General features: G+C 39.4%; 8 protein-coding genes across 18 annotated transcripts; 3 read left to right on the top strand and 5 right to left on the bottom strand.

Annotated features, from left to right (window-relative positions):
• Positions 1-27043: 27043 nt before the first annotated feature.
• LOC146568639 (testican-2) lies at positions 27044-49975 on the top strand. The gene is made up of 9 exons (XM_085284812.1): positions 27044-27085; positions 37245-37359; positions 41064-41172; positions 41625-41739; positions 42463-42582; positions 42686-42904; positions 45095-45157; positions 46095-46232; positions 47912-49975. The coding sequence occupies exons 1-9, from the start codon at positions 27058-27060 to the stop codon at positions 48055-48057; spliced, it is 1053 nt and encodes a 350-aa protein (XP_085140938.1). The 5' UTR covers positions 27044-27057; the 3' UTR covers positions 48058-49975.
• A 3684-nt stretch (positions 49976-53659) lies between these two features.
• On the bottom strand, positions 53660-59421 carry sar1aa (secretion associated, Ras related GTPase 1Aa). Of its 2 annotated transcripts, XM_085284813.1 has the most exons (7): positions 59286-59421; positions 57830-57902; positions 56979-57098; positions 56309-56374; positions 55235-55338; positions 54998-55129; positions 53660-54904 (listed from the first exon to the last, which is right to left on the bottom strand). In XM_085284813.1, exons 2-7 carry the CDS (start codon positions 57885-57887, stop codon positions 54788-54790), a joined length of 597 nt encoding a protein of 198 aa, XP_085140939.1. In that variant the 5' UTR covers positions 57888-57902; positions 59286-59421; the 3' UTR covers positions 53660-54787. The 2 variants fall into 2 exon arrangements, with proteins under 2 accessions (XP_085140939.1, XP_085140940.1); XM_085284814.1 differs by lacking the exon at positions 59286-59421 and having other exon boundaries at positions 56309-56396.
• A 718-nt stretch (positions 59422-60139) lies between these two features.
• On the bottom strand, positions 60140-63918 carry ppa1a (inorganic pyrophosphatase 1a). The gene is made up of 11 exons (XM_085283402.1): positions 63436-63918; positions 63179-63243; positions 62786-62839; positions 62528-62647; positions 62356-62442; positions 62147-62273; positions 61910-62037; positions 61651-61736; positions 61097-61166; positions 60749-60788; positions 60140-60669 (listed from the first exon to the last, which is right to left on the bottom strand). Exons 1-11 carry the CDS (start codon positions 63494-63496, stop codon positions 60641-60643), a joined length of 867 nt encoding a protein of 288 aa, XP_085139528.1. The 5' UTR covers positions 63497-63918; the 3' UTR covers positions 60140-60640.
• A 1342-nt stretch (positions 63919-65260) lies between these two features.
• lrrc20 (leucine rich repeat containing 20) lies at positions 65261-69520 on the bottom strand. 3 transcript variants are annotated; one of them, XM_085284811.1, is made up of 5 exons: positions 69413-69520; positions 66901-66989; positions 66496-66645; positions 66152-66319; positions 65261-66061 (listed from the first exon to the last, which is right to left on the bottom strand). In XM_085284811.1, exons 2-5 carry the CDS (start codon positions 66968-66970, stop codon positions 65925-65927), a joined length of 525 nt encoding a protein of 174 aa, XP_085140937.1. In that variant the 5' UTR covers positions 66971-66989; positions 69413-69520; the 3' UTR covers positions 65261-65924. The 3 variants fall into 3 exon arrangements, with proteins under 3 accessions (XP_085140937.1, XP_085140936.1, XP_085140935.1); XM_085284810.1 differs by lacking the exon at positions 69413-69520 and adding an exon at positions 68995-69322; XM_085284809.1 differs by lacking the exon at positions 69413-69520 and adding an exon at positions 68861-69320 and having other exon boundaries at positions 65264-66061.
• A 396-nt stretch (positions 69521-69916) lies between these two features.
• On the bottom strand, positions 69917-74382 carry ndr2 (nodal-related 2). The gene is made up of 3 exons (XM_085283401.1): positions 74118-74382; positions 71881-72623; positions 69917-70471 (listed from the first exon to the last, which is right to left on the bottom strand). The coding sequence occupies exons 1-3, from the start codon at positions 74380-74382 to the stop codon at positions 70319-70321; spliced, it is 1161 nt and encodes a 386-aa protein (XP_085139527.1). The 3' UTR covers positions 69917-70318.
• Positions 74383-75388: 1006 nt separating this feature from the next.
• On the top strand, positions 75389-134602 carry pald1a (phosphatase domain containing paladin 1a). Of its 6 annotated transcripts, none has more exons than XM_085284806.1 (20): positions 75389-75552; positions 85538-85735; positions 85938-86040; positions 87001-87180; positions 87595-87759; positions 87846-88006; positions 88605-88680; positions 89472-89626; positions 89723-89819; positions 90006-90110; positions 90454-90549; positions 90634-90768; positions 91654-91770; positions 92110-92289; positions 92433-92630; positions 92942-93082; positions 93175-93246; positions 101257-101397; positions 118347-118502; positions 132813-134602. In XM_085284806.1, the coding sequence occupies exons 2-20, from the start codon at positions 85551-85553 to the stop codon at positions 132960-132962; spliced, it is 2613 nt and encodes an 870-aa protein (XP_085140932.1). In that variant the 5' UTR covers positions 75389-75552; positions 85538-85550; the 3' UTR covers positions 132963-134602. The 6 variants fall into 6 exon arrangements, with proteins under 6 accessions (XP_085140932.1, XP_085140929.1, XP_085140931.1 ...); XM_085284803.1 differs by lacking the exon at positions 75389-75552 and adding an exon at positions 76573-76589; XM_085284805.1 differs by lacking the exon at positions 75389-75552 and adding an exon at positions 79489-79720 and having other exon boundaries at positions 85541-85735.
• Positions 134603-142098: 7496 nt separating this feature from the next.
• Positions 142099-199628, top strand: adamts14 (ADAM metallopeptidase with thrombospondin type 1 motif, 14). 3 transcript variants are annotated; one of them, XM_085284799.1, is made up of 23 exons: positions 142099-142866; positions 142974-143133; positions 143545-143966; positions 157901-158057; positions 161944-162140; positions 171397-171480; positions 177369-177525; positions 179672-179777; positions 185090-185233; positions 185360-185492; positions 185729-185842; positions 186047-186195; positions 189083-189255; positions 189456-189589; positions 190395-190518; positions 190763-190843; positions 192994-193157; positions 193245-193410; positions 195107-195239; positions 195429-195636; positions 195749-195878; positions 196548-196655; positions 196763-199628. In XM_085284799.1, exons 2-23 carry the CDS (start codon positions 143055-143057, stop codon positions 197323-197325), a joined length of 3726 nt encoding a protein of 1241 aa, XP_085140925.1. In that variant the 5' UTR covers positions 142099-142866; positions 142974-143054; the 3' UTR covers positions 197326-199628. The 3 variants fall into 3 exon arrangements, with proteins under 3 accessions (XP_085140925.1, XP_085140926.1, XP_085140923.1); XM_085284800.1 differs by having other exon boundaries at positions 142099-143133; positions 177369-177516; XM_085284797.1 differs by having other exon boundaries at positions 142099-143133.
• A 140-nt stretch (positions 199629-199768) lies between these two features.
• star2 (steroidogenic acute regulatory protein 2) lies at positions 199769-203106 on the bottom strand. The gene is made up of 7 exons (XM_085284801.1): positions 202982-203106; positions 202762-202869; positions 202549-202682; positions 202261-202419; positions 201806-201990; positions 200727-200820; positions 199769-200172 (listed from the first exon to the last, which is right to left on the bottom strand). Exons 1-7 carry the CDS (start codon positions 203043-203045, stop codon positions 200080-200082), a joined length of 837 nt encoding a protein of 278 aa, XP_085140927.1. The 5' UTR covers positions 203046-203106; the 3' UTR covers positions 199769-200079.
• Positions 203107-203671: the final 565 nt, after the last annotated feature.

Below are 203671 nucleotides of genomic sequence, written 5' to 3'. Positions count from 1 at the left end.
AATGATTAGCGCAGGATCTAATCTCCCCTTTAACTCTCCTTCTCCCTCCCTCTCTCCCTCCCTCTCTCTCTCTTTCTCTCTCTCATTTCCATTCAGTCTGTTGAGGCAGCAGCAGCAGTCTCGTATGTGGCTCATTGGCTGGAGGACAGCGGCAGGAGCAGCAGCAGTAGCAAGAGGATACATCCCAGACCACACTGCCCGAGCACCATGGTGGCTGTGAGAATCATTGCTTGCCTGTGTCTGCTGGTGGGCGTCTCGCTCCAGGTGGACGTGAAAAGTGGGAAAGAGGCAGGAAAAGCCGGGAATTTCATGGAAGATGAGCAATGGCTGTCAACCATCTCCCAGTACAGCCGTAAGATCAAACACTGGAATCGCTTCAGAGACGTGAGTGTTGCATTTGGTGTAATTAACACAAGCATGCGTTGTCGTGTCTTTAGCTCTCCCTATACTGGGCTTTCAGAGGTGTTCCCTGTGGAGAAAGCGCAGGCTGGTTTCTCAGGTGATTTTTGCGCACAGTTAACTGTCAACCCGAAGTGCACGTATACCCAGTTTTATCAGTTTGTGCATGAGAAATACTTTGAAAAATGAAAGTATTTACACATGATGCTAGAATTTAAGCTTAGACTGAGGTCCGAATGAATGCGCGTGTGTCCGTGTGCGTGCATCGATCATGAAACCATTCAGATTCATTTCACCCTTCTTCTTTTTTTATTTTTTAAATCCTATTCGATGTTATACATTTATTGCTTTTTTAATAAAGGGGGAATGCCAACTATGTTATTGCGTATACCTGCAGTTAAAACTGACACTTTTCGTCTATGGACCGTCTTGCAAGTGAATGCAAGTGAATACGGTAAAACCCAAAGGAAATCTACGACATATGGTCTCAAAAGCTATTTCCAAGCTCCTTCTGGGTAACTGTGATACTCTGAACCGTATCTCTATTCATGAATTCCCATAGATCTGCCATATTGTAAATGTAGGGCTCACAGGTAGGAGTCTTCCTGGGCTTTCAGACTGAAAAGAAGCACAGCAAGCCATCTCCTGTGTTGTCAATAAATCATAAATAGAAAATATCAAATATTAAAAAAACAAGCATGGCCAATGCTCAAGAGTAATACTCCCTAAAGCTGGAAAATAAGTGATGAAATTTAAAATATCTAAATTTTGAAGGCCAAAATTTAGTCACATTGTTAATAAAGCTGGAACTCCATGATTGGTAAAAAAAAAACAAAAAAACCTTTTTAACGCAAAAACACCATTTGCAGATTGCAGCTAAACAAATATGCTTTATAAGGACCAAAATAAATACTATTTGAAGATAGTGCCTTAGATTTCCACAAATTTCAGAGAACTGTTTTGGAATTTTGTAGATTAAAATATTAATCACGAACATAGGCCTAAATGCAGGGTAACTGGGTAAGGTTACAGCAACCATATACATTTTGTGTATATGGTCCAAGCAACCACACCAGTAATGGTACATCTTGACACGTATATTTTTTGTGACGGGATAGGTCTACATTTTCACGAAATCCTGCTGTGAAACCTTTTAACATCAACAAATGATGCACCTGATAAATGCAGGCTCTTCATCACAGTAGTGCAGCTTCCTGTAAATCAGATTCGTGCTTATTTATTTCCACCACTGCCAACAATACACTGATACAAAGAGATATGATAAGAACAGCTATCTTGTTGTAAACCACAAAGGAGACAGGTGTGAACCAATCCAGATCCTTATAGTGGGCAAATTCTTCTGTCTTTTGTGCCATTAAATATTTGAAAGCTCAGGATGAGAAAGTCGTTTTAATGTTGGTGGGTAATGATGAAGGTCTCATTTTAACTGAGGAGGACTGGGTGGAATGATGACAGTGATGATGGTGCTTTCACAAATGTATATTTTTTATTTTTGTGTGTTGCTTTTTGAAGCTGAATATAAAGTTGGATTCTATCTAACTTTATCCCATCCCAGTATCCACAACTGGTACATACCAGCATTGATTACCCATTGACTGATTACCCATTTGACAATATTAGTTCTTTCTTTCATCACCAAATTACAAATCCCACCCACCGTGACTGGTGGTGATTAAGGACAAATGCTGACACTCAAGCCAATATTGATTCTGCTTATAGGTCAGATGCTTTATTGATTCTCCTATTGATTCCTGATCAGTTGTCTGTTGCCTGGGAAAAAAGCAGGCCATTACAGGCCTCTTTTAGGTTTATTAGCTGTGATGATAGGAAAAAAGGCACAAATGCATGCATAGGCTCAACTTCTTTGAGTTCAGTGCAATTGTTTTGCAATACGGTTGTGTTAGAAAAATATGGCAGCATTTCTATTGGAACTGATTGATCTTGGAGGCGTACAGTTCCAAAGGTTTGGACTATGTGGAACAATTTGGCAACTGGAACCTGGTTTCAATTTCAGTCCCTGGCAATAATAACTGGTCAGAGCATATATAATCAGGGCAGACATGTTGAACGAAGGGAGGATGTGCACAGCACTCAGATCACTAGCTAAAAATAAGTAAATCCTGTCTCTTTAAAGGTTAAGACAGTTTTACAGCTGTTGATTGATTGATTGATTCAGTGCTGTGGATGGTCTGAATCGCTGCACTTTGTGTTGTTGCTGTGAATTGTCTTGTGTTACACTCTGATGTGTTTCTAATATTAAATCCTCCCTCAGTGATATACAGTGGGGCAAAAAAGTATTTAGTCAGCCACCGATTGTGCAAGTTCCCCCACCTAAAATGATGACAGAGGTCAGTAATTTGCACCAGAGGTACACTTCAACTGTGAGAGACAGAATGTGAAAAAAAAATCCATGAATTCACATGGTAGGATTTGTAAAGAATTTATTCGTAAATCAGGGTGGAAAATAAGTATTTGGTCAATAACAAAAATACAACTCAATACTTTGTAACATAACCTTTGTTGGCAATAACAGAGGTCAAACGTTTACTATAGGTCTTTACCAGGTTTGCACACACAGTAGCTGGTATTTTGGCCCATTCCTCCATGCAGATCTTCTCGAGAGCAGTGATGTTTTGGGGCTGTCGCCGAGCAACACGGACTTTCAACTCCCGCCACAGATTTTCTATGGGGTTGAGGTCTGGAGACTGGCTAGGCCACTCCAGGACTTTCAAATGCTTCTTACGGAGCCACTCCTTTGTTGCCCGGGCGGTGTGTTTTGGATCATTGTCATGTTGGAAGACCCAGCCTCGTTTCATCTTCAAAGTTCTCACTGATGGAAGGAGGTTTTGGCTCAAAATCTCACGATACATGGCCCCATTCATTCTGTCCTTAACATGGATCAGTCGTCCTGTCCCCTTGGCAGAAAAACAGCCCCATAGCATGATGTTTCCACCCCCATGCTTCACAGTAGGTATGGTGTTCTTGGGATGCAACTCAGTATTCTTCTTCCTCCAAACACGACGAGTTGAGTCTATACCAAAAAGTTCTACTTTGGTTTCATCTGACCACATGACATTCTCCCAATCCTCTGCTGTATCATCCATGTGCTCTCTGGAAAACTTCAGACGGGCCTGGACATGCACTGGCTTCAGCAGCGGAACACGTCTGGCACTGCGGGATTTGATTCCCTGCCGTTGTAGTGTGTTACTGATGGTGACCTTTGTTACTTTGGTCCCAGCTCTCTGCAGGTCATTCACCAGGTCCCCCCGTGTGGTTCTGGGATCTTTGCTCACCGTTCTCATGATCATTTTTGACCCCACGGGATGAGATCTTGCGTGGAGCCCCAGATCGAGGGAGATTATCAGTGGTCTTGTATGTCTTCCATTTTCTGATGATTGCTCCCACACTTGATTTTTTCACACCAAGCTGCTTGCCTATTGTAGATTCACTCTTCCCAGTCTGGTGCAGGTCTACAATACTTTTCCTGGTGTCCTTCGAAAGCTCTTTGGTCTTGGCCATGGCGGAGTTTGAAGTCTGACTGTTTGAGGCTGTGGACAGGTGTCTTTTATACAGATGATGAGTTCAAACAGGTGCCATTCATACAGGTAACGAGTGGGGGACAGAAAAGCTTCTTACAGAAGACGTTATAGGTCTGTGAGAGCCAGAGATTTTCCTTGTTTGAGGTGACCAAATACTTATTTTCCACCCTGATTTACGAATAAATTCTTTACAAATCCTACCATGTGGATTCATGGATTTTTTTTTCACATTCTGTCTCTCACAGTTGAAGTGTACCTCTGGTGCAAATTACTGACCTCTGTCATCATTTTAAGTGGGGGAACTTGCACAATCGGTGGCTGAATAAATACTTTTTTGCCCCACTGTAAATAGGAAGGTTGATATTAAAACATCTGCAGCCAAGAGAGGGATACGTGGGCACTGGGGGAGACAGTTCGCTTATAAAGGGTCAGGAGCCTATGACGCTGGGTGTGCCACATGGTTGCAATAGTCACTGCCAAAAGACTGAACACATGGCATAAATCAGGATGCACGAGATCTCTGAGGATGAGTTGGTTAGCAACGCTTAGATCCAGGCCTCTACCTTGACAACCGGACAGCTGTTTGATCTCACTGCTGAGAAATATCACCTCAGACACATAGTCTTATCAGAGTCTGCCAGAAAGAGAAGCTTCAGCACCTCTGACCATGTCTGGTGACGTGCAGGAATGTGTCCGACTGGAGAGAATTTGTAATTGAATCGCAAATTTGTGCTTTCATGCAGATTTAAATATTATCTCCACGGGTGTTTGGAGGAGTTCGGCTCTCCTGTTAGATTGGATCAGCGTTTGAGTGACAGATAGGGTGAACAGAGCGATATGGGGCCTCTCTGTGGGCAGTTAGCAGCACGTCCAGCCATAGTGTGCAGAAAAGATTTGACATGAGAGTCTTCTTCAATCTATTTGAGTTTAGCTTGAGTTTAGTTCAGTAAAAGATTGTGTAGCAAAAGATTGGTGAATGCCTTACAGCTAAGGCTCACTCCAGTGGTTCTCAAACCGTAGAGCAGGCCCTACTAGCGGGGAATGGACCACGAGGAGAAAAATATCGATTGAAACTGGGTTGAATGGAGAGTATTTACAAAGGAAAAAAAAACCAGTTTGGAGTTTGCAGATGCTACTGTGCTGACCTTTATTTCACTGCAGTTTAACTTGGATCCTTTTTATGGTTAATGAGTCGTGCAAATTGTGGGATATGGGGCATGAACCTTTTTTGGCTGTGGATAGGGTATTCCAGAAACAGGTTTGAAAACCAGCAGTATAGAGTATACTCTACAAGGAGTATATAGTGTCTATTATTGTCTCTAGCATAAGCCCATTGGGAAAAAGGTTCATGACATTTAGGGAAGGACAATGATAAGATTTCATTGATATCAGTGTGATTGTTGATTCTGCTTAAAGGTCAGATTCTTTATGTATTCCTGATGAATTTTTCAGTGTAGAAACATTTTTTCAGCACAGCAGTGACAGCTGTTTTATTATTTCTCACTCTGAAGTGCAAGTCCACTGTAGAAAGAAAGTTTGCATTTACTTTTCACAAGCCCCTTTCCTTGAGTTCAAAATATAAGCATGCAGAACATTTAATTTAATCTCAAAAGTAAAAGATGTTAATGTTGCAGTGATGTGAGAAACTTTATTTTCATTTGAGAAGCTTTAATTTGACTATTTGGGTGTAATTAAATTAAAGACTCGATGATAAAAATTCTCAATCCTATTTTTGTTTTGTTTTTTTCTTTACTTCATTGTCATTATTATTTAAATATACAAACATCCCTTTTGCCAAATCCTCAGTGGAACAATCCAAGTAGAATGTTGAGCAAACTGAAAAATAGAAAACAGAATAAAATTAGTGGAATGCTTCCTTAATGATTCCTGAATAATTCAGTCATTTAGTTGTTTAAGCAGCTAGTCTTCATCAACATTCACTTACACATTCACCGGTCACTTTATTAGGTATATATGTTCAACTGCTCGTTAATAAAGTTATCTAGTAATCCAAACACATGGCAACAACTCAACAGTCAAATCATTTAGGAAAATAACCATGGCCAACATGTTCAAACAGGGTAAGAAAGGTGATTTAAGCAGCTTTAAATGTAGCATGGCTGTTGGTGGCTGACAGGCTGGTCTGAGTATTTCCACTCCTGGGATTTTCCCACACAACAATCTCTGGGGATTACAGAGAATGATCTGGGAAAAAAAAGATCCAATGAGCAGCAGTTTTCTTGTTGCGGTGACAGCTTAGAAGAAAATAGCCAGACTGCCTATAACTGAGAGGAAGGGTACAGTTCACATGGGCTCACCAGAATTGGTCAATAGGAGAAAATTGGAAAAAGGTTGCTTGGTCTGATGAGTTAATTTGGATGGCACAGTTCAGGTTGCTGGTGGTAGTGTAATGATGTGGGGATATTTTCTTGGTACACTTAGGGCCCTCCTATTGTTGCTGACCATGGCTATTTCTTAGCTAAGCTCTTAGCAGATGGGGGTGTGCATAATCGCATAGGGATGGCTTGAGCCCTTGCTCATTCAACCCTCTTCATACATTTGTATAGAGGCACCTCATCCAAAAAAAAAAAGAAAAAAGAAGGTAAATTCAACCACAGCACAGGAGGAGATACTGTAAGCAGCCAAGTTGGCTTGGTTCTACTCAGAGGAGACTATTCTCTGCTCTGTCGGGCACTAAGACGTACCATCTGAAATGCGAAGGGGCTGTATTTGTTTACTAGCTGTCTCGGCAAACAGGAGGTGTGAAAACAGCAAACAGGAATATTCATTCCTGCATCGAAATAAAATGAAACAGAGTGGGGAGGACGGGGGTCACCATGTGGGCTTTATAAACCAAGTGGTGGGTGGTGTTTCAATTGGACCAGCATGGGGATATAATGAGGAAACGTTGAAAGGAAGAACAATAAGAGCAGCAGATGTAGAAGGTATACACAGGATGTTATACAAGCTCCTTTATGACAGGCGTCAATGTCGAAGCTGTAATCATGACATCCTGCTGGTGTCAAGATATCAAATCTCCCCTGCCCTCAGATTCGCACAAATTCAGCCACACAAAGCAGGAGAACAGGTTGCAAATGACGGCGCACAGCTTAATTAGCCCACAGCTTCGATTAAAAAAAAAAGAAGTCTTTGAGCACTTGTCGTATTTCTTCATCGCAACACAAGTTTCACTTTGCATTCTGGTGCATTCGGATGAATCTGCTCAGTGGGAGCTCAGGCCATCACTCGCGTGAACAATACTGCGCTGTTCATTCCCAGCCAGATTCCTTACATCTCTCTGAGCAGTGCAGAGAGGGACCTCATTAAGTAGCCATGCCTTTCAGCCAACCACAGAGGGCTGTTTAAAGTTTGCACCTGCTCTACTGCCAGCTTTGTTTTTAATGAGGCTAAATTGCCACATATTTTTTTAGGTAAACGGCTCTTCGGTTCTTTTGGTTATTGAGGTGGTCACAGTGAAGAAAAATATGAGGGATCATTAGCCTTATTGTTGGCTAGGAATTCATTTGATTTACTACAGTGATAAGAGCAATAATTAGATAACTGCAAGTGCTACTCCAATTTTACCCAAGCCTCTCAGCGTGCTTAAATCTACATTTTCAATATTCATTAAGGAATGCCTGTAGAAAGGGAGAACAACAGTGTTTTATAAACCGAACCAGCTTGAGCTTCAGGGCAGCAAAAATAATTTCTTTTATTATTAAAAATCTGTTTATTATTTATAAATGCAGTGTGTTTAGATGTAGACATGCAATGAGCTCAAGTGATGGTTCGTCTGACATACCTGGCAGTGTGTTTGTTAGTTACAAGTTTCAAGCTCAAGTTTTAATCCACACAATTAGTTTGATTCAAGCTGTTCATTTGACATTTGATTAGACTTCAAAAGTGCCTTTATGAGACTTAATAAACCAAACAATTAATCAATCAACTAATCAAACTGAAAAAAATAATCAGCACATTATACATGCCGTCTTCCCTTTTGGAGCAATGGTGGCAAATGTTTTGCAGTCGGAGGGTTGCAAAGCGGTTTGCAGGTGGGCAGCAAATGTAGACCAGGCAAAGCAACTTGAATAGCTTGCCACATATGAGATTTACAAACAGGATGCCTAAAAGGGTATGATATGAGCCATCAGCTGGTTAGCAATAAGATCAGTAAATCTCCTGGGGTTGTGGCTGAGCGTTACTTTTTGCACTGCATAAACTAATACTTGTTTTATTCCATATTCAGGCAGTCTCCTGCAATAAATTAAATAGCTGTTGCATAGCTTCTTGGGTTAACTACTTTACTCCATGTGATTAAGATTCAAAGGGCTGATCAGGAACAATTAGCTTATGACCCACTCTTATGGTGTTTCCCCCCCAACTTTGTTTAATCTAGTCGGAATCAGTTGATGATTTTGTACATTTGTAGCCTTTTAAAATAAGATAACTTTATTGTCGTCCAAAGGTGTCGTCCATCATTCTGTATCAGGCAGCTGCTGTCATACTCTGAGAGCAGGCAGGACTCAATCAAAGACCCAGAATGCAGATTGGTCAATTTATTGACAGTGATGTGAAAAAAAACTATTTACATTGTATTTTAAAAAAGGGAAAACATCCAGGGTCTCTATGTACAGTATCCTAGCCGACTGTCCGATAGATTCCACTTCATCTTTAGACTCGATAGCAAAATAGACTTCTCTCTTTCCAACTCAAATGCACAAATCCTCCTCAAGGAAAACAGTGCAGGCTCCTGGACAGAAGAGAGAATGGTGAGAGGTGCGTACACACGGACTGTGATTCGTTTAATGCTCAAGCACCGACTGATGGGATGTCCTCAGTATTTGAAGGGAGCCGACTGATCACCAGATAAGGAGCAGGTGAGTTGATGTCATGTTGCCATGTCGGAGAGTGGGGACCAAGAGGATCCTGCTTCTAAAAGGTAATGTGTTACAACACACACCGTTCCTTCCTGTTTTCTCTACCCTTTATAGAAAAGGGCTGAAATCATCACTAATCAACTAACTCCAAATAGCTGGCAGCTGGACTAGAATGAAATCTCCACTCCCACATAGGTGTGGCCTCTATCTCACACAAAAACACAAAAGCATCCAATAATTGAAATAGAAAATATGCCAACCTGATGTTTAGTGGGAGATTCTCTCAATTATCCTACCATACCATTCACAACACATACACACACACAAGCAGAGAGAGAGAGGTGGAGAGTGAGAAAAATTGGCAGGAGTACCAGGAGGACTGAAGGACTACGACATCTGCAGCATCTAGAAACTCAAACATCGACACAAATGAAGACAAAAACCCTAAATGGACACACAGACCTTGGAATAAGTAACAATTAATGAATAATTTAAAAAACAATTAACCTCAAACACCTCTCCCCTTCTCTGTCATTCAGTCACAAGCTGATCATTTATCAGTTTAACTGACAGAGAAGCAAAACAATATTTATGGCGGTTATACATAAATAAGGGCACCCTGTACCTCCTCCCAGAGTTTATCAATGCAAACTCAGAGTATAACACATGTGAGGGGTCAGAATAAATCTCGACAGCCAGCCAAACTGTAGTTTGTTCACGTTCGAAGTGCGATTACACGTCCACAGAGTTTGATTTAAACCGACTAAACAGCACAGGTGCGAAAACGCTCATAATGTTCTGCGACACAATGCTTGCTTCTCGTCAACGCTCACACATTACTGTCCACTGAGCCAGATTTGCCCATTTAGCAGCTGGATCTGGCCATGGGCCAAGTCTTCATATTTATCTTTATCTATTTTGTGACAGGCCGCAACAAAGCTAAGGTGGTGCTGCCTAGCATAATCCCTCTGGAGTCACTAATGGCTTGTGAAAACCAGTGTTTGACTACTAATTGTGCTGCAGCAAACAAACTAATGCTTCATTCACAGATTAAAGTCATTCTGCGAAGCCGATGAGCCGGCCGCTGATCCTACATCAGCACAGCTCCAAAGTGAGGGTTCTGATAAATGCAAGTCCAGGGCTCACCCTGTTTTTTCTGCGTATGAACGGCAAACATGATGCTGTTTCATCATGACACTGAGCTCCTTTACTTAGCTCAAAGACACACTGCCAGCTGTGGGTTTTTTCTGCTCCTGTCATCAACCTCAGCCATTTATTAGCCTCCCACAGGATTTATGCTCCTGCGCTAACAGCCAATGTAATTACGGATATGAAAAATTAGAGGAAGAAAACAGTATGCAATTGCTGGAAATATGATAATGAGGCCTATTTCCAGTTAAAAGTGAACGACAGAGCGAGGGTTGAAAATTAAGATGAGACAAACCATAAACGTTAAACGAGCTAATAGTTATCCGTATTTCCTCTGCTGTGAATCTGATCAGCCTATCACATCAGCTATCTGTGTTTTTTTTCTCGTTGCACACTAATGAGATCAAAATGGCAGAAGTGGTGGAATGAGATGCCTTTTTGTCCTCTTGTGATTACCATGCATGTCTTTTACCGGTGCCGAGGTTTGCTGCGAGTGTTTGGGGCTACTCAGATTCGACTCATAGTAGGAGGAGCACCACCGTTGGTGATTCTTAATTGAGTGGAAAGAGTGCTTTTTTTGTAGTTGCTCTTATGGAGGAGCACTTATCACTGGGTAGCAAGAGAAAGACATTTGCTTTTTCATAAAGATCTTCTGAACAGTTCAAACATGCATTTTAGTTTTGTTTTAGTATGAGCAAGAGAAAGCAACTTGTTGTGTTAGGTGTAGATTAATGCGTCTCATAATGGAGCTTGGCTGTTCCTACAACGTCAGTGTTAACTCACATCAGCAGCGATCATGGCCTGAATTCCATCTTTTTTAGCTATTAACTTCGCTGTGAGTTGCTGAAATGTCGGGCTGAATAATTAGTTGTTCCAAGGTTCTTCTGCTGGCTCTATTGTTCATGCATTATTTATAGTGGCATCTGCCTGAGAGTTGTCTCTGTACTGGTGAAGCTCCTCTATGCCTGCTGCTCGCAGAGCGACGAATGCTGCCACTCTGCTTGTGTGTCTGTCTTCTCTCATGGCAGGCAGGGCGGCACACCCAAAATTCAACCAATGATCAATTTTTAGCCAAAAGAAGAGGAAGAAGAAAAAGTCTGATACCACTGCTTTTCTCGAGTCTATAGCAAAATGTGAAAGTCTGGGAAAAATCATAGAGTTAATAATAATAATAATAATAATAATAATAATATTAATAATAATAATGATTATGAAAAGTCACTATTGCTTTTCACAAGGGGAGAATGAAATTTTTCCTAAATTTGATGGCAATCTATCCAATAATTATTACTCCAAACTGTTTAATCTGTTTAATAATCATCAGGAATCTGTAATTGCTCACAAAAATTGACTCCATATATCTGAGCTGTGGACCAACTATGAGTCCTTGAGCATAACATTGCCATCCCTGCAGCTATGCTGGTAGCCAGGATCACAAGCAAAAAGGAAAACTTAAAATTAAGCAACAAAGGGAAACAAATTTAAAAAGAAAAGAAAATCAAAACTAGACCCTGCATGATTTTAACAGGTAATTTGTTTCTGATGGAAATGGCTGTGTTTTTGTTCAATGTGTATCTAATGTGAGATCCTCCCCAGAGATCATTTTTATTCAGTTATATCTTTAGTTTGGAAAAAGATAATTGACACTTCAGTGCTTTTTGCAAGATCTCAATTCACTAAAACCCATTGACTCATGTTTTCAGGGACATGAGTATTATTAATTTTACACTTTCAACAAACAGGAGTCTCAGTAACTGAAAAAATACAGCCAGAGTTCAAGTAGAAAAAATGCAGTTCCTCACATATTCACTGGAAACTAGCTTCCGAATCACACGTTAAAATTCACAGCTTGAAGCAGAAATTAAAAAGGTTTACAGCTTAGCAACACATTTGTTTTCTCTTTTGCTGACTATTTTGTTTTGTATGAATCTCATTTAAATTGTATTAAGGCTGGATTAATGGTGTTGATGCTTTAAATGACAGACGAATACTGATACAGGCGGCTATAGTATCTAGCTGTCTGCCAAATGGCACTTCAGGTAGTTTGAGTCACACTTCTTGAATGCATTTGGGTTGTTTACGCCTTTTTGGAGTGTTTTTGTCTGAATTATCTGGCAAGTAATTTGTTTTTGTTACAGTTAGTTGTACTAACAGGTGGTTGTCATGTCTTTGTTTTCAGTAAGTACAATCTCTAGTGGTGTTACTTAATATTTCATTTTATAGCTGTTCCCCTATAGCCAGAGAATGGAAGTAATATACTTTTGCATGCTTTTCTATATTTCTCACTTCCACCTATCTTGACAACCACAACTAGAGTCAAGTGTCAGATGGGAAAATGTAAAACTACAATAATTATAGCCGGGCTACTAGTTATTACTAGTTAATAATACATACAAGGATTAAAATACCACAGATCCAATATCCCAAAGACTGTCTGTACTTTAGATCACATGATAACCAGTTTACTGTCTATTTAAAAACACACTCACTGTGGCCGCTCACTTTGAATTGTATAATAGCTTTAAACACTAGCCGTATAAAAGCTGGACAAATAAAATATAATGCATGTCCTCGCAGACAAAATAAATGATGAGGTTGGCATTTGTCTCCGGGAAGTTCATCCGCCAGTAAACTACAATAAGATCCCTCTCTGTTTATCTGAACAAATCTTATTGTACACAATGTAAACACTTTGGATCGCTTCACCTGCTGAAAACACTCTCCAGTAAGAATGCAGTAGTGGGACCTGTTATTTCTGTGTATTGTACTAAACCTGGGGGAAAAAAAGCCTACACAAATAACAGTGCATACATTAGATAGGAAAAAATACATTAGGGCTACTGAAAAGTGTTGTCCTGAATATATTTAGGTCTGCCTACGGTGTTTTTTTTTGTTAATATATTTTTATAGATGTGTGTTTGGGGCCACCCCATTATTGTTATGAATTGCCTAGGTCCATGCTGCACTAAACACATGCTCCAAGCAAACACAGCTGTATTGCTTATGTTCAGTAACAATGGGTGTAATAATGCAAGGTTCTCAGGTTCAACCTGGCATTGATAGATTCTTTGCTTTAGGCCACAAATCATTCACTGTTGAAACAGCAGGGCAAGTATTTTACAATTAGGCCAGGCAGCTACAAAAACGTAGAGGACATGCTCTTGCCTGGAGAGAATCTGCTTCTTTTGCTGTCTTGAGTATGTTTTATTTTCATGTTGGACGAGATGGGGTTGACTGCCCCGGAGCCATACTGGGGAGCAAAGAGAGCCGAGCCACAGAGAGGTGTCAAGGACATGCTTGCAAGGCCTACGATCCCTTCTATATTCAAGCTGTATTTAGTATGTGTGGCTTTTGGAAGATGTATTTGTTGGTGTGTGTGAGAAAGACAGAGACTGTTAATTCATTGAGTTGGCGGGGTAATAGATATACACTACAAAGTCATAATGAAATGACCTTAATCAAGCAAATCATATAGCAGGGATAGAGAAATGAGCTAAAGCACTAATAGCTTTTTTCTCAGTTGAAAGAACCCAGCAGAATCTCATTTATAGCGTGATGTAGTCCTTCCTACAGCCATAACGCGACATCTCAATGTGCCTTCCTGTTTTACTGTAATATCCCATTGCCATTGCAGAGATTAGTACTATCAGCAGCCCCAACAACCCAATTTGTTCTCATTGCCATGGTAGACGGGGGGAATTAAATGTAATCAGCCAGCTAGCATATTTAACTTAGCTACCCCTGCAGATCCCCGTGGCATTTCAACAGGAATGCTTATCATAATTATCTTCTCTTAACCATGCTGCTGATTTGTAAACTTAGAGTTATAAAAGAGTTCTGCAGCTTCAGCATACTTGTCAGCGGACCCAAATTATTTCAAACGGAAGGCACAGTTGTTAAAAATTCGGAGACGGCAAATAAAGTAATAATCACAGGCAAAGATAGATGGTAATAAAAAGTATATTGTAATCACAGTTTTCTTAGAGGTTTGCAGAACACACATGCTGACAGTGCATTACAGTCCACTCAAATGATTGCACAGCTGCTCAGTACAGCATAAAAAAAAAGCTTTACACAGATTTTTGGCTACTGCATATCCGTCCAAGTAAAAGAAAATTATGTCGGTATTTTTTTTTCTGTGTGCAAAAATGTTTGTTTGCCTCTTCTTACATTCTGACTTTCCTAGTCAGTCTGTTTCACTCAGCTCCAATCCCACTGGTTTGTTTTAAAGACATAAATCTTCTAAAACAAGATAGCATTCCATCATTTCACTCCTAAAACACCTGAGCGCTGTAGCTTGTAACAGCTGTTTATTGAAGTCTATTTTCATCTGCACGTCAATACACTTTTGGCATGCTCGTGAGCGTGTTAACCTGGCTCAAAACCTCTGAGTCAGCACTAATGTTACCAGCTTAAATTCAGATTTTTCTGCTTTGTGGTCACTGATGGTTGTTCAGGTCCTGCAGGTTGGATTAAGGTAGTCAGCAAGCCAACAAACCACAGCCAGTACTAATAGTGATGAAAAATGATCACATGCATGCACAGAATAGACACAGCTGTGGAGATTGTTGTAGATGGGCTACTTTTCCTATGGAATTTTCATTTTTTCACATATTTTTTAAAGGCTAAACAGCATTGCTCACTTACCTCCCTGGATTGTACTTTAACCTAACCTCTAAAGCAAGAGTGAATATGTTTAGACAGCCAGGAAAAAGCAGTTTGATATATTAACTTAAGACTAAAAAAGTATTTCAAGTAAACTACTGTAAAAACACTGTAAATGATAGAGAAAGTCATGGAGTCTTTGGAATAGTAATTCTTCTACTGATAATACACTTTAAAAAAAATCTTCGGGGACATAAAGAGAGATACTGTATCTGGAAATGCATATCATACAATTTCCGAGGATTAAACTAAAAGACGCAGTGTTGAATTTCCTCCTCAAAACTGTTGCTTAATCCTTGAAAATGTCCAAATCAATGAAAAGCTTGTATTTTAAGTAGTGAAAGCTGCAAGGCATGTTTTATTCCTCCAGACAAAAAAGTCGGGTTTTCAGAGTTTATTGGCATGGAATTTATTTTCTTAGCCTCCCCCACATCCAATATTGATTTAAGCTCCCGTGGTAAAGTTAGGGTGCCAGGACCAAACAAGATTTAAGCTCATTCATCTGTTTATGTATGCTGATAACTTTTTGTGTTTGCCAATCAATACCGATGAGTCTACCTACTACAAAGTGAAAATAGCTCACTGGCTTTAGATATTTTGGTCTCTGTGGAGCCGCATGCTTCAGCTCGTCTTATTATGGGTTTTTTCTGCTAATATTGTATGCAGAAGCAGCATAGCTCAGCACAGGAAAGACGGCCCTGCATAAGCTGCAAGCTCCCTGGGGCATATGTGTGTGGAGCTCAACCTGAATCAAATCAAATCAAATCAAAATTTATTTATATAGCACATATTAAAAACAACAGTGTTGACCATAGTGCTTCACAGTCAATAAAAACATGAGACAGTTAAAACAAACAATAGAAGAGGACAACAAACAATAGGTAACAACGCAACAAGCTAAAACAGCCAACTAGACAGAATCAAAAGCCAAAGTAAAAAAATAAGTTTTAAGACGTAATTTAAAAGACTGGATAGACTCGGCAGTGCGAATATGAACGGGGAGGTTATTCCAGAGTCTGGGTGCCACGGATGCAAAGGCCCGGTCGCCTCTCGACTTCATTCGAGTCCTAGGTTGTGCTAGGAGCCTATGGTTGGATGATCTAAGTGCCCTGTTGGGATTGTATGAATGGAGTAAATCAGAAAGATAACTGGGCGCTAAATTATTCAAAATATTAAAAGTGAACAAAAGAATTTTAAAATCTATACGATATTTAACAGGGAGCCAATGTAATTTGGCTAAAATTGGAGTTATGTGTTCATGAATTCTCGTACCTGTTAAAAGACGCGCAGCTGCATTTTGAATTAACTGGAGCCGGCAAAGAGAGGAGTGTTGGAGGCCCGAGTAGAGGGAGTTACAGTAGTCCAATCTGGATGTAATAAATGCGTGGATAAGCTTTTCAAGATCTTTTAAAGGAAGGAACGGCTTTGCTTTGGAAATCTGACGCAACTGGTAAAAGCTGTTTTTTACCACAGTGGACACCTGTTTCTCGAGTTTAAAAGAGCCATCCAGGAACACTCCGAGGTTTCTTACAGTGGACGAAAGATGGCTAGCGAGAGGGCCTAGGGCGTCAGCTAACTGATCTAGCGGAGTGTGACTACCAAAGACTATGATTTCGGTCTTATTCTCGTTCAATGTAAGAAAATTATGTGATAACCAAATTTTTACTTCATGCAAACAGTTGAACAGAGGTTGCAAAGAAGCAGTCACATCGGATTTCAAAGGTAAATAAATCTGGATATCATCGGCATAACAGTGAAAGGAGATGTTATGTTTTCTAAAAATTAATCCCAACGGCAACATGTACAAAGAGAAAAGAGCAGGACCGAGCACGGACCCTTGAGGCACACCACAATAAATAGGGGCAGAAGCCGAGGAGTGTTGCCCCATAGCAACAGAGAACGACCTCTCTGAGAGATAGGATTTAAACCAAGATAAAACCGTACCTTTGAGACCAACAACATGTTCCAATCTTGATAGAAGAATGCTGTGATTAACCGTGTCAAAAGCAGCAGACAAGTCAAGTAAAACTAAGACCACAGAATATCCAGAATCTACAGTTAAAAGAAGATCATTAAAAACTCTAAGTAAGGCTGTCTCTGTGCTGTGGCGAGGTTTAAAACCAGACTGAAACTTTTCATTAATACCATTTGCATCTAAAAAGGCCTGAAGTTGTTTTAGAACTACCTTTTCCAATATTTTGGAAATAAAAGGGAGTTTAGAGATCGGCCTGTAGTTAGTGAGAGCATTAGGGTCAAGATTTTTCTTTTTCATAATAGGTTGCACAACAGCATGCTTAAAGACAGAAGGTACACAACCTGATGACAATGATGCATTCAGCAGAGATAAGATACAAGGACCAATAACATGTAAAGCTTCCTTAAAGAAACGAGAAGGAAGAATATCATGCGGGGAACCAGAGATTTCTCTTCTCTTTCTGCTTCTTTGTTTTGCAAATGGGGTGGAAGGAGCGATAAGATGATGCAGAGACTGTTCTGGGGTTCTGCTTGGCTCAGCAGTGGGGCCCAACAGAATCCATTTTCCTGCATCTGTGCTCTCCTCCTCCTCTCCAATTACTGCATCTCTCAGAGCATGCAGTGCCTTGATTCAACCATGGAGCCTCTACTGCAGAAAACCGAGCCTGACCAGTGTTTGATGTGTCACTTCATCAGTGATTTGAGACCACAGCTAGAGGGCTCCTGAGAAGAAAAGGTTTATTTCTGTGATGCAACTTCCTGAAATTTTCATCTTATTAGCCGACGGGAGAAGCTCTTAATGTTTTTCAGACTTTTGTTTCAGGGTTGAAATAAGTCTCCTTTATTTTTGCTATAAATAAACTAGAAAATGTTTTTGCCGGTTGGTTAAATTATCTGCATTCATCTGCACGAGCTGATCTCCTCTCCTCACTCATCCTTATTACTTCTGCATTTCAGCAGCACCGTGCGAGCGTTTCAGATGGATGCACGCTTGGCACTTGCCTTTTTTTTTTTTGTGGCTCGGGAAAAGAGACGTGCCCTTCAGTGTGTAGAGATGGCTGCAGATTGTGCTCTGTACTGTACTGCATTGCAGGCAGGCGTCTTACCTTGTGAAACAATACGCGTCCTTCGCCTGCAGGCCCCCCGAGCACTCCGGCTCAGATGATCAATTTGATCCAGCTCTGTGTTGCTGGGCTGCGACTTAATCCCATAATGCCCTGGTATTTTGCCGCAATCAAGACACCCCCCCCCCCCCCCCCCCCCCATTTTTCTCTGTGGATTTCTTATTTTTGTCTTTGGAGTGTGATGAAAAATCTCATGCTTCTTTCATAGAGTAGACGGTATGTAATCACCCTAAACAAACTGTGATGCAACCAAAGATCATGTAAGGGTCTGCCAAAGTGAAAGTGATTTGAGGAGTTGTTGCATTTAAAACCACATAAGTTGCCATGTGGGATCAGAGGGGATGTGAAAATATGTACTTAGCTGTTGCCTTGTGATTTCTGCTGCATGTTTAAGTGAAAACGGAATGTTTTGCCACTCTAAAGTCGATGGGTTCGGGCCGTAAGGCTCACAGCGTCATTTTTGAACGCTCTAATGCATTTCTAAGTGTTTCAGTCTGTGGTGGGTCTTCACCATTAGTGTCTCGCTCATTTCTCTGTCATTCTAAAAGACGGCAGGGTACAAACAGAACGAGACATTACCTCCACCACTTAGGCCCCAGCGTGCTGATTCAAGGCGCCATAATGACATGGCAAAGGCAAGATACACTCCCGCTGCTCCCCGGTAACTACAGAGACACGGAGGGTGGAATGTAAAATTACGAAAGCCTCCGCCTGAGTGCCCTTTTGCTGCAATTTAAAGTAGGTAAGGAGACATAGCTAATTCGGCTACATTAATCAGGCAAAGCACATTACCGTGCAAAAGATAGCTGGAGGAATGACGAGCCGACAATGTCCTGCCAGTCAGCTAGGCGGCGAAGACTGAGTGATCTGATGGGATGACACAGCTCCAGCACAGTGTGGAGCAATCAGCTGAGGAGAGCCTCTTGTAGTTCTTCGTTCATTACAGACATGAGCCAGATCACTAGTCCATCCATCAGCCTGTGTTTATCCAGTCGGCGGCAGAGTAAATGACTTCATGAAGCTGGATAAATGACAAGTGGGGGAAATGCAAAATGTCCAAGTCATCATTTAACCTCTAACTCATATCCTGCTGCTTAAGTGATGTCTTCACTGCAAATATCATCTTCAGAATACCAATAAGGAATACTGTGGAGGATGTAGCATGCAGTTATTGCCCTGAGAGTGAGGGATTTCACCTGGAAAGCAGAACTTCCTAACTAAAAATTCCTGATCAGTGTGTCTGTTTCTGAATGAACGGCGGCAGACTTCGGCAGAAGGCGGCGCTGAGACTTGTTTACTGTTGATGTGTAAAGTGTTGCATCTGGATCTAAATAAATCAAAAGTAAATATAGTTAGCGATAAACATGCTGATTGATGGGATTTTTAGATTTTTGCAGGACCACTTGATTTCCAGTCTGGCCAGACTGTACCATCAATGTCAATTACATGCAGATGAGCTGCAGCGATGGAGCAAGCAATATGCATGCACCATGATGGATCTTTGCAGTGGTGTAGAATAGATGCTAAGATCTCTCACTTAGAGCCCACAAACCTGCCTTCCTTTTTAATAAATCTTCTATTTGAACATAAATACTCTCGTCATTTTTGGATTACTGCGCAGTATGTAGTCTGTGTTAAAAGTGTCAAGGCTGTAGGGTTTGCCACTGAATTGCACTTGACCGCAGACACTCGACTTGCGTGAACTTTACAGATGGCTCTAAATCTCTTTTTACGATATCAATTACACAACACTGAGTGTCTGATGGTAATCCAGTGGCCTTTTTTTCTTCCTCAGCTATGAGCCATGAAATCTACTTTGCCAAAGATACCCATCTTAAATCACGAAGTATACATTTTAAGACATGTTAATCCCATAAGCAAAGACTCAAAACGATTCACACCACTCAGAGCTTGCTAGCTGTGACTGCCTATTCCTGTAAGCCCAAAAAGCTGAGATATCACAGACATGTTTGAGTTTTAAAGGTCAGCAATAAAACTCTGGATCAATTCAGAGTAAAAGTGTTGGATTAGCAATGTGCAAGAGGTTATTTTTATGAAGGTGGAGTACAGTTAACCATTTATCTAAATAAATCCTATGACATTCGCAGTCTGTTAGCTTTGCTTTGTAGCTTTCTTGGGGAGAGATTCTCTTGTTTTCACACTCTCTGACAGTTCTGTTCTGGCAAGCTCTTTCTCCTCGAAATTTGGTGCCATTTTTATTTTAGGATTAATATGTTTGGTGAAGCAGCCCTGTGATGGACAGGCGACCTGTCTGGGGTGTACATCTGGGACTGGCTCCAGCCCTACTACAACCTATAACTGGTTAAAAAGCTGGATAGATGTTTGTTGAAGCTGTTTTTCTTCATTAGCTTAACGAACGCCGATGCAGCCATTGTCCTACAGCCTCCAGATGCCATTCTTGTGGCTGGTAATGTCATCACATGACCCGATGCCACTTTCTTGGTGCCGTATGACTATTTTAATCACATGAAATCACATATTTGTTTATCATTTCACATTTGTTGAAAGTAGGGTGACTACGGACACTCCTAACACTAGCCATTCTGCAAATGTTGCATGCACGTCACATTTTCAAACATCCAAACTTATGTTTTTTTTATGCTTTTTATATCCCAATATCCTGCCAAAGTAAGTTCAGCTTCCCTCTATGGTTTGGCATCACAGCTCAGGACAAGGATGTGCATGCATGCTACCCATTGCAGCAGCCACACTGATTTTGGTGTCATTCCTCAGGACATGAGTGTGCACTTGTCTTGCACTGGTGATGTTGGGGCTGGCTGGTTCAGGGTTAGCAGTGGTATTTATGTCCCCAGCAGACGGGCTCAGGCGACATGAGGTAGACGTTAATTCAGGAGAACGCAGTCAGGCTTGCGGCCAAATGCTGTCAGCCTAATACCGGCGAGCAGTCCAGGGGGAGCAGTCGCAGCATCTGGATAGTCAAGCTCCATTAGCCTCCTGGCTCTGTTTTACACCGGCTGCATTACAGCCTTGTTGACAAATGGCAGAAGAGGTGGTTTGTGTGATATGAATCACATAACTCAAGGGATCGCCACCATGAATATCACACCCTCTTGCTCCCTGATCTTTCCCCTCCTCCTTCCCTCTCGTCTGAGCTCGCTCTGAACTGCAGCAGCCTGGCTCGGATTCAGTGGGACAGCATTAGCTCTCAACCTTGGTGAAGGACTAAAGACAGCCTCAGCTTGGTGTCCTTGCTGTCACACTGCTGCTGAGAGACGATAAGCACTCCAGCCTTTAGGACATTATGTCGGGCTCCCGTTGGTCCTGGCAGCACTGTGAGCTGGGTAATTGCAGCAGACTTGAAAATAATTAATTAATTGTTACATGTGATGCTTTTACAGTCTTGGAATCTTAGTTCACTTGTTTTCAGATTTTTTTTTAAATCATATTCTACCCGGACACTTCCCACATGTTTGCAAAACCTGATTTCGTGCCTAATTTAAACACTTAGCAGTTATTTCTGCTCGGTTTATGTCGCAGTGTCAACTTGAAACTTAAACGATTCAGTTATAACCTTCGAAATGTCATGCGAAGATGCAGATCTGAAAAAGGAATAAAAAAGTCATTTGATACAGCAGCGGGGGTGTTTACGATTCACACGACACATTATAAGTTTCTTTTTCTTCTCCTCTTATGATTCCCTGCAGAAATTCAGCCCATTTGGAGGATAGCAAAGAGCGATATTGCTTCTCGTATATGTAGCACCAGGACATTTTCCTGCCACTGGGAAAGTATTTACTGTAAAGAAACTGTCTCCGAGGTGAAATCTAAAGTCCTGCTGTGGACCGGTGATGAATTCTTACCTCAGTCTTTTAAAGCCTTTTCGCTGGCTTTTTGGCTTGTCCTTGTGAGGCCTGTAAAATGTCCGTGGTGATATATTAAGATGCTGTCACAGCTCTGTTAAGTAGACAGGTATGGCTGTGGGTGTGTGAATTAGGTATATTTTACAGGGTTGAGCTGCTGAAATAAACCATGCAGTGCTATATTTCTTTCAAACGCAGCAGAGCGCTGAATGATGAAACACACGGGGAAAGGCTGTGGTGGGTATTGATGTGTAATGCCCTTGGACCGAAGCCAAGACGGTAAAATGGAATGAAAGGAAAGCAGTCACTCCCCTTTTAAGTCAAGGTTGTACTTTACAGAAGCTATATCTGTCTGTGTTGTCACTGCTACGCTTAGTAAATGTTCTGTGTGTGTGTGTTTGTGCGTGTGTGTGCTGCAACTATAAAAAAAAAACCTCCCATCTAAATCACATCCGTCTGTTGACTTTGAAGATTCCTCCACCAATTTGCCTGTATTTTTCCAAGGTTGACACTATATGTCATGGCTTATCCATAACTTCTGAGCTACAGGAAGCTGGCTTTTGGCACTTGCTTGTAAACATCCAGAGAATGGGCCCTTAGTGTTCAGGACGCCTGCCAGCTCATAGAAGTGGCAGCTGATCATCCTCAGTTAATAGGCGCTCATAATCCTTTGTGAATGTCTTATGTTGTCCCCGGAGAGGAGTGAGACTAAGGCATGTATTTGCAATCAGAATGCATTAAGGGCTGACAGTTTAACTGCTGCCATAACTGTTATAAACTCTTTCTATGTTAAATGGAAGCCTGTAATGAAAACTGAAAAGTGTCTTTTTTTTGTCTCTAACAATGTCTCTCTTTTGTCTCCCTCGCTGCTGCTTTTAATCGCCACAGGAAGTTGAGGTTAGTGTCTCTTTTGTACTTTTGTGCAACGCATTGTTTGTCTTTGCTCTGACACTTTTTACACCCTTGGTTTCACCTGCATGATAGCTTAGCACTTATACGACATCACTGTTAATAGTAGTGATTTTTTTCCCCCTTTCAATCCAGCTCCATTAGTGTGACACAAATACGATTAGAAAAAATGGCTAAAAAATATAAAATCCAATTCGAGTACAGACAAAGTCAAACACACTCTGAATAAATAATATTAAAATAATTTGAATTGTGGTTCATAAATAGAACATTTTACATCAAAGTTATGTCAAGTGGTTCTATACAACCATGTTAAATAAATCCTAAGAAACAGTTTACATTTATTTGATTTATTCATGTTATCACCAAAATGCTATGTTTTGGCAGGTTTACCTAATGGCTTTTTAAGTTTCTTAGCATGTTTTTATGTTCACCGCAAACCGCTGTGGTCTGGCGTTAGGCAATGAACAACTGGTCGTGCACCTCTTGATTTTCCTAACCTGGCAGGTTGTGCCGCGGCCGCTGCAGCTGCATTGAAGACACGAATCATCGTGTTGGTTTTTGCTGCTATTTTAATGATATTCTACTACAAAGCTCAGAGATATGCAGATATAAAGTGGGAAGTGTTGCAACAGTTTGAAAACTTTTTGGAAAAACTTTTGCAAGTCTGTGCTTCTGGTTTTGACTTCTTTTCTTCCTATATCAGTCTGAAGGCTGACACCTATAGTTCAGGAGAAAACTGCAGCGGCTTCCTGCACCTTAAGGGTGGGCATACTTAGAAGTGACTCTGTAGTGTGCAACCGCTTTTCATAACTCTGTTCAGTAAATCCAACTAAAGGGGCTTCTTTAAAACCAAGAGTTTTAATGAAATTTCATTTTCTTGAGTGAAATGCATTCTTTAAGAAAAACAGTAGAAAAACAGGTATAAACACTAACACTATCTCTTTACCTCCTCCCTCTGTACACTGTATTTAAGCCTTCAGCTATACTTGTTCAGCTTGACTTGAGAGCTCAGTCTTCGTGTCCCCTGAGCAGAGTAAGACTGAGCTAAACTGAACAGACCTGATCCTCGGGGTCCTCTCTGGGCCTTGTGCCGAGTTGTAACTGCTTAATAGTTGATCCTCTCTGTCCTGACACACAGAGAAATGGGTCAGCATGGATACAGCCTGGGGACGCAGAGTTTTTATTATCGTTCCAGCGCAGTGACGCCGGGGACACACTCTAAAAAAACAGAGTTGGTTTGCAAATATTCCCTTTGCACCAGTGCAGCAGCTAAGATAGTTCAAGTCCTTTTATGAGATACAGCTTGCTGAGGCTTATCTTGCACCGTTTACTTTATGTTAGAAGCTACTTCTGCAACAGTGAAGATGAGTTTGGCAGTTCTTCCCTGACCTTGCTTAAAGCTAAGGAAAAACAAATTTGGCTTGAGGTTCACATATTAACTTCTTATAGATATAATGTCACAAAGTTGACATTTTTCATGACAGTAATATGAAAGCTTTAGAAAAAGAAAAAGGACCTCCTTAATCCCACTGACACGTCTTCCGAGGAGGAAGCAGAGCCTGGGGATGAGGGGAATGACCCGCCAATTTCCGGGGGCGAGGTCACTGAGGCAGTTAAACAACTCCTTGGTGGCAGAGCCCCTGGTGTTGATGAGGTCCACCCCGAGTTCCTGAAGGCTCTGGACGTTGTAGGGCTGTCCTGGTTGACACGCCTCTGCAATGTTGCGTGGAGATCAGGGGCAGTACCTGTGGACTGGCAGACCGGGGTGGTGGTCCCCATCTTTAAGAAAGGGGACCGGAGGGTGTGTTCCAACTACAGGGGGATCACACTCCTCAGCCTCCCTGGGAAAGTCTATGCCAGGGTGCTGGAAAGGAGAGTTCGTCCGTTAGTCGAATCTCGGATACAGGAGGAACAATGCGGTTTTCGTCCTGGTCGCGGAACACTGGACCAGCTCTTTATCCTCTCCAGGATACTTGAGGGTGCATGGGAGTTTGCCCAACCAGTCTACATGTGTTTTGTGGACTTGGAGAAGGCATTCAACCGTGTCCCTCGGGGTGTCCTGTGGGAGGTGTTGCGGGAATATGGGGTGTCTGGCCCATTGCTACGGGCCATTCGATCCCTATATAACCGTTGTAAGAGCTTGGTTCGCATTGCCGGCAATAAGTCGGACTCGTTCCCGGTGGGTGATGGGCTCTGCCAGGGCTGCCCTTTGTCTCCGGTTCTGTTCATAATTTTTATGGACAGGATTTCTAGGCGCAGCCAAGTGGCGGAGGGCTTTCGCTTTGGTGGCCTCAGAATCTCATCTCTGATTTTTGCAGATGATGTGGTTCTGTTGGCTTCATCGGGTGAGGGCCTCCAGCTCGCACTGGAACGGTTCACAGCCGAGTGTGAAGCAGCGGGAATGAGGATCAGCACCTCCAAATCTGAGGCCACGGTTCTCAGCCGGAAAAGGGTGGAGTGCCCACTCCGGGTCGGGGATGAGTTCCTGCCCCAAGTGGAGGAGTTCAAGTATCTCGGGGTCTTGTTCGCGAGTGATGGGAGAAGGGAGCCGGAGATCGACAGACGGATTGGGGCTGCAGCTGCAGTAATGCGGACGCTGCACCAGTCCGTCGTGGTGAAGAGGGAGCTGAGTGTAAAAGCGAAGCTCTCAATTTACCGGTCGATCTACGTCCCTACCCTCACCTATGGCCACGAGCTGTGGGTAGTGACCGAAAGAACGAGATCGCGGATACAAGCGGCAGAAATGAGCTTCCTCCGAAGGGTGGCTGGCCTCTCCCTTAGAGATAGGGTGAGAAGTTCGGCCATCCGGGAGGGGCTCAGAGTAGAGCAGCTGCTGCTCCACATCGAAAGGAGCCAGCTGAGGTGGTTCGGGCATCTGACAAGGATGCCCCCTGGGCGCCTCCTGGGTGAGGTGTTCCAGGCATGTCCCACCGGGAGGAGGCCCCGGGGCAGACCCAGGACACGGTGGAGAGATTATATCTCTCGGCTGGCCTGGGAACGCCTTGGTATTCCCCCGGATAAGCTGGAGGAGGTGGCTGGGGAGAGGGAGGTCTGGGCCTCTTTGCTTAGGCTGCTGCCCCCGCGACCCGGCCCCGGATAAAGCGGATGAGGATGGATGGATGGATGGATAGAAAAAGAAACAGTTTTTTTTTTATCCTGTTAAAATCTTACGTGCGACTTGTGATGATACATATTTTGCTAATAATGGAGCGCGTTTTTAATACTTTGTAATTTCCTAGCTCACAGAGAGGACATTTAATGCTTTAGTTTTATAAGCTGTGTTGTAATGCTTTTCATCCTGTGGGTCCATGTTATGGCTTTAAGTTTTAGTTTTAGTTCAGCGTGACGGGCAGGTCTAAAGTCTAAGTTTTTATCAAAGAACCAGATATTTTCTGTCATAGTTGTGCTGTACTGATTATTCAGCAGAGAGAGCTGCATGCTAATCCAAGCCTTAGCAGCACTCCAACTATGAGTCACGCACAATCCTCTGTGAGAAAAATTAATCAAGTTTTATTTCCAAAACCACGGTATTGCTTCTCCAGTTGTGCATTTTCTTTATAAACACTGAAACATTTTGTGGTTTAAAAAGAAAATAAGAAGAAGGGAATACTTAAATTTCTGTACAAACCCACATTTTGGCTTTTTCAAAAGAATATATATTTTTTTAACGATTAGATCTGGAGATTTGTAAGGAGACAGTCAGCCTGATCTCTCCAGGGGAATTCACACTAAATCTGAGACCTTCAGAGCCAAAGTCACCTCCAGAACAAATCCCTGACAGGGAACAGCCTGGAAAGTCTGGCTTGATGATCTCAGGCTGGCTCATATAAGACTAAAATTTTATTTTATTATGAAATAAGAGAAGCGTAAACTCTCAAGAGAAATAAACAAATATATTATTATCTCAGAGTCTGAAAAAAGGCTGATTTAATTTTTTTAATTAAGAGCAAGCTTGTTACTGAATTTGTTAGGGTTTAGTTTTTTACCAAACCTGTACCTAGGGACAACAAAATGGATATAAAATAGACACCACAGCAGTGCAACATGTGGAGCCAGATAATAAAAATATGCAGAATTTGACTGGATGTTGTGCTTTTGACTTGCAATAATATATAGAGCATAAAAGAACGTCATCAGCTAAAAAGTACAATTTAAATAGCAGTGGTAATAAATAATAACCTCAAGGTGAAACCACTGTGTTTTTGGGCCTTAGGCAAACTCTTTCTAGTTATTATTATTTATATTACTTTTAAACCTAGGGCTAAAGAGCTCCCAAGGTTTTGTTGGCACCATTATTTACTTTTAGCATCTTTACTCTCTCTTTTCAATTACAATTAACATGAATGAGATGAATGTATTTGATTTAAAGTGCCGTTCGAGTTTCCATATAATTATGCATTTCTCTTATCTTCCCTGATTATTTCTATTATTCTGAATTTTAATTAAGCCTCTAAAAATCCAAGAGCAAATCTCCTTTATGATGTTGCCTGGAATAAATTATTAAAGCCATTAATGCAAATGTGTTTTTTCCTTGCAGGATGACTACATCAAAAACATGGAGGAGAATGTTGGTTCTGATGAAAGTAAGTCATAAAAACTGATTTTATCTGATTGGAAAGGATTGTCTTTGAAGAGCTGAGGATTGATGAGTGGTTTCATTTAAAGCCTATTGTCTATTTCAGCTTATGTGTATGGTAAAGTACAGCATTCAGAGACAATTTTCACAGCTCAATACTTCATATTGAAATAATGAAAAGCTAAGTGCTCTTTGCCTTTAGCCATCTCCTTTAGACAATGAAATGGTGCAGCACACGCTATCAAAGCACCAACTTCTTCTTTTAACTGCGACAGTTGTCTGAGGTCATCCAGCTCGTGGTGAGCGCTGGTGTGAGGTGTCAGAGATTGTGAAGGGTGAGAACACAGTTGCGATTCAGGAAAGGAGAGACCGAGCCTTCAGTCAGATCCATTAGTTTGAAAAGCCTGCTGTAATTGCTTTTGTTGCTGAGGGCTCAACTCAGTACTCCCACCAGGCTCCATTTTTCTCCGTGGGGTCTGTTCCTAGCTGAGAAAAGAACTTCAGCTGTGGAGGTGGAATAGACAATTTGAACATGAAGTTCAGTTGTGTAATGTTTCAGTTAAACGCTGTTTTGTTTTTTTTCTCATAAAAGACTCCTTTCCTCCGGAAAGATGTTATAATCTTTGATATTTCATAAGATCATTGGGGAATTGCACATTAGGGAAAACAGTGGTTGGAGACTACGGCACGTACAAAATTATTGCAACCGTGTGAAATGAACTTGTGATCTCACTGCCTTTTAAATAGTTCCTTTAAAGGGGACCAAGTCTAAAATCTCTTGCTTTTTTCAAATTGACTTTGGTATGTCAAAATAGCAATAAAAAAGCAATAAGATGGAGTCTGTCTGCTATTAGTTCATGATTGGATGGGATCAAGTTAATAATTAATTACAAGCTCTTTGTTATATACGGAGATTAACTATGTAAATCGGGGGGGGAAAAGCTGCACTGATTCAGCCGAGTGTTTTGAAACTTTACTTACATTAATCTGATTTCTCTAAAAAATTTCAGGCAGAGAGATTATTTTTAAGCAATAAACAACATAAATGTGTAATATAGGCCATATTTCTAAGTCATATTTTTGAAGAATATTAAAGTGTTGCTCAGTAAACAGGTCATTTCTTGAAATTAATATGTCAAGGTTTATGATTCATTGATGTTTTGTCCAAATGTTATTCATTGTCAACCATAAGTCAACCATTGCTATGTCAGGTTGTATCTGCCTGACCTTTAAGTTTAAATCACAGCAGATTAGGTTCCTGTGCTTGTTTTAACAAAGCAGTCACTCTCATCTTAGCATACAGGAATCCCTTTAAGAAGGTCAGGGGAATAAAGTGCGGTATGAATCATTTCACAGGTCAGGGTATATGTGCACTAATCATACACGCGCTTGCTAATTAGCAGCTCCTAACAATGTGTTCTAGCTGCAAGGTGAGAGTGGGAGGTCGGTTGTAATGCCACACCCACGCTTCCTCTAAGGAAGAAGATGTGAGAAGAAGCAGCTGGAGATGTTATCCCAGTCATCTGTTCTTAGCCTACAACAAGGGGAATAACTAATGTAATCTCAAGAAAACGCCTCGCTTGCTGTAGTGCGGGCGACTTCTATTTGAATACCATTGATTTCATCCGCATCACAACTCCCTTTGGGACTAATTCTGCAGACTTAATTGATCAGAGCTCTCTTCATTGCAAATTCAACAAGACAGCAAAGAACTCCAAGAAGGTGTACCTGCAAGCCCTGGGTAGAACAAAGGACCTAACCGGAGACTTTAGACACCTCTGGTGCCTTTTTAAGTGAGCCAATTGAGACATCAACTCAGCTCCACAGACTGCTCTTTATTCAAGGGCAGTTTTGAAACAATAAGCTGCCCACTCGCTGACTCTGATTTAACAGAGGAGCCTCATATTCAACCTTTATTTATGCTGAACAATTAGACTACTTTTGTCCCTTTACTGAAGCATTTTACTAATTAGATTAAGAAAAAAAAGAGAAAAAAAGGTGGCTGTGATTACACGTCAACGTGTACAACCTCAGGAAATTGTTCAAGCATAATGTGTTGTCAAAGAAAACTGAGGTGAACTTGTGGTTTGCATTCTGTGATAATCGTGAGAAAATAAACGTAGCTGCGAATTGCTCTAACTTGGCAATTAAAACTCAGAACATGAAAGAGTCTTCTAAAATGAACTTAAATGGAAATCCACCAAAACGGGACAGTCTCTCTTATGATTTACTGTTTCATGCTTTAAATGTCCGGCAGCCCAGTAACACACTCTCTGCAGATTTTATTTTTTCCCCAGAACCGCTAAGGTACTTTATTAAATGTAAAAGTAATGGATGATGACAGCTTTTGATTGATGAGCCTGTCCAACTGCAAGGCGCCATACTCGGTGAAGAATTCAGATGCGAGCGCAGACAACAGCGGCGACGCTAATCGTGGATAAGAAAGCAGCTGGAATGGTTTTGATTGCGGTGTAATAATAATAATAATAATCTCTGATAGATTGCACGGGGGCTCAGTGCAGTTGCGTCGCTTTTGTTGACATGATTATAGGAGGATTTAAAACCCATAATGGCTCTATCACATCCTGGCCCTGAACTGAATTCTCGATGCAGCATATTCTAAACAAAACGAGTAGAGCTGGAAAAGCTACTTGATCTTCACTGCAAATTAAATCTAGTGTTTAAATTTCATTTTTCACATGTGGGAGTTGTATATGAGCGCCGTATGACAGATGTGTGTGATTTTTTTTTTAGCTGCTGCTTCGAGGCAGTTACACAGCTAGATATATGCAAATTGTGCACAAGGGGAAATGCATTTTGCTCAGGTCAGTGCCATTTTTAAAGACATGACAATAAATAACAGGAGAACGACAAAAGGTTTTCATAAGGACTTGACATATGAGCGGGTTGCACATCATTATCTGAAACAATACCATTATCTTCCGGGCTGTGCTTCTGTAAGGAAATGCAGCGAAGTAGTGTGTGACACAGTTTTAGGTCATGGAAATCGTTCACCAAGTTCATTTGTTTCCTGGCAACCTTGTTTAAGATGAATCCACCAGCTACTTTAAAACTGCTAGAGTCAGCAGTTATATAGTAACAATGATTTTGTGAAATGTGACACTGTCATTGTAAATTTCCGCCTATTCCATCAGTATGTGGGGCATTTTAGCATCTATCAGATCTTTATGTTGTTTTGTAGCCTGCAACTCTGTTTTGCTTTGCTGTTACTGATGTTGTTTACCAGATGCCACAGCAGCCAGCTGTTCTCGGGAAAAAGGCTCTTTGTAAACCCTCGTTACATTATTTTTCATCAAATGGGAGGCGGACAAATTTGGCAATTAGCTGGTAAACATAGTGGAGCTCTAGGTGGCCAGACCTAAAAATTCAGCTGTTTCTCTCACAAATTGGTTGAGACCAAAAGGGACCTAAAAGACAAGTAAATATTGCACGACTCTGGGTGTGCTAATGTTGTGCTGTGTATGCTGGATGTGCAATTAACCTTCATCCTACCAACATATTTAACATACATGAGCTAACAACTGGGTGCCTGAGCACCCCAAGAATAATTTATTGCAAGAAGCAATATAATAGCAAAATTATAATAATAGCAAAACTTATTTTATGTTCAAATCCCTCATCTGTCTTTCTGTGTGAAGTTTGCATGTTCTCCCCTTCTATGCATGGATTCTCTCAGAATACTCTGGCTTTCTCTCACAGTCCAGAGGGGTTAGGTTAAGTAGTGATTCTAAATTGTCTGTTGGTATGAATGTGACCATGAATGGTTGTCTTGCTCTCTATGTTGGCCCTGTGATTTGTCCAGGGTGTACCTCACCTCTCGCCTTATGACACCTAGGTTAGGCTCCAGTGACCCCAATATAAAACAATTGAAATAAGAGATGCACTCTCCCCAGTGTGTCATGGATCTGCTTTGGTACCGCCATTACATGGCTGAACCCAAACTAATTCAAACTCTCCTTTTGATGTGTAGGAGTAGTCGGCTGTACTCTGAATCTCTTCCAAATGACCTCATCCTATCTTCTAAGGCTTAGCACAGACTCCCTACAGAGGAAACTTTCTTTCAGTCACTGCCCACAGCTCATGACCATATCTGAGGGTAGACACGTAGATTAGCCATTAAATAAACATATTTGCATTTATGCACAGCTCTCTTTTCACTGTAACAGGTTGGTACAGCATCTGAATCTCTCAGACAGCGGTTCTAGCCGGGGAGGTGATGCGATGCTTGAGCTGCGAAACATGGAAGACAGGGTGGACGACCTCTGTCTCTTGGTGGGGGGGATGAAAGCCATGACAAACTTAAAAGGGGGAGAGACTGGTAGAGGAAGAGGTAGCGTGAAGACATGGTGAGGATGGTGTTTAGACCGTTAACAGATGGAATACCAGTAACAAAATCAAGCTGGATGTGGGACCAGGGACGTCTCGGAATACGGAGGGGCTGAAGATGCCCTGCAGAAAGTTGGGTGGAGGCCTCGGTCCGGGCACAGACCTCACGAGCAGAAACAATCTCACGGACATCCGACCCACTGACTGCCACCAAAGGACACGTCGGAGGAGTTGGAGGGTCATATTTGGGTCAGGATGCCCCGAGAGCAGGGAGAAGCGTGCAAAGCCTCCTGATGACTTTGGGAGGGAACGACCAGCAGGAGTGGGAAAACTAACTGGAGAGCGCTTCCACCTTAGCGTTTTTGGAACCAGGACAATAGGCAAGATGAAAGTTGTAGGATTAAAAAAAAAGAGCCTAAAGAGCCTGTGTGGGATTGAGTTGCTTGGCTGTTTGAATGTGTATCAAATTCTGATGGTTGGTCCAAATTAGGAATGGTTCTTTTGCCCCAAGAAGCCAGTGCTGCCACTCCTCCAAGGCCCACTTGATGGCCAGCAGCTCCTGGTCCCTGACGCCATCTTGGTAGACCAGAGGAATCTTATAGAGAATGGACTCCGGAGCGGGCGTTCTGTGGGAAATTTTCTGCTCTTGGGAATGAGACAACAATACAGACAGCTGGGACTCCAGCCCAGGATTTGACAAGACAACAAGGAGATGTGGGGGCCATGTCGAAGAACTGCTGGAATTAACAACTGCTCCCCCAGAGAAGGGAGGAGACGGAGGAGCTGTAGATCTTTGGAGCTGGAAGGGTTTAAAATCTGAGTATATTGCACCCTTAACCCACAATCTATGGGGTATGCTTAGTAATTCTGTCCATAAATATTATGAACACAATCGAAAAAGAATCAAAACCCACCAAAACCCACTATGAACCAAACTTTTTACTGTTAATCTCAATCAAGCTCTTACTACGATTATACATGGATCAGAAATGACTAAAACCACATTACAGTCAGTTATATCACACAATTTGCAGGGCATGCTGCCATGTGACAGGAGGAGCAAACAGTTGCTATCCTCCTGTCTGTTTTTGGAGTAAAGGTAACACTTTTTAAAGAAGATTTTCCAGCTGAGCAGTGAACAATCACAACAGCAGGTGGAGTTTTCCTCACTCCAAGGAGGGTCATTGCTGCTTGGTTTGGGGCTTGCAGTGTAGCAGAAACAGCTCTCCTTCCCATGTGTGGCATGACCAGGGTATGTCCCAGCTGGGGACAATTTATAAAAAACAACACACATTTTGAGATATGACAAAAGATAAACCTCTGTGGTCTACATGGAACCCAGTCGGTTAAGAAATCACACTAAATGGTAACATATTTATTTTTTTATAAGCTTGCTTCTGTTACCCCAAAGATTCCAAAAATACATTATTATATCTTTCATAAGCTTTTTTATAATTTTACAACTATCTAACTTGAAAATTCCTTCCTCTCTTTGCTAACATAAATCCTGTCACTTTTTCACAAACATGAGACTCTTATTAAGTCTCCTTCTGTTATATGGTTTGCAGGTGTAGTTTAGTAAAAAGAAAGTAGATCCTACACAAAACTGGTCATAACATGGCTGGTGACTTTTTTATTGTTCTTTTTTCTGGTTGTTGATGTGTTTTAGTTTTTTTTTGTTTTTTTTTTTATTATCCTGATCATGATTTCTCAAAATAAAACAAAAAAAAAAAAAACAGGCATAGGTGCCAAATGTATGTGCCACTTATTTAGATTGTAAAAGAAAGGGAACATATCTCCAGAACTAAATAACTTAAAACAAAACAATCTAAATGACAAAAATTGCACTGCAGGTCAAATAAAAGATATTTAGATATTCTGTGTGCACCTGTTCAACTGCTGGTTAGCGTAAATATCGAATCATCCAGTAACATGGCAGCAAATCAATGCATTCAGAGGAGAACTGCAAGACTGCTTTGAGCTGACATGTTTGAGCAGACTCAAATAGCCAATTGTTACAACTGAGGGATGCTGAAGGGGCTACTATTTGCGCCACACAATTTGTGTGTGTTTTCTAGTGGTTTTTGTTGTTTTTTTGGTATCTCCTACCAAACATTTAGCTGGTGCAATGCATAGTTCACTGCAAAGCCCATAGCTGTGGTTTCAGGTGCTTTCAGGTCATAGTGAATACTCAGATGCTGAGTGGGAACAGTTTATGGTATATTACACCAGTAAAACAAACCAAATTCTGCTTCCTGCCTCCATGAAAGTTTCCTGATAGTAACCACTCAGCAAATACACAGTGACAGATGATGTAAGACAAACCAGACAAAGCCTGGGGAAAACTTGAATGATGACTTGTGCTAAGGAGAGCTGATGTGACACATTGAGTCATACTGAAGATATTAGATAGCTTCGCTTTTTTTTCTTTATTGTCAAGAAATAGTCAAAATGATATATGGGGTGACAGATTGGGGTGAATTTTGTTGAGCTTTTATGTCCTAAATCAAAAGAGAGGCTGGAGACAAATGTACTATCAGCAGTAGAGTCTGTCTATTATTCAGCTGCTGGGGTTAAATAAAATGACAGAGCAGACTACCTGTTGGACCAGATGAAGCGAATAAAAGTCAAGTGGTCACAAAAAGTGTTATATGGAATGACGGAAAGTTTATGAGCTTTCGCTGCTGACAGAGTCTTGCTATCTGTCTTCGGGCTTCTCTGCTGAATATAAATGCTATGTCATGAATTTCCACTCAGCAGAAGAACAGTTTGGACAAATTGGTTTGTAATTCAGTTAAGACAAACAGCAAAAATAATACCAGCCCTATCCCACTTGTATTCATTTTCTTTTCTTTTTGGCTATTTACAAGTTGTTGCCCTTTGAAATGATAATGCATCTGGAATCCTGCTCTACTTTGAGGTTAGTTTTTGTTTTATCGACTTCTGTTGCTCGAGGGAGTTTTACAGAACGGCAGAGTGTGTAATCTGGAGTCATGTGAAGATGAACCAGGGGGATTTTTCTCCTCGTGTTTTAGATGCTACTGCACCTGCAAGTAAATTTGTTTTTATGCAAAGTAATATATAACAAAACATTCATTCAGTTAGGAAAATCTCAAAATTAAACTTGTAAAAATATGCCCCAAACTCCTAAGCATATTAATGACTACAAATGTTTATTCTGCAAGTGTCTCCATATCATTTCAGTCGCACATGTATGTAACAGCCAGTGCTTTTTTTCTGTTGTTTTTTTTTTTCTAAACTGTGTGTGGTACAATATGACACCAACACAACATGATCATGCCCAGCTGGGATGGAGTGACTAATGCCTTTCAGCTCATTTGGGCCACTGAAAAAACATCTCAGAAAAAAACATCAAATTACTGTTTTAGAAATTCTTAGAGCCACACCAAAAAGTAATCAAATGTCTTCATCTAATTTGTTGTCAACTAGAATTAAACACAGAAAAAATATGTTTTTTATTTAAAAAGGGGGAGCATGACCCAGGTCTTTAATCTAGACATTGTGTTTTATATATATCTGGCTTATATCTTGCATTGTTTAAACAAATTCATCCCACCAAACACAAGCCAATATAAATGCCTCACATGTAGCAATACTGCAATCTTCCCAGGAGCAAGGAAAAAATCCCTCCCAGGGCTGGACTGTGCAGATTCCTCAGTCAGACCTAAGTTAGTCTGTTAAATATTAAAGTTCATGACTGTAGAGAAAGACAGTCATGAAAATGTATGGTTTGTTTCAAAGGTTGCCAGGAGAGCTTACGTGTGAAAAGTTGTATCTGAACAAATCATATGTCCATAAAACGTCTGGAACAATGTTCTTTGGACACATGAGACCAACATGTTTGGCCATAATGCACAGTTGTTACGCAAAAACAAGCAAATCAACACCTCATACCAAATATCAAGCATGGTGGTGGAGGCGTGATGATTTGGGCTTCTTTTGCAGCCACAGAACCTGGACACCTTGGACATTATGCTCTTTACATACTACTGAAATGGGTTATATCTTGCAGGTTTTACACATCCCATTCATCCCACTAAATATAAAAGCTTCAGATATAGCTTTTACTCTCACATCTTGTGACTGGATTGGCATTTTAATGGCGTTTGGAGTCACTGAGTTGATCATGAACTCCTCTGTGAGGCTGTCTGTCCAACAGCTAAAGTTCGGTGCAAATTAGGCAGCAGGAAACGATCCTACGCACAGCAGCAAATTTAACAGAATGACTCAAAAAGAAAACAGTAAAGGAGTTGCAATCCAGATCTCAACCTGATTGAAACACAGCGGCAGAACGTTAAGAGAGCTGAGCCTAAATGATCCCTGCAAACCTCATTGAATTGACACAATATAGTAAAGAAGAGTGGGCCTAAAACTCCCCAACAATGATATGAGAGACTGATAAATACAGAACATCACTACTTCAAATTATTGCTGCTAAAGGTGGTTGTACGTAGAATCATGAGATGTACCTGGTTTTCAAAGGACCCTATGCAGTGTGAAAAACTCTTTTATATGACTGTATCTCCTGAAAAATAACAACAACAAAATAATAATAATAATAATAAGCCAATAGGACCAAACACATTTTCTCTGTAACAGAGCGTACATTGTGGAACAAAGGCCTGTGGAGGACAAGCTAGCACAAAAGTGCTGCCAGACTCTATTTTTTATTAACTACTGTCAGCAGCTTGGTCTCCTGCATGGTCTTATAGTACAAAAACACCACAGGCAGACAGTATTTCTAGATTCTCTGTGAGTTGTCTTGTCATCCACTGATTCTATAAAAGTACAATGTTCCCTCATACTTCCCTAGCATCTAAGTATTACCTAGTTGTGGGATTTGCAGGAATCTGGCTGGCAGCCACCTTGTATGTTGACCGTGTTGACTACAAAGCAGCTGCTCGAAGCTGACTCAGGATTTCACAACTTAAATTTCTCCTAGCGACTGCCGACTGCCGCTTGCCACTCACTCTTAAATTTATCTGTGCCTTTGAGTTTTCCCAGCTCGCTCCGGCAAGGCGTTAAATGGACTGGGACGGTGTGACATCCACTTTCGGATGGCATTGACCATTGGCTGAGAAAGGTGGAGGACACAGTTCTATTTCCATCTCAGTCTATTAGAGGGAAGGAGACTGGCATCGAACAATTCAACTCCCTGAAGATAGAAGGAGACATTAAGGGAGACAGCGTGCGGAGGGGAAAGAGGATAGAAAGAATGGGAACGTGGAAGACAAAGATGGAGTGTGTATTTCTGTGTGAGAGAGAAAAGGCAAGCGGGGGAGAGACAGTGATAGGTTGACATGGGGGAAGTGAGATGTGACAAGCTGAGAGAAAGAGATGCTCAATCAGTGCTGTCAGGTTTTCTCGCAATCACAGACAGCCTGCAGTTGGAGACTGCAGGCTGTACTATTGATGATAGGCTGCCTAATGACAGCTAGGCGCCCAGTAGTGCTGACTAAATAATCAATGGACTCATTTGTTCACACTGGTGGAATATTTTTAAATACACATTTCATGATTTTTATTGTATACGCCTGTGTCAGAGAGAGGTTTGTGAGAATGGATCATTTGAAATGGCGCAAGAACACAGAACTTGATTAAAGCAGCTTTGTCTTTTTGTGGGGTTGCAGTGTTTGGTATAAATCTACTGAAGGCATGCTCCTTGTCAAAAGTAACAAAAACAGCCGGTAGCTCTCCATTTGTCTGCTGTAGGTGACCGAAATAGAGAATGAAACTGCAACACCTTAGGTGTGAACGACACCATTGGATTTTCACTCTTCATGTTTTTGTGTTTGCAGCCCTGGACACCACCAAGGATCCATGCCAGAATGTGAAGTGCAGTCGCCATAAGGTGTGCATTGCTCAGGGCTACCAGAGGGCCATGTGTGTCAATCGCAAAAAACTGGAGCACAGGTAGGAGGAGCTGCAGAGCTTCGATGCTTGTTTTTTTTTTTTCAAACGTGTCGTAGATTTCCAAGTGGACAGGATGATGTCAGCAGTTAAAAGCACTAGAATTATCAGGTGAAGAGTTAATGAACAAAAAGTAGCTTTTATATAATGTTTGAAAAATTCATGGTTAAATAGGCCATCTACCAATCTTTTACTGTCTTACTCTGCATTGTTGCTGCTGATTTTGGACTTTCTTCCAATGTTCTCAGATTAAATTCTGTAGGTTTCGGTGTACATAGGTCATTTGTAAATCACTATCACCTTAATTTTATTGTCTTGAAAAAGGGCTATGTAAATAAAGCTTTAATTATTGGCTAATTGATTGGCTAACAAATTTAAGAGGCTCTGTGAAGTGCCATGAGTGGAGCTTAAACTCTCCTGCTGAGCAAGCTCTAGTTAGAAATGGCTCAGGACTTCGGGAGGAAGATTCACACAAGAGAAAGTGACAGAATGTCCAGGAAGTGTATAAAGTTGAGTGAGAATATGTATTAATACTTGTAACGTCAACACTTTCTTGGTGGAAATGACTAAAACCTGGGCAGCTGGTGAGTGGGAGAAGAGATGAATAAGAGCAGGTTAAGAAAACAAGTTTTCAGCTGAGACTCACGTGTTGCTGGTATTTGAAAGAATTCTCAAGCCCACTGAAGGTACTTTTAAAAGTTGTTTTCATTGCCCACTGCAACACTGACATGTAGAAAACAATCTATGAGTTACAACTTTTAAATGGAAATAAACATCCTCTGTGTTGTTTAGCAAAAGTGTTTTTATTTTTATGTCTCAAACAGCTTTAATGACATTTATATTTTGCACTGCTTTAGAACAGGAAAGTCAAAACTGGCCTGGTAAGACTCCGGCCAATTGGATGACTTTGGAAAAGGAAGGCGGGCATACGTTTTGGAATTTTAACTGTGTTTTTATAGGTTTTTACAGCTTTTCTTACTGATAAAGACCTTCCCCGTGGCCAATTTCACTACAGTATAGAATGAATAGATAAACAAATGACGGAAAAGTTCGTTTTTCACTATCGATTATAGAAATTTATGGGATTGCTTTTTCTTGTACACTGCCTACAATGGAATATTTGGCTTATTTAGGCAATAAGCTATGAGAACTTTTAAAGTAATTTCACACATTTATTTCTTACAATTGAAGTTGTGCTGATAGATTATTTCAGCTACTACAGCAGCATTTCTTTATCATGAAGAAAAACTGAGACATTATGTTGAAATTGCATATTGAGATATCTCAAGGATTAAATGTGTAGTTTAAATATCTTTTACAAAAACAGAAAGGGGAGTTTCACTGGCCCAGATAAACGTGAGCACTATGTGGTCCTCAATGTGCTTTATGAAAGTCGCCATGGAGATAATACCAGAATATGAAGCAAAAGGAGAAAGATGGTTTGCGCTGAAGCTCTGAAATTAGAGATATTAGTAGATATGTTAAAGAAAAAATGGCAAGAGCTGATCTTTTAAATGGACCCGTGTTGTCCTTTTCTAAATCAGTACGAGATACTTTTGTCACATATTTCAGAGCACTATATGCTGCATATAATAATAGTCGTGACTTATCTTACATGCACATCTGACTGACAGAGCACGTAGCTGCAGTTGGTTAAACATTAGCCACTTGTATTTGTAATATTGCGTTATGGAGCTGAAAGACGAGATCTTTTAATCATTTTTTGTACCAGATACTTTGATCAAAAGCAGTCCTAGGGACAATTTTGTAATTTTGCCAATATAGTGATGTGTCAGTAGGGTTTATATTCTGATTTCAAATGTTGCCCTCTGCACAAAGACCCTTTAGTTGTCTGTGAGAAACAGCGAGAAGCATTTATCTGTTCTCTCACCCATTCATTCCACTTTCTCTGAAAAACAAATGAGCAGAGTTGGAGGCTGAAAAGAATTAATGGAGTGAATTATTACTACCTGCAAAGTCTATCTGCAGCGACAGGCATTTATCTTTTTCAATAAAGTGCTTCATTTACAGAGTCACTCCAGAGACGAGAGAGACTGTGTCGAATAATGGGTAATAAGCAGGAACGCAACCGCACTAAACCGTCCTAGCATCATTAAGTAGCAGCCGCAGAAGTCGTACAGCAGGCCCTGTGCTTGTGCCCGCCAAACATGAAGTCAATCAATGTGTGAGGGCAAAGCAACCGAGGGGGATTTCATGAACGGTGCATCCAAATATTAACAGGCACATTATGACTTTCTAGCAGTTATAATCAAAAGCGCCTTGTGGTGTTTTGTAGCTTGCAGGATGTATTAAATGAGACAGAGTTGTAATGAAAACAGCTTGTTACAGAAGATTTGTAGCTATGTGTTTGACCTGTACAAGCCGGCAAATATTATAGGGCCAATTCATCCAAATTAGAAAACATATTCACTCACTCTTTCAGATTTATAACATGTAGCTATACAGAAAATTTTCTGTTTCTTTTAACAAGGATCTCAGAAGTTTGCCCCTGAGCTTTCTGGAATGGAATTTGTTTTGTGTTGCTCACAACTTTGAGAAATTCCACCTAATGCATTCAGCAGCAGTTGCTGCTACATTACATTTCACACACTGTGAAGACTCTGTTGTCCAAGGAAGTTTAAATGCATTCAAACTTAATAGAAATAAGACCTGAGGAAGAGGAATCTGCGGTTGCTGGCAATCCTTTTCCAATTTTCATCAAGCACCTAAATCAGATAAAAATGTAGTTGCTTGAAATGTTTTGTTCAAAAAGTAAATACCTCCAGTGAAATACTATGAAGAAGCCATACTTTGAGTTTAAAGCTACTTAACTTTTAGTTTAGCTGTAATTATATGATAGATAAAGTATCATACAGTAGAGGCTGACTAACTTATTGGCCACTACTGCCTCTTTGCTGATCTTTTTTATATGCATTTGTAGCAGCCGATAAATCAGAAGAAGAAACACCCTTCAACCTTGTTATGAGTTTGCCCACCAGGGGGCACTCTTGTTATAAAGCCACAAATACAACAACCAGCTGGTCCCAGCAGTCCAGTAGAGGATAAATGAGTAAATAAATAACCAGACTTGAAACATTTAAAAAAAAAATCTGTTTATATTTTGTGTGTCTGAAAGAAAAGTATTGGCTACTATATAGAAATATTGGATTTTAAACAGACATCTGGAATTCACCTCAAAACTGCTAGTCTTCGGTGATAGTTTATGATTGACTAAAAAGTGAATAGCTGTGAAAGTAATGGCATCAGCTTCAGCTGTAAGATTTTCTAAGAGCAACATGGCAGTCAAACAATCCAGAATTGGAACCGAGAGAATTGCCCCAGATCACTACTTCCAGAGTGAGGGAAAAGACTTTTTAATGCCTTACTTTTGGACAAACATGAAGATGTTTCTTTTATCTGATGTGCTTGCTGATTCTGTGTATGTGCATTTTTATGTCCTGACCAATGAAATTAAAGTAGATTTAGATAATGCTTTATAATATCTGCCCCAAAAAGTGCTCAGATTTGTTTCAAGATGGTGAGATTTCTAGAAAGACTTTGATTTGATCCTCAGAATGTTAGCGTGCCATGCTAACATTTAGCTCCAACTACTCGGTTAGTGAGCTGTGGCTACTCCCAACTTGTGTTCTTAGAGTCAGAAATGGACGGATACCTCTGATATATTATTTTTTTGCGTTGGATTTCAGAGGCAAACAGTCAGGGCAGATGGAGGTGCACGAAGGCAGCTGCAAGCCTTGTCCTGTGGCAGCCTCCTCACCTGTGTGTGGCTCTGATGGACATAACTACGCTTCAGAGGTAAAAGCACCCACTCAACATAATTGCTTTATTTGTTTTTGCTTTATTACCAAAAACACGTGACATCATTTTAAATAATGAGATGAGGCCAGTCAAGCGCTGTTTCCTGCTACACTGACATATACGTGGGTGAAGCAGGGCAGCACAATTCATCACTGTTAGCAGGAGGATGAGTGCAAAGGCACAATGTGGCCAAGTGATTAATGACTGACGTCGCTTTGAGCGCATCACTGTATACTGGCCAGTGCCAGGAAACTTTATTGATTTATGTATAGTTTTTAATTTTGACCTTGCATGAGAAGACAGCAAAAAAATGACAACTCAATTTTGCTGTGTTTCTCTAAGTGCAGTGTCTCATCTGAATGACCAATCTCTTTTCCTGCGGTCACCCCCATAAATATTTTAACTGCATCCTCCTCTCTCGCTCTGTCTGTCTGTTTCTCTCCTTACAGTGCAAGCTGGAGCAGCAGGCTTGCCTCACAGGCAAAGACCTGAGCGTCATGTGCTCCGGATTTTGCCCTTGCTCCACAGCCTCCGTTTCCATAACGAATGCTGACACAAAGCACGGCAAGTGTCTTTTCTTCACCTCCTTCGTGTTTGTGCATTTCAATTTTGGGAGCCAGCATCATCGCTGTCAATCTTCGTGAGTCAATAATTCAAAAAAGGAAAGTTATGATGCACTGTTGGCCACACACGCATTCTTCTTTATGGATAGGCCTCGCAGAACAGCTCAGCCCGATGCTTGCTCAATATTTGGCATCAATACTCACCAATTTCAGAGATTACTGTTAGCTGAAATCCCCCCCCCCCCAACCCTGTGGTTAAACTGGTCTTTCAATCATGTACTAATTAATTATTTAGAGTGTACACTATCTATGATTGCAGCCAAACAGTATTGATTGTCTAGATTCTTGAGCATGTGAAAATGCCGATTGATCCAATGAATGAAATGTTACTCCTGCTTTTCGTCTGTAGTCTTGAGTGAGTGCTTAGCTACTGAGAGTGGATTTCTGTTGGATAGCAGCAATTTGCGGCCACAGAGTTAATTGCGAAATAATGTTTTCTTTGATTAGCACATCACGCACTTAAATAAATCACAGTGTGAAAACCCAGCTGTACAGCTCAACAACCACTCTACTGTGAGTAAAATCTGTCCCTTTAGTTCTGTTCACTGTAGGGGCATTATAAAGCAGTACTGAGTCTGTGCTTGCCTTTAGGGAAAGTGACTCAGGTTGCTGTTAAGTGTCTGCCAGGATTTTGAATGTAGGAATTTCCTTTTTCCTCCTTCAGAGAGCTGCACTGGGCAGGACCTGGCAGACCTGGGTGACCGTCTGAGAGACTGGTTCCAACTCCTTCATGGAAATGCGAAGCAGAACAACTCTGGCAAGCCTGGAGCTGGCACCGCTTCAGGTTAGAAACGCACGAAACAGCTTTATTCTCTGCATCCTCCAAACTTACGACTCAATTGTGCAGACAGAAAGAAATCAAAGTAAAATGCTTTAATAACCAACAGCACTGGACAAGAGCCTGGTGGCCAGCTGCAAGGACTCCATCGGCTGGATGTTCTCGAAGCTGGACACCAACAACGATCTGTATCTTGACCACGCTGAGCTGGCGGCTATTAACCTGGACAAGTATGAGGTCTGCATCCGACCCTTCTTCAACTCCTGTGACAGCTACAAGGATGGGAAGGTCTCTACAGCAGAGTGGTGCCTCTGCTTCTGGAGAGAAAGTGAGCGGATTGATTTTCTCTGAAGAAGCACAGAGAGCGAAGTCTATTTTGAGTCAAAGCTCTAAACGGGTGAAATAAAAGCTAGGTTAATCAAAGGAAACACTGGGTATGCACTGAAGTGATGAAACGGGCTGCTCATGAATGCTATGAAGTGTGATACACAAAATCTGTTAAAAAACAGCATGATATTCTAAGTCAAGGATTAAGGATTAACACATTGAAATGTGGCCACATATTGGAAGGTGGTAAAATAAATGTATCATCAATCTGTGACATTGGGCGAGAGGTGGCATACACCGTGAACAGGTTTCTAGTTCATCACTGTGCCAACAGAGGAAAAGAGTCATTCACACTCACATCCACACTCATGGCCAACATTATTCTGGGAAATACTCTACAGAGTGTTCTGCTAAAAACAGCCACACTTAGCATGTTGTAGTGGGGGAACGCAAAGAGCTTTTCTTAATCCAGAGTTTGAATATTTTTGCACTTAAAAAACAATAACATTTAACATGGTGTTCTTTAACTTCATCTACATACTTTAAAGCACAAGGTCCTCTTCACTTTAGACTTTGTCAGTTTATAAGATGTGTTTGAATCTGTTTATTCATCACTAAACTGTAGACGGATCTAAGAAAACAAAACTCCCCATCATGATTGGCATATCTCCTGCTGTCCAATTTGGGACTGTTTTTGTCATGTGGTGTTTCTGTCTTTGACCAATTGAAGGTAATTCTTCATGCCTCCCTAAAGCTTGCCCACAAATGAGTTTTGTCTCTCTACCTTGTTAAAGAAAATGTATTCCTCACTTGGTTTAACCTCAAAAGCCTTCTTTAGCTGTCAGTATCTCTCACTGCTGGTCACTACCATAAAATACAGACTGTATCTAAAAGATAGACATCTGTATTTTCTTTAATTGGCCAGCAGGGGGTGAGTCGTGTTGTTGTAAAAAGATCTGATTTTATTCTCTACAGGGTTCATGGGAATGAACCCTCAATTAATCATTTCAAGCCTTACTGAATACATCATTATGTTTATTTCCCATATGGAAAAGAAATAGTAAAAACTTATATGATTTACTCATGAAAGTGGCCACTTTCTCATTACTTTCATATATTGTTTTAGTAAGTATCCAAAACATACAAGTTTCATTTATGTAATTTTTCAAGGGATCTTATATCTGTTTTCACTCTTATATGCTTTTCATACAAGTTTCACACAAGACAGATACAAACTTTATAAGATTTATATATATCTTTTCCATATGGGTTTGTAAAGTACGATCTTCTTTATACTACAGTAGTAATTAATAACACATAGATATTATTTATAGAGCTGGACAAGGTTTTTTTTTAACTATTTCTGTTTAGTCACAAACAGTCTGTACTGGTTTTGAGCCATTGCGCTCTGATCAGTAAGGTTTAATGAACATGTAATCACAGTAGACTCAATTAACGTGGAAAAACGGAGACATTTTTGTTAAAATTCCACTTATTAATATAAGTAAATATGCATTAATTTTCTTGCCTGGCCAGCTTGAGGTCAAACTGGGTTAAAAGAGTTTGACATTAATGAGGTGGTGTGCTCAGAAAATTTTTCGGAGCTTGAGGATCTTCATAGATGCTATCTCACACATAACCTTACCTTCAGCTACCCACACGTGCCCCATCTGACCTTTACTAAGCAACAGGATTTTTCTGGGACTACACTCATTTGCAGGCTGATTGACCCATCGATCAAGTGTTTAACCTGCAATATATTACTCTTTAAGCTGTTTTTTAAAAGCACAGCACATTTATATATTTTCTCCTTGCGGTGTGACTTGATAATAGAGTAAAGAAGATCTAATAATGCACCTAGTTTTGTGCAAACACAAGAGCAACTCTGTGAAGAAGTACAGAGAAAGGTTTATCGGATTGGGGGTCAATACAAAGTGTCTTCTTCTTTGTTTCCATTTCTGTCTGTTCTTGAGGTTCAGCTTGCTTTCTTGTCACTCTTGGGCTACATCCATATGTTCTTTCAGGCAAGTTCTTGACAATCGATCATCCTCAAGGGAATGAAATATAAGACTTCTTACGCAAATCGATATGGACAAAAAGTGTAATTATGAAGAGCATTGATTCAGATAAAGTTTAGGCAGAATACTTTTAGGTATTGTCTGTCATCACTTTTCTCATTTGATTCTCACAGAGCCGCCATGCCTTGCTGAGCTGGAGCGGATCCAAGTGCAGGAGGCAGCCAAAAAGAAGCCGGGTAAATACATTTTTCATTACAATACTGTGCTGTTAAATATATATTTGAAGGTTTTTAACCACTACGCTTGCATAGGAACATATGTTGAGCAGGATCTTGTTGCTCTTTTAACTCAGATCCTTTCAAAGACATACAGCTCAGCCATCAAGCTGGTGTGTGCCCTCAGATTGGCTTTGAGTCTCTTGGTGAACTTATGTAACAAAGCACTGGAAGCAGCAGGCAAGAAGCTGTAGAAGGCTCATTAAAGAGATCACAAGCACACGGCTAGGATTAGGCCCTAATCAGGCTGGGGGGGGGGGGGGGGGGGGGATTAGGGGGCAGCACTTGGCTTTGGGAGAGAGCAAGGCTGACACAGAGCAAGGCCGTCTGGCCCAGCAAGAAACACCACGACACAGGCTCTACATACTGCGTGCTCAACATACTGTACAACACAGCGGCTTTTCTTTCTTCAGCTCCAGACCTAGAGATTGGTTCTCCAATCCCTGAAGCCCACTCGTCTTACTTATTGTGATTGGTTTTTTTTTTCACAGAATTGGGGTGGGGAGGGTTGGAGCTTGTTAGAGAGCTTTGCTTTGGGTTTGACAAGTATCCTGAGGGATGCTGAAACAGTGGAGCTCTGTCACAGAGGCTGTCACTATATTTTTATATGCCACTCTGGCAATAGAAGGAAACACACCACATCACCAAATCGTATCCACCAAACATATGTGTGTTTGTGTAAAACAAACAGGGAAAGTTTTCACTGTCTCCATGGCATTCTCTGCCAAAAAGCTGCCTCTCTATCCTAACTGATGGTCTTATCACAGGTTCACTAAAGCGTGCTGGCATTCTCGTTTGCTGCACTCATTTCCAGCATCAGTATCAGGCAGCTGTGTGTGTGCTCAGGGTATCAATATTCAAGAAATGGCTGCGTGTTTGTATGTGTGGGTCTTTGCAGGGATGTACATTCCCAGCTGCGATGAGGACGGCTACTACAGGAAAGTGCAGTGCGACCAGAGCCGAGGGGAGTGCTGGTGCGCGGACCAGCACGGTGGAGAGATGATGGGCACCAGAATCCATGGCAACCCCAACTGTGGTAAGAGGATGGCAAACAAATACTTTCAATCTCCATCTCTTGAAGTCGTGTTTTGTTTAAATCCTTAAAGTTAGGTACTTATCGCAAGTAAGATGATTTTAGGCAGTTTCTAATGAAAATCAGCTTTATTCAAATAGATTTCTCAAGCCATTTTTATTTTATCTCTTTTTATTATTGGTAAACTTGAAATTTCACTTTTCATATTTAAGATTAGACAGGTTGTAATTTTCTCCTTACATTTCTATAGTTTTCCATTTGTTTTTACACGCTCTGAGCTCTCACTTGCAAACTTGAGAAGTTTTTACCTTTTCTGCAGTGCAGGAATTAATTGCTTCGCTCATTCAATCCCTTTGTGGATTTTAGAGTCAGAAGAGCCGTACCAAATTATTAGTTTTGTGTCAGAGGAAGAAAAATAGTATCCAAGATACAGTCAGTACTGCTTGTTTTGTTTGATCAAAAGTCAAAATCCAAACAAAATCAGCTACCGACAAGAAAACAGGCAATTCAGCACTAATGGAAAACAGCTCTTCCTGCAGAAAAATACAGGTCAATTGGCTGGACCAGAACACTGTCCAGAGTATTAGAACAAATCTCTTGGATAGGTTTGATAAGAAAAATAAAGAAAATGCAGATTTATGTGTACTGAACCAAAGATACAACAGTTTCTGCTTGACGCATGAAAAAGTTTGGACAGGCGAATTGTTTATCACTACACTATCTTATAAGGGTCATGTATCACTGGTATTCAATCTATTAACAACAAATATGGTAGGAGCATATTTGAATCCTGGCAGGCGGGGGTGTTCATCAGTTCTTTTTATTGAGTGAAAATATGATATATATGCATTGTATGGAGAGTCTTATTTACCATCTTAATCATGCCGTAGTAAAAGAGTGGAGTGATTTCTGCTGCAACTGAGGACTAGAAGCAACATTTTCTCTCATTCTATTTGGCAGACCAAGCAGTGACTAAAATATGGCATTTGGGCCAGATCATCAGGACTGAGCTCTATGATGGTGATTCTGTGTAGCTCCAGTGTTGTACGCAGAAGCAAATGTGCTTTCAAACTTGTTTTGCATGTCTACAGATGATTTTTTTTTATCTTTCCCCTACTCCAGATTATACTGATTATTTGTTATGCTTTTAAAGTAAAACACAATAAGCCAATAAGATAGACAGGTGCACTCCAAACATTTATGACTGGTTATTTATGTGGCAATTAATAGATTCTAAAACTATAGCTAAAATGGTTTTAACTAAGCCTACAGTAAGGCCTTGAATATAATTTCCATATACATGAGTCCACTAGGTTCTGCTTTGGTCTGAGTGATGTTTCATCATCAGATGGAGAGCTTTAGTGTCCTTGATGTGTCTGCATGCTTGCCAATTTTCTGTGATCATGCAGACTTACCCAGAGAGACTTTACATTACAATGCACCAATTGTGAATATGCCCCAGGCGGCAGACTTCAGAGACATATAACAGGAATGACTACTCGGCCATCAAGTCTCCAGCTGTCTGTGTTCGTGTATGCAAGAGAGTAAAAATCAAAGCTTTAGTGACATAAAATATTGTTCTTATTTCAGGAAATAAGTCCTGTTTGTGTTGTCGTGTCTGTGTGGTTCTTGTTTTTTTAATTTCTTTCTGAAATTAAGTTGATCTGATCCACTTTTTACAGATGAAGTGATGGGATATTCTGGAGATTTTGGAAGTGGAGTGGGATGGGAAGATGAGGAGGAGAAGGAGGCGGAGGACAACGGGGAGGAGGCAGAAGAGGAGGAAGAGGAGGAAGGTGAGGCAGATGATGGAGGATACATCTGGTAGAACTGTGTGACCCCTATATGGAGAGCATGGCTGCTGGCCTGAAAATCTACAGAGACGGCTCTCTCCTAAAAGCTAAAATTTATGGGGTTCGTGCTCGGGAGGTACGGGATTGTCCTGGTGGGATGTGTAGTGCTTGGCAGGTCCAGTGATGAAACGATGACCAGTTTTTTTTTTTGTCTTAGATATGTGTAATTGCTTCATTCTATTCTCTGTTTTTTGAGCAACAGAGCTTTTTTGGTTTGTTTTGCTGTCCTGAAAACCAGGACCCACTGACTACTGCACCATTGGTAGCTGAAGTCCATCAGAATTCCTATCTTGTTCAAGCGCCATCTATGCATATAGAGATTACCAGTAATTTTGTATTGTGTAAACTGTTGCTTGAGTATTAGAGTTGTTGTCCCACTGGAATGACTAGAGATCATTAAACAAACAGTTTGACATTTTGGGAAATAAGCTTATTTATGGGTTTTTTTGCAGAGGTTAGATGAGAAGCTCATTATCACAGGAATAAAGACCAGGGGAAGACAGTTGCTTTGATCTTTCTGTATAGAAAAAGAAACAGCCAAACATTTAACATTCATCCTAATAGCCTAGCAGGGAGCTGGACTCAATCCCAGCCATCTAAAGGGGTCTCCAGTACATCACAAGACCAAAAAAGTTAACATTTATATCAAGTTTGTTTGAACCTTATTTTAAAAAGCGCTAGGGGAAGAAACAGTCTGACACATCATTTTCTTTTTCCCACTTTGTCTACAAATGAAAATGTGATAATTACTTACCTTAAAAAATGCTAATGCCTGGGTCAGGATACCTTTAAAAGTAGCTACACTAGCTGATCCTGTCTGACATGAAACAATCTGACAAATGGACCAGTAGTGATCACATTAAGAGAATTATAGATCTGCTTCTCCCAGTAGCTCTACATCTGTTTTGGTTCCTTCTCACCACTCTCATGACACTATTTCCTGTCTCCGAGACACCTGAAAAGCAGGCACTACCTCCTGATCAGCACCAAACAGCAGATATACACATTTACTGTAGCAGCTGGTGATAACAGTGGAGCATTTAGCAGCTAAAGGACCAGATATTTCCCTTAGGAGTTGGTAGATCAAAATCACACAGTTACTAAAGCAGAGTAAATACTGGATTTACATTTGCCAGAAGATAGTCATGAATGTGATAAACGCTAATATTCTATCATTGGTTATGTAAATAAGTTCACTATGTCAGCTGTGCCCACAGCTTGTTTCCTCTGCCTCGGATGGCTAAACAATTTCACAGTAATTCTGATCTCCAACTTGCCTATTTAATGCTTTTTAAGTTTGCTTTCCAAAATGTCAAACTTTTCCTTCGAAGCAGCTCAGCACAATGTAGTTATGTATTTCCAAACTGATTATGTATATAAATCAAGTGAATCAACTGTGACAGAAGCTTAGAGGATTTCAGGTCACTATGGTTTCAAACTATTTTTGTGAAGGTCAAAGCAGTTTTTAAATTGTACATGTTTTACTATTTAAGTGGATGCACAGAACTATATACAGTACCTTTATTCCCAGATGGATTATTGAAAACCTTAAGAATGTACTTTAATGACCCAAACGTCACCCACAGTAGAAACCACTAGTCGCTGTCCTCTGCTGACTCTGAAATCATGTCAAAGAATGTGACACAGATATTTGTTTTCTTTGCAACTTGAAATACTGTATTTTGTGTTTCTAAAAGGAAGTGTGCATTACTTGAAGTTCTGTGTGTATACTTGAATTTACACTGTATTTTTTTTTTCTATGAAAATATTGTTGCCATGTCTTCATTCTTGCTATCGATAGGCCACACATTTGTTTGTTTTTAGTATTGCATGTTAGTAAATAAGAATTTAATTCTTGGCTGAGCACTTTACTAATAAAGGCAATGGAGCCAAGTCGTATGTTGACTTTTATTCTTACACAGTATATCACAGATTAAAATGACCACTTAGAGACGGATGTGTTAGGAATCGTAGTGACGGTGGCACCGAGTCACACGCTGTCTTTCACTATATTTGATTGTGAGTATTTTTAGATGATCCTGCAAGACATGCAAAGAAAACTGTGCTCAGGTGCCTGTGGGGAAATTACTGTATAAGATAAAGCTAAATTAACTGTCCTCATTATACTGGGAGAAAATAACCTGAAACTTAGCCTGCCACACACAGCCATTTCTGCTTATACTAAATCATGAGCTGGTTGTGTAAACATGAATAGAACTATGTTCTTATCAACTTTCCCCAAAATAGTGCATGAAACACAGAAGGCTGTCACAGCTAAGGCATGCTAAAGCTGTCAGTACATTTAATCATGTTTAACAAGGCATTGACAAAAACCAATGTCATGCAGCCTGGGAATATTTACAGACATATTTGGGTCCCACCTCATGCTAGAAGAACAAATTACAGCAGCTGGCTGCTAAATGAATGATAAATGTTTAAGACGGCACTGTTTGAGGTCAAACGGATTACGCAATTGGGAATGAATGGATCTGAACTTCGTTACTTAGCAATCCTGCTCAGTTAAAATCCTTGGATCAAACCACTTTATTGTGAATAGGGTCTGACGAATCTAAATGCAAGCGTCAAACGTGCAGCGATTTCAAAGCCAGGACTAAAAAATTCAAAGTAATTTCTCAGAAAAGTGACAACCAGTGAATGGCCAAAAGAATTGAGTTAATGTGGTCACTTCTCTTGGAGAGTATTAGAAGTCTGGCAGCGCTCTGAAATAGCTGCAGTCTGCTGATATTACGGGGTGCATCACCATAATTAAGCCTGGAGATAAAAGCATTAAAGCCTTGCTACACGTCGATGAGTGAAAGGAAATTTTCCGTGATGTGAGGCTGAAAAAAAAAAACATGACTGCATCTGCTTGAGTTGCTTGGGGTATTTAATGACAGGTCTGAATCAAAAATTACTCCAAGATTACCAGCTTGGGGCTTCATTTTGGCTGATAACTTAGACACACACACAAAATGAATATTTAGGAACCATCTGTAGCAGCAGTCCCGAGTCTTGCGATTCTATCCCCATTCTTATTTTATTAGTGAAATAATGTTTTTTTTAATCATTACAGTTTGGAAAGGAGGTTTATTACTTCTTGTAATAACTATATTAATAATTCTGTTTTGTAATTGTATTCCATCTGGAAAGATCAGGTTTCCCAGTGGCATTAAATTAAAAGTTAAATCCTGGCTCCAAAAATCCATATTTATAGCAATTCCACCTGAAAAAGGAATACTAGCATGTGAAAACCAGTGGAAAAAGAATCAATCAAAGAGACAGGGCCAGTTTGGTCTATAAAAAGCAGGTTTTATTACATGTCAACTGCTTATTAAGTAGATCAAACTTTCACATCGTTCTGTGTGGGTGATGTTATTTAACATGAACCTATATTCACTGATAACTGCTGAAAATATCAAATCCAGTACTATACAGTTACAAATAAGTCCTTCATAGTGTTTTTTTCAAGGGCAGTAACTGTACAAGCATTTACATCAGTATTATACATAATTTACATGTGTTCGGTAAGTGGTACACAACGCTGTTGAAAGGAAAAGCAGTTTGTTAACACGCATGCTACATTTTAGTAAACAAATGAGACTCCCTGTATGAAGTCTGTTTTTATACACATCTTTTAATCTGGGTTGTAAATATTCCTTCACATATTAATAAACCACATATCTAAACTGTAAACAAGGGCTGCTGAAAATATGGTGCAAAGATCACATGCCTCTCTTCCTGTTTTTGTACTTCATGTTTCTCGTAATGAGGATATAAATGTATACAGTGCGTTGTAAAAAATTAATAAAAATCAATAAAATATTTTCATGCATCGACTAAGAAAAAAAAACAAAAAAATGAATCAAAAGCAAACTTAAATTTCAAGTATGCTGAATAAGATCAGATTAATTTGTGTAGTTAAGCATGTAAACATTTGCATGTGCACTCTTGTATCTTTTCAGACAGTCATAAAGTACCTGCAACACTTGAACCTGGGTAGTTATTGAATTTAATTTACAGTGGGGCAAAAAAGTATTTAGTCAGCCACCGATTGTGCAAGTTCCCCCACCTAAAATGATGACAGAGGTCAGTAATTTGCACCAGAGGTACACTTCAACTGTGAGAGACAGAATGTGAAAAAAAAATCCATGAATCCACATGGTAGGATTTGTAAAGAATTTATTCGTAAATTAGGGTGGAAAATAAGTATTTGGTCACCTCGAACAAGGAAAATCTCTGGCTCTCACAGACCTGTAACGTCTTCTGTAAGAAGCTTTTCTGTCCCCCACTCGTTACCTGTATGAATGGCACCTGTTTGAACTCATCATCTGTATAAAAGACACCTGTCCACAGCCTCAAACAGTCAGACTCCAAACTCCGCCATGGCCAAGACCAAACAGCTTTCGAAGGACACCAGGAAAAGTATTGTAGACCTGCATCAGACTGGGAAGAGTGAATCTACAATAGGCAAGCAGCTTGGTGTGAAAAAATCAAGTGTGGGAGCAATCATCAGAAAATGGAAGACATACAAGACCACTGATAATCTCCCTCGATCTGGGGCTCCACGCAAGATCTCATCCCGTGGGGTCAAAATGATCATGAGAACGGTGAGCAAAGATCCCAGAACCACACGGGGGGACCTGGTGAATGACCTGCAGAGAGCTGGGACCAAAGTAACAAAGGTCACCATCAGTAACACACTACAACGGCAGGGAATCAAATCCCACAGTGCCAGACGTGTTCCGCTGCTGAAGCCAGTGCATGTCCAGGCCCGTCTGAAGTTTGCCAGAGAGCACATGGATGATACAGCAGAGGATTGGGAGAATGTCATGTGGTCAGATGAAACCAAAGTAGAACTTTTTGGTATAAACTCAACTCGTCGTGTTTGGAGGAAGAAGAATACTGAGTTGCATCCCAAGAACACCATACCTACTGTGAAGCATGGGGGTGGAAACATCATGCTATGGGGCTGTTTTTCTGCCAAGGGGACAGGACGACTGATCCGTGTTAAGGACAGAATGAATGGGGCCATGTATCGTGAGATTTTGAGCCAAAACCTCCTTCCATCAGTGAGAACTTTGAAGATGAAACGAGGCTGGGTCTTCCAACATGACAATGATCCAAAACACACCGCCCGGGCAACAAAGGAGTGGCTCCGTAAGAAGCATTTGAAAGTCCTGGAGTGGCCTAGCCAGTCTCCAGACCTCAACCCCATAGAAAATCTGTGGCGGGAGTTGAAAGTCCGTGTTGCTCGGCGACAGCCCCAAAACATCACTGCTCTCGAGAAGATCTGCATGGAGGAATGGGCCAAAATACCAGCTACTGTGTGTGCAAACCTGGTAAAGACCTATAGTAAACGTTTGACCTCTGTTATTGCCAACAAAGGTTATGTTACAAAGTATTGAGTTGTATTTTTGTTATTGACCAAATACTTATTTTCCACCCTGATTTACGAATAAATTCTTTACAAATCCTACCATGTGGATTCATGGATTTTTTTTTCACATTCTGTCTCTCACAGTTGAAGTGTACCTCTGGTGCAAATTACTGACCTCTGTCATCATTTTAGGTGGGGGAACTTGCACAATCGGTGGCTGACTAAATACTTTTTTGCCCCACTGTATATCTCAGGCTCTAGATACAATGAATGAATAAATAAATAAATAAAACCCTTTTTTCAGTCTCTTATTCAAATATTGCTGCTTTAACTTGGACTTTTTTCTATGCTTGATTCAAGTAAGACCATGAGGAAATACTGAGCAGAGAGATGAGACACTCTTTTAGTGGGTGCTGGTTAAGACGAAGATGAAAAGACTCAAAAATACATATATTCTTTCCTAGTCTGACCTATATTCTATGAGGGATGGTTTTTTTCTTACAGTCTTTGTAATATAATAAAGCAAAGGACAGCTTTTTTATCTTTCAATTCTATACTGGACGGCCCATAAATAAGTCGGTCCTCCTGTCAAATTAGCTGCCTTCAACCCAGATCTCTACGCGTACAGGTTGATTTCACAAAAACCAACAAGCCAGCTTCATTAAGATGCCGAAAGCAAGCAGCACATTAATCACAGCACACTTATCAACATGATGTCTAATTTCACTCAGTGTACGCCATCATCTTTTCATTTAACAATTTTCACCTTTCTTGATGACCAAAAATGAGATTTTTATGTTATTTTGGCTCAGCACTCAGCATTGAAGATGTTTTTTTGTTGAAGTCCCAACATCTGGGCCTGTTAATCCCAAGTCATTAGCATACATCTTTGGCTTTATGTTTTAAATGCTAAGGCTGTGCACTAACAGACAAAACGAACTAAAAAATATCTTCTGTAGTTTCTTATTTATCTACAAGAATCTGAAAATCTAAACTAGACCGTCTTAACGCAATTAGCTAGCCCCTCACGATCCCCTTGAGCCCTTCTGTTTCATCACTCGCTCACTACTAAATTCCAAGATAAACACAGAAGTAATGCAACACTGAACCGTGCATTACTGCATAATGCATGGCTGTAATCTGGTATAACGCAACCTAATTTATATTTCATGCAACTCAATTGTCTCTCAAATTAATAACACATTTAGGACAGTTCATGTGGATTTAGGAATTAAAATATTCTTAGTAGTAAGACCTGAAATTTGGATGGGCTGACACTCACTAAGGATCAAACTTCTACATCCTTTTTGGTTAAGCTCATCTCTTTGTCAGTCGATATACTGTGATAACCATCTGAAACCTTCCCCATAGCCTTGTTTTTTCAACACGCTGCACATGAAAATCTCCAGGGGTCGAGCATTCAGCTCCTTCAGCAACACATTTCCCTGTCAGTTACAACAAGGATCAATTAGAATGACGATCATATGTGCTCCTGCATATTTCTGTGAATTAAGAAAGAATCCTCAAGACATGCCTACCTTCCCGGTAACTTGGCCATCAAGAGCAAAAGCTCCTCTAAGTCCTCCTTCGCTGATAGCTTCGGGGCGGTCAATTTTATTACCTAACACCAACACTGGTACATTGACTATGGTCTCATCTGCAAGGAGAGCCTAGAAAAAATAAAAGAGAGACAAACTAACCAGCAATCCATTGCTAACACACAAAAACAGTCCTGTGTGGTGGAAACCGTTTGTAACAGCAATGTTTAACCTTACATCAAGTTCAGTCTTGGATTCTGTGAGTCTGTCATGATCTGCACAGTCTACAAGAAAGACGACTCCATTCACAGCTGGCAGGTAGTTCTTCCAAACTCTTCGTGCTATAAAGAAGGGAAAACGGCTGTGAATTAGCTGCGATTGCAACAACTCAACATGAGTCTCTGAAATGCAGCAGTCTAACTATAAACCTTTGAAAATATAATTATGTCCTTTCTCCTGTAGAGAAGCGGTAGTTTACACATCCTCACATCTAAATACACACAAATACAGATTAACTATTTTCAGCTAATATGGCTAATTACGCCTCAAGTCAAGTTTAAGCTGCTTGCCACTAATAGCAATGATAAACAGTGTTACTTATCTAATTTTAAAGTCTAATTAGACAGCAATGGACAGATGTGGAAATAGCATTTTAATTTGACTGTACAAATCAAATATGGGTTTTTGTCTTACCAACGGATTTAGATCATTTGGATAATGATTTTCAAATGAAACTATAGAGGGTTAGTTTTCTCTATATTTATTTTTAATAGCACTGGTACAAATTCTAATTACAATACATCCTGCCTTTAAATTTTCTGTTGACATGCGTACAATGAATCAGATCACTCAGCATTCAAGCGTGAATGCATGCGCTAAAAATATCAAATTGAAGAAAAACAACAGATCAGTGTGACGGGGGTCTACAGAGACATCATGTGGCAGCCATGTGCACTGATTTGTCAACCTGTCAGTTTGGTTATACATGTTTCTGATGACAGGAGGTGCTACCGTTGAAGATAACATAGGCAGCAGTCACTAATCTTCAACTTACAATAGTACAAGTATATTTTGTGATCTAGTAAACCCGTTTCCTCTCATTTCTGTATTTAATAAACGTTAAAACCAAATGAATGGGGCGATGTGAACACATATGCTAAAGGTTTGAGAATCAATCAGATGCTCTAAGCCCACAGAAATGTAGTGTTGTTGCTATCCTGTGCTAAATAACTTAAATAAATAACACAAACAAAATAGATACAAAAAATTCAATAGCGTCTCACTGCCAGCAAAAATGGAAATAGATCTCACCTTGTACATGTCCTCCGAGATCAAACGTAGTAAATGTCATGCCACCGATTGTTAGCTCTTCAGAAGCTTTGTGTGAAAGAAAATACACCTGAGATGTTTTCGCACATGAGAAAATTTGAGATGCACAGACAGAGGAATGTCAATGACATGCAGAGACCTGCACTGCTAAAAGATGATGTTAGACTAATCGCAACTTTGAGGCCACAAATTAAAGGAGCCCCAATGATGGTGACATACAGCAGGGTGGGAAGACTGCCAGCTATAAAGTAATAGGCGGGGTCACTTTATGCAAAGATAAGGCTTAAAGGTGTCAATCGCTTAACTAATAAAGACAATTTTTTACTATTACACAACACATAAGACAGTCTATATGACAGGTGACACCTTTATAAGAGAATGTATAAAAGTAATAAAGTATATGTTGAGGAACACTACAGTACACTATCAACACTTTAATGAAATACTTGCATCTTAAAAATAAATCAGCCATTATCTATTTACCATATAATAACTGTATAAGCAGCACAATAACAAGGCCAATATCACATGGTTTTAGGAGCATGGTATTTTTAGAAGACAGCGCGATCACAACCTGTGGCCTAATATAAAGAAAAATCCAAAACCTGGAAAAACAGCACATGGGTAATATGCACTCTGAGTATCCCCTTACTTGGATGCAGTGTTGGAACGTGCTGCCCAAGCCTGTCATCTTTCAGCATGTGTAGGAGCGTTGTTTTACCGGCATTGTCCAGGCCCAGGAAAACTAGCTTCCCACTCTTTTTGTAAAGACCTGAAAGGATTCAGAAGAATTCTTATTTTATTCCACTTCACGCTGCGCTGCAGCTCTATCACCTCTGAGTTTGCTGGTCTGCTGACCTCAGAGAATGAGACGGGACATGTGGGTGAAACAGCTCAGACAAGAGCACGACCATTAAGGGACTTAAAAACAAATAAAAGGATCTTAAAAAAATCGAGCGGCTACATTTTGCACCAGCTGGAGGCGAACAATTGGAGGCCTGGCTAATTTAAATAAAAAGTATATTATAGTTATTAAAATGTGATGTTTAAAAAAGCATGTATTACTGTTTCAAGGTTGCACAAAGTTGACAGAAGAGGCTTGATTTTTGACAGCAGCCTCAAATGTAAAAAGCAGGATTTTACCACTGTGTTTACGTGAGAATGGAGCTGTACAGTAGGATCCATTTTCCGACCTGAATTTGTGATTATAGTGCTGTGGTGAGTTTTTAACCCAGACTGGAACACTTAAAGAATTGCATGCCCATGTTTGTAAAGATTTGATTTCCAAAGCTATCTATATGTTGGAAATCTTGCTACTATAGGCAGTTTATATAAGCTTCAACCAGATTGATTAACTGGTGTAGGAGAAGTTAGGGAACAGACATATATGCATATGCTGTGATCATTGTAGTAACATGTCAGTGCCTGAACAAAATGCACCAAGCTTAGGATGGGAGTACTTAGAATGGGGTACATCATTTCAGAGCAGCACACAGTACTCACCTAAGAACTGTAAAATACTACTAAACCCCCTGTAGATCCAGTCAAATAAAAATGACATCCTGACAGCGTGCACCTAAAACAAGAAACAAAGCAGTTTACTAGACAAATTAAAATATGAAAAGCATAGAGATGCCAGCATTATGATGCAATGTTTACATATTTTCTTAAGAGCATAGTGGGTTTGATTTGTTTATCTACAGTGGACTGGAGACTCCAAGCTTATCGATTTCTTTTAGCAACGTTTCCACATAGCAGAGAAATGATGTACAACTAATGCTAGTGGAGCGGTTATAAGGGAGTCTATAAGGATTCTGACCTACACAGAATCAATAATGGCATCAAATAAATTTTATAAACATACATCAACATTTATGTAAGTAACTCCCAATACAATGTTTAAGCAAAGTAGTATTTATTGCAGGATTTCTGATTTGCAAAGAAACATATCTTTCTAACAGATGCCATTTTGGCTGGTCAAACTGAGTCATCATACCTAAAATTGGGCAAGTAATAATGTCTGTAAGAGCCATGCCAAAAAGTGATTGTCTGCCAAGTCTAATATCTTTGCTTATATTGGTAGTGAACAGGATTTACAAAGGAAATATATATCAAATAAAGAAATTTTGCAAGTGTCTTTATGACTTTGAGTTATTATACCTATTCTGTGTTCTACACTGTGCTCAATCCAGACCTTTTTGGCCACTTAAAAGATCCGTATACAACTGTTTTTGTTAGCATTTTAGCAATTTATGCTGTCCTCTTGTTCAAATTGTCCTTGAAAAATACTTTTTTATGTCAATTAGAATTTTTACCTGGATAAATAAAAAAAAATCATATAAAGTGACTTTGCCAAAAGCTGATTGCAGCTTCTACCATGTGACAGGAATTTTTCTGGTTCAAAATTACTTGATATCATTCATTAGAGATATGTTTAACCATTATTATAGGTTAACAAGTCACTTACAACAGCTAATCCCTTTTCGGCACTGGTCGAAATGAGTCTACAGCTCATAACATGAGGCATCGATAGGGTTTTTTCATATCTGTGACATAACAAACTGTTATCTCCTTCACCCACAGGTGTAGCAAGGCAACTAGCAGCGATGCTACCCATCTGTACCTAATGAAATATTTACAAAGACTAATTGTTAGATCTGACTTAATGTTTCCCCATGAAACGAAAGCAGAAACAGTGGTGCAGTTTTAAAGGACACCGCAGTATTTAGCTTCCTGCTTCGGCAAGTCTTGTGAAAGATTACCCTGGTCAGCTAGTTAGCATTGACATTGTTAGCCCCGGCTCTTTCTAGAATCTGACCACAAGTGGGTCAAGACACTGTTTAAGAAACGAAAAACCGCGAGTGAAACCCAACATAAGAGACAGCAACACCAGAACAGGCTGTTTCCCATTGACTTGTTAAATAAAAACGACAGTACTCTCTGAGTTTAGCTCGCTTACCTGCAGCACTGACAAGCTGACAGTTCTCGGTAGTATCGCTGGTCTCCTTGGAAACAGTCAATCAGGGGCCTCCTCTTCTTCCTCGTGCTTTAGAGTTTATCGCATGACTTGCATTGGTGCCCCCTCCCGTCGACCAGACGCAACCGATGCTGCAAAATGTGCTATTAATGTGTCCTGCGCTGTGAAAAGGTTACTATTCTTAAAATTTCAGAAGTTTTTGTCAGTACTTTCACTTTGTTCTGTTCTATACTTATACTGAATTGAGAAGAAATTATTGTATTTATACTCTTATACCTTTATTTGGCAGCTGTTGCAGCTTGTTCCTTTACTCATAAAGTAAGACTTTACAAGTAAGACTCTACCCATAAATACTGTGCTTGTAAAGTCTGCTTTGCTCCAGTCTCAATGAATAATTTATAGCTCAATAAAACTCTAGCCTTTCGTCCTGGAGTATGTTCAAAGAACCCAAAGCAGGGCTTAAAAACGAAAAACGTTTTGCAGACTTTCACAATAAGGTGATATCTGTTGCATTGCTCATTTTTAAGGGGTATGCTTCTCGTTTGGGGTGCAAGAGCTCCCGGGTTTAGATATGCACTTGTTCTAGCAAAAGCAGGACACAGCTAGAGGTAGTCTTTGAATATCTTGACCATATTATAATATTATATAAACTATATTTAGTGTTTCACCATATCTGATTTAAGTTACACATACATTATGCGCTAGGGCCTCTATTACTTGACCGTTTAGAGCACCCTTTATTTGCAAGTATAGTTTCTAACCACACTGTAAATGCCTTCAGTTCTTATTGAAGTGACTGTTTAATTGCAGGCTGCAGAAAAAAACAGCATGAGACCTTTTCACTCACAGCTAAAGGCTTTAATAGGAAGTCATTTATAATCTTAAACAACTATTACATCTTAGGAACAGTACATACATCATGTAGTAGAATTGTCAATATTGTCATATAACCCAATGAATTATTGAATGTAAGACTGTAGAGAAATGGGTTTATATGCCTTTTATCAAATATGAAAGAAGTTTCTTTCTGTCTGTCTTAACAAATGCTGTTATCCACTTTAGAGTCACATTCTTTTGATAAACACAGGTACATGGTTTAATATAGTGTTTATTTTTCAAAGTAAAATCAAATTGCATTAAAGTTAAATGACAAAAAATAATGAGAGCTTTCATGTGATCTGGATTAAAAAATAACCACATCAGCCAATGAAGGTTGAACAACCAGGCAAGTAAATGTTATATGAAATAAGCAAGACACATCAAATCCACAGGAATCAAGGAAGGAGGGATGTGGGAAGGCTTCACATATTTCCTGTTTCCACCCAGGCTTTACCTTCTCACTTGTCATAGTAGAACCATTTGTCAACTGAAAAAAAGTAAAACATAAGATTTAAGTTCCATGAGGCAACAAAACAGAGTTGCTGCAAATATCTATAAACACCCACCTGAACTTGGAATAGGTTCTTCAGCTCCAAAAGCACATGCCTGTAAGCGTGATTAAATGGTGATATATTTATTTGCTTAACTAATCACCTTTAAAGTTCACGAGGAATACATGTGCATGTCATTAATAGACTAATTAAATGCTGCCAAGTTCTCAGGGCCTATTTTCTGTTTTACAGGAAGCCATTAGATGCTGGTTTCTTTTTGATCTCAAAAACATTACTCTTATAGAGAGCAGCTGGAGTGAAATGAAAGAAACTGCCTTTAGCATTTCTCTGTTTCTAGTTTCTTCACTAATCAAATAGGAAGGTATGAATGCTAACATGAATTTAAAAATAAAATGGACTTACAGATTTAACTACTGCCTCGGCATCCCCAGCAGAGCAGCAGAACGGACTATCTGAAACGCTGGTGTTCATGCTAATCAAAGAAAGGAAGACTTTTTTAAATAGAGCAATTTTCTGCCTATACGCATGTCTTTCTCACCCCCCAAAAAGTGCACATATTTACAGTGTTTACTTAGTGTTTTATTTGCTCCAAGAAACACATTACCAAAGCAGCTACAGTGCGGTGAAAAAGTATTTGCCCACTCCCTTGTTTCTTATATAGATTGGGTAGCATATTCCTGTTAATAAATGAAATTGTTTAATGCATTTTGCATTCCCTCGGTTTGACTCAAATTAAAGTTTGTTTGACGAACAAATCAGGAAGGGGGCCAAATGCTGTTTCACAACACTGTACATTATATTCTGTTGTCTTCCTGCTCTATCATCTATGCAATGCACAATCATTGGCTGGAGAAAATTAGGGCAGGAAGTGCCTCTAATAGTATCTGTCACATAATGTTGCTGAGCTTTATATTTGCACAAAGCATTTTTTTTTTCAAATTAATCAACTTGTTTACCAGTTTAACTCGCCGGCATTGGTCATCTTAGAAATCAGTGCCTTCCAAAACTCATGTGTGCTCTTCACTGTTTCAACGGCAAAGTCCTGGAGAATACAAAAGAACTACAAAATCAAAGCAACATCCCCAGCTATATGTCTCTAAACTGAAAATGTAATCATGTATGTATTGCGACAGATTCAGTATAGCTAAAAATATACTATCAGAAGTGTAGTCTGATGTCAAACCAAGACCTAGACTAAAATGCTGAACGCTGTACCCGGTCCTTGAACTCTCCGTTAAAAGCAAACTGATTTTCAGGTTTCCCATCTGGTACTTTGTATCTTTTAAACCAATCAACAGTTGCCTCCAGGTAGCCGGGCTTAAGTTGCCTCACATCATCAATATCTGCATGAAATGGAGAAAATGAAAAAAATAAATAAATTCCAAAAAGCTTGCACAGTCTTCGCGTATTTTCCAGCAACATAAACAACTTTAATTTTTAAGTTATCCCTACTGTTAAAACTGCCAGCTTCTGGGTCCTCAGTATTGATCACTATGACCTTCCAGTCTGTTTCACCCTCATCGATCAAAGCCAGAGTTCCCAAAACCTTCACTTTGATTACTTCTCCTCGAGAGCACACCTGAGGATTAAAGATACTGTTTTGAAAAAGCTGCAAAAAGCACCATTTCAGTAAGTCTCTTCAGCCAGACTTGTTCCAGTACCTTATTTCCTATGTCACATATATCGATGGGATCATTGTCTCCGCAGCATCCTGTGTCGCTGTCCTTGTGGTTGGGGTCTTCCCATGTCTGTTAAGGAGAAGTGTATGGGGTTAACTGAACAGAGACATGGCCTAGTTTCCTGCTGTACATATATCATCTGAGTGGGACTCGCCTGCGGTATAGCTCCATAATTCCAGATATAACCTTTATGGGGAAACACATTTGCTACATAACGAAGATTGCCCTTCTTCACGTCTTGCTTCAGTGGATTGAGAGGATCTTTAGTGGCAATCTGTGAAACAAAGACATTAAGTACAAAAATAAAAATAGAAAGAAGCAATGACTTAGATTGTAGTCACTACATTACCACAAATATGGGAGGGATCTTAGAAAGCAACAAATACATATTTTTGCAAGATATGTTATGTACCTCCATCTTTGCATTTGTCCACCTTGGAACTTCAACAATGGCATGAAAAATATTCTAAAAATGGTAAGAGACATAGCCTTGTTACTGTCGTACCTGATGATGAATTCTCCTAGTGGCTTATTGTGCTACTTATAGACTGGCATAATCGTTATCTAAGGTAGGATACAGATCATTGCACATATGCCTAAGGAGTTTCAAGAGAAACCCAGCAGCTACCACAGTTTTTGTTATCTATTCAGTGATTTGTCTAAATAGTCAAAATAAGGACATATGTATTTAAGAAATGTGAATAAATTAACCTACAAGGCAAAATACAGCACAATCAGCAGGTTTTCAATGATATAAGTTCTTCTCTAATATCCCAAAAGACTAACAGCCACACATGATGCTCACCTCTGCTTCATTTGCATAGATGGGTACATCGTGAAAGGGAGAGATGTATTTGCCCTCAGAGTTTTCTATGAAAAGAATTACACAGTTTCATCTCCCTATTCAAATAAATAATATGGGATCTTTACATCTACTTAACAGTAGTGCTCCTGTAATATACTGCTACATGTTATGCAAGCAGCTATTACACTATACAGAATCCATGAAGGAATTATTTCCCACAAACAGTCAAACTAGTTCATTCAAAGAGCTGTGCTTACTGAAATACACCCTGTACTCCTGGGTGTTCGGCCTGCCCTTCTCCTCGATGGTAAAGCTCATGTCTGCTGTTGGTTTAAACTCCTCCAAGTGTGGTCTGTTCACTAATTCAGCAGGACTAAGAAGCTCCCGGCAGACAGGCAGTCATGTAAGACAGGGGAGCAGACATGCGCACTTCTTAAGCCTATGGGGTTAGAACCCAGACAACTACCTGTATTTGACAATGGGGCTGCTGTGGGAAAGGCGTAAACACCTGGTGACAGATCCATGCTGGCTTCTGCCTGTTCCTGTATGGCTGCTGTGTTCAAATCACACCTAGCACTGGCATCTGTAGCTTACAAAAGTAACCCGTGTGAAGCAGAGTTGCTCAGAATAGTAATCAGCAACTAATCCTTTCTGTTGCCACTTCTCCGTGCCTGCCACATGCATTCTGCAGCACAGACGTGAAGTTTCTGCCTTGTCTGTGTGCGAAGTGATTTGTTTTCGAGTTCCCCGTTACAAGCTGTGGCTCCCGAGAGTTCTTTTCACAGAAAAACAGATGGAGCTGACAGGTGTTAGCTGTAAGCCAATTAACACAGCAGGATTAGGTGGTGTGCAGTGTTGTGACTTCTTACATCTCAAGTTTCACTTTAACTGTTCGATAACATACTTATGAGCTTGTTTTCGGAAACACTGAGAAAAAATATTTAAATTAGTTTTGATTTTTGCATGCTTATGTAATACATTTGAGCACCGAGTCCTATTCTACATGAATGCCTTTAAGTTTTTATATTAATCTTTTGTACCAAAGTTTAATTTTTTTTTTCATTTGCTTGTTTTGTTTTGGCTGAACTTTTTTATGTCACTTAAATCATGCATTTCATTTATATATTGTTATCCAAATAAAAAGTAGTGTCAGAGTAAAAGTGCATTAAAGCACCTTATGGGAAAAAAGGAAGAAAAACACAATATACATGTGTGGGAGTAGTCTTATATCTTTGTCGTGCAATTTCTATATTAAAATCATGTAACTGTACAGTTCTTTATTATATATAAAGTATTAACTTTCAGCTATTTAGATGAAAAATCCTGCTGTAAACCTAACTAAAATGTGCAGTGCCAAAAACTGCTTAATATAACCTGTCAAACTGCACAATAGCACTAAAGAAAGTATGCTCCTCTGCCTATAGGTAAGGTAATTAAAACACAGTGAATTAAAGAGGAGCGTGAAGCTGAGTGCGAGGTCACACTCTGGGAAGCAGACAAGTCACGTGGCACTGAAAGCTTGCCACCAGGCTAAATGTCCCAAGAACATTCTCCTTTGGCAGACTTGTAGATGCTGTATCTGATGACTTCTCCCAACAGAAATTATGTGTATTCAAACCAATTTTCACCCTAGAAAAGGTTTATTTGGATTATTCATTCACCAGATCTTCTTGGTTTTCTAATGATACACGCAGACTTGAAACTCTGCGCTCAAACATCAGGTGAAATAATCCAGACTCAGCAGGGATGCTATTTAAAGTGTTCTTGAGGAGTAAAATACTTTGAGTTGCTCTTCTGAGCACCTGTCTCCGTCTTCTGGAGCTTCTATTACAGTTACAGTGAACTGGAATTATCCAACTTTGAATGTGGCTACAATACCTTCAGGCATCTTGAAAGGATGTTATTCTGTGAGCTCCTCATACTGTATCTACCTGTGTGAGAAGTACCTGCACTCAGAGGGTGAACTACAGACGACATTCTGTGTGTACAGACTATTATCTTAGCAATTGCTTTTCTCTTGCTTGTTTAAATTATTGCTCCAGCTGTAATCTATGTTCTAGTCCAATTCTTTAGATTTTATGTATAATATTTAGCCAAATGTTTCTTCTTGCAAAACATTTTTCAGGTGCAATCTTAGCTTCCAGTCAGTTGTATTTGCATAGCCAAGTGCTTCACTAATACAATACAATCTGTACTTAGATCCTTGATTTGGATAAGAAAACACTCACCCAAAATGGTAAAAAAAAAAAAAAAAGAGAGAGAGAGAGAGACTTGTGAAACATTAAAACATTTAAAAACAATCCTGAACACTTTTGTACTTCTGTGTCATTTAATACAAACTCAGTATTGTATATAACATAACCATCTCAGCAAAGTCACCATGTAAAAAAAAGGACAAATACACAGAGACTGCTTAGTTTTCAATGTATATTTGTTTTTTCCCCTATCAAAAAGAATAAATAAGCCATAATAAATATATAATTTGAAACAATGTCAAATGGTGTATCAAGAATGAGTGATTTAATTTCCAGAAGTCTTAATACCAAACGCAGAGCCTACAGGGTTCCCAGCAGCATTGAAAAGTCAAAGAAAGAGGTCTCCGCACAACTCTGTTTTTGTTGCTTGTACAGTATAATGATATCCTGAAGTATTTTTGTCCTACCTGTAACACAAAACTAATTCAATTTAAGCAAGTAAAGGCACACAGCTCCATGCTACAGGAGGTGAAATACATTTATCGTGCATTTTAGGACTCTGCTGTTGACAAAATGTCAAATTTATGAGGAGACTGCAGAGCTGACTTTGTGTTTGAGTCCAGAGGGTTTGACTTCACATTCAGCCACTTCAGCGATGGCATGTCAGACAACTTCTCCAGTGGTACTTCTGTAGAGGAAAATTTAAAAGACAAAAAGACTGAGATGTGTAAATATGTACCTTTCTCACAAAGAGGATACATTAACAATTCTTTTTTACCAGTAAGGCTATTTCCCTGAAGATCAATACGCTCCAGTGTGGCTATTTCAGTAAGCTTATCAGGGAAGATGGAGAACTTGTTATTAGCCAGGTTGATGCTGGTCAGATGCTTCATTTCCGACACAGAATCGGGCAGTTTGGTGAGCACATTTCCTTGCAGGTCCAGTTCTGCAAGGTATTTCAAGACACGAGTAAATCGAAGGGTCACTTGGCTGTTTTTCCCATCAGAGCACGAAGACATTCTGTCAACGTTTGTGAGGTGAATAGCATGTGAGATTAACAGTATACTAAAGCACAAGCTTTTAAAAAATTAAATAATTAATTTAAAAAAATACATCATTTACCTCTGAGCTGAGTGAAAGTTGTAAAGAACTTGCTAGAAACGACCTTCATCTCATTGTCAGCCAATGTGATAACTCGGATGTTTTCTGTGACAGTCCTCAGGACTTTGAACACACCGTCTGGGAAAGAAGCTAGCATGCATTTTGACAGGTCTGCGGAGAAGAAGAAGAACATAGTTATAAAATAATCAAACATTAACACAGTGTAAATCTATAATTACTCTGATAATTACACATGATTACTTACTATTCTTATTATTACATTCTGGCATTTCAAGTTATGTAGCAGTCAACTTTAAGCCTATGTCGCCACCTGCTGGTACTATCTCTGACAACAAATTCATTTATATGCTCTGAACAAAGATTAAGTGAGAGACAAAGGAAAGAATATGTTAAAGTGTATCTTACCCACACTATCTTTTCCCTCCTCTACAGTAGCATTAATCCTCCGGGCCACTTTTGCAACAGCCTCAGCCATTTTTCTGCTTTAACTTTTCCTAAGAGACATAATACAACATTACACATACCTCCACATATAAATGATAAGATGATAAAATAGTAACTACACTATCAGTCAAAGCTGCTGCCCATGCTGACATCCCACTGAAGTCAGCACAACACAGTCGACGCCTGTTTTAAATTTAGCCACAGGCTAAAAATGAACCTTCTAAGGCTAAATCTCATTAAAGATTGCTAGCACTGATAAATGTCACACTTTAGTTGTTTAACGTGGACACACTCCAAATTTTTGTGCACTTTTGGTTTTAAGTACATTAAGGCAATTTCTAACAGAATTTAATGTAAAGACCTGACCTGCAAGTGTATTAACAGCACAAAGTCAGATGGATTCATATTCTTCTTCATATTCTTTTCTAGCTTAATAAACTTAGTACTGGCACAATATTAAGGTCTTAGTTCTTTGCTTATCTACATCTACATTCTGAACTGGTTGAGTTTTTATAACTAGTTATGTTTGTTTAGCACTAATTCCTACTCAAAAAAATGATCAGAAAATAACTAGCTCTTCTCATATATTGTACTTTCAAGTACTCCACTGATGAATATATTTGACATGTCAAGAGTTTTTTGTTTTGCTCCAGTATTCACAATTTTGAATAAACAGATTAGAAATTAATATAAACGAAAGACAGCTCAGGTTAAACAGTTGACTTGTCTTCTTCTTTTGACTGTTTTATGGGTTGACACAGTGGATCATCTGCCTCTATCTCACCCTACTTCTTGCATCCTTCTCTGTCACACAAACTCTCTGCATGCCATTTTTCCACTACATTCATAAATCTTCTCTGTGGTCTTTCTCTTTTACTCCTGCCTGGCAGCTCCACATTCAGGTATCCCTACCATCTTATAAACCTTTCCTTTCACTCTTGCGGCTATCCTTCTGTCACACATCCCCCCTAACACTGGTCTCCACCCACACCATCAAGCTGCCCTTGCTTTTCAGCTCTCTTGTCCACTGCCTGTTCTGTTGCTTTGTTTGGTTTACCACAGGTATTTAAAGTCATCTATGTTTACTACCTTTACAGGTTCGCTGTTACACCCGTCTCTCTCTCACATGTGAAATCTGTCTTTCTTCTATTGACTTTCATTTCTCTTCTCTCTAGTGCATATCTCCACCTCTAAATAATCCCTTCCAACTGCTCCCTGCTCTCACTACAGACCAAAATGTCATCTGCGAACATCAAAGTCCAAGGAGACTCCTGCCTGACATCACCTGTCAGCCTGTCCATTACCACTGTAAACAAGAATGAGGCTCAGAACCGATCCCTGATGAATCACACCTCTGCCTTTAACCCATCTCTCACTTCTGTCACACCTCACCACTGTCTTGTTGTCCTCATACATGTCCTACACCAACCTAACATACTTCTCCATCACTCCTGACTTCCTCTTAAGACTACCACAGTTCCTTTCTTGGCACTCTATCATATGCTTTCTCCAGATCTAGAAAAAGACACAGTGCCGTTCTTTAAATAAAAAATAATAATAATAATTTGAAACTATCTGGTAATTTGTGGTAAATTAAAGACAACTCATAAAACATTTGTTACATTGAATTACAGAGTGTTTGAGAGAAATTCAACTTTTGCCTTTGCCCATTATTAAAACCCATTAAGTCCTCAAAGTGGAAATAGTAACATAAAACCCCAGAAACGCTGCTTCGGTTGAGCCTTCACGAAGATCGCTTTTCACTTCTGGTTAACCATAAAGCTAGTAAATAAAGCATGTATGCTAACATAAAAATCTTTAGACTTACTTCAGACCTACACTACCAGACTAATATAAATTCACCGGTTGACAGACATATAGATATGCTCTGTGTCATTGAAGCTATACAAAAGTCACTTACCTCAACTAAAAGCCTGCTAGTGTTACCAAAACGTGCAGCTGCCGGTGTTAGCTAACTTAGCTTCAGCTTCTCAACCCACCAGGCAAGTTTAATGAGTGTGTATTTTTAACCAGAGGAGAGGCTGGCTGGCTCACCTCTTTGCTGCTGCGCTATTTTTTTCGGTCAGTACGATACGTTAGCATCACCTCATATAAGCAAAGAAGTTATCAAACAATGCAAAAGCAAGTTAATGCTTAGCTTCGGTTAGGAAAACATGAGCTTCGGTTAGCTTGCTAGCTAACATAAGTGATATTCACGAGCGTCAGTCCTGCGCTTTGAAATTGCAGAACACGAAAATTTAAAATATAAAACAAAAGAAATAGCGTCATACACGAATTCCATGAGTAATAAGGCGCAGATACCACAACTAAATAACTTAAACCATCTTTAAAATTTATTGAACACGTATAAAATATTTTTTTAAATAGTTGCTGGTTAATTCAACTATAATTAAATAGTTAACCACATCTGCCTGAGTGGAAACTGACATTACGAAGTTAAATGTTGTCTTACCTCTGAGTCCTGGTCAGCTATTGCCAGTCTGACCTCTGCCATAGTCATGAATCTGGCAAGTTCCTGGTTAGTCAGTATTTTTTCAAAGGATTTGAATACAATGAGCTCTATTGCTTTAGAAGAATAGAACCTAGTTTAGCATTGTTACAACAAACTGCAACTTTAGAGTGTTGGCTGGATATTCCTTTTACAATGCTATATTTTCAATGTAAGAGGAATTTGGCAGTCACTTACTGTAGATGACTGAAACAGCTAGAAAAGTCTACCTATTTTGAGTGTGAGTGCTTTTGTGAAACACAGTTCACACACAATCCTGTTGCTAAACATAAGCTTCACCATGCTATTTGTCATGAAACTGTAGCATCTTAAAAACCAAATACACCACATAATTTTAAACCAACATAGCAAAATACATATTAAGGGTGCAACATGTACATATATGTAATTTTATTTTAATATTTACAATAATATAACAATATAAATAGCCATTATAACAATATACACAAATGGTAGTCGACAATAAAACTGTGCTGAAATATTAATCAACATTACCATTAAATATTTACAATTATAACAATTGATAATTTAAAGTGAATGAACTTCCGTTTGTGACAATAGGTGAACCCAATTTTTGAGTTCACATTTTGGTACATCTCAAAATGCAACTATTCTTACAAACCAAAGCCTACATCACACATCAAAATGTTGTCTTCGTGCAACGCTCCGACACAGCCTTGCAGTGCTTTCTTCCTTCTGTATAAATGTTTTATTTTATTTTGTTTTGTTTTATTTTATTTTATTTTATTTTATTTTATTTTATTTTATTTTATTTTATTTTCAGAAATTACTTGGTTCTGTCAAAATTTCTGTACAGTGTTAAGCCTGCTCTGCAGCTGGTTTTAGCTTTCACTGGCACCCGCACTGATCCACAATCATATCCTCGTGGTGTCGAAGGAGCATCTCTCCATTTTCATAGTACAACATGCTCAGTGGGCTCATTTTGGTTGGTGCACAGCAGGGTGAGGCCACTCTGTCAGGGTGGAAATGCTTCAGGAGACTCTGGAAAAAGAAAGAGAGAGGCTTTAGGCCAATTGTAGATAACTGCAGTTCTATAAAGAAATATAGTAATAGCGTTATCCTATCTTAGCTTACTGACATACTGACCCACTTACTGTCATCTGATATTTGCTATTCTGCTTTTCACTTCATTTAGTAAGTTGAACATTTCTGTTCATTTAAGCTATTTGTTATATGTTTTGTTGTTTTTAACGTAACATTTTGAACCACTTTAAACCACAGACGTTCTGATAAAAAATGATATCTTGTTTTACCCTTTTTCATAGTGTGGAAAAGGAGTACTAACAGATTTGTTATGATGAAACGCTTCAAATCCTCACGTTTTACTAAATTAGCAAAACAAAAAATAATAAAACAATTATTATAGCCCTGCAACAGACTGGCAACCTGTCCAGGGTGTACCCTGCCTCTCGCCCTAAGACAGCTGGAATAAGCTCCAATGAATGAATGAACAAATGTAAAAAAACAAAACAAAAAAAAAACACACAAAAAAAAACCTAGTAACTACGATTCATATTTGCATAGTGTTTCAAGTATTTGAGATACTTGTTTTGTCATTTTGAAAGTAATTGACAACACTTTTGGGTAGAAAAACACAGGAATAATTTCCTTTTTTTAATATATAGTTTACCATTACTGTTCTCTACTGTTTGTGAAACCCCTTAGAGAGGCCCTCCACCCTTTTTCTTCAGTCCTAACTGGTGTCAAGTTAACATTGTTAAGACATCCATCAGACAGCCACCACCACACACTTGACCAGTATGTAGTGCATTTTCACAATGATATGTCTCTGATCTAACACATTACTGTAGCTAAATGTCTCAATTTTTTCTTTTTAGTGAACAAAAAACATTATTACATTATTACTTACATAATACATTACATTACATAATTAGATAAACATTATTTGACTCAAGAGCCACTGAGGACTTCCGGTAAATTGAGTTAAGTGGTATTTTTGCTTGCCTGCAGATTTTTCATAGTTGTTATCATTTTTGATCACGTAAAGTTTATTTTATTACATATTAGTCTGAAGTACTGTTTCCATAAGTTGTACTTTAGTGGTTTAGCTACAGTTCAGCCGCTTCCATTGTGAAGTAATTGGTATTTTTATTAGATAGATAGATAGATAGATAGATAGATAGATAGATAGATAGATAGATAGATAGATAGATAGATAGATAGATAGATAGATAGATAGATAGATAGATAGATAGATAGATAGATAGATAGATAGATAGATAGATAGATTGTCCCTATCCCAAATTGTCCCTGATGCATATATCTGCCAGTGATTGTGTGCATATGAATTTTTAAACGGTCTGCATACAATGTTCCTATGATGATAATATGAATATGTGTAAGAACAGAAACTCTAGATAGGCACTCACCTGCATGTAGGCATGATTGGTTGGGTTTAAGTCTTCTCTCAGAGGACTAGGGCAGGAGCCTTCACAGCGGTAGGCATTGTATTTTTTAGGAAAGACAATCCAGGACCCCCAGCCAATCTGATTAAAGTCGACATGCAGGTCCACTTTGCGACAGAGCGATTTTTCACTCACTCTTTTGGACAGCTGTGGGGTTCTTGCTGTTTGCTCTCTCTGGCCCCGTTTGCTCCTTCGCCTCTTTTTGATTTCAGCAGGGGAGAAGAACTTGGATTGTTCAGCTGTATGGAGTAAGCTCGCTTTAGCCTTTGAGTTTTCATCAGACCCTGTGTGTGAGAAGACAACCAGCAAGGCCCGGTCACTCACATCCTGGTCTTTTGTCAAACTTGTTTCATAAACAGGCTCATCGGGAAGAGGCAGGCCTCGCTTTTTCTTTATCACTTTCCTTCTTCTTGACACTCGCTTGTGTCGAATTCTTGTTGTTGATTTCTCTTTAAGCCAGCTCAAGAGGGGATTTGTCATGTTGAATACTTTCCAGCTCTGCGATGATGTGACTAGTGACGATTCTGTGAGCAGTGCCAGCAGATGCTGATCCTGGTCATGGTGGTGATACACCTCCACACTAATGTTGGAAACATTCATTGTCCAAGGTAGCTTGATTCTCAACTCTGCTGCCTGGATTTGTTTGTCAGCTCCCAGCGCATGGAGGTCAAATGTCGCCACCCAGGATCTATGTCTGTACTTCAAATCTGATATAGCAAAAATGGAAGAATTAGCATAATTGAAGAGCACTTTGTATGACACAGATTATAATGACTGATTGTGTGTTACTGATGCATGTAAACCAACAAACAACCACCTGTGCGGGAAATGAACCCCCCAAAACATCACCATTATTATATTACCAAACATTAGATTGCTTTCTTTCCCTCCTCACCACACAGGTGGTAGATAGCTGCAACTTTGTGAGCCTGGTTTTGCTGGAAATCTATTCCTCTAAGCGTTTCTCCTCCCTTAAAATCTCCAAGTTCTTTTGAAAGGTGATCACCGAATTGTTAAAGGTTACTTTTCTGATAATGTAGGGTCTCGCCAAATTAAATAAACTTATGGAAGGTATAAGTGCAACATATATCTTAACTATGACATGACATTTTCAGTGTGCAGCCTGTAACAGCTTTATTAAAGAAGATGCAAATCAATAAGAAGGCCTACAGCTTCAACCTTATATGTTTTGCTGGTTTAGTGGATTTAATCAGCCAACAGGAATTATTTTAACCTAAAATGTTTTTTTGAAAGTTTATTTACCTCATAACAGAAGTCAGATAAAATCAAAAAATGAAACCTTTAATGAACATGCAGGCTCATCTGGTGAGAAAATAATAATATATGTCATCTAGAACTTCGTGATTAGGGGATTTCAGTAATCAAAGCTGCTTATGCTTTTCCCCAACATAACCCATTCATTATGCTACCCATGGACACCCTGCTCTGCGCCCACATCTGTAAAGAGACCCATTGTGATTCTAAACAGGTGTGGTTCCGATTAATCTAAGGGATGAACGGCTTTAAAACATTTAACTTTTGCATTGTCCGCTGCCTATTGAGTTCGACTCTTGATCAAAAGTGCAAACCACCCGCGCTATTAATCCACTCAAACCAAACACGTAGCCGAAACCAATCACTTAACACATCCCTGCTTCTCACGGCTTCTGCATATCCTCTGTCAAACAAACAGGTAGTAACTCTAACACTTTACCGAGATGTGAAATTAGATTCTGCAGCAGGGATTGGGGGGTGTCCTGTGCTGGCTGCTTGTGCCACCGTTAAATCCAGCGCTCTAATTTAATCAAACCAAGTGCGAAAAAGAACTGAAGGAGGTTGTTGATTTGACTAAGCAAGAGATTTGTATAGGGGGATGTCTGGCGAGGTATCTAATCAACATCACCTATTTAGCGAAGAAGAGGTTTGCTTTGAGAATTAGAGAGAATACCGGCCTTTTCACACGCTGATCTCTGCATGGTTATTCACCCCCTAAGCGGAATGTGGATTGAAAACCTCTGAGGTCGTCTGGCACGCAGTGTTGACAGAAAAACTAAACTCCTTAACATCTGAGAGGATTTATTAATGGTAGAGAAGACATCTGACCCGAACCAAAGCTATAAAACACGAATGTCAAACGATTCCCTGCACGTTTCTGACAAACAAACCAAATATTTTTTATGAAGCAATGAGCCAGATCTTACTTTTAGCCATCATACTCTTCACGGTGTCCGCTTGTCTTGCGGCATCTTGCTCCATCGTATCCATAAGACCGGAAAAATTCGACTTGAAATTCCTGTAAAGTTGCATCATGTAGCTCGGCAGGTGATATCCAGTTCCTCGGTCCATCACGGCAAAACGGTGCGGCGGCCTCATAAACACCCCATCGCTGGATTTATGAATCCCTTGAGCCAGCAGCGCCAGCAAAGATGCATGGAGCGCAACACCCAAAGCTCCCCATGAGCGCATGTTTTAGGTCGGTTAATGACAAATTCCTCCTCTGGAAGAGCAGGGGAGCCTTATATACTCTCACCCACCCCCTTTCACGTTTAACAAGTAGCTGAGAACATTAAAGGAAATTGACATGAGTCCTCAAGACTTGCTACCTGACAGCTCATCATCTATTCAATTGGTAATGAGGCGCCTGGGTTGGTGTTTACAAGACGCACAGGTTTTGTTTGCACCATGTTCTTTGGGCTTCTGCAGCCTGACTCCCCATTCTCAGACTAATTGTTTCATCTGTTTGGTTTGCACTAATTGTTAGGCTTTCCCATAGTCTAATTTAGTCTACTACGGGCCCCTTGAAATGCACATCAGGGACAATGAATGGGCTCTATTACCCATCAGGCATGTCTTCGTACAACAACAACAATGGCAACAGAACTATTAATGTTAAAACATCACTGCAACCAGTAATATAGGGAACGCACATGACATTTATACTACATTTATTATGCATTTGTTAATAACTTGGCCTAATTTAACTTCTAATTATACCTCAAATGGCCTTTTGTGACAAGAATATTACGATAAAAGATGGAGACGGATAAAACAGGCCTACCACAAACTGAGATAAAGTCGCTGGAAACTTAATATAGACCTCTGGGACACTATCAAGCAGCACAGATAGAATGAAGCAGGAAACACGTCTTATCTCGCTCATATTTAACTTTAAGATGTTTACTTTTAAAGCTATACTATTATATAAAGCTCACTGGTGTTTTTCTGGTTAGAATTCCTTAAACAGCGTATTAATTTTATTTGTAATGTTTATATATAAGCTTTCATTTTATTAATAGTAGCTGTATACACCTATTATAAGAATGCTTAATTTCAAAGTGGCATAACAGCAATGAACCTTTTAAATCTTCGCAAAGTTTGCACGTCAAAAATCTTGGTTCCTGCATAGAGCATCTGTGGATGGTTGTCGCAAACTGCGCATGCGCTATGCGTCTCCATTCACATAATGAAATCCTTTTCCTCGAGAATCTCCCGAGAAAGGATAAAAATTAATGGATATTTTTTATCCACCTGTATAGTTAAAAAGCGGTGCACTTTGTCGACAACGTCTACACGTCTACACCGGAATTACCGGAACTAACTGGCCCGTCGCTTTTTCACCTACCGTGTGCTGAAATGGTGAGTAGCTTTAAAGTTTACGGGTCTTTTCTTGCACGAGTCATGGCAGCTAAAAAGAAAGTTGGCACTCGTGCCGTTTTTGGACCCCAGTGTCCCTCTAGATTACAATCTTCAACAAATATGGATTTTGGACTTTTGCTTGGACTAGACTTCCGCAGTGAAGGATATTTTCATGATGTGCTTGTGTGGCTGATGGGGCATACATGTGCTTGGCACCCCCACCCCCCCATCTCTCCATGCCTGCACTGCATTGTGCATTCAATCTGGTGTTTTGGGCGCTGACAGTGATAATTAATAATAATAATAATAAAAACAAGTTGTGCAAAGCACGATAGGCAGTTGGGGCTCATTACTATGGAAATGCATAAATGGATAACCGTTAACTTATGTTTTTATTTGCTTATAAAAAACAAACATTTTCTAGGATGTCCTGATGTGTTACAGTGCAACGATTACACGCGCATGAAAATTACATTACAGTACATGCATGCAAATGATAAAAGGTTTGAGAAAAACAATGTGTTATGCTCTGCGTAATGCGTTTGCATCACTTATGCAAAAACTGGATATGTACTAATAATAGGTGTGTTTTATATGTTAGCGCTCATAAGACAGGAAAATGAACCAAAACAAATACTTCTACATACAAATACCACTAACAGAAACCTAATCTAAAACCACGTCATGTATTTACATGTGCATTTATAGCATATACAGTATATAATAGGCAAATAGTGACGTCATGCTGCATCTGCGTAAGATTTTACTAGGCCTGACATAAAGCACATGATGTTCTTTGATTTATTTTGTTTTGTGTCAAGGTCTTTGTTTACTTTGGTCCTTCCAGCTGGTTATCCTTTCAGGCTCTTCTGTTTATATCGCTTTACCTGATGTCATGGGGGGTGGGGTTGGGCGGTGGGAGTGGCGATGGGGTGCACTGAAACTGCCTCTGATTGACTCGATCAAACCACGAGTATCAGTTAATCAAGAGTGATAGAACGAAACTCCTGGATGATTGAGCAGCCAAATACTAAATGGTGAGCCTTTTAATCTCAGTTTATCTTGATAAGAGGGCTGGATGAGAAACTTAACTCCTACGTGCAATTTTAAAAGTTGTTTGTTTGGACATGCCCCACGAAAAGCCCCCACTTTGTTTCCAAAATGATTTATAGTAGATCTGTTCATAGGGATTGAGAAATGTAAAACAGGTGTTCAGTTAGGTTCAAGTTTCCTTAAGTCCCAGCGCTGCTTGTTTTGAAATTGATTTGGATGCATATTTGCAATCATTTATAAGAGTATTGTGCCAAGGTCAACTGAGTCAATACTGAGAGGGGCCAAATTCGGGATGGGGTGTTGCGGGTCCCAACTCTCTTTTCTTATTTTCTGAAGTTGCACAATAAAATAGCTGTGACTGTTCACCTTCCCCATGTTCATAATGAAACTATAAATAACAGCTGACTACAATAAAACTGCTAGGACTTAATCAAATACTTATAATCTACCATATGCATGTTTAGTTATACAGCCCGTTACTATCTACATAAATTAAAAATGCAGTGCAGGTGAAATAGTCATAATATGCTTTTATGTGAAAAAGAAAGTACACTTTTTTCAGTTCTAAGGTCTTAGTGATCCCTAAGACCTTAGAACTGAAAAAAGTGTACTTTTCAGTGAGGACATAATTAAACATGATCTGGTCCTTTCTAAGTCTTCAAACGAGGTAAATACATGCTCATATGAACAATAAAAATTATGTATTACACTGTGTCAAACTAAGCCAAAATGCAGAAGCAGTGTGTGGAAAACTAGCAAACTAGCACACCCCATGATTCTGTAGCTCTTGGGTTATTTTGTGATTTCTCTGAGCATTCCAGGGTCTGACCTTGGGGTGAATTTGTTGCAATGACCACTCCTGGGATAATTGGCACACCAGCTTGTTTTCTACATTTTCATAATCTTTATAAATTACATAACCCTCCTTCCTCTTTTGCATTGTGTTAACAAACAGCTGAACACCAGCAGACTGCCAAAAGTGCTTTTAGAGAGAAGGTTGCTAATTATCACTTAATTTTTTATTACAAGCACCTAATCATCTTAATTCCATTGGAAGCAGTAAGGCTGTACTGCTTCCAATGTTTTGTTGTTCCTTTAATTGTATTTACATAATTTTAAGACCTGCTAAGAAACATTCAAAAATGTTTTTGATCTTCTTACATTCTAAGAAAAATTTGATGTAAAAAAAATTTGATAATATCAAAATATTTGAAGGCATGCCTTTCAGTAAATATAATTTTGGTCATATCCAAAGTTACCCAGAGGACATTTGATGTAAATTAATTAATTTCCCAGTGGGCACTGTTTTCTGATTGTGATTAAATAGTTGTCTGAATGAAAAGAAGTGTTTTGGAAATTAGATAATTATCTAAATGCAGTTGTTAATTCTTACCACAAGGTGTCATATTTGATCAATGGACTCAAGAGAATATTGCACTGGACGTCCACCCAGAACATGCCAAGGTGTATTTGTAATTAGTTATCATTTCATCTTCCCAAGAGCTTTGAGCTGCTGATTTATTTTTAACTTGACAGTGATTGATTAGGGAAACATTTTGATTTGGGAACAGTGTCCCTGTGCTGTGAGAAAGATGAAAAGACTATCTGAAAGCATTAATTTCATTTCTAATGTGTTTGGAAGCTTAGAACTTGTCTCAGGTGAAATACTTCTTCCTTCCTTACAATTGCTCTTACAAGTCTCTTAGCAAACTGTGTGAAAATGTGCCTAGGCTCATTAGCTTTATGACAGTTTATTACAAAATCTCCCCCCCCCCGAAAAACAAACGAATATTTGTTACTTCTCACTTCCTGGGTGGATTCATTCATGTTTTGAGGTTTGCGGGCCACGGGAGGGTTTGGTTTCACATTCACTGTGTTGCAAGAACGTCAGAATCTTTGGCCTGCGCGGCTGCAGGAAGGAAGGAACAGGTGTGGCAGCAGTAGATTTTACATCCATATCTCGAAAAAACCACTTACCACTTTTGCAAATCAGCTTGATGTGGACATTATCTTGTGACAGATTTGTGATCGCACATACTTTTGTAAGAAAACATTCTCATATGCAGTTCACTCAGACGATAAGCCCGATGTTGTTGGCCTTTTTGTTTAATAATTTGGAGTCCTAAGTGTAAATCTTACCCAAATGGGTAAGTTTGGCAGAATTTCGATACAGGTATTTTGCAAGCAGATGCTGTTGGCTGTGTTCGTGCCTTATTCAAATCTTAGGATGCTTGCTGTTTGAACTGACATACCCTCAGTGTTATGACTACAAAGGGTACAGCACGCAGGCATTTACAGCTAAAACTCAAGCTTAAATCTAAGTATTTGCCCACCTGTAAGCTTGTTTACTTTCGGCATGACATGTGTTAACTGCTAATGAATGGAGTAATTAGCGCATTGCAGTGAATTAGGCTTATGTTGTCGGTGTTGCAAGTGTACCTTACATTCTACAGTGAGGGTTTACTGCTGCATCTGCTCGTAATTTGTGTAAGAAGTGATGGTTTAGTTTGATACGGTTGCTGAAAGGTCTGTGTGTTCAGAAGGTATTGTGCTGGCAGGAGGCGCCGGTTTATGATTGGATGGCGAAATGGATGGTGAGTAAGCCTCTGGGTCCGCCTCCACATCCTCTTCACCCCCCCCCACCCAAACACACACACACACACACACGCACACACACACACATGCGCAATCAGTTTCATACACACACAAATCCCAGCAACCTTGCACCTCATGTGCAGGGGATGCATACAAAAAAGTAACAAACAAACCAACAGTGGAGCCCCCACCCCCCACCCCACCTCCCTGCACACTCCCGTCTTTTCCTACTCAGTGGCTGTCTGGGATCTGTCCTTACTGAAGGACATGTTCATTGACTTGCTTTATAAGGACATGTTAATGATGCAAGACTGCCGCCTGCTGTAGTTTGATCAGGAGGCAGAGACACATTGCCTCACAGAACAGACAGAGATGCCAGTGGGGATGTCTGAGTGAGACTGCTTGCCTGCCGGAGAGCTGTCATTTTGGTTCTTTTTAACCCATTATTTTCTGTTTTGTGATTGTGTTTCTCTGAGACTCGTGCACCTCTCGGACGGTGGAATGAGCAGCTGAATGTCAGGTACAGTTGTCATACTTTGCATTTTCTTTGTTGTGACACTTGACTCCTTTTGCTGGTTTGTGGTCGCAAAACGTGTCATCAGTATGTTTTCAAGAGGTACAAAAGAAATGGCATGCGCTGTTCTTTAGATGCACGCTGTGATTTTACATGAGACTTAAGAGATGTAAAATATCTTTTTAATCTGTTTACAACATTCTTTGATAATACCAGTCATGGCTGACATTCACATAGCTACATGGACTGCATTCTTAATGGCATGTGACGCCTAAGCTCTCCTCTTAAGTGTTTATCCACTCTCATTCTTCTGCCGGAGTGGCCAGCACCTGTTTGAAATGATTCAGACACCCTTGACCATCTTACAAAATGCTGCTCAGTCAAGATCTGTTTGCACTTACACAAGTTTAGCACTTCAGCTCGAGTTGCAAGCAAAATGTAACATGTTAACAACTCGGTGTAAAATCTATCTGCTGTCACTTGAACCGGCAGATCTGCCAGAATATTGTGGCCAGACACTGAGGTTTACAAAAAGTGAAAACCACACCACTGCAGGCTTGAAATAAGAAGATATTATTGGCACTTTGAGATGAAATAAATTACAGACAGGGTTTTTAAAAATAGATTTGGAAACCCTTTTTAGCTGGAGCTCACTGTCAAGCTGTGATGAAAGCAAGAATGCACAAGGCTAAAGGTTACTCGTGATTTATGTTGTCTCACTGCAGTAACAGAAGCAGAGTTTGTTTGTGTCTCAGTGGATTTTCAGCTCTTACTAGTGCTACATGCTATTTCCTTTAGATGTCGTCCAGTCAGTGTGTGCACCTCGGCTGTCACTCTGGATGCTAACTCTTGCAGTGGAAATGCTATTTCACACATTTGATCAGATTTGAAAATAGCATCCTCTCACCATGCATCAGCACGCAACTTCTTTTTACCACAGTGTGCTCTTTCTGAGCACATCGCCGGGCCATTTCTTTTGTACAATAATTAGCAAAAGTCACAAGTTGACACAAATTCACAATGAGGTTTTTGGAACAGTTGAAGGAAAACACAAAAAAGATTTTTTGCAGAGGAAGCACTGAGCTCATTTCCGTGCAGAACTGACATTTTAGGGCAGGAACTAGCAATGTCCTGTGGAATCACGTCTGCAACCCTTAACCTCGTTGGTGAAATATGCGTACAGCTGCAGGGAGGAAGTTTCAGAGAGTACATGTAAGCGTTTCCTGTCAAGGTGTGCTTATGCTTCCTTAGCTTGTGTGGGGGTGTGACTGAGTTTGGTCGAAGGGTTTTCTCGGTCTAGCCTGTGATGAGAGAGAGTGGGACAATGTGTCATTGTTATTATTAAATAAAATTAGCATTCAGATGTCATACTTTAAGTTAGTGCACAGAAGATCAGATGGTTGATGGGGATATTGTGTGGCTATTTCCAGACACGACATGACTGCATTGCACTAAATCAGCTTATTTTTGTGTACCCAGCATGCTTTTAGCCTAAACATTTTCAGACTGAACGAGTGGCCTCCATGGAGACCAGAAAATACACAGGATCCCTGATTATGAATTAGGTGATGCCAATTTGTATTGAATTTAGAATTTTAATGTGGCTTTTGTTGACACGCTGGCGGCTCTCCTCTCAACCTCAATGTGGGAAGTTGTGTTGAAAGATCTCCTGCGCACTACAAAGTGATACCCATCTCTCTTAAACCCCTGCATCTCGTATGAATAAAGGGTGCTCTGCATCCTTCCTCGGGGCCACCAACAGATGCATCCTGCAGCTGCAAGCTCCTTCCTGTCTGCGCTCAGACCCTTTTGTCTGAAGACGTAGCTACAGCAAAGTTGGGACACCGGCTGAATTTAAATGGGGCTGTCCTGAATGGAGCAGTACTGATAGGCTGGCAGTAGCTTCTGGTTTCCATGGTCGTAAGCCCACTATGCTGTCTTTGAATTTAAATATTAGTGCCGCTGGTTAACTTTCACCAGCTGATCACAGCTTTGTTGGCAGATTCCTACACAAACACAGAAAGCTGAATTCAAGATTATTGTTTTTGTTTGTGTGTGCATTTACTTATTTCATTGAATTCCACTTATCTTTCATCGGACCCGCACACAGTGCAGCATCAGTGCAGTGCTTCAGTGTGTGTGCAGTACTACTCTGGTTGATGTGTGGGATAAACAGCCTCTCTAATGAGTTGCCTTGATTGGCTTGCCAGTAGGATGTTTATGACTGAGGGCTATTTCTACACAGGCCTCCACCCCGGCGGAGACCAGGTCTGCCCATGCTGAAATTAGTGCAGTTGAAGAGCTGCCCTTGCGTCTAGCAAGAACGTCTGTATCAAAGTGTGTGCACCGTGGTCTTGCAGCAGTGGTGACAGGCTGCAAAGTAAGAGAGCAGAGCCTACAGTGTGACCATTAACTTGCTGAAAAGTCAAAGCAACGTATCACGTATCCTCAATTATCAGATGTTTCGCAAACAACCACATCACATATGCGATAAGATTTAGGAAGTTCTAGTGCGTGGCTGAATATAATGTGAGAATCAGTTTTCAGTGTTTTATGGCCTTCCACTAAACCACAGAGCCATGCATAACTGTGGTGGTGGGTAAAAGAAACCTACTGATTAAATGCCCTTAAAGGGACAGAGATTGAAATTAGTCTGTTTTTTACCCGTTACTTTAAGAGAAGAACAAAGCAAAACTCGTTAAGGTGAACGGTTTGCCTTAAAAGTGTTAAAAAGACCTCTCTTAATGACACCTTTGCTTGTTCACACTAATCTGCAGCAGGCCTGCAAAATGTGCTTCATTTTTCATCGTGTGTCGTTATTTTGGAATCAGATCCATGTGATGTCCAAACCATCAGCATTCGGAGTGCTGGCTATGTCTTTCTACTACTGTCAATTTGGCTCTTTTACTATCTCTCCCAAGGGCTTAAATGCGCAGCAACAAAGCCACCCCCCTTTCCGTCTTCGTAGCTTGTATACAGAATAGTGGGGTGGCATGATGCCACAGTATTCCTAGCTTGAATGCTCTGTAAAAAAATGGGCATATCTTACATGGATAATCCAAAACTGGCAACACTTTTACATCTGCTACATCTTGTGGTATACTTGGGCGTACAATGTTTACCACAGCTTGTTTCTGTATCATTTATGTAGCCTACACGTCGAATTTGCAAGTATAGATTGGTTCATGCCACCCTTATTCATTAAAAATAAAAGTTTCAAAGGAAAGAGAAGAAATATTGCAATTTCCTGCTAACATAAGCAAAAATTATGAGATAAAAGCAGAAGTTAAAAAGCTTTGAAAAAAAAATGAAAATATTTCTGTGGATCCGCTTCTGTCAAGTGAATAATAAAGTTATCATTTCATGTGTTGTCCGTTGGAAAGAGTCAGTTGTGTGTTATCTTTGTGCATAGCCTGCCCATGTGAAAGAAAGCTAAGCGTTAGCCATCTGGCTGCCAGATGTATTGCTACTTCCCCTGGTCTCCTCCGTTGAGACTCCAGTCTCCTGCATGAATCTATTCCCCAACATCAGTTAGGAGACGGAGCAAAGACGAGGAGTACGTTGTCTGAAAAGTATAACTTCTGAAGTTTTGCCTGAATGCCAAGCAGCCTGGCACTTTGAACTCCCACAAGGGGTGTTTCCCTCCGACTGGGGGTGGGTGAGTGGATTCAAAGAAGGAAGATTTCTTTTTTTGGATGTGATGCCAAGTTCTCACACTCCTTTGGACCATGGCAGAAAGAAAGCAGCAAAGAAAGGGCTCTGGAAGCACAGATTGCACTTCATCTCATGCGTAAGATATTATATTTTACTGAATTGTTACGCCAAGGAGTGTTTTTTGTTACGTTTCCTGCGGTGGCCACAAAATTATGCTAACAGAGAACCTTTTGGTATGTGACGGGGACTTAAATAGATTTGTGAAGCTGCTGGAGCACAGCATTGAAAACTTGGCTTCCTCCTATTGAACTCGGGCAGGGCTTCTGACTCTTTTGCCTTCAGTCTTTTCCCGCAGCTGTTATTTGATAGAAGCATAATTACTGAAATCCTATGATTATTTGAACTCTTTGAACTACAAACCATTTATACTGTACATTAAAAAAAATCCAAACCAGGAAACACGTTGTGCTTGTGAGAAGAATCTTTCTGCTGAATCAAAAAGTCTCCGAGTACAAGGCTTGACCTACCTTCTTACCTTCAGAAGCAACAAAGAAGACAGTAGCTGTGACTCATGCGGCACTTCTCTCACCCACAGCCTCTCTGCACCTTGAGAGCCCACTCTATTCAAAACTGATGATCACACAGAGGTGCTTTGAGCTCAGCTAGAAGGCTAAGCTTCCATACGGCTGAACTGTGTGACATTCGGTAGATTTTGTGTTTGTTGGATTCATTCTCTCTGATTGTGTTTGGGGACTCAATGTATTATTCTGTTCATTTAAGTTAGGGGTAATAGGTTCCCAGCCAGCTGTGTCTTACAAGCGATGTTAATGAGCACTGATGGTGTGGCCTGCTAGGCTGTCAGAAGTTTTGTTTGTTTATCTGTAGAGCTCCCTGGAAAGCTTGGTTTTTATTCAGAGGAGAAAAGGTTTTGTTGAAACCTGGCTGGCTCTCATTGGAGACTCTGAACCCCTACCACTATGACCACGATGAAACTGTAGAGAAATGAAATTAATGGTTAAGCCTAAAAAGGCGGATTTTATGAGTTATTGGCTGAGCCTTGCTCTATGCATCGGAAAACTACCACTGATAATATTTTTCATAATACATGATAGCTCAGCTTATTTGATCACATATCCTGAATACAATTATACTGCGGTTTTTATGTGATAAAACAATTTTTTGGCTAAAATAAAAGCAGATTTTTTCTATATCCAGCTTTGAATGCTTGCCATGTAAGAATTGCAAAACTGCAATGATAATCAGAAAAAATATAGTTCAACATGTAGATTCTTTCAATCTGATTATATGTTAAGAGCAGTGCCATCCAAACATACTGATTACCATGGCTCTGGTTAACCATGTTAAAAACCTTCCAAACAGACCCTTTGAGATCATAATAGCCTTTAACCGTGTTTCCACTTCTTCTATATTCTACAGATATGAGAATGGTACCGGTCTTCTTATTTAGCACTCACAAAGATAGCGAATCCTCTGGCGACCATGAATGTCAGTACCTAATTTCCTGAAACCCTAAATAACCTCATGGCAGCACTGTATCAAAACACAAGAGAGATACAGAGAAGGCCTTTGGGGGCCAATATAACAGACCACCGTCAGTTTTAAGAATTTTTAGCCTTGTTGTTTATTGTTTATTGTTTATTAATTCAGATACATTTGAAAAATCTAATAAAGTGCATGGTTTTGAGCAAATCCAGTCCTCTTTTGCCCTATACACATATGGCCTACCTGCAAGCAAGCAAGCAAAGCCTGCTCAAGTGTAACTCGTCACACCTTTTAAATGTATGTATTTCTTTATTATTACAGGAACTTCGCTGTCTGTCTGTGTGTCACATTTAATGAGCTCACTGGTGGGCAATCCTCAGCCGTGATGCTAGCGTAGAAAAAAATGTTTCATGATGTGAAAAATAAAAAACATCTGCATAGTAATTCAAAATTCTATTTATGTAGCATACGCTGGTGAGTAACACTTTTTTCTAACCCATTCCTAGTCTTAGTGTGAGACTAGTACTGAATAACTTTTCACACCTTAAGTATGTTTGTAAATGATGTCACTCTCCAAATACACACTATTGTATGTTCCGCCGCTGTGTGCGTGCGTTCGTGTGTGATTGCTTCCTGTTTCTAAGTCCACTGCGATGCCATTTACAGCAGCTTGTGGAGCATGGGTACAACTGCCAGTGCCGCACCACAGCCCGTTTCTGTTGCGTCGCCGCTTGAGAGTGTCCATGGCAACGCGATGGCTGACAGCAAGCAGTCTCTTTGCATGAGCCCCTTCCAGACAGTCAACATCCACAACAACAAGGCCAAGTCCATCATCACCAACAAAGTTGCACCTGTCGTCATCACGTAAGTCCCTCCCCGAATCTACGTCCTCACAGTCGGGTGTGAAACCTTTTTGATCGCTGAGGTGACACCGCCCTCACCCTCCAGCCACGGTGTTTGCCCCCGTTATCATCTCTTTTGTCAACCCAGGCCAAGCAAATAGCAGCTGATAATTAAATTGGCCTCTCTGCACCATCCACACCTTGTTTTGTGTTTTGCATTGCAGATATAATTGCAGACAGGAATTTCAGATTCACGACGACATCCTCAAGACCAACTACAAAGTCGGTCGGATATCAGACACTCTGCCCGAGCACTACCTCGTGCAGGTAAGGGTGCCGTGCTCTTCTTGTAGCTGCGACAAAGAACAACACTGTCACAGCAAGCTGTGGAGTCATCTCACCATTCTTTCTTTTTCACATTTACATGTCCAAATTGCAGAGTGGTGTAGGAACATTGTCATGCGCTTTTTTATGATCAGAGGCAGCCATTAAAACGGGAATGTTGTCACCCTCCTCTCAAGGCTTTGATCTGCTCTGTCAACTGTGCTGTGGTAGTTCAAGCATGCAGTGTTTTGTCAGTGTTAACTCACAGCTCCTTTTATATGTGTAGAGAGGTCAGGAGTTTAGTCTTGAGAACATCTCCTTAAAAAGTGACTTCCTTTCTTTCTACCAGTAATGTTTGTCTGAAATGTTATGAACGCCTAATACCTGATTAAAACTTGATTTCTGGGGCTGATGCTGACATTGAAAGTAGTAAAACTACTAATCAATCTTCTTTATATATTTATATACTTGTATATTGTGCACATAGGAAGTTAGAGCTCTTTTTAAAACAGTAGATTTGATATTATTCCTCTGTTAACTCATATTGATATAACAAATTGAAATACCAACTAGAAATGGGAAAGACACGTAAATATGTATATAATGTAAATATAAGAAGAATCTGGAAAGTCCAATGGTCATGAGGGTGTCTGTATTTGTTGTTTCAGTGCGTTAAGCTCTCTGGATCAGTGCAGGGAACAGGTCTACTAAAGATCTGGGCGGGAGGGCATAGATTGAACTTTCTGAGACGACACAGTAACCGCACGTTATCTTTTTGGTGTTGTTTGCAAACACAGAGGACAAAAATCTAGCTTAATCTTGCAGCGATGACACAAAGCACTTCCACATGTAAACACCGTGTCAACCACTGTAATGTTTACTTTGCTACTCTCCCAATGAAGGCTGTGCTGGAAGTTGGAACAGTTTGGCTCAGTTCAGATTTATATGTGCTCTCCTTTCCAGGGGGAGTACTTCATGGTCCAGGATGTCTACAGCAAGGCTGATGTCCTAAACACCACGGGCAGTTATGGGGCGCCCAACTTCCGCCAAGTGAAAGGATCCTACCCCCTGTATGGCATGGGTCAGCCCAGCTTGACTGGGTTCAAGCAGGTTCTCCAGAGACTCCAGGCGCAAGGACAAGAGGTCACTGCTATAACTTGTGCACAATTTCACTGTGCTCCTCTTAAGCCTTCGATAGGTTTCTCTGTAGATCCTATTTTCCTGTGCTGGTGCCAGTTTAGCTCTGCCTGGCCTCTTTCGCTCCGTGTTGTCAGTAAATATTTGAGGAGTCAAGTGCTCGGTGGAGGCTGTGGCTGGATTGCAGAACTGAGCAAACAGAAAGTTGTGGTCATGTGCGCCAGTGGAAAATGAATCTTTCTACTTAGAGCAGCTAGAAACCGGCCGCAATTAAAATGAAATTGACAAAATTATACATCGGGTTTTTAAAACTCTGTATTCATGTGCTCAGTGTCATATGACGAGAAATTGTTTCCAGCTATTTTTAAAAGTAGTGTAGTTTTAAGGAGGAGGCCTGTTTTCCCATATTTCTTCCTACAGGAGGTTATATTCGTCTGTGTAAGAGAGGAGCCCGTTGTTTTCCTGCACAAGGACAATGACTTTGTGCCATATACCCCGAGGAGGAAGGAAAATCTACATGAGAACCTTCATGACCTGGAAAAAGAGGAGAGGGTGGAAAGCCTGGAGCTCACCATCAGAAAGGAGGTGAGAGACAAACTCATGCGTAATCCCTGATTTTTTTGTGTCATTTGCAACAGTACTAAAACTCTCCTTTCATCCACGCTCCACAGCTCCATGACTTCGCCAAGCTCAACGAAAACGTCTTCTACGTCTACAATGACATCGAGTTCTTTAAAGACGAGCCGCAGAAGATATCTATCACGTGCGAGGAGGACATCCATGTGACCGAAGAGGTCTACAAGAGGCCGATGTTCACTATGCCGGCCTACAGGTTGTTTACATTGTTCCTTTATTATGCCTGAGCTCCTCAAGTCACACGCACAAGTTTACACGAAGCAGCGTGCGGCTGCCTGCTGCTGAACATGCAGGGAAGGTTATAAATAGTGGTGCTTGTTTGTGCAAAGACTGGTTGCCCTGCGTTTTTTTGGAAACGAGAAGAAACGGGGGCGTAAAAACTACAGATTGAAACATCCTGTTTGCAATCAGATCTGCGGTGTCAGCTTTGCTGAGATGTTGTGAACCGCTCGCTGCGTATCCAGGCCAAGAGAATGTATTACTTCCATAGGAGAGCCCTAAAGCATTTACTCTTAATCTTTATGTTTCGTAAACGATAGGATGTTTTATTATAAATAGATTCAAAGTGCAGGTGTTTGGGCTCATCCTGTGATTCAATCTCTCCCATCATCCTTTGCAGTTTGCCGGAAAAGGCATAGTTTCTATCTGATGAGATTAGGAAACACAACATTAGGGAGCTCGGCTGTAAAGTCTTAAGGTTATATGTTTATGTGCTCTGACCTACATAAGGGCAGTATTGACACAACATACACAGGGACGGGTTCAACTCTGGGTGACAGTGTGTTGTTTTGCAGGTACTACAGACTGCCGCTGCCCACAGAGGGAGCACCATTGGAAGAAGACTTTGACGCATTTGTTAACATACTCAGGGTAAGCAGATGTAAAAATGCCAATCACACTACAAACCCAGCTGTTACATAGTCCTTTTTTGGGCTTGTTTTTTATATTTGGATCTTGTTCTGATGCGCCATTAAAGTTATTCATGGCCAGAGCTTTGGAGAGCGCCTGGAGTTTTTCACTGAGGTAGTGAGAAAGTAACGCTAGCTTTTTTAATCCACATGTATGCCATTATCTGTCCTGTATGTGTAATCAATTATTGATAAGTCCCCCAAAAGAAGGCAGTAAGGACTCACTTCATGTCCATTCTTTGGTCATCCACTTTGTCTGGTTTCCGTCCTTCCCTTCACTCATACAGGATGTTCTTTTATTCTTGTTGTGACCTTTTTTGGAGTGGCTTGCAGCAGCCGTTCCCATTCCCTGTGGTTTGAAAGCGGATTCATTTTTTCTGTTTGGATCAGAGCTTTGTTTTAGTAAATCTTAGTCACTCACTGATATTTCCAAAGTGATCAATTCAATGCGGTGAGCCGGATATCATTGGTTTGATGGCCCCAGATGTAGAATTTTAATGGATAGCTTCTTGGAAACAAATTTGATTTCTCTGTAAACTGACATTTTCCAGTGCAAAGTATGTATTATCTATCACGTGACAAGTGGGCATCTCGTGTCCTACGTTAAAAAATGCACCCTATACAGGAAGTACCCTACTATTTTTGGTAGTAAGAGCAGATCTGTTGCACAACTTGGCATTTGGGACTTCTGACATTGTCTTCAATTCATGTGTGAAAATAGCTTAACTCTCATCTATGTGCATCGTTTTCCAGGAGAGCCCAAGCTTGTCTCTGGGCCCTGGTGCATCCCAGAAGCTGCCTGCTCTGCTGTTCAGTTGCCAGGTGGGCGTTGGACGCACCAACCTAGCCATGATCCTGGGCACGCTTGTCATGAATCGCCTCAGGGGTGATTCACAGCCTCCACCCCAGTAAGAAGTCTAGATCAAATAGAAAATCAATGACAAGTATTTATTAATTAATTATTTTTTTTTTATAAAGGCAAAATATTTGTTTTGTTTTGTCAGAGTTGAGGAGCCAGCTGCTTCAGAACCCAGACCACTGTTCCAGGTGATCCAGTCTCTGATCAACAAGCTCCCTAATGGACAGCAGGTCATGGAAGAGGTAAAGCTGATAATGTCTGTCTACATAACAATGATTTGAAAGAAAAAAAATTATAATAAATTACACGTAGGTCCCAAATAAAGATTTTATGCAAAAACGAGAGGTACAGAGTATTTTATTACCCAAACAGGTATTTAAAAACAAATTGTTCATATATGTGATTCATTGTCTTTTTCTTCTTCACAGGTTGACCAGGCGATTGCCCTGTGTTCAGAAATGCACAACATAAAAGAAGCAATGTATGAGAACAAGAGTAAGCTGGAGGGAATTGGTGAAGATTATCAAATTCAGGTTAGTAATGATATAGATTTTTGAAGTTTGTAACTTGGAACTTCTCTTTAAAAGCAGCAGCTTGTACTATAAATGGCTCATAAACTGCTCAGTTTATGTCCTGCTTAATAGAAGACATGTGAGAGCACAATCAGCCTTGATAAACGTCTTTTACCAGTGAGAGCTCTCGAGCTGATAGAGGACTTGAGAAGTTGATATCATTAATTGATCTCTTTCCTGTCTTTCAAGAAATAAGCTTAATTATTAAAGCAGGTTTGGTTAAAGTGTTTGACTAGAAAAATTATAAAAACCTTGCAGAAGCTGCTACTGTGACCAGATAATCAAGCTTTTATTCCTCTCTTAGGGAAGCAGTACCAAAGACTACTTTCTCAACAGAACAATGCAGAGCTTGGAGCGATACTTCTACTTGATTGCATTCAATGCATACCTTCATGAGCAGGTAAAAAGTTTTTTCAGCATACATGTCTTCTCTGGGACCATGAAAAAGTAATTGTAAGTCGTAACTATGTGTTGTTTTTTGCAGTATCCTCTTGCCTTTGTGTCGAACTTCAGCCAGTGGATGTGCTGCCATGCTTGGCTGTACAGGTTACTGGCCTGCATGGATCTATCAGAGCTGTCCGCTCCGGCAGAGCTGGTCACTAAAGGAGCCCGAGTGCTGGTGGGAAAATCAGATTATTATATTTAACAATATCATTGTTGTTAACATTGCTGATGATGGGGAAGGATGTGCTCTTTGCTCGCATTTCATTCAGAGCCTGACTTATAGGCTATTTTTCATTGCAGATCTTTTTGTTCGTGTTCTGTAAACTTTTAACTTGAAAATGTCAAGCTGTGTCCGTTCTTTCAGTTATTGTGATTTTATAACAATGCAAATAGGTAAATGGTCATTTGTAGCACATTGGTAAATGATTAAACCTCATAAAAACACCACTAGGTTTCACAGAACACATTTACAAGAATCAGTCACAATCCATACAACATTTAGCCACAGGCTAAAGACAGAAAAGTCACCAGTGCCACTAAGGCGACACACTAACTGACCAGGTCGCTAGGTTTGTGTGGCTGCGCTGAGCAGATGAGGATTTGGGGCAATAGTGCGTCATTTAATTCCTGTTTTTGCATCAGAAGCTGTTAAATAAAATGCATATTTCAGATATAGTTTTGAGACATGTTGGCAGACTGAGCTTAAAAGAAACTGATAAAATAAGAAATAATAGAAATATTGAAAAGTCTGCTTGTTTTGAGTTGCATCATTGCTTGGATATTTTTGTATGAAGCTGAAATTCTCAGTCTATGTCCTTGGCTAGCTTTTTCTTTGTAAACATATTCCTGAACAAGTTCCCTAAATCTGTTATGATCTAATCATCATCTCCCTACATTTACCCCTTTAAACTAAATACATTTCCACATAGAAGCCACCATGCTAGCTGCTGGTATGAAAACACATTTCATGCATTCATCCAAGATCCCTCATCTGTATTTGTGATTATCTGTCTTTAAAAGCACCGTATATTACATGCTGTGAATGACTGTGTGTGTGCAGGTTGCTGATGAGTACTTGGCTCCTGACGTGCTCAGCACAGTAAAAGAGATGAAGGCGGTTAACTTCAGACGAGTGCCCAAGATGCCTGTTTATGGAGTGGCTCAGCCAACATCTGAGGTGCAGCAGATTATGTCCTACTTTAATCAAAATAAATGCAAGAAAAATGGGAGATTTTTTAATTTGATCCAGAAAGAAAGAAATGTTTTTGTAATCTTTGCTATAATTACTAAAAGACACACTTTGATATTTTAGTTGTCTTAAAATAAAATCATTTAAACATTCAGCCGACAGTTTTGTAATAGTTATCATCAGTATGCATTTATGCAGTCGGATTTATTCATAAGTACAAACAGACTCAGCAGAATGAGTCATGATTACTTCCCACTCGCCCACCTCAAGACGCTCACACTGGACTTCCAGCTTCTTGCCCTAATCGTCTTAACTTGCTGCGTGCAGGCTACTGGAGCTGTTTTGGCCCATCTGACGGATGAAAAGAGGAAGCACACCCACGTGCTGTGGGTCAACCTACAGGAAGAGCTGGTGTTAGAAGGAAATGGCCAGATTTTTGCTGTGAGGGAGCCCACGTGTCTGGACCAACACATCTCCATCCCCTCATCTGACCCAGAGCTGCTAGAGGTACAGAGAAAATTATTATTTTTTCTGTCTTTTTAAATGTTTTTCATGGTTTTTATATTAGGTTGAATAAATAAAGAATGTCCCAAGGATTTTAGTCTGTTCTTCAAAACAAGTGAAAACATTTCTGTATCCTCCTCCTTTAGAAACTGGAAACATCCCTAAAGGAGGAGATTCTGCAAGCGCAGAAGTGGCTGGAGGTGATCCTTGAGCAGGAGAAACAGATGAAGATGTTTAAAACCTGCCTGACTGTTCAGGAGATCTTCAACCAGCACAAAAGCTCTCACCAGGGCCTTGTCTGCAAACGCATCCCTCTGCCAGACTGCAGCGCACCCAGAGAGGAGGTAATGATGTGTCAGCCTGTGCGTGTAAACACGTGTGTGTACAAACACACGCGTCCTTTCAAACATGCAGTCTCAAGAGGCAGAAACAGCTTCTGGTTCATTTGATAGGTGTTTGGATTAAAGACAGCTGAGAATGATTAAGACTTTTGCTCCCTCTAGTGGTTAATAATCGTAGAACCAGATTTCAATTTGTCAAAACTGTTTATGTGTTATATTTAATATTTTTTTTCATTTTTTTCATGTGATATCAATACAAATCTGCATAAATAAAGACATATTGTGGTAATATTTGTATGTTTAACCATCTGCAGGACTTTGATAAGCTACTGGAGGGCATGAAGAGCTCCTTGGCCGAGGATTCCCACTCAGCGTTTGTTTTTAACTGCTCCAATGGCAAAGGCAGGACCACAACCGCTATGGTCGTCGCCGTTCTGACTCTCTGGCACTTTAATGTGAGCTGAATATTTGAGTTGTCTGCATGTTTACTGAGAGCCACTCTGTATAAAACCACTTCAACTAATAAAAACTTGGCTTCCATTTGCAGGGTTTTCCTGAGTTTGCTGAAGATGAGATTGTGAGTGTTCCTGATGCTAAGTACACAAAAGGAGAATTTGAGGTATGTGCACTTTAAAAAACAGTATCTTCACCAGCTTGTAAGCGCATAAAAACATCTTGAAGTTTCAATTTCTTTGCATAATGAACACAAGTTTACATAAACTAAAACAGAGAATTTGAGATTAGTCAGCAGCCCTTTGAATTACCTGTATTACAACAATATATCTGTTTGGAAATTAACTAATTTATTCACTCAAAACTGAGTTGTGATGAGGTGTTTGAGCTGGTATGCTGAGGCCAGTTAAAAAATACTCTACGAGTCCTGTGGTTTATTTAAATGTGACTTTGCAAACTTCAGAAGAAGATATTTTCTCCTGGAAACTCTTCCAAACTAGTCATACTCATTTCGAGTCATTTTCCAATTGTGTTGTCATGAACTATTTTTTTTAACATTTAATATGTTAACTGTTATGAGCAGTCTCCGAGTGGTCTGACCTTGGGGTGAATTTGCTAAGATCTACTCTTACCTGATACGTGTTCTGCTGTTGTGCTGAATTTACAAGATAATCAAATCTTGACAGTCAAATGCAACACTTGAATACTTGTTTAAACACAGGTTAATGAAGCTAGAACACCTGTAGGTGAGATGTTTTTGGTTGTGCATGCTACTAATGGAATCAAAATACACTGGGAAATAACAGCTATCTATCCGGGTTTTAAGTGATGACGTATGAACCCTGCGTCCGGGTCCAAACTACTCTGTGTTTATTACAGCTCTGGTTTTTAACATGTTTTAATGCTTTGTATCTGGTTCTGTTCAATCTGAACAAGTCCCTAAAAAAAGTCATGACTGTCGGCCTCCCTCAGTTTTAAAACCCTACGATGTACCATAACTACAGCTCACCCATGCATTGGTATATTAATGACTAACCATGTATTGTGGATGGATTATCTCAGTTGTTCTCCTGACTGAAGTTTGGTCCGTTTACAGCATCCTGCCATGCGATTGCATTTGTCCTTAACCATCAGGAAGCTTTTATCTTCCAGCTTCACTGTGTTTATATATCACACTAACATAGCTGTGTTGCTAGCGATCATGTAGCACATCATTATATACCAGCTACCCCAACTTCAGTAACCCTACAAAAAAGGTCACTGCTGTTTAGTTTTCTGTCTCTTTCAGAAATCCCTCAGTTAGATCATGGTATATCATGTTTAGGTGGAAACTAGTGAGCTAACTTCCTGCTAACTTCTAACTCCATGAACTTTAACAGTGGATGCCTGGATGTTAAACTTAATTCTTACACCTGGTAGAGCAGCTACACTGATCCAGCTGAAAGACGAAAGAATGAAATCAGTTTGTAACTCTCAGTGATGCGGCAGTGTTCATTTGACTTTGGGACCTGTAGCGGAGTTTGGACTGGTGTTCTGACAAACCATCCTATTTGGCAAACCGTCCTACCCGTAGAATAATTTTACGACGACGTCTGAAAAATCATCCTACTTCGGCAAACCGTCCTACCGATAGAATAATCATCCTACACGTAAAATTACCCGCTCCGAAGCAAAAAACCTTTGCTTATTTTAAACACTATTTAACTACAATACAAACAGTTAATACATACTCATTTTTTAATTTCAACTGTCATACTAAACCAGTAAAATCTGGAACACACTGCATTTAGCGTTTCGTGTATGCCAGCGTGTCCTCCAATTGGACATGAATAAAACTCATGAAAGATCCTCGTGGCATCGTCCTTGGTTTTTACTAGAGATACCACTTTTTTATGTCCAATACCGATACCGATTTCGTAAGTTTGCCGATACCGATATGAATTCGATATAGTGTATTTTATAATCAATAAAACTGTTTTTTTAAAAAATATATCTTGCTGCATTTTGTATAAGTTCATACTCAAGTTTTAAAAAACCAAACACTAAAGCTATTCTGTTATACCTTCATGCAAAAAATACTCTGCACCCAAAATATTTCATAGTTCAGGAATGCTGACCAATCTAATAAACTTAATGCTCTGATGATTCAGATGATTCAGATGATCTTCATGTTTCACTCACACCACATATCCAAACCAATATCATGGCCCAGCAGCTTGTACGGCTGTGGCTCCAGCAAACATCAGCTGATACTAGAAAGTAATATTAAATAAATTCTAGCAACAGCTTATCAAGCTTAAACGTGCTGCTGTTGTTCATTCACTGTTTTCCTCTTTCTGGTGGAAAGTGGGCGATAAAGAAACAAGAGAGACGGGACTTGCGACAGAAAAGCCGATAAGCTGATCATTGAACAGTTTCATGATTGAAGTAGCAACAGGAGAGGGAGGGGGAGAGAAGAAGAGAAGAAGAGGCAGCTGTGCAGCATAAAGGCAGAATAACTTCATCTTTGTGTCTAAGGTCATGAGCTGGGTTACGCCATGTTGCAAGTTTTGTGAAAGTGCTTTTGATTGATTGATTGATTGATTGATCATACTTTATTCATCTCGAGGGAAATTGGGTTAAGGCTGCCAGCTGTGCAAGCGCCATCTTACCCTTCCGACCATACATACAGTGGGGCAAAAAAGTATTTAGTCAGCCACCGATTGTGCAAGTTCCCCCACCTAAAATGATGACAGAGGTCAGTAATTTGCACCAGAGGTACACTTCAACTGTGAGAGACAGAATGTGAAAAAAAAAATCCATGAATCCACATGGTAGGATTTGTAAAGAATTTATTCGTAAATCAGGGTGGAAAATAAGTATTTGGTCAATAACAAAAATACAACTCAATACTTTGTAACATAACCTTTGTTGGCAATAACAGAGGTCAAACGTTTACTATAGGTCTTTACCAGGTTTGCACACACAGTAGCTGGTATTTTGGCCCATTCCTCCATGCAGATCTTCTCGAGAGCAGTGATGTTTTGGGGCTGTCGCCGAGCAACACGGACTTTCAACTCCCGCCACAGATTTTCTATGGGGTTGAGGTCTGGAGACTGGCTAGGCCACTCCAGGACTTTCAAATGCTTCTTACGGAGCCACTCCTTTGTTGCCCGGGCGGTGTGTTTTGGATCATTGTCATGTTGGAAGACCCAGCCTCGTTTCATCTTCAAAGTTCTCACTGATGGAAGGAGGTTTTGGCTCAAAATCTCACGATACATGGCCCCATTCATTCTGTCCTTAACACGGATCAGTCGTCCTGTCCCCTTGGCAGAAAAACAGCCCCATAGCATGATGTTTCCACCCCCATGCTTCACAGTAGGTATGGTGTTCTTGGGATGCAACTCAGTATTCTTCTTCCTCCAAACACGACGAGTTGGGTTTATACCAAAAAGTTCTACTTTGGTTTCATCTGACCACATGACATTCTCCCAATCCTCTGCTGTATCATCCATGTGCTCTCTGGCAAACTTCAGACGGGCCTGGACATGCACTGGCTTCAGCAGCGGAACACGTCTGGCACTGCGGGATTTGATTCCCTGCCGTTGTAGTGTGTTACTGATGGTGACCTTTGTTACTTTGGTCCCAGCTCTCTGCAGGTCATTCACCAGGTCCCCCCGTGTGGTTCTGGGATCTTTGCTCACCGTTCTCATCATCATTTTGACCCCACGGGATGAGATCTTGCGTGGAGCCCCAGATCGAGGGAGATTATCAGTGGTCTTGTATGTCTTCCATTTTCTGATGATTGCTCCCACAGTTGATTTTTTCACACCAAGCTGCTTGCCTATTGTAGATTCACTCTTCCCAGTCTGGTGCAGGTCTACAATACTTTTCCTGGTGTCCTTCGAAAGCTCTTTGGTCTTGGCCATGGCGGAGTTTGGAGTCTGACTGTTTGAGGCTGTGGACAGGTGTCTTTTATACAGATGATGAGTTCAAACAGGTGCCATTCATACAGGTAACGAGTGGGGGACAGAAAAGCTTCTTACAGAAGACGTTATAGGTCTGTGAGAGCCAGAGATTTTCCATGTTTGAGGTGACCAAATACTTATTTTCCACCCTAATTTACGAATAAATTCTTTACAAATCCTACCATGTGGATTCATGGATTTTTTTTTCACATTCTGTCTCTCACAGTTGAAGTGTACCTCTGGTGCAAATTACTGACCTCTGTCATCATTTTAAGTGGGGGAACTTGCACAATCGGTGGCTGACTAAATACTTTTTTGCCCCACTGTACATTACACAAACATCACATGGGGAAGACAGGTCAGAGGGGTATAACATGGAAAATGCACAACATGAGGAAAGATAAGGAGAAAAAAATAACTCCCTCCAGACTGAGCTCCAACAGGGAGATCAGTTTGAGAACAGAAAAAAACACCTCTGCACATAGCACATGAAAAAACTCCTAATACACCAAAGAAACACATGACAAGCAACAGGGATGGGTAAAGGGTGAGAGACAGCCAGTGTAGACAGTGCATCCGGGCCTGCAGCATTTTGTCATAGTTACATCACATTTTTTTTATTTCTCCCCGATATCCGATCCAGTAATTTAGGTCAGGATCGGGCTGATACTGATACTGTATATTGGATCGGTCCATCCCTAGTTTTTACTAATCTTCTGGTTCCAGAAAAGAGTTGTCCATCTTCATCAAAAATATTTACAAATGAATTTAACCAAATATATGAGTTGTTAGTATTAACAATAAATTTCTGACCATTTAGTCTGAATTTTGAGACATATTGTCCGAGGTTTTGCCTCTGAGCCTTGTCATAGCCGGAAGGTTAGGAGTCAGCAGAAATGAACGAGTAAATCTCTTCCCATTTCTTCTCAATATGTAAATAGACATTTTCTTTTGAGCTTCAATATGTGCAGCAAACAATGCACATAACCTATTAAATAACCACATTACCTAAATAGACTTAACATACCATACAGATATTAATGAATTAGAATTTAATAGTCTTATCACTCAGCAAGAATGCACTGCAAACTTGCTAACTTTGTCGGTAACATCAAATTTGTCCAAAAACTTGACAGCAGACTTAACCAAAGCTGCAAATTCGACAGTTTTGTGCAAAAAGCAGATAAGGATTTCACTTTAAAATGAACAAACACTCAAAATGGCTTAGAAAATCAACTATCCACGTCAATAAAGTGCTAATACTTACCTATTTTCCAAATATGAAAACGGAGTAGCGTTAAATCACAGCTGGTGTTCTGACAAATCATCCTACTTTGGCAAACCGTCCTACCAGTAGGATAATTTTACGCTGGCTTTTGACAAACTGAAACAGTGACTCTTTGTTTATCTATCTGCAGGATTATGCAAAAACTACTAGGCCAGATTTCATGAAAATTAATGGAGAAGTGGAGAAAAAGAGGCAAAATAAGATCCTAAAATATTGCATTTAAAGTTGCAGAATAAGCTCTTTAAGTGTTCCTTCTGTTTATTTTTTTTGTATTGCTTTTTATCCCCACTTTTGTTGTTTGCCTTGTGTAAAGCATTTTGTAACAATGTCTTGAAAAACTGCTATACATAAGGTATTATTCATAGGTCTTTATAGCAAGTGTGTAGGGCAAATGTTCCAAAACTGAATCCTATAAATTCCATTCCATCATTCAATAAAAAAGCACTCTACACATTCAGTTCAGCACCAAAGGACATGAAGAAAAGGTTAGCATTGGGTAATTACTTATAAATAAAATCTGGAAGGAATTGCATTCAGAAGATGAACCTGGTATCAAAATGATGATACAGAGGAGACATTTCATATGCCCTAACTTGCTTGGGCACCTTACTGATAAAACCCCATGAAAGTTTATCTAAAAAACAGCGTAACTGGTTGAGCCACCACTGGCAACAAGAACTGCTACAAGGTGTTTTTGATAATTGTCAATGAGCCTTTCACATTGCTGTGGAGGAATTTTAGCCCTCACTTCTTTGTAGAATTAATTTAATTCCACTTTGAAGGGTTTGCAAGCTTAAAAAGCCTGTTTAAGGTCATCAAATCATGTTCGGCTACATAACCCAGGTGCGCTTGAGCTTTAGGCCACAAAGTGATAGCCAGACTTTGTCCTTCAGGATTTTCTGGTAGGGAGCACATTTAATGGTTCCATCAATTACAGCGAGTTGTCCAGGTCCTGAAGCAGCAATGGAGCACCAGATGATCACACCACCACCATGTTTGACTGTTGGTGTGATGTTCTTTTTTATGAAAAGCTGTGTTCGTTTTATTCCCGATGTAATGATGTGACTCAAACGTTCCAAAAAGTTGAACATTTGTTGCAGTGGTTTTCTCATTGGAACTCTCTCATGGATGCTGTTTTTGGCCATTGTTGTTGAGCAAGTCTTAAGATGTTATTCTGGGTTCTTTTATGACCTCCTTGATGAGTCGTTGATGCGCTCTTGGAGTAGCTTTGGTAGGGCAGCTGTTCGTGGGAAGGTTCGCCACAATTCCAAATGCTGTCCAAGTGTGGATAATGACCTATCGTGGCTTTGTAACAGTTTCCAGGCTGATGTCATTGACTTCTCAGCTGTTCCCGCATGTCTTTAGATTGTGGCATGATGTGTTGCTTTGTGGGTTCGTTTAACCTACTCCACTTTATCAGACATCATCTGTATAAGTGATTTTTGGTTTCAACAGTTCTAGCTATAATCAGTTTTCCAAAAAAATATGATTGATCACAATTAATTAATGATTTAACAAGAGATGCAGTTCGTGTTTCACACGTTGCCAGGCAGGTTTAGTTAGCTTTCATCTTTAAAAAACATGAAATCGTCATTTAAATATTTCCATTTTTTATTTGCTCAGGTTATCTTTGTCTTATATTAAAATAAGTTCCATGATGAAACACGAAACATGTAATTGTGACAAAAACTGAGAAATCAGGAAGGGGTACAGCTGTTTTTTGCAGGACCGTGTGTGATAAGCCATTGCATTTATGAAATATTAAGATAACTCAAAAGACTTTCTTAATAGGAAGGTAGAATTAATTAAATTTTTTAAACAAAAAAAAAAAATCAACTAATTTTGAGGGATTTGATTGGAGCCACTATGGAGGCAGCCTTTAGTGATCCATCTAGACGCTAAAAAGCTATAATATTTTGTATCTTCACTATTTGAAGAGCCATTAGTTGAACCCAAACATAACTCCAAATGAATGAAACCTCTAACTCGGCAGCATCATTTCATCAGGTAAAAAGTGAGACTGTGTCAGTATTAGCTAAAAGGCTCGTCTGAATCAACATGAGCTCAATAATCATTTTAAGGTTTTTCATCTTTGCATATTTTATGTAACAGGAATTAACTTAGCGTGTTGACCTAAAAGGACAGACAAGCCTACTTTGCGTTAAGCAAACAAACCATCGACCTGTAGTTAATTAAAAGGCATGTTAGTTAATATGGGACTGATAACAGGTCACCTCTTTTTGTGGTGTAAACTGGCATTCTTTGTGTATTTCGCCAATGACTCTGAATAGGACAAAAAGTTTTCTCCCTATTTTTAACTTTGTATTCATCTTGATGTCATTGTTAGTATAAAAGTCACAGAGGGGCTACAAACAAAGTTTAGTAAGATGGCTTTTAGCTGACCTGCTACACAGCGCTGTAGTTTTACATCATCCAAACATGGTGATGGAAGCATTCCATATTTCCACTAGGTCAACACACAAATCAGCATGCTGACATACATTCACAGCAACGTTTCATTTAGGTCAGGACTGACAGGCCGTGCTCTAAAAACTAAGCTGTGTGTTGCAAAAAGAGCTGTTAGTTTTCTTGCTGCTTAAAATAACAAGAAGACTAAAAGCTAGTCATAGTATTCGTTTTAATGCTTTTTCATTGCAGTGATGCAAAGTGTTGAATTTCAAACACAAATGCAGAGTAAAAATAACGTATTAAAGCACCAATCCCAGTTTTATTTGAATGAGTTAAACAGCTTTCTACAATGTTGTTTAAAAAGAATCTAGTTGCAGTATCATGCTGATTCAATAAAAAAATAATTCTTATCCGTCTTAGGCGGGTGTGGATTTAGCCAGTCTGGTTAAATATTTCAGTCTTATCATAACTTCAATATCTGTGTTGGAAACGTACTCTAAAACAAGGCTTTTTTATTTTTTCTTCTCTCCAGATTGTAATGCAGCTGGTGCGTCTGCTCCCTGATGGCCACAGGATGAAGCGGGAGGTGGACATGGCCCTGGACACTGTCAGCGAGACCATGACTCCCATGCACTACCATCTGAGAGAGATCATCATCTGCACTTACAGACAGGTACGCCACATTACTCTGTCCTAAAGACACGGGGCATCCATTTTTAGTGAAATAGATCTGAAACATTTTTCTTTCTCTTAGGAGACTGAAACAAATCGGCAAAAATGTCGATTTGTGTGCTGTATTGATTGTCGGTGTAGTTTTGCACGTGGTCCATAGATGGCAGCACAAACTAGTTTTTATAGCTTCACCTTAAACCCGCAGAGATGAATGAGAAGGATCCACTGTGCAACTCGGTGAACTTCCTTTCAGGTCTTAATGGAATAGAGTGGGACCAGAAAAGGCAGGAAATGACAATATTATGAGCTCTTTATCTCTTGATGAAGAGTAATGGTCCACTTGGTGTAAGGTTGCATATCCTGTGGCTCTAATCTGCTTTCATTGCTACTTGCATTGAATGCCTTTCAAGAAAAAAAGACCCTTTAAAAACAAGAAATAAGGAGAAAAAAAAAACAATATGAAAGGTGTTCCATGCAAAATATAAAGAAGACAGAAGCAGTTTGTAAAAGGGGTTTCAGGGTCTGTCCTCATGCTGTGCTTTAGCTATTTGTAATGCAGTCAAATCATGGTGCCTTTGTGCACTGTCAGCTGTTCCCTTCATGCTGGTTGCACTCAGTGCTGTCTCCACATTTTCAATGGGCCTCGTTGTCCGATTAAATCTGTCTTTCACGTGTATTCTCTGCCTGCTTGTCACTCTGTGGTGTCAGGCTCCACGGAAAAAAAAAAAAGATTCCCTTCAGCTCACTTTATAATCGTTTGGATCAATGTAACTGTATATTTGGATTGAACTTAGTAAAAGTGCTCAATGTAATTTAATTTGCAGTTTAAATTTGTGAGGTAATAAAACTTGAGAATAAAAAAAAAACAGGAATAAAAACAATGCGTTCGGCATGTTTGTTAGCTTTCACGTATAAACACAGTTGGTTTGAAAACTCTACATCATAACTGTAGCTGCTGATCATGTGGGCACACTGCTAAAAAGATCTCCCTCGGGGCAAGAAACTGCAGTCATATTTCAAACAAGGTCCTGTGTTAGCCAAACGTATTCAGAAGAAAAAACAACTGAACAAATGGCTGCAGGATTTATAGCCCTGCATTGAATACTAATACATCCTGCAGAGTAGTGGGCAACGGGGTTTTTTGGAGCAGGTAAGGGTTTATTGAAATGAACCAAAGAGAAAAGACTTCAAAACTAACTAAGTGATAGTCAGAGCTACATAAAAGAGTAAAGAGTAAATGGTATTTGCATTTCATGCACACCACATACAATAATAGCCTTTTATGTTTTGTTATGCTTTGATTAGTGTACTGGTTTTAACTTTTCTGCAGGTAGTATCATACGGTATCATTGTCACAGGAGTAAATGATGGCCAGTCTGAAAAAAGAACCAGAATGTTGTTAATCAGATTTATCCTGTAGAGCTGCCACAGTGGACCTCAGATTGGCACTGTGTTCCTGTTCCAGCGTTTTTCCTTCTGCCTGAACCAGCAGGCCAGGTGATAAACAGTGCCAGATGTGGCTAAAACTGGCAGGCAGCAGCAGACTAAAGAGGGGGGAGAGAAGGGGGGGAGCCCCCATTCCCAAAACACACGCACACATACACTCTCTCTATCCTCACCTCCCCCTCTCTTAAAGCACCCTCCTCTCCTTTTGACAGTGGTTGGAAAATATGTCTTTGATAGAGAAAAACTATATTTACACTGGGACACAAACCATTCACCAGCTCACAGAGGGGCCTGGGAAGAGGGGTAAGGAAGGTGGGTGGAGGCTTTGGGGGGAGCAAAGGCTAAGGGGATGTCTCTTCTCAAAGGGCCTGCAAAACTGCTTCTGCTGACCAGACTTGACCCCAGGTTGCAGATGGATTCTGCAACATCAGGGTCAGCGCACTCCAGAAGTTTCCCCCTCACTTCCTCTGTCTTCTTCTTCTCTTCTTACTTATCTCGTCTCGTCTCCTGCAGCCGCTGTGGCCTTGATTTTTGTTGTCCAGCTTAGTTTTTATTAGAAAATTACCTCTGGCAATTTGTGTACACTGGAGTACACTTCAGTCTTATTTGGATTTAGTGGGGCTTTTTTTTAACAATTTGTTTATCACTAAAGAATTATTAATTTATATAGTCAGGATATAATTTCTGTCCACCCTCTGGCTCTGTTTGTTTGTTTGCCTATTGTGGGCTGCATCGTGGTTATGCGCCTTATCTCCGAACCCCATTTCTGCCAACGGTTATATGTCTCAAGTTCATCAGTTAGCTCTTCAATTCCATGCTTTACCTTTCAGACCCAAGACTGCAGGTTGCATAACTTTGTCTGATTTATAGGTCCAAGCAGCTTAAAAGAGTGACTTCACAGAAAATGTTATCACCGAGGATCACTAAACTCCATCCACTCCATCGAGATGGTATTAAAGGGAAAGAGGAGTGAGTGGCAGAATTGGAGATTGTCCAAAAACCCAACCCCTAATCCATATTGATTTTTTTTTCCCACACAGGTGGTGAGAAAACAGAGATGCACAGAACTAGACTGAATGAGTGGCAAATCAGGCTCCTTTTGTGTGTTCAAAGAAAGGCCCTCACGGTTTGGACGGGGCAATGGAAAAATATTTCTAGGGAGAGGAGATTGCTGTGAGGATTTTTTTTTGAGGTAAGGTAGTGAATGTCTTTAGGAAAGAAGAAGGGGGAGTAACTGGCTAAATACTCCAAATTCACAGAGGTTGAAGGGACCACCGCAGGCACTGACAGGAGGATTAATTTTTACTAAGAGCACAGGATTAGTAAGAAAGAAAGTGAAATAACTAGTGAGCTGAGGAATCCTGCTGTAAGGTTAAAGCAAAGATTCTTTGCTTTGGAGTTAATATTGTGCAAGTTTGAACTTCAACGTCACCTATCTCTTATACTCTTTTGGCTCAAGGGTACCACTTGACAAAAGTGGGGAGCCCACCAGAGTGAGATGCTTAAAGAACTGAGAAGAAGCTTCTATTTAGATCCAGCGCGAGGTGGGAGGTCCGGAGGTTGTTTTTATTGATAACTTCCAGCCTGATTAATGACATATATTATTCAGCAGCGACTGTCCACAAAATTACAGATGTGGTGACCTTATTGTGCAGACACTTATTACACAGAGTTGAGATATAGCTGTGTAAATGTGTGGAGATACACACTGAGGGAAATAACGCATGTTTGGGGAGTTTCTGAAGTTGTTTGATGAGTTATGTGCGATTGCTGTCCTTCACTTGCTATTTAGAAGCTGATTTATTTTTAAAGGATTTCCCATGGTTGTAAATAACTGCGCATTACAATCCCTTATATGTTTAAAGTGTTTATTAAAGTCTAGCTAGCAGCTAGGCCTGCATTCATCACTGATTTTAATATAACCTCATATGTTACAGCCACTAGGGATTTATGATTGTCGTTTATAAACTGAAGAGAGTAGACTGATTTTCACGTATCCTTGCGAGTGGCAGCAAAGAGTTGGCTCAGTGATGACTTTAATGATCTTCTTGTACGTGTCTCACTCCCTTTCAGCAGACTACACTCCCTTTGAATGATGATTCTGAGGTATTTATAGCCATACATACTATGGTGGGTAGAGTATATGCAGGTTTTTGTTCGCACCATGTGCCGTGCCAGGTGACTTCACTGATTAGTATAGAGGAAAAAGTAATGAGTACAATCACCTGCTGCAGTGCGTCATCGAGGGGAAAAAAAGCAAACAGATAAGTATTTCCAGTGAAGGATTCAGCCACCTGAATTATATTCTCAGACTTTTTATAGCTCTTATATTATTCTTATATAACTTTTGCGGCTTACTTGGATTTGTTCAAAGTTTAATTACATCTTTACTTTGTACTATACTGCCCTGCTGTGTTTTGTAGACCTCTTATTTGAATCCAAAGCCAGCAGGTTTTCCGGCATACTTGATTGTAAATGTTATTTGCAACTGGATAAGACTCTGTAATCACAGTTTCTGAACTGTGCACTTTCAGTTTTTTGCCATTTTGATAAGTTAGTCATAAAGCCTTCATATTCTTTCAACTGCCAGCATCTGACTATAGAGTCTGTCTAATGTCCTTTTAAAGCCACGAGAGCACATGGGAGCTAATTATAAAGAGGATGTACAGTGAGTTAGGATTATTTGTTCTACCTCTACTCATGCACCACCTTTATCTGAACCAAAACTTGTGCTGCTGATAGTGACGGTGTTTCTGAGGCAGACTTACTCTTTCTTACTCATGAGAAGCATGAACTTGGAATAGTTTCCCAGATTCTCCCAACAGTGTCCAGAGTTCATGTGGGAAAACAGCTCATATGACCTCCCATTAGATCAGCCCACCTACCTGAAATGCAGTTCGCAAGGATTATTGAATTGCATTAGGCTGATATCAATTGTCTTGATAAATATCAAGTATTCAGCGCAATGAAAGCGCACTGTAATATGACCATAACGTTGAAACAAAGAGCTTCTTAAAAGAAAAACATTTGTGAAAGGGTTTGTTGCCAGTCTTTGCATACACTTAAAGACACACAACCATTTACACTCACACCTGTAGCCAATTCAGAGTTACCAATTAACCTAACCCCACTAACTGCATGTTTTTGGACTGTGGGAGGAAGCCAGAGTACCTAGAGTTTTCTGGCCTGATGGTGGAATTAAACTCAGGACCTTCTTGCTATGAGATAACATTGCTAACCGCCACACCACTGTGCTGCCTTATATTAGATAACATTCCCTAAATTAACTACCACATTGGATATTACATCTATTAGGAGTAAACTGGCAGTATGTAAGATGATGCACAACATTATAGTGACTTTTTTTGTTTTTCCCACCTGTTGTTTGCATTTTGAAATTCAATATTGTATCATTATTTTGTTCTCCGATCCCTGAGCAAAATATATATCTCTTTGTATCGCCAGATGTTTTATATTTTTTCTCGTCAGCCACCTGTTTGCTTCAACTGCCATTTCACGCTGGCCAGGTAGTGTTAAGCTGTGTCGTGGGAACTGTGTGAGATGTGAAAGCAGGCAGCTCACCGTGGTATTTACATGAACCAGCACAGCTTCTGTTTTTTTGCCGGCTAACAAAAACATACGGCCGAGGGAAAGCTGCAAACAGCTGCTGGGATCGCCATAAGGGAGTTATTTCATTTTGTTACTAACTTACTGTAGCATTAAAAACTGATAAGCTAATTAGTTTCGTTGGCATACCTTATAAACACATCTTGCTATCACAGCCCAGCTTTTAACATAGTCTTTCTCTTACAAATAAAAAACTGCTCAAGCAATAAATTGCCTTGTTGCTCAGTTAAATGCCTTCTACAGTTTTACTGCGACAGGTTTGTTTAATCGCATAAGATCAATATTCCATGGGGGCTAGCCTGTTGTTGTAAATGTAAGATAGATACGGCTCTGTACTCAACATTCATACTTTAGTTTGCTAACTTTACTGTATAATAAAGGTGGTGTTAGCGTTATTTATTTTTCCTTTCTTATCTTGCAACCTCGACCAAACACTGCATCTTATCTTGTGTCTGCTCATTTCACTTACTCTAATAGAGATTATGCTCTGCCTGAATTTACATGCTGATCAGTAACGATTATTACTGTTCAGCATGCTTTCACCCTGAATAACTGAACTACCCTCGTCTGCCCTTTGCCCCGACTGTCCCTCCAGTCTCCCTCTTAATCGGGGACAGTGCATCAGACCTGGGCACCGCACAGATGGGTTACATCCCCTCACACACTAAACCTGTCGATGCCTCAGGCCAAAAGACCAGGAATAACTGCCTCCGAAGCCATGCAAGCGTGCTTAAGCATGCTCCCAGTAGCTGTGGTCATGGTCTGTGTGAGTTCCAGCTCAGTCCCAAATCATTTCATCAGGAAAAAGTCCACCTTTCTGGCATTTGCGCCATCTAGCTACTGGCACTGAACAAACTGGGAACGCAATTTCACTGCTGAAGTGACTTAAATGCCAACCATGTGGATTATGCAAGAAGTCGTTACTGGGTCGAGTTGCTCCGGGAATCAAACTTTGAGAATGCCCCACTGGGGAAGCCATGTTTCATACGTGAAGACAGTTGTGCAGCAAATGAATGCAATGTCAACAATTGCATACCTTCTCCCACAGAGCCGTCACAATCTTCATAGTAAAAAGCATTTTATACATGCTGGCAATTGAACTCAGATGCATTTCCTAAGGTATGGACATAAAATACGTTTAAGGCATATAATTTAAAAAGGTTTGTTTAGTATGCTGGCCAGCTACACCCGGCTGCTCTGATCTCATAATGGCTCTTTGTTCCTGTAGCAGTCGTACATAAAAGTAAGTTTAAGTAGTGCTGCTGCAGACATCCTGTGGTTGCAGTGTAATAGTCAGATTTGCTTAAAAAGGTTCCAAAGTGAGTGAATTACCTGTGTGCCAGCCATAATAATAGCCAATAAAAGTTACTCCTGTGCTTCCTTTTTTGACTTCTTTACAATAGCATACAATGGTTCATAGTTAATTGTATTCTAGCATTGTAGTGTCCAATGAAAGTGAACAATCAGCATGAGTTGTAAACGATGCGTATCATTCAAATGTTAATTCCTGCTCCTGATTTTTTCAGCATTCAGCGATAGGATATTAACCCCACTGGTGAACTATAAACATTACACCGCAGTAGTAAAATTTGCTTCTAATAAGGTTGTAACCTTGCACGAAGAACAAAAAAAGAAGCCCGACAAATACAGATTATGAGTCTTTGCAACAGTTATGTACTCATATTGGGCTTTGCAGTATTGCCAGCTTTTAGGGTTGTCAGAGAAAGTCTTAATAAAAGCAGGAGTTATACTGGATCATCATTTCAAGAGGAAGAGAAAAATATAAATAGACAGAACAAGCAACTAATAGCTACGCGGCATACATTTCATTTCCTTTAAAAAAGGTTGTGATGGCAATATCATAATATTTACTTGGTTGTCCTATTAAGGAGCTTAGTGTAAGTGCAGTCCTCATGAATTCTTTTCCATCAACGTTGAGGAATAGTGAGAAGAAAAAGACATGGGAGGTCACTATTTGGACTGCAACCTGTCAGTCGCGTCTCTCAGACATGTTGAGGGGAAAATATGTGGTTGTTCCTTGTTTAACTGAAATAAATATGACCTTCCTGAAAAACAGGACACTGTCACAGATTATGGCTTCTGATCTGTGTCCTTCTGTGCATCTTAAGGGTGCTCAGGCCCAAAGAAAGTGGCTGTTTTCACATTTTAAATAGTAATATGAGGTTTTAATCCCTCTGCAGTGTGGTTAGCAAACAACGTGGTCTTTAAAGCAGCTTTGTGGCTCCCTAACAAGGAGAAAAAAAACCCCCCTCAAACATCAATTACATCAAAATGCTTTCTGTTGCTGACTAACATCAATGTAGAAGGTCATTAGTAACTACAAATTTGATTAAAAGAACTCCAATTAGTTTGAAAATATTGAATGTCTGTTTAGCTAGCTCAACAACATAGCATCTTAATGCCTCACTATTGGGTTTGCGTGCATAAGATATTGGGTAGCTCAGTAAATGATCAGTGTGGGAGTCACCACTTGTGTTGCCAGGCATGTGCACGTACAGAATGTACCATAATGGGTGTGGTTATTGTGGGCAGATATTCCAGTCTCTGAGTAGGCCCTGCTGATGAGCCCTGTCTCCTCCTGTGGCTTCTATAATCTCTGCTCCCCAGACGAATCATGTATTTCTGCTTGCTCTATTGTCAAAAAGATTGACCTTGCTTAATCAAAAGCCTGTTTATTTTGCATTCTTTTCTTTAGTTCTCCATCATATTAATTCTGTTTTAAGGTGTAATTTGGGGTTAAATTCCTTTTGATTGTTAACTATAACTGTTATAGGTTCAGTGTAAATGTCAAGTAAAATAAAATCTGTATTGTGATACAATTAAAAATCCTCATGGATTGTTAAAGGCTAAATGGAAAGACTGAATACCGATATATATGTACTGTACAATATGTGGCTTGAAACTGCTTTTAACTTCTGAGTGACTGGGAAAAAAGGAGGATTAGAATCTGTAGAAACCATTAACATAAAGGCACCTTCGTCTCCTCCTCTCTCTGGCTGCGGCATGGGTTCTTTTCTGTTTTAAAAAGGAGTTTTTCATATTATGTTGATCCAGTCCTGAGACTGGAGGCCGAATGATGTATAGCTTTGATTGTTTTGCCATGGCCAAACTGGCAGAGGCTTTCTGGATGGATGCTCAGGTGTTCATAAAAAAGTGCAAGTTAAAAAAAGGTTCTGAGGCTCAAGCAGCCTAAAGGAATATAAAAGAAATGCATTCATATACTTCTCTCATTTTTACATCTACTGGAGGATGAATAAGCGTGGTTTTGAAAAAAATATACCCACTGACCACTTTGTTAAGTACACCTTTTCAGCTGATTGCTAATGCTGAATTTTTAATCAGCCAATCACAAGGCAGTAAATCAAAGCATTTAGGTATGTACACATAGTTATGACAACCTTTTGAAGTTCAAATGCTACATTAGAATTAAGGTCATTTAGTTGATTTTGAACGTGAGATGTTTTTTTATGCTAGATAGACTTGCCTGATCTGCTGGGATTTTCCCTCAGAAACCATCTCTAAGGTTTACAGACAATAATCCGAAAATATGAGAAAACATCCAGTGACCAGCCAATAATGTCGTGCTGATACTTGAGGTCAGAGGAGAGTGGCCACACTGCTTTGAGTTAATAATAAGGTAACAATAGCTCAAATAAGCAATGTATAACAACCCAGGTCTGCAGAAAAGCATCCCTAAATGCACAAGGTTATATGAAAGATATCATAAAAACTAAACCAACCAATAGGCTTAGAGCAGATCAAAGAGTTAAGTAGTTACAATGTTACAACTCAGATATCTTATAGGACATATTAATTGTTATTCTAATTAGATCAAGGTCTAACATACCAACCTGCCTTACTCATTGTAGCCTTGTGAGCATTATAACTAACATATTAGATGTAAAAACATGCTTTGTGCTCATGTTTGACTATGAACCAACCTCTAGTGAATTCTAGATGGTGGCATCTGAGAAAAGGCAAGAGCAATAGATCTTACTGGGGATGACTTTCTAATGCAGTCTCTTTTGTGTGTATGTGTGCTTATCTACACAGACACACACGCCACATTTGTTTGTGTGTATAAACAAAGAGCCTAGTTTAGTGCAGCCCTGATTGTTAGAGGACATGGTTTGGATACCCACAACATTGTGTAAATCCTGGAAAGCTGGAGCTTTGTTGCGTGTCCTCATATTGTTTCCTATGTATTTCCTGGCTCTACTTCTACTATAAAAAAAGAACATAAGACTTCTTTGTCTTAATTTCTGTTAGCATACATTTTCAGTAAGCTGTGCCAACAACTTTCAAGTTATCTTTTAAAACATTCACCTGGATGGAAAGCAGTTTTGTTAAATTGCTGTCCACCTCTGGTTTAAAATCAGCATGTGCAGCCTGCTTGACTTTGAGATGTCTGTGCATTGAGTTGAGAAGCCGTGTGTAGGCTGCCTGTCCACTTGGACAAGTTGGAGTTTGGCTTAGGATTTGAGTGGGAGGTTTTTCTTGTAGAATCTGATGAATGGCTGTTTGTGCAAACTTGTGTGGTGAGGGCCAATATGGATTGGCCTTTTTACCCCTGCAACCCCATCAGCTGGTAATTGGCACCATATGTCAGACAGGCAGACCATAATATGCACTTCTCAGCTTGGTCCTTACCCATATGAGTCAAGAGACAGGTCAACCTTCAGCACTGGACTCCCAAACTAGATAAGTCATGCTTTATTAAAAGTTAAAAAATACCAGTGTACATATTTTGTTTTGCTTGTTTTCTGCTGAAAATGGTCAAAACCCACAAATTTAAATGTTTCACTCGTCACAAACCAGCCTTACCATCACGACTTGTAAGCAGCTGTAACCTAGAAACAAAACCCCTAAAATATATTAGGTGTTTTTATTACTGTTTGTATGATATTGAACAACTTCAATGTGTGAAGTCATTTGCCTTTAACATGCTCCGCTGGTAGAATGGCCGCTAGTAAGACTAGATTAGTTGGTCACGCTTCAAGAACTATGGATGATGAAGCATCCTAGCTACAGTCCCACAGAGGCCGATGGCTCAGTCGTCTTGGTGTGTTCAGGCCAGTAAATGGACGTTTGAAGACAACTATCAGGACGACATATCCAATAATTGCTTTTCTAATCCTCTAGTAAAAGGGAAAAATCATTTTCAAACTGCTTGATGTTTTTGTCAGGGTTAAGAGACTGTATGGCACGCTGGCCTGTGATGTGTCAGTACTGTCAGTGAGTTTTTGCCTGAGAGATTCATGGCAAGAGATGGACAGAAATTCTATCACCCTGAAAAACCCTGGCGGGCAAAATGTTAGTGGTTTGATAAATGAATAACACTAGCTACACAGTAATTGACTTGCCTGTCAGCCTGTGTTTGTGTGTAGGTGTGACTGGATGTGCACATTATCACTGTGATTTTAGTCTTTAAGCAAGCACAGATCCAATCATTGCTGCCTCGTGTTGTGTTTAGATTTTCAGATTGACAATTTGACCCTTCGTCGGGAACGTGGGATTGCTCAACATCTGGAACACTTTTATACCAAACCTTATGAGGCACAGTATTTCTATTTACACAACACATAGGCACAGGTCTGGCAGCATATTTCACATGTTGGTGGTGTAACTACAGCTGCAGGCTATGACGCTTATACAGGGATTATCGTGAACCTTTGTCTGAGCCTCGTCTGATGTGTTAGAATTGAAAACAGAGACAGAAAAAACGTGTCTGCTGTTGTATTAAATCACTCACAATCACATATCAGTGCACGTTTCACTTCAGACAATGCAAAAAGAAATTGCTGCATAGAGCTGAAGCTGCCTACAGCACGCACCATCTTTCTAAAGCATAAAGCTAATAAGAGAGACAAAGAATAAAACGCTGAAATCACAAATGCTGTAAAACACAGGGATTCCTTTTATGAACTGCTTAATGCTCCTTTAAAATTCAACACATTGTTAAATTGATTGATGTGCCACTTAAAGAAGAAATGTAAGACATCTGACTCAAAAATGTTAAGCAGGTGTGGTTACAGTGCATTTGCATCCACTTCAAATGTTTAATTAAGAAGCAGAGTGTGCGTCAGATTACCTGAGAAGTTTGGAGTTGTTTTGCTGAGACTTTGTGCGTGCACAGTGGTGGAGTGGCCTCATAGTGAGAAGGTTCTTTTATGGCGTATGCTCGCTTCTTGAGCCCAGGTTTCTTCCCACAGTTCAAAGACACACTGGTTAGGTAAATTGGTGATTCTGAATTGCTTGTAGGAGTGGATGTGAGAGTGTGAGGTTGTCTGTCTCGCTGTAGTAGCCCTTGTTAACCCTGTGATAGACTGCTGACCCATCCAGGGTGAATGACTTACTGAATAGTGGTTTGCAGTAGATGTTTTGATAAATATTGTGGCTATGTTTGAGTCATTTTTTTAATATACTGTGCCCACATCTTGCCACGTACAGCATCTCCATCCTGAATAGTGTATTCCCATCTGCTTCTCTTTTGGATTTTAATTACAGGTCTTATTATTTTTTCTTGTGGTGTTGGTAATTATTATTTGACATTTTTTGTCCTCTGGTATAGATTTTAAGTTTTGGGTGCTATTACAATTATTAAAAGTGTTGAGGAAATTTCCTATTATATTACACTTTTCTTTGATATACTTAAACTTTCTGCAGAGTAACACAAAACTGCAGCCCTCATTTCTTTATATTTTGCTAGAGTAATAGGAGCCGGGTGCAGTGATTTACTGAAATATGTGCAAACACACATGGAAATAAAGCATATAAGACAAAAACAGAATTTGTATAATTTGAATAACCTTGAAAGTCAAAATTACAACTAAAGAAATGGAAAGAAAAGTGTTTTTCTGACAGGCTCTACTAACAGCCTGACGATAACATTTAAAATTGGTTGTTTGGCGTGTTGTCTGTTATCACAACACTGGTTCATCCGTTGAGTTCGGTGCCCTTTTTATGCTTGAATGACTCATAGATCAGTGTTATGTGGTTCATAGTGTTATGCGTTTTTTGTTGTTGTTTTTTTTCAGGTATGTTTTGGTGACAGTGGATTTGGGTATGCATATAGTGTGTTTCACATGCTGTACATGCATCTAACATGACATAACCCAATAAATTCTTATTATCTGGGATACTAGTGCTGAGAAGACCTAGATAAGGCACTTCCAGTCAGGCAGTTAACTGTGTGTCTCCCTTGTGAGTGTTTGTGCAGTAATAACATTTTTTAAACGCTTTCCCACTTTCACATTGTCCTCGCTCAGAAGTCAGCCAACCAGCATTCCTGGACTCTCTCAACAATGGTATGTGTTTGGCCAGTCTCCCTTCTCATTCAGGGCTGAGGATCACTCAGGACATTCATTATTGCACCTCAGCAGCTGGTTGAATTATAGCTTTAACCTCTGATAGTCCAAATGGGCTGACCAGTCACCCCCTTTGTTCTTAAAAACCAGAGATTTTGATGCAATTCTCAGTTACACCCCTTTTTTCTAATGCCATCAACTCAGGAGAAATCTTTCTACTTAACGTGCAATAGCTGGAGAATTTTAAGAAACCTGACTACCTTCTTCTCAACAAAGCGAGCAAGAAGTAGTTCTTAGATTAAAAAAAGAAAAATGCTGAGCAAAGAGTAAAGAATTGTCCCAGTAGCTAAAAATGTTATATACGCAAATCTAAAACCTTCAAGACTGACTTGTTTCCACAAAAAAGCTCTCTTTCTTTACCACAACCTTTCCAACATTGTCTTCTGATGGAATTTCTGATTGTGCTCAAGAGGCCGTTGAACCGCACACATGGCACTGCTGATGCAGACAGACAGATGGCAGCCAGCAAATTAGAGCTCAGGAGATTGTTGAGGTGTGAATTATGTAATCCTTGCAAACTGAGCTTGTGTGTGTAAGTGTGTGTGTTTGCATGTGTGAGTGAGGGAGAGAGACACAGAGAGAGAGAGTCAGTTGCAGTGGTAGGTGCCAGGCTTTGGCATTGTAGTTTTTCAGGCTAAGAAAGGAAATGCTGAAAGCCCCATGGGGGTGCAGGGTGCACAGGGTAATCAGGTTCACATGCGTTCACCTGCCCTCTGGCTGTAGTCAGTGTTAACTTAGGAATATTGAAAAAAACTAGGTGTGCATATTCTTCGTCTTTCTTCCCCTTCCTTTGGGGGAATTGATAAACAGACAGCACATCCATTGTTTGCCTAGGTCTGGTTTCTCCACCACTCTGCTGCAGATGCTTGGAAAACCGGGATCCAACCACAGCTGTTTGGGAATGGACAGGAAACCCCTTTCACCCCCCTTTCTGTCTGCGGCGTCATTTAGCTCTGGAATGATTGCATTATGGTGTGCACATTTCAAATTACCCAAAGTTTTAGCCCACCTACTCATATTCTCTGTACAGCTCCCTAAATGCCTTTGTTGCACACCAGGAACAGATAACCTTTTAATTCAGCTTCATTCATCAAAAACAAAGACCACTGCGAAAAAGCATCATTAAACCATACTGCACTTCTCCAAGCACTTACTTTCTCTTAACCCCCACTGACATGGTATTCAATCCAGTATGTGCCTGGATGGCAGACCTTGTCACTTTGTTTTCTGGCAGTGCTAAAGGCTTCTAAGTAATCAGAAGGAAGAAGCCAAAAAGGGAAAGCACCTTAACACTGTCTCGGCACTCTGATGAAAGCCTTTCAGCATTCACCCAGCCTATAATTGAAAAAACAACTCAAATAATAAACTTTGAAAGAGATTGCATGTAATAGCTCAAAATCTGCTACAGAGGTCTGCCTTTGTTTGGTGTCTTTGTTTTATGTCTATCTTTAACTCCAATATTTTGTATTTTAATTTGTTCAATAATTACTGCAGGGTTTTTAGAGGATTAGTCAGAAACATAATAAACCAATTTTTTTTTTTCAAAAGAAGAATTTAATTAATACATTCATTTTTATACATTTTATGTCCAACGTTTGCCTGGCTTTCCCTCCTCGAGACAGTGAATTGGATTTGTGAAAATACTGTTTTCTTGTCTCTTGAATAACAACAGGGGAGCATCATATACTTTAGATGATTGCTAAGTACTCTAGTGTACTCTATGAAAGTAATTATCACAAGAATAGCCATGTAACTATTGTAGTTATTTAAAAAGAGTGGAGGTGAAGAGTTGGATAAAACACAGGGGTAAACAGCTATTGTGAAAATTAGGTTGTACCTGTTGATAATTGCATGTTTTGAGCAGTTTCGCCTGATGACTTACCAACTGCCAACTGGTAATGGGTTTCTTCAGCAGATAAAAGGGAAGAAAAAATGGAAAAACATCATTGGGTATTGTATCTGTTGAGAAAGTATATCACACACAGCATGAAGCTGTCTAGGCACAAGTAATTTATGTGTCACCCAAATTGTTTAATTGCAAGGTATTTGAAGGCTATTTAAGATTGAATTTTTGGGTGTTTGGTCTGTTTCATTGTATATGATGTCACGAATGAGCAGGATAGATGCATTTCATCACAATTTAACTTCAAGAAGTTTATATTTTTTCTATATGCATATACGGTTTATATGAATTACAATACTGCATGTTAACACAAAATCAAATGAGTCAACTCACCTCAGTGTTTTTGGTGCTGCTTTTAGCCTTCTTAGCTTGAATCTGCTGCCATTAAAATCTTACTGACAAACAGACAAAGTGAATGACCCAAACCAGAAGTAAACAGAGAGTAGGTATTTTAATTTAACACAGTCCTGTGAAAAACTCAAAACACTATTACTGCTTCCATAGGAATTAAGACAGTAAGTAAGTAGCAGCCAGGTGCTTGCTAATCAAATGCACTTGAGGAAGCAGAACCCAGCACAGTACTTCTTTGGTTTGTATTGGAACAAACCACAAGATTTCTGCAAAAATGTCCTTTGAACGGATGAGACCAAAGTGGAGGTGTTTAGCTCAGCACCATGTTTGGTGAAAACCAAACACAGCATATCAGCACAATTAGCTCATACCAAACGTCAAGCGTAGTGATGGAGGGTTGATTTTGTGCTTGTTTTGTAGCCACAAGATTCGGGCAGCTTGTAGTCATTGAGTACTCTTCTGTATACCAAAATATTCTTGAGTCAACTGTGAGGCCATTTGTCCGATGGGAACTTGGATGTAACTGAGTCATACAACAGTACAGTGATCCCAAGCACAGCAGCAATTCTCTAGAAGAATGGCTGAAGAAAACAACCCCCTCCACAACTAATAGTGCAAACCCTAGTTAGTTAATCTGTACTGTGTCCTGACATTTGTATCCCACTGAAGTTTTTTATACTGCAGGAGAGGGTTAAATGTGCATCGTTCAACACGACTATTATAATTTTTGACAGCTGGTTCTTTGTTTACCAAGCAGATAGCTGAAATCCGCGAATGCTTGAGACCCCCTCTGAAAACGCTTATAAATGCCTATTCTAACAGTTCAAAACCAAATATATCTTAAACTATCATTCTAAACACTTAAATATAATTTCAAAGTCATCTTACAACATTACCCTTAAAAATATACATCTTACAGCTATGCACGAACACTCCTATAATGGTGGAAGCTAACCTGAAAACCTTTAGGAGTTGACTGTGGTCCTGCTTCTTCTTCTTTGGCAGAAAGCCTTAGAAATCTGCTTCCTGTACATCGCTGTTGAAAACTGCTGGTATAATTTTCATGGCTTCTTGAAGACGATGTAAAAATTGGCGAAGAGACAAATTTTCCGTGAATAATTTGGAGTTACGTTCCACAGAAAAAATTGAATAGGCAAATCCGCAAATACCTAACCATGAACAGGCGGGCCTTGGCCATATATGACGTATTATTTGTCAACACTTCACCAAAGCTGGACTTCTAGGACTAGAGTTACTTTAACTAAAGGCTTAAAATTTACTTAGTTAATTTTAGAAGTTAAAAATTACCCTTTGGAATACTGATATGAACCCCTTATCCATTATGATAATCTGCTTTTGCTTTGCCTTCATATTAATGTCAGCCTTAATCTGCACTCACTAACCTCTATTACATTTTGTGCACGTATTTTTCTCACAAATCCTTCATTTGAGATTTGATAATTGTGGGAGTGAGGAAACACCACTCTTCCCTGTGATCCGCAGGCTGCAACCTGACATTTAATTCCATTTGTGATTAAATTAGGGAAGCTGAACACTGTGATATGACAGCTTGCCACTTTTCGGAACAAATTATATGAAACCCACAAAGAATTTAAGATATTAAATGTCTGGCATTTAAAACCTTTGGACAGTTTTCTAGCAACATGTATCTGCTATTTTAGGCATGACACTAATTGAGACCTATTTTATTTTTAAAATGTAAAACTGCAAAAGTTCAAATTGGACTAAATTATTGTGTAGGGATGTTGTGCCCGTTGCAACAAGATTAGAAAACTGTTGATAACTAATCTTCACAAATGTTATGCTGCTGTCGATGCAGTTTAGAGGATATACACTCTATCGGTGAAAGTGATAACTTGATGGAGTTTGTGACTAAACAACGGTGTGTCATGCAGAACTGAAGTTTGTGAGCAGGGATGATAATGAATCAGAAAAAGTTACGCAAGAAATCACTCTGCTGTTCTTATCATGTTTTCTGTCATTGTCTTCTGTAGTTCGGTAAAATTTTGTAAATATTTCCATTAAAGATGTTCCTTCAGTGATTTGAACACTGTGCCTCCATCAAGGCAGATTTGATGGCAAGAATGCTCAATATTATACAATACAATCTAAAAATGGATGCTGTTTACAACAGTTTCTTCCACATTGGTAAAATGTCATGTCCTTTGCTCACTTACCCTAATATGCTTTTGTTTACTCTTTTTTTTTCTTTAGATCAAAAGTGGTAAGACAGAGAAGGAGTGTCAGCAGCTTCTCCTGAAAAGCCTGCAGTATCTGGAGCGCTACATTTACCTCATCCTCTTCAACACATACCTGCATCTAGAGAAGAAGGACTCGTGGCAGCGCTCTTTCACACTTTGGATGGAACAGGTACAAGATTTCTGCCCTGCTTTTACTGTCTCCTCGTCTATACATAAGCATTTTATATACATGAGATTGGATTCGTTTTAGGTCCATCAATGGATTAAAAGGTTTGGTGAGTGAGATGCAAGGAAAAAAAGATTTGTTTGTTTCATGGTTTCCTTCATTCAACAATCAACTGCATTTAAAAACAGTCAGAATATCAGAAGCATTAGTTTGTGAATCTGCTAATGCTAATATCCCACTAAGGAAAACAGTGGTTAGAGCACGATTAATATTGTTCTAACAGAGAACCAGTGACCTTGCGATCTTGTCATTTTTGACATCATTGCTTTGAAGACAGGGACCACTTACAGTCAGTCAGTTGTTGTCTTCCCAGCAAATTTTGTGCGTCAAGATGGGGATAAAACCATAGCAGACTGATAGCAATCAGTCTGCTATCAGTCTGCGATCAGTTTGAGATTGAATGGGGTCAAGTTAGAAATTGCATGCAATCTATTTGTGATAATATAGGTGCAAACTGACTCAGATTGACTGCATTTTGTTGGCAATATGTCTGCGTTTATAAATAAATGGCAGTCATTTGGAAGACTTCTCCAATCTTTGTGAGCGTAATTGCAGTCGGACTGCAGTTTTTTGGAGAGAGGTTGGCTCCTACCAAGTGACTTGTGAAATCGCCTAATGATTGAAAGTGGTCACTCAGAGGCTATGGATGCTGCATGCGTACCCCTCTTGGCAACCAGCTTTCCCAGAAACTACCTGAAATCAATTACTGAATGCAAAAAAAAAAAAGTCAATTTGATGACGAGGCAACCACTAATTTTTCCTAGTCACAAGGAGATTACCATTCTGTTCTTAGTCTAGTATAATTGAGCCATTACTGTATTAGTCTGGCAGTGCCTTCAAACATGCAGGTTTTCAAGTCTAATATGCACCTTAGCATTGTTGGTATATAACGCAGTAACATGCAAATGACATTTATCATTAGCCTAATATAGAAAAAGCAGGAAACAGGAAATCAGTAACAGATGTTTTTTTCTGCATGCTCCATTTTTGCACATTGTAAGCTTGTTACCACAGATTCATAATAGTTTTCCTCCAGGAATTTACAAGCTGGTTCTGATTCCTTTGAGGCCTGATTCTTGACACACTCAACCTCATATTGTCTCAGCTCTGTGCTTTTGTTGTCACATTAATCGTTTAGCCAGCTGTGCCTCTACAGTAAAAGTCGAGAATTTATGTGCATTCCAAGCAAACGAGTAGTCTGTAAGTGTTACACAAAACACACACACAGCAATTAAAATTTATTTTGCAATATGTTAAAATCACATAACAGGAAAAGCAAAAACGGACTAAGCAATTTTACTGTGATCAGCCCACGGGTGGAAGATTTTAAATATAAAGGAACATTGTGTTTAATTTATAATTTTCCTGCATTCGGTTTTAATTAAAGATGTTAGATGTCTTGTTTTTTGCCCGCCTTTTCACTAAGCTCTTCAAAAACCTGCAGCCTCCTTCCACGGAGCAGGCATCATTGTCAACGTCACAATATGTTGTGTCCCAACCCGTTCTCACTCCCAAAGCGTAACATTTTACGCTAGGTGACAAATCGTCACCATATTACGTTTTCGGCTACCCACCACGTTCCTAAATGACGACCTCGGAAAAAGAGGAAATATGAGAACCGTCTGGACTGAACCTACACATGTTCGCTCTTTTTCTTCAAATCGCTTAGAAACACGCTATTTAACATCATTAAAGTCCTGGTTAAGGTCAGGAATAAGGTTATGGTCAGGGCTAGGGATAAGGTTAGGTTTAGGGCTGAAATACAGGGCTGGAACGTCTACTACCGCGGGAGCGTCATTGCACTGGATTCCAGCAATAACCCGCCGCGTACCATAAGAACGCCGAAGGTCGCCTTTCGCGTTCCTCAGGAACGCCGCGGGACGTGACAAAACGTCGACATGTTACGCCTCGGGAGTGAGAACGCTCTGTGTGTCCTCAGGCTAAATCATGAAAGTTTAATGTCTAGAATCACCGTGTCAGAATGAAGTTGCTAAAACTTATGATCAAAAGCAATCAAACAAGCCTTGGTCATGTTTGGACATGATATGTTCGACATTGAGCTCAAAGGCTATTTCCCATTCTTCTTCATGAGGAGACAGTTTGGAGGTGGGCCCTGGAATGTTTAAAAATTGCTGAATGAAAATCTCTTCCTTCTTTGTCCTTCTTGGGGTGGATTAGACTCAAAGGAAAAACTGAGAATTCCAAAATAGACTGGAACAATCGTTGTGAAAACAATTGTCACATAAATATGCGCGGTCAATCGGGGCATATTCTTCCTGTTATGAATAGCAAATATATGTGGTGCATCAGGGTGACTCTAATGGCCCAGTTATGCCATGAGAAAATAGAGGCATACACACTAGGGATATGGAGATACTTCTGCAAAAATACCTTCCAAAGTACCTGTTGAGTTGGAAAAATAATAAAAAAAAACAATCATTTTGTGCTATTACTTTAAATGTCTACCATACTGAGGAAAATGCACCCTTCAGTTTATTGTATGTCCCAAAGAGCATTTTTCAGATTACAAAAAAGGGAAAAAAATATGAAGGCTTTCAGTTATTTTTTTAATTAAACTTTACCTTGCAGTGAGATTTGAGGCATTTTGTTTACTATTTAACAGAGAGTCCTCTGGAAGGTTTTCTTTAAATTCATTCTGAAGGGGCATTCACACATGTAGCAGTGTAGTGTGTAGCTACTGCGGGTCCCAATCCTGGATTAATGGGGAGGGTTGCATCAGGAAAGACATCCCATCTAAATTCTCCAGGTGAAGGAGGACACACTGAAGGTTGGTGTCACAAAAGTGAGTGCTAGGGATAACATAACTTGATCTGCTGTGGCGACCCCAAATGGGACCAGCTGACAGAAGAAGATCTTTTTTTAAGGATTTTTCTGTGCAGAGTTTGGATGTTTCACCGTGGCTTGTGGTTCTCTTTGGGTACTAGGGCTTCCTCCGCAGTCTGAAGACTGTCAGATGTATGAATGCGATGGTTTTTTTTTTTTTTTTTTTTTTTTTTGCCTGTCCCGTTTGGCTCTTTTGCCATCAGAATTGTTGTCTAAAGGCAAAGAAAGATGCCCAACGGATTTACTTTACCAAATTGACCATCCCAGCCTTGCCGTAATGGTCCATTTGATTCACCTTTTATTGTTTATTTTATTTTCACTTACTGAATATGGGACAGACTTGACTGGGGGAAAGAAGGGGAGAAAGAAAGAGGGAAAGAGAAACAGCTGAGAAGAGGGACGGGGGAGAAGGGCAAAAACCAAAAACCAACAGAATGAGCAGAAAGAAAAAAAAAGAAGAAAAAAAATGCATATATCAATCACCTGGGTCACCTGCTGAGAAAGAAAAAAGAAAACTAGCAGAAGAGAACAAGAGTAATAGAATAAACAACATCACAATGATATATGGGAATATGACAGTAAATACTAAATATTAAACATTATTGTGCAGCACGTAAGATCAACAGAACACAGTGTGCTTTGAGGTAGGAGCCAAAAAGGGTGTAGTTTGTGGGTGTGATCACCCGTGTGTACACCTGTGAGCATGGACGCGCTTGTTTTTTTTAAAAGGTTCCTTCATGTAATAATCTGCTAGAGGGTGTGGGGGGGCCACAGCCCCGTCCTCCAGGGCATGAAGCAGGTATGGAGGAGATCAAAACTCCAGACATCCAGAGGCCCCCAGAACACAAGAGACCAAGGAAGACCAACAGAAAGAGCTGAGGAGAGTCCCAGATGAGGGCTCACTCAGCAGCCGCGGAGCAGAAGCCAGGGGGAGTTGCAGTGACGCGCCCGTGAGCTCCGCCGGCAGCCAGCCGTGCCTGAGTGACCGAGCCCCAGGCCGAGAGGCCGGGGGCACCCCACCTCCGAAGTGGCCCGAGCGAGCCCCAGGCTCCAGGCCCCGATAAGCGGCCGCCAAGGAGTGAGCCGGTGTGTACCCGGACGCCCATCCCCGGACACAAAGAACCACCAACGCACCGATGTCTGAGGGAGTCCGCCACTGGCAGGGGAAGTGGCCTCCATACCTTGGAGGGCCTAAGATGTCCCCAGAGAGGTGGCGCCTGACACCCAACCTGACATATAGACACAGACATACAGGCACACACATATACAAACATCCATTCCCACCCTCATGCTCTCATATGCACTTACTCCACACTCAACCAACGTGGAGACAGACATAAAGAGACGCTGTACACACGATCACACTCCCCAAGCGTACTCTAAGCCCGGGTCTAGGTACCCTTGCCCCTGGAGGGGGGGAACTGCACCCAGACCCAGGTGGTGTTACCCTTTTCCCTGCGGTGGGGGGAGGCAGACCGCCCCGACTCCGCAGCAGCAGGGAGGCCCCACACTCCAGACCGCAGTCGGACGGCCAACTCCTCCTCCTAGCCCCCCCGCTCCAGCAGGTCGCAGAGAATGGGGGTGAGAGAAGACTCCAAACCTCCCTCCACCCGCTCATTGTAGTGTTGATGCATGTGTGTTCTAAGGTGCATTTAAAACCCAGGAGGGCATGGAGCTACCTGCCAGAGAGCAGCAGGTAAGCGCATAGTCCCTCCTGCTGGCCCTCAATGTCTACGTGTATTTAACATTGAGAGGTGGGCAACGACGCCAGGGGTGGGGTGTACACCCTGATGGTACTTTGGATTCCGTGTATCGTGCCCACCCCCAAGATCCTATATGTATGTGTAATGAGAGTGTGAGTAATGTGAATGTCTAAGTTGTGGGATAAAATTGAGGCATGCGATGTTGAATGGTCATCTGTATCTCTGTGTTGGCTCTATGATAGACTGGTGACCTGTCCAGGGTTTACCCCACATTGCTATACATGACAGCGGTTATAGGCTCCTGCCCTCCTGCAACCCTCAACTGGATAAGCGATGAATGGGTTGTATTTTTATTGTCTTTTAACACCCCACTGACTTACAGTGGCAGCTTGTCCACAGAGGCTGTGAAGTCAAAAATAGTTGGGATGAGTTCCATGCAGATAATAAATGTTCTTATAAATTAATTTCAGATTAATAAAAGGATAACCCAGCGTCATCAGGATTTCTATTAAATTGACTTTTTGTCATAATTTATAACGTGGTTCAGTTTGTTAAAACACAACCTTAAAACCTAAGTGATAAGATGGCTGTGGGCCTGCCTGAGCAGAAAACCAAAAATGACTGAGCACATCTATTTAGATGAGCCAGTACAGTAAACTGTCACCTCTATGGGCAGTGGCCAGGTCTAGAAGGAAACAAGATAGGTATATCACAGCCATTTTTCAACTACACCTCTGCCATCAAATGAGCCACAGACTTTTGTTGAGGTCTGTCTGCTTTCACTAGAACATTCAAACCCCCTTTTTGACATTCTAAAATGTAAAGCATTGTCAAGATATAAAGATCAGATAAAATGAAAATTTGCGGGGCTGCATCAACAATGTAAATTTAGTACAATATATGTACTTGTTTTTCTTGTACATTTAAAAAGCCTACACATAGCTCCAGTATCTCCAAGATAATGTGAAAATCCTGGAGTACATGAAATCTCATGCTATAATGATTGATTTGTGTTGCGGAAAATAGTCATTTTTCAAAAAGACAGGCACTTTACGTACTGGGAACAGAGGAAAATATAAATAAAAGCCTGATAGTTCCACAGGGTTCTGTGCTACGACCAGTTCTATTTATATTATACACGCTTCATTAGGCACTTTTATTAGAAGGCATAGCATACATTTTCATTGCATAGCATACATCATTCATGCCGATGATACCCAGCTTTATCCAGCTGTGGAGTCATGTAACACACCAATTAGTTTAACTACAGGATGGTCTTAAAGACATAAAGACCTAGATGATCTCTAATTTCTTGCCTCTAAATTAGGATAAAACCGAGGTTACTCCCTGAGCCTGGTTCTACCAGAGGTTTCTTCCTGTTAAAAGGGAGTTTTACCTTCACACTGTGACCAAGTGGTTACTTGGCAGCGGTCGTCTGATTGTTGGTGTTTTCCTCTGTATTATTGTAAAGTCTTTACCTTACCAAATAAACCTTGACGTGACTGTTGTTGTGATCAAATTGAATTGAATTGTCACTGATATGAACAAATGGCACTTTTTCAGTTTTTATTATTTAATCCGTTTTAGATGTATTTTACTTTGTGTTGTTAACAGAAAGTGAGATTCTGTAATCACAAGTGAAAAACTACAGACTTGTGGCACGTTATTGATAATTAGCTGATAATTTGTTTGTTGCTAACTCATATCAGTGCTACATACAGTGCAGTGTTAATATGCGGATCACTCCACTGACACTCATCTTAAAGAAAGTTCTCTTTGCTGCTGCGCTTTTGGGAGCTGCTACTTCACATAAATCGAGTTTCCCTGATGACCAGAACTGACAGCATAATCAATGTGACAGTTCCTTTGCTTCATGTTAACAAATTACGCCAAACGGTGGATGATTTCTCTGCATTTTCAGCACTGACATACTCAGAAACTTTTTTGCATGTTTTTTCTTAGCCTTTCTCATTCTCCTACTTACATTTTATATGTATATTTACAGAAGCTGTGAGAAAGTATTATAATATGCAGATGTGGGATAACATTTGACAATGACTGTCGCAGCACCAGACATAGTTTGAGTGACAGATGATATCTGGGAAGTGCAAGTATATCATTAAAATGAATGATGTCACTCCTTTATCACCCCATACATACAAAAGGCAGATATTGATTTAAACCTGTCAGACTCGGGCCTGAGCAGCATTTGGTATTAAGGTGGGAATTAGATGTCATCTTAAAGAGATCTTGAAGGACTTGAAGGCTTGAAGATATTGCAGTGATGTCAGCTACAGCTGTGACGGTAGTGACAAAGACATTCAAACATCCAAATATCTCAGTTTTTTCCTTTATCCTCTTTTTAAAGAATTATCTCAAAATATCAGTATTTCTGTCACCACCATCAGTATTGTGATGTGTTTACTAGCCTACTTGGAGCACAATCTGGCAGTAGCCCAGCCAATCGGCCCCAACCAACCTCGGGGCATAATCGTTAGCCTATCACCAGTGACCGTGGCAGGACCGTTAATGACAAACTGCAGTGCCACAGGCAGCAGTCGGGGGGTCATCACTATCGCTGGTCACGCTTTTGAAGCCATGGTTACACAACCTGTCAGCTCAGAGTGGTACATTCTGTCCTGCATCCTACATTGGCTGTATGTACGTGGGTATGTGTGTGGACTAATTTGATCTCTACAGCCACTAAAAGCAAGAGCACAGTGTTCCCAGTCATTCAGGGTAGCATCCTTTGCTTTTTATATATTTAATATATTTTGCCCTTTTGCTTTTGTCATAACTATATGTTCTGAAGATGAGGATGCTTTCACAATATAATATTACAACTACCCACTATTTCCACAGTTACACTTGTAGGCAGATTTTTCAAGGTACTTGGCAGAGAATTTATTCTGAGCTAGACTATTTCAGAGTTTTCTGTGACTTCATGTTAATCCAGACCGGCTCGATGATATTGAGATATAGGCATAACATTTGGTGCAGGACTCCATGTTCTTCTTCTAGCTAAAGATAGTTCTTTGTGACTCTCTGTGTCAGGATTTTCGGGTTTATTGTGATGCTGCTAAAGAAATTTGGGAGCGATCTGATGCCTCCGTGACATTTATGCATTAAGAATATTTTCTTCTTCCTGCTCCTTTTCACACATGGTTGTTGTGTTTTGTTGATAGAAGATGTGGTTGTTTTGTTTGATTTGTAGTACCAAGTGTGAAATAAATAAAAATGAAATGAAATGAAATGAAAATTGTGTGATGGATAAAAAACATAAACGTGCATATTTGTCAAAGTTTTTAAATAGATGTTGCTCACTGGAGAAGAGCCAGAGGTTAAATTGGCACATTGGGACAAATACTGTACTTCATTGGGCAATGGCCATGGCAGCGTATTGAGATGAGAGTGAAAACTTCAGATTAGATTTTGAAATTGAAATCTATGTTTGCTAATCAAAAGTGCGGGCCTTTACACAATAGCTCGACTTGTGTACAGTGCATACCGCAGATGCCTGCAGAAGTAGTACCCTATCAGTCACTCCAGCTGTTTTGATGTGTGGCACAGAGGCCTCCCTGTCCCCCCCTGCACCGGGCTGGTATGTGCAGCCTTTGAGATAGTCGGCTGTGGGAAAGACCTCCTCGCTGCCCTGCCCCCCACCGCTCCACAGCACCATTTGTGAGCTCTTCAATGAAACATGAAAGATATCTCACCAGCAGCTCTGCTTGCTGTCACCCAGGAAGCTTGTCGCCACACGCCAACAACTTCAAGGCCACTTTACAAACAGAGAGCACCAGAGGGAGGCATGATGCTACAGTTTAGCCTCAAATAACAAATCTGATTTAAATTGTTTGACTTTGAGTTTTTTTGTTTTGTTTTTGTACAGTGTGGAGGGGAACTTAATTTAGTTTTGTTACAGTAATGTCCCAGGAATCCATGAGAACGTTAAAGTTGTTCATTTTATTTATAGTTATAAAAGTCACTAAAAGTAAGAAGAGTTACTGTAATCCTCAAAATGATTTTTGTGTGGTAGCAAGTAGGGCTGCCACGATTTGTCGACTAGTCACGATTATGTCGACTATCAAAATCGTCGACGACTAATTTAATAGTCGACGTGTCGTTTGAAGCTTTGTAAGATCGCAAAAGACGCAGGAATAATAGCAGGATTTAAGAGTGTAATAACGGACTGAAACAGAAGATGGCAGCACAGCATGTACAAGGATGCCAGCTGCCGTTAAACCCCGAAGAAGAAGAAGCAGCTGTGTCCCAGAATTCATAGCGCGGCCCAGCTTAGTTTCCAACAATGGCGGTAGCTAGTTAGTTTTAATATTACTCTTATTATTCTTTCTGGGTCACAAAATAAACGTTTAACATATTTTCAGGCGAGAATGTAGCTGTGTAAACCTCAAATATCGGCTCAGTTTATCAGGACACCACATATTTTCAAAAGCGCTCCGACGTTTTCGGAGACGTCTGTTACCCACTAGCTCGATAGCTAGCCGGGGGCTAGGTCACTAGCGCCGTGAGAACACCGGACTCCCGGCAAATTGTTTTCAAACCCACCGCCGTCTTTCGCGACTCAGGTTAAATATATATGAGTCACTTAGATAAATTAAAAATGTTGTTGTTTGGCTTTTTTTTTTTTTTTTTTTTTTTTGTATTTTATTTGTTCCTGAGTAAATCGGTTTGGCTGAGATTAAAGTTATAGTTTTTACACAGCTGAATAAACGTCAAGCAGACAGCTGATTATCAGAAGTGTGAGATGCTGGAGAATATACTCCGGTGTCGTTATATTTTAGATAGCAAGGAGTTTATTAAACTTTACCGAAACAATCTGCAAATTTCATTAAAATTGAATAAACTATCATCTTGTCTTTATTTTTAGTTAGCACCTTAAAAGCTTAAAGCTGTAAGCTAATGATAGTTATATAAGAGCAGATGCTGCTGGTGCAATAAGCTGTAGTTTTACGTCCAGTGGATGATGATCTGATTAGTCGACTAATCGCATAAATAATCGGTGACTAGTCGACTATCAAAATAATCATTTGTGGCAGCCCTAGTAGCAAGTTGTCAGGGTATCACAACTTGTTTTCAAGCACTTTTGTGTCCAGGTGTACAGAGACTGAAAAGGATGTGATGAAAAGAAAACCGTCACAATGTCAGTGTGCAATGTTTTCTGAGATTGAAGAAGATAAATACTACATCTGGAATATCTGGAATTACTTATTGCAGAAGGGGATCGCTATTGTTTCACACTTGCATCTATTTCTTTAATTGCTATGACATAGACACTGTTATATGACCTCAGCTTTCAGTGACCTCCAGCCCTCTGCATTGCTTAATGTTGGTGGTGTGGGCAGGGAATGGTGTGAGCAGTACAAAAGGAAGAAAAAGTGCAGCAACACAGCCTTGATTTCCCCCTTTCCCTTGTTCTCCAGTGATCGTACATCAAGCGCTTCATTCATTCAATCTGCCGTCCTTCAGCATAATTAACAAGATGCCAAATTTGATTTCAGGGCAGTACTACTTCATTTTTCTTTTATCTTGCCACACTAGATTCTACGTTGACTTGTCGTCCTGTCTTTGGGTACAAAGTTACTTTACATTACAAATTATTTGTAATATTTGTATATAGTAATATTAATGAGCCTGACTGTTTTTTGGAGATGGTAAACTAAGCATCCCTACACTTGCTTAACTCCTTAGCCAAAAAACATAACTTCTTCAAGGTACTGGGTCTACCCTGATTTACTTTTTCAGTGACTACCCACATCTTGTGGCTATAGATGATGATAGGAACGTGGTCATGTATTAACCTCTTCAGATTAGAGAGTCAGTTTTAAAAGTACCGAGTGTGTCAGAATCGGACTTTATTAAAGCGGTGCTTAGCACTGTTTCCTCACAGCAAGAGGGCCCTGGGCTCAAGTATAGTCTGGGGTCTTTTTCGGTTTAGGTTCCATGTCTGTGTTCCACATGTCTGGGGGTTCTTTCCTGGTACTCTGGCTTTCTCCCACATTCTTAGCAACACACATGGCGTTTGGTTAATTGGTGATTCTATATCTACTGTAGGTGTGAATAGTTGTCTGTCTTTATGTGTGAGTACTGTGAAAGTTTAAAGCCTGTCCAGGGTGTACCCCTCCTCTTGCCCCATGACAGCTGGGATAAGCCTCGCCCTCCCCCACAACCCTGCACTGGATAAGCAGAAGAAAACAGACAGATGGATTTTGCTGTAAGAGTTTTGTAAGTGGATTCTTTTTTGTTTGCCACATTGAAATTCCTTCTGCTGCAACAGCTGAATTAGTCTGACTGCAGCTGGCATCCACTGTGAAGTCACACGCTTTACTGGATTTATCTTTTTTTTGTAAAACAAGAGAATAATGAAGAAAACTGGATCAACACCAACAGCTTTGACTCCACAAAGACCGTATGCAGTCACTGTCATCCCCCTGATATGCTCTTTTGGGCCTCCCTAAGTTGACGTTTTGTATTTTCTGATGTTTCATACATTACTTATTTAGACAGGCAGGCTCTGGGGTGGATGAGTCAGGCTATGCATGTTAACAGCACAAATCCAGAGATTCATGTGGGCGTCAAATCGACTGACTAATGGTTCCGCTGCACTAAGTCAGTTTCTCCTATCAAAATACTCGTGCAGCTTTTGAACTGTTAGCTGTCCACGAACTCATAGCACACAAACATTAGAGGTACATGACTGCATGAGCTAGTTATTAAAAAGCTGTATTAAGACGGGACAATAGAGGCTACGTGATCACTCATTTCCAACTTAAAGAACCAAGCCAGTGCCGACTGCACAAAAGCAGAAGTTATGTGATATGTATTTAAGGTTTGAATTTTGCATTGTAAGCAAGTAGATAATCCAGACCACACTTTGTGGTGCACGTGTTTATTTCTGCACAAAGCTGGCCGGCTAAGCTGTAATCACTGTTAGTGAAAGGGATATCTTGATACTATTATTCCTCTTCATTGTTCCCATATGTCTTCTTCAGCATTTACCTGACAGCCTACTTTTAAAAGGGTTTCCAGTAGCACGTACGTACAGGATTCCCTCGTAGCCCTGAGAATATGACCACAATTATATTGCTCATTTTTGTTTAGTATGCAAATTTGCTCCCTCAAACACTGTCCTTATTTACCCTGATGTTCAAAAAGTTTCTCTCTCTCTCTACTCCAAAATTTGCAGCTTCCTTGACTGCCTCAGGAGAAAAAGGGAGAGGTTAAATTGGCAATGCGTTTTAGGCCACGTTACTTCCACTGAGTCATTCCCTGGATGTCCTTTAGGGCTATATAGACCAGATTTAGGTTCAGCTGAGTCCTGTATCGATTTCAGTCTCAGCCTGCATAATGGAAGAGATGACTCTGAATGCTTTTGTGCCTTTCAAGGAATCCAGCACAATTTTTCTTTATTACTATTTTTTTTTTTACATGTGGGAATTGAACTTCACAGTCCAGTGCATTGCACTGAGGCTTCTCCTTCAAAGTAAAATGGGCAAACTGGGGCACTCGTCATAGGGCAGTTAAAGGCTTTTGCAGGGAAGTCGGCTTTGACTGGGTTTTGTTTTTATTTGTTTATGTTGCTTACCTTTATGGCCAGATGTTTCTGGTTGTCTTTGGTGTTTCCCATCAGTCGTAGCAGACCGTGAGTCAGTATGACCTACTGCTTAACACCGAACTCTCAGGAGGCAGATATGTTCTCATTCATTCAGGAAAGATTCAGACAAAGTCCACTGAGCATATACTCTTCCCGTGGTGCTGTTCCATTACAGCAGGGATTTGGGTACTTATAAGTGAGGTAATTGGTGTAAATTAAGTAAAGCATTGCACTCAATTAGGCTCACATAAATATTGGACTGCTTTTGCTGTTGACTTCATTCACACAAACACTGTTGGTGGTGACCTGACATGCGAGTTATTGGCTTTAAAAATTTCAAGAAAATCTCCTGCTAACGGACTCTGAAAAAACACCTAGTGCAAACTTCCATTATTTCTGTGAGTTTTAAGCATGGCTGCTATTTATAGAGCCCTACCTGGAAGCCTTGTTCTGACCACTTGCATGTGAACTGTGCAATTTCATGAGTTCAGGAAGAAAATATTGACTTTGTGTCAAACTTACCAGAGCTTCATTTCGTGACTCATTTTGTAATGAGTTACAAACGAAACACGTAATACATAGCACTTCAAGCGTGGAGGAAGAACATCATTTTCTTTCTTTCTTTCTTTTTTTTGGATAGGGCTGAGATTCTGTGAATTCGTCACTCAAAGTCAGATTTTTACCGTGATGTTAACTGTAATGCCCTGAGGGAGCGTGTCCTTTAGAAACCATGTGAAATGTGGTGTGTGCCTTTGTGCCATTGTGCTTCAGCAGACCGAGGAGGCAGGAGTGTTTTTTTTTTTTTTTTGTGACATCTAGACAATCTTTTTATGCCACCACCTTTACTGCCCAGATTGGGCTCTCTGTGACTTTGTCCTCTTACCCCAAAATGAAATTCAAGTTGGCAGTGGGGTCACGCTTTTGCAAAGGAAATGAGACCACAAGTGTTCATATTATCTAAAAATGGCCTTGAAAGAGGTAAAGTTTTTGATTTTTATGATTGTGGAAACTTTGAGATGACTGATGTGGACAGAAAGCATAAGGGGTGACTCACTGTTGTTATGATGATTTGAAAAATCGCCCTATTCTTTGAGCCACCATCACTGCTTCAGCCTGACTAGAACATGCGTGGGCATACTCAGGTCTACAGGTACAAATGCTACTTGCACTTATTAAAAAAATAAATACAAGCTATTTATATTGACTTCAATAGCAATTCTTTTTTTTATTTTTTATTTTTTACAAACTATTTGAAGTTTAATGCAATAAATGTGGGGCTAATTAACTATATCCGAGGAAGACTCTTAAATGAATAACTAGTTGTACTCAGTGCCACATGCAATTTTGTATATATTTACATTTTTATATTAAGCTTAAAGTAATTAAAATGATTTACATTTTAAACATCTGGAAGCTCGTTTTGGCTGCTCACTTATTTGCATGGGGTTGCCAAATGAGATGATCTGAGTATTTGAGACTGAAGAGGATGGATGATATGTTATAATATAACTCTTAAAAAGTCAATTCTGCTTCTCTAAAAGGGTACTTTCGTTACTTTCAGTAGTATTGTAACTGTAAAAAATGCTGGAATTAAAGGAGCAGAGCCTGCTATGTTCTGGGAAAAATGCTTGTTCCTACATTTCCCACAATCCAAAGTCAGTAATTCTCAATAATTTCATTAAACGCTTTATTTCCTAGTAAAAGTCCTTGATGACCTTGATGTCATCGTAATGTCATCAGGATTTTTTAAAGCTCCCTCCAGAACCAATGAGGACACTATTCAGCTGATTTTACAGGCTGATTTGGTTTCCGCTTAAAATTTTTTTTTATTGCTCTGATTATGCCTGAAAATAAGTACGGTCTTAATATTTTTACCCAAGTGACACAACCGAATTCTTTTTCAGCCACTTCTCCAAACCCGGAGTTGAGCCCTGGTCTTTCATTATAACAGCTGCGCATCTAGCAGCCATCAGAAACCATGCTGAAAAAGTGGAAGTCCATGTGTTTGTGTGGTCACAAAGGACAAGAAGAGAAAAAAAAATCTTGGCACGCCATATCGCCTGTTCATTAATATTTTGTGCGTTTCTGTGGTAGGTGGCTGCCAGAGCCGGAGTTTATGACATCCTCAACCAGCTGGGCTTCTCTGAGTTTGAAAACCCGAGGGACACGCCACTGGCCAGGCTGCGCTGCCGCTGGCAACAGCAAAACATTCTGTCACTTCCTTTCCGCGGGGAGTTCATCTGAGAGGGGATCACTGTGAATACGCCAAAACAGTACTGTGCTTTTCAGAATAAAAGACATTTCCAATAACATAGTTATGCCTTCTGTATTTACCCTTATTTTCTGTATATCTTCACAACACCTGTTGTTTAATGTTACTGCTTTTTTCCTTTTTTTCTCACTTGTGATGTTAACAGTTTTTAGCTTTAAATCTCAGCAAGATTCTGCTTCTGTATTGGAAGTTGTGCCTTTACATCAGTGAATTTATTAATGTACTAATTTGTACATGTTTAGGTTATTTTTTTTCTTAAAATCCCAGTAAAATTATGCTCACTTGCGACAGCTCTTTGAAACTTCAGCTGGAACTAGAGTTAAATGTTGTTATGGAGGAGGAGATCAGAAAATTCTAACAATTTATGTCACTGTGCATCTGTTCCACTTTTTCAGAAGAGTCCCTATGTACATATGGAAGCTGTCAGTATTTAAATAACTGTGCTGTTGAGTTTTCCAAACGTTATTTGATAAGAGGATTTTGAGCGTTGCAAAGATGCTAAAATATGACAGCACTTATATGTTCCTCTGTTGTACCTGATTTTAGTTTTTTTGTTTTTTTACGTTTGATTATATCTGTCATGATACAGGTACTAACATTTTTATGTGTTACATTTGACTTTGAAGCGCTCTGTGGTTTTTTTTTGTTTTTAAACTTTGTTTAAAGCTGTAAAATTACTTCTGTCATGTGATGTGATTCTGCATTCTTCCTTCTTGTCAAAACATGGTCCACATACATATTACCAATAATGCAAATCCGCCTTCCTACACAGCCTCAAGCTGCTCACCTGCAGCTTGATGCAATAGAAGTCCGCAAAGCTTTAAAGCACCTTTGATGTGTACATTTGGAGGCGTTACTTTTATACCACCTTGGCTTGGGGAGCTTAAATTTATGCATGGAAACAGCATCTGCAGATATTTGGTGTGACTTGGATTTTTTTTTTTTTAAATACACTTAGTGTTTATTGATGTGGATAAATACACCATTCCATAACTGCAGCTGATGTTCATTTCTTCAGTGGAGGGAAACAGCTGCATGATTCACTGTTTAGAACAAGAGTTTAAAGTTGCATTGTCTTTCAAACATTTACATCATTGTTTTCTCTGAATGCATGACAACACCAGATCTGTAGAGTAACTTTAACCCTGCAGGATTTCTTTAAAGTCTTGACATGTTCTTTGTTTGAGCATGTTACCGCTATATTATGAATCCTGCCTTAAAACCAGAAAGATAAGCAAAAATCAAAGGATCAAAAATTATCAATCGTTCCTCCAGATACCTGTCATTCTTGTTTGTTTCAGTGTGGCATTGCATAATGAAAGTGCACCCTTCAAGTTATCAAAAACATTGCAGTGATTGAAAATGGGAAGAAATTTAAAATACACAGTTTGTGTTGGAACATCTAATACCCATCTTTGTGATTCTTGATTAAACGCACAAATGTGGAGGTTGTATACTAAGAGATCCTGATATCTTAGCTAGGCTTTTAATTTAATTGGTTTTTTTTTCTTTTTTAACAGGCGCTCTTCACAGAGTAAATGTCTTTTATTTGCTGTATGTACCAATTATTTTCTTGTTTGGAAGCTAAAATAAATATTTCAGATAGATCTAACAGAGTTTCTGCTTTTGATATCTTTTTTTTTTTACGTGGAGAAAACTAAAACTTATCCATCTGCACCAAGGATTCGGATTTTTGTGTGTAGGAGGGTTTTATGATTTTATTTTGCACACTACTGTCCTCTGTGCCTTGTTTTATTGAAGCTTCTGAAGTCTCCTGCGATGGAGCCAAATGATTGTCTTCCCTCCTCGGTTTCCTTTCTTTTTTCCGCCTTATCTCAGCATCATCTTTTGCTGCAGATACGCACCGCTGAGAACCCTCTCGTATATCCGCGAGGCCTCTTTGTTTTGTGTCGGTGCCAACCTCGGAGAGCAGGACAGGTTATGAGCATCGAGCAGCGTACATTTACCCAAAACAGATGATTCATTGTTGGGCTGAAATCTTAACATATTCCATACACAGTAATAAAGAGCTTAGGCAGATCAAAAGACTAATCTGAGTTGCGTTTTGATGTGGACAGGTAAGGTCTTAATTAAAAAAATATGGTCAGTCTTTCAACAATGGAGGCCTGTGTGAGGATTAAAAGCCACCAGCCGGCACATCAGTGAAGCACACTTGGCTTCGCTGGCCTGCTTTGAAAGTCTGATATCCCAGATCACTTCCCGTCTTGTAAGTGCATAGCAGGCTTATCTTCGGGACTACGGAAGTTGTTAGGACTTTATCACACCACAGCCTATCCTGAATTATTGTAAATGGAAACAAAGTGAGCCAGATTGAAAGGCTTCCTGTAGAGTTTGAGACTTTATGAGCTAATTCATCCCTCTTAGTGAGAGGGTTGGCAGGCCCTGAGGCACAGATAAATTCACCATAACACTTATTGTACACTGTTACTCTTTACCAATGGAGAAAAATTGGCAGATATGGAGAAGGTCTATTCAGTTGCAGCATGTGGCCAACTGGACTCCAGGTCAAGATAAGCCCAGGACATGAGGACCATGCTTGGATGATATAGCGGCCCCTCGCCTTTGAAATTCTTTCCAAACTCATTGAGATACTCCCCAATGTGAAACTCAAGCTAGTGGTTCTGAAGGATCCAGAAATTGCAGCAGACAAAGAGTGGCATTCAGAGGTGAGCAGCAAGAGGGGATGTAATGAACTTCATGTGAAAAGCTTCCCCCTGCAGATGAGAGAGCTGCTGAGGACAGGAGGCATCATGCCGGTGTAAGGGGTTCATGGGTGCATTGCCATCCTCTTTGATTGTTCTTGTGTGTATAAAGGCCGCCTTAAAAAACACCTCGGGAACTCAAGTCTCAAACCTCTCAGGGATTTGATCAATATTAATAAGATTGTTAAGACCTTGCTCTTAAATCTTCTCTGGCAAATACGTGTCTGGGCCTTCATTTACCGTGAGCAATAATACACAATCCCTGTTAGGTTATTACACACACTACTGATCCAGGTAAAGTATCAACTGGCATGATAAAAAGTACTGATTGGATTGATAGTGAGCTTTTAAATGCTTATTCCTATTCCCATTTGATCTTTTGGGATACATCCCCATGACTAAGGCTTTCTTATTTAGAGGCAAGGGTTCAAAGCATGGGTGATTTGTTGAATTGTTGAATGAGTTTAAGCAGACTACATGGAAATAAAAGTAATATAGTGGAGCCACTGGTAACACTCGTTATAGTAAGTCTCCATTAGGTTGCAGGGCATTCAGACGTAACCAAGATGACCTGCTGAAGTTCAAACTGAGCATCAGAAAAGGGAAGAAAGGTTATTAAAGTGACTTTGAGCATGGTATGGTTATTGGTGTCAGACAGGCTTGTGTGAATCTACTGGGATTTCCCACACAGCGAGCGTTTATAGAGAATTGTCTGGAAAGGAGAAAATAGCAAACGAGCATCGTTTTTTTGGGGTGAAAATGCTTTATTGATGCTAGAGATCAGAGGGGAATGGTCAGACTGCTTCTAGCTAATAGTAAGACAACAAGTACCCCTGAATGAGGCATGTAGAAGATCGTCTCTGAATGCATGTTGAACCCTGTAGTAGATGGGCTACAAGAGCAGAAGACCATACTCGGCACTACTTCTGTCAGCTAGGAACAGGAAACTACGTTAAGGCTACAATTTGCACCAGCTCTCCAAAAGTGGACAATAGACGTTTCGAAAGTTTTGCCAGGTTAGATGAGCCTCCGTTTCTGCTGTAAAATCCAGATGGTAGACTCAGAATATAGCGTTAATAACATGAACATTTGGATCCATCCTGCCTTGAATCAATAGTTGAGGCTACTGCTAGCAGTGCGATGCTGTGTGGGGATATTTTACAGTGCAAAAGTATTCGGCCCCCTTGAACTTTTCCACATTTTGTCACATTACAGCCGCAAACATAAATCAATTTTGGAATTCCACATGAAAAACCAATACAAAGTGGTGTACACGTGAGAAGTGGAACAAAAATCATACATGATTCCAAATGGTTTTTACAAATAAATAACTGAAAAGTGGGGTGTGCTTAATTATTCAGCCCCCTTTGGTCTGAGTGCAGTCAGTTGCCCATAGACATTGCCTGATGAGTGCTAATGACTGAATAGAGTGCACCTGTGTGTAATCTAATATCAGTACAAATACAGCAGCTCTGTGACAGCCTCAGAGGTTGTCTAAGAGAATATTGGGAGCAACAACACCATGAAGTCCAAAGAACACACCACACAGGTCAGGGATAAAGTTATTGAGAAATTTATAGCAGGCTTAGGCTACGAAAAGATTTCCCAAGCCTTGAATATCCCACGGGGCATCTGATCATTCAGAAATGGAAGGAGTATGGCACAACTGTAAACCTACCAAGACAAGGCCATCCACCTAAACTCACAGGCCGAACATGGAGAGCGCTGATCAGAAATGCAGCCAAGAGGCCCATGGTGACTCTGGACGAGCTGCAGAGATCTACAGCTCAGGTGGGGGAATCTGTCCATAGGACAACTATTAGTCGGGCACTGCACAAAGTTGGCCTTTATGGAAGAGAGGCAAGAAGAAAGCCATTGTTAACAGAAAACCATAAGAAGTCCCGTTTGCAGTTTGCCACAAGCCATGTGAGGGACACAGCAAACATGTGGAAGAAGGTGCTCTGGTCAGATGAGACCAAAATGGAACTTTTTGGCCAAAATGCAAAACGCTATGTGTGGCGAAAAACTAACACTGCACATCACTCTGAACACACCATCCCCACTGTCAAATATGGTGGTGGCAGCATCATGCTCTGGGGGTGCTTCTCTTCAGCAGGGACAGGGAAGCTGGTCAGAGTTGATGGGAAGATGGATGGAGCCAAATACAGGGCAATCCTGGAAGAAAACCTCTTGGAGTCTGCAAAAGACTTGAGACTGGGGCGGAGCTTCACCTTCCAGCAGGACAACGACCCTGAACATAAAGCCAGGGCAACAATGGAATGATTTAAAACAAAACATATCCATGTGTTAGAGTGGCCCAGTCAAAGTCCAGATCTAAATCCAATCAAGAATCTGTGGCAAGATCACAAACGCTGTCCATCTAATCTGACTGAGCTGGAGCTGTTTTGCAAAGAAGAATGGGCAAGAATTTCAGTCTCTAGATGTGCAAAGCTGGTAGAGACATACCCTAAAAGACTGGCAGCTGTAATTGCAGCAAAAGGTGGTTCTACAAAGTATTGACTCAGGAGGCTGAATAATTACGCACACCCCACTTTGCAGTTATTTATTTGTAAAAAATGTTTGGAATCATGTATGATTTTCATTCCACTTCTCACGTGTGCACCACTTTGTATTGGTCTGTCATGTGGAATTCCAATAAAATTGATTCATGTTTGTGGCTGTAATGTGACAAAATGTGGAAAAGTTCAAGGGGGCCGAATACTTTTGCAAGCCAGTGTATATGGGACACTGTGGTGTGAATAAGGCACGGCGGGACCACAGATCTGCATTTTGAGCCATCTTTATTCATTCTACATGCATCCCACCACAACAACACTCTCAACCCTGCTTCCCCGTGATTTACCACCGCGGGCGGGATCTGCAGATGCCATGCAGGTGCGTCCGCACGGCACCACAGACCACGCCCCACCACAGACACTTTAAAACTGAAGATCAATCCCATTACCCACCTTAGCATTGTTGCTGACCATGTCTGTCCCTTTATATCAACAGTGTTCTGATGGCTGCTTTCAGCAGGATAACACATGTAAAGCTCAAAACATTTAATAATAAAACAAATAGCCAATTAGTTTCAAGATCTGAATCTAATAGAGCACCTTTGGTATGTGGTACTATGGCAGATTTGCATCATCAATGTACACCTGGCAAATTTGCAGGAACTGTGTAGAGGAATATTTCCACTAAACTGTTGAATCTACGAAGACTTAAATGAGGTCTGAAAGCAAAAGGGAATCCAATCGATACTAGCAAAATGTACCTAACAAAGTGGGTGGCAAGTGTATTTATACTGCATAGTAATCAGTCAAACTACATTGCAAAGTTAGACCTTTATTTCAAACAATACCTGAATGTTAACTTAACAATGTGTATTTAATTTATACAAAGCTTGATTAGCTGATTCAAAGCTGAAACAGAATGCTCTATTTGTTGTGATGCCAAGGAACACAAACAGCGCTGCAGTCATAACTCATCCCATGTGTCATTGTATTTTTGTCCTCTGTTTTAGGCTCAGCTGTGCAACATCAGTCAAATAAGCTTAAGCTGTTAAGCCAGTGAGTTAAAACTATGTTGGCACTTCGGGTGAACAAATAGAAGTTCACATAGCACCAGATTTAGCAGCTATTCTTCCAAGCTGTCTTCAGTTTAGTGATATGTTCTGTATGTTGGAGCATAATTCAAATGTTTGGCAACCTTTAAATATTGTATAAGCTAGTGATTCAATACAGTGAACTTTACATTCAATCACAGAATTTCATTCAATCTTTCTATAGTCACAAATACTTTTTATGAAACCAACCCTTGGTGTCAGATCAGCAACATTCTTTTGTTGCTTTTTGCTTTATTGGATAACAGTCTTATCTATAGACTTGTGACTTAACTTAAACTTTCCCTCATGAACTTGAGATTTAAGACTTGCTCTGACAAACTTGGACTTTGTTGAAAAGATAACTCTGTTTCAGACATGAACAGGTCACAGCAATGTCACATCACTGCCACTGTCAGTGTCAGTGAGTCTCATTACACATGCAAGACTATCAGAAATGCACAGAAGGCTTCTCGGCACCTGGCAGCTGAGACTGACTCCAGCACCCCTGTGACACTAAGATTCATAAGGAGTTAAAGAGATGGATGGATGGCGTTCTAAACATGTTCTTCGGAGACCCAAGATGTAGATGTAAATGAACAGTAATTGAAAGGTAGAGGTAGTATTCCGTGATATGTTTTTGATAATCTAAGGGCAGAAGGAGTAGTTTATCATTGTAGCAGATTCTTAAGTGTGTTATTTAGACTTATAAATTATGTATTAAAAAAAGGATGAAGATCCCTCGGCGTCACTCATTTTTAGTTTTTTAAAACAGTAAGAGTGGAGAGCTGATGGGGGAGTGAGAAGCCAAGAACGTTGCACACTCATACAATAGGGAATGGTCAGTCGCCACAAGCATACCCTGCTTTATCATCTATTTTAGCATAAATGGGATTGTAATAAATGAGCAAAATAAATAAGACTTAAAACAAACACCTCAGACCCTAGAAAAGCAGAAAAGTGTTTAGAATTCAAATCAGCAGAAGGGTAGTTTTCTCACACACTTCTATAGAATTGGAATTTGCAACCGCCTACTTGCCATTTAAAAGAAGCCCTAATACCTAACCTGGACCCACAGCTAGAAAGAGGAAGTGTAGTGTAATTTTTGCATTCATTTCCCACAAAACTGAATGAAAAACAATAGTTTTTGAAATACAAAGAAACAGACAGGGTTGATTTAGTTCTGTTAGAGCTGCACAGGGCTCCCAGATTAATCACATCTTTTTAAAAAAAGGTGAAGTGAAACTTGTGTGCTCATTTTTAACCATCCGAACACTTCAGACGCTGCTCTTCCCGCAAGCTGCCGGGCAGACTAGCAGCTGCTTTGCATCTCTCTGCATCTCAGAGATGAAAAGTCACATATTTTCTCAGCACGCTGGCATGGCTAGACCACATTACAGCACACATTGAGGCATCCACAATTCCACACTCTATACTGCAACTTTCCCCCTCTGCTGAAAACACAGTGTGGGAGAAGACGTTTGATTCTTTGCAGCTCCACCTGACAAAGTTAAACCAGGCACTGTAAAGAAATTATATGCGCCAGATTTTAGGCATGGTTTAGGCTTTGAAGCCCATCTATGTGAAATATGAGAGGGAAATCTGTCAGCTAATATCTTTTTTCTCTCCTTTTTTTCAGAAAAACTGACTCTTACATGTCTAATTGTACTTGAAAACCGGATTTGGAGACAAACCTATACCGAAGTTTTGATCTTACACTCCTGTTGTAAAGGACAGAGTGTTCTGTAGTAGAAAATTGTTCTGTTGTGTGGACTTAACCACAGACTGTAAGTGGAGCTATTCATTTTAGAGGGGAAAAACAAGACTTCTAATTGAATACTATGTTATATTGTGGAATGTCATTCTGGCTTTTGGAAACACATGAAAAAAATCCTCCAAACAGTATGGATGGAAAAACTGCATAAAATCTTCTCACAAGGCAGTTAATGGTTTCCATCTCTTAATGCTGCGGTTAGTTTCCATTGCTTATTAATGCACAAGTCTGGATCACCATCCAAAATCCTCTCATTGCTGCCCTGGGGGAATGACTGCTCTAAACCCACACCTGCTCTGCATTGACCATCCTGGTAGCTTAATTAGCCCAAAATTAAGGGCAGAGTACTCTTATCTGAGGCCCAGACGCAGTCGAGGAACTGGGGAGGAAAAAGAAGGTCCTGTCTAGACACTTTCCCCCCCTTTCTCAAAAAGTACCTGAAAGTCAGACTCATGTTAGCCCAGCCCCCTTCTCTTCCTTTGAGAAGGATTGCAGAGTTGTTGGTTCAGTCTCAGGCTGGTTGTCATGTCTGACTAAGTCTGGACTCCAGCAGACTGAGCCGTGGCCAACAAAATCCTGGTTGCCCGAGCAGATCCAGCATTTTAATAGGCTGTCATTCCACCGATGGAATCTGCTGCACAGTTTTCACACATCCTAAGCCTCAAATGATGGCTTTGGATTTGTTCCTTTTCTCCAAAATGGAACAATATGCTCGCAGTGACATCTGCAGGATTCGCCATGATTATTTAACTTTAAACGCAAACCACTTGAGGTCATTAAATCGGATCATGCAGTGTGTATTTTGTTGATACCAGAACATGGAAAACGTGCAGTTATATCAAATCGCTTATTATCCCTCTAGCCAATGATAGGCCTGAGTTTTCAAAAGGCACACCTGCACGTTACCCCAACATGTACTTTGACTCTACATTTAAAGGATCTTTGAAGGCAGATAAAAAACGAAGGTAGAATGTTACATATGGTAAAACCAGTTTTAATGTGCAATGTTTTCTTTATGTTAGTAAAAAGGATACATAAGGTAATTAACGTTATTTGCCTTGGCAAAAACTGAAGCTTCAGAACTTTGGTTGCATTTTATAGCTTTTGCTTGAAATAAACAAGAAACGACTGTAGCCGCGTTGAATTTCTTTTATCTCCGTTTTTTTTAGATTTAAATTCATTTTTCATGCCACGTTTCGACAGTTAAAGCGCCCCTTTCCATTCATGGACGTTATCCTATGCGGTTTTTTTTTTTTTTGCGGACTCGTGTGTAAACACTTAGCAGTTATGACAAAGCTTCTGGTTGAGTTTGTCTTCAGAATGAGAACTTTTAGAAGTTTAAAAGTCGCGAGGCTAAATATGCGGTCGTCTAGGGCAGAGATGGCGCTCCCACTATTGGCTGGTTGTGGCTTCAAGTCGAGCAGTTGAGACTTACGCAGCCTAGCCATTGGTGCGTAATGGTGCACGACTGGACGGCAGATGTTTCACCACCGGGACAGTCTGTCTCTGCACACATTATCTGAACCCTTCTGAGTTTTTTTTCTTCTTAGCGTAGGCGTGTGTTAACTTGGTCTCCTTGCGATTTAAAAGTTACCTAAGAAGAAAGAGAGAAAGAGGAAGGGGGAAAAAAGTGGACAACCTCTTCAAACCGTCCCGGTTTTTACCGGGGAGTTGTCGTCATCAATACCACAGATGTCCCCCCCTTTGCTCCCTGAATGGATAGGGCAGTCTTGGTCTATGCAGCTCATTGCAGGCCAAAAGATTGGAAACAACTTGTGAGTATCCGTCAGTTTGGCGTCTAGAGGGAAACGCTCAGAAATGCCCGGCTGCTTCGCTGGAGCTCAACTCTGAGGACTTTTCTCCTGCATTTGTGCTTTTCCAGGAGGGAGAACTCTGCTCTCAGTTTGCAGCAAGAAGGAAAACTTAGCGCTGAAGTGGCAGCTCTCACATTATAGTCCTCGCTATGGATTGTATGTATTTATTGATGTGCTTTTCACTCAGTCAAGTATTTTTGGAGTGTATTTTCGCAGCAAAAGCGCATGGTGAGTTATCCATTCCGTTTCCCTTTATTTTTTACACATGTTTTTACGGTGCAGAGAGATGCACTGTAAAGTTTATAACGTGGGGGGGAATAATGATAAGAATGAAGCCCTGCATCTATTGATGGGTCATACATTAAACCTGACAGCCTTGCTGTTCAATCAATGTAGGGTGTTGCTGTATTTCCACTGTGACTATCCACTGTCAGCTATATATAGTTGTTTCATAAAGACAGTATTAATGCTAAGATAATTCATTATGTCATAATAAATATTATTTGTCTATATTTTCTCTTTTTTACTCAATCGTGCATGTGTAGTTTCTGTTTAAACTGCTTAGTTGTCATTTCCTTTGGAACTTGCTTTGCATAGGTCACTACTGTCATTCTCACTTGACACTGTCTGTCTCATCAGAAAAAATCTCTGGAAAGTTAAGTGAATATGGTCTTATCGTGCCATTCAGCACAGACTCCCATGGCCGGTACATTTCTCATGTGGTCTCAGCTGGAATTGGAAGTAAAGGTGCTGCTGCTCCTGTTGTTGATGCTGTCTCAGGCTTTGGCAGCAGAAGAAGGGTGGCCCGCAGTGCCTCTGAGATGCCCTCAGTCACCTCAGCGTCAGCTCAGCACTTATTTTTCAATGTTACTGTGTTTGGGAAAGAACTGCACCTCCGCTTGAGGGCCAACAGGAGGCTGGTAGCCCCAGGGGCTTTTGTGGAATGGCAAGAGGACTTTAAGGAAAAGGCCAAGGAACGAATCCAAGGAGACTGTGTTTTCAGTGGAGATGTGACTGACATGCCAGATGCTTCTGTGGCTATCAGCAATTGTGATGGACTGGTAAGTACCACTACTGCAGGCGTGAAACAGTAGTATGATGCTTTCACTTCTTTGACACTGTGTCAGCCAGAATATGCTTTGACATGTATTTTTTCATATCCAGAAAGTCTCCCGGGGCACTTGTTCCACATAACATCATCACATTAGATAAAAATGGTTACATCATCTGAAATCCTTTGATGATGTTAAAAGGCTGCTGTCATCTTGTCAGCATGGATACTTAATAACATGTTTGCATTGTATTAAAGAAATGTCAGCGTTATTTACAAAATGTCTCTCACAACATCTTTACAATGCTGCCCATCTGTATATATTTTCCAAAACATCCCACCCACTAGGCTCTGTGTGGGCTAGTTTGAATGCTGTTTTTTGTTGTTGTTATTAGACTCATTTTCCCGGCTAGATCAGACCAATTTGGAAAATTACAGAACAAACATCTCAAAAATTGATAAAGGATGAGCCTGATTGCATTTCTTTCTGCTGATGACCATCTGAGTGTTGATAACATAGACGTAACTTCATGTAGCAGGCTTTAGCCTAGCCTTTGAAAATGTCAAAATCAGTGAGCTTCAGGGATGTCTTCTTATTTTTGAATGTTGTTTTTATGCAGGGTTGACATGACAACATAACCTCTCATAAGCATAACATCAAAGGTCTGATAACTGAACAGCTGAACCAACCACAGGACATTATAATGATGCCTTGGTCAAACTTTTCCATAGTGTAGTGGAAAAAGTGTGAGTGTTTTAAACCTTTGGTAAGTTGGTAAAGTTGTTAGGAAGTTCTTAAGACTCGTATTGTATTTTTTATTTAGTGGTAGTGTAGTTTTAACATAATGTAATTACATTTTCTGTAAAATGGTTGAAAAAAAAGTTATAGTTAGTTGTTACACAGCACAGTTGGACTTTATGAGAGTAAGTGTACAGGAAGCTAGTTCAGAGGAAGCTGTAAAGACAAATTTGAATCAAGAGAGAACTAAAGAACAAGGGGTCTGTTTACTTCCTATTAAAGCCACTAATCCATCTAGCTATCCATTTTGTTAATATCCAGTACAGGTTCATGGGGTACTAGAGCTTCTCCCAGCTGTCACTGGTACACCCTATTAACAGTCACTGTAGCACAAATGACTGTAATTAACTTGAAGAGTTGAGGTGATGCTCCATAGGTAGCAGTGAATGGATCTGTACAGCATACAACATTATTTACTCCTATTTACTCCTATTCTTGTTTTTGCACATGTAGCGGTGCCGTTGTTTATATAGGTTAGGGTTCTTGCTCATAAAATGTTAGCATTCTACTAATGGTTTACCGCTTATTTACTGTGTAAAACAATGTAAAAATTGATTGATCTCCTTCCAGGATTGAACTGGGGATCTTTTCCCCATTGGTCTTATTGTGCCATTTGATCTGTAAATGACTACGCTGTAGAATCCAGATTAAAAATCGCCAGATTTTATTTTTCAACCAAGTAAAAGTGCATTTTCCCTTCAATATTCCAACATATACTGTATATTTTGTTAAATATACTTTAATCTAACTTTAATATTTGTGACTTAACATGCTTTTACTCATGCAGTATACTTTTATAGGGCATAGGACATGTGGGAAATCTCTTGTTTTATTTAATGCTTTGACTTAATTATAAACCAGCCACATGTGACAGTTTGAGATAATAAAGCTAATTTTTAACTTAGCAATTAAGTCTCCTGTGTTCCAATGACTCCTTTTAATATGTAGGCGTAGGAGCCAGGTGAGATGGTATAGGCCATCCAATTAGAACGAAAACATTCAGCTTATATACTTGAAAGAATTACACTTACTAAAAACAGTCATAAATATTCAGAATGTCTCCTTCATCTCAGTCTTGTGCACACCTATTTCAGTGAAGTGTTGCCCAATATTACATATCTCCAAAGTGTATTAATGCCTCTTAGAGCTCGCGAGAACTACATTTAGGCGGTAATTCTCAGTGGGCATCCATGCTTTACATTGCTGTAGTTGTTTAGTTCATTAACAGTATGAAATTGTGGCTTAGCGTAGCTTTTGTGAGTGAGAGTTAATTAGCTGCAACTTATACAGGTGACAATTAATGGTGGCTTAATATTTGAAACATGCAGTTTGAATATTTTTGTACTTTGCTAATAAAAAAATTAGGGAGTATAAATTAAAAGTGTTTAAGTAAGGCTTGGTTGAGCTTTTTTGACCCCTTTGCCAGATCCTAAAAGTCAGGTCCTAAAAGGAAACAGCTACTGGACCCCATCACCAAAAAAGTTGAACAATGAAACTGGTATAAAACATTCTTAGGTTTGGCTTAGTTCATAATGAAAGAGCACATTCTCAAGAGGCCTGTCTGTCTCCGCAGCATTGTACTCCACCATTACCAATACTATGTGACTCATTTTGCACTAACACAGTCTCTTGGTATCACCAATATAAAGCTGTGTTATACTGACAGAGCAGAGCGATGGGAGGTGAGACGCTAATGGATGTTTGCAGTTGGGAAAATTAGAGTGAATTTCCAAACAAGCATGTGACATTTGAAATGGCAGGCTGACCACATTGAGGCTACCTCTGACAAAAACAGCATGCGTGGAAGTAGAGTGAAGATAAAGTCACCTGGAAGCTTTTGAAATCCTTCACAGGAGACAGATGCATGTAATGTTTAATTTAGGATTCCTTTTGTAAATGACTACATATTGTGAAACACTGATTAAATAGTTCATCCAACCTTGAGTTGAAAGATCATTGAGGGGCAGTTCTCCTTTCAGTGATCATCTGTTAATTACAATAGCAAAGACGAAAAAAAGAGATGCATCAATTGAAAAAAACAAACAAACCCTTTATATACTGATTCAAGTCTGCAGGTGACAGCAATTAACCCTGTTTTGACTCTAAGCCATATTTCAACTCTGCTTCCAGACTTGTTTGTCAAAACAGCGGAGCTTTTTGTCTCGCACAATTCGAAGAAACAATAGAGGGGTCCTAATGTATTTAACTGGTTGCCATCACTACGCCATCACGTATTTATTATTATTAACACAGGAAAATGTGCTGAAACTAAGAAAAAAGTAGATAGAAACACTTCTCTCTTCTTTTTGAATGTAATGATAGTGAGCGGTATACAGACAATGAAATGCAGTGTTCACATAGAAATCACAAGTTATTTCTGAAAGCCAACTGTGTACCCTTCAGTGGCAACAAGTGACACACTGGCCCTATGCAGAACACTGTCCTATTCACCTAGAAACATGGTAGAAATGTCTGATTTGTTATAAAGCACAGTTTAAGAGAGACCAATCCTGGTGGTTCTTTCTAGTTTAAACCATGTTTTCTTAGCTATTTTCTGATTTTGTGTTCTGAAAGCTTCTGTTGTGCTTTTTCAGTTACATTTTGTTCTACTAGCTTTCTTAAACTAACTCCATTCTGGTAGAAACTTTTTTGTTGTTTTCTGTTTTCCAAGCTCCTCTTTGTACCCTGGGTTTAAAACTAGTAGACACAAGCATATGGTTTATGTGGTTCATTTTGAAGCCTCCAGTTTGGCATTTGGGCTGTGTTCATCTTTGCTTTTGTAAGCCAGAAGTGATTAAATTCACTAACTTGTCACCTAAGGCTAGTCAACTGACTTGGTCCACAAGGTTAATGTGATACTATTGCTGTGTCTTAAATCTTACATTTAAAACTGCACTGGACGCTCCTTGGATGGTCTATTTATAATGACAAAACAAGTTAAGTGTGGAATGCACTGCATTTGTGAGCTTTAAAAGTCCCCATCTTGGTTACAGTATGTAGTAGAAAGAGAGGAACTACCAACCAGTTTTTAGCTAAAGTTGTTCTGCAGGCATTAGACCTGCTATATTTTGTTATACGGATATTAGGCCTCAGTCACAAAGGCCTAGAGACCTGGCAACCGAGTGAAATCAAGGTGAAAATGTGTATTTCCTGAGTGTTTCCTGGTGGTTGCTGGCAGTTGCTGTGAAATCAATCACTAAAACTGCATTCACATAGGCCTATGGATGCAAGAGCCCCCTGGTAACCACTGGTTACTAGATAAATCTGTGTATTTTGCAACTGGTTGGGGAATAGTTGATGGAGGTTGCTGGCAGTCACTAGGGTGAAACTAGTCGCAAAGAGATATGCTGTGCACCACCCAAAAATCTTATTTTCATTACTTTGCTCATTACTTTGTTGTTGTTTTATTAGAGGTAGTTTTATTAGAAGATGCCAACTTGTCTGCAGACTCATGCAAGCTCCTTGCCAGGCAAGAGTGAAACTCTTAAAAATGAAATTTGAAAAGACCCTTTGCATTCAGAGTAAAAGTTGAATCTTTTGAAATGTGTTGAAAATGTGTTGATATTCTCCATTTCTGGTTTGTGTCACACTTTTTGCATTTTACTTGAATTGTCAAAGGCGATCTATTATTTCTCTACAGGTCAGAGAGTAAATGGAGAGTCTTTTCAAATAAGTTGACAACCTCCATGCAAACTACAGGTAGCTATTTATGATTTATAACCATTTTGTTTTGGTTTTGTTTTTTTTTACAAAATTTTCCAAAGGTAGAAACTATATTAGAAACACCCTTCAAACATTTTACAAGTGTTGATGATGGACAGTTTGTCCACCAGAGGGCACTATACAACTTGGCTAAAAGTGTTTAGAACACCACAATAAGCTCATCTGAGCCAAGTAAGGTAGGAGGTAAATAAGTAACTTATGACAATATCTCGTAATATCTCATTTAGGTTTAGTGAAAAAAAACTACACATAACAAATGTTGGGGAAATCTATTTAAGTTTTTTTTTTATGTCTGACAGAAAAAAATTGACTAATAGATTGGATATTTAAATCACCAAATATCAGTGTAAGTCTTAAAAATCTGCTAGCAATTGAAGCAATCACAAGGAGTCAGCAACCTCCTGTAACCGCTCACCAACTGGTCAGGAAATACACATTATTCCCTAGCAACTGGAGGTTGCCACAAAATAATAAAAGCAGATAAGAAAATTTTGTTAAAGGAGTGTCCTTCACAACATAAACCATTGGGAAAGCAGTATGATATATGAGGCTCAGAATAAAAGATAACATCAAATTAACATCATTTTGTATATATTTTTAGGTAAGATTTGAGTATGCTCTTGCTCTGAAGCAAATGTCTGATTCATTGTTTCAAAGGCAAATTGTTATGAGGCAGAAATTTACATTTTGACAGACTGATGTGATCAAATCACGCAGTAAATAAAAATCCTAACACTGAAATCTGCATGTGATTTAAAGGGTTTTTTTTTGTCACTTTGTGTCAGGAAAAAAAACAAAAACAAAACAAAAACATGCTGCTGCTAATCTCTGAGATTAGATCTCCACGAACAATATAGCACTTTATCGTCGGTCACGGTGGCAGAAGTCTTAAACTCAGCCAGGAAACCAAAACTATCTGCATCACTAAAGACCACTAAGTACATGTGGGAAACTATGCTTTGTTTGTCGTTTAGGTGAACTTATCCTTTAAAAAGGCTGCTGTCAGACTGTTACCAATATAGTACATGTGTTTCCTTGCATCAGAGCCAACATAAACATGGACTTGTTCGTGCATGCAGGGATTTTCAAGATGCATTTTTGAAGTTGCACAAACAGCTTGGAGGCAAATTATTTAGTCTGATGTGTCTGCTTTACGTAGAATGAAGATCAAGTATGATGAAAGGACCCAGTCTGAAAAGGATAAGAATGCGAGTCATATGCTTAGATTGTTAAATGCGGGCCAAATCTTTAAGATGCACTCTAAGTCTTAATGTACCACCAGCACTCAATCTTCAAAAGCTTTTTGATGGACTTCAATAGAGACCAAAAATTTTGTAATTTCACTTTGTATTTTACCCGTAGTTGACTACAGCCCAATTGCAGTGACTCACACACACTGTGCTAAATAATTATCTGGATGGAGATTGCAGTAATGCGGGTGTAGCCTGAATTATGGGAAGTGGATAGCACAGTTTTAGAGTGTGTGTTTTTTAATTTTCATGACAACAAAGTGCTAAAAGGTGAGGAACTCATCAGTAGTCATCATAGTTCTTGTCTTACAATTTTTCAGCAGTTTCATTCTCTTTACTGCAGCTGCATTTCAGTGATAAACCTCTTTAGTTTTTCCTCTGCAGTGAGGCTGCTCCAAGAAAGATGACTCCTACAAACATATTCAACTATCTGGTCTCCTACCCTGTGTTAAAATGTGCAAGATTTATGGCATTTGAATCTCATTACAATATGCAGAGTAAAGCTGCTTGTTAATCTTGAATATATTTGGTCCGCAGATTTTTAGCTGAACTTGCAAAGATAGAAAGTTCAACATAACTTCATAAGTATTTGACAAAAACAGATCCACACTTTCAGTTTCATTTGAAGGTGTTTTGCATCTAGTGACTGCCAGAATCTGTGATGTCATCCTCTGAATCTGGCTCCTGCTAGACGGCAACAGCTGTGCGCTCCAGAAGAGCATGAGCTATTGTTGCGAAGCGATGAGTGATGGCTATGATGATACTGTGTCCTGCTCATGTGTTGGGAATTAGCGAAGATGATGGGCTGATTGTATTACATGTGTGATAGTGACACGAGTGCCAGATAACCGCGGGAGGAAAAGCGCTATTTCTGTGTCCATCAGTTAAAAAGAGGGTGAGCCACCCGGCAACAGTCAGTGAGTTGGGAGTTGGCTTACTTGTGTGTGTGTGTATGTTTGTGTGGTGGGTTGGGGATGGTAGGTGTGGTGGTGGTGGGGTTCGGGTGTTTTCCATCCACTGAGAATGGAAAAATGCTTGCATAAATTGTTCTATTCATGAATCTTTGCAGGGACTCTGTTCTGAGCTTTTCCCACTCCAGTATTCCAGGATTCTCTGGCGTTCCAGTACTTTGCTGGCACTGAGGTAAAGTCACTAAATTAAGAGCTCCATCAGTGGAAGCCCAACATCTCAGCCAATAACGTGATTTATTTCCACTCACTCTAATCCTTATTTGTAGCAGCTGTGTTATGTCTGCATAAACAGGTGCTCATTCAAACACACACTGGGATCCAGGACACACACAGTTACGTTTACCGCTGCTGCTACTTCTTTGTGTACCAATTTTACCTTGATGCTTATTTCTACAACTGTTCCTTCTACAAAGTTTATTCTTCTAATTCTTGAAGAAGCTGTTATTGCTACTTACCTCTCCTTCTACTCCCATTAAGAATATTTAAAATACTAATAAAAGAAGTATATTAATAGATTATGTAAATTTTTAAGGAGATTCAAATGAGTTTGCTTCTAAAATCAGCCTGTTTTTCCTTAAGTGATCTATTCCTACATTATTGTGCATGCATGTAAATATAGAGCATGTAGACTTATGGCGATTATACCCCTAATTTTCTCCATAGTTATCTTCTTGATCACATGGTATGCGTGCCCTTTCTGGCTCAGCACAGTGAAATGTGAAAGTTGATAAAAAGGAATCATGTAGTAATCCCCAGCTCCCACAACCTGTCTTATATGATTATTTCAAACCCTCGACTCTGCTGAGTCCAGCATTGCTGAGCCACGATTTAGTTGCTGGCTTACTGATCATCCCGGTTTTGCCACAAAAGCTTTTATCCAGCGTCACTGACATGGCTGTTGCTGCCAGTATATTATGAATATTGAGTCAGAAGTCCCATCTCTTCTATCCATCAACAACGCTGAGGTTATGCATCTCGCTTTGGCCTGTTCATGAAATGAACCGCCTGACCTCACGATAAAAAGAGGACTTAACTTGCCCTCAGAGACTGGGGGCAAGGATTGTAAAACCAAAATTATATAAACATTCTCTAATTACAGGTTAAGCTACAGGAATGATAGCTGGATTTTGATTTCCTTACACGTTGCAGCACAAGCATCGGCAGCCCTTGGCACTTGCTCCATTTTTAGATTGCGTTTTCCTTTCATGGACATGCCTCCATCAGATTATCTAAGTAGATAAGATTGCTGTGAATGATCCCAGAAGCATGTTGTGACACTGCCTTTGTGTGCAGCATGCATGTCTCTATTCATATGTAATGCACTAACTGAAAAACAGCCCGGGCTGTAATTTCTCTAAGTGAGGCCCAATTTTCTCTGAGGATTGTAGGGGACACGTCTCACTCGCTGGACCGGGATCCTGTTTTTGCTTATCTCTCTTTCAGTGGTTGGAACCAAAGTTCAATAAGGCGGAAGATAATTAGCATTAAATATATTAGATTATTTATTAATACACAGCCGTAACTCATTAAGACAGAAACATATATGAGTTGTGTGACCAAAGTATCTTTTCCAGTGCTATGCATTTAGTTATTAGTGTAGTCAACTAGATTTTCAATGAGAGTTTCTCTGCAACTCTGCAGCAAAAAGCCATTTTTCACTTTGACTGCTTGTTGTTGAAGACAGACTGAAATTATTGCAGTATCTGCTGATACTGTTGATAGCTGTAGAAATGTCCCACGGATGACTTTTTGATAAGAAAAAAAGTTTATTTTTATTTTGAAAGCACGATTGTTATGCTTATTTTTAGCTTCAAAAATTGGTTCCTGGACTCTACTGATATAGATTGACCATCACTCAGTAAAACACATGTGTCTTTATATCAGAGATGCATGTGAAAACCACGAATACCAAACAGGCACACAGGCAATGCAGGCAAAGTTGTCATGTTAAAATCAAGTTTTTGGGAGTTTGCTTGTGGTTGTTAATAATATTGAACTTTTTTACTTCACTGTGTGCACTCACAGTTTTTAAACCAATCAAATTAGCCGTAGAATCACACATTTGCTGTTAAACAAGACCATCTTCCAGGAGTGGAGTTTTTTCACCTGTACTAACTGAGCAGGTGACTCACCAAAAACAGTTACTAAGAAATTACATACAGTAAATATCCATCTTCAAATTTGCTCTAACCAATGTGTGGAATTTAGAGCACTGGTGAGCTTAAGGGTCAGCAATATTTACCTGTTTTGTGTGGTCTCTGTGACACGGCTGAATGTCTCAAGTTCAGAGTGTTTTTCATTACTTAGGCAGGCATAGCAAGCCAAACCGCACACTGAGGTCAATGCACACTTATTCATGTGGAACAGGCTTTTAAACCACTGTATCACTTGACATAGAAAAGCTGTGTTTGTGTTTTGTTTATTAGTGTCGCTGCTAAGTATACTTCTTCATTCAAGTCACGAGAAAATAACTTTTTAGAAAAGTTCAGAAATAAATGAAAAAGGAAGTATTATATTAGCGGCACAGTTGATAAACTGCTCTTTAAATGACAACTGTAGCTCATAGATGTTGTAACAAAACTTATGTCATTGCCTAGATCCGCCTTGACCATAGATTTTACAAATGTTTATGTCTGGTGTGTCTCTGTAGGCAGGTCCAGATGCTGCTTCTCTCTCTCCGAACAGACCTGACTTCACTTTTTACCCGCTGCTGAAATAAGAGACCACAGAGGAAGTACTGGAGCATGTCTTACTTGGCATTTCCTGGTCAGGGGCTGCAGAGATTCTTTCACTCCTCTTTGGCTTAACTGTCACATGTCCACCCTTAGAGTCATGGCTTTTGTATCATCTGTCTTAAGTGACTTTGTTTCTTCCTGTTTTTTTGTAGGCACACTGCTCTATTTACAGCTCTGTATTTAGATTTCTTTTTACAGCTGTAAATACACACATTCTTGCCAAAGTCTTGTTGGTGTGCCTTCTTCAGAAGGATAATGATAGGCTGGGTAGCTTTATTCTCTTCGTTAAGGGCAGAATTATGAAAAATACAGCGTGCTCACACACACACACACACACACACACACACACACACACACACACACACACACACACAGAGGGAGTACAGGCTTAATAAAAACAAGACATCAGACAGAAGCAAAGTGTCAACTTCATATTTGCTTTTCTTTGCTACCAAAAGACACAGCCGTGACCGTGGTTCAGGGGTTTGGGAAGCACATCTGTAACCGGAAGGTCGCCGGTTCGATCCCCGGGCTCTCTGTCCTGGTCGTTGTCTCCTTGGGTAAGACTGCTTACTGGTGTTGGCCAGAGGGGCCGATGTAGCGATATGGCAGCCTCGCTTCTGTCAGTCTGCCCCAGGCCAGATGAATCTGGTTCAGAATGGGGGGGTATATATACAAATAAATGGGTAGGAGAGAAAATGGAGCTAAACTCACCTTTTAAAGGAAAAGTATTACAGCAATTCTACAAAGGAGGCGTTCCAGTTGCTTTTATTCAGTACCGTGTCCCATTAGTGTGTGACTCAGTCAAATAAACTGTCTCAGTTAAAAGCAAAGCCTGTGAAATGTGCTGTAAAACAAGCAAATATCTCTTAGGTCCTGAGCACCAAAATGATTGCACACTCAGTATAGACCCTGAATTAATTTTGCATAGGATCTTGGGTGACGTGATCCATGCACATCTGTAAGTAACAAGATGTGAATGCATGCAGAATGCGAATGTTTGGTGATTGCTTATACCTATAGTATGGTCTCGATTACCTACTGCACTGATGAACTTCTCCTCTGTTTTGATGTTGAATAACAGCATCTGAGAACTGTCACTTTTCTGCTATTCATTTTACAGCGATGTGAAAAAAGATTTTACAAGACTTTATGCAGCCCTGTGAAAACTTAAGTACAATGTTAGGCAGGTAAGTAGCAACCAAGAGCTGCTAATCAAATGCAATTCATTAACTGATGATCAGTAAGTGTGGCTGTCTCTTTAAAAGCCAAAGTTTTGGTAGTCTGCTAGTCTGGAGCATCAAGGGGTGTGTTTACACAGTGCCACAATCGTTCCAGGACTGGATGCTCTAAAAATTTCACCTCAAGGCCAGATTGTTCAATAGTCTGAGAAGTAACACATGAAATTAGTCTGAATAAGAAATTAGCAAACGAATAGGACATGCAGACATCGTCAGAGTTAGAAATAATAATTTCAATGGAAATGACGAATGTGTTCTTCAAACCTTGCCCAGCCTGGCTAATCTTTCACCCAATGCTTCCTCGATAATCTTCCACAAAATGGATTGGCTGGGTGGAATCTCCCTCTGTAATATATGGTCAAGCTGGTCGCACAATAACTTTACCACCTCCACAGCACACTTAGCTGCCTCCACCATGCTTGACTGATAGTGTTAAGTACTTCTTACATGTTACGTCATTCATTTGTTCTTCTCTTTGATACGAAGACGTTACGAAGAACTTGAACTCAATCGTCCGGAACACCTTCTTCCACTCTTCCACTGTCCAATGTCTGCGCTCTTTTGCTCATCTGAGATTTGGCTTTTTCTTGACATTTCTACCATGAAGTCCAGCATCCTGAAGTTGCAGCTGTCAGTTGACAACCTGTGAGGCATCTTGGTCTTAAATGACACACTCAGATTTTTGTCTTCTTACACAGTTGTGTATTAGGGCCAATTACTCTTTTGTTTTTGTCTTTGTTAGATCCAGTTTGTTCTGCTCTCTGAAGGGGGTAGTTAACAGCATGGTAAGAGAATTAAAGTGTCCTCGCAGTTTCTCACATTGAATAGCCTTCCTTTCTAAGCCCAACAATAGGCTGATAGGTTTATAAAAAAAATGTTCTTTCTTTCTGGCCATTTTTAGCCTGTAAACAAGCAAACAACGGCTTATCCTTCCAACACTAATCTAACCGTAAAGAAAGCAATACTTCCTTTTTTTTGCTCCCTTATTACTTTAACAGTTTTCAGCTGTGCAACACAATTGCAAAATTGTTTTCTATTAATCAATGAGCCTTGTTAAATAATTAACTTGGATTAGGACCCATACCCCTCTCGTCCTAAGACAGCTGGGATAGGCTCCACCCCCCCTCTCGGAAAAGAACAGATGGATGGATGGATGGATCCATATCAAGAGATTGATATGGAAGTATCACAGTTGTTGATAATATACAAAAATGCAGATCACTCTTAAAAAAAATCACCTGATTAATTTTAATTATTTGTGAAATGGATCAAATTCTTTGTGAATTGCATTTTGTTTTTCTTTGGGAAAAAAAAAGAAATTTGCTAATGATATCAAAATATTTGACTGCCGGTGTACATCTCAGACTCAACAGGCCAAGCATGTTAAATTTCCTAACAATAGGAAAAGACAGAACAAGTACGGCTTGTTTGGAAGGGTTGCCAGGAGAAAGACTCCTCTGTTAAACAACATGGCAGCAATGATGCGTCTGAACACACCACGAGACTTCTAGAACCAAATAAAGGACAGATGAGTGGAGATATTTGGCCACAGTGCACAGCAAATACCTCATACTAGCTGTCAGGATGACAGTTGTTTTGCACATTGTATGGAATTGTGTGAAAACTCATTCTTTCCCCCACGACTGCATCTATACAAATCTACAAACACTACTTTCCACTGATTTTCAGGTCTTTTACTGTTTCGATTCATTCCAGGCAGGTGTGTTTAAACTGCGCCAAAAGCTCAGAATTTGCATTTGAGCTTTGAATGTTTAAAGTTTAATGTTCATTTAGCAACTAAAGAGACAAATGAAAGCCTAGGACAGTGCCACATATTGGTAGTCACAAATACATTAATTGCCACTATGTAATTTTTCAGAATTTTCCTTTGTACCTGAGTGTTTTTCGTTTCGGTTTGGTTTTAGAGTTTGCGCTGTCTAGTTTCATTCTGTTTATGTGTCGGTTGTTCTTGGCCAAAGCATAGTTTTTGCAGGTTTCATTAAAGGTTTCCATAGAAAAATCCTCTGTCCTCAACACTTGTCTTTTGGGAAGTGACAGTATACACTATTGAAGGTTTGCTACTGCTCATGAAATCATAAAATGAAATCAATCACAGAAACATTATTAAATAAAGGTTTAAAAACCTATCAGATGGTATTTTGTTATAATGAACCAACCAATATTCCCAAGAAATGCACCTTAACAAGGTAGCCAGTATGGAAACACAAACTATAGTTAAAAGACACCTTTGATTCTGTTTTCTTACTTTTATCATGACCGACAGAAGTGATGCATTCACTCTGCATATGTACTGAGTTGCAATAGGTATACAACAAACAGAAACCTGAAGTAGAAACAAAAACCTGTCTTGAATTCCTTGTTGTCTACTTGCAAATTAAGCTCCTTTATTCCCTTCTCAGAGTCACATCCAGATACTATTATGCTAATAGAGAGAAATGCTATGTTTTTTGTTTGTTTTAAACATAATATTTCCAGTACAGCAACAGACCTACTCTAGTTATACAAATAAATATCAGGTTTGCTTACCCACTGAATCAAATATTTTTTTCCCACTTTTCCACACAAAGAAATCCACTTTCGAAGAGACAAACACGACTGTTTTTCCAAACCTATAATTCAGTGCTGCTAAAATAAATGGTGAGTGTTGATTAAAGAGGATGATAAGTCAATATTTCCATGCTGGTGTGGACAAAGTTACTGCTCTACTATTCTTGTTGGTCTATACTTACCTTTGAATGTAAACAGCAAGGTCAGAGTTCCTCTCAGTGGGTAGCTGATGATTGGATATTGGTATTTTCTAATGCAAGCAGAACACACAAAAAAATCCAGGTTGAGACAGTTGAGTATATCACAAAGCAAACTGTAAACTTTACCACAGGCTTCGAATTCTGTGAGCATCCCAGACTGGCATCAACGCTTGTAAGAGTATCCAGCTGAAAGGATTTCTATAAACTCTTTGAAAAACTTAAAGCAGATGGAAATATAACACTGACATCACCACTCATCATTTAACACAGGGTGAAAGAAGACTGACATTCAATGAATCTTAAAGGGCCCCAAATTATGTCTACCTGCGTCATTCCGCTTATTGAGCACTTTACTAAATCTTCCAATTGATCAGGCACTCCATAATTACTGGCTCCAGTGGAAGAATTGTACTTTCAAGGAGGAGTGGTACATTCATTTTGAGCTCTCTTTTTCCAGGCAGGCCTGATCCGGACTGATAATGGGGAGTTTTTCATTGAACCCCTTGAGAAAGGCCAACAGGATGTGGAAGTGAAGGGGCGTGTCCATGTGGTCTACCGCAGATCAGCCATAAAGCAGGAGACAGGCCAGCGAAGGGAAGACCTCCACAATGAAGGTAGGCAAGGAGGGGGAGTGTGACGTAAGTGGAAACAAAAAAAACCCCAAACCTATATGTAGGTTTGAGTGCAACAACTGTGTGCTCCGGCCAAGTAAGGACATATGAGTAAGTGCAGAACTGAATACATCATTGTATACCAGGAGCAGCAAAATTGATGTCCTGAAGGTTGGCGCATTAGTCACAGAATGGACAGAATAACAGAGGATAATGAAAGTACCTACGTCATACATAATTATAATTATAAAGAGCAAAAAACCAACATATTTTGACCTATTTATTACATGAACTTTTAATCATTTTAGTTTCTATTCATTATTGTATCTATTGTATCTGTGTAGTAATATATTATGAAACTCACTGACTGTTATTTACTGTTAGTGAACATTATTAACGTTATTGTCCACTGACTGAAACTAAATTTGATTTTCTTAGTGTGCTACAGTGTAGTAATGGTATGTAACTGCCCAATAAATTAAGTTTTTCTTTCAATTAGATTCGTTCTGTGGTAATTTGGTGATAAATGGTGATAAATTGTGAAAATCACTAATTTGTTGCTGTCAACACAGTGAAATTCACATAAACTGCTTCACTTTATCTTGCGCCTCCATACAGACCTATCAGCAGAGGCAGTGCTCAATACACCAGCTGGTAAAACGAGGAAAGCTGGGGTTTGGTGGTATTATTGGGGACTGGGGAATTTAAGAAAGCTAGAGTGGGAAGTGACCTTTCCTTTGCAGCCAAATGATTCAATTTCATCATGAATTCCTTCTCTATTCCTTTCTTCCTGAAAAATAGCTTCAGCATCTGGTGGGAGACTCTTACTAACCTCACAAATTTTCTGTAGCTATAAGCCTCTATGGTTTACTTTTAATCTGTTGCTCTCTAGTGCATATGTTCTTTGTAACAACTGTCAAGTCACAAATTTACAGTCCCAATCCTCTCTTTTTTAAATGCCATTGTGAATTTCACTGTAGATGCATTCTCATATAAAGTAGCATATCTGTCATTGATGTTGATTTCCATACTATCACATACATAAAATAATCATATGATCAGAGTCAAAATTAACTTAAACCAAAATTAAAATATATGCTTTTTTATTTGATGTCTGTATTCATTCTGTAATCTGTATTTTAACACACACTGGAAAAAAAATTGTAATATAAAAGTATTTTACTGTGTATTTTACAGCTTTGTACTGTTTTTCTAGGATATCACTAAATTTACATAAATAGACTGTGGTTTTACATTTCAAATGTAAAATAACATAAAATCACTGTAAATGTAATAAAACATAATTTTCTTGTTTTTTAAATATATTTGTCTGTACATATGCATATTTAGATTGTTAAAATACATTCACAAATGTATCATAATTTCACAAATATTTGTCCGTTATTTGAAAGATTGAACTGTTAAATTCAAATGTAATACTATTGAAAAATATATAAAAAATGATTCTTATAAACTTTTTTTTTAACATCAAATAATGTTATTTAGGGCGATCGTGGCTCAAGAGTTGGCAGTTCGTCTTGTAATCGGAAGGTTGCCGGTTCGAGCCCCGGCTCGGACAGTCTCAGTCATTGTGTCCTTGGGCAAGACACTTCACCTACCGCCTATCTACTGGTGATGGCCAGAGGGGCCAATGGCGCGATATGGCAGCCTCGCTTCTGTCAGTCTGTCCCAGGGCAGCTGTGGCTACAACTGTAGCTGCCTCCACCAGTGTGTGAATGTGAGAGTGAATGAATAGTGGAAATGTAAAGCACTTTGAGGGCCCCGAAAAGCGCTATATAAATTCAATCCATTATTATTATTATTATTTAAACCAACTGTTAACTGTATAACTGTATATTTCTGTACATTTAAGTATTATTATTCATGTTGCCACATTCATTGACCTTGTTTAAAGGTAATTTCATTGTTTAATCACATTAAAATGTTCCTAATTTAATGTTTAAAAGCAGTTGAAAAAGGCAAAATCCCATGTAAAATTAGGGCAACAAACTGTATTGTCATTACTGAAAATAACCGGATTTTTTTGAGAACTTTATTTTCTGTTATTTTCCAGTATTATTTTGGCGCCCAAGCTGCCGGAATATTACTGTTTTTTTTAGGATCTTTTTTTACAGTGCATATAAAAAAAGGCAACAGAGGTTCTGGTCCAAATCCACTTCTTTTGCTCTATCTATCTATTTATATATATATATGCATTAAACCCACACACAGGCATAACACTGGAAAACAATGGGAGGATAAGTGGACACTGTGACAAAGGAAAGACAGCAGTATTTATACACACACACAGACACATGATCATGACATAAAAAGCTGTCTCTAAGCTCACACTAAAAGTACTTTTTTTTTTTTTTTTTTTTTTTTTACTTCTGACAGGGGGGCTCATTTTACCTCTCTCAGGTACAATTTTTAGAGAAATTCCCATCATTACTCTGCCTCCTGATGTAGCTTCCTGTTCAAGGCTATCAATAGCTCTCATGGGGTAAAAGGCTCTATGAGATTCCTATTTTAGTTTCAAAATAGAGTCTTATTTCTGATCATTTCCTGCCTAGTAGCAGATTTAATTTCTTAGTGAAAACAATCAAAACACACTAGGTTTTACAACTAGCCAATAGGTGTATAAAGGTGTAACCAACTCCTAGCAGTAGTAAATTGAAGTGCAAAAAAATAAAAGGTCTGTTAAATGCTATCTTATTGCCGTCTACCTTTCAATTTAATTCAATTATTTTAATTCAAGTTAATCAGCTACATCTGGTGGAAATGAATTATCATGCTTGATGCATCTATTGTTAATTTATTTAATTCTTTATCTTAAATTTAGAATAAATTGTGTCTCCAAGAGATTTGCCTGGAGACAGCTGTTAAAATAGGCCTTGCAGAGCAGCATACTGATTGTTTGTCATATGCATTGTTCTCCTATGAATACCTTTCCTGCTATGTTAAATTATATGCAATGTCTGCATTTGCACCTGAAAGGCTTGAGACATCACCAGTTAAGGTGTGAAATTACAAAATGTGGACTCTTGCAAAATAATCAAATTGATATTTTGAAAGACCTTGCTATGATTTTACGTGGTCAAATTTTTCAACATAGTGTTTGTTTGATTTTCGGTGTAGCTATCATGCTTTAAAAGCCTGTATATGTTTGTGAAATCTGACAAAATGATAAGACATGATTAATGTTTACAAAAGATCTGCCGATGAAAATAATTCATGCATATAGAAATATCTGAAATATTTGTGCAGCTTTGGCATTTTTGGCAGCTTCAGCACCGGAACATTTCCTCTGAATATTATCTTTGTGTTCATTGCCTCTGTGGTGGTGAAATCCATGTTCACATTGTTTATGTTTACCAATTAGTATTACAGTTCTAACAATGTCAGCCACAGAAAGATATCATCCTGTACACACACACTCATTTTCGTATCTTAGTGAGGACATCTAATTTACATAATGCTTTCCCGCTTGTGTTATCCATCAAAAATGAATGCCTAATCCTAATCATAACCTAATTGTAACCCTGGCACTAAAACCACATTTTGAGTCTCAAAAATACTGGTGGGGATGAGCGTTTTGTCAAGTGACTGTTGGTCCCCACAAGTTTAGTGCCAATCACAAAGATGTCTTAACATGCACACCCACACACACACACATACACACGCACCTATCTATCTATGAGATGCGAATGATCAACAGTTTAAACTACAGATGTGCTAGAAAAATGTAGAGCCCTTACCCCTGTCAATAATCCCAAAGGACTCCATCTGATCATCGCTTAGAGTCAAAGAAAAGCATTTGCTTTATGTCACTTTGACACCATCTGTTCATTGGCTTTCATTAACTGCTCATCCTTGTCATATTTTGCAGTGGCAGACATTGGGATTGCAGACCTCCCCAAAGCTCTGGATCTTGTTGAACATAAACTTTCTGAGTCTGAGCGCAAGAGGAGGCATGCGAAGAAAGATGACTACAACATCGAGGTGCTGCTGGCTGTTGATGACTCGGTGGTCCGTTTCCACGGCAAGGAGCATGTCCAGAATTACGTTCTCACACTCATGAACATAGTAAGTGTTATTATAAAGAATTTTAAGGCTGCAGCATTGACTAATATGCATAACATTTGGACTGAGAATTCCATAAAATTCTATTCAGATTCATATTTATGAATCAAAATACATATCAATAATTTGTGAAAAGTATAGTTTAATTTTACACTTTAGTAAGAAATTTGGCAGATTGTTATTTTAAATCTGTAGTCATTAATATTTCATAGCGTAGATGTTTGGGAACCATGTGCATGCATGGAAAACGTATGGGAAGAGTAGCAGCAGGATCCCAAATACAGAGGACAAATAAATCAAGAATACTGACTAGTAAAGAGAATGATTAAATAAGACAGCATGAAAAGGTGGAACTGGGTTGGAGGTAGGTTCCAAACCAGCTTGCTGGGGCAGAAACACAGATGTTCTGAGCTGATATACCGAGATTGGGTTTAAGCTTGACTTCTTGGCCTGCGCTGGAACACAGAGTGTCTATGTGTTATGTCATTTGTAACTAATTTGTAAGGATACTGTTGTTGGCTAGGTCTAGTGCAGTCACTCAGACAATATAAACAACAAAATAACATTAAGAACCTTAAAATAAATTATAGTTTTGCCATTTTTGTTCAAAAATGATTCCAAAACAGATTAAAAAAAAAAAAGCCAAATAGCCATATAAAGAGGCATAGTTGTTAAAAGCATGACAATAGAAATATCAAATTTCTTGAGATTAAATTATGCTAAGTCTGCAATAATTTCCCCATGTCCTCTTTGATATCAGAACTTGCCACACTGTTCCCCATCACCCCCACTCTCTTGCTGTTCATGGATTACTAATAAGAAAAGAGGAGGGAGGGAGAAACTCTCAGCTCATTCATTATGGGTTCCACCAGCTCCTACCACCATAATCTACTTATTGGGCCCAAATCCCTCAAGTCAGATTTTCACAGGGTGCTGGTTTCACTCTGTAACAGTTACCATTTGGACCCTGCATGGTGGTCTGATTAGCTGTGCTAGACCAATTAGAAAGTTGACTGGGAGCTGTACAGGGCAGTCATGGAAACCAGCGCCAGACGTCCACTCATACTGCCAAACTCTGCTTACATGGAATGATGTGTTTATTTAATTAGGATATTATATTCACATTCTGTTCCCAAATGTCTTCTTCAGAAAGAAATGCTTGACTTTTAATGACCTTAGGTGATTATACTGTGAAGTGGCTGCAAATGCACTCTGTAATTCCCTCTGTAATTATCAGTCCTTGGTGTCTAGTACTCTCTGATTAGCACTTAAGGGTATTTCACATCACAGACAGGAGTAGTGAAATTGAGGAAGTCCTTAAAGCTAAAATTGACTGAACCTCAAACTGAAATCAAGTCAAGGTCTTAAATGTAGTATCCATATACTCCATCTCCCACTGAGTAAAATTTGATGAGAGAAATGTGCAAGAAAACAGCAGTTTAAACAAACGAAGGTCAAAACTCTTTGGTTCCAATGGTAAGCCACAAGCTTGCTGTGTCTGAAAGAGCTCACTAAAATCCCTCTGAATCCCTGGTCCATGGCTGCAGAATGTGTAGTACCACCTGGAGAAACTCTCCCTAAGGGATTGATTACTGGACATCCTGTCTGCACAAAGCCAAGTTTGACTGCTGAGGTGCCTGCTACACAATGGCCGGGTTGTTTAACCATGAACCAGGTTTTGTCCATGTTGATGTGATGCTATACACAAGCCAGGGACACCTAGTGCATTTAACCAACAGCTGCTACTCTCATTTTTGGCCATAAGAGTCCTGTCAGTCCTCTTTGTGCTCCTCATGGCTTTGTAATTATCCCCGTGGCAGAAAAAAACCCTTTTGCATAGATATGAGTAAAACGATATATATAAATGAAAACCATCTTTGGTGTTTACAAATGTCATAACTTCATGCCAGTACTTTAATAAGTCCTCAGTTTGATCTACTATAAACACACATACAGTACAATATATAGGTCAGTACAGACCAGTCTCAGTTCTGTTGTAATGAATCCAAGAGAATTTGGGGTCATTCAGGGGTTCTTTACTGCATTTATTGACCTGCATGCACTTCTGTGAATAGAATATTTGCTTAAATTCTTGGGTGTAACCCTGTGTCCCTGAACAAATTTGGACTTGGAGGATATCCTTTCTGTGTTGACGGAGCTTTTGTTGTGCATGGTCATAATTTTTACCTGCTCAAAGCTTACTGACACATACTTGTTGGGTTTTTTTTTTCTTAGCAAAGGAGTGGCACTCTGTTGTTCTGTTTGCAGTATCTGGAAAGTGGAAAGTTCTACTTGTAGTGTGGACATCAGTGCTCATGGTAATTAAGACACTCTAAAGCTGAATGTAGAAAGGAAACTTCTCCATAAAAAACACAAAAAAAAAGCTGATGCTTTGGCAGTGAAAGCTTTTATCAGTTCTTTTTCATCTAATTGCTTCCTACGTTTCCTGTTCATCCTGTGTTGGGTAGCTGGTTCTTGTAGCTTTCTATGCTCATATACTGTTCTATTTTAGAGGGTTGCTGCTGTTGCATCAGTTAAATCGTTGGACTTCACCTCAGGGCTCTTGCAAGCTTCAGTGTCCAGTGAAACCAATCATTGATGACCTTTTGTAGATCAGTGCTGTATGACATTAGGAGGTAGGAACAGGGTAAGGCATTGTTAGTAAATATGGCAAATGGACTGCAAATTATATGACACTTTTCTAATTAAGAAAATAAAGAATTAACACAATTCTCATTCATTTGTTAGTTACCTTTAATTTGACAATATCTTTAAAATCTTGGGTTTCAATGTGTTTTAGCTACTACACTGATTGCACAATTTTAGGCATATTTAAAGAAAAGCATCCAGAAACAAACCCACTGAACTGATAAAATGTTACTGTATGGTGATGTGGGCAATGGAAAAAGCTGAAATTCATTTTTAGAGAGTAAAGGCCAAATGGAGAAGTAAAATTTGTCCTTATACTTCTGCCAAAGGCTCACATGTGCTTTTGAAGATAAATTAAATGAGTTGTGGTGGTCAATGTGATGCTACAAATATTTAACTTGGAATAAAAATACTTTCCCAGAAATCCAATTTCTTCCTGGAAATGTTAAGCTACAGCTTGTTGTTATCTTGGGTTAACAAAGAAAATAAATTAAATGCTTAAGGATATCTTACAGTATCTTCAATACATTGTGGATTGGATTACTCTGCATCTTAAAGTATGATGTACCACAGTGCATTACGCCTTTTTTTAGGTCCTTGTCCACCATGGAGCAAGACTCCACTCCACCAATCATTTATTAAAAGTATAAATTTGCAACAAGTTTCTTGAACTTGTTCATGTGAAGTTTGCATGTTTTTTGCATTTATCTGGGTACTTCCTCCAGAATCTCTCATAATGTTTCTAAATTGATTCTACATTGGATGTACACTGGATATAGGTCTGAATGTGAGTATTTGTCTGTATGTGTTAGCCCTATGATAGACTGGCAGCATGTCCCAATCTTTTGTTCCGTGTCAGCTGGAATCTGCTTGTTAAGTAATGACGTATCAACACTGCTTGCCCGTGCGAGCTCCAACTGATACAATGCATTACAACAAGTTAAGGCTGTGGCTTTTTAACGTGTTGTAATGCATTGTGTCTGGTGTTATTTAATACAAATAACCCTCTAAAATAATCAGTGGTCATTGCTGGCCTTGTTGGCTTTTTATTTGCACTATTTTTAAGCTCTTTAAAGCTTTTTAAAACCTTATGTAACTACAAGTCATGGCCTCACGGTTTGCCAGACACCAGATATCTCAGTGCTTCAGAAAAGAATCACTGTGAACTAAGTAAGAGTCAGTGTGGCCATAGGGTCATGAATAGGATTGGTTAGCATAGGATCAGGTGATCTCTTGACTGAATTTTGGTCCTTTTTCAAAGACTGTTCTCTGCCACATGATTGCATTTCTCTGACCCTCAGAACTGTAAGTATTCTTATTTTAGGTATTCCTCAGTCAGCTTTAAATAGAAACTAACAAGCTAACTTCCTGCTAACATCTAACTCTCCTAAACTTCATAAATCCGCTTTTTTCACAGATGCCTGAATGTCAGACTTTATTGTAACCCCTGGAAGAGAGGCCACACTGAACATTTTCTTGGAGATGAAAGAATTTGAGCCGTTTTTAACTCTCAGTGATGCCGCAGTGTTTGTTTGAGTTTGGGAACCAAAGAGGAGTCTGGACCCAGAAATGACTAATGACGTCAGACTTAAGAGGTGGATAGCTCTAGACTCTCCATGACCCTGAACTGGATAAGCTAAAAAAGTACATGGGTTGAACTGTTCCAGACCATGTGAGGTAATACAAAGGAAAGGCATTTCAATGCTTCCTTTATTACCTTCTTTACGGTACACAGGCCCATCCTTTATAAAGGTAAAGCAAATAATGCCACCTCATAATCCACAATGACGCACTATTCATGCCAAAACTTGTAGATAAATTTGGGAACTTCAATGACAGGCTGTTAAATCCACTGCTGAACTATTATTATTATGCTGCGGTGACAAAATCTGCTTCTCATGAAGTTGTGTTATGGGAAGGAGTCAACAAGGCCATATCTAGAAATGTATACATAAATCTCTCTCAATTAATTCAGTTTGCATTAGTTATTTACAGATGGATGTAAAAAAAAAAAAAAAAAAACTTTTTTCAGGTATCTGTACTTTAACCTTTTATTTTACTTTTCTGACAAATTTTTACTTCCTAAAATTTAACACAAATGTACTTTTACTTGTTTTCTTAATAAATTAATTTTTTAGCTTTAAAAGTACAGGTGCTAATGAGTTGTGGTCACGCTACTTTAGCTTCTATAGTTAATGCAACAGAAGAGCAGCAGGCACAAAAGCAGTGAAGTGGCAGGTAATCTCAAATGCAACATTTCTAATAGCTCGACAAATATCAGCAAATAGACAAAGTTTTTCTGTGCAGTATGTCACACAGTGTGTCTGTTAGCTAACAGTTCAGCTGCTGGATTTCTAAGGGAGAGGAAAGAACTCAGAGACAGAGAAAAATGTATAAAAGTCAGGAAGGACACAAGTAGAAGAAGAGAGATTATTTTTAAAGGTAAGGACTTCTCAGTCATATGATAAACTGGACGTTTTAAAGCATACATGCAATCTCATCATTCAGTTGTATATGAAGTTAGGTTTTTTAAATATTGTGAATTATCCTGCACAACCAATTGAAATAGAACATTTTTCAGTTATGCAAAGGTTGCATAAACAACCTGAAAGCAACGCTGGTTAGTTTGCAGTACTGTGAAGTTTACAGTGGTGCATTGTTTTGGACCGGTGGAGCAGCTGTGATGTTCATGGTCAATGTTAGAGGAACAGACATCAAATTAAATTTAAGCCAATGATGTGGATTAGATTCCGTCACTTAATTCCACCTTTATACTATTTTTATATTGTCCAGGTATTGGAAATCAGCTAATGTATTATAGCTTATTGTAACATCTGCTTACATCTGGTTGAATTCAGTTGGCTGAATCTAAGAGCAACAATACAGATGTGTTTCTATGCATTCTACATAACAGGTGTTCAAGATAATCTGATAATTACAATTTGAGTTTTAGTTAAATTGTTTCCATTTCTTTGTATTTATATTATTCCATTATGATATTAATATGACATAAAGTTCAATTTGCTTTTTCAATTTTACTTGAATAAACAAGGTTAATCAGTACTTCAACACACACAAGTACAAATCTGTACTTCTACTTATCCAATGAATGTGTGTACTTTTGCCACCTCTTGCTATGTCCATTGCTGTATTGCCAGGCTTTAGAGTTATCATATATAAAAGCAGAAGATAGACTGGGTTAATATGAGCAGGCAGGATGACAAACTAATGACATTATCACAAGCATTTCATTTTACTGTATAGACTATATTTCTTCCAATTTAAAATTACAGCCTTGGTAATGAATTGGTATTTTTCATGCTTCTGTTTTCACAGGCTCTTTTTCGCATGACTTGCATTAAACAACAAAGTTAAAAACATGCTGGATGAAGTAGCTTGTCCATCTCTGTGACACTGTCTTTTCAACATAGTAGACCCAGATCAATAACGTATCCAATCACATTTTTACGGAACCTGGTGTAAGTGGATTCTCTGCGTGCCACACTTCTTTATAAATTCTGATTTGCACCTTTCCTTGACCCTGTCGCATTTTCTATTCAGATCGAGGAATAGCGATTAGGAAAAGTTTTTAGGAGATAACTTTTTTGGTTTATTGGACTACAGCAGAGGTAGGTAGATGGGGGACAGGTGAGGTGGGTGTGGCAGACTAGGGACTCAGAAGAGAATGGAAGTCTGAGGACATCTGGTGGGGGGATGGGGAGATACAGTGAAGCATGGACAGTAAACAGGGCTCAGAGTAAATCACTGATCAAGCCAATTAATACTTTCAGCTTTTAACTTTTAGTAAACCTATTAGACTATTTTGTATTGATGTTTTGGTACTCTCTAAAAAAACAAGATGTTCTTTAATTTAAGTGCCTCTGTCAGTGCGCCCCAGGGTGGCTGTGGCTACAATGTAGCTTGCCATCACCAGTGTATGAATGTGTGTGTGAATGGGTGGATGACTGGACGTGTAAAGTAAATACTGCTGTATTAAGTGAAAGAAATTTGAGAGGAAGACTCTTTGGGTTTAAATGATAAGAATTTCATGTGTAAATACAGAAATTTTTTGGGTAGCTCACTGCTCACTGTGTAATTATAAAACAAAAAGTTCTATTAATTTACAGAAAATCTGAAATTTCTATAGCAGTGAAAAAGCTATTTCATTGTTCATCTATTAGTACACTGGTGTGGTAATTCTGGATGTCTTCATTAGGAAAAGCTATAAAACTATGAAAATGAAGACACGTATTGTTAAGTTCTTAAGCCTTATATCTTATGCCTAGCTGTTGGAGATCATGCTAAACCTCGAATTTCCAGTTGACACTTTAAACAAACAGTTGATAAAAACAAAAGAGAAAATAGTCTCATTCAAGCCCACACAGCGCCTTGATTCTCAAGTGCAAATGACACCATCAGGGGCTATAATAACAATAATAATAATACATTTTATTTGAGGGCGCCTTTCAGAAACCCAAGGTCACCTTACAAAAAACACAATTAATAAAAGGAACAATAGTCATAAAATACATAAAATAAGTTAAAATTACAAAACAGAGCGTGACAACAGATAAAATCAGCATTAAAGCGAATAAGCCAGTTTAAACAGATGTGTTTTGAGCTGTGTCTTAAATACAGAGAGGGAGTCAATATACTTACACTCAGTGTTATTACAGTGGTGTGACAACCACATGCTGCACTCATATAATTACTATTAGTGGCCTACAGTAAGGCAGTTAAAGTGTGGCACTGTTGACAGAAAAACAAATGAGAATTTGTCAGATATTGTTCACTATTTTGGAATATTTGCTTTGTAACTACCTCTTGTTGATTAATAAAGCTAGATCGTGTGTAGAGCTGTCATGGGCTAAACAAAGAGGTACCTAACAACAGCAACAGAAACATTGGAAACCATATGAAAACAGTTGCAGGATGGTTAGAGACAGATGAATGAAAAAAAAAGTTCAATTAAGTCGTGTAGGGAGACGGGAAGTTGATGCGGTTTCATCTTTTCAATACAGTTTATCAAATAATCTCACAGACCTTCTCAGAGAAGTTGCATATAAAACATTTAGTATCAATACTTGGAAGGAAAAGGTACCTCCCAAAGAAGAGAGCCTACTTCGAGAAGGAAATCAAAATATATCTTAGATACTCTTCTTCGATGGTTTCATAAGGTAGCAATTTAGAATATTATAACTCGTATTAATGGTGATTACTGAATGCACTTGTTATGATGTCCTCTCATTTTGCACTGAGAAAATAGACGTGCATTTTGTGATTTTGGTCAAATCAGTTCAAAGTTTTAGGAGTATAAGAGTGTTCATTCTCAGGAAAATCTTACGTGAGGAAAGTGAAGCTACGTTATGCAAGCTTGTAACATAAAATACAAAATTTAATATGAGCCTGTGTCAACCACATGCTTTAAAAATCCAGTTTTAGACAGCTTTTTCCCTGAAGTCACATGGAGAAATATGAAGCCAAATTGCTTATTTTTTGATTGCAATCCAAAACTTAAATGAATCATGTATGGAAAAATAAATACCCGTTGTTTTGCTCTGAACTTAATTTATCCACCACAAAGCAAAGCAGATGGTTGACTTTATGAGGCCCGGAATGAGTGCTGACATGTAGCGACCATCTGATGAAAATAAAACACACTCGAGTGGAAATTGGACTTGGGTTTGAACGGGATCCTAGCTTGGTCCTGGGTTATGCATCTACATACCACAGCATTCTTACGAAGCCAAATAGCAGTCCACATATTTCTGGGTCAGGCTCCTTTGCCATTGCATAACAGCACTAGTTTCACTAAATAGTTGCCAGTCTTAATAACATATTTCATCATGATTCTAGGATTGTCGTAAGAGATTAAAAAATGGTTTGAGGACTCGCTGCTAGGCCCTGCACCTCAGACATAAAAAGGAGAACTGGTTGGATCAAGAGTTTTAGTGCAATTCAGTGGTTTAAAACAACTGTTTTCTTCTTGGTTTGTAAGATTTTAGATAGAGCAGGATGATTTCAAGGGAGGGGGGAAGTTTTTCACTTAATATTGATTTACTGATTAAACTTTATTATTTCCTAAAGGATTACTACAAACATTAATCTTCTCCTAAATGTTTTCCTAGCAGCCTGGAAAGGAGCAGCAGCAGCAGTTGTGGAGGCTGTTTCTATCAAAGTTATATTGTTTACCTGGCTTTAATTAAACTCAGCGGAAAGCATCAGTTTATGCATTTAAATAGTGTCACTTCACTTCCTTTCTTGACAGTTGTGACTCTGATTTGCATACTTAGAGCAGCCATAATTAAGTAATTAGTAATGCAGAGCAGTGAAGTTTCCCTCGGAAATTCCTGAAGCTAGAGCGAAAACTATCGTTCTGTAATGGTCAGTCGAAGGTCCTTTTCACACAACTTTTAGCTTTTAGACTCGAGTGTAATTTTATTCCTGCAGACTGTTTTTGTATTAAAGTTCTGGATTAAAAACCACCATGTTCATGATTGTATTATTGGCCTTTGGGTGCTCAACTTGATATCACAAGTCACTTTCATCAAAAGCACTCTATGCCCTTTGTCATTCAGATCACTGACACATGCTGTTAATTTCCTTTCAGGTTGATGAAATCTACCATGATGAATCTTTGGGGACGAACATCAACATTGTCCTTGTCCGCATGATAATGGTGGGGTACCGGCAGGTGAGCCATGCCACACAATTTGTGTCTGTGCAAGCAGCATTTCAAATGAGCTTTTAAGGTTTTTATACCACAGGGCTGGTGTAAAAGGCATATTCTCATTGTCTGAGCTGTCTGTGAATACACCTGTGATTTCAGCCTTTGTAATACTGCCTACAGGAAGCAAGATTTTTAACTGTGTTCAATTTTATTTGGAATAAAAACAAGAAGGGCTGAACTCACCACCATGACTCAAGAGAAAATAAGAGAAAGGCAGCAAACCCTTTTAGAATTTTCAGTGAAAAAAACATGTTTTACTGAATGCAGGCTCAAGTATTGTTATGGCCTGAAACCGTATTCAGTAGCACTCGACCTTATACCCAAAACTGGGAGGTAGAAGAGCAGGTGCTAAGAGAAGTTAATCCACTGATGTCTAAAATATCAGTCCTTTGTACAGATATGAGAGTGGTGTTATCTTTCTAAGTCCAAGCAGTGAGGTGAATAAGGATTTTTCCCATAATGTCAAACAAATAATTTAAATCTGAGTTCACAGTAGAGGCACCAAAGTAACAAGCTAACTTTAAGATGATATGGAAAGCTGAGTTTCATGCCTTGTGGCTTGGTTTCTACTTGGAAAAAGAGTTGTTTTGGGCCATTACTGCATATTCGACACAATAAAAAATTGAGATGGGTAAAGTGTAGGTTTGTCAAGAAGATATCATTTATGAGGATAAAAGAAAACACCACTACATGTAGCACAGCTTCCTTATTTTACACCAATTTTTAATTTTTTTTTTTGTGCACACAACAAAAAAACAGATTTTTAGTGCAGAGTATTCTAACAATAGACTGGTTAAAACTAGAATGGCTCTAAGCGAGTGGATCCTTCCCCAAAGCCAGTGCCTTTATGCTGCAGTTTAAAAGAAAGGATCTGTTTGGTATCATATGATCTGATTTCTCTGAATAAGCTGATACTTCAACCAAGGAGAGAGCTAGGGCTTGTAAACATTTCTCTTTGTCTGTTTTAGATGATGCATTTGAAACTACCCGGTTGTATTTTGAAAAGCTTAGTGGATAGATGAAGCTTGGGGAAAAGAAGAACCTGTTACATTTCAATGCAGATCCAAATTATTTTAAATTGTTTTCTTTACAACTGTTAAACAGAGCAAGGCCATGGTTGAAATAAGCTCTGACTGCTCTTCTACTTTCTAGTACCTGTTAACTTGCTTATTAACTTATTTATAGCGACCGTGAATCTCTCCCAGCAATAATGATTGGTAATTCTGATTGAGTACATAATTTAAGTGAAGTTAAATTATGAAACTAACATAAAAAATGAGAGTTCATAGCTTTACTGCTCCACTAAACCGACTTGAAGTGTAGAATCGAATAATTGATTATACCCTATGTGGTCACGGGAGGAAAGTTCTTTTCATCAGATTTTTTTTTAATCCTACTTGTTTCTCTTCAACTTTCCTTTGGAGAGAAAAGAAAAAACCAGTTTTAGAAAAACAATCTTCTCAAGTATTTGAGTGACAGGAGAATCAGGAAGAGCAGTGAAGATGAAAAACAGTTGAGATTTATATATATGCAGTAATTTATACACTAAGCAAAGTTTTGTTTTGGAGCTTACAGCTGCTTTTTTGTTTCTTCTAGCTAACAACTTCTTAGGAAAAAAAGACGTACAGTGAGAAAAAGAGAAAAATATCAGTTTAAGATCATAAATTGGGGTCAGGCTGAGATGAAAGAAAGGCTGTTTCTCAGATGCTGAGTTTAACAAAACGTGTGCGAAAATAGTCGGTGTGATATTAGCATTTAATTGAGCTCAGTTGTCTGGTTAAAATAGATGTTTTTTGTATTTCTTTTGGGCAATACAGAACTGATTGCCTGATTATAAGAAAAGGTAACCTTAAAAAGCCCCCATTAAAACACTAAAGTTGATGCAAAAACATATTAAAGCCCAGTACCGGCACATACCATACATAAATAGTGAGGAAATAAATGAGTACATATTATATTAACATGATTGATGAAAGAAAGCGACGAATGAATATTGTACAAAAGCTCAGTCACTTTCACTTTTGCTCAGGCTTTCTTTAGTGTAATGAATGATTTAAATGTACTTGCACCATGTGGTAAATACTCACGTAACATATTAATAACATCGAATAAACAAGCAAAAAAAAAAAAAGCAAACTGGTCAATGCTAGCTGGTCAAATGATCTTCCATATCTTCAGTTTATAGAGTTGTACATCAGTATGTGTTTGTGTTTCTGTTCACCTCTCGCCACTTAATGCCAGTCTTGGCATATTTGCTCGTTATCAGCTGAACACATTATAATGAGGTATGAAATATCGTATATTATACATGTGGGGGCAGATGCTAGTGAGTCATTTGCTTTACGCACGTATCCATCTGTCCACAAGTGTCATATTACCTGCATGTCTGACTGATGCTGCTTGGAAACTGGGCATTTTTATTCAGCTTCTGTCTGTTTGTCAGAGCAGAGAGATGCTGTTTACCCAACACCAATTAGATGAGGTCTGTGTGTCACTGGCCCTGCTTGCAGCACCCACTCAGAAAATAAAGACAAAGTTTGGCCAGTTCCTCCTGGGTGCCTTCATTTCTCCTGGCCTCACATTGTGTGTGTCGGTGTGTGTAATAGTAGTAGGGTTATCAGTCTCCAGAGCAGTTCATCCAGAGCTGAATCTTATTGAGAAATTTTCTGTATATTTATGACACGAAATACAAACCACAATGCATTTATACTCCTTTACAGAAAAAACCCAAAACAAAACACTGGGGACACTGGCAAAAACAGAAACAGTGTTTTTTTTTTACTGTGTTGGGCTGTCAGATCAGCCTCATTGGAGGGAAGGAACACCAAAGCCATCATTTCATGTTTTCATGATAATATTGGAGAAAATTGTTCAGTCAAGATTTTCATTTGGGTTATATTTGTTGGCCAACAAATGCAAGAACATATGATTCACAATATATATTTTTTAATGATCTAACCAGCGAGTGACCTCTCGTGCCACATGGATGTGGGCAGTTTGACTCACAATAGAAAGGAGCCAGATGAGCTCATACTAGGTTTATCTAAATATCTTGATAGCATTTTTGACACGATGGTGTCAAGAAAGACAAATAAAATTACAACAATACAAAGAGTAACATCAGTGGCAACACTATTTTTAAATTGTCTAAACAACTGAAAAAATACAGTAACATAATAATTTGTTACATTACTGTCTGTCTGTTTGTGACTGCTGGTAGACGTAGCAGGTTGAATTATAAAATGTACAGAGCTTTACTTTCTGCTCAGATTCAGCCAAATGCTGCAACCTCAACAAGTAGTGCAAATGGATAATGATTCAAAGCATACTGCAAAAGCAACTGAAGAGTTTCTGAAGGTAAAGAAAGTGATAGTCTTCAATTGTCAAGTCAGTCTGTCTGATCTCAACCCAACAGAGCATGTTTTTCCAAATGCAGTGAATGCAGAGAGACCCAGAAACAAAGCTGGCAGCAGTAAAGAGACTTCAGGCAGTGATTGGCTACAAAGGTCTTGCTGAAGGTCTTTGGTCACATATTGTTTGTTTGATGTACAATTCATACTGGTGTCGTACAAGGCAAAAATACTAAAATTGTGTTTTGGTTCATTTAAAGGTACAGTGGGGCAAAAAAGTATTTAGTCAGCCACCGATTGTGCAAGTTCCCCCACTTAAAATGATGACAGAGGTCAGTAATTTGCACCAGAGGTACACTTCAACTGTGAGAGACAGAATGTGAAAAAAAAATCCATGAATCCACATGGTAGGATTTGTAAAGAATTTATTCGTAAATTAGGGTGGAAAATAAGTATTTGGTCACCTCAAACAAGGAAAATCTCTGGCTCTCACAGACCTGTAACGTCTTCTGTAAGACGCTTTTCTGTCCCCCACTCGTTACCTGTATGAATGGCACCTGTTTGAACTCATCATCTGTATAAAAGACACCTGTCCACAGCCTCAAACAGTCAGACTCCAAACTCCGCCATGGCCAAGACCAAAGAGCTTTCGAAGGACACCAGGAAAAGTATTGTAGACCTGCAGCAGACTGGGAAGAGTGAATCTACAATAGGCAAGCAGCTTGGTGTGAAAAAATCAACTGTGGGAGCAATCATCAGAAAATGGAAGACATACAAGACCACTGATAATCTCCCTCGATCTGGGGCTCCACGCAAGATCTCATCCCGTGGGGTCAAAATGATCATGAGAACGGTGAGCAAAGATCCCAGAACCACACGGGGGGACCTGGTGAATGACCTGCAGAGAGCTGGGACCAAAGTAACAAAGGTCACCATCAGTAACACACTACAACGGCAGGGAATCAAATCCCGCAGTGCCAGACGTGTTCCGCTGCTGAAGCCAGTGCATGTCCAGGCCCGTCTGAAGTTTGCCAGAGAGCACATGGATGATACAGCAGAGGATTGGGAGAATGTCATGTGGTCAGATGAAACCAAAGTAGAACTTTTTGGTATAAACTCAACTCGTCGTGTTTGGAGGAAGAAGAATACTGAGTTGCATCCCAAGAACACCATACCTACTGTGAAGCATGGGGGTGGAAACATCATGCTATGGGGCTGTTTTTCTGCCAAGGGGACAGGACGACTGATCCGTGTTAAGGACAGAATGAATGGGGCCATGTATCGTGAGATTTTGAGCCAAAACCTCCTTCCATCAGTGAGAACTTTGAAGATGAAAGGAGGCTGGGTCTTCCAACATGACAATGATCCAAAACACACCGCCCGGGCAACAAAGGAGTGGCTCCGTAAGAAGCATTTGAAAGTCCTGGAGTGGCCTAGCCAGTCTCCAGACCTCAACCCCATAGAAAATCTGTGGCGGGAGTTGAAAGTCCGTGTTGCTCGGCAACAGCCCCAAAACATCACTGCTCTCGAGAAGATCTGCATGGAGGAATGGGCCAAAATACCAGCTACTGTGTGTGCAAACCTGGTAAAGACCTATAGTAAACGTTTGACCTCTGTTATTGCCAACAAAGGTTATGTTACAAAGTATTGAGTTGTATTTTTGTTATTGACCAAATACTTATTTTCCACCCTGATTTACGAATAAATTCTTTACAAATCCTACCATGTGGATTCATGGATTTTTTTTTCATATTCTGTCTCTCACAGTTGAAGTGTACCTCTGGTGCAAATTACTGACCTCTGTCATCATTTTAGGTGGGGGAACTTGCACAATCTGTGGCTGACTAAATACTTTTTTGCCCCACTGTAGGTCTTTTTAAAAGTATATAGTTAGTGCAACACAGCTTGAATAGTGCTGTGTTTCTAGTGACATATTTCATAGCCTATCAAATAGAGTTGGTGGTATAGCCTGCTACTATTTCTGTCTAGTCGCTGGTAGACTTTTCTCAGCTACTGATCTCTTGAAATTTCTCATAAGTTGTTCAGTGTTGCAGACTCAGCTACTTCAGCTGCTAGTGAGCAGACAGGCTGTGTACCTGCCTGTGGGCTTGTGTTGTCTCAAGTTGTGTATCAACTAGAGGTTTGTTAGCCACTACAGCTCACGTTACAAGTTACAAACCTATTAATTGTTTCATAATCACTGGCAATTTAGCAAAAAGTAAAACTAATACCTGTAATCCTAAAGGTTCCCCTGTTTTTCTAACCAACATGTCCCTTTTTGTCCTCAAATGCACAAAAAATACAACTTATTTTCAGCTATTTTCTTTGACAGTTTTTCAAATGACAGTACATCTACTGCACTGATGTAAAGGTAAAAGGGTGATGAGTCTTCTTTCATCTTAGAAAGAACCTTAACCGTTGTTAAGGCGAACGGCAGGGTTACCCTCCTATTTATTTTTACAGTCTGCTAACGTTTTTTTCTTGGTCCTGTTCATTCTGCAGTCCATAAGCCTGATCGAACGTGGCAACCCATCTCGCAGCCTGGAGCAGGTGTGCCGATGGGCCAACACGCAGCAGCGCCGCGACCCTGACCATGCCGAGTACCATGATCACGCCATCTTCCTCACAAGGCAAGATTTTGGTCCCGCAGGTATGCAAGGTACTGTATTTTTCTCGATCGAGGCCTGTGCAGACTGAGTGCTGATATCTGCTTCCATTCACAAAGGGGTTGGCTTCAAGTCTTGCCCAGGTAAGGTTGCTGGAAATATAAAAGTGGGGGCTGCAGCTGAGGTCTTGAACCCAATTCCGGAAATGGCAACCTCATGAGAAAATAACTGCTGAGTTGTTTCCAAAACCTTGCTGACTTGACATTGATGCCACCCTGGAAAAATGAAAAATTGAGATACTGAAGAAGGTTTTTGGCATGTAGAGAAAAAACAGAACATGTTTGTTAGTTTGCCAGTTATATAAACTAATTGTTCTTTTTTTTACTCAGTGACTGTTGGAAAGTTCAGTTTGAACTTTTCTGTACTTTCAGTAGATTATTGTCAATCCAAATATTACTGTACATGTATGCAGTCATTTTGCAGCAAATTTGTGCTATACATGTTGTTCTCCTAGTTTTATGCCTCACCATTTGTTTCTTCTTTTCAGTCCTTCAAAACAAAATTTGAAGTGAACAGCCAAACCTGCAGAAAACACTGGGTCCCGAATGAACAAACCTCTGTGCTTGCATGCACTCGATATCTTGCACTGACCTGTGTATATTTTTAACTTTTATAGAGCACGTGTCATGTTTCGAGGACAGCCTGGGGCTACCTGGTTTGCTTGTCACACCTCTAGGTGTTACCATAGCTGCAGTTGTGTTGTGTTCATAACAAACCTAGTTTCTATGATACCTTGAGCTAGGTTGGGCTGAACCCTGTGCTGCATCTCAGGGTCACAAGCAGACCTCACACATTCTTGTGAAAGTTTAGCGGTGAGATGGTAGATTTTGTGTCCAAACAAGTAATGGGCTGTTGGGTAAATAGAGTAAGTTAATGGAGCAACAGGAGATGCAGAAAGTTGTCTTAAATGGTGTCATTAGGTGATATTGAGTTTGCCACGTTTTAAAAATGTTACCGATTAAATCCTCTGAAAGTGTTTTTGATCTGGTCTCCTTGGCACCAAAAGATTTAACATGATGTTCCCAAGATGTTCAGTGTTTGAGTTTATCAACCAGATGGCGGACACCACCTCTCTCCTCAATCTTCACATCAGCCATAGAGAAACACTTTTTTTTTTATTACTGTAGTAATTGCTGCACCTTTTTGCTTCAGTGTGCATAGCTCCAAATGGCCTTTCATGGGAATGTAATCAGCATTCTCCTGAATTCCTTTTATCTGCCTTTCAGATAAAGGGTCATGCTCCTCATCTGCTTTCATGTTTTGCAACTTCACTTTCAGTGTTAATATGTCCATTTTGTTTTCATTCATGAATAGAGCCTTTAGTCATTCTCTTCATAAAGGCATCGTCATCATGCTGTAGCTAAAGCTCACTCTGCTGTGACTGAAATAACCCACTGCAGACATTCAAATAACTTGACATGTACACATGGCTTTATCACCAGCTGTCTGCCTGCTGCATTTTCTGCTTTTTTACCTGCATGCCAAAAAAACAGTCTTCTGATGGTCAGAAAGCATGGAAATTATCTGAAAGCTGTGGCAAAAAAGAAGGCCAGAATGGGCGTGCTTCTGATCCAAGCTGATTCGCACTAAGCTGAATTGCTGCACACCTCTTGATCGAGTTATGTTTGATGTCTGTGCTTTGCTTAAAAGTTTGTCGTCCTCGTGAGCTGTGTGAAATGTTGTGGTACCAACCAGGTGTCTGCTGGGTAATAATGATGGCAGGCTTCTGAAACTGCTTTGGGAGTTTCTTTATGTTTGATATGCAAGCTGTGTAGAGCTACTGCTGCTATTGAGGGATTTGCTAGAAGTATTTTACCTCGGTTCGTTCACCTTAAATGAATGAAAGTGCCACTGTGTGAATGTAGCCTACTCTGATAAATCACAATGTAAACACACAGATATGTGGGGCTTTTTTTTTCATTGAAAGAAGCTGAGCAATCACCATCACTCTCTTTATAACTCACACACACTCAAGAGCCAGTGTGACAGCCAGCTGCTCACCAAAAAGAGATTAAAACCTTCACAATGAATGCAATTACTCCATATTTAGAAATCTTTTTCCACTTCGTTGCACTGCATGAGAATGTCACCACTTTCATTCTTGATTATCAGGGCTGTGTGGTCTTTTGTGTCGCTCAGGGTATGCTCCAGTGACGGGGATGTGCCACCCACTGAGGAGCTGCACTCTGAACCATGAGGATGGCTTCTCCTCTGCCTTTGTGGTTGCTCATGAAACCGGCCATGTGTGAGTAATGGCATCATGATGAATGCCCAGCAGGGCCACTCACAACATCTTTCTGTGTGCATTTAAGTTAATAGTTTTTGTGTGATTGTAGTTTGTGAACATAAACAGTGATCTGTTGTTGTGAAAAAGCATTTCATCTGATCTCCAGCTGCGTTTTACACATAAATATGAAAGCAGTATTTTTTTTAACATTGTGCTTTCTGTGCCTTTTGTGTAGACACAAAACATGAGAACGGGAAGAATTCATTTTTTGTGCTTAAGTTAACCTGTGGTTAACCAGTATATACTTTAACCATTATGCGATCAATACATCTACTCCTGCTGTCAAGGTCAATGGTTGCTAAGGTAGCAACAGGCTAAAAGTTACTGTAGCAACAGGCTGAATGTATTCAATAAATGCATGGAGCTGCTTATTAACAGTTATAGTGCTATACAAAAGTCTTTAGTAACCCCTCATAATATGTTGGAGGGAAAATGGAAAATAGGTGCACTGACTTATTGAAACACGTGAAAAAACGCAGACTCATGGAAAGTTAGTACAGCTTTAATGAGCTTTAAGATTAGTATTTGGCATTACCACCTTTATTGTTCAAAACAGACTCTTTTAGACAAACTCTTGTAAGAACACAGTGAATACATTTTTTTCTGTGTTCATAATTCCATAAATTTTAGATAGAGACTCCCCAACACCACAGATTAAAATGCCAAACCACGACAGAGCCTCCACTGTCTTTCACAGATGGTTCTTGACACTTGACACTCACCAATGAGCTTGTCACATGACATTTTGGAATGGGGATATTTATATTTTTTAACTTGAGCGTTTATTTGAGTGTTTCTCAGTTCAATAAATCTCTATTTATCTAAAGGGTATAAAAAAAATAGTGAAGAAAACAAGCTTTTTTGCTTGATTTAATGAATAAAAATAACTGCAAGCAAACTAGTGACAAAGATACTTGGGCAGGTTGTCATATTATAGAACTATAGAAAATAGAGATGCACCAGGTGGAAGCTGTGGCTGAATATAGTATTCAAGAAATAGGAATGTAATATCTAAACGGTCTGTGCTCATTTGAGCCTCACATCTAATTGAATTAAATGTACAGTCGAGGCATGCAGTATGCTCACCACTTTTATGTGATAGACAAATCATACTATGACTTGTGAAGGCAAAACAGGATAAATGCTTGTGGTACATTTAAGTTAAGCACCAAAGACAAATGGTCAGGCACGACATTCTCATAATAAATCAGATAAAATACTGCAATTAATTATTTCTGCATTTGTGCGATTGAAATGAATTCGAAATGTGTGTGCAGTGACACCATTTGAAAGATTTGGCCGAAATAATTTTGAGTGAATATCCATATATGTTCTGGCAATTATTTCATGGTTTAGGATTCTTCCCATCCATCACACCACTGGGACAGGTCCTGTGTCATCTATTTGCTGGATTTCTTCCTATTTCTGAGAAAAACGACTTTCTGTTCCTCTGTTGCCACTTCCTCTTTAGTCTTCCACTTGTCCAGTTTCTTCAAATTTTTTAAGGACTCACTGCACACCATGCTGAAATATGCCAAGTTTTCAGTTAATAGTTCTTTGGGAACCTCTTGGTGCAAAAAATCCAGAAACTTTATGCCTGTCACACTATGTCACTTTTGGCATTTTTGTAGATTCAGCTAAAAAAACAAAAAGGGGGAAAAATCATGTATTTTTGTAACTGGCTGCTAGTAACAAAGTGCCCAAGGACACAAGGTTTTTTCATATTTGATTTATTCGTAGGTCAGTGTCATGTGGCTTAACAAAAAAATAGACGAGCAAAAAACGAAAAAGGTCCTTAATGTGAATTAGGGGAGCGAACTGCATTCACAGCATTTATAACTGTGTCAGTGACTGAAAAACTTAATAAAACGGGGGAACACAGATGCTATAATAATAATGTGCAATGCTTTTTAAAATAATTTTAATAGTTTGAGTGCCAGGATCTTTTTTTAAATTTATTTATAATTTATTTATTTTTTAAATTTAAAACCAGACAGTTTAGATTGTCACATGATATATTTTCAGCAGATGGACTGACTCTGTCAAAAATCTCCTGAAACCCTCTCCACAGCTGACTCATCAACCAACAGGATATACAGGACTCTGCATGCAACAACGCATGACAAGAAAGCTCAGGATGAAAGTCTTCTTTGCTTTTTCATAACCTACCCATTAGAAAACATGTTAAAACCGAGCAATATATACATCATATATTTTACACTGTTAGTGTTTGATATTAAAATGTGATTGTTTTACTCAATTATTCATCATGACTCAGAATGTCAAGTTGTTTTTTAAAAAATTCAAACAATTTAGACGAGAATGGTTTGAATATATTTTGCCTGTTTCTTTTATCGAAAATGATTGATTGAAGTTTTATATTCTGCTTCAGTAAGTGGTTGAGGCGTGAGGCACGAGCCTATGAATGCAGAACTATTCTGCAACAGACATAGTCAGAGGTAGTTGGATTGGTGTCATTGCACCCTGCAGAGTTTTTAATTGCACCAGTTAATTGCAGGTGCAATTATCGTTGCTTTGCAAAACAACACCTGTAGAAAGTGAAACCCACTTGATTTCTTTTTTCTCTTTTATTTTTCTTTGTATTTTCCTGCCAGAAGCAGTCAGATCTGAGCAGCATTTCGTCTGAAATACATTTATTTTTTGCATATGGGGCATGGATTTATTACACGGCAAAGCCTTTTATCAGATATGTTTAAAAACAACCTCTTGTTTTGAGTCCAAGTTTGCCTCTTTTTTAGTTTGACCTTAGTTAGTTTTACAGCATCGTTGTTTTTCTGCGATTCAAACACCTGCTGACCTCACAGCAGTCATCATGGGATAAGATCACATCTAATCATCTGCGACCTGTTTGTGTCTTCATGGCTGTGTGGGCTTATTTGTGGCCTCCTCAATCCAAACACATGAGAGCTAGCTGAAATGAAAGCTACACATTTCCAGTAGGTGTGAATATGAGTTTGCGCTCTGTAAAAGACTGGCAACCTCTCCACTATATTCTCTTCCTTATGACCAGTGCACACAGGGACCAGCTTAAGCTTTTTGTGACTCTTTAATAAAGGTAATAGAAGTTAAATGAAAGAATATATTATATATCAAAAATATTGTTGTCACTGACAGCAGTAATATTGCCATGATATATTATTAGGTATTATTTTCAAACCCCTTAAAGGCAGTATTTCAGTTATTTGTTGGGAGCAAGACACAACTGATGTATTCTTAACTAACAGCTGAAGACTGTTCCTTTGGTTTTGTCCACTTGTCTTAAACTACATGTGGATATCCTGCTGTGATGCTGCATTTTCAGTGTTTCAATAACTCGTGAAAAAGAAGAAAAGAAGGCAATTATTTTGTTGGCATTCAAATACAGTGTCCACAAAGCTTCACCAACTTGATAGTTCAATTTAGAGCTTACCTCCCCTGTTAATCGAGCTTCTGTACTTTCTTACTGGAGGTTGGTGTTCCTGGAGCGCAGCTTTAATGAGGCTTGCAATTACTCTATATCAAATAAACAACAGTAAAAAAATTTAACATTTAAAAAGCACAGCTTCCATAAAAATGTCTAAGGGAATCATAAGTCCGATGCTGATAACCACCTGCACATGCACTCTCCTCTAATCTCACTTGTCCAGCATTTAGCCTGCTTTGACCATGCCTGTTTTTGTAAAGCATTATCTGTCCAGTTTCTATCAGTTAAGCCACTAACTTATCGCTCAAAGAAATATTTCAACATTTTAGAAAATAGTTTTTCTTTGTTGCATAATGTTAAAAGACAACATTTTGATTGTTTTTATGATAAATTTTTATCTACCACTGGCAGCCACCCCCATAACTTTATACAATAATCAAAGCGTATAAACAATATGGCTGTTTTATAGTTTCCGGGCAGCAGAGCTTCTAGGAGATTATTGGTTAGAGATTCTGGTGCAATAAAATAGCAAAGTGACATTTTTACACTTGTATGATTTAACTCTTACATACTGTTCATATTTTAATTCTTCACAGTATTGTCCCAGTCAGCTTTGCTGGGTCAAGAATTCTCTCATAAAAAGTGTTTGTTCCGCATTTTGAACTGCAAATCTATTCAGACGTATAAATATTCCATCTGACGTTAATAAACAGATGATTAATGAATTCATTTACAGCAGGGAGACCATAATTTTTTGATTTTACAGCATTTGTTTTAGTTGGGAAAACATCTACTATCACAAAATATCATGTCCTGTTTTACCCAAAACATAAAAACACAAAATAAACCTAACTATAACCTCTATGGGGACCTATGCAGTGGTTGTGGGAATACAGACAGTGTCAAGGTTCCCCTTGAGGTATTCCACCAAACAAAATAAAACATCAAAAATCACAGGAAAAAAAAAGAAAAAAACCCCACACGGAGACAGAGACAACACAGTATCGAGATTTCCTAAAACCACAAAAGTTTCTTAAGCAGACACACGGTGATAGATCTAAAATCCATCTGAATGGATACAGTTCAAGTCAAATTTAACCCATAATATTGTCAATTCACAAAAACTTGTATAACTTGTATGTTATGGCATTTTTAATATTTTCATTTTGGGAAAAGTCATCAATTTTTAGGATAAAATAGTAAGATGTTTTTAATGCTATCAAATGTCAACAGTATGTAACAGTTTAATAAGTGCTGTAGCATTAGTGTGATAGTAGTGACTCAGTAATGTGTGTGTAGGCTGATTTTGTTTTTCTACCTTTGGGAAAGAGCCTGTTGCTCTTGCCATTCTCCATGCAAATCTATATTTGCTGTCTGCTACCTGTACCTTCATAATTAGCATATAGACAAGTGAATTCAGATTTTATTCCATGTAAAGAATAATTAAAGAGTACTTGAAGTTATTTTTTAAATTGTTTAATTTGTAGACGTTAATGTTTTATAAATTGATGTTTCTGTGTTTGTTCTTCATCTATACTGACAGCTGTTATCCGAACTGCTTCAAATGTCACACGCGTATTGCTGGGGAACCTGCTGTGACTTAGATAAAATCGAACAAGCTTGTAATTTTGAAAAGAACTAAAAGAATTATGATAGCTGACAGTTTCCAAATTTCAATCAGTGTTTAGAAAGTGCAGAGGTGCAGTACACAACTCTGCTTACTCCTACACAATCCTGTTGTATTCGTAGTGCATAACAACAGAAAGAATTCAGAAAATATTGTTTGCTGTGACTTTATCTCTTGCCGTGATCACAATCTATGCTCTTCTGTGCTTTTGCCCTTCAGGTTGGGTATGGAGCATGATGGCCAAGGGAATCGTTGTGCTGATGAGACCAGCATGGGTAGCATCATGGCACCACTTGTCCAAGCAGCTTTTCACCGCTATCACTGGTCACGTTGCAGCAAGCAGGAGCTCAACAGATACATCCAGTATGTTTGCTCTTTGCACAGCTGTTGTGTAAATTAATTTGTTCCTTCTCTTTTCATATGTGGTCTGCTCCTGACCTCGCATTGCATATAACATTTATGTCCTTATTATTCTTATTGCTTCCTCAGCTCCTATGACTGCTTGCTGGATGATCCCTTTGAACATAAGTGGCCCAAGCTTCCTGAGCTCCCTGGAATAAATTATTCAATGGATGAACAGTGCCGCTTTGATTTTGGTGTTGGTTATAAAATGTGCACTGCTGTAAGTAAGCTTTGTGGCCCCAATATATATATATTTATTCATTTGAATTATTTATTTATTCTACCATATAATAACCACATAATTAAAATAATTAGAATAGTCAACAATTTTTAATCAGTATTTTTTAATGCTGCAAAGGAGTAAGTTCTGTTTTTTAACAGGGAAAAACTGTGTTTGCTTATCTATGTTTCCAAAAAGAATTAGTGCTCAGATTTGCTGTTTAATTGCTCATTTAGTTTCGAACCTACGACCCCTGCAAGCAGCTGTGGTGCAGCCACCCTGACAACCAGTACTTTTGTAAAACTAAAAAAGGTCCTCCTGTGGATGGAACAGAGTGTGCACCAGGAAAGGTAGGAAATGTCTCTGAATCATCTGTAATTTTATTTTTTCTTTACAATAATTGCTAAGTGGAACTCTCTAAAAATAGGAAGCGGAAATAAAGTTTCAGAGCAATATTTTCAGAGAAGCCAAATGTCATCAGTTTGGACTTGTTGACCTTTCTTTTCTTCTTCCTTTCCACCTGTCTCTCATTTTTAATGGACACTGATTTTCAGTGGTGCTTCAAGGGTCATTGCATCTGGCGAACCAGCCAGGAGCCTCAGGGCCATGATGGAAGTTGGAGTTCCTGGTCAAAGTTTGGCTCTTGCTCCAGAACATGTGGAGGTGGAATTCGCTCCCGCAGCAGACTGTGCAACAATCCTCCGTGAGTGCTACAGCAACAAGGAAGCTGAATCTATGTCGCAAAACTAAGAAAAAAACAGAAAATAAAACAGCTATACAGATAGTGAAAAAATAGTATTTGATCACACAGTATCATCAGTATCAGTATTCATCTAAAAGATGTTAATGTACTATATAAGTGTAAATGAAGAGCTTCAGGGACGTTTTTTTAATCCAGTCCTGGGTTTGTTAAGCTTGACTTAGATTTGGTTTCATTAATTTATTTATAAAACTATAAAAACCTCATACTGCGTTTATACTATTAATGAAGAGAAAGGTCAAAGTGAGGTGTTATGATGGTGTAATAGAATTAAATGTGATTTCATTGTATTTTAACAGTGTAACTTTAACAACAACAGCTGTTTACAGGAAAGAAGAAATATTATAATGTAAGTAATTTTAAGTAGTACAGAAGTTAAGTGGTGCATTTTACAGGAAAGGAGACACAAAAGATAATGAAAATGATTTTAAGGAGGATGTAAGTCATTTTAACTAGAGTAAAAAACTTACAATAATTATGATTGCATCTCTAATACTACGCGTTGTTTGTTGAAGTTAAATTTTGAAGTGTCAGCTTTCACATTCTGGCCATTACCGTTTTAGGATTTTCTTTGTTTGTTTGTTTTTAATCAGAAACAAAGAAAGGAATTACACATACTCGATGCTAATGCAGTATCAGCTTGTAAAAGACAAGGCAGCCAAACCCTAAAACAGGCTCTCATGCCCTATTTTATTGTATATTTTATTTAAATGGGATCATGACTTACAGAATGAACAAAGCTTGTACGCAACCTGTTATATTAAAAAAATCTAACTTTCGGTAAATCAAACTAGTGTTTGCTGAGACCATAGAGCATATCTAACATACAGTAGCAGTCACTGCCACCTTATTTCTTTTTGCAGCCAGAGCTCTTTGCCCCCAGCTGGTTATTAGAAATAATGTATTTACTCATTACCCAACAGAAACACTGATTTTTCCAGCTGAGATTAGCTGACATAATCAGTGACTGCATTCCATTTAGGTTTTCATTTTACTGAGATCTCAGAATCAGAATCAAAATCATTATTGTCATTAAAGCAATGAAACTTTTAACAGTGAAATTGAGGTGCAATTTTCTCAGTGGACAGATTTGATCTGCTCTGCAATGTGTTTTAATTTTAGATAAGATTTAAGTGTGCAGATTCTTTTGTTGATGTTCTTTCATTAACTGTAATAAAGACACATTCCTAACCAACTTTAAGGCTAAAATCAGATGACATGTTCACGCGTAATGCACTCTGTGTTGGCCTTTTGTGTAAATTACATAGGAACTAGTCTGGAATTTTAAATCTGGAGTTTGGGAGTAAATCAAATCATCCATGTAAACTCAAAAAGTTTACATGGATGATCCTTTTTCGAGAGTGCAACATGTGATTCGCATGATACAAAAGCAAAAGGTAAAAACTAAAGGAAATTGCAGATAATAACAAGACAGCTTCAACTTCAAAAAATTTACTTTCTTTTTTTCTTATACTCAACTGGTAGAAAAGTTGTCACTCAGTGCTTTAATCAGAGCTTGTCAGTAAAGCAGATTGATTTCTTGCATGAACTGCACAACAACATACCGTGACAAATAGTATGTAGGCCATAATGTAGTCTGCTGATATATGGGATTGATTAGCACAACAGACAGTTTGATTTTCCATTGCAGGAAAGGTACTGGTGTAAATCGTGACATTATTTACAGCATGATGTTTCAGTTAGAGATTTCTGACATTGTTGTCCCCTTAGATATAGTTCTGGCTCATTGGGGCTCATTGAATGAATTGGAGGTGTTCTTACAGGTGTTCTGACACCAGTAACTCAAACCTCTGGCAAATTAAACTTTTACAATAAAAGACAATAACTGTACAAATAGCACTGAAGTGTTAATGGTTAGTTGTATGCAAACATCTGGATACCCTTGAGAAAATAATATCTTGTTAACTTAAGATGTGAAAATCTGTCTTTCATTAAAAGTCAGTGCACTATTACTTATTATGTTTAGATGAAATGAAAATAAATTAACTTTGTGGACCTGGCTGAGGATTTGTAAGTCAATCCCACTGATGTGCGACAGCCAATTGCACTGGAAACTGGAAAGTTTCCTGCAGTCCTTCCAGAAAGTCAAACAGAAAAGTGATTTTTAGCATGTTGTGTGTTCAGAACAACATGGTACAGCATCATTGGCTTCTTATTGTGTTTTTTTTGAGCAGTTCCTGAGCAATTTGTGGTGGGGTGTGCATGCTATAGGAAGCTATATGAATTATTATTATAACATTTTGTAGTTGTGTGCTGTGATATCAGCGACAGAGCATGTTATGCTAAGTATTCACCTTTTGGGTTCCTAAACGTTTGTGCCTGGAACATTTTTAATTTTTTAAAAAATGTTTTAAAGATTTCAACACGTTTCTTTTTAATGTTTCTTGGCTAAAGTGATTTTATTTGTATTGTTTGACTTGAAAAAAACAAACAAAAGCAAAGTGTCTATTCTAGGTCAAAAATTTGCATACAGCTTTGGTGTATTACAATTTCAATTACAGAATTCAAACATATTCTTTAGGCTTTTTTAAATATCCATATTCTTTTTTAAAGCTAGGAGGATGGATCAGGTTTCAAATATTTAATAGTAATACACTTACAAATGATTTTAGCCTAAGGAGCTTGGACAGAAAAGCGTCTGGAATTCTTTAAGTTGCTTGAAGATGTTTCCTCTCATATAAGAAGCTTCTTCAGTTACAGACTAATTTTAGTCTTGTTCAATTACAGCCCAAAAAAAATGACATTTGAATCTTTGGGAACATTATGAAGGAAGTTTGCTCAACAGCATCATGTTTTTGTCCTTGATCAGACCTGCCTACGGTGGTAGAGATTGCCCCGGGTCTGCGTTTGACTACCAGATGTGCAACACAGAGGAGTGTGCAGGCCCTTACGAGGACTTCCGTGCTCAGCAGTGCGTCCAGAGAAGCAACAAATACCATAAAAACATCAAGCACACCTGGCTGCCTTATGAGCACCCAGATGGTAAGAGCTGGCTCTCCGCTTCATTGGTGAGCTTGAAAGTTTTCTGCACAGCAGCAAGAGGACAGATGGTAGTTGCATTAGCAGCTTTTCACAGGAACATTAAGAGTCATGGAGGTGTTATCAGACTGTCAGAGCTTGCGGATGTCTTTATCACATTTGATAATCAGGGTGTGTATGAATGTGTTTTCATGTGCTTTCAGAGGCCCGTAAATGTGAGCTGAGCTGTCAGTCAAAGGAAACGGGAGAGGTGGTATCTATGAACCAGGTGATGCATGATGGGACAAGATGCAGCTACTTAGACCCATTCAGTGTTTGCGCTCGAGGAGAGTGCCTGGTAAGCGTTTGCTCAAAAACATAAACTTTGACATATTTAAGACATAATGAGATAATCAGGCACGTCTTGTGGTTTATACTACAACACACAAAAAAGTCAGTGACCTTAAGTCTTCAGACTTTGCATTTATATCATTTTGCACTGGGAAGGTCGGTCATCCAAGATGCAATTAGCAGTAAGCTGTTTACATTTTAAATTAAATGGAATAGATTTTGTCTTAGGGTTTGAAATTCATAATTGGCAAATTTTTGAGAGTATTTTGCCTTTTTTAACAATAGTTTCTAAAGTACACTATCAATTTTAAAATAAAGAAATTAAAAGCTATATATAGGAGCAATTTTATTCTGTTTTCACACCTCAAAATAAATCCTATGTTTTATTAATGCACTATCTATGCATTGCTTTACACCAGAGGTCACACTGCTGTGACCTTTAGTAGATTCTATTTTAATGATGGCAATGTTGTTTAAAATTATATATAGATATTTAATTACTGAAGTGTAAGTGAATTGAATAGAATACATCACCTTTTGCCCCTTGACATGGTATTTATTTTGGCTCCATTTTCACCTTAGGCCCAGTGTGGCAGCGTTGTAGAGAAGACAGTCAGTGTTTTGGTTACTCTTTTGTTATGTCTAGACATGTTTCCAATATGCAGTATATTTTACAAGGCACCGTCCAAATCAGACATGTGCTTTGTCCTTCCGTGGCATCATTCTCCCAGCAAAACAATCTGCGTCTCTGTAAAAGTCAGTCACAGTGTTCCACTGATGTGATTGACTGGCTGTGCCTTTTCTCCTTACAGCATGTAGGCTGTGACAAGGAAGTTGGGTCTTACAAGCAAGAGGATAAATGTGGAGTTTGTGAAGGAGACAACTCTCACTGCCGCACTGTGAAGCTGACACTCACCAAGACCCCTAAAAAGAACGGTAACTATCAACTGCAGGGGCAGGACAGCCGTGAAATGGATGTTAACCCTTAGCTAAGAATGAATTTAATGACTAGTTCTTCTATATTTTAGCCACAGTCTACCTATGTACCAGCCTTTATCATCAATCAAAACCCTGTCTTATTATCTTGATTTAGAAATAATTGGCTTCTTTAGAGCCCCCCAAAAATACAACTTGTTTAAAGTGCCGGGCTAAACTGTGCTCTTTCTTTTTGCCTTGTTAGGAATGCTGAAAATGTTTGACATCCCAATAGGGGCCCGCCACATAGTCATTGAGGAGAACGAGACCTCCCCTCATATAATTGGTGAGTGCGTCCCACATTTTTGTCATGTGTGGAAACATCTGATGCTTTTGACTGAAAATAATAGGGCTGGTTTGTGAACAGAATTAGAAGTCAAGGGGTTTGTAAACCAGATTGCAACATATTTTCTTAATAAGAAAGAGATTTCAGAGTCAGCTCACAGAAAGTATCTGAGGTTTCTTTGATGGAAGTAAAATTTACAGAATAGTGATTAAGTGAATAAGGGGGGAATTATTAGGAATAATATGACCTAATAGCATCTTATAGAAACTTTATAGGGATTTTATAGGTTTTGCAGACAACTTCACGATCTATAGTGAGAGCGGTGTGCAGGTGGATGAGCCTAGAGAGGTGGAGGTATGTGCTGGACAGAAGAGGAAAGAAAGTCAGCAGAAGCAAAACAGAATACATGCATATGAAGGAGAAAGAGGCAAGAGTAACAATGAAACTGCAAGGAACAGATGTAGTGAAGGTGGATAAGTTTAAATACGTGGGTTTAAACATACAGTGCAATGGACAGTACACAAGAGAGGTGGAAAAAAGAGCGTAGGGTGGGTGGACTGGGTGGAAATGAGTGTCAGGCGTGATGTGTGAGAATAGGAGAATTTTCACTGGGAGTGACTTGGAGAGATGGGATTAGAAATAAGTGCACCAAAGGAACAGCTCAGGTTGAGTGGTTGGAGGTGAAGTTAAAGAGGCAAGGCTGAGATTGTATGGACATGTGCAGAGGAAGGGTGTGAATATATGGAGCTGTCACACAGGAGTAAAAGAGCAAAGAGCACAAAGAAGATTCATGGATGCAGTAAAAGAAGATATGCAACATGCTGATGTGTCAGAAGAGAATGCTACGATGAGATGGAGGAAGATGATCTGGCGTAGCGACCCCTAAAAGAAGAAGGACTTTATTTTTGTTTGTGCAAGTTTAATAACACTTATGCATCAGGAACTACAAAATGTTATAATAATAATTCATATAGCTTCCTATAGCATGCACACCCCACCACAAATTGCTCAGGAACTGCTCAGAAAACACAATAAGAAGCCAATGATGCTGTACCAGCCTCAGACTCTTTGGATTCTCTGTCTAGTCAAGCATCTGCTTCCAACTTCCTGGTACCAGACACAACAGGACACCCCATAGTTCATGTGCTGGTGATCTTGTGACTCAGATATGTTTTGGTGGCACAAGTGTAATGAGAGCATAGTTAGGGAGTTGGTTTTACTGTTGTTTCCCCATTTGTAAATATCCTGCTTCTGTTTTGCCCTCTGCTTCTGTAGCCTACCACATGAAATAGCATGTTTATCCATTTTTAGGGACTATGTTTAGTGAACCTCAGGAGGAGTTTGAGATGTTTCTCTTTAAAGTTTTTTTTTTTTTTTTACATTTTTATAAACAATGTTTTGACATCGACTGCCTTAGAGATTAAAGATCTTGACTCCACATTTTTGAAAGAGCAAACTTCAAACTTTGAAGAGCAAATTTTGGAGTTTTAAAAGCCCATTTGATGTTTCGAAATGTACATTTTAAAATTAAATATGACATTAAAGAGAATGGCAGGAGACTCAGCTCTACTGACATTAATATATGTTAAGAGGAGGATCAGACACTACTTATAGATAAACTTTGGCAGGAAAAAGTGTATTTCTTATAGTGAAATATAAAGTGCAATTAGCACAGCTGACAGGTCACATCGTAGGTGCAACTCCAGTGATGTGAAAACAGCAGATGTTTTTTTTATGCCTTACTTCAAAGCGAATGACTTTCAAATTGCTTGCATGCAGTTTACAGTGTGAAGCTCTATGTGAAAAAGGAGGACACTCTGAAATGTCTTCAGTTATGGAGACAAAATAACAGAGTAATCATTTTTTTTTTATCCTAGTATGAGCTTTGGGGTGACTGATGAGTCAGGTTCAAACAGCTTTCAGCCAAGCCAACCATCTTCCTTTTTGGGCCACTCGTCTCTCCTCTGACAAAACAAAACACAAGTTGGAAGAACTGGTGTCAGAAAGCCACAATGGCATATTGACACATTCTCTGCTTAGAGCAAACTTTCTGTGATGGGAATGGATTAATCCCAACTTTGAATTTGTACATCCCTTCCCTTGGACTTCCCTCTGCCTCCATAAAATATCTGTTTCTTCATTACTGACAGCTGTGAAGAATCAAGTAACTGGAAACTTCATACTGAATGAAAAAAGTGAAGATGCCAAATCAAAGACCTTCATTGAAAATGGTTTACAGTGGGAGTATTCCATTGAGGGTGAGAGGGAGACATTGAAAACAACTGGCCCTCTGCATGAAGGGATCATAGTCCTGGTGAGTGTATCAAGTAAATTTTCCGAGCTTCAGTTTGTCCTTCCAAATTTCTGTTTATTCTAATAACGTTTGTTCACTTTGCTGCAGATCATTCCTCAGGAAGAAGATGCAAAAGTTAGCTTAACATATAAGTACATCATACATGAGGACCTGCTACCACTTATTACCAACAATAATGTTCTTCTCGCCGAATTGGACACATATGAGTGGGCACTAAAAAGCTGGTCTCAGTGCTCCAAACCCTGTGGGGGAGGTCAGTGAATGTACTGAAGCTGCGGGTTTTTTGCGTAGGCTCAAACAAAAGTAAAGATAAATCTGGGCAACTACAGAAATTAATGAGTTAAAGAAATAAAACGACTCACAACAGTTCAAGGTTTTAATAGATTACTATATACCATAATTATATAACAATAATAAACCCATTCCACCTGAGTTTTATTTCTTATATTTTTGCATTTAATTTGCTTCTGATGTTCCAACTTAAAACACACAATTGTGAATGAATTAATTATGAATTATGAATATCTGTTTTGGGGGGGAGACATGAAAAAATAACAGAAATATAAGTCCAAGCATTTATTGTCTTTGCAGACGATTAGTTCAGTCTTTGGCCTTTTAATTTAGACCACTTTGATTGAAGTTGATTGAAGTCTTCGTTTCTTCAGCTGCTTTTCTTTCTTAGGGAACAAAGCTGGATGCATTGATTTCCTCGTGCTGTGATCTCTTTTGGTCTGCCTGACCTTTGCTTTAGATAAAGTGATCCAGTTTCTTCAAAGTGGCGTAGACTGTCATGCAGTGCTCTCTTAGAAAACTTTGCATCAAGCCTAGATTTGACTGTGAGAAAGCCCCACCTTACTTAGATTGAGACTTTAGTTTCTGAAGCTTTTACTTAGCTCTGATTTCATGTTTCCTCCCACCAAAATGTCTCTTAATAAGCAGGTTTTTAAGCTTAAAACTTGATATTTCTAAAAAGCAAACTGCTGCTAGAGGGTTTACTTTTGATGCACTGATCAAACACGCCTAAGTGTTATCTAAATGCACTGATGGGATGATATAGTTACCAACAAAGAGTCCAGAATCATTCAACTTCACATTTTTTGATTATTTTAAGCTTTGACAGCTTTTCTGTGTAGTCTCAGACTTTTGGACTCTACTATATATTTGTGTTTTTGCCTCTGTGCATCCATACAGGCAATTTTAAATCAAGCGATCAAGATGTGATTGAAGTGGAGATATTCAGCTTTAATTCAATAATAACTGTTTATTATTACCACTAGTTTTATACACAGTCCCCTATTTTCACAGGCTCTAAGCTAATTGTACAACTGACTGATAAGAAGCGTCATGGCCAGATGAAGCCTGTTTCCGTGTTCTGGATCTGGAGTTGATTCTGAGTGTTGAACTTGTTGAACTTCTTTAGCTGCTGAAACTCTTAATATGAGGTCCAAAGAGACATTGATGCAAGTAAAGGAGGTCATCATTAGATTGGAAAACTAAAATGAACCCCTCAGACAGAGAGCAAAAACTTTGGGATTGTCTCAATCGAGACTCTAGTCTTTACAAGAATGAATGCACTAGCCAACTCAGCATCACCAAAAGGCTTGAAAGACTGCAGAAAACAACAAAAATGCATGATTGCAGAATTATTTCTCTGCAGGAGAAGAACTAAGAGCACCTTACCTACCTTAAGGAGGTATCATTGTGAAAGACTACAATCAATAAATCAATGCAGACGGTTTACAACAAGCTGCAACCTACTGGCTACACATTTAAGAACAAGAACGTCAAATTAGATTTTTTACAAGTTGAATTTCTTTGTCCAATTACTTTTGAATCTCTGAAAATTTGGGACTCTATATAAAATTATTTTTTACAAAGTTATGGAGGTCACATGGTATATGATCTATAGTCTTGCTGGTACATTCCTTGTGTAATTTTATATCCATTAGGCATACAGTACACCAAATATGGATGCAGGAGGAAGAGTGACAGCCGTTTGGTGCATCGTAACTTTTGTGAAACCAGCAAAAAGCCCAAACCCATCCGAAAACGCTGCAACACCCAAGACTGCAGCCAGCCCACGTGAGTGACTTTAAACTACAGCACTGCAGCTCTATCAGCATGAGCACTTTTAAAATTGCTTTCATACCGTATGTCCACTCTGACATGACTTTTACCATTTTAGTGAGGATGTAAAAACTAGTGTAGAAAGGTTATTTAATTTTGGAATGAGAGGGATAGTTTTATTCAAACACAATGCTCTCTTGATAGGTGGGTGGTAGAAGAGTGGAGTCCTTGCAGTAAGACCTGTGGAAAACTCGGGTACCAAACCAGGGTGGTGCAGTGCATGCAGGCGCTTCACAATGGTACCAACAAAGTGGTCCACAGCAAACACTGCACTGATGAACGTCCAGAGATAAGGAAAGCCTGCAACCATACTGTATGTCCTGCCCAGTGGAGGACAGGGGCATGGTCTCAGGTGAGACAGGATCTTCTTCTTCTTCTTCTTCTTCTTCTCAGTGTTCTCGATGAAAGCTGATGAAAATAAAACATATTTGTGTGTGTGTTTGTGTGCGTTGGGTGTGTCGCAGTGCTCAGTGACCTGTGGCGAAGGCATTCAGCAGAGGCAGGTGGTATGCAAGACCAGTGACAACACCATTGGAGAATGCGAGGGCGAGAAACCGGAAACAATCCTCATTTGCAAATTGGGACCATGTTCAGGTGAGATGCACATGCATGTACGTGCTAATAGAGGAGAGATTTGGCCACCTTGCTACTAGTCTCACATACACCATTAAAAGGACACTGCTTCTGCTTCTGACTTGTGACAAGTAAATGCATTATGAGTCTTGCACATGTTATCATAATCCTTGCAGTAGATTTTAGAGAAGTGTAGTGTAACACAAGATTTGCCTCGTGAACATGAGCAGAAATCTTCCAAAAACAACTTTGTCTCACTAATGGTTACAAGATTGCTGCATAAGACCCTTGAGACCCACATAGGCAAACACTTTTTTTCAGGACTGAATACATTTTCTGTTAATGCTCTTTGTATTAAATATCCTGTGCACACAAAGACACTTCTTTAAGACCTTAAATATTTCTGCACCAGTGCCCTTCCTCAGCCTTTCTCATTTTGCTTCCTCTTCAAAGAGCTGAGTGCCTCCAGTTCTTTCAGTTCTTTTCTTTTTCCTTGCATTGGTAGTAAGTGGAAAATTATGTGCTTTGAAAATACACAAAGGAACACAAAGAATTCCAGTTTGCACTCCGTGTCCTGTGAACAACAAAGTTCTGTTTTCCTGTAAAAGAAACAGATTCCCAGAAGCTTTTTCTGTCATGGCTTCTTTTTAACCCCAGTTTTGTTTTGTTTTTTGCTGTTACACTCTCCAGGACATCCAGGGTCTTCTCTCGACGAACAAATAATGGAAAACTCTACAATAAAAGACGAAGCTGTCTATCTAAGAGTTCCAGAAAACCCTGTCCAAAAAATCTCTTCAAGTAAGCTACAATGCAATTTTTTTCTGAAATCAATATAAACAGAGTAGAAGTAGAAATATTCATTTCACCGCAGTTTTTAGTGATGTTCTCTGTCCTGTTATTACTAGATGAGCCATGTCTGGGGGATAAATCGATTTTCTGCCAAATGGAAGTCCTTTCCCGGTATTGTTCCATCCCTGGATATTATAAGCTTTGCTGTGAGTCTTGTGACAAGAAAGAAAGCCTCACTACCCATGTTCCTGACTTTCACACCCCAGTAGCCTTAGCTGAACCTGACATCTCAGCTCTTTCTCATCCTGCCTCTTCCAAGCCACCTCATGTCACCACAACACAGACCCCGCCAAAAACCACTAAAGCCATCACTCGACGGCGTCTTTTCACTACCCCAGTGCCAACTACAGCTGCCACTTCTCAAACTTCACCACAGACAAATGCTGCTCCGCCCCAGCATCCCACCAGCGAATCCTTTCTCACTGCTGGAAAGAGAGATTCAGATGCTGGGCCAGTTCTACCTCCGGGGCCGCCACGGCCTACAGCAGACTCAAGTGGAGGTGCCTCTAAAGAGCACAGCCCAAACAGCACTTTAGGCCCAGCTGCTGCAAGATCAAGAAGGGACACTTTAGGATCAGAGAGGGACTCCAGTCACAGAAACTTGTCGGCTCAGAAATGAACAGTGAACAGTGTTGTGAATGTGCTGTTCGGTGAAATGGTCTCAAATATCAGCACACCCTTTGCAGTATGTGATTTACTCAAAGTTTTTCTTTTTTTTTTTATTATTATTATTATTTTTCTGTCCATGATAGTGAACTTAGACCAGCCCAGTGGTGGTTACCTCATCAAAACTTCAGAGCGATCTGGTGCACGGCGTCGCTCGGCCGTGTGTGCTTCAAATATGAAATGGAAAAAAAAAGTTTAAACAAAGGTGCTGTAAACTAAAATGACTTCAAAATGTGATGACTGCATTGCTACATTCATGTTTTTATCTGTGTACAGTTGTGCAAGCCTGTTGTTTTTTCAAGTGCATTAGAACTACTATTAAACTCGTGAACATAAGGAGGTCATAGATTATGGTTTTGGAGGTGCACGTGCCAGCTATGGGGTCTGGAGTGTGCCACCAGAATAATTATAAACCTTATACTGTATTTATAATATAGAGCTACATTTTTTAAAGACAAAAAAAATCCTTATCCCTGTGTAGTGTCATTGTCTCTGCCAGATGCCATTTTATGACAGCTTTACCCACATATGAAATGCAAGAAGTAGCTACAGGACTGGCAGGTTAGCTGTTATGTTGTACATAATAGTTATTGGTCTAAACTCAAAAAGCCCTGGCAAAAAAAGTCTTATGTATTAACCTGGCGTATTCTATCAAATACCATGCTAATTCCATTTATTGATACAGTATCCATCCATATTCTTCCACTCTTCTAAGTTCGGGTTGCAGAAGAAGTAGTTTAATCACAAACCTCCCTGGCCCCCTACTCGAGCTCATTTGGAGTCCCAGATGATAACCCATCCTGATAGGGCTCCTTCTTGAAATTGACAGCTTCCTTTATCCCCATTGTTGCCACAACAGGTGTCAAACCGACTTGCAGCCACAGCTCTGTAAAGCCACATTGGCAAAGGAGATGTGGAACAGTCTGTTCGGACTAAAGTCCCCTGCCTCCTTTGAACGTTGTCAAAGTTTGAGTGGGAAAGGAAGATGTCATATATTAGGGCCTCTAGCAGATATTCTGAGCGCACCCTCACTAAACATCTTGGAATGCCGGGCCTGTGAAGCATCCTCCCTTGCCACAGGATCCAACTCACCACTAGGTGATGATCAGTTGACACCTCAGCTACTGTTGTGACTAAGTTGCTAGCTAAAGGCCTAGTCAAACGTTGCAGGGAAATACAACTAAGCATCTACTGAACATTTTTTTTTACTTTAAAAAACTCAATTTGTGTTGGTACAGAGATTATGAGTGTCAATTTAGCTCCATTAATAACAAAAGAGCAATAGCTTGATAAATGTGCATATATAAGATGTGCTAATTAGCCATGTGGTCATGTCGCTTACCCTCGATCTGTTATGAGCTGCTAATCTCGGCTCAACCAGTCTGGTAAAAACTGCATTCAGGTAATTCAGGTAAAGAGTGAATTGGAATTAAAATACATGACATGATCTAAAAGCAAATGAACTTAAATGATTAAAAACAAGTATTTAAAGATAGAAGCTAAATTCAGAGAGTCATTACACCAAATTATTATTTAACCAACTGTCAGATTGTCGGATGTTCTTACATTTCTAGCTGTTTTTCCTCCTAGCTTGATGTTTGTTTGTTTTTTAACAAATTGAATATGCTTATTAAATATACATCCAAGACAATGGTATAATCGTATTACCTTACTAACTGATCACAATCAAGCACTCTTGAATTCTACAGTTATCCTGGAGGTACCCTCCAAACCTCATGCCATCACTCCTGGCAGGGAGCTCAGTGGCTTCTCTATCCCTGGTGCTCTTTTTTGGTGTCATACCGCTGATTATCCTCACTGACAGGAAAAATCATGACCGTTTGCAAGCCATCCCCACTGTAGCATGCCCGCTGTCTGTTTTTGTGGACGTCAGTCAATTAATGCTTTAAAATGCTTTTCAGAATATAACGCATTATGATATATATTTTTTTTGTAACTGATGTTTTTCAGATAATAATGTATATAGTGTAAATTTCAAGTTATGAAAAGTTGTGTTGCAATTGCAAAATACAGGCCATGCTGTCTACACACTGTGGTTGGGCGTACTGTTACACCAGTCCTGCATTGCAGTTCATAACGTCATTATTTTTTTTGTATAATTCTTGTATATACGTACCTAAATGAAAGCTTTAATGTTAATATTTATTGAATTTTTAAGTGGTATGGTGAACAAAGTAAAACACATTTGAAAGATGTTGCTTTTGCTCTTTTCTCTGCTCATATCCATTTACTGCAGTTATATTTTACTTTGATCTTTTTTACTCCCCTGAGTGGTGCGCATTCATCATGACCAAGTGTGTTTCAATCAAAAACATCCAGTTCACACATTCATTCTGCCTGATCTAACTCTTAGAAATAAATCACTGGCACTGAAACACATTCAAGCACTTTATTAACTACGTCCAGTCATATACAGGGTGTATCAAGAGACAAGTGATGCCTCTTAATCAAATCTTAATGAGGTTTGAGTGGCACAATGTGACAATAATTGCCAGTCTTCTTCTGCCAGGCTGGCACTGATCTCTGCCAGCTCTGCTGTGTAAAAATAAGACGCTGCATTTCCTATCTCCTTAAAACTGTAGCATTTCGCCGAGTAACCAGGCATTCACTGTGCCCCCCATCTTCTTCTGTGAGCAATGACAAGGTGGTACTGTGGTGTGGGTGTCACACAGACCGAGTGAATGAGTCAGCCAAGGCTGAGACGTCTGCGAAGGTGTCTGGTGAAATCCAGCTGCACCCGAGGCAAAGCCTGATTGACAATAGACTTTGGCAGCCAGCCCTGAGAATAAAGTGACATTTATTAGACGCCTGAATGGTATTTGTTGACTGTCAGTCAACAACAAAAAGAGAGAGTGAGGTGCAGGTAGGTGGTCTGCTGCTGTACAATAATTATGCATTGTTCATATGTAGATATTGTTCGCTTTTGAATAATATTAACACAGAGTCCACTTATTTTCCCAAGCTTTGAACCACATCTCATGGCCTTTTCTTGCTGTTCTTAGCTCAACCATCTCTATGAGGGAAGAGCACTCTCGATCAGCTCTAAAACACCATGAGATGCAGTTGATAAAGCAAACACTGAGATTTTGACTTGTACACAGTGCATTACATTTACTGACAGGATTTAAAAAGGAAAACCTGAGAAATGCAATAAGAAAAATCTTCTCATTTACTTCACTTTTACAGAAACAGAGGAAATGTGTACATTGTTTTTGTTCATGAGTTGTTTAACATATACAGTGTGAAATGGCCAGTTTGTATACGTGTAATGTATAATAGAACCCTGCATTATTTTGCATGTGCAGATTTACATTTATGAATTAATGAATTTACCTTTACGTCCATATTAAGAAGCCACGTGAAGCGACTTTTCGTTGAATCTTCATCCAGGGCCTGTATGATGATGCAGGTTGGTCCATGCTCAGCTCTGTACTCACGCAAAAAAATGTGTTTTAGTTTTCAAATTTCTTTTAGCCTCGCCTGTCTTTATTTTAATTATCAGTAATCATACAGTGCATGTGGTTCTTTGGCCTTTTCATGCTGTTGGCCAGGGAATTCAAATTTCTTTTATAAGCTATTAAAGGTGCATAAATGCTAAAAAAGAAAAAGAAAAAAAAAGGCATTTTTAGCCTGTTGCTAGGTGGTTTGATTGGCAATAGTATGATAAAATATGATATATATAACAACCTTCAGGGGCCTAAGATGTATCTATGTGCATAGTTTGGTTTGGAGGAGTTGGTTGCCCTCAGACAGAAATGTATTTTAATGTATTAAACTAAGATTTACCTTGCTCTTCCCACCAACTTTGACCCATCTGTTGATCATTTAAGATTACCGTACATAATAAAATATCTCAGCAATTGGAATAAAACTTGCTACAAATAGCCATGATCTCCTCCAAATGAAATTCACTTACTGGTGACTCCTACATTTTATAATTAGCAAACTTTAAATTCTGTTCACTACTTAATACATAATGATGTCAGCTCTAATGACTTTCCCAGTTAACCCAAGCTATTATTTTTGTGGAACATGTTATACCTACTAAACATCACTCTATCACTGATCACTGTAGACAAGTAATCATGCTTGTATTAATATTTAGTTTGGCATCACTGCCGCATAGCTTCCCTAAAACACATCCCAGCAGCATTTAATATATAATTGGCTATGAAAATTAACTTTAGCTCTCCTCATATTTTTTTCTCCCCTGAAATTAGCTGAGGTTGTATGGAAAAATTAAAACGTCAGAGCGCATCAAGACAATTTCCCACCCATTTGTGTTATTTTATCTCCCTTCATGGATGACTAAGATTAACTCAGACTCTTTATATAAGAAAAAGTTCAATTAAGCTGTTGAGTATCACTTTAGATATGACAATGAATGATTAGTGCCTCGTCTGCAGACGTACCTTACAAAGCCTGCCTGAGGGGGTAATGACTCCAGCTGAACTGCTGCTCCTCCAATATAAACGCTGGACCTTTGTTTGCAGGTGTGTCTGACACTCAGGAAATCCCTCTTTCCAATCACATTTCCTGCTGTCCCAGTTGAAACTTCGTGGATGACAATTGTTTGTAGACCAATACGTTTTAGAACCTACAACACACGAAACCAACAGCATTTGCTTTTCGTTTGCAAAACCTGTGTATAGATTTTTTGTAGCAGTCGGAAAATGCATTTGTTGATGTGAATATGCAGCATGACAACTATAGGTTGGTTATAAAGACTAATTTGCAGACAGGACATGTTGGAAAACTTTGAATATAGCTTAAATAGTATTTGTGTATGTTTAAACTCTGGTATTTTTATAGCTTAAAGTTTTGCAGTTGATCCAGTTTCCAAGTTGTTGAAAGGTGAGTTGCACACTTTGATTTGCTGTATGCTTGGGTTCCACTGGTGTATTTCTTCAACTCTGACAAACAGGATGTTATAGAGCTCATCCACACTGGCGTCCAACACTGCCTCCAGCCTAAAGACTTTCCTGCCCCCTGGAATCACTTTGCTACAGATCATATCGCCATTACTCTAAAGAGGAAAAAAAACACAGGTTTGTGATCCACTGTTTACTTAAAGCAAGATTTTTTCAGAGTGCGGTGACCTTTGATGAACTTTGATGAAAGTGCTTTAATGGCATTTTTATTAATTAGATGTTACCTCAGCAACCTCCAACTTCCATCCTTCTTTCTCCTCCAAAACAGAGAGAGCCTTCCTCATTGCTTCTTGTCCATGTTGTACGTACAGCTGATCTTCTTTTGCTGGCACAGGTTTTATATCTTTTGGCTTGGCCTCTGCAAAAGACAGCTGTTTGTAATATTTTGGGAAACGCAATCTAAAACATTTAATGAAAATAACACAGTTATATTTTACCATTATGATTTAAACCAGTTTGCTGTCTCTCGTGGTTCTCGATTTGTCCCCACTGCTGCAGGTGTGTGATCTCCTGACCTATCACTGCCATGGCAGTGCGTTGAAGTCCTGCATGATTGAATGAAAAATAAAACAGCTTAGGAGACTTACTGAGAATGCATTGTTTGCATGAATAGGAATAAAAAGGAGAAAGTCCTTCTGTGGGTTGTGGAAGGTTTACCTGCTATGTTCTTTATATGTGGGTAGGAAATTCCACAGCAGAGCTTTACAACAGCAGGCAGCATGTCTGTCTTTGGCAGTGACAGCAAAGTAAAGTGTGTCTCTGATCTTTATATGGTCTGCGAAGGACACTCCAGTGAGATAAGGGCCAGAGAAGAAGATAGGACCTGTTCTGAATTCTGTCCTGAAGGCCACATTTGAGACTGTTAACTAAGACAAGGGTTTGGGTGTGATACAGAGAGGAAATTCTCTGAAAGAAAAACCCCACACAGGACAACCCAGTTATTTAATGTATCCAATACTTAATCTTAAATATGTTGAGGCAAGATTTTGGAAATTGGAAAGCAGTCCTATTTAGATTTGCAATGACAAAAGCAGTGCATGATCAAAACTGTCACATTTAGAGAACACTGGTTAAATGCATAAGCCTAAATAAGAATAAAATAAGCTTAACCTCCTAGGACCTGGCGCCCACATATGTGGACATCACATTTTGGGTTATTTAGACCAAAATACTCAATTTTGCTCTACAAGGGCCTGATATCCACTTATGAGGACATCATACTGCCACTGATCTATCGAAATTTTAAACAAATATCCTCATATGTGGCTCTTATTTTTCTTAGAAACAAAAATCAGGTTAAAAAAAATCTGGTAATTCTTTGTTTTTACATTAATCAGGTCCCAATCA

Source organism: Mchenga conophoros, linkage group LG8 (assembly GCF_057382185.1).
Source record: "Mchenga conophoros isolate Kocher_MC1m ecotype Shallow Benthic linkage group LG8, M_conophoros_male_GT1.1, whole genome shotgun sequence".
NCBI classification, from domain to species: domain Eukaryota; kingdom Metazoa; phylum Chordata; class Actinopteri; order Cichliformes; family Cichlidae; genus Mchenga; species Mchenga conophoros.
This window is presented reverse-complemented; position numbering and strand designations above follow the sequence as displayed.

What these genes read in the sequence shown, in the direction of transcription:
- LOC146568639 (XM_085284812.1), top strand. Translation starts at nt 27,058, where the DNA reads ATGGAGGAGAATGTTGGTTCTGATGAAA. An exon ending in GAATGTTGGTTCTGATGAAA is followed by an intron (nt 27,086 to 37,244) that starts GTAAGTCATAAA and finishes TTGTGTTTGCAG; the next exon opens with CCCTGGACACCACCAAGGAT. An exon ending in TGGAGCTGGCACCGCTTCAG is followed by an intron (nt 42,583 to 42,685) that starts GTTAGAAACGCA and finishes AATAACCAACAG; the next exon opens with CACTGGACAAGAGCCTGGTG.
- sar1aa (XM_085284813.1), bottom strand. Translation starts at nt 57,887, where the DNA reads ATGTCATTTTTATTTGACTGGATCTACAGGGGGTTTAGTAGTATTTTA. An exon ending in CGTTCCAACACTGCATCCAA is followed by an intron (nt 56,375 to 56,978) that starts GTAAGGGGATAC and finishes TTTCACACAAAG; the next exon opens with CTTCTGAAGAGCTAACAATC. An exon ending in ATGGCCAAGTTACCGGGAAG is followed by an intron (nt 54,905 to 54,997) that starts GTAGGCATGTCT and finishes TGTAACTGACAG; the next exon opens with GGAAATGTGTTGCTGAAGGA.
- ppa1a (XM_085283402.1), bottom strand. Translation starts at nt 63,496, where the DNA reads ATGAGCTTTACCATCGAGGAGAAGGGCAGGCCGAACACCCAGGAGTAC. An exon ending in GGAGTACAGGGTGTATTTCA is followed by an intron (nt 63,244 to 63,435) that starts GTAAGCACAGCT and finishes TTCTTTTCATAG; the next exon opens with AAAACTCTGAGGGCAAATAC. An exon ending in CCGAGGCAGTAGTTAAATCT is followed by an intron (nt 60,789 to 61,096) that starts GTAAGTCCATTT and finishes TCACGCTTACAG; the next exon opens with GCATGTGCTTTTGGAGCTGA.
- lrrc20 (XM_085284811.1), bottom strand. Translation starts at nt 66,970, where the DNA reads ATGGCTGAGGCTGTTGCAAAAGTGGCCCGGAGGATTAATGCTACTGTA. An exon ending in GGAGGGAAAAGATAGTGTGG is followed by an intron (nt 66,646 to 66,900) that starts GTAAGATACACT and finishes TCTTCTCCGCAG; the next exon opens with ACCTGTCAAAATGCATGCTA. An exon ending in TCAGGGAAATAGCCTTACTG is followed by an intron (nt 66,062 to 66,151) that starts GTAAAAAAGAAT and finishes TTTCCTCTACAG; the next exon opens with AAGTACCACTGGAGAAGTTG.
- ndr2 (XM_085283401.1), bottom strand. Translation starts at nt 74,382, where the DNA reads ATGCGCTCATGGGGAGCTTTGGGTGTTGCGCTCCATGCATCTTTGCTG. An exon ending in GAAGAGTATGATGGCTAAAA is followed by an intron (nt 72,624 to 74,117) that starts GTAAGATCTGGC and finishes TTGCTATATCAG; the next exon opens with ATTTGAAGTACAGACATAGA. An exon ending in CCAATCATGCCTACATGCAG is followed by an intron (nt 70,472 to 71,880) that starts GTGAGTGCCTAT and finishes TTCTTTTTCCAG; the next exon opens with AGTCTCCTGAAGCATTTCCA.
- pald1a (XM_085284802.1), top strand. Translation starts at nt 83,443, where the DNA reads ATGGCAGAAAGAAAGCAGCAAAGAAAGGGCTCTGGAAGCACAGATTGC. An exon ending in CATTTGTTAACATACTCAGG is followed by an intron (nt 88,681 to 89,471) that starts GTAAGCAGATGT and finishes ATCGTTTTCCAG; the next exon opens with GAGAGCCCAAGCTTGTCTCT. An exon ending in ACACAAAAGGAGAATTTGAG is followed by an intron (nt 93,247 to 101,256) that starts GTATGTGCACTT and finishes TCTTCTCTCCAG; the next exon opens with ATTGTAATGCAGCTGGTGCG.
- adamts14 (XM_085284799.1), top strand. Translation starts at nt 143,055, where the DNA reads ATGGATTGTATGTATTTATTGATGTGCTTTTCACTCAGTCAAGTATTT. An exon ending in TTCTCACACTCATGAACATA is followed by an intron (nt 162,141 to 171,396) that starts GTAAGTGTTATT and finishes ATTTCCTTTCAG; the next exon opens with GTTGATGAAATCTACCATGA. An exon ending in AGACTGTGCAACAATCCTCC is followed by an intron (nt 186,196 to 189,082) that starts GTGAGTGCTACA and finishes GTCCTTGATCAG; the next exon opens with ACCTGCCTACGGTGGTAGAG.
- star2 (XM_085284801.1), bottom strand. Translation starts at nt 203,045, where the DNA reads ATGCTGCCTGCTGTTGTAAAGCTCTGCTGTGGAATTTCCTACCCACAT. An exon ending in GGAAGTTGGAGGTTGCTGAG is followed by an intron (nt 202,420 to 202,548) that starts GTAACATCTAAT and finishes TTTCCTCTTTAG; the next exon opens with AGTAATGGCGATATGATCTG. An exon ending in TTCTTAATATGGACGTAAAG is followed by an intron (nt 200,173 to 200,726) that starts GTAAATTCATTA and finishes CTTTATTCTCAG; the next exon opens with GGCTGGCTGCCAAAGTCTAT.